Source organism: Myxocyprinus asiaticus, chromosome 47, assembly GCF_019703515.2.
Source record: "Myxocyprinus asiaticus isolate MX2 ecotype Aquarium Trade chromosome 47, UBuf_Myxa_2, whole genome shotgun sequence".
NCBI classification, from domain to species: domain Eukaryota; kingdom Metazoa; phylum Chordata; class Actinopteri; order Cypriniformes; family Catostomidae; genus Myxocyprinus; species Myxocyprinus asiaticus.
Genome location: NC_059390.1, coordinates 30228841 through 30517198, shown reverse-complemented (window position 1 = coordinate 30517198; position 288358 = coordinate 30228841). Strand labels below are relative to the sequence as shown.

The 288358-nt window shown below is 39.1% G+C and overlaps 3 protein-coding genes across 5 annotated transcripts; 2 read left to right on the top strand and 1 right to left on the bottom strand.

Moving 5' to 3' along the window:
- Positions 1-70060: 70060 nt before the first annotated feature.
- Positions 70061-100790, top strand: LOC127437020 (uncharacterized protein KIAA0930 homolog). The gene is made up of 10 exons (XM_051691648.1): positions 70061-70333; positions 83316-83464; positions 83681-83785; positions 84351-84428; positions 85009-85110; positions 86980-87120; positions 87222-87410; positions 89761-89920; positions 97882-98037; positions 99522-100790. Exons 1-10 carry the CDS (start codon positions 70222-70224, stop codon positions 99560-99562), a joined length of 1233 nt encoding a protein of 410 aa, XP_051547608.1. The 5' UTR covers positions 70061-70221; the 3' UTR covers positions 99563-100790.
- A 2678-nt stretch (positions 100791-103468) lies between these two features.
- On the bottom strand, positions 103469-132490 carry LOC127437012 (nuclear pore complex protein Nup50-like). Of its 3 annotated transcripts, none has more exons than XM_051691608.1 (8): positions 132347-132490; positions 130882-130976; positions 122543-122626; positions 122271-122466; positions 115344-115946; positions 109387-109468; positions 109186-109304; positions 103469-105147 (listed from the first exon to the last, which is right to left on the bottom strand). In XM_051691608.1, exons 2-8 carry the CDS (start codon positions 130948-130950, stop codon positions 104948-104950), a joined length of 1353 nt encoding a protein of 450 aa, XP_051547568.1. In that variant the 5' UTR covers positions 130951-130976; positions 132347-132490; the 3' UTR covers positions 103469-104947. The 3 variants fall into 3 exon arrangements, with proteins under 3 accessions (XP_051547568.1, XP_051547569.1, XP_051547570.1); XM_051691609.1 differs by having other exon boundaries at positions 115344-115904; XM_051691610.1 differs by lacking the exons at positions 130882-130976; positions 132347-132490 and adding an exon at positions 122014-122032 and having other exon boundaries at positions 103470-105147.
- A 16104-nt stretch (positions 132491-148594) lies between these two features.
- LOC127437003 (PHD finger protein 21B-like) lies at positions 148595-242954 on the top strand. The gene is made up of 13 exons (XM_051691583.1): positions 148595-149068; positions 179643-179864; positions 196734-196826; positions 197173-197511; positions 204569-204694; positions 213973-214024; positions 215325-215401; positions 216181-216235; positions 216722-216744; positions 221766-221924; positions 222038-222104; positions 228142-228245; positions 241790-242954. Exons 1-13 carry the CDS (start codon positions 149015-149017, stop codon positions 242048-242050), a joined length of 1632 nt encoding a protein of 543 aa, XP_051547543.1. The 5' UTR covers positions 148595-149014; the 3' UTR covers positions 242051-242954.
- The last annotated feature ends 45404 nt before the right edge of the window (positions 242955-288358 follow it).

Genomic DNA, 288358 nt, shown 5'->3' with positions numbered 1-288358 from the left:
ACAATTTAAAGTCTAATATACACATAATTACAACACAATATACAAATAATAACATACACTGTACAGTATACAATACACACAATATAGATACACATTATTCAATAAAAAAGTATATATAGTATATATAGAATGTACAGTAGGTTGTATTGTACTGTATTGACATTCAGGCTGTCGGTTGATAGTAAGTTGTTAAGAGAGAATATAATAATAATAATATAATTTATGACAGTCCGGTGTGAGATATAAGAGTAAGAGTAATAAAGTGCAGTGCTGATGTATTTTGATCGTGGGAGATCAAGAGTTCAAAAGTCTGATTGCTTGGGGGAAGAAGCTATCATGGAGTCGGCTGGTGCGGGTCCTGATGCTGCGATACTGCCTGCCTGATGATAGCAGTGAGAACAGCCCATGGCTCAGGTGGCTGGAGTCTCTGATGATCTTCCGAGCTTTTTTCACACACCGCCTGGTATATATGTCCTGGAGGGAGGGAAGCTCACCTCCGATGATGTGTCTGGCAGTTCGCACCACCCTTTGCAGTGCTTTGCGGTTGTGGGCAGTGCTATTGCCGTACCAGGCGGAGATGCAGCCAGTCAGGATGCTCTCTACAGTGCAGGTGTAGAACCGTGTGAGGATGTGGCGGTTCATTCCAAACTTCCTCAGCCGTCTCAGGAAGAAGAGATGCTGATGAGCCTTCTTCACAATGACTTCAGTGTGGATGGACCATGTGAGTTCCTCAGTGATGTGGACAACCAGGAACTTGAAGCTGCTGACTCTCTCCACTGGTGCTCCATTGATGGTGATGGGACTGTGTTCTCTGTCTTTTCTTCTGAAGTCCACCACAAGCTCCTTTGTCTTACTGACGTTGAGGGAGAGGTTGTGCTCCTGACACCAGTGTGTTAGAGCGTGCACCTTCTCTCTGTAGGCTGTTTCAACATTGTCAGTGATCAGACCTACCACTGTCGTGTCATCAGCAAACTTAATGATGGCATTGGAGCTATGTGTTGCCACACAGTCATGTGTGTACAGGGAATACAGTAGAGGGCTGAGAACACAGCCCTGTGGGGCTCCAGTTTTGAGGGTTAGTGATGAGGAGATGTTGCTGCCTATTCTAACCACCTGGCATCTGCTTGACAGGAAGTCCAGGATCCAGCTGCACAGCGAGCTGTTTAAGCCCAGAGCCTGGAGTTTCTCATCTAGCTTGGAGGGCACTATGGTGTTGAATGCTGAGCTGTAGTCTACAAACAACATTCTCACATAAGTGTTCTTTTTTTCCAGGTGGGAGAGAGCAGTGTGTATTGTAGATGCAATGGCATCATCAGTGGAGTGGTTGTTGCAGTAAGCAAACTGCAATGGGTCTAGAGAGACAGGCAGCACAGAGCAGATGTAATCTCTGATTAGTCTCTCAAAGCATTTTCTGATGATGGGGGTCAGAGCAACAGGACGCCAGTCATTTAAGCAAGTGATTTTTGATTGCTTTGGACCACACCCACAAGAACAAATAAATCAATCTGATTGGCTGATGAATCTGACCATCTAACTTTAGATGCCTATTCACTGCAGTGTTGAGGGATTCTGTGGAAAATCTGAAGGCTTAATGGGGTGGAGCTCAGACTCACGCACTGCTTCAGCTAACGAGCATGTGATTTGTAAAACAGTTGTCACACTTTGCTTGTAAGCATCGAGGAATAAATTCTAAATGATAAATGTTTTTGTTTTTTGCTATTCATTTGTAGATTAATTAGGAGTTGAAAGCAATTGAAAACACATAGGCAAAAAGGTAAATGAGAATGAAAGGATGAAAAAAATATTTATTTATTAGGCATGTTATGCCAACAGAGAAGGCTTTGCTGGCCCTGAGAAATCGCCACTGATATTAATACCCCTTTAATGGTAGATTATGCACCAGGCCATAGCAAAGCTTCTTTGTGGAAACTTAAAAATTCACTCTTAGAATTATCAGAAGTTAAGGGAAAAATTTAAGAGTTAATTGCTCATTATTGGGAATTAGCCATAATTCAAAATTCCTTTTGCACTAATTGGGAGTTACTTAAATTTGAGATTGGAGATTATTTGTCAAGAGATGAAGCAAATTTAGCCAAAAAAAAAAAAAAAAGGAGAGCCTTGCAAGATAGCCAGATTGTGAAATTATCTCAAACCCACAATTTTGATTGCCTGTCTTTGGAGGAAAAATCTAAAGTCACAGCTTTGCAGACTAAATTGGATGAAATGTATTTGTTGAAGGCTAGGGGTGCTTATATAAGATCCAGGAAAAAATGGCTTGAAGAAGGAGCGCTTAATTCTGCATATTTCTTTAATCTTGAAAAGCGGAATTTCGCTCTCTCAACAATTGAGCAAAAATTGTAAAAGATCCGAAGGAAATAGCAAATTTCAGTGCCAGGTTTTATTAAAATCTTTATAGTTCCAACTGGCAGAGACTCGGGAACAACCTCCGTGGTCGTAAACATGGGCAGAGACTTGGAAATGACCTCTGTGGTCGTGAACACTGGCAGAGACTTGAGAACAACCTCTGTGGTCATAAACATGGGCAGAGACTTGGGAACGACCTTGTGGTCCTGAACACTGGCAGAGACTTGGGAACGACCTCCGTGGTCCTGAACACTGGCAGACTCTGGAACAACCACTGTGGTCGTGAACATGGGCAGAGACTTGGGAGCAGAAGCCCTTCTTTTCCTCCTCCGCTTCCGGGCGGCCATGAACACCAACTCTGGGACGGACGAGGCTGGTAACGCTGGCTCTGGGATGGACGCGGCTGGCAACGCTGGCCCTGGGACGGACGAGGCAGGCAACGCTGGCTCTGGGACAGATAAGGCTTCAAGCTCGTTGGCCGCGGCAGGCATGGGCATTGGCTCGTTGGCCGTGGAAGGTGTGGGCTTTGGCTCGTTGGCCATGGTTGGCATGGCCGTTGGCTTGTTGGCCGTGGAAGCTGTGGGCACTGGCTCATTAACTGTGGAAGGCATGGGCACTGATAATTTGTGAGGAAGTTTCTTCATGGCCCTACACACCGACATCAGTGGGGGATCATTCAACTTAGAAGTGAGAGCAGAAAATAACGGGACAAACTCCTTGGTTTCCGAAGAAGGCGATGGTGGTGGTACCGGGTTCCTGCAATAACCCACAGTGTATGGGGAAAATTTATGGAGAGGAGTTACCTTGGAGACAGGGGCCATGGAAGGCATGGAGCAAGGAGCCATGGGAGGCTTGGAGCAAGGAGCTGCAGGAGGCTTGGCTATGACGTGGCATGGAGCAGACTCAGGTGTGGCTGTGACATGGCATGGAGCAGACTCAGGCATGGCTGTGACAAGGCACGAGAGCATGATCTAGATGCAGCTTAAATTTAATAGAAAATAAATAAAATTACAAAAACACGTTAAACACTAGAATAGGAGCAAGACTAGGAACTGGGAAACAAAACAAATGTTACATCCAAGATAGCAACCGGTACATGAACTGGAGAAAACAACAACTGACTAAGACTCAGCAGAAATCAGGGCATTATATACACAAGAGCTAACGAGGGAATGGAACACAGGTGAGAACAATTGGGAACAGCTGACAGAGATGAGGGCAGTGCATGTTGGAATGTGTGGTCCGGGGAAAACAGAAGACAGAGGATAAACACAAGGCAACACAACAGTGGATCATGATACCTCCTACATTGACACAGGGTGTCATCATGTTAATTCCTGTCATATCCTCTCGATTTGTTCCCATAAGAGCTCCTTCCCCTGTGTACTACCGCAACACTTCCCAGAATCCCCCTATTTCCGCCATTGACTCTCACACCTGATCTTCATTCACTAATCAACTCCCCATGTATATAAACCCTGCTCTCACTGCACTTCACTGCAAAGTCTTGCCAATTCATTCTGTTGTCTTGCATTTCTGAGCGTTATCATTATCTACTGCCTGCCTGTTATTGATTACTGTCTGTCCCTTGGATTACTCCTTTGTTTACCGTCTTTGATTTTTTTACTTTGTTTGGACTGCTTACCTGGTTTTGACCTCTGCCAGTTTGACTACGATTGTTCTTAAACTCTGCACATGGATCTTCACTCTGTATCTATCTCTGACTCGATACAATTCCAAAGCCAAAGAAAGATCTCACAACTGGCGATAACTCCTTAATAACAATTATATAATCTTTGCCCTAGTATTTTCGAAAAGACATAAAGTATGTTTGGAAAGCCTTATAAATGAGACTCAATCTGGATTTATGAGGAATCGACACATAACAAATAACATCAGATTAGTTCTAGATTTACTTGAATACAGTGATCTGGTTGAAAATAATAGTTTTATTCCTTTCCTGGATTTTTATAAAGCTTTGATTCGGTGGAACACAATTTCATTTTTAAGTCAGTACAAAAATGTGGTTTTGGTGAATACTTTTTGTAGTGGTTAAAACTCTTTATTACAACTGTAGTAGCTAAATTAAATTAAAATGTGGCACTTCTCCTAGATTTTACTTGTCACATGGAATAAGACAAGGTTGTCCAATATCCCCTTATTTGTTTTTACTTGTGTCTCAGATATTTGCATCATATATTTCCAAGAGTGATCTGCGTGGTATCTCTATTGCTGACAAACAGATACTCATCAGTCAGTTGGCTGATGATACCACTCTTTTTTTTTTAAGCACTAGAGTATATCCTGTAATTTTCCAAAGCATCAGGCCTATACTTGAACCTATCAAAATGTGACTTAATGTCCATTAAAAGTGTAACCTTACAGAAATATGTAATATTCAAATTAAAGATCAGGTATCCTATTTAGGAATTGTTATAATGAGAAATGAATCAGAAAGATGCTCTTTAAATTTCATTCCATTAATTGAGAATACACAAAAAAGGCTATATATGTGGCTCCAGCGAGATCTCTCTTTAAAGGGTATAATTTTACTAGCTAAAGCTGAGGGTCTGTTAAGGCTGACATATGTTGCTCTCTCTCTCTAAATGTTGACAAGTTCACCACTAAGAAAACTGACAAAATGCTCCTCAACTTTGTGTGGAAGAATAAAACTCACTTTGTTAAAAAAAAAGCTGTACTAATGAACACTACTGAGAAAGGATAGTTAAACATTCTTGATTTTACCACTTTAAACAACACCTTCAAAGTAAACTGGATAAAGAACTCTATTAATAATCCCTCCTGTATTTGGAATCTGATCCCTAATATTATTTTTTCCATACTAGGTGGTTTGAGATTCTTATTAATATGTAATTATAACATAATGAAAATTCCAATCAAATTGTCCCTTTTCCATAAGTAAATGTTATTAGCCTGGTCACTCATTTTTAAACATAATTTTACACCTCATTCATATCCCATTTGGAATAAAAAGGACCTATTGTATTAACACAAATCTTTTTTCTTTGACAGTTGGTTTAACATTTTTATAATTTTGTATTTCAATTTTTCAAAGTGGATCAATTTGTACTTATTCTGTGTTTTTATCAAAGCATGGAATTCCTATAACTCCAAAAGAATTTGCCATTGTGGCGGATGCAATACCACAAGGAGTACTTATGCTTTTCAAAGGGTTGTCTATGACTCTCTCTTCCCACTCAGTGGATCTTTGTGAAACATTTGTAGGTAAACAGTGTCTTTTTTCTAAATCTAAAAATAATAAGAAAATCAGGGCTTTGTTTCAGGAGGAACTGGTTTCTATATCCAATGTGATTTCTTAGTGGAATGGTATTGCAAATGATATTCCCTGGAAAAAAGTTTGGACTTTACCTAACAAATATCTTATAACTAACAAAGTGAAAGTAATTACATTTAAACTGATTCATAGATTTTATCCAGATACTTATCTCAAAAGACTTAAGAATGATATTAACACAAATTGTTATTTTTGTTTAGAGAAGCCTGAAACATCTTTGCATTTGTTTTAGAATTGCTTATATACAGTGAAAGTTTGGTGTGACATTCTTGATTTCATTAAGTGTTATGCAAATCCCAATTTTGAGTTTACTTATAGAAATTTCATTTTTGGTTTTCACAATTGTGAAAATAGAAATTATTATAGTATAAACCTTATTTTTCTGTTAGCAAAATACCATATTCACAAATGTAAATTCTCTAAAAGCAACCAGCTTTTTTTTTTATCATCAATGGGAAAAAGAGCACAGTGGACAGCATTTAAGTAACTCTTAAATGACATATAGCCCCATGGTGTGGGGTTTACCATCCTCACGAGAGAGTTTTATTTTTAAGGGTTCTACTTAACTTTAAACACTAAACTTTAGGTTTGGATTTGCTGAGGATGAAGGGACAAGTGTTGCACTCTTTTTTTTCTTTTCTTAAACCGTATAGATCGAAGTATTAGTTTGCCTATGAAAGGTAGGCTTAATACGTTCATACGTTATTGTTCTGTTAATACATTCTTGTTATTGTCTGTTCTTTTCATGTCAGTGAAGCTGACATGTTTTTCACTTAATGTTAGGGGAATTCGAGAGATAACTAAACGCAAAGCTTTATTTTTATTTTGTAAGTCGAAACGTAAAGATGTCTATTTTTTTGCAAGAAATGCACTCAGGCTCTAAAGATGAAACTTTCTGGTCGAATCAATGGGGAGGCAAAGTTCTTTATTGTCATGGTACTAATTATTCTGCGGGGATTATGATTTTATTTAACCACCATGTTAGCATTACTGTACTTGTGTCACATTATTCTAATGAGGGTAGATGGTTAATCACTGTTATCTAGTCGGGGGAATTTTTTTTTTATTTTGTCCAACATCTATGGCTTTAATATATCCAATCTTTTTCACTTTTTTATGGATTTAACTTCCAAAATAAGTTAAATCCATAAAAAAAGGGGGGGGTGGTTGTGGCGGGTACTTTAATGAGGCTCCTGATTTATGTTTGGATCGTTTTCCACATAAAAGTGGCACTAACACTATTAACAAAATAATTAGTGATATTTGTTCTAATCTCTCTTTGGAAGATATTTACAGATTCATTCATATGGACATTTCCTCTTCCTTTACTTGGTTTAAATTTGACATGTCGCAAAAATCCCTTACTGATCTTTGGTTGGTATCTGATAGCCTAGTCCCTTTTGCTAAATCCTGTAATATTTCTCATGCACCGTTAACTGACCATGCTGGTATTGATCTAGACATTTCTGAATTTACTCTTGGTTCCCTAAGGAAGCCAGGGTATTGGAAATTAAATACTTCCCTGTTACAAAACCCTAATTACTGTTTGGGCATAAAAAGCATAATTGAAACTTTTAAAACAAACACTAATATCTCTCAGACTTTAAATTGGGAATTGTTTAAATACGAGTGTCGTAATTTTCTATACAATTCAGCAAAAATCTTTCAAAATCAAAGGAATCACAATACACAACATTATTAAAATAAATTAATCATATTGCATGTCTGACTTCTAGTGCAGTAGACAAAGAAAAATTATATTTGTTAAGAGAAAAAATAAACTCTCTTAACACGGAAAAGGCTAAAGGGGCCTTTATTAGATCCAGGGCAAATGGCTAGAATCCAGGGGGAAAAAACTCTGCATACGTCTTTAAATTAGAAAAAAAAAAAAAGAGGTGAACTGAAAAAAATGTCTTCCCTGTATATTGATAATAATCTCATTTCAGACGAGAGTACAATCTCAAAGTATGTCTCAGATTTCTATCATATACGTCTTCTTTTAACCCTGATTTTAGTGATCTTTTCTTTAACAAGATACAACCCTTTATTCCCTCTATAGGTATAAATAGCAAGAACCTTTGTGAATTTTCACAAGATGTCAATGAAAGAAGTAGGTTACATTATTAAAAAATCCCTATACCCCCCTTTTTATTTTTATTAGTAGCTGAAACTTTAAATCTCTACACTATACATTGCTCTAAAATTAAAGGCATTGAGATAGGAAATCACAATTTAATTATTATTCAACTCGCAGATGATACCTGTTTATTTTTAAAGAACAAAAACCAAGTCCCCATTATTCTGGAGGCAATAAAATTGTTATCTGATGCCTCAGGTATCAGTAAATAAGTCTAAAAGTGAGATTATGGCAGTGCTTCAATTGGACAACTTAAATATATCTGAAATAGAAATCAAACAGGCGGTTAGATACTTAGGAATTTTGATTAGCAAATCTGCCTCTGAAAGAGTCAAACATATGTTTTACAAAAATTACAAAAAACTAGAAATATTTTCAACTGTTGGCTCCAAAGAGACTTAACTATTCAGGGTCATGTATTGGTTTCCAAGGCTGAAGGGATTTCTAGACTGGTATATCCTGCATTGTCCCTCTTTGTAGATTCTAAGATGTGTGTGGCAATTGATACTATTTTATACAGATTTATCTGTTGAAATAAGACAGAGTATGTTAAAAGGAAAACAATTATTAGAAGTTTCTCAGAGGGAGGGTTGAATGCGTTAGACTTTAGTACTACTGACAGTATCTTTAAAATTAATTGGATCAAACATTGTCTCGATGGGAATAATAGTGCATGTTTTTTTATCCCCAACTTTTACTTTAATAGATGTGGTGGACTTAAGTTTCTACATTCTTGTCATTTCAAATGTACCAAACTCCCCTTTAAACTGGCCAACTTCCATAAACAAGCTTTGGATGCGTGGAAATTACTCTACAAACACAGTTTTTCTCCACACTCGTGCATAATTTCGAAAAATCAACTTATATTATTCAAAAACAAGACTATTTTCAAGATAGACTGGTTTAACAAAGGATTAATTTTTGTTGCAGACTTATTAAATCATTCTGGTGAAATGTATAGTTACAATGAATTCATTAATACTTTTGGAATAAATGTACCTCAAAAAGAATACTTAAAATTTGTTTGTTGTATTTCCTCAAAACTATTTCATCTCATAAAAAATGAAAAGATGTATACTTCTATAATTGTTTCACTTCCAGGTCTCACTGTTGGGGTCATTGACATTGGGGTCATTACTTTCACTTTGTTAGTTATAAGATATTTGTTAGGTAAAGTCCAAACTTTCTTCCAGGGAATATCATTTGCAATACCATTCCACTAAGAAATCACATTGGATATAGAAACCAGTTCCTCCTGAAACAAAGCCCTGATTTTCTTATTATTTTTAGATTTAGAAGAAAGACACTGTTTATCTACAAATGTTTCACAAAGATCCACTGAGTGAGAAGAGAGAGTCATAGATAACCCTTTGAAAAGCATAAGTACTGTTTTTATAATGTATTTATTAGAAAGATATTAACCAAAGATAAAAATTTCCCTCCTAGCGCTGTTATGAAGTGGAAATGTGATTATCCGTCTCTTTTCGTTCAGAAATTGTGGTTAGATGTTAATAAATATGTAATTCCTAACTAAATTAAATCAATCCAATTTAAAATAATAAATCGATATTACCCCTGCAATGCCTTTATTAGCAAATTTAAATATTAGCATATTTAATAATGATCTTTCACCATTATGTTGTTTCTGCAAAGAGGATGCAGAAACAATCTTACACTTATTTTTTTATTGTAGGCATACAAAATCATTTTGGTCTCAAATCTCTTTAATTGTTTTTGAGATTTTTCACAAAATTATTCAAATAACTGATTCAATGGTCTTGTTTTTGGAATGTGATAGCAGTTTATTGGAGATTGAAAACACAAAGTTTTTGCTTTGTTTGGAAAATATCACATACACAAAGCAAAGTGTATGTCAAATGTACCAAATATTAGACTTTTCTACAATGACCTTAAGATTTTTTATGAATCTTTACATTTATTAAAGAACAACAGAAAAGCTGATAAGACATCTTTGCAGTTGAAAAAGATTATTGATAGAGATTCATAATTGTATTTTGGTGCTATATGTCAGAAGTTTATTGTATGATGTATATGTACAGTATATTAAGCTGCACATGATTTATGTATATGTATTCCCCTGTTATATGGAAACGAGGATGCACAATTTAGGAAATGAGAAGCACCCTGGCACAGCACATTCTTAAGTTTCCCAGAATCTTTTGCACATTTAAAATGCAGTAAAATTGGTTTCATATTTGCATTTTCGGATTTCTCACCTCGATAGCTTTCTAACTGTGAATGCAAAAAGGCTCGTGTTAGTAAATGAATATTTCCAACAACCATTTTTGGTTCCCAGAACATACATTTTTAAGGTTTGTTTTTGGTTAGCCAGGAATAGACTTTAATATCATGAATAGAGCCCGACCAATATGGGATTTTTACATTTATGCATTTGGCAGACACTTTTATCCAAAGCAACTTACAGTGCCATTATTACAGGGACAATCCCCCTGGAGCAACCTGGAGTTAAGTGCCTTGCTCAAGGACACAATGGTGGTGGCTGTGGGGATTGAACTAACAACCTTTTGCTTACCAGTTCAGTGCTTTAGTCCACTACACCACCACCGAGACCGATACCAAATTTAGATTCACAGATTACTGATATGGTGGCCGATATATTTAATTTTTGAGCTGGAATGAAAACAGACCTTTTTTATGTGGATTTTTCACCGATTTTGCACCGATATGACTATGCAAATGAACTCAGAAGGCTGCTTTCTTAAACAAATATTTTTATCAAAGAATATTTGACATTATTATTATATATTGTCAACAAATTCTAGAAATAAACAGTGAAAATAAAGAATAAATAAAAATAAAATAAAAAATAACATCAGTACTATATGTTTAGTATAAGTCAATTGCTGACCAATTAAATAAAGAATAAATAAAAAAACAATAAATAGCTAAATAAACATCAGTACTGTATGTTTAGTGTCAGTCAAATGCTGACCATTAAAATAAAGAATAAAATAAAATAAATAGCTAAATAAACACCAGTACTGTATGTTTAGTATCAGCCAAATGCTGACCATTAAAATAAAGAATAAATAAAAATAAAATAAATAGCTAAATAAACATCAGTACTGTATGTTTAGTATCAGTCAAATGCTGACCATTAAAATAAAGAATAAATAAAAATTAAACAAATAGCTAAATAAACATCAGTATTACTGTTTAGTATCAGTCAAATGCTGACTATATTAATACTGCCGAGTCACGATAAACAGTGGCAGCCTTGTTACACCATATTCTGCTATACAAGTTCAGGGGAAACTTTCAACAGTGGAAAATCAGACTTTTAAATATTACATTTTATAAATGACATGACTGGAATTGTACGGTTGAATCCTAAACAAAACAGTTTGGTGAATACATGTTTACTCATTAGCTTCCACTCAGCTGACAACAATGAAAGTAGCTACATGGTTAGCTAGTTAGCTATAAGCTCGTGTCACGGAGAGTAAAAGATGGATGTTGTTTATTTTACTTTCCAGCATTGTGTCTCACCAACTAGGTAATAACATAGTGTTAAATCAACACTCAACAGACAAAATCCACCACCGCACCGTTGTCTGCTGAGCTGCAAAAAGATGCTCTGATGTTTACCTTTCAATCTGCTACATTACTGACTACACTGACAAACTATAGGTGGCTAACAGCAAACAGACATGAGTGACATGGTTGTCAGGGACAAGGTTAATGTTATATTAGTTATATTGAAAAGGGGAAATTATGGGGTCATTGTTTATTAAGTTTTCAGTATGTATTTAACAGACTAGTTAACAACTTACCGTGATGACACCGCTGAACTCCGCCCTGTCTGCAGAGCCACCATCAGTTCAGCTCGGTAAACAATGGAGTTGGAGCACACTCTGCTGGACAAACTAAGCTATGACACCAATTCTAAAGCATTGTTTTCTGCATTATATGTTCTGATAAAAAGTTTTCATATCGGCGCATATCGGTAAAATATATGGCGATACCGATATATCGGTGAAAGGCTCATATGACCAATATATCGGTCGGGCACTAATCATGAAGTGTGCGCATGGCCGCGTCTTGTGATGCGCAACAGCAACAAAAAAAATTCCTTTTCAGTACATATAAATCTTCTTAAATATAATTTACATCAGAAGGAAACATGCATTACATAAGACTTATTTTTGTATTTTGTCATAAATCTTGTCAATGGAAGATAAAATAGCGTACACTTTGTAACGAGTGGCTGCTGCTGGCAACGACAATGATGAAGACGATGACGATGAAGTGATGAACCCGAGTGCAGTTTATTTCCAAACGTGAAAACCAGTAACCCTAACTATAAATGTGAACAAAACAAAACATAAACATGAATGACTTAACTAAATTTAACATGACATGACATGACTATAGACTTGACTTAAACATAACATGACTTGATTTGACTTGACTATGGACTACGTTACATTAACAATACCTGACCCAGACAATGGTAAACATGAGGGCTTAAATACAAGGATATGGGTAACAGGTAAACAAGACAACCAATCACAAGACTAAACTATAAACAAGATAACAAGTCTAAATGAACTTTAACCAATGAAAAGACAAGACTAATAACAAAGTAATCAAACAATGAACCAATGAAAACAAGACACATGAACAGGGGAAACACATGACAAGATCACATGAGGGAACAGGAAATCACATGATATGACCAGGAACTAAACTTGAAAATAAAAGACATGAAAACAAGAACAAAACACATAAACATGACATACCCCAGGGGCAGAGGCAGCCTGGACCATGGAGCAAAGGCGGGCCTGGTCTGTGGAGCAGAGTCTTTCTTGTGACATGGCATGGAGCAGTCTGGGGCTTGGCTATGACATGGCATGGAGCAGACTGAAGCTTGGCTTTGACATGGCATGGAGCAGACTGAGGTTTGGCTGTGACATGACATGGAGCAGTCTGGGGCTTGGCTGTGACATGGCCTGCAGCTGACTCTGGCGTGGCTGTGACATAGCCTGGAGCTGACTCTGGCATGGCTGTGACATGGCCTGGAGCTGACTCTGGCGTGGCTGTGACGTGGCCTGGAGCTGACTCTGGGGTGGCTGTGACGTGGCCTGGAGCTGACTCTGGCATGGCGGCCGTGACGTGGAACTCGGGCTTGGCGGCCGTGATGTGGAAATCAGGATTTTGAAAAAGGGATACATTAAAGCGCCAACTATATGATTTATTTTTCTCCGTATGCGGCAACATCTCTAAACTCACCAGGGTGTGATCTGAGACTAAGATGCTTCCAATTGAGCAATCCACAACAGATGAAATGAGGGACTTCGATATAAAAAAAAAATCTATTCTAGATTAAATCTTATGGACTGATGAAAAAAATTTATAGTCCCTATCAGATGGGTTCAAAAGTCTCCAAATATCTGTGAGACCAAGATTTTTACACAACCTGTGAAGCTCGTTGATCATTATGGGGTGGTAGTTCCTCGCCTGCTTTGTGCTGAAGTCCACTATCAGCTCCTTTGTCTTGCTGACATACAAAAGGAAGTTGTTCTCCTCTGTCAAGCAAACTTGACAATGGTGGTGGAGTTGGAAGTGGCCACACAGTCATAAGTGTACAATGAGTACAGCAGGGGGCTTAGAACACAACCCTGGGGGGCTCCAGTTTTGAGGGGGGGGGGGGGGGGATTGTGAGACATGTCTGCCCACCCTTACTGCTTGTGGCCTGCCAGTCAGGAAGTTGGAGATCCACTGACGCAGAGATGGGCTAAATCCTAGGTCCTCCAACTTGGCGGTGAGTTTAGAGGGAATTATAGTATTAAAAGCTGAACTGTAATCAACAAACAGCATTTTAACATAATTTCCCTTCCTCTTGTCCAGATGATCTAGGACTGTGTGGAGGAGATGTGTGATAGCATTGTCCGTTAAGTGATTTGGACCTGCCTGATTAAAAAGGATACATGTCTCAGCAGGCTGTAAGCTACAACTGCAAGCTAAGAGGTGAAGTAGGGGATCTGCATATAAATCAAATATATATAAATTACCAAGATCAAAGCTGTAGTAGGCCCACTGGTATGTCCTGAATGATTTCTAGTGTGTTTGAAAGGAATTTTCATTAACTCAAAAAGTATTGGTAAGGACAAACGTATAGCAAACTTTGTTTAAGCCATTATTATTATTATTATTATTATTATTATTATTTGTATTTTTTATTTTTAGATGACCTATGGCTTGTTTTGGAACCTTTTATAGATCAAGTCAAGCAGAGATGTTCAGCTCTGAAGCTTGGGCAGGTTGACATCAAATATATTATTTAGCCTAACTTGTAGATGATCTCTTAGAGGTGTTGCTGACTCCACCATCCATTGAGATCAAAGCTTTTGTCCGCTTTTAAAAAACATGGACTTAAAGAGAAAATAGCGCTGTAGCTGATTAATATACTTGGCAATAGCCCAGCAAACACACAACATTCCCTTAACGTAAGTGTATGGTTCCCATTTGGTTATTTTTGGGGAACCAATTTCTAAAGTTATAAAAACATTATCTTTAGGTTCTTTATTTCATAACCTTACAGTGCTGTGAAAAAATATTTGCCCCCTTCCTGATTTCTTCTATTTTTGTGTATTTTCATTTTAAATTGTTTTAGATCATAAAATGAGAGGGGGGTGTATGCTACTCCCAAAAACCATACAGAACATGTGGCGCAGCTGTAAATACCTATAAAACTGAGATCTGGGAATCCCAAAATGATGACCCAAATTCTCAAAAGATCTCAACACTCCACTCTCATACAGGTCGCCGAGTGTAACAACCCCCCTCACAATCCACTCTGACCAACAGAAAGGGGACTTATTGATAAATAATTTTGGGTTCAGCCATATGCTTGAGGCAACATTTAAATAAATGTCCAAATTAAATACTCTGGCCACGCTTGTCCAAATCATGTGCAAATGTGAAATAACGGGGTGTGACATAACATCTCCGGATAGTCTGATAGAAAGGCTTTGTAATGGTGAAATAGGGGCAAGGACTTTCTGTTCAATCAAAAACCAGGGAGGGGCTCTTTCAGGTGGAAGTGACCAATGGACCAAATGCCTGAGACTGAATGCATAATAATGAAACAAAATTTTGGGTAGGCCTAACCCACCATTGTCAATTGGCCTATGTAACTTATTGAAATTTAAACTGGGGTGCTTACCATTCCAAATAAAGGACTTCGCTATGCTATCAAATTGCTTGAAATATGAGAGGGGGACATCTACAGGGAGAGACTGAAGCAGGTAGTTGAATTTTGGAATACAATTCATTTTTAATAACATTAACTTTCCCAATCATCAATATATGTAATAAAGCCCACCTGCCCACATCTCTCGAAAACCTTTTTATTAAAGGATCAAAATTAACTCTAACTGAATCAGACAAATTTGCTGGGAATAAAATCCCCAAATACTTAATGCCCTGTTTAGGCCACTGAAAGGCTCCCGGCTGGAAAGCCGTTACTGGACAGTACGCTGTCAGAGCCAAAGCTTCGGATTTAGACCAATTGACTTTGTATCCTGAGAACTTGGAAAAGGAATGAATAATTCTGTGGAGGCAAGGCATAGATCTAGTAGGTTCAGAGTCAAATAATAAAATTTCATCTGCGTAAAGCAGAAGCTTATGCGCCACACCTCCCGCAATCACCCCTGGAAAATCATCCTCCTTTCTTATCGCGGCTGCTAATGGTTCCAGGGCAAGACAGAACAATAATGGGGAAAGAGGGCAACCCTGCCGAGTGCCCCTATTCAGAGTAAAATAATCTGAAATTAATCCATTTGTTTGTACCACTGCTACAGGGTGTTTATAAAGTAACTTAATCCAACCAATAAATGTACTCCCGAACCCATACATTTCCAAATCTTAAAAAGATAATCCCATTCTACCATATCAAATGCCTTTTCGGCGTCAAGTGAGATGACAGCAACCGGAGACTGTTCATTCGCCACTGACCACATGATATTGATGAGACACCTGATGTTATCAGTACAGCTGCGGCCCCGAATAAACCCCACCTGATCTATATGTATAAGAGATGTCATAACTTTACTTAATCGATTAGCCAAAATTTTTGACAATATTTTTACATCTAGTTGGATCAGGGAAATTGAATGGTAACTTTTACACTCGCTTGGATCTTTGTCCTTTTTTAGAATCAGACTGATCCGGGCTTGTGTCATGGTTGGAGGAAGTTTTCCCTTCTTTAATGATTCCGTATAAACTTCTAACAAAAGTGGAGCCAGTTCTGTAGCATAGGATCTAAAAAATTCTGTGGCAAAACCATCTGGCCCCGGTGCTTTGCCTGTAGGTAGGGACTTAATTACCTCGTCAAGCTTCTCCAAGGTTATCTCAGAATCAAGAGAGTTTTTTTGCTCAATCGTCAGTTTAGGAAGATCTAATGGTTCCACAAAGTTTCTAATATCTTCATCAGTAGACGAAGGTGTGGAACTATAAAGATCAATATAGAATTCTTTAAAGGCAATATTAATATCAATGGCTGAGGTAAATATTTCACCACCAGCAGATTTCATTGAGGGAATGGTAAAAAAAGACTCTCTCTGCTTTATATATCTAGCCAAAAGCTTCCCTGCTTTGTCACCCGACTCAAAGTATGACTGTCTTGCCCTGAATAACCAAAACTCCACTTTCCGCAATAAAATAGTATTATATCTATATTTCAATCGGGTCAATTCTCTGAGGCCATCAGCTGACATACGGCGCTTCAGCTCTGCCTCGGCACTTTTAATATTTCCTTCCAACTCCATGAGTTCTCGTGCTCTGGATTTTTTAATGAATAAGGCATATTGTATGATCCGGCCCTTAAGAACCGCTTTAAGTGCCTCCCAAGCCACGCCCACAGAGGATACTGAGGACCAGTTGGTCTCCATATAAACACTGATTTCAGTCTTTAACATTTGTTGGAAATCAGGATTTTGCAGAAGGGATACATTAAGGCACCAACTATATGATTTCTTTTTCTCTATATGTGGCATCACCTCTAAACTCACCAGGGCGTGATCTGAGACTAAAATGTTTCCAATTGTGCAATCAACAACAGATGAAATTAGGGATTTGGATATATATATATATATATATATATATATATATATATATATATAAAAAAAAATCTATTCTAGAATAAATCTTATGGACTGATGAAAAAAATGTATAGTCCCAACCAGATGGGTTCAAAAGTCTCCAAATATCCGAAAGACCAAGATTTTTATACATCCTGTGAAATGTAAATGTTGCTCTAGGGGGTTTACACACTTTTGCTTCACTGTGATCAAGGACTGAATCCATCAAAAGATGAAAGTCTCCTCCCAATATTATATCATGAGGGGTGCCAGCGGCTTGCAACATCCCTTCAAGATCTATAAAAAAGCCCTGATCATCAGCGTTAGGTGCATAAATATTAGCCAAAATCAACTTTTGCAATTACTCTTAATAATTTATCTTTAGTCTGTTTGAGACATTTGAATTGTAGATGTTTATTTACCAATATAATAACTCTCTTGCTCTTACTTGAGCCAGCACTAAAAAAAACATGTCCACCCCATATCTTCCCAAATTTTTGAGAAGTGTTTCTTGAAGAAACACTATATCATATTTCTTACGTTTAAGAAAAGTAATAACCTTCCTTCTTTTTATGGGGTGCCCCAACCCATTCACATTCCATGTGGAGAGAGATAGTACACTCATATTAACAACTGACATATTGATAAGGTAGAAAAAATAAATTGTGTGTCAAAAGCAAAATTATACAGAACACAGAACAAGCTCCAGCCGCTAGGTGGAACCAACACAAAAAGAAACAAAACCAGCATCCCGGTTCCCCGGATGGTCAAGTCAATTCACTCGGAGGCCGTATAAACATATACACCATGACTTACACAATCTGTCAGCTTTATAAAAGACATCCTTTGTGTGAGCATGTAGATATTTTGCAGTCATCCGTAGTGTCCACTCTCAAACTGGCAGGGAACAACAATGCAAAAGTTTCTTTAAGGAAAAGTGTAATTCACAAAACAAGCTCCGGCTGTTAGGCGGAGCCAACGCAAAAAACCCAAAATGTCGCCCAGCTTCCTCAAGAGTAAGTACAGCGAGTCGACCCACTCACGTAAGAAACATCCAACGGTTTACTCAGTCATTGATACTATAAAAGACATTGCCAGATTTGGACATGTAAATACTTTGCGACCGACCTTCGTTTCCATTCTCAGTTTGGCCGGAAACATCAGAGCAAACGAGATCTTTTTCTGATGTAAGAGTTTCTTACATTCCTTGAACCGATCACGTTTCTCTCTTGTCGAGTTCGCAAAGTCCGGGAACAAGAAAATATTATGGTTCTTCCAAGAAAGCTTCCCTTTGCTCCTCGCCTGGCGCAACACAAGATCTTTATCGGATGATCTCAGAAATCTGGCCAAAATCGATCGGGGCCTGTCTCCCTCAGCAGATCTGTGAGCTCGCTCTATTTCCAGCTTGTGGCCTGTTATGTCGAGCAGACTCGGGAAAAGCTCCTCTAGGAATTTCACCATATCTCTGCCCTCCTCATGCTCAGGAATTCCAACAAATCGAACGTTATTCCTGCGGCTTCTATTCTCAAGATCTTCAAGCTTTTCAAGGAGATGTTCCAAATCAACTTTGGTTGCGGGCGGATTAGTGGTTAATTCCCTCTCCGAAGATTCCAGAAAATCGATTCGTCTCTCAACATCCGACACTCTTGTAACTAGTTCAGAGAATTTTATTTCCATCGCCGTAATCGATCGACGTATTGCAGCAAGATCCTCCAAGTCAACAAGAACCTTCGCCAACATCACCGACATGTTGGACAACTGATGCTGGATCTCTTCTCCCGCCACGCCATCCAAATTGAGTCCCCGGTCTGTAGGTCTGTCGGGGCTTTCATCCTGTACACGTAAGTGTCTTTTAATGTCTCCAGAGCCCGAGGATTTTGACTTTTTTTGCCATGTTTTGCATCAAAGAGCAATTGTGTAACTGGGTGTATCAAATTCACCAGATTATAACATGAAAATAATTGAAAATTTAGCAAAGTGCGCAGAACTCGTCGCTCACGCGTCTCTCCTTGCATGGTGTCACGTGACCTCGAAACATGAGATCTTTATCGGATGATCTCAGAAAATTGGCCAGGATTGATCGGGGCCTGTCTCCCTCAGCAGATCTGTGAGCCAGGACTCTGTGAGCTTGCTCGATTTCCAGTTTATGGCCTGTTACTGATATGGACTCAAGATGGCACCGAGTATGGCTGCTGCATTGCGAGCTCCGACACAACATCGTAGTGTTTTGTTTGTTTTGTTCACAATTCTTATGTTTTTTGTCTTGGATGTTGTCTGCCTTATTGTCTACGACAGACAAACACTTTTGGACATTGATTCAGCAATTTCACACCGTAAACTGGACTTCAAATTCCTTAATGCCGACCCGCTGTTTACAAACACGCAAGCGGAGCCCTTTGTCTGGGCAGTCCGGACGCGGAAACGCAAAAGGAAAAGGGGAAACAGAGCCGGCATTCTCATCAGAGTAAGACGCCATGCAAATCGACCCCTGCTACCCACTATTCTACTGGCAAATGTTCAGTCTCTGGATAACAAGCTCTGCGAGCTGAAAGCGCAGATCTCTTTCCAACGAGATACAAGGGACTGCTGCATTATCTGCCTTACGGAAACTTGGATGTCTGTGGAGATTCCAGACTCAGCCATTGAACCCACGGGGTTCTCTGTGCACCGAGCGGACAGAACGAAAGACCTCTCAGGTAAAAGCAGAGGTGGTGGTGTATGTTTTATGATCAACAAATCCTGGTGTGATCAGAGGTACATACATTCTATCAAGTCTTTCTACTCTCCTGATCTGGAATTTCTCATGCTTCTGTGTCGACCATTCTGGCTACCGAGGGAATTCACAGCCATTATCACAGCTGTGTACATTCCCCCACAAGACAACACAGACCGGGCACTCAAGGATCTGTATGGGAGTATAAGTGAGCAGGAAACCGCGCACCCTGAGGCCGCGTTCATTGTGACCAGGGACTTTAATAAAGCCAGTTTAAAATCAGTTGCATCAAAATACCACCAGCACATTAGTTTCAACACACGAGGGAACCGGGGTTTGGACCATTGCTACTCTCCCTTCCGGGATGGCTACAAATCCCTCCCCCGCCCACCATTTGGCAAATCGGATCACTCCTCCATTCTGCTTCTGCCCGCTTACAGGCAGAAACTGACACAGGAAGCACCCACCCTCAGAACGATCCAGTGCTGGTCGGACCAATCAGACTCTATGCTACAAGACTGTTTTGATTAAACAGACTGGGAGATGTTCCGGTCCGCCTCTGATGATGACATCGAGCTTTACGCTGATAGCGTAATGTGTTTCATCAAAAAGTGCGTGGAGGACGTGGTTCCGACCAGAACAATACGGATCTATCCGAACCAGAAACCATGGATAAATAACAATGTTCACGCGGCACTTAATGTGCGGACCTTCGCTTTTAATTCCGGGAACGCAGAGGAGCATAAACAAGCCAGTTGTGCCCTCCAAAAAACTATCAGAACAGCAAAACGCCAGTACAGGAGCAAGACTGAAGGACAGTTTAACACCACCAACTCTAGAAGCATGTGGCAGGGAATTAACATCATCACAGACTTTAAAGGGAATAAAAACTCCGCCATGAACACCGCTGCCTCTCTCCTGGATGAGCTAAATACTTTTTATGCTTGTTTTGAGGGAAATAACACCGCCCTCATGGAGAGAGCTCTCGCAGCCGAAGCTACAGAGGTTAGTTCACTCTCCGTCTCTGTAGTGGATGTAACCCGATCCTTCCGATGGGTGAATATCCGCAAAGCCGCGGGCCCAGACGGCATTCCGGGCTGCGTCATCAGAGCATGCGCGAACCAGCTGGCTGGTGTTTTTACAGACATTTTCAACCTTTCCCTCTCTTTGTCTGTAGTCCCCACATGCTTTAAAACATCCACCATTGTGCCTGTTCCAAAGCAATCAAAAATAACTTGCTTAAATGACTGGCATCCTGTTGCTCTGACCCCCATCATCAGCAAATGCTTTGAGAGACTAATCAGAGATTACATCTGCTCTGTGCTGCCTCTCTCTCTTGACTCATTGCAGTTTGCTTACCGCAACAACCGCTCCACTGATGATGCCATTGCATCTACAATACACACTGCTCTCTCCCATCTGGAAAAAAAGAACACTTATGTGAGAATGCTGTTTGTAGACTACAGCTCAGCATTCAACACCATAGTGCCCTCCAAGCTAGATGAGAATCTCCAGGCTCTGGGCTTAAACAGCTCGCTATGCAGCTGGATCCTGGACTTCCTGTCAAGCAGACGCCAGGTGGTTAGAATAGGCAGCAACATCTCCTCATCACTAACCCTCAACACTGGAGCCCCACAGGGCTGTGTTCTCAGCCCACTACTGTATTCCCTGTACACACATGACTGTGTGGCAACACATAGCTCCAATGCCATCATTAAGTTTGCTGATATCACGACGGTGGTAGGTCTGATCACTGACAATGATGAAGCTGCCTACAGAGAGGAGGTGTACACTCTGACACACTGGTGTCAGGGGCACAACCTCTCCCTCAACGTCAGTAAGACAAAGGAGCTTGTGGTGGACTTCAGAAGAAAGGACAGAGAACACAGTCCCATCACCATCAATGGAGCACCAGTGGAGAGAGTCAGCAGCTTCAAGTTCCTGGGTGTCCACATCACTGAGGAACTCACATGGTCCATCCACACTGAAGTCGTTGTGAAGAAGGCTCATCAGCGCCTCTTCTTCCTGAGATGTCTGAGGAATTTGGAATGAACCGCCACATCCTTACATGGTTCTACACCTGCACTGTAGAGAGCATCCTGACTGGCTGTATCTCTGCCTGGTACGGCAACAGCACCGCCCACAACCGCAAAGCACTGCAAAGGGTGGTGCGAACTGCCAGACACATCATCGGAGGTGAGCTTCCCTCCCTCCAGGAAATATATACAAGGTGGTGTGTAAAAAAAGCTCGGAGGATCATCAGAGACTCCAGCCACCCGAGCCATGGGCTGTTCTCACCGCTACCATCAGGCAGGCGGTATTGCACCATCAGGACCCGCACCAGCCATCTCCATGACAGCTTCTTCCCCCAAGCAATCAGACTTTTGAACTCTTGATCTCCCACGATCAAAATACATCAGCACTGCACTTTATTACCCTTACTCTTATATCTCACACCGGACTGTCATAAATTATATTATTATTATATTATATTCGCTCTTAACAACTGACTATCAACCAACAGCCTGAATGTCAATACAGTACAATACTGTATATTCTATATATACTACTATATATACTTTTTTATATATTTTATTTTATTTTTGTTATTGAATAATGTGTATCTATATAGTGCGTATGTATACTGTACAGTGTATGTTATTATTTGTATATTGTTGTGTGTAATTATGTGTATATCAGACGTTTAAATTGTGCTGTGTTAGTTTGATGTTATTGTAAATTGGTATATGTCTCATCACTGTCACGACTGCTATGTTGATCGGAACTGCACCCAAGAATTTCACACACCATTGCACTTGTGTATATGGCTGTGTGACAATAAAGTGATTTGATTTTGATTTGATGGGTTATGTCAAGCAGACTCGGGAAGAGCTCGTCCAGGAATTTCACCATATCTCTGCCTTGTTCATGCTCAGGAATTCCAACAATTTGTATATTGTTCCATCGGCTCATATTTTCAAGATATTCCAGTTTTTCCAAAATGTGTTCCAAGTCTGTTTTGGATGCAGGCGGATTAGCAGATAATTCCCTTTCCAATGATCCCAGATGATTGATCCGTTTCTCAACAACTGACACTCTTGTAACCAACTCAGAGAATTTTGTTTCCATCACCGTAATCGATCGACGTATTACAGCGAGATCCTCCAAGTCAGCAACAACCTTCGTCAGCATCACCGAAATGTTGGACAGTTGACGCTGGATTTCTTCTCCCGACGTGCCATCCAAATGGAGTCCCTGGCTCGCGGCCTGTTCGGGGGTGTCAGCTTAAGCACGTAAGTGTCTTTTAATGTCTCCAGAGTCTGAGGATTTTTACTTCTTTGCCATGTTTACTTCAAAGAGCAAATATGTAACTGGGTGTATCGAATCTCAACGGATTATAACATAAAACTAGCAAAGTGCGCAGAGCTCGTGATTCACACGTCTGCTTCTCGCATGACGTCACCAACCGAATCCAACTAACTGCCCTCTTAAACTTAATAGCTGTTTGTGCCACATTTAGCATCAACAACTGCAACCAAATGCTTCTGATAACAGGAGATCAGTCTTTCATAACGCTGTGGTGGAATTTTGGCCCACTCTTCTTTGCAGAGCTTTAGTTCAGCCACATTGGAGGGTTTTCAAGCATGAACTGCCCGTTTAACCCTCTGGGGTCTGAGGGTGTTTTGGGCCCTGGAGAAGTTTTGACATGCCTTGACATTTGTGCTTTTTTCAGTTGCTTAAAAACATATTAATGGCTAAAGTCTGATCACACTGTATTCAGCACAAACTGGGCTACAATAATATGTGAACAATATGTATGTACATGTTTGTATTTTTCAGAAAATAATGTTTATACATGGCTTTTGAAAAAACAAAAATTTTAAGTCACTGAAATAAGGCCATATAACACATACTAAACGTTTGTTCACAAGACTTTTGAGAACTGAATCTTGTAGCCTAGAGTTTTTGCTACAAAATGATGTGAAAAACATCCTGATCACTCATTCATACAAAACAATATAGTCATTTAACTTCTGTAAGACACTTTTAGTGTTAGAAAGGCCATATGCGAGGAGGCGTGGATGATCATGAATATTGATGTGATTCACACCTGAGGAGACAAAGACCCCTCCCCTGAGAGAGAATGAATTTGAGGAGACTTAATGATTGAATGTATTGTTTGTAGCTTATTCACAAAATCAAGTTTAAGTTAAAAGAAGTAATCTGACTATACATTTTCTTTACATAAAGACTTAAAAACTTTAGACCTACACTACCGTTTAAAAGTTTTAGATTTTTTAAATGTTTTTAAAAGAAGTCTCTTCTGCTCACCAAGGCTGTATTTATTTGATCCAAAATACAGCAAAAACTTTAAAATAACTGTTTTCTATTTGAATATATTGTAAAATGCTATTTATTCCTGTGATCAAAGCTGAATTTTCAGCATCATTACTGCTGTCTTCAGTGTCATATGATCCTTCAGAAATCATTATAATATGCTGATTTTCTAATATGGGCATATTTACAGCACATTTTAGACATTTACACCCGAACAGATATTTGCAAGCACAAGCTTCATTGATGATAATGAGGCAGCATAAACACTAGTTAATATATAATCTAAACATTCATATTATTTTTATATCATATTACATATCATATTTATATCATACAGCATACAATTTAAATACCTGCTTTAGCCAAAACAACATTTAAATGTAACTAAAACTTGCCTATTAGGACATATTTCAAATTTCAATACTTTAAATACTGGCTGGCAAGTCTGGAAATAGTCCAACTAGTAAAATATGTACATGTCTATATAAAATAGCATGTCAACTAATGTAAGTAAAGACTCATCCGAAATTGTATCCTCGGCTGGATCAAGTCACATTTCAAAATGCAAATGTTCATCAGAGTCCCGCTCCTCTTCTGAGGAAAATGTGAACTCTTCCTCACCTGTGTAGCATGCAGGAAAAGTGAATGAATCTGACGACGAACCTGATGCTTTTTAAGGCACTGCTGGGGGCGTTTACCATTTGCATTGATCGCCTCAGCACATTACCGTATGAATAGCGCGCTCTGCTGGTGGGTGTGATCACATTAGCGATAATTAGCTGAGCCCGAAGAAACTGTACATCACTTTGTTCCATACATATTACATTGTAGGAGAATATTTGTTTTAAATTTGAATTGTTTTATTTAAAAGTAGACATTTTAAGCTTTCTTTAGACATATGTTTCATGTTTGTCTGATAAGTATTCGCAGAGTTTCAGTTAATTTTTGTGACGTGTTTCAGAAAGATGCTCGCGGCGACAGAGACGGCTGAAAGCGCACCCTGTTTATTTTCTTTATTTTACAAAAGCACAAGGTTTTGTTGTTATAGTGAGTGTACACAAATAAAAGTAGACCCTTTACAGTCTCTAATGATGTCTTACACTTATCTGTATGCCCCAAAATAACAGAGTATTTTAAGTTGTTTCCACTGTTATGAGGAAAAAAATCCAGCAGGACGCGCCGACTGGGTTCAAGTCAGGACTTTTACAAGGTTACTCCAAAACATTAATTTAGCTTCTTTTTAGCCATTCAGAGGTGGACATACTCCTATGCTTTGAATTATTGTCTTGTTGCATAATCCAGTTGAGCTTCAACTCACGGATTGATGACCGGACATTCTCCTTTAGGATTTTCTGGTAGAGAGCAGAATTCATGTTTCCCTCAATTATTGCAAGTCGCCCTGGCCCTGAAGCAGCAACGCATCCCCACACCATCACACTACCACCACCATGCTTGACCATAGGTATGATGTTCTTTTTGTGGAATTCTGTGTTTGATTTGTGTCTTCCAAACAGTTCCAATTTCGACTCATCAGTCCAAAGAACATTTTCCCAAAATATTTGATGATCATCAAAGTGTGTTTTGGCAAAATTCAGACAAGCCTTAATGTTCTTTTGGGTTAGCAGTGGTTTTCGGCTCGCCACTCTTCAATGGATGGCATTTTTTACCAGTGTTTTTCTGATAGTGGAGACATGAACAGTGACCTTTATTGATGCAAGAGAGTTGAAGATTTTGATGAGTCGTCGCTGTGCTCTTGGAGGAATTTTGGAAGGTCGGCAACTTCTGGGAAGGTTCACTACTGTGCTAAGTTTTCTCCATTCGGAGATAATGGCACTCACTATGGTTCTTTGGAGTCCCAGAGCATTTGAAATAGCTTTGTAACCCTTCCCAGACTGATGTATTTCAATCACCTTTTTCCTCATAATTTCTGGAATTTCTTTCGACCTTGGCATAGTGTGCTACTGGGTGAGACCTTTTAGCCGACTTCATGCAGCTGAAAAAGTTATATTTAGGTGTTGATTTAATTGAACAAAGTTGGTAATAATCAGGCCTGGGGGTGTCTAATCCAGCTGAACCCGATTATGAATTCAGTTTCATAGATTTGGGGATTTAGTAAGTAAGGGGGCAAATCAATTTTCACACAGACCCAGTTGGTATTGGATAACTTTTTTGCTTAAATAAATAGCATTATAATTTAAAAACTGTATTTTGTGTTTACTCAGATCGCCTTTGTTTTATGTTAGATTTTGTTTGAATTTGAACAATTTAGTATATGAGATGTACACAAAAACAGAAGAAATCAGGATGGGGGTAAATACTTTTTCACAGCACTGTAAACTAACATTCCCAGAATGTTGCAGGGTGGTTTTTGTGGGATAACTTAAAAATAACTTACACAGAACATTCTCTATAGGTTTTATATTTACTATATATTTTAGGTTATATTCTGCGTCTAATACATGCACGTGCCTTAGGAACGCACTCGCTTTAGTCGGGCATCTTCCAAATAGCATTTTTGTGCCCTTGAAGGGCACTGCAGAAGAGGATGCAACTCGAAAGGTCGCTCCAAATTAAAGAAAAAATATTTTCCACGATGGGCCTTTCCACAAGACAGTTAGCGAAGAGTAAATTCACACAGTAATGACATGCTCCCTTCAGAGTGCCCAGATCAAGATCTGCGTGAATCAATTGGGCATAGGGAGGATCACTGCCCTTGCTCTACCCACCTTATTCCTACGCCCAATGATGCTTTGCGCGAAATGTGGGAGGTACTTCCACTAAGAAGTTAATACAGTTGTAGTTGCATCATACATTCATTAATTTTTCCATTGCGGTGTTGATCATTCATTCATATTTCTAGATGTGTGAGCACAGCCTGACAGAGCTTTATCAGGACAACATACGGACAGCCGTTCCATCTATAATAGAGGTTTGTGAGGACGATTTAAAGAAGTGGCCTCAGGATGTATGTAGAGCTACGAACTGCACATTATCCCTGAGCTCTGTAAGGACATTGTAACGTGTTCTAGCTGAAACGACTTGAGCAAAACATAATACAATACTCACCAAGACCTGGTATTTGTTTTGTTCAATGATTCAGTATTAAGATGTATCTCGGGTGATCCGATCACATGTGGTCAGACGAGACACAACTCTGTTGGTCGCACAAATGCATCTCCTTTGAGCACTTGTGACAAATAGGATCACTACATCATAAATTAATAAACCGGAAAAATGTCACAAAAGACAAAGAAGCTTGGAAAAATGGCGCACCAGGTACAGCTGAAATTTCATCTACTGTAAGTGCACATGAAGACACACTGAAGAAGATCCGTAAAGATCTCGTACATGTAAATGTAAGCTCATTTTTTAATTTTTCCCGATTGGACAGTTATTTCCTTTTAAAGCCTTTTTTCACCAGAGTCATGAACAGTTTAAACTCTTGATTTAGCGCAGCGGTTGATTGATAGATAAGGAGTGTCGCTTCGCTGCATCCCGGTCAGTGTTTACAGCATTTCAAATGCGTTTTTGACTACCTGTATGTGTTTTTTGTGATTCGATCACAAAAGGTTTTGCACCCCATTTACACCTGTATATAATGCTGATCACTTGTCATTGGATCATCCGAATCACATCCTAATACCAGCTGAAAATGGGGTCTAAATGACCGCTGCCTATATTAGGGAATGCTACAGAATGACTTACGGTGGAAGATCATCCCACATCCGTTTCCCCAGTTAGACCCTCAGGAATAAGGTGGATGTAAATCTGCATGTTGCTGAATTAAAAAATTAACAGTAATTTCAGTGGAGTAACTCACTGACTGACATTCATTTGTCAATTTCCTCAATAAATAATTACTTCTAGATGAGAAATTAAATAAATATGGTATTGATTTGGAAAATAATTTACTCATATGATCAAACAACATGATTGTTGGAACTTTTTTTGTTGTTTTTGTTGTTTATTGGCAACTAATGATGAGAAGCACAGATGTCTCCGCTAAACTGTAAACTTCAGAGGTAAGAAATTAATCTAATGTTAGCCTATAATATTATTTGAACGTTTATTCAATTTTTAATCTGTCAATACATTTCTGATTTCCAAAACCCTCAAATGTATTGAAATCATTGTTTATTTGGACTAATATACTTTAATACTGTAGCTGCATAATCTGGTGCTGAGGTAGCTGAATAAATGCAGAAATCAAGTTTAACTGTTAGTATGGTGCAATATTAGATAAAAATACCTGTTGTTCTTCAGCAAATCTTATATGTTTCACATAGTCAACATTGCTGGATAAACTAAATAAAATGTTGTGCTGCTGGCGCCTAACTCAAGTCTGTGTTTGTAGCCTGCTAGCTTTTTCTGCATTGCTTATCTATCTGTTTTCATCTTTTAATCTTTAATATCTGCCATTTTTCAGCACGCATAAGGTTTCCCCCACATTATTCTCTTATCGTCATTCAACTGCGTGCATTTTAAAGTGTGCACCCGTTTTCTCCTCTGTGTTACACAGATTATTGCATCGATCTCAAAGCACCACTTATCAAGAACAACCATACCAACAAACAATTGTGTGAGGGATTCATATCAATCTCAAACCCTCGCCGCTCAGGAACAACCAACAACAACAAAGAATTGCGGTAAGTCATGGCATCTGCTCATATAATTGCTTCCTGCATTACATGCCACATGTTTACTATAGCTTGTTCTGTCAGCAGTGAGGGATTCACATGTGATAAATGTAAGGAATTAGTCAGGCTGACGGAGAAGTTTAATGAGTTAGAGACCCGCATATGAACGCTAGTGGAGGTCAGTGAGAAAGAGAAGCCAGCAGATACTGTTTCGGACGCGGGTAGTACAGAGAGCAACACACACACTTTGGTTCCGACTCTAGAGCTCCCGCAGCAGGGCGATTGGGTGATGTCACGGCGGCATACTCGCTCAGCAAAGTGACACCACTCTCCTGTTCCTGTTAGGGTTTCCAATTGATTTTCCCCACTCAGTGATGCACCCACTGAGAATAATGTTGAAAGACCCTTGATCATAGGTCATTCTATTGTAAGGAATGTGGAAATAGAGACTCCAGCCACCATCGTTAAATGCATTTCGGGCACCAGAGCATCTGACATCAGATCAAATTTACAAGTGCTGGTTAGTGCTAAACGTACATTTTCTAAAATTATTATTCATGTCGGCACCAATGATGTCTGGCTTCGCCAGTCGGAGATCACTAGAGATAATATTAAAGAGGTGTGTGAACTTGCAAAAACAATGTCAGACACTGTAATATGCTCTGGCCCCCTCCCTGCTCATCATGGTGACGAGGTTTATAGTAGATTAGTGTCACTGAATGGCTGGATGACTGAGTGGTGTCTGGAGAATAGAATAGGATTTATAGACAACTGGAAGTGTGTTTGGGGTAGACCTGACCTGCAAAAGAGAGACGGACTCCATCCCTCCAGGGAAGGTGCCGCTCTCCTCTCTAGTAATTTGGCTCATAGTCTTAATAATGATAGTATTTGACTAACTGGGGCCCAGGTCAGGAAGCAGACAAACTGGCTAATCCGAACATCTGCTAGCTGCCTTGAGACGTCACCCAGGTCAAATAAACTACAACACATAGAGACTGTATCACCTAGATGTCACATAGAGTCTGTGTCTGTTCCCTGAACTACCAAACACAAACCCCTCACTAAATCATTTAGAAAATTTTTTATTAAGGGCAAACTTGAAAAAAAATAAAAATAAAAATTAAGATAAACATCATATAAAGATAGGGCTACTAAACATTAGATCTCTTTCAACTAAAGCACTAATTATAAATTAAATTATTACAGATCATCATCTGGTTGTGCTCTGTTTGACTGAAACCTGGTTTAAACCGGATGAATATATTCGTTTAAATGAATCTACTCCCCCAGGTTATTGTTATAAAAATTAGCCTCATCTGAAGGTTGAGTAGAAGGTGTTGCTACAAGTTACAGTGACGTTTTTGGTGTTACTCAGAGGACAGTAAATAAGTTTAAGTCTTTTGAAGTAATAATGCTTAATGTTACACCATCAGATATAAATAAAAAATCTCTGTCGTCTTTTGCCCTTGCTACAGTATATAGATCACCCGGGCCTTATTCTGATTTCCTTGGTGAATTTGCAAATTTTCAATCAGATCTAGTAGTTACTGTAGTTGGAGCTTTAATTGTTGGTGACTTCAACATTCACATAGATAATGAAAATGACACATTGGGATTAGGGACAAGGGGTATTCCCTGTAATCTCAGAACCTTTTCTTAATATTATTAACTCCTTGCTATCCTTAGGACATGCCCCAAGAAACTTTAAAATGGCAGTTATCAAACCGTTTATTAAGAAGCCACAACTTGGGGCCTGGGTAGCTCAGTGGCAAAAGATGCTGGCTACCACCCCTGGAGTTCGCTAGCTCGCTAGTTCAAATCCCAGGGCATGCTGAGTGACTCCAGCCAGGTCTCCTAAGCAACCAAATTGGCCCGGTTGCTAGGGAGGGTAGAGTCACAAGGGGTAACCTCCTTGTGGTTGCTATAATGTGGTTCGTTCTCGGTGGGGTGCGTGGTGAGTTGAGCGCGGATGCCACGGTGGATGGCGTGAAGCCTCCACACGCGCTATGTCTCCGTGGCAACGCGCTCAACAAGCCACATGATTAGATGCACAGGTTGATGGTCTCAGACATGGAGGCAACTGGGATTCATCCTCCGCCACCCGGATTGAGGCGAATCACTAGAAATTGCACTGGAAATTGGGCATTCCAAATTGGGTGTAAAAGGGGAAAAAATCAACAAAAACAAAAAAAGAAGCCACAACTTGATCCTGGAGAATTGGCTAGTTATTTATGTCGAAAATACTAGAAAAGGTTGTATCCTCCCAATTTTGTTCATTTTTACAGAGAAATAGTATATACAGTGGATATAAAAAGTCTACACACCCCTGTTAAAACAGCAGGTTTTTGTGATGTAAAAAAATAAACAGATAAATCATATCAGACTTTTTGCACCTTTAATGTAAAAATTACAACATACGCAATGCCACTGAAAACCAAAGTGACACATTTCAGAGAAAAAAAACTTAGAATAACTTTGCATAAGTGTGCACACCCTTTTATAATTGGGTATGTGGCTGTGTTCAGAATCAACCAATCATCAAGCTCATGTGAGATAATACACACCTGTCTTCACCTGAAGTGACTCTGATTAACACCAAATAAATCTAAGCTATTCTTGTAGGATTTTTCTGACATCTTGGTTGCATGCTACTGCAAAAGCCATGGGCCACAAAGAGCTTACAAAGTATCAACGGGATCTCATTGTTGAAATGTATCGTTCAGGTGAGGGCTATATAAATGTTTCCAAGGCATTAGATATATCATGAAACACAGCGAAGACAGTCATCAACAAGTGGAGAAAGTATGGCACAACAGTGACGTTATCAAGAACAGGATGTCCCTCCAAAATTGATGAGAAGACAAAGAGAAAGTCTCTGAGTGATGATGACAAAATGCAGCCGGTGCCAGCCAGACATCACTTCAGTCTATTACGATGGACTTCAGAGAATCAACTAATGCCAAGTCCAATAAGATATGGGATACTTCATATGCCATTGCCAATGTTGGGGAGTAACGAAATACATGTAATGGGAATACGTATTTAAAATACAAAGTAACTGTATTCCACTACAGTTACAATTTAAATCATTGGTAATTAGAATACAGTTACATTCAAAAATTATTTTGATTACTGAAGAGATTACTTTGCATTTTATTGTCATTTTTTTCATTTAATATTTAGTCCTTTCAGATGGAAAACATTTATACATATAAATGATGCAATCCAAAGTGCATTTGAACAGCAGTGAAACACTTTCTTATGATGTGTTACATTCATACGAGCAGTCAGAGATGTAAGTTTGAAGTAAGTTTGGAGCAGAAGAAATAGAAATAAACCTTGTGTAAATTGTCAGCTTTACGCTAAGCTAAAATGCTATTTCTAGCCATTTTACGTGCACAAGTTACCAGGCACCATACGCTTTTCCCCGGAGATATATGGTTTAGTCCAACAAATCACGGAGCCAAACAGCAAAAGTCTGTATTCCACACATTTAATGGCAGATACACAGGCTGCACGCTCTTCTCATTAATGAGAAAATTAACAAACCATTAGTGTCACAAAATATAAAAGTATAATAAAGGTCAGGGAGAGCAGATCGGTCTTCATCCTCCTGCACCTGCACACAGACTGAGTAACTCTCTAATCACACAGCACACGCATATGCAAATGAGATGGTCAGCATCTTAAAGGTACCTTGCAAACTAATAGAATGCATGAAAATACATTGACTTAATCATTACAGAATGATCATATTTTTATTATCAAGAAAATTCATACTGGATCATAATTTCTTTATTTCTAGTAAGACCTATGATATTAGGGCAAAAAATCATATTCTTGATAATAATTTTTGTCTTGTTTTCCTGTAAAAATATCTAAAAATCCTTAAAACAAGATCAGTTTGATTTATCTTGTTTTAGAAACAACACTGTTTAAGATATTTAGGTTTTTCAGAGAATGTATTTTTAACATGTGTATTTTGTCTTACTGTACTGGCAGTGTTTTTATAGTCAAAACAAGTGCAAAAATCTACCAGTGCTCAAGAAGTAATCCAAAGTGTTTAGCATACGTTACTGACCTTGAGTAATCTAATGGAATACATTACAAATGACATTTTACAGCACGTTTTCTGTAATCTCTAGTGGAATACATTTCAAAAGTAACCCTCCCAACCCTGGCCATTGCCTGAACCTTGGATTTAGGATAGACCTCACTGAAATTACCGGCCGGTTGAACTATGAAGCATCTCACTGATCTCGGCCTGCATCACCTTGGTCTAATGATGGACTACACTCTTAAAATGGAACGCACAGATTATCAATAAACTGCCAACAAAAGCCTTCATCAGCCAACTAACAAAGAACAATGCATCTATGTGAACTTCTGCAGTTAATCCAGGATGAACTTCAAAGACATCAGTCATTAATCATACAGTTCTTACAAAATCTTTGTTCAAACACTGACCCTTAACTGGCCCCTTTATTAGTTTAATAATTTTAAACCATGACTTGCACTGCACATAAATAAGTAATATTGGCATTATATTCATGCAGTGAGCCTGATTTCTCCCAATATTTCTCCATTAACCAACATCTTATGGAGTTTTGTGTTCCATGCCACAGTCGCCTTCAGTTTGCTCACTGGGGTTCTAAATACAATTATTATTTAATTACTTATTTTTATACACACTTCATAATCATATTTAATCAAATAACACAATGATGACTCTAAGACTTTATAGATATTACTGTTTCATTTTCTATTAACTGTGTTTATATTTGGTCATATTTATTTTCGTTAAAACTTAAATAACGCTTCACTGATTGAACTGATTGGTTTAACGTTGGTAGTGTTGGTAAACGTTACGCACCCTCTTGCATTCATTCTTACAGTAGAACAGCATAGCATCTTTCACATAAAAATGTCAGTACCTTTTCATTAGTAGCTCAGAACACCTCAAAATATCTTTAAAATTATCAAGCACCCTCTAAAGCAATGGTTCTCAACCAGGGGTCAGGACCCACTAGGGGGCCTCAGCACACTTCCAAGGGGGCCTCAAGTTGACTTAAAATTAATTTAAAATAAAAAATATTAAAATAATTCAACTTAATTAAAATGCTAAAGAAATACTGTAGATGTACACTACCATTAAAAAGTTTGGGGTCACTTGCCTGAAATGTTTCTCATGATCTTAAAAACCTTTTGATCTGAAGGTGTATGCTTAATAGTTTTGTAGACAAAAATATAATTGTGCCAACATATTAATTTTATTTAATTACAAAACTAAAATTTTATTTAAGTGACCCTAAACTTTTGAACGGTAATTTATGCCTACAAATTATAAACAGACTCTTTCTGAAACATCTAGAATAAAAAATAATCCATGATTATTTTAATCAGACACGTTTAGTTTCGGGCGAATGGCCTTCGGGCCATTCAAATATTGTCTTGGACAGGCTATTGTCAAATCTAATGCGGCAACATATAGAGCTCAATAGATTCTACATGGTGGAACAGATTGCTCCAAAACAAGCTGTGAAACTAGGCTACATGAACCCTACTGAATATACTACAACTTAAAAGATTTTAAAGTTTAATCTGAGCTATTAGTGATGTGCATTTGAATCAAGAGATCTTCCATGTCCATGGTGCTGAATGCGAACATTTCTGCCATGTGCTAGTAATTAGTATTCTGCTCAATTGTTTGTACTTTTGGATGAAGTAACACACAAGGTTGAATAGAATTTGAGTGGATTAACGAATTCCTCCCACTCTTGATTGGCCATAATGTGGAAGAGAATGGGAATACCTGGGATATTCTAATGTTGTTGAAATGGGTTTCTCTCTCCACTTTTCTGAGGACACTGTAGAGTTTTTGAATATCAAGATCTCAGAGCACAGAGCTTTGCTTCAAGAAGTGTTTCCAAACATTGTGCTGTATCCAAAACATCATAATATAGAGCATTATCCTCTATTAATCAGAATGTATAGGCTATTGAGGAATTTATGGAAAATCAGATTTGATGGGAAACACAAGTTCTTTAAAAGAAGTGCCCTCACTGTAATTTTTTTTTATTTTTTATTTTTTTTGAGGAACACATTTTCATGCCAGAAATGCTTTCGACTGAGCTTTTTTTAACATTAACATTTAACATTACTTATTTTGTTTTTCAAAAGTATAGACGTAAGACAAAGGATATGCATGTAAAAATGATTTTACTGTGATAAAATAACTTATTAACCTTTTCAGTGTAAAGTTATATCCAATTTTGCAACTTTGTAACTATGATGATTTAATGTTAACAAACCCTAAAATGACTAAAAATTACGATATAAACAACTTTACAGCTCAAATAATACATGAGTTTTAACATAAGAACTAATGCAAATGCTTTTATAAAATCAGAAGTGTCACATTTCTGTGTTTAAACCCTCCAAAAATTGTCCCCATTCACTTCCATTGTAAGTGCCTCACTGTAAATGCAATTTTTTATTTTTTTTTAAGGAGGGATGAGTCAAAATAATTTTCTGTGGTAATCAACATTATGCCACAAATGCTGTCAATTGAGCTTAACTTGTATTGAACCTGGAACATTCCTTTAAGTACTGCCCAGACACTTTCCCTCTGGCTGTACTAAAGCCCGTGTTAGGTACTTTTCCCCCGGACTAGTACTTTTCGTTGCTTTTGCACCTGAATGAGGAACTATAGTTCCTCGAAGCTGTTTTAGGGGACATTTTTAGCTCCAACTCCTGGGTAGGTACTTTTGGGGCATATAAGGAGCGGCAGACTGTGGGATGTGCTGCAGCCTGTGATTGGTCAAAACCAATGACACAAAGCACTGATAAAGAAGAAGACTCCACAGCCGTCATTAGTATACAAACTAGCTGCTAGCCTGCTACTCAGAGGATTGCACTAATTTTATAATTCCCTTAACAGAAATAACATAAAACAAAGTATCCAAAGAGAATCTCCCGTTTCACATGCGTTTATGTGTGTACACCGGTCAAAAGTTTTGAAACACTTACTCGTTCTTTATTATATATTTATTTATTTATTTTCACATTTTAGAATAATAGTAAAGTCATCAAAACTATGGAATAACATAAATGGAACTACGGGAATTATGTTGTGACTCAACAAAATCCAAAATAAATCAAATCTGTGTTATATTTTAGCATCTTCAAAGTAGTCACCTTTCCCTAGAATTTGCAGACATGTTCTCTTGACATTTTCTCAACCAACTTCTTGAGGTATCACTCTGGGATGCTTTTTAAACAGTATTGAAGGATTTCCCATCTATGTTGGGCACTTATTGGCTGCTTTTCTTTATTATTTGGTCCAAGTCATCAATTTCAAAAACTTTGTATTTATTTATTTTTATTTTTATTTTATTAAATTTTAGTTTTATAATTAAATCAATTAATATGGTGGCACAATTATATTTTTGTCTACAAAACTAATTTCAAACATTTAAGCATGCGCCTTAAGATCATGAGAAACATTTCAGTCAAGTGTTTCAAAACTTTTGACCAGTAGTGTATGACCACTGAAAGGCACACTTTGAGTTTTCATCACATCTGTGTACAGTTTTTACTGTGTGACTATACAGAAAATAAAGTGATTTCTGAATTACTACATCAAATTTTTCCTGGTATGACAGATATAAATAATCAGATGTTTATCGAGAGTGGGTAGAGTTTATCGAAATTGAACTTTCTTATACATTAAATCATAATTAAATCTAGTTTACATGACACAAGGGAAGTATTGTGTGCCTGTTACTGGACAGGCAGTTAGTAACGTTAGTTTGACTTTCGACATTCGTAAGATATTCGGTTTCGCTCTCTTCAGTCGACAATCTTACAAAGATGTCATTAGCACACTTGGTTTAAAGGGAGTACAACTATACTATATGGGCATAAAAATTGGATTCAGAACAGTCAACGCTTGGTGTGGCTGCAAAATTATGCCTGAAATGCTCCGATGCGCTTTGACTGCCTAGCAGATGTAAGGGACCGTCTGAAAACTCCACCCACTACGCTAAAACATAGATGTCTACTCATTCGTTCAATTGACGTACAGGTTATACATGGGAAAGAAAAAAAAACAAACAGTAAAATACATTTTCACATTCAGAATGTTCTAATAACTTCCTAGAGGATATATGGATTTACTACAGGTGAGATTATTACAGTATCATCAATTATATAAGTACAGTAATCAATTATTTTAGACAAAAATCACTAAAATTCACCAAAATGATATTTTCTCATTCTAAAGGCTGTAGTAACTTCTCAGAGGATAGATGAACTTACTACAGGTGAGATTATTACAGTATGATCAATTACATATGTACAGTATTCAATTATTTTAGAAATAAAATCACTAAAATTCATCAAAATTATATTTTAACATTCTAAAGGGTGTAGTAACTACCTAAAGGATAGATGAATTTATTACAGGTGAGATTATTACAGTATCATCAATTACATAAGTACAGTAATTAATTATTTTAGAAAAAGATTCAGTAAAATTCACCAAAATGATATTTTCTCATTCTAAAGGCTGTAGTAACTTCTAGAGGATAGATGGACTTACTACAGGTGAGATTATTACAGTATGATCAATTATATAAGTACAGTAATCAATTATTTTAGAAACAAAATCACTAAAATTCACCAAAATGATATTTTAACATTCTAAAGGGTGTAGTAACTTCTAGAGGATAGATAGACTTACTACAGGTGAGATTATTACAGTATGATCAATTATATAAGTACAGTAATAAATTATTTTAGAAACAAAATCACTAAAATTCACCAAAATGATATTTTAACATTCTAAAGGGTGTAGTAACTTCCTAGAGGATAGATGGATTTACTACAAGTGAGATTATTACAGTATCATCAATTAAGTACAGTAATCAATTATTTTAGAAAAACATATTCACTAAAATTCACCAAAATTATATTTTAACATTCTAATGGCTGTAGTAACTTTCTAGAGGATAGGTGGACTTACTACAGTGCGATTATTACAGTATCATCAATTACATAAGTACAGTAATCAATTATTTTAGAAAAATATTCACTAAAATTCACCAAAATTATATTTTCTCATTCTAATGGCTGTAGTAACTTCCCAGAGGATAGACAGACTTACTACAGGTGAGATTATTACAGTATGATCAATTATATAAGTACAGTAATAAATTATTTTACAAAAAATCACTACAATTCACCAAAATTATATTTTAACATTCTGAAGACTGTAGTAACTTCCTAGAGGATAGATGGATTTACTACAGGTGAGATTATTACAGTATCATCAATTACATAAGTACAGTAATTAATTATTTTAGAAAAAGATTCAGTAAAATTCACCAAAATGATATTTTCTCATTCTAAAGGCTGTAGTAACTTCCTAGAGGATAGATGGACTTACTACAGGTGAGATTATTACAGTATGATCAATTATATAAGTACAGTAATCAATTATTTTAGAAAAACATATTCACTAAAATTCACCAAAATTATATTTTAACATTCTAATGGCTGTAGTAACTTTCTAGAGGATAGGTGGACTTACTACAGTGCGATTATTACAGTATCATCAATTACATAAGTACAGTAATCAATTATTTTAGAAAAAGATTCAGTAAAATTCACCAAAATGATATTTTCTCATTCTAAAGGCTGTAGTAACTTCTAGAGGATAGATGGATTTACTACAGGTGAGATTATTACAGTATGATCAATTATATAAGTACAGTAATCAATTATTTTAGAAACAAAATCACTAAAATTCACCAAAATGATATTTTAACATTCTAATAGCTGTAGTAACTTCCCAGAGGATAGACAGACTTACTATAGGTGAGATTATTACAGTATGATCAATTATACAAGTACAGTAATCAATTATTTTACAAAAAATCACTACAATTCACCAAAATTATATTTTAACATTCTGAAGACTGTAGTAACTTCCTAGAGGATAGATGGATTTACTACAGGTGAGATTATTACAGTATCATCAATTACATAAGTACAGTAATCAATTATTTTAGAAAAATATTCACTAAAATTCACCAAAATTATATTTTCTCATTCTAATAGCTGTAGTAACTTCCCAGAGGATAGACAGACTTACTACAGGTGAGATTATTACAGTATGATCAATTATACAAGTAATCAATTATTTTACAAAAAATCACTACAATTCACCAAAATTATATTTTAACATTCTGAAGACTGTAGTAACTTCCTAGAGGATAGATGGATTTACTACAGGTGAGATTATTACAGTATCATCAATTACATAAGTACAGTAATCAATTATTTTAGAATAAGATTCCGTAAAATTCACCAAAATGATATTTTCTCATTCAAAAGGCTGTAGTAACTTCCAAGAGGATAGATGGACTTACTACAGGTGAGATTATTACAGTATGATCAATTATATAAGTACAGTATTCAATTATTTTAGAAACAAATACACTAAAATTCACCAAAATTATATTTTCTAATTTTAAATGTTGTAGTAACCTTTCAGAGGATATACAGATTTACAACAGGTGAGATTATTACAGTATGTTCTATTATATGAATACAGAAATCAATTATTTTAGAAACAATTCTATACATTTCTGTTAATACTGTATCTGCTTCCTGTTATATAGGCTTAACAGGAGAGATGGCATAATAAAGTCTGATTGCTGATGGCAAGAGAGATCTCCACTATCGCTTCCTAGAGCACGGTGCTCATAAAATCGCTGTTGTGGAGAGGATGCTTTAACATCTGACTTCATTAAATGTATATCAAATCTAGTATAGCTGTCCTTTCTGATAACTTCCTTTACATATTTTTAGTCATCTGCTCTGATGTACTGTTGTGTCCTGTGCCTCAATGATAGTTAGACTCAGGTGTTCCTTCAAAGTCCACCACCAGCTTTTTTATGTTTGTGATATTCAGCTGCAGTTGTATTCTACAATACAAGACAAAGTCATCCACCAGCTTTTTATAATCGGAGTCTTCTCCATTTTCAATGCAACATCCAGTTGAAATTTTCACTGCAAACTTAATGCAAGGAAACTGTTTGTATGAGTATTTCTCCAACTGGATGTTTCATCAGATATTTCATTTTATATGAAGTGAGATAAGACCTGATATAAAAGTAATTGTAACGTTGAGACAGGCTGAAGACAGGAACAGATGATGATGAGTGAAACCAAGTGCAGTATTTATTAACAACATGAAATCCAAAACGAAACAAACATAAGCAACTTGACAACGTTACACCAAAACAATACTCGACAAAAGACAATGGCAAATATGAGGGCTTAAATACATGAACATGGGTAACCACATGACAGAGACAACCAATGACGAGACTAAACTAATGAACATGATAACAAGGCAATGAAACAAGAACAATGATAAAACAGAACTGATAACAAGACTCATAAACATAGACCAATGAAGAGACAGGATTAATAAACATGGTGGAACAAGAGGGTAACATGACAGTCACATTACAAGGAACCAATAAGAACAAAACGCATGAAACATGGTGGGAACAGGAAATCACATGACAAGAAAGAGGAAAAAGGAACAAGGAACTACATTTTCAAAATAAAAGACATGAACACAAAACATGAACAAAAACACATTAAAACATGACATATCCCCCCTCCACAAGGGGCGGCTCCCGATGCCCAAACATAAACTAACAGAGTTCAATAAGGAGCTGGGAGGGTGGGGTCCTTGAGGCATGGCCTGGCGAGACAGGGCGTGGAGCAGGAGACCAGGGCAGAGCTGGTGGTGGGACGACCTCCGTGGTCATGGGCACTGGCATTGATGTGGGAACAGCCTTTGTGGCTGTGAGTACAGGAAGGGACAGGGGAACGATCACTGTGGTCGTGCAAACTGGCAGTGACAGAGGAACAACCTCCGTGGCCGTGAACACTGGCAGTGACAGGGGAAGGACCTCCGTGGTCATGAGCACAGGCAGTGATGGGAATGGTCTCCATGGCCATGAACACAAGCAGTGCCTGGGGAGTAGGAGTCCTCCTTCTCCTCTTCCACTTCCGGACGGCCGTGAGCACAGCTTTGGAAGAATCGGAAGGTGGAGCTGTGGGAGGCTCGATGAAGGAAGGCGGAGTTGTGTGAGACTCAGGGGATGGAGACATGTTGGGTTCAGGGGATGGAGATGTGGTAATATGGCAAGGCAGGGCCTCTTGACTAGGAATAGCAGGTGTGGTAACATGGCACGATGTGGCAGATGTGGCAACATGGCATGATGAGGTAGGAATGGCAGGTGTGGCAACATGGAATGACGAGGTAGGAATGGCAGGCGTGGCAACCTGGCATGACAAGGTAGGAATGGCAGGCATGGCAGCATGGCATGACGAGGTAGGAATGGCAGGTGTGGCAACATGGCATGATGTGGCAGACATGGCAACATGGCATGATGAGGCAGACGTGGTGGCTGAGGCTTGCAACGCTGGCTCCTGGAACGTGGCGGCCATGACGGGGGACTCAGGCGTGGTGGCCATGACAACTGTAAGCTGTAGGAGTGCATAATTCTCTTTCATCATCTCATTTTCGAGATCCACCTATGGGAAGGGCATCCATACCTGACCTCTGCAGAAGCATCCAATTGCACCAAGTCTGGCTAGACAGACAGAAGCGCATGACCTATGCCCGGTAAGGACCCGCCCCCTTACCTAAGAGCATATAAGGACCTGCACGCGCTGCTGTTCCTCAGTTGACATTCGCTTCTCGCGACCTCTGTTTCTCTCAGCTCGGTTGGAATTGGACTTTCACAATTTTGTCTACAGGAGGACATATCATTCAGATCAGCCTCCGCCAGACGTGTCTTGCTTCAGCTAGGTTCGCTGTTTCCGTTTACTACAAGCCGCCCACGCTTGCTCAAACTACCAGTCAGGCTGCCCACCTTTCTCTCTCACCACTTCCCTTGCTCCACGGGTGCTCACCACAGATTTTATGGAGTTCTTCTCTAATATGGCGCTTCTCAAACCTATGGCTACTCCTGGGGACAACCTATCGCGTGCCTGCCCAGCCGTGTGTGGTGCCCTCTTTGCCGCCAGAGACCCTCATCCTTTCTGTGTCATTTGCATGGGTCTCAAACACACAGAGGAGGCTCTAGAATTCCCGGAAAACTGTAGCTACTGCCTGGCGCTGCCCAAAAAACTCAGGCGCTGGAGGCTCAAGGTTGCCGCTACTCAGTGCGCCAACCCCGAACTTTCCAACTCTGACGGGGAAACGGTGATGACGACATGCTCCTGGGTGCCTCCCTGGGTGTCTCTCTCTTAGCTGGGCTGATCAAAGCAACCTGGCTTTCCCTGAAGACATCTTCTCAGGGGATCCCTTGTTTGCCAATGAGCCAGCTGGTTCTGGTGATGAGGAGGATGCGGGCCTTCTCGAGGGTTCGGAGGATGAGGAGGCCATCCCATCTTCCATGACTCCCCAGGCTAACACCCCCGTGGCCTTACCCCAGTCCGTCCTCATCGAGGTTTGTGAGAGAGTGGCCACTCACCTCAATATCGAATGGCCAGCCCTACAAAGTGCCACTGACCAAGAGAGGGACGTGTATGATGGGAAACTCCTGGGGCCCCCCCCCCAGCCCGAGAAAACAACTTCTCCCTGTCCTCCCTGCATGTGCTAAGCATATGAGGCATTGGTGGATAGACCCACTGCATGTGCTAAGCATATGAGGCATTGGTGGATAGACCCGCTCAACCTCAAACACGGTCTCGCGGGCCTCGAAGTGAAGGATATGATGGCCCTTGGCATGGGTGAACCGCCATTATCAAGCCCTCTATCGCCAGACACCTTAAACCCTCTCAAGGTGTCTTACTTGCCCCCCCCCCCCAAGCCTGTTCTCCCCAACAAAATGGATCGCTTTTCTGCCTCCATCCACCAGGCCTCTTACAAAGCCCCAGCCTTGGCTGCCAGGCCCTCAACGTCTCCTCCCTCCTCTCTGCATACCAAGCTGAACTCCTGGTGAACATGGGGCAGCAACTAGAGAAAGGGACCCCCTACGCCCTCTCTGTGGAAGGAGATTGTCACAGTTAATGACCTTGTCCTCCGTAACACCCGTCAGGCCGTCCAAGCCTGCGGGCTTTCCATGGTTCTCAGTAGCCGGAGAACATGCGCTCTGGCTTAATCTGCTGGGCCTCCCTGACATTGAAAAGCGGTGCATTGCGGGTGCCCCGGTAGAGCCTTGCCAGGCTCTCTTTGGCCCTGCCATCGCCTTGATGCAAAAATGTTGCGATGACAAGAAAAAGGAGGACAAAGCGCTTAAATTATGCCTTCCTAGGAAAGCAGCACCGCGCCAGCCTTCCCGTGCTGGAGGTATTTACATTGAGAAAAAGTACACAAGCAGTTTCACCACACTGCCCCTATTACATTTCTCTCACCCATTCAATAAAGGCCTTGGCCCCAGTGTTTCCCAACACACACAAAAAAAACACAAAAAAATCAAACGAATCAAATTAATTCATTACAGAGAGAGAATATCTCTCTGCAACCCCACGTCACCCCTAAGTTGTCCACTAGATGTTACCATTGCATCACAAATGATCAAATCGGGCATAAACACAGCTATGAGCACTTCTCCGGTTCATGTGGGGTCACTTGCGTGTCACACAACAGCTTGGCAGTCTGTGTCGGCTCCCGAGTGGGTGATTCGAACCATAATGAATGGGTACAGACTCCAGTTTGCCAGGAAACCCCCACCTTTTGGTGGCATTATCTCCTCTCACACAGAGAGCACTGCTCACATTCTGAAAGAGGAAATCTCCTCCCTCCTCGGGAAGGGGCGATTCATGTAGTACCCCTAGATCAATGCAATCAGGGGTTTTACTCCCGTTATTTCCTAGTTCCAAAGAAAGTTGGCTCTCTCCGTCCTATTCTAGATCTCAGTGTTGAACAAACATTTGAGGAAATACAATTTCAGAATGTTAACACATGGCACACTCGCTCGTTCTATTCATCAGAATGACTGGTTCGCATCAGTCAATCTGAAAGATGCTTTTTTCCACATCAACATTTCCCCCCCCCCCCAGGACATTTATTCGTTTCGCCTATCAGGACATATGTTACGAATTCACAGTCCAGGAAGGCCTCTCGCTGAGTCCGAGGGTTTTCTGTCTATGTGCGGAGGCAGGCTTAGTGCCGCTGAGAATAACAGGTCTAAAGATCCTAATATACATAAACGATTGGTTAATCATAGCCAATTCCAAGAAGAAAGTGGCGCAAGACACTCGGTGTGTGCTCGCGCACATCACATCGCTCAGGTTCAGAGTGAATGTGAACGAGCAATTTTACACCCTCTCAGAATGTTATATTCCTGGGTATGGAGTTGAATTCAATCTCAATGCACGCGCGCCTCTCACAAGAGTGCGTTCTCTCTCTAATGAATTGTCTATCACAATTCAAGGAAGATTACAGTGTCTTATGGCATCAGCTATTCAGGTTTTGCCTTTGGGCCTTCTGCGAATGAGGGCATTCATGAAGTGGGTTTTATCCCTCCACTTCAGCCAGTTACGCGATCCCTGTCGCTCTGTTACAGTGACGCGCTTGTGCACAGCAGCCTTGCGCCACTGGAGGACAGATTTTTACTCGGGGCTGTTACGTTGCGAAAAGTGGTAACAACAGACAGGGTGGGGAGCCACTCAGGAGAGCAGGACAGTGAACTTCGTTCAGCCCACATAAATTATTTGGAGCTCATGACTGTATGGAAAGCTCAGAATCATTTTCTGCCCCGCTTGCAGGGGCATCATGTGCTCGTTCGCTGCGACAATACTACAGCAGTGGCACATATCAATCGCCAGGGTGGAATGCGCTCACCCAAGCTTCATGCTCTAGCTCACAGGCTTTTAGTGTGGAGCAGGCGGCACTTCCTGTCGTTACGCGCAACCCATGTTCCAGGCATTTTGAACAGAGGCGCGGACCTTCTGTCAAGGGGGAACCCGCTCTATGGAGACTGGCACCTCCACCCTCAGATAGTGGGCATGTTGTGGGAGAGACACAGGTGACAGGTGACTGTAGATCTCTTCGCCTCGCGCGAAAACTCCCATTGTCCTATGTTCTTCACGCTAAAGGACAAGGACGCACCCCTCAGCGTGGATGCACTAGCCCACCCGTGGCCCAAAGTGCTGCTCTACGCATTCCCTCCCTGTTAATACCCACCCTGGCCAGGGTGAGAGAGCAGGGCCTGTCCCTCATTTTGATAGCACCCGGGTGGCCCAAAGCACCATGGCTTGCAGAGATAATTCCTCTTCTGCATGCCCAGCAGTGGCCCCTCCCTCTATGCACAAACCTGTCGTCTCAAGCGAACGGGGAGATACATCACCCACACCCGGACAGGGTGAATCTTTGGGTTTGGCCCGTGAGAGGCTTGTTGGGGCTCCCCCCACATGTGGTTGCCACTATACAGAACGCTAGGGCCTCCTCCACAAGGACATTATGTGACTGTAAGTGGCAAGTGTTTGAAGTGTGATGTGATGGGTGTGGTTCCACATCATATCAGTGTTCAGTCTCTGATATTTTGTATTTTTTACAAGACCTTATGGGCAGGTCTTTTTCCACCATTAAGGTCTAAGGTCAAGCTATTTCTGCTTGTCATTTTGGATTTGACGGCTAAACTGCAGGGCAGCACCCCCTCATTTGTAGATTTATGAAGGGTGCCCACCGTTCTCTCCCAGTTACTAGGAGAACTGTTCCTGAGTGGACCTCTCTATGGTGCTGGAGGCTTTATCTCAGCAGCCTTTTGAGCCCCTGGGAAGCATTTCCCTAAAATTGCTGTCTTTCAAGGCAGCTTTGCTCCTGGCCTTAGCATCAGCCAAACATGTCAGTGACTTGCATGCACTCTCTGTTCATTCCTCGTGCACTAAATTCTCTCTTAGTGGAGATAAGGTTTTCCTTAGGCCCAATCCGGCCTTTGTGCCTAAATGCTTCCCAGCGTTCTCATGTGAGGTAATGGAGCTTTCCACTTTTCACCCTCCTCCTTTTTCCTCTGCGGAAGATCAGAGGCTGAATGCTCTGTGTGCTGTCCGTGCCCTGCGGGCGCACTTGGATAGGACCAATGCTTTTCAGAAGAGTGATCAGCTCTTCATCTCTTGGACCCCCCTCACACGGGGAATCCCATTTCTAAGCAACGCCTCTCACATTGGCTTGTGGAAGCTATAATTTTGGCATATGAATCTAGGGGAGTGCAGCCTCCAGAAGGCCTCAGAGCCCACTCCACGAGGGGCATGGCCGCCTCTTGGGCTCTGTTTAGGGGAGTTTCATTGCAGGACATCTGTTCTGCTGCCAGATGAGGCTTCTCCCCATACTTTTGTACGTTACTACCGGCTGGATGTTACCAGGACCCCGGTAGCTCATTCTGTCTTGGGGGTTGGTTCTTCATAGCCCTTCCCCTGTTAGCTCCTTTTCTTTATTTTATATATATATATATATATATATATATATATATATATATATATATATATATAGTAAGAAAAAGGGGTAATGGGCCGGTTGGCCGTGCACATTCATGTCACCAAGCATGCATTTACATTCCTGCCTGGGTGCTATTTTCACTGTATATATGCTGCTGAGCTTATTTTTATGTTTGTGCCACTAACATGTTATTCATGCACTGCCTGTGCACAGTTCTCACTTGTGTGCTTCAGGGTTGGCAGGTGTGTGATTATGGGACGTGTCAAGCACCGGCTCTTTGAGGTGACTGTTCCCTTAACTGGCTTGCAGGGCCTCACTGTGAGTGTATTGGGCAATCGGGGAGCTGTCAATGTCTTCCATAGGTGGATCTTGAACACGAGAAGATGAAAGTGAACAATAGGTTACTAGCATAACCCCAGTTCTCTGAAACATTGAGTGGAGAGATCCACCAAGCTTGCCCCGCTTGCTGCACGAAAAGCGAATATACTTACTGAGGAACAGCAGCGCATGCAGGTCCTTATATGCTCTTAGGTAAAGGGGCGGGTCCTTACCGGGCATAGGTCATGTGCTTCTGTCTGTCTAGCCAGACTTGGTGCAATTGGATGCTTCTGCAGAGATCAGGTACGGATGCCCTTCCCATAGGTGGATCTCTCCACTCGATGTTGCAGAGAACCGGGGTTACGCTAGTAACCTATTGTTCCTCATCAGCCACTCCTACAGTGAAAGATGAACCGCTCATTTGCAGGGCAAAATCGATGTATTGAGCCAGATTGAAAGTTATCCGATTGCCAGGCATCATGGAGTAGACAGGCTCATTTAAGCCTGCCCGAAAAAATTCCTTGAGGGCGATCTCATTAAAATCCACCTTGCTGGCCAGAGCGCAGAAGTCTTCCACATATTCCTCTTTGGAACGGTTTCCCTGACTGAGTATTCTGTAACGTTGAGACAGGCTGAAGACAGGAACAGACGATGACAATGAAGAGTGAACCCAAGTGCAGTATTTATTAACAACGTGAAATCCAAAACAAAACAAATATAAATTACTTGACTTAACGTTACACCAAAACAATACTTGACAAAAGACAATTGCAAATATGAGGGCTTAAATACATGAACATGGGTAACCACATGACAGAGACAACCAATGACGAGACTAAACTAATGAACATGATAAGGCAATGAAACAAGAACCAATGATAAAATGGAACTAATAACAAGACTCATAAACATAGACCAATGAAGAGACAGGACTAATAAACATGGTGGAAAATGTTTAAAACACATTAAAAATGACAATAATATTACGTTGATAATTCCCAGTAACATAAGTAGGACGTCTGTGGTATTTATTATTTCAAAAACTCTTTAATAATGATCCCCAAGTTGTTATATTAATGCTGTCATAAATTGTTTTCTAAACTTAGGTATATTCACTACATTTCCATAAACAAAATATATAACAAATTCATAACAAATTTTCCACCCAAAAAGTTTATTGCTATTATTCTATATTTTTATTCCTTCTGTAAGACTATTTTAAATTAATTTGGGATCTTCTTTAAAGAATGTGACGGGCAAGTCAATTTGCAGTGTTTTTCATTTTATTTCAGTAAATAACTGAATAAGTTGTTGCTAATTAATTGGCTTTGAGTGACACTGGAGGTTTTAAGGGATACAATGGTTTTATTCGATGGTTGTTTCAGTCAGGACCATTTGCATCAAGTGTATCAATTTTACTTTCATTTGAAGTAATAATTTCATTGTATGTTTCTTTTCTAGGCTCTCACTGCCCAGCCATTCTGGGTAGAGCAGGGAGAACAGAACTGAATTTATAGTGAAAGTCCAATCAGAGGGCAAATTCATTAAATCAGGGCAAGAAAAACGTAAAGTAGCATTGGTCGCAACAGACAAGGAGGCAGAAAACCAGATGAAAAAAGCCTTAATTTAGATACAAGGAACATACAAAACTCCCTGAACAAGTAGCAGAAACAGACAGAAAGCAGATGATCTAACACATGATGATCTAGCAAAAAGCTAAATAACAGGCAGAGTATAAATTCAAAGGGGAAAAGAAGACACCAGCACAATAATTATGTGAGCGGAGGTGGAAAAGCACAACTATTTATTTTTTTCTAAAATAATTCATTATTGTACTCATATTGTTATAAAAACTGTAATAATCGCACCTGTATGAAGTCTGTCTATCCTCTAGGAAGTTACTACAAACTTTAGAATGAGAAAATATCATTTTGGTGAATTTAAGTGAATATTTTCCTTAAATAATTGAATACTGTACTTATGTAATTGATCATACTGTAATAATCTCACATGTAGTAAGTTCATATATCCTCTGGGAAGTTACTACAGCCTTTAGAATGAGAATATCATTTTGGTGAATTTTAGTGATTTTTGTCTAAAATAATTGATTACTGTACTTATATAATTGATGATACTGTAATAATCTCACCTGTAGTAAATCCATATATCCTCTAGGAAGTTATTAGAACATTCTGAATGTGAAAATGTATTTTACTGTTTGTTTGTTTTTTCTTTCCCATGTATAACCTGTACGTCAATTGAACGAATGAGTAGACATCTATGTTTTAGCGTAGTGGGTGGAGTTTTCAGACGGTCCCTTACATCTGCTAGGCAGTCAAAGCGCATCGGAGCATTTCAGGCATAATTTTGCAGCCACACCAAGCGTTGACTGTTCTGAATCCAATTTTTATGCCCATATAGTATAGTTGTACTCCCTTTAAACCAAGTGTGCTAATGACATCTTTGTAAGATTGTCGACTGAAGAGAACGCGGGTAAGCGAAACCGAATATCTAACGTCAAACTAACTTTACCGCGGTTGGTTAAATTGCATCAAGACGTCTTTTTTAATGAGTGAGTATTTCAGTACAGTAATGTTGAGTCATAAAAGCCTTTATTGTAAAAGAACATGTTGATAAATAGGTTTGTAGTGCATTTTCAACGTGTTGTCCGCAGAGTTCAGCGTGTGCTGCGCGATTATAGAGTGCTTTTGCCACCTCGTCTTTCCTCTCACTCCAGCTGCAGCACAGCACGCATGCATGCCTCACGCGCCCTGTTTAAACTGTAAACTGAAGACACAAGCTGCATCCGAAAACTGAAAATGCTGCCTTTGGGGGCTGTATTGGGATGGATGAAGGTAGTTTGAAATAAGGTGCTTTTTAAACTGTTCAGAGAGTTCCAGTCATCCAAAAACCATTGTAGTATAAACCATTAAATGATGAGGCAGCTGCCTACGTTTTCCGATTCAGCCAAAGTTCGCTACGATCACAGCTTCTTCCGTCGGTGTTGTTGATTTTGTTGTTGCTACTGAATTGTGCTTGCAAATAACGCCACAAGAAAAATGGTCGATAATAGACGATGTCACTTTGATTTTCCGGAGACTGGCGGCGTATGGGCATCGGAGCTATTTAAGCCCCTTTATATCAAATATTACACTTATTCTGCAGTGAAGCGGCTTCAATTAAACAAACCATAAACCACCAATGGGCTAAGCAGGGAGATTACGTTTGTGACTCGTCACTAAAAAAGTCCAAAATACTTGCGTCTTGAGTTTTATTTAAGATTCCAAAATCCAAAGAGCAAACGTTGAATTCCAAGACATGAGTATGATTATGAGTTTGTATGATGTAAACAATATCAAATGAAAAACGACATTTAGACGGCCAACAAAGTGCTCCAAACTCACCCCCTCCCTCCATGTGGACACACACTAGCACAGGTGTTTTAACCACACTTTTTGTGACACACATTGCCACTTCCAGTCACATGACACTTGACATTTAAAGAGACATGAAACAGTTAGCCTTAACATGGCTCCTACATGTGGTGTCTCATGTTGCATTTAATAAAATGAGATACTTGCTCCAATCTTGCAAATAAAACTCTCCCCGAAGCAGGGAGGTCATTCAGCTGCTCTATCGTGTTAATGCACATTACGTAGTGGATGTAAACCTGAAACAATTTGTAGTTTCTAAAGTAAAATTTTTAGAAATGTGCTTAAATTGTGAAACATTTAGATGGAAACCCAGCTAGACATAATATTCCTCAATAGACCGCAGACAGTATGGTACATTGAGCATTTGTGCTCTTATGAATTGTGTAGTTTACATTCATTGCCAGTTGTTCTGCCTTCTGAACTAAATGACCCCTTCCCTTTGGCAGCTTATAATGTCAGGGGCTGGTTGTATGTCACACTGAAGTGCTAAATTCTTTTCATTTTCATTCATTTTGCTTTTTTTTTTTCAATTGCTATTTGTTTGACTGACTTTTTTGTTTTCTTTTTCTTATAGAATTTCAACCAGCTATGTCGATGATACTTCATGTTGTTATTGTGCATGACAGTGACAAAAGTAATCAATGTTGACGCCTTCAAACATGTACTGCAATAGACGCTGCAACTCTCATAGACATTCAGTGTCCAATATGAAGACCCAGACTTCAATAATGCATTATGCAATGTCAATGATATTAATGATTTGCCAGAGAGGGTAACAGTAAATACAATTCCTCTACACACATCTCTCTCCTCAAATAAAGATGAACTGTACTGCTCTCAGGCAAGAGCACTTGCCTCCTGAACAACAGAGTGAATGGCCAGTGAATTTTGAAATCCCCACCTTTTTTGTTAAAGGATAAGTTCACCCAAAAATGAAAGTTCAGTCGTTGTTTACTCACCCCTGTGTTGTTATAACCCCATATGACTTTCTTTCTTTTTCTTAACACAAAGGGAGGAATTTATGTCTCAAGGCAGCATCTGAAGAGTTTGGACCGGTGTAATATTACTCAAGCTCATTTACCAGGGCGTCTCTAGGCAATGTCAGCTGTAACATAATGAGGGCTGTCAGTGTGAATGTCAGTTTTCTAATGACCCTCCATCTAAACATGGTCATACACCGCAGGAATAAATCTTTTAGAGGATAACACTGAAGAGATTAGACATTACCTGAATGAGTTTGTTGAACATAGACAATCTTATAATGAAAATAAATTATATCCAAGAGCGCATCTGGTACTCAAAATGGCACAGGTGCTCCAGAAAGGGTGAAAAATACTGTAAATCAGTGCTTAATTTAGTTGCACCACCTGTTCTTAAGGCAAGACTTAGGTCTTAGTAGTAGGTCGTAAGCTCTCCGTAAAGTAATGCGTAGTCGCATAATATGACGTTTACCTGTATTTATCCAATAAGCAGCCTTGAAATTTGTACACAGAAGTGTTAAACAGTTGTGAATTTCAGTTTGATCTTGTTCAAACCTTGTTTGCTCACGTAACTATCAGCTGTAACTGTACATTATATCCCCATTGAAATACAATATGTAATAAAACAAGACTTCATTAATGGTATATATAGCCTTTGTAAATAACATTCAGTAACTATCTAAAATGAATAAGGGGCAATAAATAATTACTTGTACAACAGGCTGGAAATATAAGATATTAAAATGAATGTCTGTCGTCATGAACATCATCATGTATGTCGAAAGGACTGAAGCTTATCAACTAAAACGAGCTCATTGATGTGATTAAATGAGTCTGCTTTTTTATTCCATCTGTTACTCCTGGTCAGAGGCTATTATATATATATATATATATATATATATATATATATATATATATATATATATATATATATATATTAGTTTATACGTAGGGTTACGTCCTACCTAAGTTTAATGGTGCAATGCTCAAATATTTAGTAGTGCGTAAATTGTGACTTAGTGCCCATTTACGCCACAACTAGGCTAAGTTGAAACTTATACATAGCTGGTGCAACCAGCCCCAGGTCAGGAAGCAGACAAACTGGTTAATCCAAATGTCTGCCTTGAGACATCGCACGTGTCACACAAACTACAAACACACAGAGACTGTATCACCTAGATATATAGAGACTGTGTCTGTTCCCCAAACTACCAAACACAAACCCCTCACTAAATCATTTAGAAACATTTTTATTAAGGTCAAACTTGAAAAAAAAAAAAAAAAAAAACATATAAAAGGTAGGGCTCTTTTTCTTCCACACTTTTTCCTTCCACTCAACTTTCTGTTAACATGCTTGGATACAGCACTCTGTGAACAGCCAGCTTCTTTGGCAATGAATGTTTGTGGCTTACCCTCCTTGTGAAGGGTGTCAATGATTGTCTTCTGGACAACTGTCAGATCAGCAGTCTTCCCCATGATTGTGTAGCCTAGTGAACCAAACTGAGAGACCATTTTGAAGGCTCAGGAAACCTTTGCAGGTGTTTTGAGTTGATTAGCTGATTGGCATGTCACCATATTCTAATTTTTTGAGATAGTGAATTGGTGGGTTTTTGTTAAATGTGAGCCAAAATCATCACAATTAAAAGAACCAAAGACTTAAACTACTTCAGTCTGTGTGCATTGAATTTATTTAATACACGAGTTTCACAATTTGAGCTGAATTACTGAAATAAATGAACTTTTCCATGACATTCTAATTTATTGAGATGCACCTGTACTCTTGAGGAAGCTCGGCGACATTTTGGTTTCTTTTTGCGTTGGCTCCGCCTAGTGGCTGGAGCTTGTTTTGTGAATAACACTTTCCTTAAAGAAGCTTTTGCATTGACGGAAGATTACTTTTGCATTGAAGTTCTTGGCCAGTTTGAGAGTGGACACTACAGATGACCGCAAAATATCTACATGCTCACACAAAGGATGTCTTTTATATAGTTGACGGATTGAGTAAGTCATGGTATATATAGTTTTATGCGGCCTCCGAGTGAATTAACTTGACTATCCGGAGAAATGGGATGTTGGTTTTGTTTCTTTTTGTGTTGGCTCCGCCTAGCGGCTGGAGCTTGTTCCGTTTACGGGACACTGGAATGATTACGTCGTCCGCTGAACTCATAACAGCTGGCTCACTGAACATTCGTTTGTCTATCCGTGAATCTCAGCTGAAATTTATTTTGTGGAGGATCACACCTTTAAAACAGTTCTGTGAATTAATCTACATGTTCTGTGTTCATTCTTCCTTTTGGCTGGGGGTTATTTTACAAAGTATTTTCTGTTACGTAATTTTGCCTCACAAATTTGTAAGGCAAAATTAACCAATCCGATGGCAGATTTGTCGTGGGGGCTCGTGGGCGTTCATGGACCTTTTGAGTTTAGAGGGATTTTCGCCGGTTGGCACTCTCGTGCGCTGGGTTAATGTGCACGTTTTTCTTTTTTTTTCTTTTTTTTCGGGGGGAATTTCGGGGTTTGATTGTTTCACTAATGGGGAATGTGGTCTGTATAATTTAGTTTTTGACACACAGTTTATTTATTTTTATCATATCAATATGTCAGTTGTTAATATGAGTGTACTATCTCTCTCCACATGGAATGTAAATGGGTTGGGGCACCCCATAAAAAGAAGGAAGGTTATTACTTTTCTTAAACGTAAGAAATATGATATAGTGTTTCTTCAAAACACACCTTTCTCCGCAGGAAGTGGAAACATTTGGGAAGATATGGGGTCTCGGATCACGCCCTGGTTTGTTTAGAGATGTTGCCATATACAGAGAAAAATAAATCATATAGTTGGCGCCTTAATGTATCCCTTTTGCAAAATCCTGAATTCCAACAAATGTTAAAGACTGAAATCAGTGTTTATATGGAGACCAATTGGTCCTCAGTATCCACTGTGGGCGTGGCTTGGGAGGCACTTAAGGTGGTTCTTAGGGGTCGGATCATACAGTATGCCTCATTTACCAAAAAATCCAAAGCACAAGAACTCGTGGAGTTGGAAGGAAATATTAAAAATGCCGAAGCAGAGCTGAAGCGCCGAATGTCATCTGATGGTCTCAGAGAATTGACTCGATTGAAATACAGATATAATACTATTTTGTCGCGGAAAGTGGAGTTTTGGTTATTCAGGGCAAGACAGTCATACTTTGAGTCGGGGGACAAAGCAGGAAAACTTTTGGCTAGATATATAAAGCAGAGAGAGTCTTTTTTCTACCATTCCCTCAGTGAAATCTGCTGGTGGTGAAATATTTACCTCGGCCATTGATATTAATAATGCTTTTAAAGAATTCTATCTTGATCTTTATAGTTCCACGTCTTCGTCTACTGATGAAGATATTAGAAACTTTGTGGAACCATTAGATCTCCCTAAACTGATGACTGAGCAAAAAAATTATCTTGATTTTAAATGAAGGTTGTTATTATTAAGGGAAAACAAAATCCAAACCTACATGGCCCTGTGTGAAAAAGTGTTTGCCCCACCTGTTAAAACATAACTGTGGTTTATCACACCTGAGTTCAATTTCTCTAGCCACACCCAGGCCTGATTACTGCCACACCTGTTCTCAATCAAGAAATCACTTAAATAGGACCTGCCTGACAAAGTGAAGTAGACCAAAAGATTTTCAAAAGCTAGACATCATGCCGAGATCCAAAGAAATTCAGGAACAAATGAGAAAGAAAGTAATTGAGATTTATCAGTCTGGAAAAGGTTATAAAGCCATTTCTAAAGCTTTGGGACTCCAGAGAACCACAGTGAGAGCCATTATCCACAAATGGCAAAAACATGGAACAGTGGTGAACCTTCCCAGGAGTGGCCGGCTGACCAAAATTACCCCAAGAGTGCAGCGACGGCTCATCCAAGAGGTCACAAAAGACCCCAAAACAACATCCAAAGAACTGCAGGCCTCACTTGCCTCAGTTAAGGTCAGTGTTCATGACTCCACTATAAGAAAGAGACTGGGCAAAAATGGCCTGCATGGCAGAGTTCCAAGACGAAAACCACTGCTGAGCAAAAAGAACATTAAGGCTCGTCTCATTTTTGCCAGAAAACATCTTGATGATCCCAAAGACTTTTGGGAAAATACTCTGTGGACTGACGAGACAAAAGTTGAACTTTTTGGAAGGTGTGTGTCCCATTACATCTGGCGTAAAAGTAACACCGCATTTCAGAAAAAGAACATCATACCAACAGTAAAATATAGTGGTGGTAGTGTGATGGTCTGGGGCTGTTTTGCTGCTTCAGGACCTGGAAGACTTGCTGTGATAAATGGAACCATGAATTCTGCTGTCTACCAAAAAATCGTGAAGGAGAATGTCCGGCCATCTGTTTGTGACCTCAAGCTGAAGCGAACTTGAGTTCTACAGCAGGACAATGATCCAAAACACACCAGAAAGTCCACCTCTGAATGGCTGAAGAAAAACAAAATGAAGATTTTGGAGTGGCCTAGTCAAAGTCCTGACCTGAATCCTATTGAGATGCTGTGGCATGACCTTAAAAAGGCAGTTCATGCTCTCAAACCCTCCAATGTGGCTGAATTACAACAATTCTGCAAAGATGAGTGGGCCAAAATTCCTCCACAGCGCTGTAAAAGACTCATTGCAAGTTATAGCAAACGCTTAATTGCAGTTGTTGCTACTAAGGGTGGCCCAACCAGTTATTAGGTTTAGGGGCAATCACTTTTTCACACAGGGCCATGTAGGTTTGGATTTTGTTTTCCCTTAATAATAACAACCTTCATTTAAAACTGCATTTTGTGTTTACTTGTGTTATCTTTGACTAATATTTAAACTTGTTTGATGATCTGAAACATTTAAGTGTGACAAACATGCAAAAAAATAATAAATCAGGAAGGCGGCAAACACTTTTTCACACCACTGTATGTACTATATTAGGGCCTGAGATTAATTTCTGAAGGGAGGATTGCCCCCCTTAGATGCCTCATTTTTTGGGGGATTTTTTTCCACTTTGTAGTCATGACACAAAGATATTCAATATTGTATAATAATAATAATTATTATTATTACACTATTTCACCTAACTGTTTTTATCAGTTATCTCAGATGGTATCTCCTACGGACAGGGTTGGGGAGTAACGGAATACATGTAACGGGATTACGTATTTAAAATACAAAATATAAGTAACTGTATTCCACTACAGTTACAATTTAAATAATTAGTAATTAGAATACAGTTACATTAAAAATTTATTTTGATCACTGAAGAGATTACTTTGCATTTTATTGTCATTTTTTTCATTTAATATTTAGTCCTTTCAGATGGAAAAATGTATACATATTAATGATGTGATCCAAAGTGCATTTGAACAGCGGTGAAACACTTTCTTATGATGTGTTACATTCATACGAGCAGGTAGATAAATAAGTTTGAAGTTTGGAGCAGAAGAAATAGAAACAAACCTTGTGTAAATTGTCAGCTTTACACTAAGCTAAAATGCTATTTCTAACCATTTTACATGCACGTTACCAGGCACGATCATGTTTTTTTATGAAGAAAATTCACATTGGATCATAATTTCTTTTTTTCTAGTAAGACCTTTGATATTAGGGAAAAAATCATATTCTTGATAATAATTTTTGTATTGTTTTCCTGTAAAAAAAATCCAAAAATCCTTAAAACAAGATCAATTAGATTTATCTTGTTTTAGAGGCAACATTGCATAAGATGTTTAGGTTTTTCAGAGAATGTATTTTTAACATGTGTATTTTGTCTTACTGTACTGGCAGAGTTTTTATGGTCAAAACAAGTGAAAAAATCTACCAGTGCTGAAGAAATAATCCAAAGTATTTAGAATACGTTACTGACTTTGAGTAATCTAATGGAATACATTACAAATGACATTTTACAGCATGTATTCTGTAATCTGTAGTGGAATACATTTAAAAAGTAACCCTCCCAACCCTGCCTATGGACCTGTTTTTCTTTTTTGTACCTTTTATTTTGATCAACTCTTATACATTATGAAACTGAGTTGAATTTGTTGTTGTTCTTTGCAAATACTTTATTATACATTTCATTTATTTTCCATGTTATTGTCATGTATTCTCAGTTTTTGTCTAGACTTTTATGTTGAAATTTTTGTTCCTGTTTCCTGTGTTAGTTTTGTAGTCCTTTGTAGTTTTATTTCATGATTGGTTCTCCCTGATTGTTTCCCCAGGTGTTCCTCATTCCCTGATTGTTTCCCCAGGTGTTCCTTGTTTTCCCTTGTGTATTTAAGCCCTTGTTACCCCTTGTTAATTTGTCAGTCTTCACATGTGTTTGTTATGTCCTTTCCTTTCCTTTCCTTTCCTTTCCTTTCCTTTCCTTTCCTTTCCTTTCCTTTCCTTTCCTTTCCTTTCCTTTCCTTTCCTTTCCTTTCCTTTCCTTTCCTTTCCGCGTTACTTGTTTATCTTTGTTTATTAAAGCTGTGTGGCAACGCTGGCTCTGGGACAGACAAGGCTTCCAGCTCGTTGGCTGTGGCAGGCATGGGCGCAGGCTTGGAGCAAATGCTTGTTTCTCGCCTGCCTCATTACAGAAAGACTGACCAAAAATGGATCTAGCAGATGTCAGAATTTTGCTTCTGAAGCAAGGGAACCATCCAGTTGAGGATCATGTCCGTGAGTTTTTAGAGCTAGCAAATTGAATGCACTATCCAGACCACTATCTGGTGGTTTTTTTCCAGACCGGTCTGAATAGTGCACTGAAGGAACTGATGCTTCCGGCTGATCTTCACTTGACGTTCTGCGACTATAAGGAGAAGGCTCTGGAACTTTGCGGATCCTTTTACACAGTGGATTATGGCGGGAACCCCGGGCCAAAACCTGCATCTTCTGCTCCCTTGCTCCAAGCCTGCGCCCACGGCTCCTTGCTCCAAGCCTGCGCCCACGGCTGCCACGGCCAACAAGCCGGAAGCCTCATCTGTCCCAGAGCCAGCGTTGCCAACTTTGACCATCTGGAGGAGAAGAAAGGCTTCGGTTCCCAAGTCTCTTGCCGTGTACACAACCACGGAGGTCGTTCCCAAGTCTCTTCCCATGTTCGCGACCACGGAGGTCATTTCCCAGTCAGTCAGGACTCTTCGTTGAGCCTCTCCTGGCTCTGCCCACAGAGTCTTCCACGGCTCTGCCCACTTCCCCAGAGACTATTCCTCCAGCGGCTCTGCCTGCTCCCCCAGAAACTCCTCCTCCAGTGGTTCCGTCCACCTTACCAGTGACTCTTACAGTGGCTCCACCGCCTGACCCTGTCTCGGCCCTGCGGCCGCCTACCAGGACTCCTGACCCAGTCCCCACCTTGAGGTCATCTCCTTGGTCTCCTGGCTGTCCGTCTGATCTGCTTTGGTCTCCTGGCCATCTGCCTTATCTGCTCTAGTCTCCTTGGTCCTCAATCCCACCGGCTCTGCCTCGGTCTTCCAAGCCCCCAGCTCCACCTCAGCACTCTGAAACTCTGGCTCCAGCTTGGTCCTCCGAGCCTGCAGCATCACCCTGGCTCTCCATCCCTCTGGCTCTGCCTTGGTCTCAAGCCTCCCTGACTTTGACTTGTTCCTCTGCTCCCCTTGTGCCCCCTTGAACTGCCTGTTTGCCCCTTGTGCCCCCCTGAACTACTCGTTTCTCCCTTCCCCCACACCCCATGGACTTTTTTTTTTTTTTTTTTTTTTTTTTTTTTGTGTAGTGTCTGGAATCCGTTCCTTTTTATAGGGGGCTCTGTCATGTATTCCCTGTCTGTCTAGATTTGTTAATTCTTGTTTAGGTTCCTGTGTTTGTTTTGTAGTTTTATTTTATGATTGGTTCTCCCTGATTGTTTCCCCAGGTGTTCCTTGTTTTCCCTTGTGTATTTAAGCCCTTGTTTCCCCTGGTTAGTTTGTCAGTCTTCACATGTGTTTATGCTCTGTACTTGGTTCACTGTGTTTTGTTTTCTTTATATTCTGAGTTTCTTTGTTTATTAAAGCTGCGTTTAGATCTTCATTTCTCGCCTGCCTCGTTACAGTTATTAATGTTGTATTTTAAATGCATTAATTTTATATAATACATAACTTCTTCATAACATAGTATGTTCCTTACCTTGAAGCTGAACGATTTTTTTTTTTTTTTTTTTTTTTTAATTGGTCCAGTTCTTAATGGCAAAACTGGCACAAACAAGTAATCAGTAAAGGAAGACGAATGACTTAAAACTGCTATAGCGAGCAGCCTCCTCCATTGGTCAAAATAAACCGCACACGATTAACCTTGTTCTTCTGTAAAGCTGCTTTGAAACTGTGCCTTGTGAAAGGTGCTATACAAATAAAAATGACTTGACTTGACTTGTTGCCGGTAGGCTTTAATAGAGGCTTTCTTGCAATGTATTTTCACTTTGCGGGCTGTTTTGAACACATTAAGAATGGGGACAGCTGCATTCGGGACAGACCATAAAAAAACGGGACTGTCAGCGGAAAACAGGACGTCTGGTCACCCTACCATGTGCTCCCATGATGTAGTGGTTTAGCTTTTGTCAAAGCTACGCCACTACCTAATAAATAAATATAGCTTAATACTAGCATAGCTACCACCTTACGACTAAGAAATGTAGTTAAGCTAGTAGCTTTGCTATTTGTAGCAATGCTACTGCCCATCACTGCTCAAAGCAAATAATATCTCGGTTTTACATGTTTAAACAAATAACATGAAAATAGCATGTCATGACTCCAGCTCTGCTGGTGAAAATCTCAGTGATCAGAGTTCACAGAGAAAGCAGCAGGCTCAAACCATGATATTAATTTGCCAGAAGAGCAGTGTCGAATCACAACTTATGTCAAGTTGCTTGCAATTTTATGCTTCAACTGCTAAAGGGCCAAAAGTTACATAGTGTAGCTTTAGCTTTACATTGCATATCTAATCAACCCATTTTAATTGTTATTTAAATATTCCTGTGTGTTACAGAACCATGAGTCACTATGTATTTGGAAATGTCTTGTCAAAATGCCCAGATACTGTACATGTCATTTCTTTTTCACAATCTAATCCACACATAAATGCAGAACCGACTGCAATCACAAATTGCTTTTGTACTCAGCTTCAAAAATGTACATGAATGTGCTTTTACGATAACCTTTGTGACACTGATTCACAAAAAAAACTGGTCTGATCTGTTTCCTCAAATGGATGGCATTTGTAATTCCAAAATTGCAGAAGTAAGACCACATTTGTTAAACAAGCCCTGGATAACCTCCATAATTCTAAAAACTCTCCCATCAGAAATGCATGTTTTTCTTCTTTTAACTATGTATGTTGATTAATTATTTTTGTCAGTTAAAATGTGTTTTTGTGTTTCATGACAAAAATTAAAAACTAGTCTACCCAGTACTGATTGCACGTTACCACTCTTTACAGTGATCTGTCCTGCGACAGACGGGTTTGGCAACTATCCTAAGATTCAGAAAAGGCAAACGCTGAATAGAAATTATCAAACTTTCAAAATGTCTAACAAACTTTCAGCACATGTACACACATCTGTCAGCACAATAATGCTATATTGTTTATAGTATGTAATTCATTGCACTCTGTTTCCAATTCAAATCAAATCAAATCCCTTTATTGTCACTCAACCATATACACAAGTGCAACAGTGGGTGAAAGTCTTGGGTGCAGATCTGAGCAGAAGCTGTCATGAAGTCAGCTGGTGCGGGTCTTGATGCTGCGACACCACCTGCCTGATGGAAGCAGTGAGAGATATACATTTTGTAGGGCTTGACTCAAGGAATCAGAGAGGGATAAAATTTGATTCTAGCCCTTACGGAGATATGAGCCAAAACGCAAAAGTGTTTATTATAGCGCCACCTAGGGTCAGATGGGTGTGTGTTTGAGTAGTAAGGGGGATTCGGGATCATCCTGCCAAGTTTGGTGTCTCCATGACTTACAGTCTCTGATGCCCAGACACTTTTAGGGCAAGAAAAAAAAAAAAAGAATATAGCCACAAGCGACAATCATCGGGGGCCAAGCACACATGTACCTTATTCACAGTAGCATCATATTTGGTTTTTGACAGGATGAAAATGAGAGTATGGGGGACAAACTAACATAAATGTGATGTTCTGGAGATGAATGCAGGAATTGTATTTTTTTTTTTTTTTTTTGGTTGCCATGATGTAACTGTTATCAAAAAGAAAGTCTAGTCATTATGTTGTGTTATATGAAACTTGTATATGGGATATTTCTGATATATTTGATTTTTGATCATAATGGCATTTAATTGCATGATGGTCATAATATTATAAGAAAAGAAAATTGGAACGATCCTGTTAGCCTAGCAGGTGTTAGACTGTTATCAGAGACATGTCAGAGCAACCATTTTATAAATGATGCTGCAATGTTCACATTTACGTTACAGGTACTTATAGAAAGAGTACAATGTAGCATATTAGAACACGTGTCTTTGCAAATGTTTGTTAAACAAGTGTTATCATCATGTAATGCAGAACCTTTGCTTCACAGAGTGATATTTTTTAATAAAAGTCAAGATATAGTACCAAGTTTGTGCATCTTTCTGGTTTTAGAATGTTTGTGTGATGACAGGCCTCTGCGTCTTGGCAAAAGTGGAGTGCAATATTTTGTAGAGAGTCTAACATCATGTGGTTTGCCATTGCACTTTTCCTTGTAGGAAGGTGGAATTATTTGTTTATTTTTGTTTATTTTATTATGATATTTATGATATTTTATTCCGCATGAATAAAAATAACAAGCAGCAATAAATAAAAGTTAATTATTACAGGTTGGTTTATAGAAAGCAGATAAAACACTGCATTTTTTTAACAGCGTGGGAATGCACACTCTGTAAAAAGTCTGTAAACACAGTAAAACATTTCTTAAATCAAAACAGGCGAGACAAAAAAATTAGGATATGATCAGACAAGATCTGTTTATTAAACTTTGCAGTGCGAGCGAGTACTGGTGTCAGGTTACATCTGCACCAAGTGCTTCTTTGTCAAACACTAATTAACCTTTTCATATGCAGATCTAAAACAGATAATAAATCTGAGAAGACAAGAAACACCTTTGATGATAAATAAATGGGAAATCCATTGTGTGTAATGTTGCTTTTGTATACCCATTATTTCTCCATAAAACAATTTAACCATGAACAAAACTTAGCCAATGACATATGCAAAAACATAAAACATTTGAACTCTTGCAGTGTGTTCCGCAAACAGTCCTGCATGACAATGCAATATGCAAAATAGTTTTCATGAACGAGCATGATTAGCAGAGTTGCCTCTGAATACTACATCCTGTGTATAACCACCTATACACTCTTCTAAAAGATTGTTTGTCATTCCGTGACCCTGCTCTATTTAAACATGGATCTTTTAGTATGCACATGATATTTAATCTATTGGTGCAATAAATATTAACTTTATTTTATATAAACCAGGGGTATTCAATTAAAGTTCCAAGAGGTCCGGTCTCTATATTTCCTTCCCAGCAAATGTCCAGACAATAACTTACATGGTGTCAGTAGTCAGTATACTGTAGCTATGAAATGACATAAGGAATGCTTAATCAGTTTTATGAAATACAGTGGCATGCAAAAGTTTGGGCACCCCTGATCAAAATTTCTGTTGCTGTGAATAGCTAAGTGAGCAAAAGATGGCCTGATTTCCAAAAGGCTTAAAGTTAAAGATGACACATTTCTACACAATTAACTTTTTCATATTCATCTTTTACAGTTTCAAAATAACAAAAAAGGAAAAGGGCCCGAAGCAAAAGTTTGGGCACCTTGCATGGTCAGTACTTAGTAACACCCCCTGGCAAGTATCACAGCTTGTAAATGCTTTTTGTAGCCAGCTAAGTGTCTTTCAATTTTTGTTTGGGGGATTTTCGCCCATTCTTCCTTGCAAAAGTCTTCTAGTTCTGTGAGATTCTTGGGCCGTCTTGAATGCACTGCTCTTTTGAGGTCTAACCACAGATTTTTAATGATGTTTAGGTCGGGGGACTGTGAGGGCCACGGCAAAACCTTCAGCTTGCGCCTCTTGAGGTAGTCCATTGTGGATTTTGAGGTGTGTTTAGGATCATTATACTGTTTTTTTTTACAGATGGTGTGATGTTTGCTTCCAGAATTTGCTGGTATTTAATTTAATCCATTCTTTCCTCTACCAGCGAAATGTTCCCCTGTGCCACTGGCATCAACACAAGCCCAAAGCATGATCGATCCACCCCCATGCTTAACAGTTGGAGAGGTGTTCTTTTCATGAAATTCTGCACACTTTTTTCTCCAAACATACCTTTGCTCATTGCAGCCCAAAAGTTATATTTTAACTTCATCAGTCCACAGGACTTGTTTCCAAAATGCATCAGGCTTGTTTAGATGTTCATTTGCAAACTTCTGACACTGAAATTTGTGGTGAGGATGCAGGAAAGGATTTCTTCTCATGACTCTTCCATGAAGGTCATATCTGTGCAGGTGTCGCTGCACAGTAGAGCAGTGCACCACTACTCCAGAGTCTTTTAAATCTTCCTTAAGGTCTTCTGCAGTCAAACAGGGGTTTTGATTTGCCTTTCTAGCAATCCTACGAGGAGTTCTCTCTGAAAGTTTTCTTGGTCTTCCAGACCTCAACTTGAATTCCACCGTTCCTGTTAACTGCCATTACATTATGAACTGAGGAAACGGCTACCTGAAAACGCTTTGCTATCTTTTTATAGCCTTCTCCTGCTTTGTGGGCATCAATTATTTTAATTTTCAGAGTGCTTGGCAGCTGCTTAGAGGAGCCCATGGCTGCTGGTTGTTGGGACAAGATTTGAGGAGTCAGAGTATTTATAAAGCTTTGAAATTTGCATCACCTGGCCTTTCCAAACGATGATTGTAAACAAGCCATAGCCCTAACAAGCTAATTAAGGTCTGAGACCTTGGTAAAATTTATCTGAGAGCTCAAATCTCTTGGGGTGTCCAAACTTTTGCATGGTGCTCCTTTCCCTTTTTTCACTCTAAAATTTTACAAAATAAAAATAATACACTAATATTGCTTAAAATGTTGAAAAGAATGTTTCATCTTTAACTTTATGCCTTTTGGAAATCAGTTCATCTTCTACTCACTTAACTATTCACAGCAACAGAAATTTTTGAACAGGGGTGCCCAAACTTTTCATGCCACTGTAGTTATTATAAATGTACAAGTTAGCAGCAATAGTACATTGTAATAGAAAAACAATCATAAAGTCAAAACAGTCTCTTCAAAATTAGGCAAGGATTATGACATTGGGGCCTCAGAGACAAAGCCAAAGTAGTTGGGTTTGGGGAATATTCTACCAAAAGATTAAAATATTTCAATTAGTTCATCAACCGAGTGCACTTTAATATGAATATTAAAAGGTAAAATCAACTGTTTGTTTTGAAGCTGAATGACAGTAGTCCAGTATTTGTGTTTGGATATTTTTAGATACCTAAGGGGCATAGCAGGCCTTGTTATTAAAGAAAGGGTATAAATGAAGCATGTTCTGTAATAGAGAAAAATATTCGAGGATACAGCACTGAAAGATCAGTGCTATCTATGCCCAAGCACTTGCGCTATACACAGCTCCATTGTTTTGTCACGCTGATCACTTGAAGTGCAGAAACGGTGAGATGGGTCAGACGATGTCATGATGTCTCACAGTCCGAATGGAACCCAGCCGAGGTCCGGACCCTGACCGCGGTCCGCTAATTGGTGACTGTTGATATAAACCATAACCCTTTTTTTTTATTATTATTATTTGACATCCATGACTATTTATCAAAACAGACATTTTAAAATATTTTTATTGTGCGACTGCTGAGCACAGAATCAATGTGCTGCTTTTTTCACGCTTTTGTTTTGTTATAATTCATTTAAACATGATCTGACTTTAACTTAAAAAAAATGTCAAGTTATCATTACTTTCCTAAGTTGTCCAACTTGAAATGAACAGATAAGTATGTGCACTTCAGCACTTAGTTAAGAAACATAGAAACATATTTAAGAGCTTAAAAAATATTGTTGCAATTACAATCGATGATCACCTGTCGCTTGTAACTGCTCTCAGTTACAAGCGACTGGGCCGAATTAACACTGTTTTCTCATTTCTTCTCGAGAGAACTGTCTTTGTCCAGTGTCGCTGCATACAGGGAAGCGGTAATCACGCTGACACCCAGATGAGCCATTGCACTTGCACCCTGGATTTGAAAGCATACATTGTGGTTGATGACCAAAGATTTCAGGCCATAATAAATAAAAATAATATGATAAATGTTTCTCAGATGGCTGACGGCATATCCACTGCTCTTACAAAGTTATTCATGTTTAATTGTAGGTAAATTTAATATTTACACGACCTCAGCTGCAAGTATAAATTTAATCATAACTGAGATTTAAATGTTAAATTTGCTGTTAAATCACTAAGCATGATAAAAATTAGCTGAATAAAGATGCACTGAATATTTAACCATTATGTATTCTCTGAAACAATTTAATGACAGCCATACAGTGGTGCATAATGGACTTCAAAAGATTATCTGATTTACAGGGGCTGTAGCAAAATACAGTATGTTAGAATTTCTGTGGAATCAGACATTTACAATTTTTTGTCTTGTTGGCTCTCTCTGGTGGGCAAAGAGCCTGTCTATCTCCATATTTCTAACTGCTTAAAAATGCAGTTGTAAAAATAGCTATTTCATCTGTTATAGCACTCCCAAATTGGTGAAAAATTTGCGTATTACCTCAAAATGTTCTTTTGTGCATGAATATTAAGTTCTGTTAAGTTTAAAATTGTAATAAAAAAATATGGGTCAATTAGTCATAACAGGCCTCACGCAAAAACCTATTGCTAATATCTTCTGAATGATTTGACATATCAAAATTCCTTTGATAAATTTTGTCAGGAATGTCTGTAGATAATGTGTACGAAGTTTCATGTAAACTGGGCAAACAGCCTAGGATGAGTTAGAAAAAGTAGGTTTTTGGGAAACCTATATGGGAATATAAGGGAAATTCACGTAACAAAATGATTTGGAGGCACTAATGGATTCACAGAAGTACAAAAAATGTTTTTTAAAAAATATTTTTTTTTATCATATACGGTTCTGGAGTTAATTCAACTGCTTTGAGCACAGTTGCGTAATTAGGATTTTCTTAAGTTATAGCGCCCCCTAGCTTAAGAAATGGACAAAACTCGGCACGTAAACTTAGAGTTTTCTCTTGTCTATGTGTACAAAGTTTTGTTACGTTTGAAAATTGCGCTCACAAGATACAACCTAATACGTCATTGTAAGCCACACCCCAAAATACATTTGCTTATATCTTCGGAACGATTCTACGTATCAAAATTATTTTGATTACTTTTTGTCAGGAGAGTCTGTAGATTATGTATGCCAAGTTTGTGCGAATTGGGAAAACGGCCTAGGACGTTCTTGCGGGAATGAAAATCCATGTGACCATATTGTGGGGCACTGTGGATTCAAAGAAGCTAATTTGTATTGTAGTTTATACGGTTCTGGAGTTATGAGCAAAAACGCGAATTAGCTAATTATACTGCCACCATGTGGCCGATTGTCACAAAATTTGATATACGGCTTTTAATTGACACCCTGTGTATGTATAGTAATTTCCATAACCCTCGTCCATTCCCAATAAGAGTTATAAGGTGTTGAAATTTTATTGGCCAGTGGCGACCATTTTTGTTAATTTGTCAAATCGATTTTTTTAAGAATATGTTAGCATTTGAACCAAAGAAGATACATGTTTAATTTGAACTTTGTCACTCAAATGGCTTCGGTAATGACAGTTTTTTTATTTGTAGCGCCCCCTAGGGGTGGAATTGTACGAAACTTTACTGACGTCTTGTAAACGTCCTGTTGACTATGTGCACCGAGTTTGGTTAAATTTGGAGTTTGCGATGAGTAGATATTGATAAATTACTCAAATTGTGTTAAACAGAAGGAATTGTATCGTTAATATCTTCAGAACGATTTAACGTATCGAAATTCTTTTGATATTTTTTTGTCAGGAGGGTCTGTAGATAATGTACACCAAATTGCATGCCGATTGGACTAACGGTCAAGGAGGAGTTCGAAAAAGTTGGTTTTTCAAAAAAGTGAGGGGGATTTGGGATCATCCTGCCAAGTTTGGTGTCTCCGTGACTTACGGTCTCTGACGCCCAGACACATTTAGAGCAGAAAACATATCAGTACAATTACAATAGGGTTCCAGCAGCTTCACTGCATGGCCCCCTAATGAAATGATAATAAAACAAACTTGTTATAATTCCACTACAGTTACAAGTATGATTCAGTTAAACACGGTTCAATTTAGAGGTAAATTTCAACAAATTTCTCTGTTGTTGCACTCTGTTTGGTTGACACCCATGTGCAGGCATTTGCTCCATGAAGCCTATTTGAAGAAATGATGACTCGCTTGCTGTTTTGGACAAGTTGTTTTACAAAATGGAAATGGAAACTTGCATGACGTTGAGTTCATAATACTTACAAATAAGAATGAATCAGTAAAATGTAAGTTATGTGCTGGGGTTAAACATCGCTCAAGCACATTAAACAGCAGTAGGACTCTGTTAAAGCACCTGACACCCCACTCAAAATGATGAGCTTATTAAACTTTTTAAACTGTATAGTGCTTGGGTTGGGCTATTATAAGATAATACAAAGCTCTATCATTTTTCAAATGTCTTTTCTTCCCATACAAACGTGTTTTCACTTCTGTAAAGTGACGTTTCTGATGGATGTTTGCCATGCTAGAGCAAAGATATCGAACTAATAATAATTAAATTCATTATTGATTATTTTCATCATTGATTTTTTATCATTTGAATGATATTTAGATTTTAATGATTAGCTGTTGCAGCCCTCTGAAAGCTTAGGCATATAGCCTTTTCAAATGCTTAATTCACAACAATAAGTTTCAATGTATTCATTAAATAAAAAAATGTGAAGCAATTAAAAAAATATGTTGATGGATTTCACTTGTTTGCTCAACAACGAATCACATTTGCCCAAATTCCACTATCATATTAGTCCAATACATTCTTTCTTTGTTGTAACACATGGGCTGGAGGACAATTGCACAATTTAAGAAATGGGAAACACCAGTGGCAAATGTGGCAAACCAGTTTTGATTCATGTTTCAGCTTTGTAGTTTAACTAAACCATAATTGTCACATACTTTAAAAATGCATTTTGAATTATTAGGTTTTATGATGAAACTATCAATAAATTAAGTTTCAACAACATAATGGCAAGTGCTCCGAGGTAATGCAGCTGCCTGAAGACTTTCCATTTTTCAAATACATTTTGCTTCATCTGCTCCGCTCTCGTTTCCTTTCCTTGCATCCTTCACTCGATTCCTAAGAGGGTGGAGCTAGGGCGCAACGGAATGAAACGAGGATGCCCAGATTTAAAAGGGGAAGCACCCCCTGAATCTATAGATGAAATTACTTACGTGGAAACCGCGCTTCCGGGTTCTTTCAAGCAGCAAATTTCAATGAGCCTGTATGATTATGTCGGACATGAAACACATCCTCACATGTTTAACATGCTTCTAAAGCCTAAGAAATTTGATATATAAAAATAAGAACCACCACTTGACATGCAATATGTGTCTTTACTGCTTAAATTATTAACCCACATACAATAAATAATAATCTTCTTAATACTCCATATAAAAACATAACAGCTGTTTTCGATTGAACAATATTATTTACTGCATTCAAAATAAATGCAAAGACATCATTTTCTCAGTGTGACATTATTTGTATTCATTTATCCTTTCACAAACAGTAGTCCATGTGCTGCGGTGGTGGAGACGGGATCTGTTGCTCCTGTTATATGTATATTGTGATCTTGATCAGATAAGATCATTGTTAGATCATATTTGACCTCATATCTGTCACAGCGACAGCACTTTGGAAATTGAAAAAAAGCAGTTTGCAATCAGAGTTGACGTAATTTCTTCGTAAAAATGTTAATATCCACTAACCGCTGCTGCGGGTCAATTGTGTCTAACAGAGCAGACGTGATAACAATGACGGTGACCCGTGAATTATCATCATCATTTATGTAAAATCCTGAGTTTTTCCTGATGCAACGATCTGGTGGAAATGTAAAGAAACCCTAATCTCCAATAATCTGTGGGAAAAGGGGTGTTTCAACCCCACAAACAGCACTTTTTGGGCAGTTTCAGCGCAATTTGTGCGAAGCGCCCATAGACAGAAGGGTAGGGTAGCACCAGCTATGTCCAAGGTCTTACGTAAATTGGGAGGTAAAGTTCACACTAAGGACTAAGTCAGTGCTTAATTTGGATGCACCACCTGTTCTTAAGGCAAGACTTAACTAGTAGGTCGTAAAGTGATGTGTAGTCACATAATATGTTTACCTGTATTGATCCAATAAACAGCATTCAAATTTGTACACAGAACTGTTGATGTTCTGAAAGCCGTGAATTTTGATGTTCAAACCTTGTTTGCTCAAGTAACTGAGTAATAAATTATATCCCCATTAAAATAGGATACGTAATAAAAGTAGATTTGATAAATAGTATATTTGCCCTGTATAAATAACAATATTATAGGAACTGTATCTAAAATAAATAAGGGGTGATAAATAAATACTAATATAACAGGCTGTTATAATAGACATTTATTCATTTCAATATCCTATATATATTTTGAATGTGTTGAAACTTGACACCAGGCGACGCACCCTAAAAACTGCACCATTAGATCGGTTTCATGATAAAAGTAAGTTTTTTCTCTCTCTCCTAAAAGTGTAAATCTCAACATCATACTGTATGTCGAAATGATTGATGCCTGTCACGCAAAACATGAGCTCATTGATGTCATAAAATATCAGTCTGCTTTTTTATTCCAACCGTTATTCCTGGTCAGAGGCTTCCGTAAATATTTAGTTTATACGTAGGGTTACGTTCTACCTAAGTTTAATGGTGCAACACTCAAGTATTTATAAATATTTCGTATTTTTATTTGCGTAAATTGTGACTTAGTGCCCATTTACGCCACAACTAGGCTAAGTTGTAACTTATGTATAACTGGTGCAACCGGCCTCAGTTCTTTTCTGGGCAACAAAAGAACACGGAAGGGGCGGGGCGGAGCGTTTGTTTGTAAACAGTAACTTTGTTACTGTACAGTAACATCTATTGACGCGTCCCCTTTAAAAGGCCTATGGAGTGACGTCACTGGCAGCGCACGGGGTGTTCCCTGCGCGTTGGGCAGCTGACGGAAGTGAAGAGCTCTTGTGTTGTTGTATTGAGCTTGACTGTGTTAAAATGCTTGGATCACATTTGTGAGATAAGTGAAAGTATGACTGCGCTCTGATCGTGTCATGACATCCGCGCGCTTACTATGGCCGCTTTACCGGGTCCCGCCGAACCGGATCAGTCGCTGCAGCACATGCTGAAAGCCATCGTCGACGAGCGGAACCGCCTGAACATCAGACAGGACCTGAGCGGACTGGGTCAGTGCATCTGCCACATTACACTAGAAGCGGAGGGCCGTCAAATTAATACACGAGTAAAGGGCCCTGGGCTTTAATGCCATACACATGTCATCATAATATGAATATATGATTAGGATCAAACGCGAGTAGAGGCCGTGATTAGCTGCTATTGTTTCCACTGAAGCGCCTTTATGACATCATAATGCATGAGGCGCGCCGCCAATCTCTCTTTCGCGGGTGTGACGTCATTGTGTTTTATTCTCACTTCAAAGTTAGAATGTATCATAGTCTGTCTGTCTTGTCCGTCTATCTATCTGTTAATGTTCAATTACAAGTAAAAACCTGTTGAAAATGATATCACACTTTTACAGATCTCATGAATATATCACCAAAGTACAATACAGATAATACTGACTAAATCTATTTCTTTGTAAATAACAATGCATGGCCTCTTACTTTGGTCCACACAATGACTCAAACAGTAAAATAACATATTAAGGAAATTTCCACAGCAGGCATAACAAAATGCCACTTGTATTATCGTGCAAGGTTTGTGGTTTACCGGTTGTATATCTCACCAGCAGAAATCATATTAATATTGCTTTAATTCTTTTGGCTTGAGCGTTTGTCAGGCTATTAATCCAAGGTCTGGCAAGGAATTTAATGAACTTTTTTGCCTTGTTATGTCTTGGAGCTGTGCTGTCAGGATTCTAGACATTAAGAGGCCCTAGGCAAAGTTTATGTTGGAAAAAGAGCACTGAATGAAGTGGATATTTAAAAACAGTCCAATTAAACTCAACCTGCAATTGCATCCAATGATTTGCCAACGATGAAGAGGTTCTTTATTATATACTTAAATACATATTTATGCAGCATTTCTACAACACATGTAAATCTTTTCCAAACTAAAAAGTATTAAAACATCAACAGCGCGTGAAAGCACGTGAAGTACCAAAAAGTAAAGTATTAAGTGTGATAGTACTACCGTCTGATGGACCATGGTGTTGTCACAGCGGGCTACTTTTTTTGAAAGGTAATTTTGAAAAACTTTCACTAGTGCTTGTTATGGAAGTCTTTTAGAGATGCTTTATAGTCCATACATTAATGCTACACTCAAAAACAAAAAAAAAACAAAAAACATTTTGTTCCCAAAGTCACCTGAATTGAACACTTTTGTGACGTTTTTGCAAGAAAGAAAATACCAAGGAGGATGCCCCTGGACTCATTAGAGCTAAGGCTTCCCTGTTTTACTTTATACAGGACCTCTGTTCCTGGAAATGTGGCTGTTATATTGAGTGACAGATAGCAGTGGCATAGAGATTTTGCTTCTAGTCAACGTGTGCAAACAGTTATTAAATTTGCATATCCGTGCCTAGTTTAATTTACACATATTTAGTGATCCTAGCTCAGCTCCACCTGTTAATGATCTGGCACCCCATTAGCACCAGCAGTAAAAATTATCTGGCAGTTTTACTTTGGAGTAACTGATGTTACAGTTAACTGATGTTACAATAAGTGTGTTAGACTTTATGCAGGTCTGCACAGACTGGTCGGTGCCTGACAACAAGTAATGCGTATTGGTTAGAAATGTGTTTAGTCAAAAATGTTTGATTTTTATGATTTTTTTACTCATTTTTTATTGACTACTGTGATATGGCTTGTAAAAAGTGGAAGCTCACTCAAAATACAGAGTGACTATTTGCACCCTGGTTTAAATAGCATCTGCCACACAGTGCAGCTCTTTACATTCTAATAGTCTGGTGAAAGCACAGGAATATATGGCAAACTGAACAATAGATGTCACTGCAGTGGCGTACGGTGTAAAGACGGTGTGTGAATGTGTACTGTTGTCCTAGCGACCCCGGTTCAATTCCATCTTTTATCCCACTCTTTTTTCCCCATCTGATTTCCTGTTTCCACTCTTAATATTTCCTTTAATACTACTTAAAATAATAGATAAAAATGAATATACATGTTGATTTCATCACAGTGATTTGGCCATGGTGAATGTCGAGGAGTGCAGAGAAGGGTTTGATCTGGTGGCAGGGTCTGTCTGATTGCACTCGTTCCTGTGGCTCGGCATCGCTTGTGTGATTGCATCACTGTACTACTATAGTATTATTGTAGTAACCATGTTTTTTTTTTTTTTTTGGCAGTTTTTGGCTTTTTTTTTATGGAATTAACCATGGTGTTACTAAGGGCTGCAACTAACAATTATTTTGATAATTGATTAATCGGATAAATGTCTAAATGTCCTGTATTTTAATAAACAGAAATCATAAAGTGTGTAAGGATTTGGTTTGGTTTACTGTACTGAATGATTCTATACTCTCACAAAACTTTGAACAAAGCCTGAATAGTTATGTTTGATTTTTATTATTATTATTATTACTTTCAGAACATATGCAAAACAGTTCCTTTCCTTTACTTGTAAAACTTAAAAAGTACTGTTTATTAAAGTGTAAAATGATCCATTTTGGGATGGAGTGGGACAAAAAAATCAGTCCAGAGAGGGTATTGGTGACACCAGAATAGAAATATTAATAATTCTGCTCAGCTGAAAAATACATACAATAATTATGTTAGATACATATGCTTGTACATTGTCACTGATTACATACATTTTAAGAATTTCAAATTAATATTGTAAGGTTTAAAACCATATTGTCACTGATAACATGTTTCTAAAGTATTCTTTTCAAAAATAATTTTTAATGGTAGTGCATGCTTATCCAGTAAATTTATATTTGCCATAGTATAAATTTACTGGTGAAATCAGACATTACATTTGGCACTATCAGGACTCTTGTTGTTATACATTATATTCAGTATTATATACAGTTTAACATAGTACAATCATCTGCAAATGCAGTGCAGATTCACGCTTGTGCTGAAAAGTCTCATCCTGGTGCTCATTGTATTACATCCATGATGAGAAATGATCTAAAACTTTTTTTAAAACCAGCATACATGACCATGACATCCATGAAAGCTCCACGATTGACTACATTGAAACTGAAAGTGCGGTATGATGTTGCATGAGTTTAAACAAAATGATGGCACTCCCTTTCTCCATTGTGATTGGTTTGATTGAGGCGGATGCGCGTGCACGTTTGCTCGGTGAAGTTTAACAGAGACTCGCATGTGGTAAAAACAAACAGTTTTTCAAAATACCGGAAACACGCACCTGATTTTGAATTCATAACATGTATACATTATAAAACAGAAAATAGCAGTAAAATGTAAGTGATGCACTGGAGAGATACAACTCTTAAGTGCATCAAACAGCACATGCCCTCTTTCAATGCACCTGATGCAGCAACCGCTCCACATTAAACTGTATGCCTACTATGATCTTTAAAGTGTTTATAAAGTGCTCATGTGCACTGGACATCTTGGGTCGTGTTTTATCCACTTCAATTTGTCTCTGTCATTTTTCAAACTAGTTTCATGAAACTGTAAAGTGACGTTACTGGCGGAGCATATATCCAAGTAATCGATAATGAAATTCGTTGTCAATGATTTTCATTATCGATAATTATCGAATTTATCGATTAGTTGTTGCAGCCCTAGTGTTACTATAATAATATGTTGTTAATACAGGAACCATGGTTAATTTTTAGGTTTCTGTAAATTAACAATGAAATACCATGTTGAAAAAGGTTACTGTAGTAAAACCAAGGTTCTTTTTTCTAAGGTAAGGTTAGGTTTAGGGGTAGGGGTTCATGTAGTGTCTGTGGGACTCTAAATAAACACAATAAACACACTGCAGTGATGCCCACACTGTATGTTAGTATTTAAATATGGGTGCAAATAGTATCTGACACTATTTGCACCAGGGTGCAATTAGTATTTACCATTATTTGCACCAGGGTTGGGGTGTAAATAATATCTGCCACTATTTGCACTGTGCTGTAAATAGCATATACCATATACCTCTTGAGCATGGACGCACGCGCTGTGCAGAGCAAACATTACCTTGACCGTGAAAACACATCCATGACCATGCGCTAAAGTTTGAGCGCTTGAGATTTTGCGAGAGCAAAGAAGACATCATGTTCTTTGTTGCAACACTGATAATTGGTGGATTTTCCAAGCTTTAGAAATGAAACTTTTTGCACATGTCCGAATGGGTTAAAATTTATTTTCGCATGTTATACTTTGTAATCGCAATTTCGAGTAAATCTGTCGCACTGTATAGTGCTGGATAGCAACCAGGTTAACATGTATTTTGGAGGCCCTCTGGCAATGCCTCCACAAATGCCTAGTCTGAATGTACTGTAGCTAGCATCTGCCCTGTATGCCATAAATTTCTTTCTATAAGATATTATATTAGCTGAGGTGGCAAACTCTGAAGGGCCAGGAAAGCCTTCTCTGGTGGCATAACATGTCCAAAAATCAATGTAAAAAACAAAATGTGTCTTTCATTTTCATTTATATGCATTTGCTGATGTATTTTCGATTGCTTTCCACTTCTGATTCTGTTTGCTGAACTCATCAGTAAGGGTGCCGTACATTTTTGGCTGCCGTACATTTTCGGCCAGAAAATGGCATAAAATGTTTTTTCCGGTTTTCGGCCGAAAATGTGAACAGAAAACCATCATTTTAAAATCTGATAACAGAAACACCCACATGGAGGAAAAGCATTGTTTATGTTGAACATTAAAGTCCACATCCACAGAAGTGAAGTGATCTCTTGTTAATTAGCACATTAATAAAGAGCATTTTTCAGTGCTCTGTTATTGTGTGCCATGGGAGTTACTGTCAAGCTCCAATATGACATTAAAAAAGCAACATTAAAGGGGTCATGTGGAATCAAATTTTCCTTGATCTTTTGACAAAGAAGTTCATTGTACAACCCCAGTTCCGCTAATAAAAACAAAAAGGAGTGATTTGTAAATTCGATTCACCTTGTGCTATATTGAAAGCACAACAAAAACACATTATTAGATGTTTTACCCTGTGAATTATTTATTTATTTATTCATTTATTGAAAATATTCACATTTCAAATCAGATGATTGCAACAAAGTTGGGATAGTCAAGTGTTTACCACTATGTAACATCACCATTTCTTCTAACAATACTTGAGCATTTAGGCACTGAAGACACAAGTTTGTTAAGTTTAATAAGTGGAATTTTCCCCCATTCATCCATTATGCAGGTCTTCAGCTGCACAATTGTATGGGGTCTTCATTGCCATATTTTGCTTCATAATGCACCACACATTCTCAATTGGAGACGGTCAGGACTGCAGGCAAGCCAATCTAGCACCCACACTTTTTGCTTAGACATGCACTTGTAATATGGGCAGTATGTGGTTTAAAATTTCAGCCAAGAATTTTTATTTCGATCACTACTTATCAGTGTTCTAACAAATAGTGGTAAACTTTATCCCATCAGAATATGCTTCATATGCTATATTCAGGATTATGACCTTCAGAATTAACAGGCTAGTAGTCTCCCTTAACAGTGCAATTGAATCTAATTGAATCTAATCTGATTCGATTCTGATTCACAAGCTCTTGATTTGATTCGATTCCAATTTGATTTGTTTTGAGTCCAATTAATTCTGGTATATTTCAGTTATAAAGTCATTTTGTCTTATTTGTGAAAGAAATTTGGTAAATCTCAATACCATATTTGATACTATAACAAAATACTGACTAATTTGAGTGAACATTGTAAAAAACAATTATTCAAAACAAGCAAACAGTCAGTAATAAAGTAGGAACAAAGAAACACATTACAATCGATAGAAAAAATATAAACAATAGAATAAAGATGCAAATTAAGAAAACAGTGCTTTAAGTTCTTAACCATAGGTCTATCAAGTATTTAATTAAACATTCAGGAATTGAAAATGTAAAGCTCCCAAAGTTATCCAGCCAAGAGCAGTGAGTGGTTTTCATGTTATTGTTGTTTAATTATTTACACAATGTCTGATATTTTAATACAAATATGTTTCTTTATTTCTTTTTTGGTCACGCTGTTTACATTAATACCTAACCAAGACGGGAATTTTCACAGAATTTTAAAAAGTGTTTTACTGTTTAGGTGAGTGTCCGTATTACCAAGAGCACTTAGAGGGGATAAAAAAGGGATCTTATGATTTTAAGAATCAGTATCCGGATTGTTCAAATGAAGATTGTGATTAATCGGAAAATCCTTTTTTTATACCCAGTCCTGATATCTAATTTCAGATTCATCTGCCAGTTGCATACAGAGGGTTTATTTAAGCTCAGTGTCATGTCATGTTTTTGAAATGTAAAAGGTATTTTTGATGCTATACTTTAGCTGTGCCGTCACATTGACGGCCTAGACTTTTTTTTAATCTTATACTTTCATCCCAAGTATACATTTGTCCCCAATGAGACCAGCTTCCCTTAACTAGTTCCCTTTAAACTGCTTTCATTCTTCAGTTTAAAGGGAACTAGTTTTAATCAAGGATGGTTCAAATATTGTATTGTATTGTAAGAAAGTAGTGTAGGCATCTTCTAAATTTCAGTCGTATCCAATACATTTTGAGTTACTTGTTCTGATTTATTTTGAATCTAGATATTTCAGTTCACCTCATTCAATCCAAATGACAAAGCAGTAAGTAATTTTAGCCATTTTCCAGTGGAGCAACATCTTCACCTCCTATCATATGTGATTTTAAATGGTACAATGTCTTTGTACTCCACAGTCTCTCTTGTCATCTGTTTTTGATGTTTTGACCATTTTAAAGATTTAATTATCTGTTTGACACGCTGTTAACTTTTGACATTTTGCACAGCCCACCACTTCTGCTTCTGTGAACATCTTCCTCTGAAATACTGAATGTTATGTTCAAACTGTAGTGTTAAAGGAGTAGTTCACCCAAAAATGTGCATGTCACTCTAAACCTGTATGACTTTCTGTCTTCTGTGGAGCACAAAAGGTGAATTTGAAGAATATTTTCCATATTTCCTGTGAATAATAATTTAAATTTGGGTCTGTTCCAGAGCTGTCAAGAAGACTTGGAATATAGTTACGGATGCTTACAGTAGACATTAGGATTTATAACTTTAACATTCGAGCGGCATCTTCCTCATTCTAAATGGGGATGTGATAGAGGTGTCATGCTGTATGATCATTCCTCTTTTTACTTCCCTTAGAACAATGGAAGTAAAAGACAATGCTTGAATCCACTAAAGCACTAATATACAGCACTAAAGAAAGAAATCATACACACGCGAAAGAATCATCATTTTCTGTTTTTAGGTTTGAAGTACATTTCAGGGCTCCAGACTGTGACTAAAAATAATTATTGCAACAATCATTTAAAATATAGTCGCCATTGTCGACAGTCGAGTGTGTTCATATGTGGTTTTGTCAGATTTCATCTTGTGAGTTATTGAATACATCTATAGAGTGCGCACCAGTGTGTCTCGTGCTGCTTTTCACCCATTCTGTTTCTTATAGGCCCTCTCCAAACATAGCGCTTATGGTTGTGACCATAAAGCTCTATTTTGGTCTCGTCACTCCAAATTACAGTGTGCCAGAAGCTGTGAGGCGTGTCAAGGTGTTGTCGGGCATATTGTAACCGGGCTTTTTTGTGGCATTGGCGCAGTAAAGGCTTCTTTCTGGCAACTTGACCATACAGCTCATTTTTGTTCAAGTATCGTCGTATTGTGCTCCTTGAAACAACCACACCGTCTTTTTCCAGAGCAGCCTGTATTTCTCCTGAGGTTACCTGTGGGTTTTTCTTTGTATTCTGAACAATTCTTCTGGCAGTTGAGGCTGAAATCTTTCTTGGTCTACCTGACCTTGGCTTGGTATCAAGAGATCCCTGAATTTTCCACTTCTTAATAAGTGATTGAACAGTACTAACTGGCATTTTCAAGGCTTTGGATATCATTTTATATCCTTTTCCATCTTTATAAAGTTCCATTACCTTGTTACCTAGGTCTTTTGACAGTTCTTTTCTGCTCCCCATGGTTCAGTATCTAGCCTGCTCAGTGCATCCACATGAGAGCTAACAAACTCATTGACTATTTGTACACAGACACTAATTGTAATTTAAAAAGCCACAGGTGTGGGAAATTAACCTTTAATTGCCATTTAAACCTGTGTGTGTCACCTTGTGTGTCTGTAACAAGGCCAAACATTCAAGGGTATGTAAACTTTTGATCGGGGCCAATTGGGTGATTTCTGTTATTATGATTTAAAAAGGAGCCAAACAACTATGTGATGATAAATGGCTTCATATGATCCCTATCCTTAAATAAAAGACAGGTTTTTTTTTTTTTTTTTTTTTTTTTTTGCATGATCAGTCATATTTTCAAAATCAATGCCAAAATGTCACAATTTCTGCCAGGGTATGCAAACTTTTGAGCACAACTGTATATATGTGTGTGTGTATGTATGTATGTATGTATGTATATATATATATATATATATATATATATATATATATATATATATATATATATATATATATCAAGCTTTTGATACTTAGGACAATAGACCTTTTTCACAGACTGTGATGACGCATTTCCGCCTTATTTAACAGCGTAAATCTAGCAAACTTTTTTTTATATGATTTTTTTTTTTTTTTTTTTTACATTTTATTGAGTGTAAGTTTATAACATTATGCTTTGTGTTATATTACCTTGGAATTAGTTTTAAAAAATTAATTACCACAGCTGTGAGGGGGTTTCTATTACAGCTGCTGAAAGAGTGACAGTAAATTTGGCATCTTCTCCCATCTGACTGTCTTAATCCATCTCTCTCTTTTTTTTTTTCTTCTGGAAAGTCATTCAAATGTAAATGTGGATTTTTTCTTTTGCTCTTGGAGTGAATGGTTAAGTGAAAATAAGATTTGCTGTGGTCACCCATTCACTCCCATTCACCGCTGTCGACGTTTACCCTGCAAATGTTTACGTGTTCCAAAACCCGGAGTGTGAAGAAGGTCTATTGAGGGACTTGTACACAACTATTACACAAGGTGCACACATTCACTGATGCTCAAGAAGACAATACACTACTATATGCATACTATACTTTATGTAAATATCTAGTGTAGATTCTGAAGAGCAGTACTAAATAAAAATCTTTTATCTCTTATATTTATATAAATTATGAAAGGGGTGTGAACATTTATGAGACAAAAGGGAATGCAAAACTTATTTTTTCAACTATATATATGGTTTATTATACCTTTGATTAATGGGTTGTCAGCTGTAATACTTTTCTTCGGCTTTAACAGCAATCTAATTCGAGCAATTCTGTGATTTGGCGACTAAAAACAGCCATTGGGCTCTTTAATGCTTCAGTTTAGGAGCCAATGGCTCCTAAGTAATTTTTTTAGTCTGGAACCCTGACATTTTATGTGTTTGTTAGTCATGGACTAATGGAAATAAGTACTGTATGTTTGTACAGTATCCTGCTAGATCAGTGTTTTGCTACATATTATGTCTTCTGTATCCCCACTAGAGGTCTGCAACCCGACTGGGGCCTGACTGGACCTGAGAAACTGCTGGGTTTCGGGCACATACTCTCACTCACAGAAACATGAATGGATGAGTTAGGGGCCATTCACACCAAACGAGATTTTGCGTTTTTTTTTTTTTTTTCTGCTCTGTTTTTCCATTGTTTTCCTATGTAAACACGTGCTGGTCGGACATATTTGACCATTGCACCGCATCTCTTGTAGGACCTTCGCATTTATTTAGATACCATGTCAAGTTAAAAAGAACTTCAAGTTACAACAACGCATGTCGAGACATTTGCGTTCTGTTTCATTTGTCGCGCTGCGTGTTAGCGCAGGTGTCACGAAAATTTGCCATTCTGAAGAAGTTCAGGCTGCTAAGAGGACTTCACATGATTGTTACATTGTTTCACATGATTCGAGATTGTTCTGCACCAAACAAAGTTTCGGGGCTTGATAAACAGTAAGGATGTTTCTTCCCTTCTGCTCTGTTGTGCTGAAGGTCTGCTGTGTTTTGTTAAATTTGTGAATGTTTACGAATGGTGCCTACGATGCTTACATAAAATAAAGCCTATTGCAACAATAGTTGCTTCGAGAAGAAGTTATAAAGAGAGTGACTGATTTTGGGTTCAGGTCGGGTTAAGGCTTAAAATCGGAGGGTACTGTTCGGGTCGGGTCACACGGTCTCGGGTACGGGTCTGGTTAGGTTTTCAAATTTAAGGCCTGTGCAAACATCTAATCTCCACAGCCCAGTCAGTAAAGCTTTAACTCATACTGGATATAATTTTACATTTATGAATACTATTAAAGTAATTTGAAAAAAAAAAAAGCATCTCCAGGCAGTAATTTCAAGTCAATTACAGCTCCACCCACTTGAACGGAGAAAGACTGAGATGTAGAAAAGTATTTGTTAGGATTATGCTTCAATGACAAATGGCAAATCAGACAGAAAATCTGGCATTATCATTTTTGCTTCTTCAGCTACATTGTTACAATTTCTCAAAATACGTTTTCTACTAGTGGTCCATATCCTCCTTACACTGTCTCTGAATTTACTAAATGTAAATTCACTACATAGATTGTAAAACACTTGTTACAATTTACTGTTATATATTGTATTGAAGTGTTGTCACAATACCAAAATTTCAGTAGTCAGTACTGATATAATTGAAATTTCATGGTTCTCGATACCAATTTCAAATCATCTGCAAAAATATGCTGATATGGCAGCCTGATCTCGGGCAAAAGAAAGTAAAATGGTGTCGTATTCAGAAGAGGTTTTAAGGAGAATGTTAGATGAATGTTTTTAAAACATACCTCCCTAACCTAAAACTTTTACCTGAACCTAACCAATAGTGTTTTAAATGAGATATTTAAGAAAGATATCCTTACCAAATCAATGCCGAAACTTAACCATTAGTGTTTTAAAATATAAATGAAATATTTAAAAAAGACATCCTTACCAAATCAATGCCTAAATCTAAACATTAGTGTTTCAAAATGCAGAAGCTAAATGAAAAACAACAACATAATTTCGTGCCGCTTCTATGACTCTGTTGTGTCACGTGTCAGTTTGAATTCATGGCTACATTTGATATTGCATTAAGTCCAGTGCCCTATCAGATGAGCTATAGGCCTATGTGTTGGAATAAGTGTATATGTACGTGGGTTTTTAATACAAGCATTAAAATGTATTGTTTTTCAAAAGATGCATTAGAGTAAAAGTGTGCCGATATTATAAAATAGCAGGTTTTTGAGTAATTAAGAGAAAAAAGAAGTATTTATAAAGTCACGATCTGTTGAATTATGCATTGCTTAAGTGTTTTTAAGTAGGGCCCCTCTGAAATCTGTTTTATTTTTTCCCAAATCCTGTTTTCCTTTTTTTTTCAGAATTCTGTTTTATTTGATGATTTCATCATCAAAATGGTGTCTCATCAAATTAATTCTTAAAATTTTAACAAGTGATAATAGAACAATTACTTTTCAACATACCATTGCATTTTTTAACAAACTTTTACTCAGTACAACAGCACTCTTGTTTGTTATATATTGCTTAATTTTTTATTATAAATTATTATTAGCTTTGTTCTTATTTTTAATCATTATTATTATTAATAATATTACGAAAGTAAATATTACATGTTACTATACAGTTGTAATATATTTCTGGTCTCTAGCTTTTGCTCTGCTTTGTCATCTCATACAATGCAAATGATTCTCAATGTCTGTGGAGTTTCCAGTGTCTGAGCGGTCTGCTTCACACATTCATTTAAAGCACACAGCTCATCCACACTAAGATTGCAGCCTTTCACTAGGACATATCACGATTTTAATTTGATTAATTGTGCATTTCAATGTAAAAGAAGTAACAGAGCACACCCTTAAATAAGAGGTGAACATTTTAAAGCTGTCGTGTGTCAGTTAGACCGCACGTTGGGACCATATAAAGTCGGTTCTCAGTACTACCGGTACTGCAGAAATACTAGTATCATGACATCTTTTTTGTTTTAGTATTAACTTGGGACCGAAGCACCGGTACTTTTGACATCTCTAGTATTGAAGGAACAAAATAGAACAGTCAAACAAGAAAAGTCAGAATAATCTAAACGTCAGTTATACTTCCTGGTGTTACATTCGATATCTGCAAAACAAAACCAGATGTGATTAAAGCCACATTTGTGCCACTACGCAGAAAATATCATTTTAGATGTTTTAAATAGCTTTCTTAGGAATAAATATGTTTTTTAGTACTCTGAAAGGGTTATTATACCAAGAAATAACTATTTAAACAATGCATCTCATATCATCTGCTTATCTTCTTGAAAGTACTTTGTGGACACTTACAAACAATATGAAGTATCATTCACAACGCATTTGTGGCATATTCAGGAGTAAAAGAGATCATTCTTTAGGAAATAATGTAGGATGGCATTTTTATCCTTTGGAATTTGATTGAATCTTAAAACGTGGACTGTGATATTATTGGTTACTATTCATTTTTCCCTGCCTGCATAATCTATCAGCAGAAAAGTCGTTTCAGAAGCGGAGAACGTTTTTGCAGTTTGCTGAAAAAATGTAACTTGATTTTTTCTTTAGGTGAACGTGCACTGATGAATCATGCTCAGTAAGACCAGAGACATTTTTTAAGGCTACATAGGACAATTTTTTCATGGTTTCCTAAATACAGAACTTTTTTTTTATATTGATTTTGGGCTAATTTTGTGATGTGTAATCTTAATTTTAAGCTTTGGTTATACTGTATGGTGTAATGGAGTGGTGGTGGTGTAGTGGACTAAAGCACTGAACTGGTAAGCAGAAGGTTGTTGGTTCAATCCCCACAGCCACCACCATTGTGTCCTTGAGCAAGGCACTTAACTCCAGGTTGCTCCAGGGGGATTGTCCCTGTAATCAGGAATATGAAAGTCGCTTTGGATAAAAGCATCTGCCAAATGCATAAATGTAATGTAAATGTAACTGTATGTGCACTCTTCAGGACAATTCAGATGAAACTTCAATTAAGTTCTTGTTTTGCTTTTTTGTTTTTTAGGGTGCTTTAAGGATGACCGGATAGTGTTCTGGACGTGGATGTTCTCCACATACTTTATGGAGAAATGGGCGCCGCGTCAGGATGATATGCTCTTCTATGTGAGACGCAAGCTTTCGTATGTCAGTGCCGACAACACAGAAGGAAAGAAGGTATGATGAATCTGATAAGTGCCATTTACAAAAGTGTTGAGTATGGTGTCAGTGGCTTCAAATATTTCACACAGGTTTTTTCTCTGGTGATGACTGGTGTACACAGTCATCCAGACGGGCAAAGTTGGTCCCACAGGTTTTTAGTGGGGTTCAGGAATGTACTTGAGTTACGGCGTGACAAAAATAGACATGGTGCTTTGATTTTTGTTTCTTTAGGTGGAGGTTGAAGTTTACAGAAGAGACTCGAAAAAGCTGCCTGGACTGGGTGATCCTGATATTGACTGGGAGGAGAGCGTGTATCTCAACCTTATCCTGCAGAAAGTAACTTCAACTTTAATGAGCATGTTCAAGAGATACTATACATGCACAATGCAAACACCGTTAATTCTTCTGAGCTATTTTTATACAATTGATTTTGGTAGAACAATTTTTTTTTTTGTTTTTTGTTTTTTTTCTGCTCTGTTTGCAAAAATAAATAAATAAATACTATTGTTAATGAATATTTTTCCTGTAAAAATATCTCAAAATCCTTCAAACAAGAGAAATGTACTTGAGAAGCAGCACTACATTTAGACTTATTTCAGAGTATGTTAACAATGTATCTTGAAAATAAGTGTATTTTGTCTTTTTTTCTTTTCTACTTGTTTTCATTTGCTTATGCTTAAAACAAGAAAAAATGCACAAATATTCTCTGAAAAAAAACCTTTATATCTTATGCAGTTTTGATTCTGAAGTAAATCATGTTTTAAGGATTTTAGGATATTTTTTTACCAGAAAGCAAATACAAAGACTGCAGTGCAAGACTAATCTTCCCACATCATTGAAGCTGTATCATATTTTTGGACATGTAGTTTGTGTGAAGTGTTGATGAAGTCTTTTCTCACAGCTGGACTATGTGGTCACATGTGCAGTTTGCACACGCTCAGATGCAGGAGACATTCACATCCACAAGAAGAAATCACAGGTAACACAACAGTTCCCATTTATCCCACTGTTGCTCAAGAATGAGAATTGTGCACACTCACTGGAATTCATGTTTAAAGTCAGTTTGAATATTAAATGGATAGTTTACCCCCATTAATTCTTCTGTGGAACACAAAATGAGATGTTTTAGGAACTGACCTCCTCAGTCAACATTTGCTTTCATTGTATGGAAAATAAACAATGAAAGTGAATAGAGACTGAGGTTGCATAGAAAGAGTAACAGAATTATCATTTTTGGGTCAACTATCCCTTTAATATTTTATTTTAATGATATCTTTTTTCAAATTGTTTTAAAGAAGCTACTTTTCTGAGTTTACCACAGTAAAGGGGTGTCGTTAACCCTACCAATTTTCTATAAATAATCATTTTATTAATACTAGAAAGAAAAAATAATTATTTTGTAATATGGTTCATTATCATTATGGTTTTAATGGTTTGTTGCAACTTGGCTAATACAGAAACTGTGTGTATGTCAGCAATGAACGTGTTTCATCCAATCAGATTTTAGAGCTGTATGTAGCTGTGTTTGAGGTAGAGACTCTTCACGCTTTATTTTTCAGCAAGTTTTTGCTTCTCCAAGCAAACACCCCATGGACAGCAAAGGTGAAGAGTCCAAAATGAGCTACCCAAACATATTCTTCATGATCGACAACTTCGAGGAGGTAAACTTAATATCACACTGAGCAATGATTGAGCGATGGAGCAACTGCATGTCATATTGCTTGATTCCTCAATATCTGTGTAATGCAGTATCGTGAGGTTCATCAAAGGAGAGCTGTATGTGTCACACAAGAACATTTTTATCTCCTGCCCAGATTTCTGTTCCCTTGCAATAGGAAATGAAGTACATCTATGTTTGAAGTGAAAGGTCAGCATTGGTTATATATTTCTAAGGTTTGTACAGACAGGTTGGACGGGTTTATGTGCTTTCGCTTTTGTTGTTTCTACACAAGTGCATTTTTCAGAATAATTACAACAGCACAGATTAAAGCCTCATCTTAAAGTGGCCATACAACTAATGTTTTAGTTTTTTTCATGACCATTTTCCAACCTCATTTTGGCCCATATTTTTTATTTTGCTGCTGTATCTTTAAGAGACTGCTATATGTGAATGACCTATAACTGGCCATCAAATCCTACTCCGTACATACAAGACCTCTGTTATGATTTGATTACCTCTGTATATGAGAGTAGTTCACACTATTGTTCATCAGGGATGGTCAAGTGAGCTGAATTCTGAAAAGGTGTTGGTAAAATGTGGATGATCATATGTTAAAGGGAAAGTTCACCCAAAAATGAAAATTCTCTCATCATTTACTCATCCTCATGTCTTCCCAGATGTGTATGACTTACTTTCTTCTGCAGATTACAAATGAAGATTTTTAGAAGAATATCTCAGATCTGTAGGTCCATACAATGCAAGTGAATGGTTGATATGACCTTTGAAGCTCCACAAATCACATAAATGAAACATAAAAGTAATCCATAACACTCCAGTGGTTTAATCCATGTCTTCTGAAGCAACATAATAGATGTGGGTGAGAAACAGATCAATATTTAAGTCCTTTTTTTACTCTAAATCTCCACTTTAACTTTCACTTTCAGATGTGAAAGTGAAACTAAACAGGCACCACATGTGACTTTCAAATGTAAAAGTGAAAGTTAAAGTGGAGATTTAGAGTAAAAAAAGGACTTTTGGAAGTCCTCAATTGCCAAAATTGACGTTTTTGGAAGGAAATTTTGATCCGTTTCTCACCCACACCTATCATATCACTTCTAAAGATATGTATTTAAACACTGTCGTATTACTTTTATGTTTCCATTGTGATTTTTGGAGCTTCAAAGTTCTAGTCACCATTCATTTGCATTGTGTGGACCTACAGAGCTGAGATATACATTTAAAGATCTTCATTTGTGTTCTACAGAAGAAAGAAAGTCATACACATCTGATATGACATGAGGGTGAGTAAATAATGAGAGTATTTTCATTTTTGGGTGAACTATCCCTTTAATGAGCTCATGGTTGTGATGTCATAGTCATGAAAATTTAAGAATGATTTTGCAGTTTAGTTAATTGTAAAATCCTGTTTTTCATGCTATATTAATGTATTATTTTATTGGATAATTGATTAAAGAAATTGTTCACCCAAAATTGAAAATTCTATTATAGTTTACTCACCCTTATATCGTTTCTAACCATTATGACTTTCATTTTCTGACAACATAAGATGTTTTAATGACTAGCACTGACCTCTAGTGAAAATGCATCTGTTTGGCTTTCTTTTCTAATTAAAAACTGTCAATTCATACATTTTAATTGTGAAAAGTTGCATTTAAAATATTTACATGAATTTGACAATATCTTGGTATTTGATACGTCCCTCGTTTGCTTTAATGGCAGCATGCACTCAGACTGGCATGAACAAAACCCGAAGGGCCACGTTATCAAGCATGATTTGAGGATGTTTTAATGGAAGCAAGGAAATCTGACCAAATCCAAAATGAACTGGTTGTGTGTACGTGTTTTGTAGGTGTTCAGTGATATGACCGTTGGAGAAGGTGAGATGGTTTGTGTAGAGCTGGTGGCCAGTGACAAGGCCAACACGTTCCAGGGTGTGATCTTCCAAGGGTCCATCCGCTACGAAGCCCTCAAGAAAGTCTATGACAACCGGGTACGCTTCCATTTAACACTTACATTTAAAACGAAAGTCCTGGGACAGGTCCAAAGCACTCATTTGAGTTTATGTCATGGTGTCTGCTTGTGTCTTTTTAGGTAAGTGTGGCAGCTAAGATGGCGCAGCGCATGTCTTTTGGCTTCTACAAGTACAACAACATGGAGTTTGTGCGGATGAAAGGGCCTCAGGGCAAAGGTCATGCTGAGATGGCTGTGAGTCGAGTGCCCACTGGTGACACCTCGCCCTGCGGCACTGAAGAAGACCAAGATTCCCCCCTCCATGAGAGGGTCAGGAAAACCTATATTCTGTTCCCCATCCTTCTGTTAATTTCTTTATCAGATGTCAAGTTATTGTAAAGTTTCCGCTTTGTTGGATAATTTCCATTATCGCAGATGTTTACAGGTAGGCACTTGCAATGGAAGTACACAAGACCAAGCATTAAACATCAAAATTTATACTACGTAACTACATTTCCATCCAAGGATTTTTTTTTTTTTTTGTGAAAAAGATTAAATGCATCAAAATGTTTCCAGATATAGCTGATGAAAAGCAAATAATCGATAAAATGTAACAAAATTTTAACTTTATGTCGATACTTCAAATGTCGCAAAAACTAGTTTGGAAACACATTTTTGTGATAAAAATGGCATTAATACAAAGAAAAATTTAGTATCACATGACACTGACACTGCAAACACAGCTGCATCATGGGCACTTCCTGGAACATAAATATCTTGTATCATGCACCTCTCTTTGACAAGTACCTGGAGAACAATGGATGGCCACCCTTTGTGATCAACGTAATCATGGTAGCCATCTGTCTAGGAAAGAATGGGGATGTGTGTGCCATCCAGATCACCATACACCTGTGGCACAAGGTGCGCCACTAAATAACGGTATGCAATTTCATTGGTCTCCGCTACATTTGGCAGCCTGTTATAACGCTGCATAAATTTGAATATAAATTTTAATAGCTGAGAACGCAGCATATGAACATCGATGAATGATCATTTTACTTACCCCGAAAGCTTCCCCCACTACCATGTACTTGGTGCAGGTTGCAAGCTTGAACAGGGCAATGGCGATCCACTTTCGGGTCAAAACCGGTGGCAAATGGCCGCAACATCAGGACCAATGAATTGGCAAAGCACCTCAAACATTGGTCATGACATCCTAAAATGTTGCAGTGTCTCTCCACCACAACCTCCCAGAACGCCCTACTGCGAACGCCCTACTACCAGACTCATGAGCTTCATCGGATAAGGGCAGTTGCAGTTCTACCAGATGAGAAACTGCTCCATTTGAAAATTGTATTCTGATATTTTCTACTATTGCAATTGTTTGTGAAATTAAAATGACAGTAAGCTGGCCATTTTCAATTAATTGTCTCAATTCTCTCTCCATTTAACAAAGATTTGTGAATTTTCTTTAGGACATCTGGGATGCGAAAGGTACACAATTTGCAGTAAACACAAAATTCTGTATGGAAACGGCTCAAGGGCAGATTTCTTTTGCGATAAACCAAAACTTAATCAACGTGTTGTTGTTGTTTTTTTAAGGATGACTTCATCACGCACTATTTTATAGTCAGGCCAATTGAATGGAGACGAGCAGGAGAATGCAATTTCACTATGTCGATAACAGAACAATGCAAAAAGTAGATGGAAACTTGGCTACTGTTTCATAAGTGTAGCCCCAAGACTTGTTAACGTGAGACTAGTGTGATAGAATCATAGAATAAAGTTATTTCTAATCTTCCAGCTTTGTTGTCATGTTGATGTAAAGCTAACTTTCACACGATATGCAGATACCAGAATGGGATGTGACGTGACTATCTGCAAAGCACTGTTTACATGGAGTAAACTTATTACAAGAATTGCATCAGTAACAATCAGTTTGTCTGGCTAGAACAGTAGTCCCACTTCAAAAAGGACAATTTATACACTTTACAGTAGTTTTACTGAATAATTCATGCTTTAACAAAAATATGAGCTTCACAGTTCTGCATTTAAACCCTCTGGAATGCTTACCCAAAAGACTTCCATTGTAAATGTAGTAGTGTAACCGTGATTTTTTTCTTTCTTTTTTTTTCCTCTCCTTTTTGCCCCAATTTGGAATGCCCAAATCCCAATGCGATCTAAGTCCTAGTGGTGGCGTAGTGACTCGCCTCAATCCGGGTGGTGGAGGATGAATCTCAGTTACCTCCACATCTGAGGCAGTCAATCCGCACATCTTATCATGTGGCTTGTTGTACATGTTACCTCGGAGACCTAGCGTGTGTGGAGGCTTCACGCTATTCTGCAGCATTCACACACAACTCACCATGCGCCCCACCGAGAGCGAGAACCACATTATAACGACCACGAGGAGGTTACCTCATGTGACTCTACCCTCCCTAGTAACCGGGCCAATTTGGTTGCTTAGGAGACCTGGCTGGAGTCACTCAGCACGCCCTGGATTCGAAACCTTGATTTTTTTCTTTAAAAAAATAAATAAATAAATAAAGGTAAAAAAATAAATTTATGTAGTAATGGACATTACGTCACAAATGCTGTTGAGTGAGTTAAACTTGTATTGAACCCGGAACATTCCCTTGAAGTAAATTTAGATCAAAATAAACTGATGTTTTTCTCACAGGTGACATCATTCAGCACCCCCCCAACCCCAGAGCGAAACAGACCCTCCTTCTTCTCACCATCACTGCGCCGCAAAGTGCCCCGAAACAGAATCGCTGAGATGAAGAAATCACACTCTGCAAATGACAGTGAGGAGTTCTTCAGAGAGGAAGATGATGAAGGTAATGTACATAAACACACAGACACATTACAGGTTTGTGAAAGAATCCCATGTTGCATTAAACTTTTAAAGGTTGTTTATCCTTAAAAGGCATTAGTAATTAAAGGCCGTTCACCCTGACGGAAGTTTGCAGCGACAAAGCAGTCAGAAGTCATTTTGTTTTCATTTTTCATTTTGTTAACTTTATGCAAATGACAAAAGACCTGGCCATTCAGGTAGAGTTGGCTTAATGTTGTTCTGTTTGGGTTCATTGCCATATTAACTAATGGAGCAGGTTTTTGTTCTGAGTAACAAATCAATAACAGACTATAAACCAGTCAGCTGTGGCTCAATTTAAAGGATACATTTTTCAAAGCTGCGTGTTTTTATTGTTTCTGGAAAGTGAGCAGACTGCATGTTCTAACATTTTGAATGTAATATTATTTGTGATTTATTATTTATTAAAACCAGAAGCCTTTGCACATGACATCATATCCTGGTTTGTTGCGATTAATAATTTCGCATTCTCAAAGCCTAGTGTGACCGGGGCCAAAGTCTTTCTAGGAAGTCGGCCATCTTTGGAACACTCTCAGGAGGCTATTTCCAGTCATGGCAGTTCAGCTCCTATCTACTTGAATGGTGGGACACAAAAATCTCCAAACTGGTTTGTCTATATTATGATCAAAGAACATATTTAAAAATAATCTGACAAAACTGGTATCATAAATGGTGCTTCTTTACCTCATATTACGCTAAAAAAGCTTAATTTTCCTGTCTTGTATAGCTAATGCGTATGTGCGTTCTTGAGTTGATTGACAGGTGATGTCTGTATCTAAAAGGTAATTGGCTCTTTTTCCCGTAAGGCAGGACTTACTTTCTACATCCATTGACCGTTGGGCATGAGCTCCTTGGTTGGGCATTCCAATTTCTCCCATTCAGTTTATTAGAAGTGGCCCGTCTCTGCCAGGGCTTAAACACAAATTTTTTGGCAAAACAAACCCAGATGGGACTTTTGACAAAAACATTTATTAAAAAATCCAAGTAGCCTATTTGTTTTGGCTCAAGTAATTAAAGAAAAAAAATCCCATTGCTCAATATATATATATATATATATATATATATATATATATATATATATATATATATATATATATATATAACTAGAGCCTGACCGATATGGGATTTTTGAGACCGATACCGATTTTAGAATGGGGAAAATTCGCCGATTACCGATATGGTGGCCGATATAGTTAATTTTTGAGTTGGAATGAAAACAGACCTTTTCTGTGTGGATATTTCACCAATTTTGCACCGATATGACTATGCAAAGGTACTCAGAAGGCTGCTTTCTTAAATATTTTTATCAAAGAATATTTGACATTATTATTATACATTGTTAACAAATTCTAGAAATGAACACTGAGAAAATAAAGAATAAATAAAAATACAATAAATAGCTTAAACATCAGTACTGTATGTTTAGTATCAGTCAATTGCTGACCATTAAAATAAAGAATAAAAATAAAATAAATAGCTAAATAAACATCAGTACTGTATATTTAGTATCAGTCAAATGCTGACCATTAAAATAAAGAATATATATAAAAATAAAATAAATAGCTAAATAAACATCAGTACTGTTTAGTATTTGTCAAATGCTGACCATTAAAATAAAGAATAAATAAAAATAAAACAAATAGCTAAATAAACATCAGTACTGTTTACTATCAGTCAGTTGTTGACCATTAAAATAAAGAATAAATAAAACTAAAACAAATAGCTAAATAAACATCAGTACTATTTAATATCAGTCAAATGCTGACCATTAAAATAAAGAATAAATTAAAAAAAAAAATTAAATGACTAAATAAACATTAGTATTACTGTTTAGTATCAGTCATATGCTGAATATTTTAATACTGCCAGTCAATTAAGGGCAGGTTGTAACACAAAAAGCATTTACATCTGCCGAGTCGAGATAAACAGCGGCAGCAGTGTTACATCATATTCTGTTATACAAGTTCAGGGGAAACTTTCAACGGTGGAAAACCAGACTTTTAAATTTTACATTTTATAAATGCAACAACTGGAATTGTTCGGTTGAAGGGGGTACCAAACTGTGAATCCTGAACAAAACAGTTTGGTGAATACATGTTTACTCATTAGCTTCCACTCAGCTGACAAACAATGAAAGTAGCTACGTGATTAGCTAGTTAGCTATAAGCTCGTTGTCACAGAGAGTAAAAGACGGACGTTGTTTATTTTACTTTCCAGCATTGTGTCTCACCAACAAGGTAATAACATAGCGTGAAATCAACACTCAACAGACACAATCTACCACCACACCGTTGTCTGCTGAGCTGCAAAAAGATGCTCTGATGTTTACCTTTTAATCTGCTACATTACTTACTGCACTGACAATCTATAGCTGGCAAACATAGCAAACAATAGCAAAGATAAACATGAAAACTTTGCATTCATCTTTCCCTCGATCCTGACTAGTCTCCAAGTTCCTGCTGCTGAAAAACATCCCCACAGCATGATGCTGCCACCACCATGCTTCGCTGTAGGGATGGTATTGGCAAGGTGATGAGCGGTGCCTGGTTTCCTCCAGACATGACGCTTGCCATTCAGGCCAGAGAGTTCAATCTTTGTTTCTCATGGTCTGAGAGTCCTTCAGGTACCTTTTGGCAAACTCCAGGCGGGCTGTCATGTGCCTTTTACTGAGGAGTGGCTTCCGTCTGGCCACTCTACCATACAGGCCTGATTGGTAGAGTGCTGCAGAGATGGTTGTTCTTCTGGAAGGTTCTCCTCTTTCCACAGAGAAATGCTGGAGCTCTGTCAGAGTGACCATCAGGCTCTTGGTCACCTCCCTGACTAAGGCCCTTCTCCCCCGATCGCTCAGTTTGGCCGGGCGGCCAGCTCTAGGAAGAGTCCTGGTGGTTCCAAACTTCTTCCATTTACGGATGATGGAGGCCACTGTGCTCATTGGGACCTTCGATGCTGCAGAAATTTTTCTGTACCCTTCCCCAGATCTGTGCCTCGATACAATCCTGTCTCGGAGGTCTGCAGACAATTCCTTGGACTTCATGGCTTGGTTTGTGCTCTGACATGCACTGTTAACTGTGGGACCTTATATAGACAGGTGTGTGCCTTTCCAAATCATGTCCAATCAACTGAATTTACCACAGGTGGGCTCCAATCAAGTTGTAGAAACATATCAAGGATGATCAGTGGAAACAGGATGCACCTGAGCTCAATTTTGAGTGTGATGGCAAAGGCTCTGAATACTTAAGTACATGTGATTTTTTTTTTTTTCTTTTTTCTTTTTAATAAATTTGCAAAGATTTCAAACAAACTTCTTTCATGTTGTCATTATGGGGTATTGTTTGTAGAATTTTGAGGAAAATAATGAATTTAATAAATTTTGGAATAAGGCTGTAACATAACAAAATGTGGAAAAAGTGAAGCGCTGTGAATACTTTCCGGATGCACTGTGTATATATATATCGGTCGGGCACTATTATAAACTCAGCAAAAAAAGAAATGTCCCTTTTTCAGGATACTGTATTTTAAAGATAATTTTGTAAAAATCCAAATAACTTTACAGATCTTTATTGTAAAGGGTTTAAACAATGTTTTCCATGCTTGTTCAATGAACCATAAACAATTAATGAACATGCACTTGTGGAACGGTCATTAAGACACTAACAGCTTACAGACAGTAGGCAATTAAGATCACCGTTATAAAAACTTAGGACACTAAAGATACCTTTCTACTGACTCTGAAAAACACCAAAAGAAAGATGCCCAGGGTCCCTGCTCATCTGCGTGAACGTGCCTTAGGCATGCTGCGTGGAGGCATGAGGACTGCAGATGTGGCCAGGGCAATAAATTGCAATGTCCATACTGTGAGACGCCTAAGACAGTGCTACAGGGAGACAGGAAGGACAGCTGATCGTCCTCGCAGTGGCAGACCACGTGTAACAACACCTGCACAGGATCGGTACATCCGAATATCACACCTGCGGGACAGGTACAGGATGGCAACAACAACTGCCCGAGTTACACCAGGAACACACAATCCTTCCATCAGTGCTCAGACTGTCCGCAATAGGCTGAGAGAGGCTGGACTGAGAGCTTGTAGGCCTGTTGTAAGGTAGGTCCTTACCAGACATCACCGGCAACAACGTCGCCTATGGGCACAAACCCACCTTCGCTGGACCAGACGGGACTGGCACAAAGTGCTCTTCACTGACGAGTCGTGGTTTTGTCTCACCAGGGGTGATGGTTGAATTTGTGTTTATCGTCGAAGGAATGAGCATTGCACCGAGGCCTGTACTCTGGAGCGGGATCGATTTGGAGGTGGAGGGTCCGTCATGGTCTGGGGTGGTGTGTCACAGCATCATCAGACTGAGCTTGTTGTCATTGTAGGCAATCTCAATGCTGTGCGTTACTGGAAAGACATCCTCCAATCATGTGGTACCCTTCCTGCAGGCTCATCCTGAAATGACCCTCCAGCATGACAATGCCACCAACCATACTGCTCGTTCTGTGCATGATTTCCTGCAAGACAGGAATGTCAGTGTTCTGCCATGGCCAGCAAAGAGCCCGGATCTCAATCCCATTGAGCACATCTGGGACCTGTTGGATCAGAGGGTTAGGGCTAGGGCCATTCCCCCCAGAAATGTCCGGGAACTTGCAGGTGCCTTGGTGGAAGAGTGGGGTAACATCTCACAGCAAGAACTGGCAAATCTGGTGCAGTCCATGAGGAGGAGATGCACTGCAGTACTTAATGCAGCTGATGGCCACACCAGATACTGACTGTTACTTTTGACTCCCCCTTTGTTCAGGGACACATTATTCCATTTCTGTTAGTCACATGTCTGTGAAACTTGTTCAGTGTATGTCTTAGCTGTTGAATCTTTTTATGTTCATACAAATATTAACACATGTTAAGTTTGCTGAAAATAAAAGTAGTTGAAAGTGAGAGGACGTTTCTTTTTTTTGCTGAGTTTATATATATATATATATATATATATATACACACACACATATATATATATATATATATATATATATATATATATATATATATATATATATATATATATATGTGTGTGTGTGTATATATATATATATATATATATATATATATATATATATATATATATATATATATATATATATACACACACACATATAGTTGCAATCAAAATTATTCAAAGTTGCCAGCACCATTCATACATTTTTTAAATATGGTACAACCGCAGCCTTCTTGGGGTGTGGAAGAAAGCAAATCTTCACCAAGGGAAATGTTGACTCCAGTTGACTGAATATTCAAGAAGTAATTAGGAAAGACCTGTGGAGTCCTGGAAGAAGGTTTTATAGACGTATGACACTAAACTGAAAATGAGTTTTAGACCCATGGGTCAGCAGTACGTCTGGAGTAAGATGACAAGGTGATGACAAGAACGACACCATCCCCACAGTCAAGCATGGAGGTGGGTCAGTGTTTTGTGGCTGCAGGAAACGGCTAACCTTACTATGTGACTGACACCATGGATTCTTTCAGGTATCAGGCCATTTTGGTGTGTAAATTGAAGCTCGTTGATCACTGGATTTTCCAGCAAGACAATAACACCAAGGATTCATCCAAGTTGTCCAAAATCTGGTTCAGGGAAAGGTCGTGGAATGTCCTTAAATTTCTTTCAGTCCATCATTAAAATCCCATTGCAAACCTTTGTTGGGATTTCAAGGAAGCAGTGGCAGCACAGAAACCAAAGAATGTCAATGAGCTTGAAGCTTTTGCTCATGAGAAATGTGTAAATATTCTAATAGAGAGTTGTCCGAAGCCTGAGAACACTTACCTGAAACATTTATTTTGTTATTAAGGATAAAGGATGCTCCACAAATGATTGACTTTGGGGGTTGAATATTTTTGACATGACATTTGTGGAGAGAATGTTATTTTTTATTTTAAAATTTGGTTAAACTGAACTCTTTGTTCTCAAAATCACTCAAATGTGTACTTAAAAACTTACTTGGATTTACTGAGGTTTTAGTTGATGTGTTTTAATTCACATCACCAGAATGTATTGCTGGTCAGGGGGGTTGAATAATTTTGATTGCAACTGTATATACCGATCAGCCACAACATTAAAACCACCTGCCTAATATTGTGTAGGTCCCCATCGTAACACCAAAACAGCGCCAACCCGCATCTTGTAATAGCATTGTGAGATGATATTCTTCTCACCACAATTGTACAGAGCGGTTATTTGAGTTACCGTAGACTTTGTTTACCTCTCTCAAAAATCCCAGGAGATCAGCAGTTACAGAAATACTCAAACCAGCCTGTCTGGCACCAACAATCATCCATACGATTATCTAATTAGCCAATCGTGTGGCAGCAGTGCAGTGCATAATATAATGCAGATACGGGTTAGAAGCTTCAGTTAATGTTCATATCAACCATCAGAATGTGGAAAAAATTTTATGTCAGTGATTTGGACCGTGGCATGATTGTTGTTGCCAGATGGGCTGGTTTCTGTAACTGATGATCTCTTGGGATTTTCACACAGATCAGTCTCTAGAATGTACTCAGAATTGTGCCAAAAACAAAAAACATCCAGTGAGTGGCAGTTCTGTGGATGGAAATGCTTTGTTGATGAGAGACGTCAACAGAGAATGGCCAGACTGGTTCGAGCTGACAAAGTCTACAGTAACTCAGATAACCGCTCTGTACAGTTGCGATGAGAAGAATGTCACCTCTGAATGCTGTTCTGAGATGCGGGTTGGGCCGTTTTGGTGGCACGAGGGGGACCTACACAATATTAGGCAGGTGGTTTTAATGTTGTGGCTAATTGGTGTGTGTGTGTGTGTGTGTGTGTGTGTGTGTGTGTGTGTATATATATATATATATATATATATATATATATATATATATATATATATATATATATATATATATATATATATATATATACACATTTATATATATATATACAAAAAAAAAGATTGTGCTTTGGACTACATATTCAATTAATTGACATTTGTATGAGTATGAATTCTTGTTTTGCCTAATTGTAAGGTATATGACAAAGAGGTATGGTTCAAAGTGAGTGGAGTTAGTAGGGTGCTGAACCAGTGACAGTTCTGTAGGTGTAACATGCGCTCTCTTGGGTTTGTTTAACACCAAATACACTGCCAGATTTTGGATAATTTGCAGAGGCTTGATTGCACATACAGGAAGGGCAGCACAGATCATTGTAGTAGTCCAGTCTAGAGATGACAAGAGCCTGGACATGGAGTTTTGCAGCATGATAGGAAGAGTCTGATGTTCCTGATGTTGAAGAGTGCAAATCTACATGACTGGGTGGCATTTGAGATGTGGTACATGAAGTTCAGCTGGTTGTCAAACAGCATTCCCAAGTTCCTTGCTGATCTATATAGCATTTTCATTGATGAGCCTAACTGAACAGTAATGTTGTGATGAATTTCTGAGCTGACTGGGAAGAAAAGGGTCACTGTAGCGCTAGATTGAGTTGATATTCTTTCATCCAGGCCGAGATGCCTTTATGCAAGCTGAGATCCATACATCCACTGTGGGGTCATGTGATGAAAATGATAAGTATAGATAAGTGTCATTTTTGATCAGTGGTAGGAAACCCATGTGCCTGGATTATAGGTGCCAGCGAGTTTGTGTTGAGAAGTGGAAGGGGTCGAAGACTGAACCTTGAGGTACCCCGGTTCTTAACTGATGTGACTTAGACACTAGACACAAAATACCCTGAAGGATATACCTGTAAGGTAGGACTCAAACCAGTGGAGTGCAGCGCCCCTGTGTTGAGACAGGAGGATCTGGTCATTTACAGTGTTGAAGGCTGCTTTTTGCTGAATATGTCACGTGTTTATTTCACCCAATTTTGTTGAAACGAAGTGAAGTTGAAGGTATTGACAACTGAATTCCTCACCCCTCAGACCTGTGCAACACCACAAACCTGCGCTCGCGATCTCTGTCTGGGACGAGTCGATCACTGGTGGGTTCTTGGCTCAAGCTGAACAGAAAAGAGGACTATTTCTTGCTGTATTCTTATCTCACCTATGTGACTCTTCCTTTGCATCGCATCACCACAGGTAAGCACACTTGCCTTCCAAATAAACATTCCATAACAACAGTTACAAGACATGACAGGTAATAATTATAATTATAATGTAATTATTTTTATTTATTTATCACACATTATACATTTGCACATATACAGTGAAATTCTTTTTTTCACATATCCCAGCTAAGCTGGGGTCAGAGTGCAGGGTCAGCCATGATACGGCGCCCCTGGAACAGATAGGGTCAAGGGCCTTGCTCAAGGTTATGTGCATTAAAGGGATAGTTCACCCAAAAATGAAAATTCTCTCATCATTTACTCACCCTCAAGATATCCCAGGTGTGTATGACTTTCTTCACCAGAACACATTTGAAGAAAATTAGAAAATGCAAGTGGATGGTAATTCGACTTTTGAAGCTCCAAAAAGAACAGACAGTCAGCATAAACGTCATCCATACGAGTCCAGCTGTTAAATTAATGTCTTCTAAAGCGACACAATCGCTTTTGGTGCTAAAAAGATCAATATTTAAGTACGACCACTTGCATTTTAATTACCTACTGAGCTGAGATATTTTTCTGTTTTTCTTCAAATGTGTCCTGGTGAAGAAAGAAAGTCATACACACCTGGGATATCATGAGGGCGAGTGAATAAAGAGAGAATTTTCATTTTTGGGTGAACTATCCTTTTAAGGAAAACAGTTGTTTCATAAATTTATTTGGTTTAGGGAGTTGTTACATTGTTCTGTATTGATTGTATCTGTTGTGCATGAGTGGAGCCGAAACATTAATGGTTTAAGCACATACGAGATCAGAACACTCTGACTTATGAAGCCAATTACAAGTTCTGAACTGAAGTGGTGTGTGAAAGATAGCAATTTATAAGTTGCTTCTGTGATACTTTCACCAAAAAAGTTAATGGACTAAGGCAATTTAACAGGTTTCAGTGTTAGGTTAATGTTAAAATATAAAAATTATAACATCTGTTAGTGACTGCACTGGTTAAAAAAATCAAGGTTTTATTGAAAATTTAAAATAACATTTGTAAGGCTGTGAAATTAAAATTCTAGTAATCGTCAAATTTAAAATAAAAGTGCACATTCGAATGCAAAAACTGTGTATTAAAAATGTATTTACTATTTTACTTAAGCTTTGAGGAAATGAACTGGCTAAAAAGCTTTTGATGTTATAGTTGTATGTACTTTAGTTTTAAATGGAATGCATTTTTGTTAAGTAGCCTGTTATTTGCAATAATGTAACTGTTTGGTTTATATTTATTCATTGCATCCTCTTATAGAGTTGTTGACAATGTCAATGTAAAAATCTGATGATCACTGATGTCTTCTTTTTCCCCTAACTGAAATGTCTTATACATTTTAAAATTAAAATATAATTTTAATTTTGGTAGTGAAAAATGTAAATAGTTTCACAGCCCTTTTGACAGCCTCAAAGAAGCAATAGCTAACTGCAGTTACAATCCTACGATGTTTTTTCCTTTTTCTTTTTAATAATTTTTAGATATTCTGGAGGTGAGACAAAAGCCCATTTTGATGACATAGCATTTCCTGTCTTCTTTAAACCACATTACCAAGTGCCTCCTCACATCAGGCCCACAAGGAACTGCCATCTGGTGTCTGGACAGATTACCAAAAAATACACAACAGCAAAAGAGAAGAGGCAAAAGGGGAAACCTAAGGAATAAAATCTCTCAAGAAATGCCTCTTCTAGCTATTTCTGCCTGTGGAATCGACGCGACCAGCAGAAACGACTCGAGACCTGGGACTGAAATGGCACTAGATAACACCAGACATTGACGCAAAAGGGAAATGTTTAATGGGAAATAAGACAAAGAATAACTGAATGTCTTTCTTGTAAATACATTGCTGCTTACTCAGTGAAATGTATGACCACAACCCCATCCCTTCAGCCTATCCTAAAGAGACACTTTGTAATTTTCACGATGTTGCTGATTTTGTGCATAGTATATTTTCCAAAGGACATTTCCTTGCAGCTCTAGGCCTTAATACATCGCTGACCAGCTAACATGTAAATAATGACAGAATTTTGGGTGAACCATTCCTTTCAGAAAATGCTGGATGTCCAGCAAATGTTCTCCTATGCTTACACACTGTCTGTTAATTGATTTGTTTGATGCTCTTTATGATATCCAAATACTAGTGAATATGATGTATCGAAGGAACTTTAAAGCATGGTTCCCATGGCCATTTTTTGGGCTCAGTACGTTTCTGACATCACCAGAGCACAGCGCTTAGAAACATCAACATCCACAATTGACACTTTGTCTATTATGTGGCTCTAGATAGTCCTTCGCTGCAAGTAAAAGGGTCTTCTTAAGTTTGTTTTGTTTTTGAACAGTCTTTTGCACTAAAGGGCTTTTGGAGTTGAACATGTATAGCCAACCCAAATTGTCAGTATTGATTTTTGTGTGTCAGCTGAATGTAATAGTTGATCCAACAGCTTTAATATCCATTTGATTTTAGATAGGCAAACTTGCCAGCAGCATTTTTAAAATGCTGTTTGAACTATAAGTCCATTTTCTTTTATCATGGTGTAGGTGAAGAGTTTCTGTTATAGGCTGTTTTTTAGGACATCTCCAGTTTGTTAAATGCTTTACATGCGCTTTTGTATCAAGTGGTAATTAAGCATCAAGTGGTAATTAAGCAAAGTAAATGTGCATGTTGTCATATTTATGTTGGTAATATATACAGTATATATACACTTTTTCTGTACATCTTTATGAAAATACACATTTGAAAAAAAAAACAAGCTCTCGTGAAATGAACTAAATAACACCCCTTTAGTGTATTGTGAGATTTCATGTAACGTAACGGATATTAAGGTCTATAGAGTGTCTGCATCCATATATGAAACTGAAAATTTCCATATTACCTGCTTAAATAGTGAAAGGTGTAATATTTCATGGCACCTGTGACAGGCTTAAGCTGCGACCGAATATGCATTCTTTTCTACAATATAGTATGTCAAAATACGGTATGCCAATAGAGTAGGGTATACAAATTGTCATTATTATAAAAGCTTAGGCGAGAGATACCCATATGACCTACTAAATCCAGCGAGATTCTGAATTGTGCATCCGCTGGACACGCCATTATTGCACAATGCCATGGGAGCTAAGGAGACATCATTTACAATGCTGATTTTAAAAAACGGTGGAGAACTGTGAGTCGGGCAGGTCATTTCAACTGTGATATTCCAAGAGGGTTGTTCCTTAGTTTAATAAAACCAGAGTAGATTATTTTAACGGTTGTTACGTCATATATTCAGGTCACAGGACAATGCACACATTCCCGAATTAAGTATGTTTGGAATCTATTCATACTACTCGCATGCATCCCTAAAGAATGAACACAAAAGAACATTTTGGTGAAACTGGTCCAACAGAGAAAGATCCGATCAGAGAAACGCGGCCAAAAAAAAAGCCCACTAAACAAGCCTGGAAGCGACCGCCCACTCCTATGACACACTGTCAATGATCGCTCTCCCTTTACATATTTGTGTATATCAGAATATTTCACATATATCAGAATATTTTGCAAGTAAGGTATCCTATATCTTTTCTATACTTATAATCAACAATGTAAATCAGTAGTAATCAAAAAGACAAAAGTACAAAGTTTGTAATGTTGTGATTCATTCAGCTTGTTGGTTTTGTTTGTGGCTTACAATTCTTTTATGAAGGATTTTAAGAAAAGTCTAGAAGAAATGGATGGGAAAGATACAGTACTTCCAGAACCCTGGTGGCTGAAAAAGTGGGTGGGCACTGTTGCGTTATTTCAAAAACAGAATGCAACTATGCATTGCATTCTAAACATTGCTGCAAGGGATGCTATAGCAAGATTAGTGTGAACTGTCCAAATAGGTATAGCTGCAGCCCAGAGATCTTGCCCATTGTACATAGGGGCCACGGTTTGTCCCTGGAAGGCAGCGAATCCCCTAATCCCACACTCACCGTAATCCTAACCATATGGAGCCTGTAAGGTTTAGTAGCCTGCCAGGAACAATGGATGGCACCTTTCTCCCATCGTGGGATTAGCCTAAATGGGGGCAGACTCTCTGGGTGGGGTTACTCTAAAAGGGGGTTGGGACAGCTCTAAAAGGGAGTGTGACTTCCACACATGGTTAGGGTTAGTGTTAGGGGCTGTTTATCATTGCTGGAGGTTTAGAGCTCTGCCTGCAGCTATATCTTTCTTGAGCTGGCCTTTTACGGTAAGTTTTCTCTTTCATTGTCAACTACTGTCATGGTGAAGCAAGTTTTTATTTTTTAGTACATTTTTTACTTTTTATTAAACCGTTTTAGTTAAAGCTACACTATGTAACTTTTGGTCTTCTAACGGTTAAAAAATATGCATCTTGCGAATGAACATTGTTTTGGTTGTGCTTCGGCTCTGCTCCTCTGCGCGGATGAATGTGCTTCGAGGCATCGGTGTACACATGGATACAGGACATCTGAGTGAATGGACAAATAAATAATGAAAAATGTATGTCATCTGAGCAGGTAAGTGCCATATCTTATGCTGTTGTTTTGACTTATTGCAAACATTGATGTTTTGAAATAAATGATGTTACAAAAGTTCGTTAACAGACATAATTGCTAGTCTGATAAGGTCAAACGTTGTAAAGTTTTTAGAACTGCAGGATATTCTGGCCAAATAGATCACGGTAGTAACTAATTTATAGATCGTCATTTTTACCATCCAGTGGTCAACATCATTTCAAGACTCGCATGTCCTTGACAAGCCTCGGACTAAAGGATTTATTTATATAAATTATTGCCGTTATAAAGAAAAATACACACATATGCTAGCAAGTGAAAAGTTCTGCAGATTACAGACGTGTGTGAGATTACACCGTTATACATAAACCATATCAATAAAATATATTCCGTTAAGTAAGAAAAAAGCCATCTCTGGGTCACTTTTAAATCCTTTCAGATCTCAAGAGTTGTTGCCACCTCTGAAAAGCCAAGCCGATGTTTATTCGGGTTTTATTACGGACTCTGTCGCTTTACCTTTTTGCTTGTAGACTCTCTGTTCGGGGTTTCTTTGTTTTTACAACTGGTGATTGTAAAATTGTAACTGGAGGTTTGCCATTTTGAATGATCCATGGTACATTTTTCTCATTCGTTGTGACAAACTTTCAGCTTCAGTTACTCCCACACATGCGCTACAGTAGCTGGAGCTTATTTTCTCTTGTACGGATATGACGTCAACACACACGGGCAAATGACGTATGTATGCAATTTCCCGCAAAATTCGTCCCTACAGCTCTAAAATGTATAATTATTATTTAAGTGTATTTGGGTAAAGACATGGTTTGAAAGATGGATTTTTGTTGCACTCATAACGTGGTTTAAAAAAAATAAAAAATATATAACCTTTTTCAGACCAAATGTTATTTTGTAATAGAAACATTTTCTTTTATTAATGGAAAATTTGATTTCTTACAGTAACTTCGATAACAGGGTTGAATGGTTGAGCTTAGTCTCGCATAAGCCGACTTTTGAATAAAACATGCTGCAAATAAAACAAGTCACTTGTCAGGTTCATTTGATTTATTCACCACTCAAAGAATGTAAGATAGATTTAGTGCTGTTCAACACTTGAAACACACACCTCAATGTGTAAGGCAGTAAAAAGGTCACTTAAAGGAAACTAATTTAGGAGATCATTTTAGAGACAGATTGCCATAAAGCCACCGATCACTCATTTACATACATCAGATCATTCAAGGGCGAGGAGTAATTTACAGGGTTCATATAATTCACGCAAAATCCTCATCTCCAATAAATATTGACAAACACAGCAAGTTCCCCAAACACAGCAACAGGAAAAAGAACTGGGTACATCTGATTTTCTCAGATCAAAAACTGTGGGCAATTAAATTTGATTACAGCAATATAACTATTCTGATGCATATTATTCTCAACTGGAAAAAACAAATACCAGCAAATCAAGATTTAATGATCTACAATGTTTAATACTGACCTCTAAACCCTGGAAAACTGTACAGAACTCAATCCATACTTACAGATCCAATATGTTCAGAAAAATTTCCAAGAATTAAAACTGAATCAAAGCGATCCACATTAAACAGTCTGCGCCGTCTGCACTTTGATTAATCCCTTAAAGGAACACACCACTCAAAAAAGAAGATTCGGTCTTTATTTACTCACCCTTGTGTTGTTCCAAACCTGTATGATTTACTTTTTTCTAAGGAAAATTAATTCACAGTTTATAAGTGACCACAAAAAAAAAAAAAAAAGATCTTAAGTACACCATAAAAGTAGTACATTTGATTTGTGCCATATTCCAAAACTCCTGTAATCATATGATAACTTACCTTTGGGTCTGTTCATGATAATCTTGCGTTTTACCACACTCACATCCAGAATATTAAAAATGGCACACTGCGCTTGGTTACTACGATTTTCAGCTAATAGAGACTTAAAAATGGGGTCTGTTTGTGACAATGCAATTACATGACTTCTGAAGTTTTGGAGCTTGACTGACATCCTCATGCTCAACAGCAGATGAAAGTTCATACTGGTCTGGAACTACATAAGGATGCGTCAATGATGACAGATTTTCATTCTTGGGTGAACCATTACTTTAAATAGCAGCTAAATTAAAAATCAAAAAGGAATGATCATCAATCCAGACTCGAGTGTGTGATAATACACTGATACGCTTCACTTTATATATATAAAATAAAATACAACTTAAACCAGCGTTACAGTAGGACCATGAGTGATTTCACAGTAGATGTGATTAACGCTGACGCAAGAGAGCTGTTTTAGATGCAATAGAGCGAGTAAACTCAAGAGTAAGGTGTGTGTGTGTAACGTAACCAGGTTTTGTGAGTCTCATTCAAACACACGATACATGAGGACGGGCAGAGACAGTTCAGGCTTTCTTCTCCTGCAGGATTTGATGCAGTTCATCTGCGTCTTCTGCCGTTTTGACACGTATGAGCACTGGAACAGGTGTGCTGGGTTTCTTCTCGTCCACTGGAGGATTTGGCACGCATACCACCATCACATTGTTTTTGCCAGTTCGTGAGCAAGGCATGGAGGAAGGCACCATGATGTTCAGCAAGATGTTTCCTGTGAAAAACCAGAGGAACCAGTGAGCACATGTTCATCTCCTAGAACACAGCATCTGGAAAACATCCCTTTCTTTTAGACTGACTAGACTGTTTTCATGCGCAACACGCTCTGTGAAAAGAGCGCATCATCATATGGATGTCAAAATATTATTCCTTGCAGTGTTTGTTTTTAATGCCATGCCATCTTACATGGCTATTGTCATAGTGAAATCCAGGTAACAAAAAAACAGGTAAAAAAAAAAATGAAAACCTATACAAGATGTTAAAGATCCATTTTTAATAATAATAATAATAATAATAATAAAAACAAATAAATAATAAAAAAAAACACTATACAGCTGATTCTGGACTGACATTTTCATAGGTGTCAACCTTGCAGTGTAAATGCAGCCTAACAGACCGGCCGCTGTCGATCACATCATTAATATTAATCACACCACAATATTGACAAGAAAAACACAGAACCTCAAAACAACTGCTCTTACTGCAATTCTTTGCTCTTTAATTACCATGTTTTTTGTTCACTTTATACTTATGACTTTGTAGCTGAATAATTACTGTAAAAAACTTAAAGCAATGTTTATTTAATTAAGGCAACATGCCATTGTTTTTAAGTAATATTCACCTTAATATAATAATAAATAAATAATATAAAAATAAATAACAATACTCATAACTTATTTACCTCTAAATTACTAAACAACACCATTCATATTTATATAAAGACAATTTTATGTTAAATTCACTTTTACACTAACTACATGTCACAATTTTATTCAGGGACATATTGTCATGTCATTACTGACATCTGTTGAAGAAAAATTTTAGACATGAAATTACAACATATAACCAGCAGATGGCTACAGAGGCCAACTCATTTGCCTGTAGCAAATTGTAGCAAACTGATTTTTGTTTTCAGATCGTTAAGACTAGTTATGCATTAGATACAGTATGTTTAGACATTGACAAAAATATATTTTTTAATGTCTTTGATAAAGTTGAGCATTTTTGTTTTGTTTGAGGTGTTTTGAAGTGTCAGTTTTTGCAATGATGCCACTTTAGATTTGTTACCTATTATTTATTTCAAACATCCCAATACAATAACATCTACTTTGTGCATGACAAGTAATTATTCCAACAATTGTTTACAGACAGATTGTTTTACTTTTAATTGACTATATCACAATTCCAGTGGGTCAGAAGTTTACATACACTAAGTTAACTGTGCCTTTAAGCAGCTTGGAAAATTCCAGAAAATGATGTCATGCCTTTAGGCAATTAGCTTCTGATAGGCCAAAACCTCAGAAAAAAAGTTTCTGGACCGCCACAAGTCTGGTTCATCCAGAACCAAACAGGTAGACAAGTATCTATATCCACAGTAAAACGAGTCCTATATCGACATAACCTGAAAGGCTGCTCAGCAAGGAAGAAGCCACTGCTCCAAAACCTCCATAATAAAGCCAGACTACAGTTTGCATGTGCACATGGGGACAAAGATCTTACTTTTTGGAGAAATTTCCTCTAGTCTGCCGAAACAAAAATGGAACTTTTTGGCCATAATGACCATTGTTATGTTTGGAGGAAAAAGGGTGAAGCTTGTAAGCCGAAGAACACCATCCCAACCGTTTAGCATGGGGGTGGCAGCATCATGTTGTTGGGGTGCTTTGCTGCAGGAGGGACTGTGCACTTCACAAAATAGATGGCATCATGAAGGAAAATTATGTGGATATATTGAAGCAACATTTCAAGATATCAGCCATGAAGTTAAAGCTCGGTCGCAAATGGGTCTTCCAAATGGACAATGACCTCCAAAGTTGTGGCAAAATGGCTTAAGGACAACAAATTCAAGGTATTGGAGTGGCCATCACAAAGCCCTGACCTCAATCTGATAGAAAATTTGTGGGCAGAACTGAAAAAGCATGTGTGAGCAAAGAGGCCTACAACCATGACTCAGTTACATCAGTTCTGTCTGAAGGAATGGGCCAAAATTCCAGCAACTTATTGTGAGAAGCTTGTGGAAGGCAACCCAAAACGTTTGACAAGTTAAACAATTTAAAGGCAATTCTACCAAATACTAACAAAGTATATATAAACTTCTTACCCACTGGGAATGTGATGAAAGAAATAAAAGCTGAAAGAAATAATTTGCTCTACTATTATCCTGACATTTCACATTCTTTAAATAAAGTAGTGATCCTAACTGACCTAAGACAGGCAATGTTTTCTACAATTAAAAGTCAGGACTTGTGAAAACATTAGTTGAAATGTATTTGGCTAAGATGTATGTACATTTTTGACTTCAACTGTACCTATATCTTTAGAAATTTGGTCGCATTAAGCCATGTCACTCTAGCTGATTTTTCAGTGATTTACCGGTGTGAGCTTCATTGACAGGCGGAGGTTGATGAACCTGTTGCATTTTCTCCCTTGGTTCGGTTTGTAAAGGCATTTATGAACACGGCAATTGCACTGAGATCCACACCAAAACTATTGGCCCGAGACCACCGGGACAGAGAAGAAATCTGTAGGTTAGCTTGTCACTGTAATTCATCATCAAAGGGCAGATATAGCCTTTTGCCAGCCATATTAGGTCAAACTTCAAACTACTGCAATTGTTTATGCTTACACGGTACTGCAGTTGTTATTTCGGTGACCTCCACATAACAGCGATTAAGAGAGTGTTGGTATGCTTGTCATCACTCTTCCATTTTGTATCATCAAGTGTGTCATACCTCCGACTGAAGAGAACGAGATCTCAGAAAAACAGTCTGGTCAAAATAGAGCTGTTTGGAGTCTGCTAGTGTGGCGCAGGCTTTTAGTGAGTGACTTACTTGCATTGTAGGGGGTTGCGTATAGCGTAAAAGATCGACCATGAGATTTATAGGGATTCAATATCAGGATCGTTTGAAGTAAGATTACAATTGGAAAATCAATATTTTAACCCAGCCCTAAAAAGGAGTTTGTTCTAAAGAATTTTTTTCCCCAGAGATATCAAAATTGGTGATATCTGTATCGACTCCTGCAATTGTGACCAGTTCAGTTTTATTCCGCACATCCACTCAAAAAAATCTACACTGACTAAAGGTCTATATGCTTTACTTTTTAACAGACCCTCATTAGCAGACTGCGCATGCACATAATTTAGGGCGTTTTCACACCTGGCTCGTTTGAAGCATTTGTTTGGGGACCTGGTGCGTTTTCTCCCTTGGTTCAGTTAGTTTAGGCATATATGAACATGGGAAATCACACTTGGATTCAAAACAAAACAATCGTGACCGATTGCAAACAAACTCGAGCAGTTTGCTTGTGGCGAGAATGCCATCTGACCCAACGGACCAATGAACCATACAATATCCCAATAAAACCATGAACATACCTGATGGATCTTTGTAGAAGAAATCTGTACATCAGCACATCACTGTAATTCATCATCAAAATGCAGATATAGCCTTTTGGCGACTTTATGAGACATAATTGCACATTTAAAATGGGAGTTGAATAATTCCTGAGGTAATTTTAGTACGATGGCTTCTCGCTTTCAACAGGCACTTTTCAATGCAGAAATAATACAAGCAACTAATGAAGGATAACCATTAAGGGAATTTTAAAACTCGTATCTATCCAACTGACGGATAATGTTTATTTGCAGCGTAACGTCTGACTGGATTGCACATTCTGTACCATGCGGTGACGTTTTGCATAATCGTGACATTAAACAATACTTGAATATTTGTACCAGTTGAAATTTTTACAGGTATATCAGTTAAACCGAGCTGAACCATATATCAATGTATAAGCTAAATCATGGAACAGCGCACAATCAATCTGACTAATGAGGGAAATGTCAAAATTAAAACTTCACATGAAAATAGCATCAGCTGTTAAAGATCATGCATGTATATCATGCAACACAGCCTGATTGATGTCATCAACATTATCAGACTGACAAAAGATCTTAGATGCAGATCTCAGTCAGGATTTAATTAACATGTCTATAAAACAGTTTCTCGATCAATTAATTTATTAACGGACTCACCCAGGTTGGTGTCAGCTCGCACTAACAGCTGTAGTTTATTCTCAGATACCATCTTCAAATGCAGCGTACCAACTCCTTTCTCCTTAAACTCACTGTCCTTCTTATAAAACAACTTACACCTGCAGAGAAGACCAGTTATGAACATGACATCACGGAGTGATGCGTTTAAAAAACTAGATGATTGATTGATGTGAAGTGTACTTTTTAGAGTAGAAAGCGTCTTTCTCCTTGATTTCTTTAACCACAGGAATGGGCGGCTCATCTGATTCTTTTCCATTCTCATCTAGAGAACAAGATAAATTCACAGGAGAAAGGACTGATAGGGTGAATGTCATGAAGAACATGTACAGGTAATATTTATAAATGCTATTTTTAGGACCACTGAGTTTTTTCGCACAGTGATTTTTAACCACAAAAATATTTTTTGGGAAATTCTCATTCTCAAATGTTAATTTTTAAATTCTCATGCTGTTTTATTCTGCTGATGCAATAACAGGGTTGCTGCAGAGTTGTTGTTTTTTAATCAAATTTAAGACTTTTTCAAGACCTGAACAAATCAAATTAATACCGTATCCCCATATCAAAACAAACAAACAAAAAACAAATCTCAAAATAAATCATGTATCACAGACTCTTACTTAAACAGGCATGGGCACACATTCAACATGGCCTTAACATTGCTTATCACTAAGCTGCGCAAAAAAACTAAACCATTACTGAACATTATTTTACTCCACTTGAAGAGTAAATACTTCCTGCTTCAAATTAAAAGGTGCAACTTAATGTTTTATTTTTATTTTTTTTGGCCAGGATGACATTTGACTGTTGCAGAACATTGATGCTTCATTTGAAAATATCTCAAATGAAGCATTTTGACATTTTAAAATTATATATTATATATTATATATATATATATATATATATATATATATATATATATATATATATATATATATATACATACATACATACATACATACATACAGGTGCATCTCAATAAATTAGAATGTCGTGGAAAAGTTCATTTATTTCAGTAATTCAACTCAAATTGTGAAACTCGTGTATTAAATAAATTCAATGCACACAGACTGAAGTAGTTTAAGTCTTTGGTTCTTTTAATTGTGATGATTTTGGCTCACATTTAACAAAAACCCACCAATTCACTATCTCAAAAAATTAAAATACATCATAAGACCAATAAAAAAAAAAATTTTTAGTGAATTGTTAGCCTTCTGGAAAGTATGTTCATATACTGTATATGTACTCAATACTTGGTAGGGGCTCCTTTTGCTTTAATTACTGCCTCAATTCAGCGTGGCATGGAGGTGATCAGTTTGTGGCACTGCTGAGGTGGTATGGAAGCCCAGGTTTCTTTGACAGTGGCCTTCAGCTCATCTGCATTTTTTGGTCTCTTGTTTTTAATTTTCCTCTTGACAATACCCCATAGATTCTCTATTGGGTTCAGGTCTGGTGAGTTTGCTGGCCAGTCACGCACACCAACACCATGGTCATTTAACCAACTTTTGGTGCTTTTGGCAGTGTGGGCAAGTGCCAAATCCTGCTGGAAAATGAAATCAGCTTCTTTAAAAAGCTGGTCAGCAGAAGGAAGCATGAAGTGCTCCAAAATTTCTTGGTAAACGGGTGCAGTGACTTTAGTTTTCAAAAAACACAATGGACCAACACCAGCAGATGACATTGCACCCTAAATCATCACAGACTGTGGAAACTTAACACTGGACTTCAAGCAACTTGGGCTACGAGCTTCTCCACCCTTCCTCCAGACTCTAGGACCTTGGTTTCCAAATGAAATACAAAACTTGCTCTCATCTGAAAAGAGGACTTTGGACCACTGGGCAACAGTCCAGTTCTTCTTCTCCTTAGCCCAGGTAAGACGCCTCTGACGTTGTCTGTGGTTCAGGAGTGGCTTAACAAGAGGAATACAACAACTGTAGCCAAATTCCTTGACACGTCTGTGTGTGGTGGCTCTTGATGCCTTGACCCCAGCCTCAGTCCATTCCTTGTGAAGTTCACCCAAATTCTTGAATCGATTTTGCTTGACAATCCTCATAAGGCTGCGGTTCTCTCGGTTGGTTGTGCATCTTTTTCTTCCACACTTTTTCCTTCCACTCAACTTTCTGTTAACATGCTTGGATACAGCACTCTGTGAACAGCCAGCTTCTTTGGCAATGAATGTTTGTGGCTTACCCTCCTTGTGAAGGGTGTCAATGATTGTCTTCTGGACAACTGTCAGATCAGCAGTCTTCCCCATGATTGTGTAGCCTAGTGAACCAAACTGAGAGACCATTTTGAAGGCTCAGGAAACCTTTGCAGGTGTTTTGAGTTGATTAGCTGATTGGCATGTCACCATATTCTAATTTTTTGAGATAGTGAATTGGTGGGTTTTTGTTAAATGTGAGCCAAAATCATCACAATTAAAAGAACCAAAGACTTAAACTACTTCAGTCTGTGTGCATTGAATTTATTTAATACACGAGTTTCACAATTTGAGTTGAATTACTGAAATAAATGAACTTTTCCATGACATTCTAATTTATTGAGATGCACCTGTGTATATATATATATATATATATTAGGGCTGGGTGATAGGACAATGTAATTGGACGATATCTTACAAAGGTCCTGATGCCGATTGTGACACTCAATTGACAGACAATGATCCACAAAATCGGGAAATGCCAAAACCATGTATCAGGGAAGTAAGCAACTGGCATGTGACGGTATAAAATGTTCATGTCACGATACTTGCTGAAGCTTTTATCATGGTATACGGTATTATCACAGTATTGAATTACATTATAAAAACAGGTTGAACAATAAACAAACTTTGTTGTTCTCTTAATAAAAAGTTAAATTACATTTTCAATACCAAAATGGCCTATAAGATATAACAAAAAACTACCATAACACTATAGATGCATAGCCAAATATAACATTTAGTTGTCATCTTAATATTTAAATGGTCATTGTGCCATGGGGCCACTGATCGTTACATGTGACGAGGCTGAATCCAGTTTGCAAGCTCCTCGTCCAAGTGTATTTCATGTGCGGGTAATTTTCCTCATCTACCCGCAACAGGCGGGAGACACATAAAACATCTCAGAATGACGCATGACAAGAAATGCTGTTAGACACAAAGACGCACGCTTGAAGAAACACACTATATTATATTTAAGAACAAACAAAATAAAAGCCGTTAATGCTAGTGTCTGATGTTTGTTCAGAAGTGTGCAGCATGAGCCTGTCATGTGGAGCACACACATGTAAAGAGTTATCACTCTTTCTCCATTTCATTTGTCTGAAAACTGTTTGCAAGAATAATGTCGTCTATAAGAATGCTGCAAATGATCTCCGATCATCTCAGGAGGTGCTGTGAGTTTGCGCTTAACATGCATTGTGAACGCAACTCTGCAGGTTCAGTAATATATTTCTTTGTATTAAAGAAACGAAGACGAAAGCCATTAAATCATAAAATAATACAAGAAACGTTCACCTTGAACCTAAAATTTAGTTCTAGTTATTTTCTTTAGGCAGCATTAACTGTATTACCAAAACACAATACAAATGCAAATTCGAAAAGAACACACATTTAGCAGCATTATTTGGGAACATAAGGGAATTTATTAGGCTTTATTATTATTATGATTATTATTATCTTTACATTTAAAATCATCTTTAGGCTATTATTAATTTTCCATCTGTGTTGATGGAGGCTTGTATGATGGCAAATGGAGCCGTTGGGGACGGTAAATGTTTGGATTTGGGAGGTGGTTAAATAAGATTTATTGATCATTTTAATTGCTTTTTGTTTAAAGTGCAATTTTAATTTAGAAATGTCTTTTGTTTATATTTTTCGTTTCAAATTAAATTTAAAAACAAAATCAATAAAGCAAAAATATTCACTGACCCTCAGCAGGGGGTTGACTATGCAATTGTATAAATCGCAATAAGGCGATTATCGATAAAATATTTTTTACGTATCGCCCAGCACTAATTTATATATTTATGGTTTTAATGTTGTGGCTGATCAGTGTGTATGTATGTATATATATATACACACACACACACACACACACACACACACACACACACACACACACACACACACACACACACACACACACACACACACTACCGTTCAAAAGTTTAGGGTCACATTTATTTTTTTCACATTTTAGAATAATAGTAAATTCATCACAACTATGGAATAATAGAAATGGAAATATGGGAATTATGTTGTGACAAAAAAAAAAAAAAAATCCAAATGAAATCAAAACTGTGTCATATTTTAGCATCTTCAAAGTGGTCACACTTTCCCTAGAATTTGCAGACATGTACTCTTGACATTTTCTCAACCAGCTTCTTGAGGTATCACCCTGGGATGCTTTTTAAACAGTATTGAAGGAGTTTCCATCTATATTCTGGGTACTTAGTGGCTGCTTTTCTTAATTACTCGGTCCAAGTCATCCATTTTTTATTTATTTTTTTAAATAACATTTTAATTTTGTAATTAAATATGTTGGCACAATTATATTTTTGTCTACAAAACTAATTTCAAACATTTAAGCATACGCCTTCAGATCAAAAGGTTTTTAAGATCATGAGAAACATTTCAGGCAAATGACCCCAAACTTTTGAACGGTAGTGTATATTATATATATACACATATACACACACACACACACACACCGATCAGCCACAACATTAAAACCACCTGCCTAATATTGTGTAGATCCCCCTCGTGCTGCCAAAACAGCGCCAATAGCATTCAGAGATGATATACTTCACAATTGTACAGAGCGGTTATCGGAGTTACCATAGACTTTATCATCTCGAACCAGTCTGGCCATTCTCTGTTGACCTCTCTCATCAACAAGGCATTTCCATCTGCAGAACTGCCGCTCACTGGATGTGTTTTGTTTTTAGCACCATTTTGAGTAAACTCTAGAGACTGTTGTACGTGAAAATCCCAGGAGATCAGCAGGTACAGAAATACTCAAACCAGCCCTTCTGGCACCAACAATCATGCCACGCTCCAAATCACTGAGATCACATTTTTCCACATTCTGATGGTTGATGTGAATATTAGCTGAAGCTCCTGAGCTGTATCTGCATGATTTTATGCACTGCTGCCACACGATTGGCTGATTAGATAATCGCATGGATGATTGTTGGTGCCAGAAGGGCTGGTTTGAGTATTTCTGTAACTGCTGATCTCCTGGGATGTTCACACACAACAGTCTCTAGAATTTACTCAGAATGGTGCCAAAAACATCCAGTGAGCAGCAGTTCTGTGGACAGAAAAACTGTTGATGAGAGAGTTCAACAGAGAATGGCCAGACTGTTTCAATCTGACAAAGTCTAAGGTAACTCAGATAACCGCTCTGTACAGTACAATTGTGGTGAGTAGAATATAATCTCAGAATGCTATTCGGAGATGCAGGTTGGCGCTGTTTTGGCAGCACAAGGGGAACCTACACAATATTAGGCAGGTGATTTTAATGTTGTGGCTGATCGGTGTATGTATGTGTATATATTATATATATATATATATATATATATATATACACACATACATACACACACACACACACACACACACACACACTATATTTGTAGCAAATAGGGCTTGAGTAAAACACAAAAAAAATCTCTACAAAAAAATATTAATCTTGGGGGTTTACTTCAGTTTTGGTTGTGTTTATTATTATATCAGTTAAATAATTGAACAATTGGCAATTGAACTGCATATTTTGGGTCAAGAGCTTGTGAATCCGAACTGAATGGGGAAATCTGAATTGCTACCCAGTCTTGTAAGCAAATATTAAATATTTGGTTTTACAGGTTAACATCCATTGGTTGAACTAGCAAGAAAAAATATTTAAACCAAAACAATTTAACATTAAAAGTTGTATAAGTACAATTTATCCAACATTAAACATTGTTTATGTTAACATTTGGCAGTGCATTATAAACTTACATAAAGGAACATTCACCAACAATATATTTACACATTAATATTAACCATGATTAATAAATACTGTAAAGAGTATTTTTCATGGTTAGTTCATAACTAATGCATTATGTTTGAAGTTATGTAGTGTTTAAGTGAACACGCTCTGCATGCGCTGCTGCTGTACCTGCAGTCTGACTGTTGCTGCCCGCATTAAGAGAAGATGACACTGCAGGACTGCCGCTACTAACCGTGGCTCCAAACACAGATGCCCCCGAGGAAGAGAAAGACGCAGCTCCACTAGACGCCAGCGTGCCAAGCACAGAGCTGTCCACCTTCTGCCCAAAAGTAAAGGAGACGCCAGCAGGAATAGTGTCTGGCGCATGCGCTGCTGCTGGTTTCTCTGCGTTGGCGCCATCCTTGTCCTTAAATGAGAAGAGCGGTGGAGATGTGCTGCTGCCAGACACGGTCGCAGTAACACCTGCTGCTGCGCTACTCGACACAAGCTGTTTCTGCTCCCCCTCAAATGACACGCTCTCTGTGCTGCCATCTGATGCACCACTGCCATATTTCCTCTCTATGCTGGCCAGGTGCCGCTCGTAGTCGCGGAAGATGGGATTGAGGTCACACAGGGGGCTGTCGTTGACATGCTTGGCGATCCAGTCGCGTACGGAGCAGTTGAGGGCGGTGAGCTGGCGGTTATATTCTTTACTGCTGGGGGCAGAGCCATTAGACGTGACATCAGCATCTGTGGGTTTGGAGGGGGGGGGGCTGTTGAACGTTAAATGACCTAAGGATGGATGAGACATCAATTGACTAACAGATGCAGTTTTCATGAAGCTGCTTCTTCTAAAAGCATAACAGACGCGCACCCTCTTGTCTGCCTGAAGAGTGTTGCATTTGAAGCAGCCACTGGAAGTCTCTAATTCAAATCATCCAACCGGATTTAACGCCACATCATTAACTATGTATGTGAACACAAACGATTCCATGTGATAAATCGGAATTTGGAGTCTTTAGTATCCATTTTAACAGGGATGCGCCAGTACTACTTAGTAGTGCACGTATCAGGCTGATCCCAGAAGAGGAAATACCAGGGCTCGACAATAAGGACTGCCCGATGTCCCGGGGCCAGTGTTTGAGAGGTTCAGGCCAGTTGCAAAAACTGTCACTTGCCCAATCGGGCCAGTGCTGTTTTTATAACGTTAAAGTTAGCAGACAAGGAGCGAGAGAGCACAAAAAATACACTGAGTGAACAAAGTCTTCTAACCGAGCACTCAGAGACGAGAGAGCGTGATTATATTTAGCTTACAATGACGCGCGAGTGCATAATATACTGTAAGCGGTGAGGAACAGTCGTGTGAGCGCACGAGCGTGCAGACACCGAGTGCGCTCCTTGTACAGATTTTGCTGTTTCGGAAGGAAATTGGTACTTTAATTCACCAAAGTGGAATTCGACTGATCACAATGTATAGTCAGGATATTACTGATGTAAAAAACAACACCATCACTATTTGAAAAAAGTCATTTTTGATCAAATCTAGACAGGCCCCATTTCCAGCAGCCATCACTCCAACACCTTATCCTTGAGTAATCATGCTAAATTGCTAATTTGGTACTAGAAAATCACTTGCCATTATATCAAACACTGCTGAAAGCTATTTGGTTCGTTAAATGAAGCTTAAGATTGTCTTTGTGTTTGTTTTTGAGTTGCCACAGTATGCAATAAACTGGCATGTCTTAGGGTCAATATTAGGTCAAAAATGGCAAAAAAGAAACCGCTTTCTCTAGAAACTCAGCAGTCAATCATTGTTTTGAGGAACGAAGGCTATACAATGCTTGAAATTGCCAAAAAAATAAAGATTTCATACAAAGGTGTACACTACAGTCTTCAAAGACAAAGGACAACTGGCTCTAACAAGGACAGAAAGAGATATGGAAGGCCAGATGTACAACTGAAGAAGAGGATAAGTACATCAGAGACTCTAGTTTGAGAAATAGACTAGAGCCCGTCCGATATGGGATTTTTGAGACCGATACCGATTTTAGAGAGGGAAAATTCACAGATTGCCGATATAGTTAATTTTTGAGCTGGAATGAAACCAGACCTTTTCTATGTGGATTGTGCACCGATTTTGCACCGATATGACTATGCAAAGGTACTCAGAAGGCTGCTTTCTCAAATATTTTTATCAAAGAATATTTGACATTATTATTATACATTGTCAATAAATTCTAGAAATGAACACTGAGAAAATAAAGAATAAATAAAAATACAATAAATAGCTTAAACATCAGTACTGTTAGCATAAGTCAACTGCTGACCATTAAAATAAAGAATAAAATAAATAGCTTGATTAACATCAGTACCGTTTAGTATCAGTCAATGGCTGACCATTTAAATAAAGAATAAATTCAAATAAAATAAATAGCTAAATAAACATCAGGGGCTGGTTACACCAGCTATATGAAAGTTAAAACTTAGCCTAGTTGTGGCATAAATGGGCACTAAGTCACAATTTACGCTCTACTAAATATTTGAGCATTGTACCATTACATTTATGTAGGACGTTACCCTACGTATAAACTAAATATTTACGGAAGCCTCCGACCAGGAGTAATGGATTAAATAAAAAAAGCAGACTCATTTAACGACATCAATGAGCTCATGTTTTGGTTGACAGGCATCAATCCTTTCGACATATATGATGATGTTGACATTTACACTCATTTACATTTACGAGAGAGAGAAAAAAAAAAACATACTTTCAAGCAGTTCTTCAGCATGAAACCGATCTAATGGTGCAGTTTTTAGGGTGCGTCGCCTGATGTCAAGTTTCAATACATTCAAAATATATATATAAAGGATATTAAAATTAATAAATGTCTATTTTTCCAGCCTGTTGTATCAGTATTTATCACTCCTTATTTATTTTAGATACAGTTCCTATATATTATTATTTACACAGGGCAAATATACTTTTTATTAAATCTACTTTTATTACGTATCCTATTTTAATGTCTGGAAAACTAGACTTTTAAATATTACATTTTATAAATGCAATGACTGGAATTGTTCAGTTGAAGGGGGTACCAAACTGTGAATCCTGAACAAAACATTTTGGTGAATACATGTTTACACATTAGCTTCCACTCAGCTGACAAGCAATGAAAGTAGCTACGTGATTAGCTAGTTAGCTATAAGCTCGTTGTCACGGAGAGCAAAAGATGGACTTTATTTACTTTCCAGCATTGCGTCTCACCAACTAGGCAACAGCGAAGTGTGAAATCAACACTCATCAGACACAATCCACCACTGCCCCGTTGTCTGATGAGCTGCAAAAAGATGCTCTGATGTTTACCTTTCAATCTTACTGACTGCACTGACAAACTATAGCTGGCTAACAGCAATCAGTTGTGATAAACATGAGTGACATTGTTGTCAGGGACAGGGTTAACATTATATTAGTCATATAAAATGATGGGGTCATTTTTTATTAACTTTCCAGTATGTATTTCACAAACTAGTTAGCAATTTAAGGAGAAGAGATCGCTCAAATCCACACCTTTTAACTCCGCCCTGTCTGCAGAACCACCGTCAGCTCAGAGTCAGCTTTGTAAACAGTGGAGTCAGAGCGCGCTCTGCTGGACAAACTACGCTAAGACACCAATTCTAAAGCATTGTTTTCTGCATTATATGTTCTGAAAAAAAGTTTTCATAACGGCGCATGTCGGTAAAATCTACGCCAATACCGATATATCAGTGAAAGGCTAATATCGGCCAACCGATATTTCGGTCGGGCACTAAAATAGATGCCTCATGTCCTCAGCTGACAGCTTCATTGAATTCTACCCGCTCAACAACAGTTTCATGTACAACAGTAAAGAGAAGACTCAGGGGTGCAGGCCTTGTGGGAAGAATTGCAAAGAAAAAGCCACTTTTGAAACAGAAAATCAAAAAGAAAAGGTTAGAGTGGGCAAAGAAACAGACATTGGACAACAGATAATTGGAAAAGAGTGTTATGGATCTTAACCCCATTGCGCTTTTGTGGGATCAGCTAGACTGTAAGGTGCGTGAGAAGTGCCCGACAAGACAACCACAGTGGCAAGTGCTACAGGAAGCGTGGGGTGAAATGTCACCTGAGTATCTGGACAAACTGACAGCTAGAATGCCAAGGATCTGCAAAGCTGTCATTGGTGCACATGGAGGATTTCTTGATGAGAACATTTTTTTCAAATTGTAATAGGAAATATTCACATTATTAATGTCCTGACTATACAGTGCATCCGGAAAGTATTCACAGCGCTTCACTTTTTCCACATTTTGTTATGTTACAGCCTTATTCCAAAATGGATTAAATTCATTATTTTCCTCAAAATTCTACAAACAATATGACAACGTGAAAGAAGTCTGTTTGAAATCTTTGCAAATTTATTTTAAAAAAAAATGAAGAAAAAAAAAATTCACATGTACATAAGTATTCACAGCCTTTGCTCAATACTTTGTTGAAACACCTTTGGCACCAATTACAGCCTCAAGTCTTTTCGAGTATGATGCTACAATCTTGGCACACCTATTTTTGGGCAGTTTCTCCCATTCTTCTTTGCAGGACCTCTCAAGCTCCATCAGGTTGGATGGGGAGCGTCGATGCACAGCCATTTTCAGATCTCTCCAGAGATGTTCAATCGGGTTCAAGTCTGGGCTCTGGCTGGGCCACTCAAGGACATTCACAGAGTTGTCCCATAGCCACTCCTTTGTTATCTTGGCTGTGTGCTTAGGGTCGTTGTCCTGTTGGAAGATGAACCTTCGCCCCAGTCTGAGGTCCAGAGCGCTCTGGAGCAGGTTTTCATCAAGGATGTCTCTGTACATTACTGCATTCATCTTTCCCTTGATCCTGACTAGTCTCCCAGTTCCTGCAGCTGAAAAACATTCCCACAGCATGATGCTGCCACCACCATGCTTCACTGTAGGGATGGTATTGGCCAGGTGATGAGCGGTGCCTGGTTTCCTCCAGACATGACGCTTGCCATTCAGGCCAAAGAGTTCAATCTTTGTTTCTCATGGTCTGAGAGTCCTTCAGGTGCCTTTTGGCAAACTCCAGGCGGGCTGTCATGTGCCTTTTACTGAGGAGTGACTTCCGTCTGGCCACTCTACCATACAGGCCTGATTGGTGGAGTGCTGCAGAGATGGTTGTTCTTCTGGAAGGTTCTCCTCTCTCCACAGAGAAATGCTGGAGCTCTGTCAGAGTGACCATCAGGTTCTTGGTCACCTCCCTGACTAAGGCCCTTCTCCCCCGATCGCTCAGTTTGGCCGGGCGGCCAGCTCTAGGAAGAGTCCTGGTGGTTCCAAACTTCTTCCATTTACGGATGATGGAGGCCACTGTGTTCATTGGGACCTTCAATGCTGCAGAAATTTTTCTGTACCCTTCCCCAGATCTGTGCCTCGATACAATCCTGTCTTGGAGGTCTACAGACAATTCCTTGGACTTCATGGCTTGCTTTGTGCTCTGACATGCACTGTTAACTGTGGGACCTTATATAGACAGGTGTGTGCCTTTCCAAATCATGTCCAATCAACTGAATTTACCACAGGTGGACTCCAATCAAGTTGTAGAAACATCTCAAGGATGATCAGTTGAAACAGGATGCACCTGAGCTCAATTTTGAGTGTGATGGCAAAGGCTGTTAATACTTATGTACATGTGATTTTTTTCGTTTTTTATTTTTAATAAATTTGCAAAGATTTCAAACAAACTTCTTTCACGCTGACATTATGGGGTATTGTTTGTAGAATTTTGAGGAAAATAATGAATTTAGTCCATTTTGGAATAAGGCTGTAACATAACAAAATGTGGAAAAAGTGAAGCGCTGTGAATACTTTCCGGATGCACTGTACATTGTGATCAGCTGAATGCCACTTTGGTAAATACAAGTACCAATTTCTTTCCATAAGAGCAGAATCTGTTTATTATTCCAAACTTTTGGCCACCAGTGTAAGTTTAAACTCTGTTCGGCGGATGATTGATTGGTGAAAGGTGGTGCTTCGTTGCCATCCAGGACGCATCAAAACACAGTTTTAAACCTCAAACTCGATGTGGTTTTTGACTACCGCTGTATGTGTTTTTGTGATCCAATCACAAAACACTTTGCATCCCATTTACAACTATATTTAGCACTGACCATTTGCGATCGGATCATCCGAAACTCGTCTTATTACTAGCTGTAAACAGGGTCTTAAAATGACTGCAGCCAGAGCTAGGGAATGCTATAGAAAGACTTCCAGCAGAAGTCCCACCCACATTCGTTTCCCCAGTAAGACCCCCCAGGAAAAAGGTGGATGAGGCATTTGATTGGAAAAAGTTTCTCAGCAGCTATGTGACGCATAATTTTGTCTGGTTCTGTTTAGCCAGAAAGATAAAGCAGATTTTAAATGCTTATATCTCCTGAAAACTAATTTTGTCAATGTTTAGACGTACACTGGCATATAGATTCCCTTAAAGCTAATAGATATGGCCTAAAAGCAGCAAAAGTCCTTGTTTTACTGGGTTTTTAAGCACAATTGAGTTTCGGAATGATCCGCTCTCTGCCATCCTGTCTCTTGAGCAAGCATATCGGGGGGGAACCCTGGTACACTTGCTCGCGGGAAACAAGGCTTCAAACGCACAGTGCAGATGCGCATTTCAGACAAGCATATATAGTGATTATAAAGCGTGAGATCATCAACATTCTCTGTGGCTTTGAAAAATTATAAAAACTAAGAAATATAGTGACCCCAACCAGGGCTCAACATTAAGGATGGGTTACAGATATCATGAAGTTACAGATATCATGAAGTTACATTAAAACTGCATACTTACTGCAGCCATTACTGCAAATCTAGTAAAAAAAAACAAAAAAAAACAAATAGTAATTTTTTGTAAAGAAAACATTAAATTTAATGAAATATACCTTTTCGGGCACATAAAAGAATATTTTATTTAAAAAAAAAAAAAGACCTAATGAAATGACATTCAGACACTTTAAAGTGTGGCGTAATTGTCCAATTACTTTTGTGTTTTACTTATTGCATTGCACCTGCACACAGTATTAAAATGAGTGTTTGTAAAAGACTTACCGCTGTTGGTCTTAGCAGATGTAGGAGTGTTAAAACCTCCGAAGGATGGAGCAACGGATGCCATGCTGCCATTGGTCAGGCTGGAGAGAGGTTTGAATCCATCTCTGTTACCAAAACCAGAGAATAATGTTGCCCCTGCTGCAGCTGGGGTCAGCGAGAAACCCTTAAACACTTTAAAAGCCCCTCCACTCTCTCCCTGAGACAAAAGAACACAACTCATGTATAATTCACTGTCAGAACATGCATGCTAGGTGAAACAAGGCGTAAGTTACCTCTGTGCCCCCGTTACGACGCTTCGCCCTCTTGATGGCACGATTTTTCATCACATCTTCACTTGCAACTGAAAACATTCCAGCCTGAGAACAGAAGACAATCTGATAAGCACACATCAAACAATACGCAGAATATCAAATTTTATTCTCAAGGGAAATAACTTAAAGGGGTTATGACATAAGGAATTAAATTGCTTTTTCGACATAAGAGGTAGTGATGGGAAGATCGGGTCATTTTACTGACTTGGATATTTGAGTCTTGTTCAGCAAAATGAACGAATCATTATTCAAGTCATTTCGTTCATTTGAGCAGAATTAAATTAAAATGTAAAATTTTAAATAGCTAAATACCCCCCAACACGTCTACTTAAGCAAACTTTGATTATAGTCCCAATAAGGAAAAAATGATAATGCAGCCAAGGACAAATTACGAAAAACAGCAAGATTAGTTCACCTCTGGAATCTTCTTGTCCGAGTCGTTTGTTCTTTTGTGACGTGACAGCCGTACATGCTCATATATGCTGTCACATGACAAAAGAACGAATGACTCGGACCAGAAGACTCGAGAGGTGAACTAATAATTTCTGTTTCCTGTGTGAGCAATGCATAGCATACACGGCTGTCACATGACAAAAGAACGAACGACTTGGACAAGATGACTCAAGAGGTGAACTAATCATTTGTTTCCTGTGTGAGCAATGCATAGCGTATACGGCTGTCACACGACAAAAGAACGAACGACTCGGACCAAAAGTTGAAAGGTGAACTAATAATTTCTGTTTCCTGTACAGCGCCTATGCGGTTTTTACGTAACAAACGAACAGAGGTTGCACAATGCCCATGTGCGGCCAACACAAAATGAACATATCACTCTCTGAGACTACTCATTCTTCTGAGTCACATAAAAGATTAGTTCAAAATGAACTAATTGTGCATGAATGACCCATGACTAATAAGGTCATTGTACTATAAAAATATGTACGTTTCAAAACGCAAAACTTCCACTGCAAAAAAGAGCATTTGTTGAAATCAAGCAGCCAAACTGTGATGTCACACTGAGGTAGACATTTGCATCTGACCACCTCCACAACAACACATCAATGCCTACTTTACGTTATCACTTCAGTAGCGGTGAGCAATGAGATGGCTGGTCAGTCAAGAGCAGAGAGCCAATCAGAACAGTGGGCGTACACTGTCAAGTCTTAAAGAAGCAGAGTTTTTCTGACAGAGTCAGAATGAGGGTGTAAAATTATCATCTTTTACAAATATATGACTGTTTTTGGTCCAAAAAAAAAACTTTAGTAATATTATAAGTGAACACCAAGGAACATATTAATACAAGGGGTGTAAAGATGCATTGAGGTGCATCGATCTATCAAATAAATTTCCATGTATTGATTACAGAATTTAAGAATTCATTATCATTAATGTGCCTGTCTCGTATTACACAAACCTTCTCGCAACTGACACGGAGCGGAGCATGCGAGATTAAAGGGACAGAAAGCGCCCTTTGAAATAAAGTTTATGCTGCAAAGTTCACCCCGCAAACCTACATAAGATAGATAAATCTTAACGTTACATGATATGCACACTTATTTCACTGGTTTAATGCCTTGTGTGTGTTTGCATCAAGTCATTATGTTGCATCAGACATTACGTTATTTTTAATCTATTATATATGTAACTAGAGCTGAAAAGACAAGTCGATGTTATCAACAATATTTTTCATTATCGAATAGTCATTTGATCTCATTCAACGTAACATGAGATCATATGAAACTATTGATGAAGCGAGAGCAGCACTGCAGCTCGTGCCTGATTGAGGAGAGGAAGAAAACACAGCTCACAGTCCAGAATCACTTCAATCACTCCAAACAGCAGCTTAAGGTGATGTAGATCGAGTAGATCGGTCGAGGCCTTCTAGCTGGCCTTGAGTGACGCAATCACGATTTAAGTGATGTAATTTGAAAGCGAAGAGCGCGAGATCTTGCTGACGAATCGGCTGTCAACACTGCCACTATCGCCTTTGAGAAAGAGATCCTTATGGATTTAAAAACACGAGATGTTCTGCATGACCGTGTGATTGCTTAATTTATTAATTAGGAAAGGAGGACTGATTTTCACTTCAAACAAATTGGTAAGTGCTTATTGCATTGTTATAGCAACATCAGGAGTTTTCTAAGTGTAAATTAGGCTGCTTGAGCATTCAGTATTGGATCAAGTTTGAAAAGAAGTGCTGCGTTCCTTTCAACTCGGAAAGTCGGATTTTACAACTTCCCACTAGGAAAAGTGCAACGGAATACAACAATCTCTTCTGATAATCGTAAACCTGAAGCACAAATGCTAGCGCTGCAGCATTGTTTCAGTTGGGTTGCTAGGAGACATCTCTAATGAGAGTCAAACCCTTGCTAAGCTAACGAATATTGGGGAATGGAATGCATTTATGGTCGGAGATATCAAGTAGGAATATCCCACTCCAACTTGAATGGAACGCAGCATAACCGTGTACCCTGACGAAATGAAATTTATTGCAAGCAATATTTAAATCGCAAATATTATTAGATAGATTTTTCCAGGTATTATAGACCTCCTTTGTAGATTCATGAAAAATTATGATTTTTGAATGTCTGTTCGGGAGACGTTCATTTCACAAAACAGTCATGCTGCAGTTAAAATTAGGCTTGCTTGAGCATTAAGTGTCGTTTCAAGTTCTGGCTTTCATGCGTGGATGTGTTTTTAAAATGTCAGTTGGTATTATTAGTTAGCTGCGACAATGTATGATGCCCAAAGGCATAGGGTGTCTTATTCATTGTGAAACTGTTTTTTCTTAATGGCATGAATCACACTGAAGGCCTAGACATTTAATGCACGGCCCGCCACTGGTCAGAGGGTCTAAAAATGAAACACCCCAGCGTTATCTCTTTAATGCATTGATTCTTTATTAAAGTTAAAATAATAAGGAAGCGGGTCATGTAAACAAGCAGACTGAATCATTTTCTCTTTTTAAATTATTGCAACTCCTGCAGTGACCACTTGACCTAAACACACACACAAACATATCACATGACACATGTCTAGCACTGCTTCAATATTTTAAAATGTGAGAAAAGTATTTAATCATTTCTCTGTGCGGTCACAGCTGCATCGCGTGAAAAACAGTGTGAGTGTTTCAAACTGATCACGGCTGAGATGTACTCTCCCTCGCTGAGACGCTCGTCCCTCACTTGCACTTGCTGCAGCTCTAGACGATTGATGTTCGCAACATACAGAATCATAATAAATGTGTCACGGTGTGTATCTTAATGTGAAAAAATTAAAGGTAAAAAATTTACCTTGATTAGAACGGGATCGTTTTAGTTTTGTCGTGTTGCTCATTTGCAATGACTATACCATCTACGTTCAAAGTGAGCTATGCAATATGCAATGAGTCCAAAATAATTCCAAAGTGCTTTTCGCTCTTGTTCTACAGCTTCTTTTCAAGTGTCAGGTGATGTTTCTTCAGTATTAATTTTCGTGTGCCACGCAAACAGAGCTAGAACATAAAGCAAGCATCTGGGACTCAAGATGGCGCAGAGTATGGCTGCTGCGTTGCGAGCTCCGACACAACATAGTAATGTTTTGTTTGTTTTGTTCACAATTCTTATGTTTTTTGTCTCGGATGTTGTCTGCCTTATTGTCTACGGTTCAGCAATCTCACACCGTAAACCGGACTTCACATTCCTCAATGCCGACCCGCTGTTTACAAACACACCAGCGGAGCCCTTTGTCTGGGCAGCACGGCCGCGGAAACGCAGGAGGAAAAGGGGAAACAGAGCCGGCGTTCTCATCAGAGTAAGACGCCACGCAAATCGACCCCCGCTACCCACTATTCTACTGGCAAATGTTCAGTCTCTGGATAACAAGCTCTGCGAGCTGAAAGCGCGGATCTCTTTCCAACGAGATACAAGGGACTGCTGCATTATCTGCCTTACGGAAACTTGGATGTCTGCGGAGATTCCAGACTCAGCCATTGAACCCGCGGGGTTCTCCGTGCACCGAGCGGACAGAGCGAAAGACCTCTCAGGTAAAAGCAGAGGAGGTGGTGTATGTTTTATGATCAACAAATCCTGGTGTGATCAGAGGAACGTACATTCTATCAAGTCTTTCTGCTCTCCTGATATGCAATTTCTTATGCTTCTGTGTCGACCATTCTGGCTACCGAGGGAATTCACAGCGGTCATTATCACAGCTGTGTACATTCCCCCACAAGCCGACACAGACCAGGCACTCAAGGAACTGTATGGGATTATAAGTGAGCAGGAAACCGCGCACCCTGAGGCCACGTTCAATTGTGACCGGGGACTTTAATAAAGACAGTTTAAAATCAGTCGCACCAAAATATCACCAGCACATTAGTTTCAACACACGAGGGGACCGGGTTTTGGACCATTGCTACTCTCCATTCCGGGATGGCTACAAATCCCTCCCCCGCCCACCATTTGGCAAATCGGACCACTCTTCCATTCTGCTTCTGCCCGCTTACAGGCAGAAATTGAAACAGGAAGCACCCACCCTCAGAACGATCCAGTGCTGGTCGGACCAATCAGATTCTACGCTACAAGACTGTTTTGATCACACGGACTGGGAGATGTTCCGGTCCGCCTCTGATGGCGACATCGAGCTTTACGCTGATAGCGTAATGTGTTTCATTAGAACGTGCATAGAGGACGTCGTTCCGATCAGAACTGTACGAATCTATCCGAATCAGAAGCCATGGATAAATAGCGATGTTCGCGCAGCACTTAATGTGCGGACCTCCGCTTTTAATTCCGGGAACGTGGAGGAGCATAAACAAGCCAGTTATGCCCTCCGAAAAACCACAAAACACCAGTACAGGAGTAAGACTGAAGGACAGTTTAACACCACCAACTCTAGAAGCATGTGGCAGGGAATTAACATCATCACGGACTTTAAAGGGAATAAAAACTCCGCCATGAACACCGCTGCCTCTCTACCGGATGAGCTAAATACTTTTTATGCTCGTTTCAAGGGAAGCAACACCGCCCTTGCGGAGAGAGCTCTCGCGGCTGAAGCTACAGAGGTTAGTTCACTCTCTGTCTCTGTAGCGGATGTAACCCGATCCTTCCGATGGGTGAATATTCGCAAAGCCGCGGGTCCAGACAGCATTCCGGGCCGCGTCAGAGCGTGCGCGAACCAGCTGGCTGGTGTTTTTACAGACATTTTCAACCTTTCCCTCTCTTTGTCTGTAGTGCCCACATGCTTTAAAACATCCACCATTGTGCCTGTTCCAAAACAATCAAAAATAACTTGTTTAAATGACTGGCGTCCTGTTGCTCTGACCCCCATCATCAGCAAATGTTTTGAGAGACTAATCAGAGATTACATCTGCTCTATATTGCCACTCTCTCTTGACCCGCTGCAGTTTGCTTACCGCAACAATCGCTCCACTGATGATGCCATTGCATCTACAATACACACTGCTCTCTCCCACCTGGAAAAAAGGAACACTGATGTGAGAATGCTGTTTGTAGACTACAGCTCAGCATTCAACACCATAGTGCCCTCCAAGCTTGATGAGAAACTCCGGGCTGTGGGCTTAAACAGCTCGTTGTGCAGCTGGATCCTGGACTTCCTGTCAAGCAGACGCCAGGTGGTTAGAATAGGCAGCAACATCTCATCACTGACCCTCAACACTGGAGCCCCGCAGGGCTGTGTTCTCAGCCCACTACTGTATTCCCTGTACACACATGACTGTGTGGCAACACATAGCTCCAATGCCATCATTAAGTTTGCTGATGACACGACGGTGGTAGGTCTGATCACTGACAATGATGAAACAGCCTACAGAGAGGAGATACACACTCTGACACACTGGTGTCAGGAGCACAACCTCTCCCTCAACATCAGTAAGACAAAGGAGCTTGTGGTGGACTTCAGGAGAAAAGACAGAGAACACAGTCCCATCACCATCAATGGAGCACCAGTGGAGAGAGTCAGCAGCTTCAAGTTCCTGGTTGTCCACATCACTGAGGAACTCACATGGTCCATCCACACTGAAGTCGTTGTGAAGAAGGCTCATCAGCGCCTCTTCTTCCTGAGACGACTGAGGAAGTTTGGAATGAACCACCACATCCTCACACGGTTCAACACCTGCACTGTGGAGAGTATCCTGACTGGCTGTATCTCCGCCTGGTACGGCAATAGCACCGCCCACAACCGCAAAGCACTGCAAAGGGTGGTGCGAACTGCCAGACACATCATCGGAGGTGAGCTTCCCTCCCTCCAGGAAATATATACAAGGCGGTGTGTGAAAAAAGCTCGGAGGATCATCAGAGACTCCAGCCACCCGAGCCATGGGCTGTTCTCACTGCTACCATCAGGTAGGTGGTATCGCAGCATCAGGACCCGCACCAGCCGACTCCATGATAGCTTCTTCCCCCAAGCAATCAGACTTTTGAACTCTTGATCTCCCACGATCAAAATACATCAGCACTGCACTTTATTACCCTTACTCTTATATCTCACACCGGACTGTCATAAATTATATTATTATTATATTATGTTCTCTCTTAACAACTGACTATCAACCGACAGCCTGAATGTCAATACAGTACATTCTATATATATATACTTTTATATATTTTTATTTTTTATTTTTATTGAATAATGTGTATCTATATAGTGCGTATTGTATACTGTACAGTGTATGTTATTATTTGTATACTGTTGAGTGTAATTATGTATATAACAGATGTTTAAATTGTGTTGTGTTAATTTGATGTTATTGTAAATTGGTATATGTCTCATCACTGTCACGACTGCTATGTTGATCGGAACTGCACCCAAGAATTTCACACACCATTGCACTTGTGTATATGGCTGTGTGACAATAAAGTGATTTGATTTCAGGCGGTTTAAAACATGCGCATTAGGATCAGGTTTTTACAGACAGGACGGAGGACTAATCTAAGCGGCTCTGATTGGCCATTGTCGTTTCATTGCTCAACGGACATGTTAGTTATTGGTTAGAATACTCAACCACTGACGCAACAGGAGCAGACTTGAATTGAATGCTGTAATCATCCATTTTCACGGTTACATAATCGTGGCAGCCATAATCGTAATCACGATTAGTTTTTCGACTAATTGTGCAGCCCTAGTTCCAGTGCATTGTCTATTCATTATTATAGGCGGTTATAACAATCTGTTACAAAATGTACAAAAGATTACATAATCAAAAAATAATGATCCATATTTTGTTATGTGAAGATTCGCTGCCCAACTCAATGAAAGAATGTGCACAACACGCGTCTGTCTGTTCTTCCTTTAGGTTACTGTAGTAATCTTAGTAAATGCGCACCAGTTTTTTAGTGACTGTCTGAACCATTTATTTTCACATTTTCAAAAAGCGGTTGGCTTAAAAGGAGACGCCCTAATCATAGCGTTTTTAATATGCGTGTTAAGATGAAGTTCAGTTTTGAAGACACTGCACTGTGTTCCATTTAGCTGCGCTCTGTCTAGCTGTTTGAAACACTCGCCTTCTGTATATGCGCTGCTTCAGCGCATTGAGTCCACTGCTACATGCCTGGTGTGTATCTCCCCAAGAGCCGCGATGCTCCGTATGTTTGTTGCCGTGATGATTCATGAAGTGTTCCATTCAACTCGGAGAGTCTGAATTTCCACCTTTCAACTGGGGAAAGTGCAACGGAATGACACTATCTTGGACTTCTAACTTGGAAACTCGTGCGGAAATCTTCAACTCCCATTTCATTGAGATGCAGGTGAGTGTTACGTCACGCAAACATTTCGGCATCCAGGGCAGGTAGGTTTACAGTCAGTGAAAAACATTAACTTTTATTAAATAATATCCATTAACGAGTCAAAGTTCTTATATTAAATGATAATAAAACGTGTTTAGCATAGACAGGTGTTCAAAACAGTTAATTACACTCTCTAAACGATAAAACTGCAGCGCCATATATCAGATTGGTTGCTATGAGATGTCTTTGACAAACAATATACCCTTTGAAATCACGACGTAATCAATCTCAAAATCAAAAATAAGCTTCCACTTTGACACGTTTGTGTTTAGTTGTCAGGTAATTGTCACTGAATTTCAAAGTAAAAAGTCACATCATGCATGATCACCATCAATCATCGTTTTCATGATCAGTCATTGCTGCCACATCCGAGTACCCGTGCCCATCCCTAAATCAAATACAAGAAGTTGATTCATCGCTATCACCATTGATAAAGTAATTGGGAAGTATTGGGTTTCCACTGGGAATGTCATGATGTTTAACAGTAAAGATGTGAAAATTTGTTGGATGAAGACATACCTCTTCTCCTTCATCTTCCTGATCCCAGTTTCTGTCCGTCAGCTCCTTTTCTGCAATACGCTTGGCCATCACAACTTAACTGTCAAATACAAACACTGGGGGGGGGATCCAAAAACAAATATGGATGAATTTGTTTTATTTATTTCATATTGAATTGGAAATTCACTATACAGTCCAGAATGAATGGACAAAGGCCAGTTTGACACACATGCACAGAAACTGAAGAAAACATGTTTGGGGGAAAAAAAACATCAAATTCTGTCAACACATTATTTATTTCGGGCAGAATCAAAGACGAGGGCGGTCGCATTTGTCGGCCGCAACGTCATTGAGGCTGTCTCGTTTCAGAAAAGCGAGGAGGACACTTCGAATGCGACCTTCTTTCACGAGAATTCGGAGGATGCATGAGGTGTATCCTTCGTGGGCACTCACAACCCACAATTCTTTGCTTCAACGGAAATGTCTAAAAAAAATGATTTTTTGAAAATGACAATGTGCCCGTAAATATGATGTTCAAACGCAAGTAATGTTAATTCTCAAGTTGACGTTCCTCAGTAGATGGGTGCAGAGTATATAATATGTATAATTATATTAATAATTAAAATTAAGTATTAGACTAAAAGTACACCTGTAAAATCTATTTTCTTTCTCTTTACATCATTATAACTCTCCTAAAATGTACCTCATACATTCCCTTCTCACTCAAAGCACTCGCGCTTGTTAAAGAGTAGCGTGCTGTCATAGCAACCATGTTACGTTCCGTTTCGTTTCCGTTTGTTCTACAAAAGCCGTCTCGTTTAAACGAGGCTTGTTGAAAGCAGGACGCTCGGTATACTGCAGCCTTGAAAGGACGCGTCCTACCTAGCATGCAGCCTTCCAAACGAGACACAACCTAGATTAGGACTAGATGGATTGAAAATGGCTAGTTTTGCTAGCTAGCTCAACGTGACTTCCTCAAACAGGTCTGAATCAATTTCAAACATGTGTTGGCCTGGCACAACATTTATATCAACAGCTGATATTTAGTCCTCTGATCGTAGGTTGATGTTTAGGTCTAAGGTTAGAGTAGGTCTAGAAGGATTCATTTTAATCTATGGTTAAATTTACGTTTAGGTCTATGGTTCCTGACCCAGGAACATATCCTGCTTACTTCAATCACATGTGAACTACTGGACCATGTCACTCATATATATATATATATATACTCTTTAATGGGGTCTTTGTAAGCGCATGTTAGTTCAGTGACGAGACGAACTGCGCAAACTACCGGCAGATAAAGATTAACAAGCTCAAACATGATTTAATATGGTAATTTCGGAGTGGCTCCATGTGTTTATATCGTGTTATTAAATTAATCTTGTGTTTTAAATGTGCTCATCACAGGCCGGTATTCGAGTTATGGTGAATATGACCTAACACCGGTCAGTATCAAATAAACCGCTGTTTAATAATGTTATAGACTTACCATACAGAGTTTCCCGCCAGCAGTTCGCGCCGAACGCACAATGTTGAATGTCTGAAATAATGTTCGCGGGAATCTCAGCAGCAGCAGGCCGCACACTCACACCGCCATTTTACAAACGGAATATTCGCGCGTCCACATGTAGCTCTGGGCATGCGCAAAAATCAGCAGGGCACTATGGGAAATGAAGTTTTTATTCGCGCATCCTTCTGTAGCTCTGGGCATGCGCAAAAACCAATAGGGCTCTAAGGGAAATGAAGTCTTTTGATGCACAGTGACGCTGACAAGACTAAGAAATATGAAAAAGATATATGGAGTTATTTTGCTTTAGAATGTCTTAGAAATGGCTATTATTTGTTAACCGTTCACAAAAGTGTTATATTTTGTTTATTTGTCATTGCTGTAGTAGCTAGTAAATTACATTTAACATTAACCATACAGAAATCTGATATTTGGCAATGTTTACATGTTTCAATGTTAGGCCATTTCAAGTCCCAGGGGTTGATTTTTCTTAAAACAAATTTTTTTTACTTTTTTTCTTTTTGTTATATAAAAGTCACATTTAAACTTATTTTTCCTGGCCTTCCTCATTTATTGTTGGTACTTCTTAAAAAGCCTTTTATGTGTATATTTTATTGTTTTTGCCCCAGACCCAGATTTTCAATATTAAACTATGAAAATCCATTACAAAATTTATGACTTATTAACCACTGTACCTCAATTACATTTAATCATTTGTATACTGTGTTCATCCGTTCATCCCAGCATGTCTCAAATCCATTGGGAGGTTTCAATAACACAATTTGAATTTTTGGCAAAATTCGTGGGTCATTATGTCACTAGAACTGCTACTCAAAGCAGTCATGTCTCTCCTCACTAAGTTTTTTTTTTGTTTTTTTTTTTTGTTATTAACAGTTTTTATTGATTCCATTCAACAAATTAAATAAACATCACAGAAAATGCGGAATCAAATTAGGTACAATTAAACCCTTCCCCCAAACACCCCCACCTGACACAAACACTCACCCCATTAGTCATAAATATTTGGAAACATTAAAAAAAAAAAAAAACACAAAACACACACACACACACACAAAATAAATAAATAAATAAAAAGCATATTTTTAAAAAACAATCAGATTGCACACACATATTTAAAACTAGAGATCCCTCTCCACTACCCCTCCCCAAAAGCCTTCCAAAAAGGCCAAATATCTGCCCCATTTCCTATCAAATAACCCCAGATTTCCCAGCCTTCTATACATCCCTTCCTCAAAGGCCACCACCCTCCCCATCTCCGAGCACCACTCATGAAATGAGGGCGCTCCAACCGACCTCCAACCCCTTAAAATAACCTGTCTGGCAATCATGACGCTCGTTAGGACCCAGCTCTTTATGTGCCGATTCTCAATGTCGATGACCACCCCATCGCCTAAAATACAGAGTCTGGGGCAAAGTGAAAGCCGAGTGCCCAATACATCACATATAAGACTCTGAAATTTCAACCAGAGCTCCTGGATCTCAACACACCCCCAAAAGACATGAGTTATGTCTCCAACCTCTGATTGACATCGCCAGCAGGTGGGTGTGTCTTTAAGACCAAGCCTATACAATATGGAGGGGGTGTCATAACTTTACTTAATCGATTAGCCAGAATTTTTGACAACATTTTTACATCTAACTGGATCAGGGAAATTGGGCGGTAACTTTTACACTCGCTTGGATCTTTGTCCTTTTAAAGAATCAGACTGATCCGGGCTTGTGTCATGGTCGGCAGAAGCTTTCCATTCTTTAATGATTCCGTATAAACTTCTAACAAAAGTGGAGCCAGTTCTGTAACATAAGATTTGAAAAACTAAGAGGAAAAGCCATCAGGCTTTCGAACGTTATTCCTGCAGCTTCTATTCTCAAGATCTTCAAGCTTTTCAAGGAGATGTTCCAAATCAACTTTGGTCATGGGCAGATTAGCGGTTAATTCCCTCTCCAAAGACTCCAGACAATCGATTCGTCTCTCAACATCAGTCACTCTTGTAACTAACTCAGAGAATTTTATTTCCATTGCCGTAATCGATCGACGTATTACAGCGAGATCCTCCAAGTCAGCAAGAACCTTCGTCAACATCACCGACATGGTGGACAACTGACACTGGATCACCTCTCCCACCGCGCCATCCAAATCGAGTCCCTGGTCTGTAGGCCTGTCAGGGCTTTCATCCTGAACACATAAGTGTCATTTAATGTCTCCAGAGCCCGAGGATTTTGACTTCTTTGCCATGTTTTGCCTCAAAGAGCAAATGTATAACTGGGTGTATCAAATTTCACCAGATTATAACATTAAAATAATAAATAATTTAGCAAAGTGTGCAGAGCTCGTCGCTCACACGTCTGCTTCTTGCATGGCGCCACGTGACCTCCCCTCACTAAGTTCTTAATGAAGTCATGGGAGGCTGATTATAATTTCTTGCTGTATGCATCTCTAATTGCTGATTTGTTCACATGGCAGATTTAAATGTCAATCAGGCAGCACAGATCAGTGAAAGTGTAATTATGCAGATTTAGTTACATGCTGTAATTAGAGGAGTGAATGGACAAATTAAGAGGAAATTTAATTGGTTTCTCTTAATGGAAGCATCTCTCTGGTATTATCTGCGGGACCCATCATTTCAGCACCATAAAGCTGCTGCATGAAGATGTGGTCCAATCAGATTCACCATTTAAATAATAATAGAAAGAGCTCATCCAAAACAAAGATTACATTAAAAATATCAAGAAAACATTCTCTAAAGATGTGAAATCTATAATAAGGTTAAGAAGTCATCTATCGATTGTCATAGATATTAAAATAAACAGGAATATTTTCCAGTGATTTTGCTTGACTCACACGATTCAACTGCTACTGCTGTTTTGGCAAAACACTCTTAAAACATGAGTGTATATTGAATTACAATGCAATGCTTTTAAATCCTAATAGCTAAAAGAGATGCTTAGGTCTAATGCCTCTCTTTTAAATGATAAAAAAGATAATGATGAAAAATGATTAAGTCATAAAATGGCATGTTAGCCCCCCCCCAAAAAGCAAAAAAACAACAACTGGTTGATAATTACTATCTGTGTCCTATTTGTCTGAAAACTGTAATTATTTTGTGTCTAGACCAGTGGTTCTTGACAGGTGGTCATGGCCCAAAAATTACCAGCTTAAAAGTGTTCACAAATCAGACATGGCTACTTCTCTCAGTCCCCTTTCACACTCATTATATGGAAAAGAGAGGCCAGGATATTCTTGAAAAATTCACCTTTTGTGTTTCACAGAAGCAAGAAAGTCAAACGGGTTTGGTGAATAAATGATGAGTTTTCATTCTATGGAACTATTACTTTAAAGGAATATTCCAGATTCAACACAAGTTGAGCTCAGTTAACAGAATTTATGGCATAATGTTGATCACCAAAAAAATAAAAAAAATAAAAAGTGTGTGTGTGTGTGTGTATATATATATATATATATATATATATATATATATATATATATATATATATATATATATATTTCTACACATCCCTCCTTTTCTTAAAAAAAGAAAAGAAAAAATCGAGGTTCTAGTGAGATAGAAAAGAAAAGGTTAGCAAGTGATTTTATCACACTTAAATCATGTTAACACAAATATCCTATTTGTCTTGTGGCTATACTTTTTGAAAAAAAAATTAGTTTTTTTAACGTTCAAAAATTGTCTCTGTGGTAAAATATGCTGGCTACCACCCCTGGAGTTCGCTAGCTGGCTAGTTCGAATCCCAGGGTGTACTGGGTAACTCCAGCCAGGTCTCCTAAGCAACCAAATTGGCCCTGTTGCTAGGGAGGGTAGATCACCAAAAAGTCACATGGGGTAACCTCCTCTTGGTCGCTATAATGTGGTTCGTTCTCGGTGGGGCGCATGGTGAGTTGAGCGTGGTTGCGCGGTGGATGGCGTGAAGCCTCCACACGCGCTATGTCTCCGTGGCAACGCGCACAACAAGCCACATGATAAAATGCGCGTGTTGGTGGTCTCAGACTCAGAGGCAACTGGAGGCGAATCACTACGCAACCATGAGGACTTAAAAGCGCATTGGGAATTGGGTATTCCAAATTGGAAGAAAAAGGAAAAAAAAAAAAAAAAAGAGGGGCGAGTTGAAATTAATTTTTGTGGTAATCAACATTATGCCACAAATGCTGTCGATTGAGCTTAACTTGTATTGAACCCGGAATATTCCTTAAAAGCTGACATGTAAAGATGATGTTTGGCAGATGAAGGTTTCAGTGTGAGATCTGCTCAGGTCTCCTGTGATGCTTACAGTAAGAGCTGAGCTCATGTAACACTCACATCTATTCCAGGAAACTCCATTCCCTGCTGTTGTTAAAGTCAAAGGGCTCTTCAGGACAGGACTTTGCACTCTCAAACATCTTTATGCAAGTGTACTCTAAGATAATAAAATGTATAATAAAAATAATAAAATTGAGAGTTTTTCTCTTTTGGTAAAACAGATAAAAAATATGAAACTTCATTCTCAGGTCATGTGTGTGGTATGACATTGCTCTCTCTATGTCAGTGTTTTCTGTATGTCTTTAGCCTGAACAAGGCCATGGTAATGTTAAAATGTTCTGAATAAATAGAAAGTTAATTATTATAGCCAAATGTTCAGTAATGTGACAGCTGAATATGTACAACAGCTTTGGGTGCTTTTGAAGAGATGACAGTGTGAATGAATATGAGTAATGGGCAGATAAGAGCCATAATTACATCCCTCTGAGTAATTATTTTGTTTAATCATCATTCTGATGTTAGTTATGGTCAAATCGTTAGTCACAAGAATATAGCTACACATTTATTTCCATCACTAGTAAAGGGAAATAAAGGTAACTGTTTACAAAAAAAAAAAAAATGTACTTTTTTTTAAAGGGGTTCATTAATGAAAATTATAATAATTTATTTACAAATGCATTATAAACCATTGATATGCGGTTATTTTCTATTATATATTACTGCTGAACATCGGGTGGATGCAAATAGGAGAATTTCATTGTCCAGTGTAACTTGTTACCCTGCACACGTGACAATAAACAAACTTGTACTTGAACTTATAACAACCTGCACAAAAAGGGCAACTTTCATCCAATACTTACCAAATAATGAACATTTGACCTCACATGGTAAAATTGCTTATAATACTTATTCACTATTAGTAACCTATGAAAATGTACCTCAATGTAAAGTGGACACATGTGAAGCATTTATGAAGGAGTTGCAACAATAGAAACCTTTGTCCATAATGTTCAATATGATTTAAAGGTCATCAGGTTTATTATATGAGACTGTATATGCTGTGAATGAGCATGAAGAGCTGAAAAGTGTTTTTTTAAAATGACTTTAGGTGACTAGGCTTTGGACAGCACCATTCTTTTGACATCAACATGACAAGGAAAGTGACAGCACAAGTGAGTCAAAACATTACAGTCATGAATATAAACACAAAATGACATAATCCCTCCATTTAATCTCACTATAATAGTCAATTCTTTTTTATTAAGATTAACTTTTTTATTGATTCCAAGAAGACAAAGAAAAACAAAACATACATACAATGAATTAACATGTAACTCCTAATACTACCCCTACCACTCCCCAATCAAGAACCCCACCCGACACCAAATGAACATCCCCATGTTCTTACATACGTACACACACACACACAGGAAAAAAAAAAAAAAAAAATATATATATATATATATATATATATATATATATATATATATATATATATATATATATATATATATATATACACATCAAATACTTAATGCCCTGTTTGGGCCACTGGAAGGTGCCCAGTTGAAAAGCCGTTACTGGGCAATACGCTGTCAGAGACAAAGCTTTGGATTTAGACCAATTTACTCTGTATTCTGGGGATTTATAGAAGGAATTAATAATCCTGTGGAGGCAAGGCACAGGTCTAATGGGGTCGGAGAAGAATAACAAAATATCATCTGCGTAAAGCAAAAGCTTATGCACTACACCTCCCGCCACCACCCCTGGAAAATCATCCTCCTATCTTATTGTGGCTATTAATGTCAGGGTTCAGAAAGAAGAGGATTCAATTTGCAGGGTAATACACAATTTATTGGGAAAACGGGAGTTCAAGGGGTAACAAACAGAAGCAAGGGCTAGATGGGAAAAAGTCCACAGTCAATGACGGTAGCATAGACAAAGTCCATGGAACGGTAATGTCCAGCCAAGAGCAGTCTGCACAGGAGGTCTAGGATGATGGCAAATGAGATGGGGAGCAACGGGCAGTGGTGGCAGGTGAGGCGGGGAGAAGGGGAAGGGAGATGGCAGTGGGAAAGCCGGACGTGGCGGAAAGATAAGCACTGTCCAGCAGCCAGGAAGATGGGGAGACTGGAGAGAAAAATTAAAAATAAAAGGAAAAACAAGACAAAACGGATCTGAAGGCAAGCCACAGGAGATAAATAAAATAAAAAATAAAATAAATAAATATAAATGAAAAACCTATTAACTAAGCAACGTAAAAGTGTAGAAACAGGAAAGAGTAAATAAACTGGATAAAACTAAAAAAATCAAAACAAGGCTGGATAACAAGCAGAGCTCAAGACATAGCAAAACAAAAGCAAAAGTAGAAATAACTAGGAATCCAAAGCAAAATCAAAACTGAAGAAATTAAGGCTTGACTAGATAACTAGACTACTAGGAACGGCTAGATGAAAAGCAAGACGTGAATAACAAGACACATAAACACGATCTGGCACGGAACAAAAAACATAAAGGGAAGCTAATGAGGGGTTACACATGAGAGTAATAATGAACTAACCGGGTAACAAGAGGGCGGGGCGACAACTGACATTTGAACGCATGGCAAACACAACAGAACAACACGTGCAGAAGCACATGGCGAACGAACACAAACACCACACGACGAAGCACATGGGCAGACAAACAAGACAGCTACGCATTCCGGACGAACAACGGCACAGACACAGACACAAGTAGGCTGATCAAACCGGCGTCCTGACAGCTAATGGTTCCAGGGCAAGACAGAACAATAATGGGGAAAGAGGGCAGCCCTGCTGGGTGCTCCTATCCAGAGTAAAATAATCTGAAATTAATCCATTTGTTTGTACCGCCGCTACTGGGTGTCTATAAAGTTACTTAATCCATTCAATAAAAATATGCCCGAACCCATATATTTCCAAAATCTTAAAAAGATAATCCTATTCTTCCATATCAAACACCTTTTTGGCGTCAAGTGAGATGGCAGAGATCGGAGTCTGATAATTCCCCACTGACCACATGATATTGATAAAAATGCCTAATGTTATCAGAAGTGCTACAACCCCGAATAAACCCCACCTGATCTATATGTATAAGAGATGTCATAACTTTACTTAATCGGTTTTACACACAATTTTAACATCTAGCTGAATCAGGGAAATTGGACGGTAACTCTTACACTCGCTTGGATCTTTGTCCTTTTTAAGTATCAGATTGATCTGGGCTTGTGTCATGGTTAGCGGAAGATTTCCATTCTTTAATGATTCTGTGTAAACTTCTAACAAAAGTGGAGCCAGCTCTGTAGCATAAGATCTAAAAAATTAATTGGCAAAGCCATCTGGCCCTGGAGCTTTGCCTGTAGGTAAAGCCTTAATTACCTCATCAAGCTCCTCCAAGGTTATCTCAAAATCAAGAGAAATGTTTTGCTCATTCATCAATTTAGGGAGACCTAATGGTTCCACAAAGTTTTTATTTTCTTCATCAGAAGACGAAGACGTGGAACTATAAAAATCAAGATAGAATTCTTTAAAAGCATTATTAATATCAATGGCCGAGGTAAATATTTCACCACTAGCAGTTTTCACTGAAGGAATGGTAGAAAAAGACTCTCTCTGCTTTATATATCTAGCCAAAAGCTTCCCTGCTTTGTCCCCTGACTCAAAGTAAGACTGTCTTACCCTGAATAGCCAAAACTCCACCTTCCGTTACAAAATAGTATTATATCTGTATTTCAATCGGGTCAACTCTCTGAGGCCATCAGACGACAATTGGCACTTCAGCTCTGCCTCAGCATTTTTAATATTCCCTTCTAACTCCACGAGTTCTCGTGCTTTGGATTTTTTGATGAATGAGGCATACTGTATGATCCAGCTCCTAAGAACTGCCTTAAGTGCCTCCCAAGCCACGCCCACAGAGGATACTGAGGACCAGTTGGTCTCCATATAAACACTGATTTCAGCCTTTAACATTTGTTGGATTTCAGGATTTTGCAAAAGGGATACATTGAAGCACCAACTATATGATTTCTTTTTCTCTGTATATGACAACACCTCTAAACTCACCAGGGAGTGATCTGAGACTAAGATGTTTCCAATTGAGCAATCAACAACAGATGAAATGAGGGACTTAGATTTTTTTTTTAAATCTATTCTAGAATAATCATTATGGACTGATGAAAAATTTATAATCCCTACCAGATGGGTAAAACCAACATTTTTACACATCTTGTGAAGCGTCAATGTTGCTCTAGGGGGCTTGCACACTTTTGCTTCACTATGATGAAGGACACAGTCCATCAAAAGATTAAAGTCTCCTCCCAATATTATATGCAAGCGGCTTGCAACATCCCTTCAAGATCTATAAAAAAGCTCTGATCATCAACATTGAGGTGCGTAAATTTTAGCCAAAATCAACCTTTGCCCCTGAATTTCCAATCCACTCATATTAACATTTGACATTTTGACATATTAGAAAAAATAGATTGTGTGTCAAAAATAAATTTATAAAGACCACATTCCACATTGGTGCAACAATCAACCCCCGAACTTTCCCCAGAACAAAAAAGACAGAAAAAAGAAAAACGTGCGCATGAACCCGCACACGAAACCGCCAACCGGTGTCCATCCCTCTAAACTCAAACAGTCCATGTACACCTACGAGTCCCCGTGACAACGTCAGATTGCTCAAGTCTGGTGCTTCTATACAAAAATTTGTAAGACAGAATTACAAAACATAAGAAAATCTATAAAACAAACTAAAGCCCATAAGCAGAATAAACACACACAAAAAAACATGTAGATTCATCCACTTAACTGTCTCGAAGGTGTGTGCCTCCACAAAACAAGCTCCAGCCGCTAATGGAACCAGCATAAAAAAATAAAAAAAACGGGCAATTCAGTTCTTCGGGCAGTCAAACTTGCAAGAAATATTCCACAAAACCAACTCCAGCCAACAGGAGGCAAAAGCACCGAAAACGAGCAGATTCATCCACAAGCTGTTCTGAAGAAATTATATTACACAAAACAAACTCCAGCCACTAGACAGAACCAGCACAAAAGGAAAAGAAAAAGGCGCTCAGCTTCCTTGGGCAGTCAAGTGTATGTACAGTGAGTCAGTTCACTAAGTAGCAACATGAAAATCACCAAATGGCTTATTCACTCCAATGTTTTTATGAAAGACAGTGCTTGCTGTGGGCATGTAAATTCTCTACATCCATCCTTAATATCTATTCTCAGTTTGGCCAGAAACATCAGAGCAGAAGCAACCTTCTGTTGATGTAAGAGATTCTTGCATTCCTTGAATTGATCACATTTCTCTCTTGTCGAATTCGGAAAATCTGGGAACAAGAAAATGCTGTGGTTCTTCCAAGAAAGCTTTCCTTTACTCCTTGGCTCGTGTAACACAAGATCTTTATCTATGATCTCAGAAATTTGGCCAGAATTTATCAGGGCCTGTCTCCCTCCGCGGATCTCCAAGCCGGGACTCTGTGAGCTCGCTTGATTTCCAGCTTATTGCCTGTTATGTCGAGCAGACTCGGGAAGAGCTCGTCTTGTAATTTCACCATATCTCGGCCTTCCTCATGCTCAGGAATTCCAACAATTTGGACGTTGTTTCGTCGATTACGATTCTCCAAATCCCAAACGCGCTACAAATCTACCTTGGTCGCTAGTGGGTTAGCAGATAATTCCCTCTCCGATGACTCCAGATAATCGATCCATTTCTCGACGTCCGACAATCTCGTGACCATCTCAGATAATTTCGTCTCCATGGAAGTGATCGATCGACGTACGACCTTCGTCAGCATTGTCAACACATTCATCAATTCATGCCGGATTTCTTTCAGTTCACTGTCTGAACTGAGTCCGGGGCTTTCGGCCTGTTTCTCAGGGGAATCAGCCCGAGCACATAAGTGTCTTTTAATATCTCCAGAGCCTGAGGATTTTGAATTTTTTGACATATTGTCTTCCAAGAACAGTTAATAATTAGGGTGTATCGAATCTCACCGGTTTATGACACAAATAGTATTAAAACTAGCAAAGTGCGCAGAGCTCGCCATTCACATGTCCGACCCTCACATGGCGTCATGTGTCTCCTCTAATAGTCAATTCTTGATGCATTGTAATAAATCATGAATTAGGGCATTTTATTAAGCATTTATAGCATGTTAGGTTCAGTTATAATGCTTAATATTTGGCAAGAATTGCATGCCCATTGCCTTTTAAATTTCATATTTTTATATGATATGATATGATATTATTTATAATGCATTTATGAATGAATTATTGGTCATTATTGAACCCCTTCATAAATCCTCAACAAAGAGAACATTAATGTAAAGTGTTACCAAAATAAATTTAGTAAGGATATATGAATCTAATTTAGCTTTTGTATCCCTATATTGCAGCAATATGATCACAGCAAATTCAGAACAGATTAGCTGAATTCCGGACAAGTGCCACCATATGGTAAATGTTCTTGTGTGTATATATACACTACTGGTCAAAAGTTTTGAAACACTTATTATTTATTATAATTTTTTTTCTTCACATTTTAGAATAATAGTAAAGTCATCAAAACTATGGAATAACATAAATGGAACTATGGGAATTATGTTGTGACTAAACTAAATCCAAAATAAATCAAAACTGTGTTATATTTCAGCATCTTCAAAGTAGTCACCTTTTGCCTAGAATTTGCAGACATGTACTCTTGACATTTTCTTAAACAGCTTCTTGAGGTATCACCCTGGGATGCATTTTAAACAGTATTAAGCAAGTATCACTTAAGAAAAATAGAAATAAAATTATGCATATTTTAAATAAACATTACTAAAATATCCAGACAGAAGGAAGAGGTTCATTTTTAAAAATACAGGCATACCTACCTGTCAAACCAATACTGTAGTTTGTCAGCACCATCAGATATTTATTCTGAATGTCCTCTTTCCACTTGTATAACCTGCTATGAGGTCAACAAGGTCACATAGGTTCTGGTGAGTTTTAAAGTGTTTTGTAATTTCAGGTGATTGTGCTTATATTTTCTGTGTCTCAATCTTGATATGTCACCAAAATTATAAATAAATTGTTGAAGATTTTAAGAGAATTTTCTTCATTTTAACTTAAGCATTAAACTTATTTCACTTTAAGTAATGAACTTTTAAGAACTTAAATAACTTTAGGTCCTATTAGTGACAAATAACAACAGATAGACTAAGTGGCTATTGCATAAAACATGCATGGTATGCAAAATTTGGTTATTTGTCAACACGTCACCCGTCAAGATTTTCCGTCTGACTGTGGTGACAATTAATTTAAACACTAGATTTCGATGAACACTAGATTTGTCAATGTGTACTGTATACGATGGGAAAACACACATTCTGTGTGAAAGTAGAAAAAGCAGGAGAAGCACCAAAATGTATTTTAAAATCTCTGATCCTGTTTAGCAGACTAATCTCAAATAATAATTTGGTACATAAACTTTATATTTTTCAGTTCTGTTTCATCTCCTATCACTGTGCGTTTTTTGGTTTTCTCCTTAACTTAACACAGGCAAAAATTGGTTTTTGGCTTCCTCCGTGAGGACGTGCGTCCAGCTTGAAGGGGGTTCCAGTCAGTAACTTGTGAGTAAATGCCCCCTCTGCATCACATTAACTTTCACATCACATTCATCCTCTGCTGAAAGCTGATTGCATTTCATCATTGTCTGTCTGCAGGCGCATGCCACAGCCGCAACTCCTGATTGGACGATGCATCAAAGCAGAGCGTCAACATGCTATAATGCACCAATGGCATTGAGACTTGTGTTTGGGGGACAGAAGGGGGCTGCGAGGGCAGGCGGATGGGGGTTGGTGCCGGGTAAGGGTGGAGTAAATTTGCTCAGTGTGAGGAAAGAGTGATTTTTAAAGCAATACACATTAGTATGCAGTCAAATATGGAAAGTTCTGGTTAAGGGACTAATTCTACAATTAATGGGGCAGTTCACCCAAAAAAATTACAATTTCTCAACCTCATGTTTTTCCAAATCCATATGACTTTTTTTCTTCTGTGGAACACAGAAGGAAAGGTTAGGCAGTCACCGTTTAATTTCATTGTATCATTTTAATGCATCTTCTTTTCCATACAGTGAAGTGAATGGTGACTGAGGCGATCATTCTGCTATTTTTGCATTAACAATCCCTTTAACAAATGGTCAGAGAGTTTGGGTTCAGAGTGACCACAGTTTTTTTTTTTTTTTTACAGATGTAAACACAATGAACTTTATTTGCAGCAATACAAGAAGATAGATCCAATGTTAGCAAATGATGAAAGCAGCAAAATGCTGTATTTAGTGTTAAGGAGACACATTTAGTTATATACATGACTTGTTGAAATATACAACAATACAAACCCTTATAATAGTAAAACAGGCAGTAGGATATTTGCATTTTAATAGCTGGAGGGATTTGTGTTCATTTCAGCTATGTGGGGGTGTTAGTGAGGTCTAGGGAAAGGAGGGGCTGTCTAAAGACAAACCTAATCCCCCCTCAAAACCATTCACACAGGTCACACTCCATCATAACACACTCCCATTTATTCAAGCAATTAACTAGTAGACATACAATCCACAATTCACAAAGGCACAACAATGATTTCACTATAGCCACAACAAATTAGATACACAATAGATCACTGTTTTTCTAAATGAATCAATCAATCAATAAATAAATGGAAACACTGCCCTTTCAAGCTTTCATTAAACATTTTCTGGCTTTTTCTGCTCAAACATTAATAAGAAAAAATATATACATACATAATGTACCACTGAATATAAGAAACTTTGCACTATTGCACACATCCATGCAAACTGAGTTTATGGGGCATTCGAAAACATATTGTTGTCTACCATACAAAAAATGGGTTACACTTTAAATGAGGTTGTACAGTATTTGTCAACATTAGTTAACTTCACTAAAAACCCTAATAAGTTGACTTTACTCAAATGATTGTGTAAACTTGTTCCCTCAATTGAATTGAGTAATGGTGTCTCCAAAACATGTGTAATTAAGTTAACTTGCCTTGGTGTTCATATAAAATGAATTTAACAATTTAAGTTCAGAAAACTAGATGCAAGTAGACTTCACACAGATTTGCTATTTAAATATTGTTGTTTCTGTTTAATAATTTTAGTTGAATTGACTCAAATCCAGATCAAACAATATCACAGCTTAAGATCAGCTCCTTGCCTGATCCTAGGAAGAGGTACTGTAAATATTATGATAATGGTAAACGTGTTTGTCTTGCTGTCCAAGGAGAGGGAGGGCTCGAACGAGAGAGAAGGCATGATCTTAGATTCCTTCCCTGTTTATTAACTAAAGGATGATGAGAATAGGTGGAACTGGGGAGGTGGAGGGTTGCCAGAAGCGATGAGCCCTGGGAGAGAGGCAAGCTCTGCTTATAGATGTTTTTGCGTAATTGATTAAAAGGATCAGATTAGTAGGCTCCTCCCGAACCTTTGTTTATAACTCCATAAAGAAGATTATAACCGATTTTTGTTCAATCATTTAAAAAAATTAATTGTCCACTGAAATGCATATACTGTATACCTGTACTTCAGTTGCACATGCACAATGAGTACTGAAATTGAGTTAACAGGGTTTAACTTCACCAAAGGGGACACAGATCACCCTAATTGTGACATCACATCAAACAACTACAGGTGCATCTCAATAAATTAGAATGTCGTGGAAAAGTTCATTTATTTCAGTAATTCAACTCAAATTGTGAAACTCGTGTATTAAATAAATTCAGTGCACACAGACTGAAGTAGTTTAAGTCTTTGGTTCTTTTAATTGTGATGATTTTGGCTCACATTTAACAAAAACCCACCAATTCACTATCTCAACAAATTAGAATACATCATAAGACCAATAAAAAAAAACATTTTTAGTGAATTGTTGGCCTTCTGGAAAGTATGTTCATTTACTGTATATATACTCAATACTTGGTAGGGGCTCCTTTTGCTTTAATTACTGCCTCAATTTGGCATGGCATGGAGGTGATCAGTTTGTGGCACTGCTGAGGTGGTATGGAAGCCCAGGTTTCTTTGACAGTGGCCTTCAGCTCATCTGCATTTTTTGGTCTCTTGTTTCTCATTTTCCTCTTGACAATACCCCATAGATTCTCTATGGGGTTCAGGTCTGGTGAGTTTGCTGGCCAGTCAAGCACACCAACACCATGGTCATTTAACCAACTTTTGGTGCTTTTGGCAGTGTGGGCAGGTGCCAAATCCTGCTGGAAAATGAAATCAGCATCTTTAAAAAGCTGGTCAGCAGAAGGAAGCATGAAGTGCTCCAAAATTTCTTGGTAAACGGGTGCAGTGACTTTGGTTTTCAAAAAACACAATGGACCAACACCAGCAGATGACATTGCACCCCAAATCATCACAGACTGTGGAAACTTAACACTGGACTTCAAGCAACTTGGGCTATGAGCTTCTCCACCCTTCCTCCAGACTCTAGGACCTTGGTTTCCAAATGAAATACAAAACTTGCTCTCATCTGAAAAGAGGACTTTGGAACACTGGGCAACAGTCCAGTTCTTCTTCTCCTTAGCCCAGGTAAGACGCCTCTGACATTGTCTGTGGTTCAGGAGTGGCTTAACAAGAGGAATACGACAACTGTAGCCAAATTCCTTGACATGTCTGTGTGTGGTGGCTCTTGATGCCTTGACCCCAGCCTCAGTCCATTCCTTGTGAAGTTCACCCAAATTCTTGAATCGATTTTGCTTGACAATCATACGGCTGCGGTTCTCTCGGTTGGTTGTGCATCTTTTTCTTCCACACTTTTTCCTTCCACTCAACTTTCTGTTAACATGCTTGGATACAGCACTCTGTGAACAGCCAGCTTCTTTGGCAATGAATGCTTGTGGCTTACCCTCCTTGTGAAGGGTGTCAATGATTGTCTTCTGGACAACTGTCAGATCAGCAGTCTTCTCCATGATTGTGTAGCCTAGTGAACCAAACTGAGAGACCATTTTGAAGGCTCAGGAAACCTTTGCAGGTGTTTTGAGTTGATTAGCTGATTGGCATGTCACCATATTCTAATTTTTTGAGATAGTGAATTGGTGGGTTTTTGTTAAATGTGAGCCAAAATCATCACAATTAAAAGAACCAAAGACTTAAACTACTTCAGTCTGTGTGCATTGAATTTATTAAATACACGAGTTTCACAATTTGAGTTGAATTACTGAAATAAATGAACTTTTCCACGACATTCTAATTTATTGAGATGCACCTGTATTTGCAACAAACAACGTAAATAATACTGCGAAAGAGCTAAAACATCTATGAATTCTTAATAACAACTATTTAAATGCCTCCATATGGTACCTTTGACCAAAGACACATTTAATAATCAAATTGAATAATTCAAGAGCAAGGGAGTATGGGTATTCCCCATAGCCTCAATTTTGTACTCAGTTGTTTGAGTTATTAACACTTAAAATCTTAAGTTTATATATTTTTAAGATAAATAAGTGTAAGGAACATAGATATTTGAGTTATGAGCCTAAAACTTGACATTTAAAGTAAAGTTTAATTAAGACAACTTGATTTTTCCAGTAATGACAACATTAGGGTTTACAGTTAGTTAACATGAACTAACAATGAACAATACTTTTACAGAATTGATTACATTTTTAAAATAAATAAGTTGTGTACATTAAAGTTAGTCAGTGCGTTAACTAACATGAACCAACAAGCAATAACTGTTTATATATATAAATTAATATTAACATGTGAATAAATGCTGTAGACTAGAAATAGTTCATTGTTTGTTTGAGAAACCTAATGCACTTATTAACTAATATTTACAAATACAACCTTATAAGCGGCTACATATGGATGGATGGATGTGGGAGCGCGCATGACAGAGGAGGCGCGTTCAGGTGACACGGGAAGGGAGAGTTCTGTTCTTTCACTGCTCCATCCGGGAACTCTCCGAATTAACGCTGACAACCGCAGCGCAACTTTCCCCCAAGCAAAGTGAAATCAGGCCGCGCACTCGGACAAAATATAGTCCCGCATTTTTCAACTCAAAGTCGCACAAATAAACCTGTTTGTTCCGACCAGCTCGGATACGCCTTCGCGGGATCGTTTTTGGAGCGGATCTATCCGAGTGCTGAATCTTTCGCTCGTCTTTGGAGCACTTTTGTTTACACTGGCGGGTGACGAGTCTCACGGCCGGTGAAGAAGCGACAACTTGCTTGCAGCCTGAGTAGTTCTTGAGACTGTTATTGTTGCTTTTCAAAATATTTGAATCACGCCGCAAATAACGCGGATCGAGTCGAAAGTGGAGGAAAAGTGCTTCTGAAGTGGGAACATGGAGCTGCAAGGCCTTCAAGAGTCACTGAAAGTAGAAGTCCATTGTCATCAGGTAAATAAAAATGGCATTATTATCACAGCTTTCTTGGGGTTTTGACGCGACTCCGTGCTGGGGGGCGAGAAATCCGCCGCTTCAGTTTGGATAGAATTCGGAACCGTTTCGGGTCATGTTACGGCAACATTCTTTCGCCTTTATGACGCCACAATCACTTTGAGCGAAGATTGTCACTATTCTGTTTGATGCACTTTCTCGGGCGCGGGGTGTTTTTCGTGATTTAGACTAATAATGCGGCGGGTTTGTGGAGCGATCGGGACGAGACTTGAATATTTATGAGGCTCAAACTGAGTCGCTGCTCGCCGCTTTGTTCCTCCCTCACATCGTAACTTGAAACACTTCGTTTCGTTCTTTTGCTCCGTCCAGAAACTAGTCGCACAGATGAAACAAGACCCTCAGATAATGCTTTTTATTTGTAGCGTCGAAGAGTGGGGCATTTACTTTGAGCAAAAACTTTATCAGCGTCAATCTACTTCACAGTTCTTACGATTGTTCGTCCTGCATTTGTCCTGCCAAATAACGTGATCAACTCTTGAAAGTATCCATTAGCTATTTTGGTTGTTTTTAGGCTAGAGTCGCACCGATCATAGGCTCTTTGTTCAATTGTAGGACGGCCAGTTTAGGAAACAGCTACATGAAAGGCGAGGTAAAGCAGTAAAAGCCCTAAGTGAAAAACGAGAATTCACGCAATGTCCTCAGTACTTCAATTCAGTGATTGTATCACACGTACATTAATAGACATTGTAAGAGCAAACCCCCCCCCCACACAAACTGTTTCAAAACTGTTGAAAATAAGCTGTGGCCTCTACTGTGAGGCGATAGTGGAAATCAAGTGCTATATTTACACAGAACATTCTCTTGGGACTTTAAATGGTGTAAACCGAATGGCAAACAAAAGCGTCCATTTTGCGTCGGTCGACATGTTTTTGGACAGTTTACGAAGAAACTTTCAGTTACTTTCTTGAACATTTTGCGTTAAAGTACTGCTGTGTGGCTTTTTAGTTCACTGAACCCAGTTGCACGTCTAGGATACTTTATTGACAGTCTCCGTGAGGGGTTTTATTCCTCTAGATGGTCACATGACGACGTGGTAGAATGTGATTCGATCGCCGCAGTTCACTTTCACTTTTTTCTTTTTTTACAATCGGGAATCAAACGCAAGGTCACCTATAATGTTTCGATAAGGACTTGACGCGATTATTTATGTGTTTTATGAGTAGTTCGTATGTTTGTCGTCTGGATAGTCGTGTATTATAGTCACAATCCCTCGATGCCTCAGCGAATTGGTCTGTCAGAATTAATCTTATTGGATATCTCATTGGTTCGGTGGAGTTTTTCTTTTGCTCGTTTCAGAACCTCGGACAGCGCCGGCCTGCATTTAAACGTGTTTCACATGACAAATATAGCGGCGTCCTGCGTTCTACCTATGAGTGTGCGAGTTTATGTTGAATATGCGTGTTTGTTGTGAGGCTTTTTTTTTTTTTTTTTTGGTGTACTGCTTCATTCTGATAGTGGAAGCTTCCATTTTGTGCTGAAGGGGTGTTGGTTTCTTCCTAACATGGAGCAAAAGTCTGCAGAGTTTCTGGCTGGGGGGAGGGCCTCATTCATGGCCAGTCTGAAGAGGGGGAAGGGAGGAGAAAACACTAGTCAGCATCACTCAAGACACAACACACACTCTCCATCAAGCCTCTGTAGGCCTTAGAATACACATTATGAGCTGTTGTCATGATTAATGATTAAAACAGTTACATTTGCTGCTTACATAATAATGGTCACACCTTTAAAGGGGATAACACATTAAATACACAAAGTAATGCATTGAAATGCGTGAGAAAAACACCAAATGACATGTTATAATGCATTATACTGCAATGATTAGGTCAAAAATGTAATGAATAAACACAGTTAAAATTATTATAATTATACACTTAAAATGAATTTGCAATAGAAAAACATGCAGAGAAGTGTGTGTGTGTGTGTGTGTGTGTGTGTGTGTGTGTGTATATATATACATACACACACACACACATACACACCGATCAGCCACAACATTAAAATCACCTGCCTAATATTGTGTAGGTCCCCCTCGTGTCGCCAAAACAGCGCCAACCCGCATCTCAGAATAGCATTCTGAGATTATATTCTTCTCACCACAATTGTACAGAGCAGTTATCTGAGTTACCGTGGACTTTGTCAGCTTGAACCAGTCTGGCCATTCTCCGTTGACCTCTCTCATGCACAAAGCGTTTACATCCACAGAACTGCCGCTCACTGGATGTTTTTGTTTTTAGCACCATTCAGTCAGTCAGTCAGTCATATTTATTGATAAAGCATATTTAAAAACAACAGCTGTTGGCCAAATAACATAATAATTAAAAGTATTCTGAATAAATTCTAGAGACTGTTGTGTGCAAAATTCCCTGGAGATCTGCAGTTACAGAAATACTCAAACTAGCCCATCTGGTTGATCGTTGTATATCTGCAGTTTCGCCAAAAGCGAGTGAAATGGTGTCATAATCAGATGAGATTTTACAGTGAATATTTGAGGTACAGTGAGGTTTTAATGAGTAAAACTTACCTCCCTAATCTAAAACTTTAAATTAAACCTAAACAATAGTGATATAAAATCAAATGAGAGATGAACAAAACAGACATCCTTACCTTAAACCAACACCTAATCCTAACCGATGGTGTCCAAAAACAAAATGAGAAATGAAAAGCATATTTTCTGAAGCAACCACGTCATCTCGTGTTGCTTCTCTCATATCACATGTCAGCTTGCATGCTTAGATGGATCCAGAGTCCAACACTCTATCAGGTGAGCTACCGCACAAACTAATCACACTGGAATAAGTGTGTAAATGTAGGTGGGCCTGTAATATCTTTTTCAAATGATACATTATAGTAAAAGAGTTTCAAGATCATAACATAGCAGTGTGTGAGTAACATTGCAAAAAATAAGTGTTTATAAAGTTATAACCAGCTGTTGTATTCATGATTTGTGTGAAAGTGAATCAAACGCACAGTTGTTGTAGAATCTCTTGTGTTTATTTCACCAGCAAACTGTGACGAAACATAGAATGCAGCATGTAAAACTCAGTTTGCAAAAATGTTGGTAAAGTAACATTCATTCTATGAGACCAGGTTGCAATGTTCAGATATTAACTAGTAACTAGACTAATCTTTGGAATCCATACTGCCCCATCCTCTTTATTTTTTACATGAACCTTTATTTGAAGGTGGGTTGAAATGCAGATGAACAACATTCATCAACCCTCCAGCAAATATTTTCTGAGAACATCGTAATAATGTGAAATCTTTGTAAGTGATCTTGTGTTTGTCGTGGGGCAGATGTCATCCACATATACAGTATATTTGTCTATTCTTGTTAGCTTTAAATACAAGTTGCTTGAGAGGGGTTTTGTATTGTTGTGTTCTTGCTCATGGTTGCATCACTAATCCAGAAACGGACAAAAATTCAGTGCAGGTCTTGAGCTTTAATGTGTTTGCGCTGGGTTTCTATCAAGGGTTGCAAAACCTAAAAATGATTACTTTATGTGTGTGTGTGAGTGCGTTCACATGTGTCTGTAATGCACACTGAAAATGAATTTGAGCACAGTTCTAGATAAGTCTCTCTTTTACAGTGGAATAAGACTTCCCTTCCTGTAAAGGTTTCTCTGTTTTCTTTAGCATTCAGTCAGGCGATAGTTCACCCAAAAATGAGAATTCTGTCAGCATTTACTCACCCTTGTGTCGTTCCAAACCTGTATGAGATTCTGTCTTCCATGGAGCACAAAAGGTGATATTTTGTAGAACATCCTGGCCGCTCTTTTCATATATTGAAAGTGAGTGGGGACTGGGCTCCAGAATTATTTAAAAAAGCAGCATAGATAGAACTATCATAAAAGTAGTTCATATGACTTTTGCGCTATATTAAACATTTTTTAAAGCCATGCAATAGCTTTATTTGCAGGAACAGACAAGGTATGATTCACTGAAATCCCCTATGCCAGGGCTCTGAAACAGACTAGAAAAGTCAACTTTACAAAAATGATGCATTGATGGCACCATTGATTTTTGCATGACATTTTTGTTTTATTCCACAGAAAAAATAACAGTATGCAGCTTTGGAACGACATGAGGGTGAGCAAATAATGACAGAATTTTAATGCAAATCATATTTGGGTGAACTATCCCTTTGAGAAGGCCAAAATAGACCTCAAAAAATATTCCAGAATAATAAAACATTAAGGCAGTAAGCAAACTATAATGATTGATATAGCTCATGCATTTACTAATAAGTGCAGCTGGCCAGATTTCCAGTAAGTGGGGTCAAAGGTGAATGTTTGAGAACATGTTTCACTGTCTGTCTCAAGTTGAATGAACAAAATATTTTTTCACATGAATGATTCAAAGTTGGTGCATTAGAAATGTATATTTTCATAGCTAAACATATTAATTGAAATTGAATTCTTTATGGTGTGTGGAGTTTTGATTTACAGTATATTCGGCTGTAATAGACAGTTAAAAAACGATCTTACAGCTGAATTTGGTGTGAAGTTTTTACGCATTAGATTTTGAAAGGGGAAAATAATCAGTCATGGAGTTGTAGTTAGTTTTTGTGTGGGCTCTCTGCTGTGTCTGGTATTACTCATGGTGTTGGGAAGCCCTGCTGATTGTTTCTGATATTAATTAACAAACATGTACTGCTCCTCCTGAGGGACGCGGGGGAAGATACAGCAGATTCAGGGCGAACATGAGGTTCTTCTCTGATATGTTCGCCTTGCATTGCATTTTACAGCAGCAGTCATTCAAGAAATTGTTCATCTAAAAATGAAAATTTTGTCCTAATATATTCACCCTGTATGCCGTTCTTTTTCATGTGAAACACAAAAGGAGATGTTTTGAAGAATGTCTGAGCTTCTGTTCACACAACACAAGTAGATGGTGATTTTTTTTACTGCCAGGCTCTAAATAGGACAAAACAGCATTATAAAAGTATCATAGAAGTAGTCCATACTACTCATGTACTATGTTTCAAGTCTTCTGAAGTCAGATGATAGCCAAGGTAAGGGATGTTATTGATTAGAGATGAAGAAAATGTGAGAAAATAAATCGACCCTGGGAAAACCATGATTTTAGTTCTTTAAATCTTCTCAGATGGTAAATCTCATTCCGTCAAAGTGGTGGATAGGGATTATTTGCAGCACAACCTCTGAAAGGTGCAGCACTGATTTTAAAACTAAATGATTAACAGCTGAGATGCACAGGGCAGCTAGAGTTCTAATAATAAATACAGCAAATAATAGTGCACATACATTATAACTTTTTAAATCTTGCTTATTATTCAGAGCAGAAAACCACTAGAGGTCTAAATGCTCTCTAAAGTATACACAGTCCATTTTTCTAGTATTAGCAAAATTGATATTCTGCAAAGTTCATCAACAGTTAATTAAACAAACTAGCCATATCCAATGGCAACAACATTTGATAAAATGGACAGCAATAAAGCTTTTTCTGTGATAACTCATTTGTGCCTTATTTAGCAGCATAAATGTAGCACACTTTTTGAACTTTTATGTATTTTTAGATGTAAAATAAATACATTTAATGTAAATTTATAACATTCTGCTTTGTGTAATATTTCCCTTCAACTGATTAAAAAATACTAGCTACCACTACGATGAGGTACTGCCGAGGGAGTTACAGTTATCTTCTCTCTTCTGACTTTTGAAATCCACCGCTCTCTGTTTTTCCTTTTGTAGAAAGTCATGGAAATGTAATCGTGGATTTTTTCTTTAGCTGATGAGCAAGTGGGTAAGCAAAAAGAATATTTGCTGTGGTTTCCCATTCACTGCTATGGAAGTTTCCTTTGCGTTAGTTTACGTCCACGTTCCAAAACCAGGAAGGGTGAAAAAGGTCTATAGTGACAGTCATTCAAGTTCACATATGAGAGTCTTACCTACAGAACAGTGCATAATAGAGATAAGTCACATTGTCAACAGATAAACTAGTCGACCAACAAACGACTATTTGATTAGTGAGCTAATGACTTGGTTATCTGGATTTCTAATAGATATTTTTTAGTTTTGACATTTTTAGCAGCAGTGCTTTAATTAGCGAGCTGACAGTGTGCTATACTTTAGCTCTTAGACACTTTGTCAAGTTAAAAATATTTTAACTTTTAAAAACGAGACACCTGTGTTCTGTTCCAGTCCATCTCAAATAAATGCCCCCTAAGAAATGCATCCGATTGGGTTCAGGTGAGCCCGAAATCAGCCTAATTACACAGGACTTCCTTAAGACAGATTATTCAACTTGTCAACTTTAAAAATATACAGTTTTGCACATTCCTACACAGAAAAAAAAAAAAAAAAATCAGTATTTTATCAGTATTGTTGTCTTGTTTTCCAGTAAAAATAAAAAGATAAATAGATAAATTTTTGTGCCAGTGTAAAGCGCAAGTGAGCGTGGGTGGTAGTGCTGAAGTGTATGTGCACAAACTGTGGGTGTTTTGTATGTTAATGAAGTGGCGCAGTGCCTGAGTAACAGGTCATTGAGAACCATGTCTATTCTTGACACAAAGTCTAATTTCAATTCCTGCATTTGCAGTTCGGAGATTATACCAGCAGGTTGTAAAAAAGTTCATATCCAAACTCTGAAAATACAGTGGGACCTCAAATGATGTCCTGACAATCACTGTTAATACTAGCCATTAATATTTGTGTGTCAGTATGTCAATATGATTAATTATAGTACTTACATTCTCTATAATTTAATTGTGCCTACATCCAATTAGTCCTGACGAGCACCACATTGTCCATATGTACAGAAGGAGCATGTCACTGTTATAGAAATATTCCTGACATTCAACAAGGACACAGATAATGCGCAAAAGAATGTAAATCCATATTTCTATTTTTCTAATTCATTTCATACACACCATTTAAACTACCAACTTCTTATGCGTTCTTTGTTTATATCGCTGGTGTTTGATAGGGAATGGACTATATAATAAGATGCTGACGGTGCAATAACCAGAGAAGAACCTCAGAATAAAAATGCACTTGATCCAGCCCATTAGCGCTTTGCACTTGCAATTTCGCCATCCCACTTTTTAAAAAATATATTTATAAATTATAATGTTATTTATTGAAGCAAAAAAGTTCTCCAATAACAACTGGGCCAGTGTGAAAAAGTATTTGCCCCTTAGTTACTAAATCCCCAATCTATTAAACTGCATTCACAATGCGGTTCAGTTGGACTACACACACACACACAGGCCTGATTACTGCCAACCCTGTTCAATCAAATCAACATCTAAATACAACTTTTTCAGCAGCATGAAGTTGGCTAAAAGGTCTCACCCAGTAGCACACTATGTCAAGGTCGAAAGAAATTCCAGAAATGATGAGGAAAAAGGTGATTGAAATACATCAGTCTGGAAAGGTTACAAAGCTATTTCAAATGCTCTGGGACTCCAAAGAACCACAGTGAGTACCATTATCTCCAAATGAAGAAAACTTGGCACAGTAGTGAACCTTCCCAGAAGTGGCCGACCTTCCAAAAGTCCTTCACAGCAACGACTCATCCAGGAAGTCACAAAAAAGCCACAGACAACATCCAAAGAACTGCAGGCCTCTCTCGCATCAATAAAGCTCACTGTTCATGACTCCACCAAAAATGCCATCCATGGAAGAGTGGCGAGGTGAAAACCACTGCCAACTCAGAAGAACATTAAGGCTAGTCTGAATTTTGCCAAAACACACCTTGATGGTCCTCAAACCTTTTGGGAGAATGTTCTGTGGACTGATGAGTCGAAAGTGGAACTGTTTGGAAGACAGGGGTCCCATTACATCTGTCGTAAATAAAACGCAGAATTCCACAAAAAGAACATCATACCTACAGTCAAGCATGGTGGTGGTAGTGTGATGGTGTGGGAATGCTTTGCTGCTTCAGGGCCAGGCCGACTTGCAATAATTGAGGGAAACATGAATTCTGCTCTCTAACAGAAAATCCTAAAGGAGAACGTCTGGTCATCAGTCCGTGAGTTGAAGCTCAAGCGCAACTGGATTATGCAGCAAGACAGTGATCCAAGAATAGGAGTAAATTCACCTCTGAATGGCTCAAAAGAAGCAAAATTAAAGTTTTGGAGTGGCCTAGTCAAAGTCCTGACATGAACCTGATTGAGATGCTGTTTCAGGACCTTAAACAGGCAGTTCATGCTTGAAAACCCTCAAATGTGAATGAACTAAAGCAGTTCTGCAAAGAAGAGTGGGCCAAAATTCCACCACAGCATTGTGAAAGGCTGATCTCTATTTATCATTTGGTTGCAGTTGTTGCTTCTAAAGGTGGCACAACCAGCTATTAAGTTTAAGGGGGCAGATCGTTTTTCACATGGGTGATATAAGTGTTGGATAACTTTTTTGCTTCAATAAAAATATATATATATTTGAGGGGCCTGGGTAGCTCAGCGAGTAAAGATGCTGACTACCACACCTGGAGTTGCGAGTTTGAATCCAGGGCGTGAGTGACTCCAGCCAGGTCTCCTAAGCAACCAAATTGGCCCGGTTGCTAGGGAGGGTATAGTCACATGGGGTAACCTCCTCGTGGTCACTATAATGTAGTTCGCTCTTGGTGGGGTGCGTGGTGAGTTGTGCATGGATGCTGCGGAGAATAGCATTATAGCCTCCACACGTGCTATGTTTCCATTGTAACGCATTGTTTCATACAAAGGTGTACACTACAGTCTTCAAAGGCAAAGGGCAACTGGCTCTAACAAGGACAGAAAGAGATGTGAAAGGCCAGATGTCACTGGAGTATCTGGACAAACTGACAGCTAGGGGTGGTATTTTACTACTGAGCTACCCAGGCCCCCAGGTCTCATTGTCTTAAATGTCTAAAAGGGATCCAAAAAGGGCATAAAGGAAGCATGAAGGTAATCAATATGATTTGAGTGGTTTAATCCATGTCTTCTAAAGAAACACGATTGGTTTTGGGTGACCAACAGACCTTTTCACTATAAATCCAGTAAGAAAGTCATAAGAGTTTGAGACAGCATAAAGTTGAGTAAACGATGAGAGAATTATCATTTTTGGGTGAACTATTCCAAAAAAGAGGCTGTCAGTCAAATTTTTGTTAATAATATTGAAAAAGGAGTCCCTGCAAACTCTGAGGGCATGTGAATTTGTATATAGATAAATTACAATATTTTTGATATTCTTATCTAAAATATATTTTATCTAAAATAGTTTTTATATTATATTTTAAAATAAAATATAATGAAAAATCATGTAAATGTATTATGTGGATCCTAATTTGTTGAAAAATAGCAATGAATTAATTTTCAGAGGTACATTTAAAAAAAAAATAATTATGGTTACTAAGATTTTTATATTTTTATTGGAAAACAAGACAAACATTCTGGTGACCTCCTTTTTTCAAGTGTAGTACAGAAGACTCTTGAATGAAACACTAAGCTTCATTTTATTGAATATAAAAATATATATTTTCGGTCCGTAATGTTTTTTAGCAACACATTCAGTCATGCCACACTGGCTGCAGTAATTCACTCATGCCTTTATTCCACTCTGTGATTATGTGAAACATCAACAGCCATTCATTCACAATTAAATTTGACTTTCATTTGTGTCAGTGAATCAGGCATTTCTTTTAAAATGCTTTGAAGCATTCATACATTCCAGATGAGCACAGTCATTCATAATTGCTTGATGTGGGGTGGGTTATATTCATTGCACCGAACGAAGAGACACACTGAAAACCGCCCTTCACACTGTGCAATGTTGCTATTCTCACAATATTGTATTGATAATTTAGAACATTGTTTCAATATTTATTACATATATTTGTGTGTGCATTTGTATAATTTTCTACAGTTCAATTAATTGAGAAGCAGGTCATCTAAAGAAGCACAGTCTTTTCTCAGTGCGGTTAATTAATCACAATTCAGTATGACGTTGTGATGAGTGTCCACAATTATTTGCACCTGATCAGATCGAATGCATGCGTGCAGTTACGTATTTATTAAGGTTATCTTTTAGTATAGTTATTTTAGTTGGTTCATACTTATGTGTGTGTCAAATACAGTCTGTCTCTGAATCTCCATCAACTTTTCATACCAATGATGAATTGATAGGGATTACAAACCAAAGGCTACAGATTTGTGATTGCATGTGTTTTTCGATGTGCAGGCTGAAATAAATGCATCAGATTTGGCCTGCCAGAGACCGTCTCAGACATGTACACTATGGATAGTAGTTGGTTTCTATGGGTGCTGCGCAGTGATATACACAGTAGTTAGGTGAACAGGAGTTTTATGTCATAACTGTTAATATCTCATGTATTTTAGCTGGACGGGAATGGTGTATTGACCAATCAGCATTTAAGACTGCAACTATCTGTTTTATGCCATATGCATTTAAGAAACTAGGCCTCTAATAGGAGGTCATAAATGAAAGAGATTAAGTCATGTTAAATGACCAATAGGATTATATGATAATTAGACATGCCGACACTTTCAGCAATATCTTTACCTATCTTAGCCCTACTCTCTCAGATACTGCACTTCTGTGTCTCTGAGGACCATCGATGCATTTCCTGCATAGCTGAACTGAAACATACTCATTGTGTGGAACTGAAAGATGTTTAAAGAGTTTGATCTACTCTGGTATGTGTTATATGAATGTTTGAGTCAGCGGTTCTCAGGCCTGTGATTGGTCAAAGCTTTTCTTTGATCAATTATTCATTGTTACGCGTATTACTGTCATGGGGATGGGGAGAAGGGGTCTTGACTGATAACTGAAAGGTTGTAGTTTCAACCCCAATAAGGTTTGATTCATGAAATAATACTATTGTGCCCTTGATTAACACTCTGAACCTCAGATTCAAAGTCTTTTTTATTTGTCATTGGTAAAGTGAACATAGAAATTCTTGTGCTTGATGCATTCATTGCATGCATGCATGTACAGCACTCCGGAAGTGTAATCAAGCTCCTCTCATAAACGTGCCAAGGAGACTGTGAATTTATAGAAAAAGGAGATAAATTATGATCCGTTTCTCACCCAAAACCGATCATATCGCTACAGAAGACATGGATCAAACCACTCCAGTCATATGGTGCCTTAATGTGCTTTTTGGAGCTTGGAAGATTTGGACCCTATTGACTTGCATTGTTTGGATATATTCATACCATATCTCCGTCTAAATATCTTTGTTTGTGTTCCACAGAAGAAAAAAAGTCATGTGAGTTTGAGACGGCATAAAGGTGAGTTGGTGTGAGAATGATCATTTTTGGGTGAATTATTATTTTAAATGCAGTAAAGTCCTTTAATATTGCACGAGGTGTGGTTATGTGTTTACGCTGGGGCAATGCTGTGTCTAGTGTGGAAACTGGGCAACTTTTTAATAGCTCATTTTTGCATTCCAAAATAGTTGCATTTCATATTATGTTGCAGTCCCTCACAATAAGTTTTACATTCCCTAGCAAATTCCCTCACAATGTTTTGCATTCCCTCACAATACATTTTGCGTTCCCTCATAATCATCCATCCCACACAAATATTAGGTGTATTAAAACCATAGTACCCACAAAATAAAAATGGATTTTTCCACAGTAACTATAGTTTAGCTATGGTATTTGCAGCAAAGCCATTATGACAAACTTTACCATGGTTTAATGTTGTAACCACATTTTAACCATGATATTCAAAATGAAAACTATGGTAATAATAAAAAAGATTTATTATAGTAAAACCATGGTTAATTTGTGTATGGATGCCCTAATGAAAATGAACCATGGCTGCACTGTAGTAAACCATGCAGTAACCATATTACCATTTTTAGTGGTAATTTTAAAAAACACAATACATGTACCACAACTTAACTATGGTGTTACTTATAATGGAACTAACCATGTTTTTAAGCAGAATGATTATGATTTTTATTACCATAGCTTTGGTTTCCTTTATTATTACTACAGTTTTACCACAAATATCATGGTTAAAATATGGTTAAAACTATGATACATTTTGTAAATATTTTTTCACTACAAACATCATTGAACTACAGTTACTGTAGTAAAACCAGAGGACATTTTGTAAGGGATTGATATAGGCTCACTTTTTTGAGGGAAGTGCAAAACTATTTCAGAAAATCAATAAGGGGCACTGTAGTAATAAGAGTTGGAGTTTTTTTTTTCTTTGACACTTTAACATTCAGAGCTTAAAACTTCCTCCCCAGTCCAAAAAGAGCATTTATTGAAACTAAACTGCAGAAATGAAAAAATCTTCATGGTTATGACATCACAATCATGAACTCATGGGCATACACACTCAAAAAATGAATTCATTACCTTTACTTAATTTAATTTAAGATTTTTTTTTAAAGCAATTTAATTAAGTTACTTCTAATGAATTCAGTTTCATTAAACCAACATAATTTATTTGGATTAGGTCAAATCAATTTACTATATTTGGTTTAACTCAACTTTAATTTACTAAGGTTTATATAATTAATTGTCTTATGTTGGTTCAAATTAATATATTTTTTAAATTGTTAGTATATGCCAGGTGAGCAAGTGTAAGGACAGTGAAACTGTTACAACTGTCAGTTTGATAGCAACAGCTTATAAAGCTTAGCAGCATTCAAATCAAACATCACTTGAATGTGCAAGTCCATCCTCAACCAAACCACAAGCACCAGTCTTCACCATAATGGTAACCCCCCAAACTCCAGCCAAACAAACACTACTTTATTTTTATTTTTTATTTTATCCCCTTTTCTCCCAATTTGGAATGCCCAATTCCCACTACATTGTAGGTCCTCGTGGTGGCACGGTTACTCACCTCAATCCGGGTGGCGGAGGACATGTCTCAGTTGCCTCCGCTTTTGAGACCATTAATCCGCACATCTTATCACGTGGCTCGCTGTGCACAACACCGCGGAGACTCACAGCACTGGAGGCTCATGCTACTCTCCACGATCCACGCACAAATTGAGAGCGAGAACCACTAATCGCGACCACAAGGAGGTTACCCCATGTGACTCTACCCTCCCTAGCAGCCGGGCCAATTTGGTTGCTTAGGAGACCTGGCTGGAGTCACTCAGCACACCTTGGATTTTAACTCGTGACTCCAGGGGTGGTAGTCAGCGTCAATACTCGCTGAGCTACCCAGGCTCCAAACAAACACTACTTTAAAAAAATTATAAAACAGAACAGTAAACATGAACAAAACTCATCCTGTTTTTATCATGCTCAGAAATGCATAAAAAAAAACACTTAGTTTCAACATTTGTCCACACCATCCATTCCCCTGCAAAGCATGCTGGGAAATCGAAATCCCCTGGCCAGTTTCATCAATGCTACAAAAAATATTAATGTAGACCTTACTCAGATGTATTAAGTAAACTTAATTTTTACAAATTTAATTGAATTTAACGTAATTAATTTTAGTTCAGACAAAATTTTCTAGAATTGTGTTGCTTTAGTTAATTTTAATTAAGTGAAAAACCTGCAAAAATCCTTTTTTGTGTGCAGTATGACAGCCCGCAATTACATATCAATGTATATTGATTTGTCAGATGTGCAGTAGGAATGATATTCTAGCAGAATTCACACATAATGAGACACTGCTTAGATAACCAAACCCACAGTAATCTTTCATCTGTGTGAGTATTTCCCGTAAATGATCCATCTTCTCCATTATATGAGCAGAAAAAGAACTGCACTCTGATCAGCTGCTGAAGCTAGTTTTCTCTAAAGCTCATGGAAATTGTCCTGCTTTACTAAATGTTTTCCTCTGTACTGACAGAACACACAACAGCAAGTGTTCAGGAAAGACACAAATTTTGCTATATTTTAAGTGGAAGCAGCACAGGTTCTGTAGTATTATGGGATGGAAGCGCAACCTTTCTGATGGCAATGTCATTTTTACTGTGGTTCCAGACGGGTTGGTTTGAGTATTTCTGTAACAGCTGATCTCCTGGGATTTTCACGCACAACAGTCTCTAGAATTTACTCCGAATTACTCTATAAATACTTATTTCCTGTCATAATGCATGTATTTGTTCTTTGGAAAGAACAACACAATAGAACAAAACAATACAGTGGCTACATTCACACAGGCAGTGTTTAGGATTGACAACCGTATTTACTTACAGGTGTGAGTCTTGAAATGTCCCGTTCATACAACAGCGTACAGTAGCATTTCGAATACTGTCTATATGAACGAACAACCGAAGTCACAACCATGTTCTAACAGCTGTAACCAAAATGACAATGACTTAAAGATGGCGATGTCTACAACATGCATGTTTTGTCACAATTGCCGCTGCGTTATTAAATATGAGTCCAATCGAGGTGCGAGTTCATCCATCAGATTATTATTAATCGACAGTGGCTTTGAATGCTTTTTAAACCATGTGCAGATCGCAGCTTTTGTTTCACGCGGCTCGCGTTTTCCAAACTCCACAGTATAAAGACAGAAATTCACTAAAATAGCTTCAATCCGAGTAACATTAAAAATTTCCCAAAGTCTAATGAGTGATTGAAAGAACTAGTATTCATTGCAATGCGCATTAAACCCTCATTTAATACTAATCAGTTCGCAGGCTGTCTTTTCACTTTAGATGTGGAATGCACATGATTCGTGTTAGGGCATCCAGCGCTGCATTGAATTCCATAAGAAAAGCGCATCTTGTTCTGCTTTTAGCAGTGGCACTTCCAGTATAAAGATAATTCATCCGAACTGTGTGGTGATCATTAGCTGACTCTTCAAAAGTTCAGCGGCAACGGCTACAAAGTTTAAATTAATTTCGAGTGTTGCGTCAACATGGAGAAAATCTAGCTGCACAGCGGGCTTGTAAGAACTGACATGCTTATGTGGTAAAATGCTGACTTACAAAAGACATGTCAAGGGCTTCAGTGAAGTCCTGTGAAATCCCTTCAATAGTTTTATAAGAGGTTCTTTCTCCAGCACTTGATCACTGGCACAGACTCGCTGTTTTGTGTTTGAGTGTAATGTCCCCACTAAATACATTGCAAAGGTCCCACCCTCTTACAGTGTTTACAACTCACACGGAGCTGAATAAAATGTTAGAATCTAATGTCAAATTGGTACATGCCTCAATTGCGATTAAGAAAAATTAACACGTAAAACATTTTAAATTAATCGCTTGCGTTAACACTGACAGCACTAGACAAAATCAAATTAAAATATTTTCTAGTAGATTTAAAGCCAGAGAAGTATGATTTATCTGAGTGACATAACGTGACATTCTGTAAAACCTAGGGTAGAATAAATGACATTTACATTTACAGTATATTTCTACATTTGGCAGATGCTTTTATCCAAAGCGACTTACAGTGCACTTATTACAGGGACATTCCCCCTGCAGCAACCTGGAGTTAAGTGCCTTGCTCAAGGACACAATGGTGGTGGCTGTGGGGATCGAACTGGCAACCTTATGTTTACCATTTCTGTAGTCCAGTGTTTCCCAACATTTTTTCTGCAACGCACACATTTACAAATAAAAAATTCCACGGCACGAATTGTTTTTTTCAGGGGATATTTTTTTTTAAAAGAATAAGCTAAAAGCACCAGTTTCAGCTATTTTTAGTGATTCAAGTATAGAAAATGGACAAATTAGCTGCAAAAATAAAGGGTTTGGTGTGGCTTGCTTCTGTCACAAATGTGTTCAATTTTATTTACTGAGTGACCCCTTCTGGAAATGTCACTAGGTGGGACATATTAGTGCCTTATGTGCTATGAGTGAGTCATTGAATAATTTTGAGTTGTTCACAACCGAAATCTACCAAGAGACTTTATAGTGTTTAAGCATTAAAAGAACAAAGCAGATCTATAGTCTTCCTTCAGTTTGAGCACGATTTTTCATCCAAAAAGACAACAATAATAGTCTAATAATAGTGAGTTTCAATAACGTCCTTCTCTTGCATGACTACAAATCTACTGACTTCAGTATGAGAAATATAAATACAAAGCAGATCTATGGTATCATTTTCCTACAGTATTTAAACTGCTGAGCATGACTTTTATCAGAAAAGGGGACAATAATAGCCTAATAATAATAATTTTGAGTTTCAATAATGCTCTTTCTTCATTGTAAAGCACATTTTACATGAGTTGAGTCGAGGCGTCAACGCTCCGTTCAGCGCCAGCATCAAGCGCTGCTTTGCCCTCCACAAGACAAACATTGCAGAAAGCTTCACAAAGGTGCGATTTTAAGAGTTTGCCATGCAAGAAAGCAGGAGATGTGCACAATAAACATTAAAAACATGTATTTGGAAGAGAGAAAAAAACTGGCAGTTGCTTTGATAGCAGAAAGTTATAAAAGGACTTGTTTATGTTTAGGTCTAAGCATTTTCTTGGTGAATTTAAATCAGTACAATAACTGGGGTCTCTGATACTCGTAAACAATAAGATAATATTTAATTAAAATACATTCAATATCTCTTCACAAATTTGTACAGTTTTTAAGTATTTCTGGCTGCTTTGTACTTGCAAAGACATTTGTGAAGCAAAGACGTGTGTAAAAAACACTTTGTGGCGTCACTTCATAGACTTCAGTGTATTCTGCAGCACTGACGCGAGTCATGTGAAAGCCCCTTAACGTGTCTAAATATCACTTTTGCACATTAATCATAGCTCTTCACAATCACAAAAGTGATTGATTATGGTTTCAAAACTGCAAATTTTGCAGAAAGGTGAGGAGTTTGCATCCCTGGAATTATTTTTAATTTATGCATTTCTTTATTTTGTGGAATTTGATACTTTTCCACAGCACACCTGACATTCTTTCATGGCACACTAGTGATTGCTTTAGTCCACTATGCCACCACCACTCAGGAAAACTGAAATTAAAGGAATAGTTCATCCAAAGATGTAAATTCTCTAATTTTTCACTTATCCTGATGCCACCCCATGGATGATGTGTATGTCTGTCTTCAGCAGAACACAAATTAAGATTTTTAGAAAAATGTTGAAGCTCTATAGGTCTTTATAATGTAAGTTAACGGGTGCCATCAGGCTGCTGGCTGTTTAATGGTCCAAAAGTCATATTTAGGCAGCGTAAAAGTAATCCATATGACTCCAGTTGATCAATTAATGTCTTCTAAAGAAAACTGATAGGTTGGTGTAAGAAACAAGGATAAGCTGATTTGTGAAATGAAAATACTTGCTTGATTTTGGGTTTATAGTATTTACAGATAAGAATATATTAATAAAATGTAAGTGCAATGGGGAAAACACCTCTCAAGCGCATTTTAAAGAAATCACGCAAGATCTTTCTGATGTGAAGATGACGGTTAGGCCAACACATTTTGACTCTGCATTTCGCAACCGTGATGATATGCTTATCACCATATGTTCATTTTGGTTGAACTTTCCCTTTAATGTCCCTTTAAGATTTCATTGATTGATTTATTTCAAATGTAGGAAGCAAATGCTGAGTGCATGGCACATTTTGATCTGGAAAATCATGCAGAAAATGATTCAAAAGTGCACATAATGCCTTGAGTTTGATATACAGCGCAGAAGAATTAAACTGAAGTCAGGCCGATGTGCTCAACAACACACAATCAAATAAACAAGATTCACACATGAGTGTTCAGCGCAGATTGATTTCTTGAGCTGTCAGTGAGCTAGCGTATACCATTTCATTTGTGTACATGTCATGAAATCATGATTTATTCTGAGATGTTGAATTCTGAAGACTGAATGCTCGCTGCTACAAAAACACATGCAGCTGTCTTGATCTGCAGGTGTATTAAAAGAAAACTTTGGGCTTTGTAAGAACTATTAGATATGTTACATGAACTATTATGTAACAAAATTACACAAAATAGTTTAAATGTCTGTATGCTTAAATTGAGTATTTGCAGGCAGTGACAATAATTACATACTGTAAATGAAATATTATTAGGTACTTAGTTTGCCATATTTTGTAATGGTAATTATTTGTAATGATGAGCTGAAGCAGAGATCATTTAGCAGAGACAGGCCACTTCTATTAAAATGAATGGGAGAAATTGGAACGCTCAACCAAGGAGCTCTGAGCACCCAACAGTCAACGGATGTAGAAAGGAAGTCCCACCTTACAGATAAAAGTGTCAGTCACCTTTTAGATACAGACAAACTTGTCAATCAACTCGAGAACATGCATGCGCATTAGCTATACAGTTTAGTTTTTTAGCGTAATCTGAGGTAAAGCACAATTTATGATACCAGTATTGTCAGATTTGACTGCTGATTTGAAATATGTTTCTGATCATAATCTTGACCAACTCTTTTTGATATTTCGGTGTCCCCCCATTCAAGTAGATAGGAGCTGCACTGTCATGACTGGAAATAGCCTTCCGACAGTGTTCCAAACATGGCCGACAGTGGACTGACTTGCAAGAAAGACTTTGGCTGAAGTGATTTTCTGCATTTAGTTTCTTCTGCTGTTAGTCAGGTTATATTCAGTCTGCATTTAGTTAACAAATCAAGTAAGTAGGGTTTAAATACAACAGCTGAAGACAACTAATGTGTGATCTGAGATGGTAGATGGTGCCAGAAACTGTGTTGCATGTTTTATTTAATTTATTTATATTCTGAGGGCACGTGCCAAATTTCAGCCAATTTCAAAGCTTTAGAAAATCTTGTTTGAGCAACTGTGATCAAAGCACCTAAAAACACACAAAATGTTTTGGCTTATATTTTCAGAATGATAAAATGGATCAAATGTCTTATAACTTTTAGTCAGGAGCATCTCTAGATAATCAGGCTTGGGAGGGTTACTTGTACATATGTATTAATTAATGTGATTTTTAACGTATTCCGTTACATTACTTTGAATTGGGCGAACATTTGGTTGTGCAATACCCTTGAAAAGAGTAACCAATGTTTATGACACATGAAAGGGAGGGGGGCATTGGTTGTGCAATACCCTTGAAAAGGATAACCAAAGCTTATGACACATGAAGGTAAAGGGGGCATTGGTTGTGCAATACCCTTGAAAAGGATAACCAAATCTTGACACATGAAGTTAAGGGGGGCATTGGTTGTGCAATACCCTTGAAAAGAGTAACCAGTACTTGCAATGCTTTTGAGCCCTGATTGAGTGAGCAATTGGCTGTGCAATATTCTTGAAAAAATAACCAAAGCTTGAAACGTATTTAGGGGAAAGGGAGCACTGTTGTGCAATACCCTTGAAAAGGATAACAGTGCTTGGGGAAATATGAGGGAGGGGAGCATTGTTGTGCAATACCCTTGGAAAGGATAACAATGCTTGGGGAAGTATGAGGGAGGGGAGCATTGTTTGTGCAATACCATTGAAAAGGATAACAATGCATGGAGGAGTAAGAGGAAGGGGTTGCATAGTTTTTTTTGTGATTCTACCACCACCAGATTTGATGATACCTTTGATGCGTTACTTAATATGAGCTGCTCGTGAAGCAGCTGCTTTAGCAGCTTCTATCCTGAAGGAATGGCCGGAATATGCTCAAGGGGAGAGACCGCAGTGTATTAACGTGTCGGAAAGATGAGATGCGAACCAGTGACGAGTCATGGGGTCCCTCTAAGAATTAGAGGCGTAGGGGCAAAAGGAATTATTGGGAATTTTAGATATTGATATGGAGCGACCTTGATCTAAAATCAGTGTTTAAATGTTTAATAAATAAAAATAGTTTTTATTTTTTTTTTTTTTGTGGAAAAAAATAAATATTAGAAAAGGTTAATTGTCAAGAAGGCAGGAAAACTAGAAAATATGATGTGAATTCCCCACACCTCAAAAAGCTGTAAAATGCCATGAGAAAAACTGCTTCTGTCATAGAATTTAGAAAAACAACCTATATAGAGGTTATGCTATATGGAGGTATAGAATGTCTAAAGTGATAGGAAGCCGATTATTGGGAATGGTAGGGGAAATTTTTTCTGATACCTCTTAAAATTAGCTGGATGGAAAGAAAAAAGACTGTGGAATTCGGGTGAAATATGGGGACTACTTCTGCACTCAGTTGTGAGCCGGACAAAGAATAAATGTTTCCACATGATGCCAAAATGGGCCAGTCAGCGGGGTGAGTCGGTATAATTTTGGAAGCATCTTGATGTTTGCTGTGGTGAGGAGGGCGCCATGCCCAGCCTTGGATGGGGTTAAAGTATGTGAAGTGAAAGATGTGATGTTTGAAGTCGAAGCTCTGATAAAGCCCGTAAATAAAGTCCATGACATGTAAAGCTTCAGTCGACTGAATATTTGTTATCTGCTTTGCAAGAAACACTAATCCAGCATGGTTTATCAAGAGTGAACAAATCTTACTTACCTGCTGCTAAATGTAAGCTGCCCTGACCGCAAAAATATTAACAGTGAAAGGAGCAAAATGCTTTGTAACTTAAAAAATAAATAAAATAATTTGTTTTGGCCAACATAGTTGTAGAAATAACGTAGAAGCATTATGAGGAAGTTTATGTCTTACCAGCAGATATGGAAAATTAACTGTAGCGGAATTGAGCTTTTGAAATTTTGAACCTGTGAAAAAACTTGTTGGGCACAGGTTTATCCAATGAGTAAACGAAACCTTATTTACCTGCTACTAAATGTAACTCCCCCAACCATGAGCACATCAAAAGTGAACTGAGCAAAGACTAAAATGCATTGATACTTAAAATAAAATGTAATGTAGTTAGGCTAACATAGTTGTTAAATTCCTAATGAAATTTGGAACAATGATAAAGCCCCAATGCTTAGAAAGTCCACATTGATTGAAACATGGCCCGAACAGTGATAAAAGAATAAATGATTTACGGAGAGCCATATAATACAATTTTCTGCACTGTAATTATGCCTGAATGAGTAATGAAATATAAACATGTCTGTCGAATAGGGATGGGCAATACCACTTGTTTTCTTTTCGATCCGATACCAAGTACTTTTAGGCCAATATCGCCAATATCGATACCAATGTCGATACCTCTATTAAATTGAATTTTTTATGAATTCTTTGCATAAAATGAGTAACTTTATTATTACTTAATTTTTTTATTTTTTTTTTATTTTTTTATTCTGTATATATTTATGGGCCTAAACAGAAAATGATTAGGCTGCTTTGTTTACCCTTTAAAAATTAGTTAGTATAAGCCACATATAAAACCTCAAAATTAACCATAGATATTATTATATCGTCACTATTACTAAAACCAAGTTACCATAGGATACTACAGTAATGCTGTAGTAAAACTATGGTTAATTGTATCAAAACCTGTATCAAAAAAAAAAAAGAAGAAGAAAAAACATGGTTACTACAGTCGTGGTTACTATGGCAATGCAATATTACTACAGTAAATCCATGGTAAGTTTTCATTAGGGTATCATTTATTAATGAGGATTAAAGATCGTTATCAATGTTTTAACAACTCTGAATTTAAATAACCTGTAAAATGTTTGTCATTACTTAGTGTGAATAACTCCAGATGCTGTTTTTCTGTCATTACCTCAGGAAAGCACTACTCCCCCTTTGAACGAGCGCTGACTGAAAGGGTGAGCGCTGTCTGACTGCTAGTGCATTTCTGCATGTCAAGATGAGCGGAAGAAAAAACAGTTCCGGTGCCGTGCAACTATTCGCTAATATAATGTTTTGTTTTTTTTCCCCCACTTCGAAGCTTATGAGATGCATTAATATTAATGTAATCTAAATAAAAAAAAAACAACAAATTCAGAATCTATATTTTTGTGTGAGGATCGATATTCTTGATACCACATCAGTATCGGAAGTACTGATACTATAGTATCGATCCATCCATCCCTAATGTGAAATAAGAATCACACCCCTGTTTGACTGATCATATAAGGCAGCCAAATGCATTGCGCTGGTAATGAAATGAGCTGTTGAAAAACGGAAATGTAATGAGCGGAGCCTGCCATTAGGTGTCAGAGGCGCACAACAACAAGTGGTGCTTCCTTATTTGAGAACGTGGAAGTAGACATATGAAGTAAGAAATACTTTGTGATTTACATGCGATAGGAGCGACCAACAAAATGCATCATATTAACTGAATGAAGTAATAGACCCCGTACGATATGTACTTGTGCATCTCGACATGCATGAATAATAGATCTTATAGGGGTGCACTCAGGCATGCAACATGGTGACTGAATCATGCATTGTGAACCTATCTCAGTTTCCCGCCATGGCACGGTCATCACGCTGAAATGCGTGATCGCCAACCATGAACTATGAGAGCCGAATGCTCTATAAAAATGAAATATTGCCGCTTGAATGTGATATTGATGCAGATGAGGTTGTGATGAACAGAAAACATTGGCAGCAGAAAGCCTAAGACCTTTAAACCATCCTCTAAATACTCATAGATTAATATGATAGAGAACTTGGCATATTTCTGATGGGGATCAGCTGCTGCCTTGATGTGATGCTTTTGATGGCCTTCCAGCATTGGGTCGTGCATTCCGGTTGCAGTAGATGCGGTGGCTCGACTGAGGAAGGTCTCCTACATGACTGAGATCTCGATGAAGATTCGGATTTGCTGATCGTTTATGCCCCGTATGTTTGATGAAAGTTGAGATGGAGCAGCGGCATCGTCCGGCAGGGAAGGTGGCTTCCCAAGATGTTATGTGAGCTGGTTCATCTGTGGTCTGGAGAGATCGGGGTTGACAGAGATGCCTCGTTAACATATCTATTATTATTCCCAGAGGGCCGCGATCCCACTGAGACTCCGGAATTGCCGATACATGCTGCTGCGAGGAGCTGCTGATCCTGGATCAAAGGTAAGGAGCAGTGATTAAATCCATATTAGCTCGTCGGGGAGCGAAGCTGGCTCGACATCGGACATAGTAAGTTGTAGAAAGAATTGCCACATTGACACCTGAAGGCAGCAGAGTGGTTGGCTGCTGGCAGACCTTTAAAGCAAGAGGTGAACAGTGATTGGTTAAAGTAAATTATGAATGGACTGATGGCGTGTACCGCGCGAGTCTCCCTGACAGAACTACTGCTTCCGCTTCCATTTCTTTGGTTTTTTAAAAGAGAAGAGAAAATGCTTCCCATGTCTTTTGTTGTTGGCACGAACAGCTGTGTGTCCCTAACTCATGTGTCAGTATTTTGGCAAATTCATGTTATTTGGTATCAGCTCGCCAAAACCATTGAGCATGAAACCACTGACATTCAAAAGACTCTAGATGTTTTCATACATTTCAGTGCAACATGATCACACAGGAAATTGCCAAGTTTTTTCTGAATGTTCCAGTACCCTGACATCTGCCCCATTATGCCGACTCACTGACAAGCAGCATCTCCCATCAGATATTTTTCATCAGGTCAGTTGTGTCTACTTTTTAAGTGACGTGACTGATGCTGTGTGAGAGACCCTGGTTTTCATTTCGCGTTGAAATCAGGAAGTAATCACACTTTAACTCCACTGACAGTTGGGTTAAGAGTTGGGGTTTGGGGGTAAAGTTATTAAAATATGCATTCCTTTTCACTGTATTACATCATTTACAGCTGAAAAATAACTTAACGCACAACTTACTTTTGGCGCCCCCCTGTGTACATTTCTTCTGGAAACTGGAGCTCACTCGTGCCCACATTTAAAAAGACTCACTGCTTTAGCCACTGGGGGCAGTGTTTTGAATTTTGGTAATCACAAACCGAGTTTAGCTCAAGAAAAGTCAACCTACTGTTTCCGAATTCACTGTGAGATCAGGTTGTTCAGTGTTTAATTTTTAGGAAAAGTTTTACTTTCTTTATCACTTTCTATCTTGCATGAGATTGGTTCGTTTGGATGGTGCATGTAAAGGAGTTGATCTAGAAAAATGAGTCACCAATTGAAAATATTTTGTTAAATGCTGTTAAAAAGTTGCCCCTTTAGTAGCATCAATGAAGTTAGCTACTTTTTCTTGGAGTGTTGGTAACTTCTTTTTCAAAAGTGTAATTTGACAAATTACAAATTAAAGTAGCTTCACCAACACTGGATTCTGTCAATGCAGCGTCATGAGTATTTGCCAAAGAGGGTTTGAATCCCATTTAGATGATTCAACCATTGCAGATATTTGATTTCAAGCAGGATGCTGTTCATTTTGATGAAATCAGAAATCATCATGTTCTCTGTGAGAAAAAAGTTAAAGTGACTTGTAAAGTGTAAAGACTGCTGACATCTGACATTGTTCCTTGAGCAGAACACAATGAATGAGAAAGTGCAATGTTGATGTGGCTGATGTGTTTAGCCTGGGGCGAGAGCGCTTCATTACAGAGCTCTAGACGTCTTAAATTTTTGTTTGAGTGAAAGACCCTTTACATACCACCCCAATTGGCAACCGCTTACAGCATCAAAGAATCACCATCTTCAAACCTGCACTGTGTTTCATCCAGGCCGGATGTCAAGTTTTATAGTGAATAAGGATTTACCTTTTGGTTTGTTTATTTTAATTCATTTCATTTGCTGCCACTGAGGTTGAGGTTCAGGCAGGTTTTGAATAGGATTAGGGTTAGGGTTTAGGGTAAGGGGTAAGGTTACAACACATATGTACGTAATAAGAAAATTTATCAAATACTTAAGTACATAGTAGTTAAAGCTACACTATGCAACTTTTGTCCCTGTAGCGATTGAAGCATAAAACTGCAAGTTAAATGCAGAGGAACATGATACGTGTCATGTGATTGAAATGTACTTTATTGAACATAAAAATAATATGCAGAAATATGCAATAGAACAATTACAGTAATAAATGTTTAAATTAGTTTGGAAGTAAAGTTATAATAGAGAGATGGTTACACACTAAACAAATTAATATACATTACTGTGCTGTGAAATCGGGACATTATAAACAACCTGAGATGAGCATACATATATGGGGATCCACTATGTTCCTTTAGTGGCTTTTAGATCTGTTTAAACAGGCTATCTGCTAAAAGGAAAAAATGGTAAGTGTCCACACACTGACTTATTGCTCCAAAAATAATTTATTAGCTTACATTTGCTTGCAACGTTTTGACCACTGGGTCTTCATCAGGCATATATATATATATATATATTTATTTAATCTGCTAAAAGGACAGTGGAAAGTTACAACAACGTGTGCATTTCTGAGAAAACAGTGGCACACACATATATTTTTTATTTTATTTCCTGTATTGTATTGAGACATACAGATATTTTATATGTAAAAACCAAAACCAATAGAAGTATGACTGTATGCAAGTATAATGTGCAACAAAGGTTTTGAAATAAAAATATAATATGTAATAATATAAATTTAAAATGTCTTTTCACCAGGTGAAAACAACAACAACTGTTTGCCCACAATTTGGAAGCAGTATATATAAATATAAATGGTAATTCATTCCAAAAAACCACAAGCAAACAGTTGACTGGAACAGATACTTATATTGCAAGTTGCTGTTAAGAGAGTCTGCCAAAAGCTCAAATGTAAATGTGCTGGAAAACATGCACCTGACGTGCCAACAATCCACATGAAACTATATGCTTATTATCTTTTATGCATAAGCATTTAATATAAAGTGCTCCAGTGCTTTGGACAGCTTGGGTCATGCTATTTTTACTGCTGTAAGTTGCCATTTTTTTATTTTTTATTATGCAAATATATATTTTTTCACTACTGTAAAGTGGCATCACTGACGGAGGCTCTCTGTGCCACTGTGCACAATAACAAAATATGTTGTTGATTAATTTCATTATCGATTTTATTGATTAGTTGTTGCCGTGCTACATCAAAACTATTCACACCAAAAGTGACGACAAAATAGCTTTTACTATACTTTTGTGAATGTCGTGCTACATTTATTGCCCTATTATGGAATTGTCCATCTTATTTTTTAACCCACATTACAGTAAAAAAAAAAAAAAAAAAAAAGGTGAGAGAATGAAAAAAAAATGTAAGAGAGATTTAGACACAGCAGAAAGTGAGAGAGAGCACCCTGTTGTGATTCTACTACATTAGCGTCCTTGTTCCACATGCTGATTTGAGTGGATTTTGACACAAAGCAGGAATGTAGTTTCCGTGGAGATCAGCAGCACCCCTCCACCCTCTGAACTCACTGTTCCCTCATTTTAAACCTCCAAACCTCCGCCCCCTACCCCCATATGAAAGCACCCATCTGCGTGTGTGTGAGTGTGTGTGTGTGTGTGTGTGTGTCACTGGTCATTTTGATGGTTTAAGCTTGACCTGCGTTTCCTTCACTGCAGCACTGACTGCAACCTACATATGTTTGTGGCTTTACATTTGTAATAGGGATGGCTCAGTATTGTCAACTAGTCAATTAGTGAGGTTGACTAGTGAATATATATAGCTTTAACAGGGTATTGCGCCATGGGCATTGCATGTTAAGTTAAAAATAGTTCAGCTTTTGAAAATGCATCTTAAGACCCCTGAGGTCTATTCTATTCAGTTTTTTTAACTCAAGAACACGTTCTGTGTGAATGACTCTTTTAGGCCAGAAACCTTATAATTGAACATGAAATTTCAAATTAAATTCCCACATCTTACATTTAAAGGAATAGTTCACCCAAAAATGAAAATTTGCTGATAATTTACTCACTCTCAGGCCATCCAAGATGTATATGACCTTCCTTCTTCATCAGAACAGGATTTAAAATTTTTAGGAAAGTATCCCAGGACTCCTAAGCAACCAAATTGGCCCGGTTGCTAGGGAGGGTAAAGTCACATGGGGTAACCTCCTCGTGGTCGCTATAATGTTTAAACTTTGCCGGTTACGTGCGGCTTTAAAAGGAAATAACCGAACGAGCATGTGTGAGAACTTCACAGATTTTCTTCAGTGTGTCTGATATCAACTTGCACGGACACTTATGAGAAGCACAAACATCTGCAGCTCATGTTAATATAGGTAATCCACTAAAATAACAGACAATTCTGCTCAAAATGGTGCTTTTGTGATTAGATTAAATTTCAGCTGCATCTGGGAGAAACAACGCAGTGTTTTTTCCACGCTTTCTTTGTCTTTTCTGGCTTTGTTGAGCTTAAATGTCATCCAGGAACACACTGACATAGTGATTGATCTATGTTGTCATGAAACAGAGTCCCTCCCCTCCAAATCTGATCACAAGTGGTCACAGAAGACGCATTTAAGCGAGCAGATGTGTGTCTCACCTGACCACATGTGATCGGATCACCTGAGATGCATCTTAATACCAGGTGGAAACAGGGTCTTAGTTTCAGATTCAATTAACTATAATAACCTTGCAACCTATAACCAGTGTTGTGTTAATTTGATTACAAAGTAATTAGTTACTGTTATCTACTTTTGTTACAAAAAGTAGTGTAATGCATTACATTTTAAATCCTTGTAATCAGATTACAGGTACTTTTAATTAAGTTAATGGGTTACATAAAGTCGTGTTCCCTGACAAGTCAATGTAAGGGAGAAACATGTGGAAATGTAGGCATTATTTTGAATTAGTTGAGCTAAAAAAAAATTTTGGATGAAAAAAGTGTTTTAGAGAAAAACTTAAAGGAAATTAGTAATGTGATTACTTTTTCAAATGAAGTAATCAACAAAGTCAGAAATTAATTACAATTTCAGATAAGTAATTGGTAATTTGTGTGAATTACTTTTTTTGAGTAACTTACCCAACACTGCCTATAACTAACAACGTTTGCGTTGCTCGAAGGGTCAAATAGTGTACATACAGTGGATATAAAAAGTCTACACACCCCTGTTAAAACAGCAGGTTTTTGCGATGTAAAAAATGAAACAAAGATAAATCATATCAGACTTTTTGCACCTTTAATGTAAAAATTACAACCTATGCAATGCCACTGAAAACCAAAGTGACACATTTCAGAGAAGAAAAATTAAAATAAAAAACTTAGAATAACTTAACTGCGTAAGAGTGCATAACCTTTTATAATTAGGTATGTGGCTGTGTTCAGAATCAACCAATCATCAAGCTCATGTGAAATAGTACACACCTGTCTTCAACTGAAGTGACTCTGATTAACTCCAAATACATTTTTCTGACATCTTCTTGGTTGCATGCTACTACAAGAGCCATGGGCCACAAACAGCTTACAAAGCATCAATGGGATCTCATTGTTGAAAGGTATCGCTCAGGTGAGGGCTACAATTTTTTTCCCAAGGCATTAGATATACCATGGACACAGTGAATACAGTCATCAACAAGTGGAGAAAGTATGGCACAACAGTGACATTATCAAGAACAGGACGTCCCTTCAAATTGATGAGAAGACAAACAGAAAACTGGTCAGGGAGGCTGTCAAGAGGCCTACAGCAACATTAAAGAAGCTGCAGCTCTTTCTGGCAAGTACTGGTTGCTCCCTACATGTAACAACTATCTCCCGTATTCTTCATCTGTCTGGGCTGTGGGGCAGGGTGGCATGACGCAAGCCTTTTCTGACGAAAAAAAAAAAACATCCAAGCCCATAAAACCCTATATTCAGTCTCCCAAAACCATGTGGAAAAATGTGTTATGGTCTGATGAGACCAAGATTGAACTTTTTGCCCAAAATTGTAAAAGGTATGTTTGGCGCAAAAACAACACAGCACATCAGCAAAGGAACACCATATGAATAGCTCCAAGTACCAGTCAATTTTGGCACAGAACCTTCTGGCATCTGCTTGAAAGCTGAAAATGAAGAGATCTTTCACCTTTCATCATGACAATGATCCAAAGCACACATCCAAATCGACAACAGAATGGCTTCAGCAAAAAAAGATTCATGTTTTGGAATGGCCCAGCCAGAGCCCAGACCTGAATTCTATAGAAAATCTGTGGGAGGACCTGAAAAGGGCCATACACAGGAGATGCCCTCGCAATTCGACAGATCTGGAACATTTTTGCAAAGAAGAGTGGGAAAAATATTCCCAAGTCAAGATGTGCCAAGCTAATAGACTCTTATCCAAACAGACTGAGTGCTGTAATAAAATCAAAGGGTGCTTCAAATAAGTATTAGTTCAGGGATGTGCACACTTATGCAACTAGGTTATTCTAAGTTCTTTTTTTTTTTTTTTCTCTCTGAAATGTCACTTTGGTTTTCAGTGGCATTGCATAGGTTGTAATTTTTACATTAAAGGTGCAAAAATTCTGATATGATTTATCTATGTTTAATTTTTTACATCACAAAAACCTGCTGTTTTAACAGGGGTGTGTAGACTTTTTATATCCACTGTATCAAGGCCTTAAAAAACACATCTAAACCAATGTTATTATACAGGACTTTTAAAGAGGAATGGTTTACCCAAAAATGAAAATCCTTTACTTGAAATGTGCATTTTTGGTGAACTAGTCCTTTAAGATTGTCTAGTTGTTCAGACAACCTACCAACTAGTCAATTAAATCTCTCATTTTGCACATCTCTAGTCTGTAGTCAGAACAACACAAAGACATGGCAGCACAGATCACACAGCAGAAGCAGAAATTGGAAATGTGATTTGACTACAAAGAGATGATTCCTCAGAGTCATCATAAATGAGTATTGGACTGAAAGAGCATTATGAACTTCACACATCTGCACAGCAGGGTTTATTGACTGTTAACACTCAGATATGAAGGACATATTGAAAATGCTTCTTTACAGAGAGACAGTCTTTGAATATGAAAGACCTGTCTCTCTCTCTGTCCCTCCCCCGAGTCCTCATAGTCCTCAGAAAACCATAAAAGCTGTTGTGAAATGAGAGTGGGCCAGTGGAATGGACTATGAAATATTCAGAGCGGTTACAGTGTGAATTGTGCTGGTCTGAGCGGGGAAGGGCTTTTGCTTCTGAATACTGTGTGTGGATCCATAAAAACACATTCAGACTTCATATTGTACTATACTTGAGTCTTGACTTCTACTAGACGCTTTGCTTAAATGAAAATTCTCAGTTACTCCCCCTCATGTCCTTATAAACCCATATGGCTTTCTTTTTTCCATCAATCATAAAAACTGGATTTTTGAAAAAGATCCAGACTACTGAAGGTAAAAGAGGACTGGGGCTGTCAAACTCCAAAATTACAAAACAAAAGCACCAGAAAGCATCACGAAATTATCCATATGACAAGGGTCAGAAAGTCATACAGGTTTGAAACATTGTGAGGGTGAGTAAATGGGTGAACTATTCCTTCAAGACATGAAAATGAATACTATTCTGCTTTTAAAGATAGTTTGATCATGTTCTGTATTATTTCCCATGGTCAAGGAGAGGAAATGAGGGGGAAACTTTGAACAGCAAATAAACATAAACTGGTATAAAAATCCATGCTGAAATTTCAGCATGATGCAAGAATATGAATGAGTATCAAATCAGTTTCACTTTATATACTGTATATTTGATCTCTTTCTCATGTAGGAGTCACTCTGTGCATGTGTAAAGTGGGCAAATACTTTGATGAATGGCAATAATTAGTGACATGAAACGTGTTGTTTGAAAGGAAACACTCTATAAACACTACTGTTAAGACACAAGTGAACAGATGAAGAATCGAAACAAGGTTTTATTGCGATCAAAGCCCTTTAGGTTATCAGCAGTTTCGGGGTTAATAACGTGCTGGTTGGTGTGTGTTTTGTGTGACAGAAGCTCACCGTTAGAAGTTGTCCTGTGGGGACGGCCGCCAAACCCCTCGCCCTCATCAAGCAGCCCAGCCAGAGCATCGCCATCTCTGTGGTGCCGGCAAAGACTCCTGTTTCCATGGTGACGGCACACATTAACGGACAAAAGGCGTTGAGTTCTGAGACGCTTCAGATGTCCCCGATCAACCTCCAAACACCCGCCGGACAGAGCATCAGCCGCTCACAGGTACAACAACGTCACAAGCACAATACTACACAAAGAGCTGCTAATGGGCGCACAAGAGTCCTTAGAGACTCTATATAATGTTTAAGCACTATATACTGTAAATCTTTAATATTTGTAGTAACTCTTGTACACAAAATACAACAGCCTGATGAGTTACTATAATGGCTATAACAGTGTGAAAACAGAGGTGATGAATATTATTTATTATGACACTATAAGAAACATGCACATTTAAATTGCTGTTGTGTTTGACCCCATGTGCAAACCAATAAGAGAATGTCCATTACAACCTCCACAACATACTGAAACAAAATTTGATATGAGCATGAGGCCTCCCTCAACCGCATAAAATATTATTATAATAATCGCACACCATCGAGGTGTGACAGTTGACATGTTTAGCGGCACAGTTAATGTTTGTCTGCTCTGTCTGGAAGCACTGACTTCTGATGCAAAATATTAACTGTAGTCAGAGTAGACGACATACTGAATTTGACACAAAAGAAAGCTGCCTTAATGCAAGGGAATACAATGTTCAAAATGTCATACTGTTATGTTCCTGTGTGATTGTTCAGCCAATAAAACCTTGAAAATTTATCAACAAACAGGTATGACAGTATTAAAACTTAGTGTAATTTTGTTGCTCACACATGAAACTGGTTAAATTGCAGTCAAATTGCCTTATTGCCCTTCTGGTAAATGTACCACATCTGCTATTCACACTTGCTATGGCTTTCCGTTTTATTAGTTTTGCTAACATTCACACATCAACACCAAAATGCAATTAAACTCTTAAGATGTAATTTGCCGGAAAGGCTTTTGGTCCTTTGTACACCTTGTTCCCGAAGAAGACTGGTTATTTTATCATTAATAACGGAACCATTTAATGTTCCTGTAAGCTGTTGACAAATTTCCTCATCCACTCAGGTGAAGAGAAGTACTTCAGTTTTTACTATCTGTCCAATTTGACAAAATTTTCAGACTCCCGAGTCATTGGCGATAAATGGTGTGGAGTAATTGTATCATCTCTTTCAGAACCTTGTGACTGTCTAAAAGCAGCTGCTTTTGTCAGCGTGTCCTTACCTTATACACTCAAATGGTTAATCCTATGGCTTTGTTAATACATACCATCAAAAAGGAACTTTTCATTCTGGGAAATTACCAGAGCTGATTTATCGGTATTTGCTGACGGATCCTGTACACACGACCTCTAAAAGGAAAAAATGGTGTAAATTTTTTGGAACATACTGTATGTGTGAAAGCAACTAATAAAGCTTTGAAAATATGTCTTTCCATAAATTTCTTTCAACAAATACAGTATTTTTAATGTTTCATTGACCTAATGATTGTACAACTCTCAACACAAATACGACAGAATGACAACAAATTGTACTATTTTCAATATTTTTGTGGCTGACCAATAGTACAACACTCAACACACAGGTACAACAATATTAAAACATATTGTAAAATTTTTAGTTTCGTTGGCTGAATAATTGAACAACACTTGACACACAGTTACAAAAGTATGACAATATATTGAACGGTTTTCAATGTTTCGTTGGCTGAATGATTGTACAACACTCAACACACAAGTATGACATAATTACAACATATTGTACAATTTTCAGTGTTTCGTTGGTTTAAAGATTGCACAACACTTGACTCACAGGTATGACAGAATAACAACATATTGTACAATTTTCAACGTTTCGTTGGCTGAACATTTTCACTATTTTTTTATTTCATTGGCTGAACTATTGTACAACACTCGACACACAGGTTTGACAGAATTACAACATAGTATACTATTTTCAGTGTTTCGTTGGCTGAAAGATTGTATAACACTCGACTCACAGGTATGACAGAATTATAACATATTGAACAATTTTCAGTGCTTTGTTGGATGAATTATTGTACTATTTTTTGTGTTTCGTTGGCTAAACAATTTTACAACACTCAACACACAGGTATGACAGAATTACAACATATTGTACAATTTTCAGAGTTTCGATGGCTGAATGGTTCTGCTATTTTTAGTATTTCATTGGCTGAACGATTGTACAACACTCGGCACACAGGTATGACAGAATTACAACATATACTATTTTCAGTGTTTCATTGGATGAACATTTGTACTGTTTTTAGTGTTTCATTGGCTGAATGATTGTACTGTTTTTAGTGTTTCATTGGCTGAACGATTGTACTGTTTTTAGTGTTTCATTGGCAGAATGATTGTACAACACTCACACAGGTATTACAGAATTACAACATATTGAACAATTTTCAGTGTTTTGTTGGCTGAATTATTGTACTATTTTTAGTGTTTTGTTGGCTGAATGGTTGTAATCTTTTGAGTGTTTCGTTGGCTGAACAATTGTACTGTTTTAGTGTTTCATTGGCTGAACGATTATACAACACTCGACACACAAGTATGACAGAATTACAACCTACTGTACAATTTTCAGTGTTTCGATGGCTGAATGATTCTACTATTTTTACTGTTTCATTGGTTGAACGATTGTACCATTTTTTGTGTTTCGTTTGCAGTACTACTCTACAACACTCGAAACAGGTATGACAGATTTGCAACATATTGTGCTATTTGCAGTGTTTCATTGGATGAACGATTGTACTGTTTGTAGTGTTTCATTGGCTGAACGATTGTACTGTTTTTAGTGTTTCATTGGCTGAACGATTGTACTGTTTTTAGTGTTTCATTGGCTGAACGATTGTACAACACTCGACTCACAGGTATGACAGAATGACAACATATTGTAAAATTTTCAGTGTTTCACTGGCTGAACGATTGTAATATTTTTAGTATTTCATTGGTTGAACTATTGTACAACACTGTAACATGTTCTGTTAAGAATTTGGACTCTTATTTTGAAATGTACTTTAGGTATTTTGTCCTAGTTCTGTTTTTGGTTCCTTCCCTGATTGTATCCCAGCTGTGTCTTGTCACCTTGTCAGTCCTTGTGTATTTAAACCCTTTTGTTTGCTGTGTCCCTTATCGAGTTTTGTGTTTGTTACATCACTTTCTGGTCTGACTGTATACTTAGTCAAGTCTAGATTTAGTCATAGTCGTGTCTTTTGTTCTAGTTTTTTTTGGTAACACTTTATTTTAATTTGTCCTTGTTACACATATGACATGTATTTCATATAGAAATAACAGTCAATTATGCATAATTACAAGCAACTAACCCTAAACCAAACCCTTACCCTAACTCTAAACCTATAGTAAGTACATGTTGTTAATTAGTAATAATCAGCAATAACTTGTGTAATTACACTGTAAGAACACATTAAAATAAAATGTGACCGTTTTGTTTTCACTTTGGATGTCTAAATAAACTGCACTTGGGTTCTTCATGCATCTTTGTCATCATTCTCATCCTGCTCTGCTCTGCCTACATGTTACAGAAAACTTGATCGACTTCGATGAAGAAGTTTTATTTATATAGCGCCTTTCCCAAAGCTCAAGGGTGCTTTACATTAAGTACATTTCAGAAATACATTTCATAACATGATAAATGATACAAGATACACTATATATATATATATATATAAAATAAAAACAAACATTGTGAGACAGGTTAGTTTTACCCTACTGATGATGTGTTGTTGCAATAGTAATCCTGCTCAATACGAGAGAAACCACAGGTTCAGACATTTGGTGCATGTGCTTGGCTGAGAAATCACTGGTGCAAAGCTACCATCTTTGGGATTATGACTGAACGTCTCTAAATCAGAATCCCCCTAAACGTAACGATACCGCAGTGCTGCGGGACTCCGATTGGCCCGGGATAGACGGCCCGTGAGGGCTTGGTGAGGAGAGCCATTCGAGATGGGGCCGGGGTGCGGCCGGATGAGTGCCGCCCCTCTCCCATCACGCACTGCACATTTGTGGAGAACCTGGTGCTAAATGACTTGTAGACAACCTGATTTGGGGACTGATTTTTCTGATTTGATGAACCCAGCAGTTGTGCTTATACATCTCCACCAGAGAAACCATCCCCTGTAGGAGTACGTAATGGACTTCTGTGGGCTTTGTCATTTGGTGGACTTTGCTGAGATTTCACTAAAGGACTTTTTTCATAGAGGTTTGGATGAACCATTATTTCATTGTTGCCAGGAGGAGCTATAGATATGAATCTGACAGAATATTTTGACTGTGCACTTCGACTGAGTGGTTTGGCCTTCACTGTGGGAGTGGCTGATGAAGAACTCAGCACTCCTACAGTGACCGCCCACACCCGAGCCCTCTGAGTCCCCAGCCACCTCTGGTCTCCTGGTCTTCCCTGGTCTCCGGGCCCTCCGCTGGCTCTGCCCTGGTCACCTGGTCTGTCCTGGTCTCTGGGCCCTCCACCGACTCCGCCCTGGTCTCCTGGTCTGCCCTGGTGTACAGGCCCTCCGCCAGCTCCGTCCTGGTCTCCTGGTCCACCCTGGTCTCCGGGCCCTTCGTCAGCTCCGCCCTGGTCTCCTGGTCTACCCTGGTCTCCTGGCCATTTGCCAGCTCCACCCTGGTCCCTGCTCACTCCTGATTCCACAGAACATTTTAGTTTCATAAAAAGATTCAACAACTAAGACTTTCACAGACATGTGACCAACAGAAATGGAATAATGTGTCCCTGAACAAAAGTCAAAATCAAAAGTAACAGTCAGTATCTGGTGTGGCCACCAGCTGCATTAAGTACTCCAGAGCATCTCCTCCTCATGGACTGCACCAGATTTGTCAGTTCTTGCTGTGAGATGTTACCCCACTGTTCCACCAAGGCACTTGCAAGTTCCTGGACATTTCTGGGGGGAATGACCCTAGCCCTCACCCTCCGATCCAACAGATCCCAGACGTGCTCAATGGGATTGAGATCCGGGCTCTTTGCTGGCCATGGCAGAACACTGACATTCTTGTCTTGCAGGAAATCATGCACAGAACGAGCAGTATGGCTGGTGGCATTGTCATGGAGGGTCATGTCTGGATGAGCCTGCAGGAAGGTTACCACATGAGGGAGGAGGATGTCTTCCCTGTAATGACAGCGTTGAGATTGCCTGCAGTGACAACAAGCTCAGTTCGATGATGCTGTGACACACTGCCCCAGACCATGATGGACCCTCCACTCCAAATCGATCCCGCTCCAGAGTACAGGCCTCAGTGTAATGCTCATTCCTTTGATGATAAGCGCGAGTCCGACCATCACCCCTGGTGAGACAGAACCACGACTCTTCAGTGAAGAGCACTTTAGCCAGTCCTGTCTGTTCCAGTGAAGGTTGGTTTGTGCCCATAGGCGACGTTGTTGCCAGTGATGTCTGGTAAGGACCTACCTTACAACAGGCCTACAAGCCCTCAGTCCAGCCTCTCTCAGCCTATTGCGGACAGTCTGAGCACTGATGGAGGGACTGTGCATTCCTGGTGTAACTCGGGCAGTTGTTGTTGCCATCCTGTACCTGTCCTGCAGGTGTGATATTCGGATGTACCGATCCTGTGCAGGTGTTGTTACATGTGGTCTGCCACTGCGAGGACAATCAGCTGTCCTTCCTGTCTCTGTCTTAGGCAACTCACAGTACGGACATTGCAATTTATTGCCCTGGCCACATCTGCAGTCCTCATGCCTCCATGCAGCATGCCTAAGACATGTTCACGCTGATGAACAGGGACCCTGGGCATCTTTCTTTCACCGTTTTTCAGAGTCAGTAGAAAGGTCTCTTTAGTGTCTTAAGTTTTTATAACTGTGACCTTAATTGCCTACCATCTGTAAGCTGTTAGTGTCTTAATGACCGTTCCACAGGTGCATGTTCATTAATTGTTTATGGTTTATTGAACAAGCATGGAAAACATTGTTTAAACCCTTTACAATAAAGATCTGTAAAGTTACTTGGATTTTTACAAAATTATCTTTAAAATACAGTGTCCTGAAAAAGGGATGTTTCTTTTTTGCTGAGTTTACTATTTTCAGTGTTTCGTTGGCTGAACGGTTGTACAATTTTCAGTGTTTTGTTGGCATAACGATTGTAGTTTATTTAGTGTTTCACTGGCTGAATGATTTTACTGTTTTTAGTGTTTCATTGGATGAACTATTGTAAAACACTCAAGTCTGACTGAATTACAACTTATTGTACAATTTTCAGTGTTTCGTTGGATGAATGATTCTACTAATTTTAGTGTTTCTTTGGCTGAATGATTGTACAACACCTGACACAAGTATGACAGAATTACAGCATATTGTACAATTTTCAGTGTTTTGGTGGCTGAATGATTGTACTATTTTTTGTGTTTCGTTGGCTGAACGATGGTATTATATTCAGTGTTTCATTGGCTGAATGATTGTACAACACTCAACACACAAGTTTGACAAATCTACAACATATACTATTTTTAGTGTTTCATTGGCTGAACAATAGGACTATTTTTAGTGTTTTATTGGCTGATTGTACAACACCTGGGGCAGGCCTTCATAAATAATAGCAAAGTTTTTTCCAATATAAAAAGACTCTTTATTTGCATGAGTAGTTCACTGCTTCCTTCACTACCACCCACCCCCCCCCTACCACCCACACACACACACTTTCCCTTCCCCCTCCGTCAGGCCGGAACGCCGGGATTGTGTTACTGCCTTTTATGGCTGTATTGTTTGAGAGAGTGAAGCTGTTCTCGGCTCTCCCAGCTGCCCACTGATTCAAGCCTTAAAAACAGACATCACACTGGAGGAGGAGAAACAATCATGGCTGTTTTGTTTTGTTGATAAATACGGAGGAAGGGGGACTATTCTCAGACCACCTTGCCAGTCATTTGGAGCTGGAAAATAGTGGATTGCGGCCCGCTGTGGACACACATACTAACAGCATTATCAAAAACATGCTAACAACACAAGCTGCATGTTCATCCAGAGCAACACTGAAACAATCAGCATCTAAATACATGGCAAAAAATAGTAGTTTAGAAAGTTTTGTATAATACAGTTTTATTACAGGAATTTGCCAAAAAGTACATCAATGTTTGCATGATTGGACATATCTGTACAACACTAGTGGACAACAAAAGTCTGGACTGATATATAGTTTGTCAAAATTAAATAAGACTTTGATGGATAAAGGATGCAGTAAATGTAACCAAATCACTTTTAAAAAATATTTTTGATATAGCGATTTTATCTTAAATTAAAATAAGAATTTGACTGCATAGCTGGGTCTAAGGGAGGGAGGGAGGGACTGGCCCTGACTGACAGCAAACGATCAAGGGGTACTCCGCCTCCAGACTGACAGCAAAACAATCAATGTTGCACCCCCCTGAAGTGCCCTACCAAGGAGCGCATCCTAGTACTTGATGGTAAAAGCAGTGAATGTAAACAAACAACCTTTTTAAAAAAATTATCACTATAACAATTTGATTACAGAACAGAATTTACATGATCGTAGCTTAAGTGACTTTAAAATGATATAGTTTGTCAAAATGAAATGAGAATATGATGGTAAAAGCATACAATACATGTAAACAAATTACAGTGTTTTAATCATGAAACATTTTTTAAATATCAAAGCTAGTGAATTACATATAGTTTTGTTGAGAGAAAATAAGACTTTGTTAGTAAATTGTGCAATAAATGCAAAAAACAAATGCCCGGATTGTCCCAGCACCCAAACAAATTAATAGGTAAAAGAGTTAAATTAATGATTTCTAATTATTCTTTTGTTTGACAATTTATGAATAATATGTGTATTTGATTAAATAATGCAACAAATAATACATGTGTTATCATATTGACTTAGCAGTGCCATTAGATCTTTGAGAAAGGCCTTACTTTGACTATAGTGTTCTGTCTGCTTCTTTACAACCTCTTCTTGACCGTTTGTCTATGTCTTTACTTTCGGTAATCAACAGTCAGTAGTCTCTCGACAGTTTGCTGGTCATGTCAGGGAAGCAGACAAGAGCAGAAAATTTCTTCATTAAATTGCTTCCAGGAATCTGAGGAATAGATTTAATTAGCTTTGTCTGTAACCAACAGTTTTGTAACTTTTGTAACAAACCGAAATCATCATGTGCATATACTGTATATGAGGCACTTGTTAAGTCAGTGGTAAATGTAAACAAAGTAAAATGTTAAGTCAGAGGGCATTCACACTTACAGTTATTTACAATGACAAAATGACCAAAAGTAATTTATGTTCAATAAGAGTTGCCAACATCAGGCAACAAGAGCGACAGTGACAGTGTCCAGCAATGCAACAAAGTTAGGACATTCAATAGGAACACCTACTAGAACAAACAATAGAGCTACTTGGCGACCTGTTTGTGAATGGGGCATCAGTGCTTAGATTGTTCAAACAACTGAAAGCCTGTGTGCAATTGACTCTGATACAGAATAAAAGAAAACAACACTAAGTCTTTCTTATGAAAGTACGTCAAACTGAATTTTGAAGTAGATGGGCTCTGTGCCCATGTTTATGCCCGCTGATAAGTCAGAATTGGGATGCTGTGTTACAAACACAGACACGGTCGCACACATCAGTCCAAATGGCATTACTCATGACTCCCACATGCCAGTGACACGGTAAGTGACAAGTGTTAATTGAATTGCACAAAGTCTACAAGTGTGGAGAGTTGAGGATGAAGGAAGATTGTTCTGATGTCATGTTGTGGCTGCTTCATTTCATTTCCAAAAGCTCATTACCCTGTTAATTATTTTAATGTCTAATAGCACATTCATCTGCTGTGATGTGAGCTTTAATACTGTAATACTAACTGATGCTGCTTGTTGGCACTTTTCAAGTACACGGTACACTTTGGTGTCCCAATACTTTTTTTTAAGCATTAGAGGCACTAATCCCATGTTTTTTTTGGTGTGAGAACTATTAGATATGATTGATGAAGTGTTAGCTAACTGTTGCCTGTCCCACCTCAGATGTCTTGACCTTCTTGATTTGATCCAATAATTAAAATTGTGCAACAGTGTCATCATTTTGACATTAATTACTAACTAGTTTTAAATACCAAAACATAACCAAATCAGGTGGTTTTATTTAGAAATGTTCAGTATTTTGGGAACAATTGCAAAATTCAGATAAAATGAATAAAAAATAAAATAGCTCAAATAAAATTGAGTTTGACAGTAAACATTTCCTGAAGGTTAAGTGCCCCTTTTTACTCATTGAATGATAAATTGAGATAAATTTCACTAAAGAATTCACCCTCCATCTATGAACATTCACATATGTTGGTGTTATTACCTCTTGCTAAAGATGGTGGATATATGAACAGTATTTTAACTGCTCACAGCACCACCATACGGTGTTAGCTGATACTGCTCCACTGGTGAGAAGGGAGACTAAACATAATGTTAATGTCAATATTATCATCAGCTTCTCTAGCTTATTTGCAACACTGCTATAAAGGGCATTTCTTCATTTATTCTAAAGTGTGCATATTTAGAGAGTTCTATTCAATTAAATTTTATTTTATTTCAGTAGTAATTTTTATTTGTATTGTGCTGTTTACAATACACATTGTTTCAAAGCAGCTTTACAGAAGGTCATGCATCATGCATCTTAATGACCTCAGTGAACAGCTCTATAGATATCAAGCCCTCGGTGAGCAAGCCAAAGCTAACTGAGGCAAGGAAAAAAACTGCTTAAGATGTTAGTTAGTGGAGAGAAAAAAAAAATCTGGGGGAGCCCATCTTCCTCTGGCTTTACGATAAATGTACAAATGTCAATAATATTTATCTATATAGTATTTGTAATACAAGTCATGTATTCGTTGAATAGATTAAGTGATATTATTTTTCAATATAGTAAGGAAATGTTTAAAACTGCAATGATGATTCATTTCTTGTGAAGTCAATCTGAAGTGATAGAGGCAGTGATCATCGATGCACCCCTGTATCACTATAGATGGGTTCCACTCTAGCCCGACGCTCGCAGCCGCCCGGTAAAGCATGTCCCTCATTTCCGCATCAGCCTGTGACTGGGCAATCGTCCCCGAAGTGGGGAGGCTCCGATGCTGCGCTCAAGAGCTCATCAGCTTCGCGGGCTCTGAACAAGAGGTCGAACTCGCTGTGAGATGAGCCGGCGGACTCATCCGAAAGCCCGATCAGGGCAGATGAGCGTGCTGGGGAATGGGAGGTCCGTGGGGGGATACCCGTCGGAGGTAGTCCCATTGGGGTCCCCAAATCGCCCCCAGTGCTAGCCGTGCTGGCCTCATACCCGTAGGTAGAAGAACCGAGGCGGGGAGCCGCTGGGGTGGCTTGCTTTCTTATGAAAGTAAGCCGCGACCGCAATGTTGCCATGGTCATGTTCTCGCAGTGAGTACATGAACCATCCACAAATGCTGTCTCCGCGTGGGTCACGCCCAGACACGAAATACAGCGATCGTGACCGTCTGAAGTTGAGAGTTAACAACCGCAACCAGGAATAACACACAAACGGAAAGGCATCTTTAAAAAGATGCGTCTTTAAAAAGACGTTCCGTGTGTGCCGCTCTTTTAGAGAAATATACTCTTTTAGGAAAATATACTCTCTTTTTTCTGCTGAAGCACCCAGGGGCGTTCTCTGCAGTGCACCAGTGCAGAGGAGGGAGAAGCCACTGAAATGCGCCATCAGATCCACCGGAGGTGAATGAACAGTCAGCTCAGTAAACATCGACCGTTCGGCTCCGAAGAGAAAATCTGAATGAGTGGTTGCACGCCAGCTCCTTTTATTCCCGTATGTCCACTCGCCAATTTTCATTGGCCTTTTATCAAAGACCAGAGGTGTCTCGGGCTCCCAAGAGTGACCCCTAGTGTCACTACATTGACACAACGTCGAGTGAGTGACAGATAGGGAACATATACGATGGGCACTGGTCATACACAGGAGGTCAAAACACATAACAACTGACCAAGAACAAGCAAACAACAGGGCATTATATACACAATGGATAATGACTTAATGGAAGACAGGTGAAAACAATCAAGGACAGCTGGCAGTGATGAGGGAATTATGGGAAATGTAGTCCGGGAGGAACAGATGACAGGGGGAAACACAAGGCAAACAGCAGTGAATCATGACAGAACCCCCCCCCCCCAATGGGCAGCTCTTGAAGCCCAAGGAAAGCTTGGCATGGCCAAGATGGAGCCAGAGACCAAGGATACCAGAGCAGAACAGGTGGATGGCCGAGAGACTAGGGAGACCAGAGCAGATCAGGTGGATGGTCAGGAGACTCAGAAGACCAAAGCAGATGAGGCAGACGGCCAGGAGACCAGAGCAGATCAGGAGGATGGTCAGGAGACCCAGAAGACCAAAGCAGATGAGGTGGATGGCCAGGAGACCAAGGAGACCAGAGCAGATCAGGTGAAAGGTCAGGAGACCCAGCAGAGACTGGAGCCATGGAAGACTCTGAGGGTGGAGCCATGATAGGCGGAGCTGTAGGAGGCTGGAGGGGCAAAGCCGTGGCAGGCGGAGCCGTGGGAGGCTCGAGGAGCGAAGCCGTGGAAGGCGGATCCATAGGAGGTTCGAGGGGCGAAGCCATGGAAGGCAGAGCTGTGGCAGATGGAGCCGCGGGAGGCTCAAGGGGCGAAGCCGTGGAAGGCGGAGCCGTAGGAGGCTCGAGGGATGAAGCCATGGAAGGCGGAGCCGTAGGGGTTTCGAGGGATGAAGCCGTGAAAGACGGAGCTTTAGGAGGCTCGAGGGATGAAGCCATGGCAGACAGAGCTGTGGTAGGCTCGAGGGGCAAGGCCATGGAAGGCAAAGCCGTAGGAGGCTTGAGGGATGGAGCCGTGGAAGGCGGAGCCTTAGGAGGCTCAAGGGATGCAGCCATGGAAGGCAGAGCCATGGGAGGCTTGAAGAGCGAAGCCGTAGAAGGCAGAGCCGTGGCAATTGACATTACATTGATATCGCCTAAAGAAGGGTATTTTGATTAAAAACACTGCACTCTGACCCCAGCTTAACTGGGATATGTGAAAAAAAGAATTTCACTGTATATGTGCAAATGTATAATGTGTGATAAATAAATACAATTATAATTATAATAAATTATTACATTGATATCGCCTAAAGAAGGGTATTTTGATTAAAAACAGTGCAGAGTCTCATGCAGGAGACACAATTCATCATTCATCACGAGACACAAGCGCACGGACAGACACATGCATGCGAGTGTTTGAAAACAGCCGGCTGTAATCAAACAGCGCACGGGTAGTGAAATGAGTCAGATCTGGGTAATGCCGGTATTTTTATAGCATCGGTGGCTATTAAAAAATTGAATTGAGCAGAGATTCTGTTACACTCCCAGCTAATCGTGGCTGCACCCTGCAGTTAGTAAAGCACTATGCTGGACAAATGTCTTCGGCTATTGCGTTTTAGTTTATTCAGCATCTCGTGCAGGAGTGCTGTGTTTTGTAGATGCCATATAAAGTTTATCAACATTTAAAAATGTGTCTTGAATGAATTTAAAATTTGACCACCTTACAAATTCATGCCACTGGAACGTTAATATACATTGCAGAATCGCTGTCATTAAGAAATGAGATTGTGTGGGTGTCTGAATCGAGATCGTGATCTTTTAATGATTAATCGTGCAGCTCAAATTTTTATGTACAGCTGTCCATAATTATCAGTATTCTTGAAAATAATATAAAAATATATTCCTAATTGCAGAACTACGTTTTTACAGAAGATCATGTGTCAGTGCCACTAAAGTACCAAATAATTGGTCCAACTTAAAAGGTGGTGTTGGAAACAAGTACTTCAAACTTTTTGAAGTTAAATCAACTTAATAACTGAAAAAACTTCATCAAAGCGAACACTAATCACCCTGATGCTAGAGGTCTGCAACCCGGGTTTCGGGCCAGGTTCAGGTCAGATTTTCAAGTAGGACTTCGGGTTCGGGTCGGGTTCGGCTTTGTAATGAGTGAAAAAATATACAGGCTTATCGAATTTGTTTTGCGCATGTGCTCTCACTCACACAGACATACGCGAACGGACGAGTTAGAGGCCGTTCACACCGAATGTGTTTTTGTGCGCGTCTGTTCTGTTTTCTCATTGTTTAAACACATGCTGGATGAATGTCTTTGACATTTGCACTGCGTCTCACTTTTTCTTCAGCGTCTCGCGCAGGACCGGCACATTTTAAACACCATGTCAAGTTAAAAAGAACTTCAAATTTTCAAAAACGAATGTTGAGACACCTGCACTGTTTCATTCTTTGCGCTGAGTCTAGTTTGTTTTTAGTGCAGTTGTCACAAAGATTCAACAATCTGAACAAGTTAAGGCTGCATAGAGGGGACTGTATGCATTGTTTCATATTATTCCAGACTGTTCTGCACCAAGTGAAGTTTCATTAAATAAACAGTGAGGCAATGCTTTTTCCCTTTCTGCTCTAGTGTACAGAGGGGCTGCTGTGCCTTGTTAAAACTGTGTATGTTTACAGTTTCAGTACTGTTACAAATGTTGCCTATATGCTTCCATAAAATACAGCCTATTGCAACAGTGCTTGCTAGGAGAAGAAATTAAATATTAAGCGATTTCAGGTTTGGGTCAGGTTCGGGCCTAAAATCTGACGGTATCATTCGGGCCGGGCCACACAGTCTCGGGTACGGGTCGGGTTCGGATTTCATTTTAAGGCCCGTGCAGACCTGATGCTGACTTCAAGCAAAACACAACTTTGACATTAAGACATTTTGCGGGATGCTTGACAAGGCCCACCTTGACAAGGAAGTTGGAACTTGGCATGTGTCAAATTATTCAGAAGATAAAGTTTGATAAGTGAATTCGACCCTGTGCAAAAAAAAATTAATTGGCTTGTATCTTCTAAACGATTTGGTGAATCAAAATTATTTTGACAACTTTTTGTTACGAGGGTTTCTAAATGATACATGCAAAGTGTCGTACACATCAGACGAACGATCTAGGAAAGGTAAAAAAAAAAATAAATAAATAAAATTATATATATATTATATATAATTTATTTATTTTTTTCTTTAAACTCAAAATGGTGGACAGAGATTACTTTGACCCTGACTTATATGTTCTTTCAAATTTGTAAATTTTGGTCATTATCTCCACTTTTCCAATCTGCTTGGACCCCGATAATTGCCAGTTGTGGCTACATTTTAAATTAAATTCCATTTAACACTTGTTTTTCATGGGTGTTAATAGCACAACGTTAATTGCAAGCAAATTGTGTTAAGGTTTGTGAATAACAGTGCAATGTATAATAAGCCAGCTATTCCAGTGCATATAGTGCCTGCTTAACTGGATTGCAACTATTTAGTGAATTCTCCCCTACAACTTCTGTAGATTGTGAAGGATTCTATGCGTTCACCCTACATTTCTATGTGTCTTTAGTGCTCTTACAGCGGATGCAAGGGCTGATGGTAATTCACTGCAGTTTTATTCTGAATAAATCGACTCAAGGTTATAGCTCTCTCACTCACAGAAAAAGTGCTGCTGTGAAGCAATTACTAAAATCTCAGCCCTGACAGAGCAACACATTTCATCTGTGCTGTTGTCATGGGAACAGGCCAGCAGCTGCCCCGCCTCCTCACATCAGCAATTTCACAATGGAGATGAGTGAGTGGAGAATGAAGAAAGTAAATGAAGGTGAATGGAGAATGGAGGTTTTTGGTCCAATAATTAATACTGGGGATGTTCACGGATAGTCGACATTCAGTTAATCATTTGACACAACTGTATTCGAATACCAAAATCACTATTCGGTTAATCTACACCACGAGCAATAGCGGTCTTCACCCCGATCCGAGCCCAATTGTACTGGACAAACGGTTGGGTTTTGGGCGGTTCAGGCCAGTTTTTCAAGTATAGGGCAAGTTAGGGGCTGTTCACATGTGTTTTTTGCATGCATCTGCGCTGTTATTCTATGTAAACGCGCTGGATGGACTGCTGTGCCACATCTCTCTTTTTTTTTTAAGGACCGCCACATTTTTTAGACACTGTGTCAAGTTAAAAAGAACTTACATTTTTATAGACCCATCCCGAGACACCTGCATTCTTTTTGACATTTTGAAGACGTTTAGGTTGCATAGAGGACTTTATGTGATTGTTCCATTGTAACTCAATTCCAGATTGTTTTTTTACAGAGAAATGTTTCAGTGCTTTATAAACTGTAAGCCAATGTTTTCCCCTTTTGCTCTGGTGTGCAGAGTTACATACAATGATTTTTAAATTTTTAAATGTTTTAGCATTGAATGTGTCAAATTAAAGCATCCCAAAGAGGCTAATAAACCGCAGCAGTGTAACTGCACACACTAATTGCGTATTTTCTGTTGGTTAAGAATACTGTGTTGCAGGCAGTGACAGTTTGATTATTTTTGTTTGACTTAAATGTGAGTAATTTTATCATTTGAAGAGCTATTGTTCTATTTATTCCCTGCTATTTTTAATTGTGTCTGACACATATCCATTGCAATAAACATTCTTTATTCCTTTTTTATCTCTCGACAAATAACCAAATAACTGCTCATGAACCCTCTCAACTATCCGAATATTACAAACGGTTACTATGCTTACCCGTAAGTATTAATACACTCTACTAATTTGGAGAATTGGGAGGGTTAATAAGGTCTGGAGGAAATAAAAAGCTTCATATTTTCAGCATAACAGTGAAAATGAATTCCATGCTTCAAGAAAGCATGTGTAAGAAGATAAGTGTAATGATAATGCAGTGTCATGCCACTAGACGGCAGCACAAGCCTTTTCTCATAAAGCATTCTGCAGTTGCACAATAAAGTTACTTTAGTTCAGTTGCTGAGTAGTGCAGGTGTGTTCTTTACACAGAGGATCTAATACGGAGTCTTGTGGCACTCCAAACTTAACTTGTGTGATGCTTTTATAGAGATTGATAGATGTGGTCACTGAAAGTTTTTGTAAACTAGCACATTTATAACAGAATACACAAATATAAAGGCTATTGCGTTACTGTTGTATTGAGCATAATATATTCGTGCTTAATTCATAGTCAGTTAAGAGCTAAAATATTTACAGATAATTAGACTTACTGTCACTGACACTAATTACATAATAATTAACCAAATATTAAACCATTTTGAAAGATGTATAAACATGTAATTATTTAAACATGTATCAAATACATTAAAGATTCATTTTTAATTAAACATGAATGTTTATTATGAAAGATCCTTAAATAATAGCATACAATGAATATATTGAAGTATTACCTACTTATATTAGTTACTCTGCTGTAAATTTTTCAAGCTTAGACACTTTATGATATTGCATTACACTTAGCGTGTTTTTAAGGAAACGGCGTATTCAAAATGCAAGTTACGCATTCTGACTAGTGCATTACTTAGTTCTTTATCTCACACTCATCACTTTATTAGGTACTCTGTACACCTATTTATTCATGTAATTATCTAATCAGCCAATTGTGTGGCAGCAGTGCAGTGCATAAAATCATGCAGATACTGGTCAGGAGCTTAAGTTAATGTTCACATCCACCATCAGAATGGGGAAAAAAATTTGATCTCATGATTTGGACCGTGGCATGATTGTTGGTGGACCATATTGTTCCTAATAAAGTGCTCGGTGATTGTTAGTGTCTGTTAGTATGATTGTTTTTTCTTGTTATTTTCCTCAAAAATATTTTTTAATTAAAATCCGTTGATTATGTTGCATCTTTTTCATCACGTCTTCGTTATCATTGACAAAATAAACACAATTTTTTTGTCAATAAACATTTTTACCAGTAATTGTACATTTCATTGGCAAAATATTGCTCTTTGTGAGTGCAGTGGCTATAAAATGTTCATGAGCAACACAAAAGGTGTTGTCCCATGGCCGAGAAGAAAGTCATCTTATGATCTGTTTTGTTTGAGCAGATGATTGTTAATTAAGTTTAATCTCTCTCTTCAATAGATGTTGGGAGCACTCACAGCAATTCCTATCAAGGTGCCTCACGTCAGCTCACTACAGCGGCTCGCCGGACACTCACCCAGTGTGCTACCTCAGGTAGTGCACTAAACTAAATAAATGCTTTTTTCAGTGTTTTACATTTAGATACATTTAGATACATGTCTCAAAGTGCCATATTATTTACATTTATTTCCATAGTGCAAAGGGAAGACAAATTTATGTTAATATGTTATATGATACAGTTGCATGTACTTTATTCCATATTTCTGTCCATATGACCAGAGGCAGGCAGTACAGAAAAATGAATTGCCATATACAATTTGTTTTCATTGACAAATTAAACAATTCCTTCTAAGAAATGAAAATACTTCAAGCTGAAGTCAAAACCTTTCCATTGCTAATATCTCCTTAAGGACTAAACCAATGGTTTATGTGTTTTCAGGTCAGGCCAAAGACCCTCATTCCAGACAGCCTTCCTCTCAGCCCATGCAGCGAGTTGCAGCAGTCGGGTCAGACACGGAGTATGTCGCAGGGCAGAGCTGTGGTCAGTCCCAAGAGCCAGGGTGCATCTCTGCCCACTGCCAACAGCACCGTCAGCCACAACAGACTGTCCAACGGGCAGGAGGACAGTTCCTCAATGCCCCTGCCCATGCCAGGTGCTTCCAGCACCTCCGCCAGTGCTGGTGTGACGTTCGCCATCATCTCAGCGGCCTCACCTGTTGCTCACGGGGTGTCAGGAGCAATTAAAGTTAAACCGCTGATCTTCAGTCCAGACAGCAAGGTCAGAAGATCTCACAGCACCTACTCAACTTTCCCAATAAACACTCAAAACATGCTGCTCAAATGGATAATGAATCAGTGTCGAACTTCTATGAAGTCATGAGTGTGACGCTGGCCTTCTTTATACCTGTTTTTAAGGACTGCATGAATCAGTGTTGGGTGTAATCTTAAAAAGTAATTAGTTACTGGAATCTATTGACTTTTTGGTCAAAAAGTAATGTAACATTACATTCTCAATTCGTGTAATCAGATGACAGTTTCTGACTTTCAGTTAATATTTTTAAGTGCATTACTTGGGTTACACATGTTTCCAAAATAAAATGATTTATGTAGAATGCATTTCAAACATAAATATAGACATCATTTTCAATTTGTTGAGCAAAAAGAAAAAAGAAAAAATCTTTGGGTGAAAATTGTTTTAGAAAGTAAATTAAAAGTAGATTATTAAGTAATTTGATTACTATTTAGTGAAGGAATCAGTAAAGTTATCTGATAATAATTTTAGTATAGTGATTAGTAATTTGAAGTGGATTATTTTTTTGAGTAACCTACCCAAAACTGATGATGATGCAGCGCACTGATGAATATTCTTACATATGTGTATGTAACAGTTACACTTAAATAACAGTACATTTTTGTACATTTGAATAGACATTGAAATGTACAATCTCCACCTATTCACAGCATCTAAAATATTAAGTATCTTAACATGAAAAAGTCGTGACAACTATAGGAAATGAACTTTTTTTATTTGTCAAATACAATCTATAAATCAGCCACAGTACAGAACAAATATACACAGAAATGAAGGGGTGAGACTATACAACATGCTGAATGCAAAACACACACACACACAAATAAATGGGTAAAACTAACACTAAACTTTGACAAATAATAGTTTGATAATGTCTAACTATATCCAAATGCGTAACTTACAATTACAACACAGTATGTGGCTGCATAGTTCCCTATCTGTCACTCACTCGACGTTGTCGATGTAGTGACACCATGGGTCACTCTTGGGAGCCCGAAAAACCTCTGATCTTTTGAAAAAAGGCCAATGAGAATTGGCGAGTGGAATTTGCATGCCACTCCCCCGGACATACGGGTATAAAAGGAGCTGGCATGCAACCACTCATTCAGATTTTCTCTTCGGAGCCGAGCGGTTGCATTCAGTGAACTGAATACAATTCCTCTAGAAATAAACTCACCTCGATAAAGACTGCTGGATTTGATGGCGCATTTCAGTGGCTTCTCCCCCTCTGTGCCTGTGCAGTGCAGAGAACGCCCCTGGGCGCTTCGGCAGAGCAAAAAAAGAGTATATTCTGAAAAGAGTATATTTTCTATTCATAAAAGAGCGGCACACACGGAACGTCTTTTTAAAGATGCCTTCCCATTTGTGTGTTATTCCTGGTTGCGGTTGCTATCTCTCTGCTTCTGATGGCCATGATCGCTGTCTTACGTGTCTGGGCACTGCCCACGTGGAGACATCATTCATGGATGGATCATGTCCTCATTGCGAGAACATGACCATGGCAACGTTACGGTCACGGCTTGCATTCGTAAGAAAGCAAGCCACCCCAGCGGCTCCCCGCCTCGGTCCTTCTACCTACGGGTATGAGGCCGTGCCAGTTAGCACTGGGGGCGATTTGGGGACCTCAATGGGACAACCTCCGCCGGGTATCCCCCCACGGACCTCCCATTCCCCAGCAAACTCGCTTGCTCAGATCGCGTGCTCGGATGAGTTCGCCGGCTCATCTCAGGGCGGGTTCGACATCTCGTCTGGCGCCCTGGAAGATGATAAGTTATCGAGCACAGCATCAGAGAGTGGGCTCGTCCGGTCTGACGCTGAGGCTTCAGCTGGGCTTCCTCCTTCAGGAACGGTTGCCCAGTCTCAGGCCAACGCAGAAATGATGGACATGCTTTCCCGGCCGGTCACGAGCGTCGGGTTAGAGTGGAAACCTCCACTCTCCCCTGAACCCTCGCGGCTCGACGATTGGTTCCTGGGCTCACAGCCGCGCCTCCGCCCCTGTTCTTTTGAAGTGCATGAGGAGCTGACAAGGTCGTGGGAGGCACCTTTTACTGCCCGGTCCCGATCTTTCAGCTCCCCCGCTCTCTCTACCCTCGATGGTGGAGTGGCCAGGGGGTATTCGGTGATCCCCAGGTGGAAAAGACGCTCGCGGTGCACTTGTGTCTGCAGAGCGCCGCCACCTGGCGCGGGCGCCCGAAGCTCCCGTCCAAGGCCTGTAGGTTTATGTCGTCTCCGATGGGTAAGGCCTACGGTAACACTGGACAAGCCCTGCACGCCATGATTCTCCTGCAAGTACACCAAACCAAGGTGCTAAAAGAACTGCACAAGGGTAGTTCTGACCTGGGATTGATGCAGGAACTGCCCTCAGCGAACGACCTCGCTCTCCGGGCAACGAAGGTCACAGCGCGGTCTCTCGGGCAGACGATGTCCACTGTCGTGGTCCAGGAGCGCCACCTCTGACTCAACTTGGTAGAGATGCGAAAGGCCGACAAGGCACGGTTCCTTGACGCCCCCATCTCCCAGGTTGGCCTGTTTGGCGACACTGTCGAGGACTTTGCCCAGCAGTTCTCAACGGTGAAGAAGCAGACGGAGGCTATAAAGCACATCCTGCCCCGGCGCGGCTCAAGATCCCGCACCCCATCTGCTCATTGCCAAGGGCGTCTCCCTGCAGCAACATCTCCGGCTCCGCCGCAGCCCGCCCCCGTGGCCCGGCCCCGGCGTGCAGCCCATCGCAGGAAGCAGACGCCCCCCATCTCATGGCTGGCCACCATGAACCCGAGGAAGGCTTCGCAGCGCCCCTGAGATGGGCGACCCAGGGGCAAGGAGACCCATCTCTCTGGAGCTGGTGCACAGACTACTCCATCCCCCGGTGGAGGGCCGGGAGGAGAATCTTTTGTTTCTTTTTTCGCAGCATCCCCCTGAGGCTGCGGTACCCAAAGGTTCAGCAAAAGAGCGGTTTCCTTGTTTCCTGGGTTACATGTCCGGTATGCACAGCTGTCGTCACGGCCGCCGTCCACTGTTCCTTTTTGGCAGGGTTGGCGCTCCAGCTGCGGACCCCCCGCCCCTGGGCACCCAGCTGAGCACAAATACCCCCACATGGGATTAGTGCCGATGGACCTCGGGGACGAAACTCCTCCTCCCCCCTCCTTGGCCAATCTCATGGTGGGCGGCAGGAGCCAGGTAAGTGCTTCAATGTCCCTCGACTCAGCATGGCCACAGGGCTCGAGTCCCCTCGACGTGTCACCTCGAGCTCCGCCCCACCACGAGGCCCCACCCGCCGGTACGTCCGACACGATTATCCCCTTGGTACCCCTTGCCCAGTGTTTGGACGCATGGCTCGTGCTTTCCAACCCGTCACAATGGCTGACCCGGACCGTCTGACTCGGTTACGTGATTCAGTTCGCCAGCACCTGCCCAGGTTCAGCGGCGTCCGCTTCACCTCGGTGAAGGGTGAGAATGCCGCTACCTTGCGTGCGGAGATCGCGACCCTCCTGAGCAAGGGCGCGATAGAGCCTGTCCCTCCAGCGAGATGAGGAAATGGTTCTACAGCCCTTACTTCATCGTACCAAAGAAAGGTGGTGGGTTGCGACCAATCTTGGACCTGCGAGTACTGAACCGGGCCTTGCACAGACTCCCATTCAAGATGCTGATGCAAAAACGCATTCTAGCGAGCGTCCGACATCTAGATTGGTTCACGGCGGTAGACCTGAAGGATGTGTACTACCACGTCTCGGTCCTACCTCGACACCGACCCTTCCTGCGGTTTGCCTTTGAGGGACAGGCGTACCAGTACAAGGTCCTCCCCTTCGGCCTGTCCTTGTCCCCTCACATCTTCACGAAGGTCGCGGAGGCAGCCCTTGCCCCGCTAAGGGAAGTGGGCATCCACATTCTCAACTATCTCGACGACTGCTTGATCTTAGCTCACTCTCGGGAGTAGCTATGCGCACACAGGGACCTCGTGCTTCGACACCTCAGCCGACTGGGGCTTCGGATCAACTGGGAAAAGAGCAAAAGTTCTTCCCGGTTCAGAGCATCTCTTTTCTCAGCCTGGAGTTGGACTCGGTCTCGATGACAGTGCGTCTCATGAACGAACGCACTCAGTCAGTGCTGATCTGTCTGAAGGTGTTCAGACGGAGGACAGCGGTTCCACTGAAACTTTTTCAGAGGCTCCTGGGGCATATGGCATCCTCAGCGATGGCCACACCGCTTGGGTTGATGCATATGAAACCGCTTCAGCACAGGCTTCAGACTCGAGTCCCGAGATGGGCATGGCGCCGCGGGACACATCGCGTGGCCATCATACTGATTTGTCACCGCCTCTTCAGCCCTTGGACCGACCTGGCATTTCTATGGGCAGGGGTTCACCTAGAGCAGGTCTCCAGACGCATCGTGGTTACAACAGATGCCTCCAAGACGGGCTGGGGCGCCGTATGCAATGGGCACATAACCGCCAGTTCTTGGACTGGCCCACGGCTGCGTTGGCACACCAACTGCCTAGAGTTGTTGGCAGTACTGCTCGCCTTGCGGAGGTTTCGGCCATTGATCCAGGGCAAGCACATGTTGGTCCGGACAGACAACACAGCGACGGTAGCTTACATCAACCACCAAGGCGGTCTACACTCCCATCGCATGTCACAACTCGCCCGCTGTCTCCTCTTCTGGAGTCAGCAGCGCCTCAAGTCGCTACGAGCCACTCACATCCCGGGCAACCTCATCACCACAGCGGACACACTGTCACGTCAGGTTACCCTCAGGGGAGAGTGGAGACTCCACCCTCAGGTGGTCCAGCTGATTTGGAGTCGATTCGGTCAAGCACAGGTAGACCTGTTTGCTTCCCGGGAATCCTCCCACTGCCTGTTTTGGTACGCCCTGACCGAGGCACCTCTCGGTATAGACGCGTTGGCACACAGCTGGCCCCCTGGACTACGAAAGTATGCATTTCCCCCAGTGAGCCTACTCGCACAGACCCTGTGCAAGATCAGGGAGGACGGGGGCAGGTCATCCTAGTAGCACCCTACTGGACCACCCAGACATGGTTCTCAGATCTCACGCTCCTCGCAACAGCCCCCCCAGCGAGTTCCCCTGAGGAAGGACCTTCTTTCTCAGGGACGGGGCACCATCTGGCACCCGCGACCAGACCTCTGGAATCTCCACGTCTGGCCCTTGGACGGGACACAGAGGACTTAAGTGGCCTACCGCCCGTGGCGGTAGACACGATCACTCAGGCTAGGGCTCCCTCTACGAGGCACCGTATGCCTCCTGGGCCCTGGCCAGTGGCGCCTCTTTGGCAGACATCTGCAGAGTCAGTTTCGTCCCGTGTAGTGGCAGGCACAAGCAGGTAAGTTACGGGACAGCTGGCCAGGTGTACTGCTTACGCATAGCACCTTTCCCCTCCCTTGAGGGGAAGACGTGCGCTCTTGACTCCCGGTAATGTTCACAGACTGTGATCCCTGGATGACTGCCTCCTTATCCCTGTGGCAGTCGAGTTTGTGGAGAAACTCGCTACCGGCTCAGTAAGTGCGCTGGTAAGGCCCTGAGGTACTGAGGTAGGTGCTCCGCATGCGGTGGTTCCCCATAGGTAACCCCATGTGTTATATCTTCCGTTAAAATCGCTTCCCTCTTGGTAAACTATGTCTTCCTTGAGCAGAGGGCCCTCTGCTCTGGTTGCCATGCTTGTAGAAACTCCTTCCCCCTTGGGTAGGACCTACCATGTGACTCTCCACATGATATACTTCCGACAAGTCTCGGTAAGACCATGTGATGTATTTCCACTTCAAGTACCCCACCTTGTGTGACCCAACCCCCCCCCCCCCCCGATGTGGACACTCGCAGATCCCAGTCCGTTAACAAAATTCCACGCTGTTTGGGGAGAAAAAAGAGGGAAAAGAGGCCTCGGCTGGGCTAGCCAGTCCCAATTTGTTGAGCAGTCGACTTATTCCTGAAGGACCATTCGACGCTCATAGCAGCGTTGGGGGAGGTTACATGACAGCCTGATGCACTGGCTATGAGGCACACAAAAGTCTGCCCATCTCGCACTGCTAGTCCATGTAACACAGTTCAGCTAGTTGTTGCGTTTTGTATAGGGACCCCTAGTGTCACTACATCGACACAATGTCGAGTGAGTGACAGATAGGGAAAGTCATGGTTAATTTCGTAACCTCCGTTCCCTGATGGAGGTAACGAGACTTTGTGTCCCTCTTGCCACAACGCTGAACTACCCGCTGAAATGGCCGGGACCTTCAGGCTCCTCAGCACAAAACCTGAATGAGTGGTTGCATCCCAGCTCCTTTTATACCAGTATGTCCGGGGGAGTGGCATGCAAATTCCACTCGCCAATTCTCATTGGCCTTTTTTCAAAAGATCAGAGGTGTTTCGGGCTCCCAAGAGTGACCCCTATTGTCACTATATCAACACAACATCTCATTCCCTCCATCAGGGAACGGAGGTTATGAAAGTAACCATGACGAACACAGCCACCATCTACTGGCTATTATTGTTAAAACAAGATTTTCAAGTCATGTTATTTTTCTTTTTTCACCAGATGGCAGCAATCTGCCCTCAGTACATGAGAAATTATCATATTTTCTTCATGTTTCAACTAGGTTTTTACTGTAGTGAAGTTAATAAATTTGATAATACTTTTGCTTATTTGCATATGCAAATGAATGGTCAAATTGAAAAATGTATTGTACTAATTGTAAATAATATTTAAAAAAAAAGGTGTTCACAGGAGACACATTTAAGCGACCAGGTGTAAACAGCGATCTGTCTCGCCTAAACACGTGATCGGATCACCCGAGACGCATCTTAAAACCAGATGGAAATGGGGTCTTAGGGGATTCAGTCATTTTGAAAGATGTTCAATAAAATGTATGTTATTCTCTAGAAGCTTTGTAAGGATTGGATTTTGTCTGTCTTTATTGGGGGTAGTTTTACTCTTAGATAACTAGAAACATTTAATACTGTCAAGATGAGGTTTCCTATATTGTCATCTGATTATTTAAAGCTGTTTAACATGTTATTCCAGGTCATTATCATTCAGCCACAGATTCCCAGTAACTCCAAAAGTTCACCAGCCTCACAGACTGACAGTCCTGTAAAGGAGCCAAGACCTGATCCCTCGACTCTAGCCAAAAAGGAGGAGGATCCAGAGGTACACTAAAATCTAGGCTTGACTGTCACTCTAAAGTCCGGTCCTCATTTAGTTAAAAAAAAAAAAAAAAAATTCTGCTTAATACATTTTATAATACTTTTGCTTATTTGCATATGCAAATGAATGGTCAAATTGAAAAACATATTGTACTAATTGTAAATAATATAAGAAATAAAAATAAAAATCATAAAAGAAGTGGAATTTAATTGTTTTTACTTCAGAGAAGAAAAAAAAAAATAATTTCTCTCTAAAAAAACAAAAAAAAAACAATGTTGTAATGTTTCCGGGCAAAAATGACCACAAACAGTAAAGTAAGCGTCCCTACCTGAACAGAATAGGAGGGTTAAAGGAATTATATTGTTCCTGGTTCAATACACATTAAGCTCTGTCAAATACATTTGTGGCATAATGTTGGTCACAAAAATAATTTTGACCTGTTCCTCAGTGTCTTTTCCCCACATTTACAGTACCGCACCTACAATGGAAGTCTATGGGGCCAGCGTTCCAGAGGATTTAAAAGCAAAAATGTGAAGCTCATATATTTGTTAAAGCACTTTTTCAGCAAAAACCTGTTTATTATTTGAGCTGTAAAGTTGTCTAAATCATCCTTGGGTTGGACTACTTTTATAGGTGGATGAATTTCTGATTATGTAATTGCTGTGGGTGGAGTTTGCTCCATAAAAACTGTTTATTTTTAGTTTTCTTGTGTGTATATCACATGAACCTTTCTAGGTTTAATGGATTAACAAGGTTATGACAGGAGTTGGAGGTACAGAATTTATACAATATATGGGATACAGCTTGTATAGACAAGGTATTATTAGACAAATGTTAGAAAGTGATTCTGTCACACCATTCTCATGTTAACATGGATGCAATGTTTAAGTCTTGTGGAAATACTTTAAAAAAAAGTTGGGATTTTAATTTTTGTTGCCTGGCCCGCTGTGTACTGTACATTCATTGTAAGTGCATTACTGTAACTGCAATTTTTTTTCGAAGTTATTTTCTGTTGCAATAAACAATATCCCACAAATGCTGTCGATAGAGCTTAACTTGAACCCAAACATTCCCGTTGTTGTTTTTTTTTTTTTTTTTTTAAATGCAGACAAATATAGGGCTTCATACTCACAGGTTCATAAAGAACAGCCAGCTTGGATGAACAATTGAGTGAAGGAACAAATCCAATGGTGTTGTTGGATTTACCAAATACTGGCATAATTTTCAAGTAACTTTCTGAGTAATTATGATCAAAGCTTAATTTTCATTCATTTGCATTTTAAGTCATTTTTATTTGGACAGCAATTTCACAATACATGTTTCAAAGCAGATTTATAGAAAATCATACCTAAATGTCTTTAAGTTTGTATTACTAAGACCCCGTCTACATCTGGTAATAAGATTTGTGATCAGCGCTAAATACAAGTGTAGACAGGGTTTGAAACATTTTGTGTTCGTATCACAAAAAACACATATGGACGGAGTCAAAAATGTATTTGTTACCACATCGCATTTGAGGTTTGAAACGTGAATCCATCCTGGACAGCAGCGAAGCATCACATCTCACCTATCAATCAAACACTGCACTAAAACAACAGTTTTAAACTTTGCCTGTTTTGAGTGGTTTTAAAAGAAAATACATTTTGATAATTTGAAAAAGCAAATGTAATGCAAGCATGAGAACTTGTCAGATCTTCACCAGTGAGTCTGATGTCAACATGCAGTGACACAGATGAGAAGCACACACATTTGAAGCTCAGTTAATACAGGTACTCCTCTAAAATACCTAATTCTGCTCCAGTTGTCGCGTTTGTGCTTAGATGACATTTCAACTGCATCTGGGCGAAGCGGTGTGCTCTTTTTTCAAGCTTTGTCTTTTCTGACTTTGTTGCGCTTTAATGTCACGCAGTAACACACTGACATAGTGATTGATGTATGTCATCATGAAATCAGAGACCCTCCCCTCGAAATCCAAACACAGGTGTTCACAGGAGTCACATTTAAGCGACCAGGTGTAAACAGCAATCTGTCTCGCCTAAACACGTGATCAGATCACCCGAGACGCATCTTAAAACCAGATGGAAACGGGGTCTTAGGGGATTCAATCAATTTGAAAGATGTTCAATAAAATGTATGTTATTCTCTATAAGCTTTGTAAGGATTGGATTTTGTCTGTCTTTATTGGGGGTAGTTTTACTCTTAGATAACTATGAGGTTTCCTATATTGTCATCTGATTATTTAAAGCTGTTTAACATGTTATTCCAGGTCATTATCATTCAGCCACAGATTCCCAGTAACTCCAAAAGTTCACCAGCCTCACAGACTGACAGTCGTGTAAAGGAGCCAAGTCCTGATCCCTCGACTCTAGCCAAAAGGAGGAGGATCCAGAGGTACACTAAAGTCTAGGCTTGACTGTCACTCTAAAGTCTGGTCCTCATTCAGTTTAAAAAAATAAATAAATAATTATCCTTGCCCGGTCAGGCCAGTAATTTTTTGTTTTGTTTTTGTAATTAACATTTTTTATTAATTCTTACAATAATAAAGAAAAGCAAACGCAATCAACATTTAAACCCCACAACCTCCCCTCCCCCTCCCAATCCCCAACCCCGCCCCCCAACAAACATCCCCCATGTCACACATGAGTAAATATACAGAAAAAAAGCAAACAAACACACATTAAAAAAAATGTATATATATATATATATATATACTGTATATATATAAATAATAATCATACTCAATTAAAACTATATTATTCTCTCCACGCCCCACCCTGAGAGCCCTCCAAAAACTCTAAATAACTGACCCATTTCCCAACAAACAAATCTAAGTTACCCCATCTTCCAAATGATACTTCTTCAAAAGCCGCCACCCTTTGTGCACCACTCCCGAAATGGGGGCGCATCAGCTGAACTACGACCCCTCAAAATAATCTGCCTGGCGATCATCAAAACGAAACCCGAGTGCCCACCACGTCACACACAAAACTCGGAAACTTCAACCAGAGTTCCTGGATCTCAATACACCACCAAAAAACATGGGCCGTGACTCCATCCTCCGAATGGCATCGCTAGCAGGTAGGTGTGTCTTTAAGACCAAGCCTATACAATCTAGAGGGGGTCCAATAAAATCTATGTAAAATCTTGAATTGCATAAGGCGCACCCTTGCATCTCTAGATGCGGACTTGATGTTTGCCAGAGTAAAATAATCTGAAATTAATCCATTTGTTTGTACCGCCGCTACGGTTGTCTATAAAGTAACTTAATTCATCCAATAAAAGTATTCCCGAACCCGTATACACTACCGGTCAAAGGTTTTGAAACACTTGACTGAAATGTTTCTCATAATCTTAAAAATCTTTTGATCTGAAGGCGTATGCTTAAATGTTTGAAATTAGTTTTGTAGACAAAAATATAATTGTGCTACCATATTAATTTTATTTCATTATAAACTAAAGTGTAATTAAAAAAAAAAGTTTTTGAAATTGATGTTTTGGACCAAATAATAAAGAAAATGTTGAGAAAATGTTGGTCAAGAGTACATGTCTGCAAATTCTAGGCAAAGGGTGACTACTTTAAAAAAATTATAATTAGTAAGTGTTTCAAAACTTTTGACTGGTAGTGTATTTCCAAAATCTTAAAAGATAATCCCATTCTACCATATCAATTGCCTTTTCAGCGTCAAGTGAGATGGCCGCGACCGGAGTCTGATTATTCGCCACTGACCACATAATATTGATGAGATGCCTAATGTTGTCAGAAGAGCTGCGGCCCCGAATAAACCCCACCTGATCTATATGTATAAGAGATGTCATAACTTTATTAATCGGTAGCCAAAATTTGTGACAGTATTTTAATATCTAGCTGGATCAGGGAAATTGGACGATAACTCTTACACTCGCTTGGATCTTTGTCTTTAAGAATCAGACTAATCCGGGCTTGTGTCATGGTTGGCGGAAGCTTTCCATTATTTAATGATTCTGTATAAACTTCTAACAAAAGTGGAGCCAGTTTTGTAGCATAAGATCTAAAAAAACTCAGCAGCAAAGCCATCTGGCCCGGAGCCTTGCCTGTAGGCAAGGCCTTAATTACCTCGCCAAGCTCCTCCATGTTTATCTCAGAATCAAGAGAAGTTTTTTGCTCAATCGTCAGTTTAGGGAGTTCTAATGGTTCCACAAAATTTCTAATATCCTCATCAGTAGACGAAGACATGGAACTATAGATATCAAGATAGAATTCTTTAAAAGCATTATTAATATCAATGGCCGAGGTAAAAATTTCACCACCAGCAGATTTCACTGAGGGAATGGTGGAAAAAGACTCTCTCTGCTTTATATATCTAGCCAAAAGCTTCCATGCCTTGTCCCCTGACTCAAAGTAAGACTGTCTTGCCCTGAATAACCAAAACTCCACCTTCCGCGACAAAATAGTATTATATTTGTATTTTAATTGGGTCAATTCTCTGAGGCCATCAGACGACATTCTGCGCTTCAGCCTACCTCGGCACTTTTAATATTCCCTTCCAACTCCATGAGTTCTCGTGCTTTGGATTTTTTGATGAATGAGGCATACTGTGTGATCCGACCGCTAAGAACCGCCTGAAGTGCCTCGCAAGCCATGCCCACAGAGGATAATGAGAACCAGTTGGTCTCCATATAAACATTGATTTCAGCCTTTAACATTTGTTAGAAATCAGGATTTTGCAAAAGGGATACATTAAAGCACCAGCTATATGATTTCTTTTTCTCCATATGTGGCAACACCTCTAAACTCAAGATGTTTCCAATTGAACAATCAACAACAGATGAAATGAGGGACTTAGATATAAAAAAAAATCTATTCTGGATAGGGCTGCACAATTAATCGAAAAACTAAATCGCGATTACGATTACGGCTGCCACAATTATGTAATCGTGAAAAATGATGAAGCGTTCAAAGTCTGCTCCTGTTGAGTCAATGATTTCTATCTACAATGTGTTTTTGCAGTGGTTGAGTATTCTAACCAATCACTAACATGTCCGTTGAGCAATGAAACGACAATGGCCAATCAGAGCCGCTTAAATTAGTCCTCTGTCCTATCAGAAATGACAACTGATCCTAATACGCAAGTTTTAAACCAACTGAATGTCCAGATGCTTGCTTTATGTTCCACCTCTGCTCACGGCACACGAAAATTAATACTGAAGAGACATCACCTGACACTTGAAAAGAAGCTGTAGAACAAGAGCGAAATGCACTTTGGAATTATTTTGGATTCATTGCATATCCCTTGCTTTGAACGTAGATGTTAAATACATTGCACATGAGCAACATAACAAAACTAAAATTCTCCCATTCTAATCAAGGCATAGATGTGGTGTAAATAATTGATTTATTATGCTGATTAGACAGCTTTGTTTTTAATGAAACATTCGCAGCTTTGTGGAGCATCATTGAGCTCGTGTCAAAATTCAGGTCTCAAACAGTGTGACAGCAGTCATTGTAATAGGAGAGTTTGTCGGGTTGCTCGATTTGTTTGTACAATTTATTAAAAACTGTAATAACAGTTTTGTTTTGTCATGTTAATAAGTAGGCCAATGTGAATTTGATTTGTACAAAATAGCAATAAATTAATTCAGCTTAAATGTTCTAAGTTTGTTTGGAGGTGTAGCCAACATAAAGTACATGAATAGCATATTTCAGGAATCACCGTCATTGTTATCGCGTCTGCTCTAATAAGACCCATTTGCCACACAGCTGGTATTAGTAAATTTAACATTTTCCCGAATCGCAAATGACTGTTTTTAATTTCCAAAGTGCAACCACTGAGGCCAAAAATTATCTAACGATGATCTTACATGAACAAGATCACCATTGTAGATCTAATGGGATGAATGGTCCCCTGTCTCGCCACCGAAGGGCTTACTGAATGCAGTAAGTAACTTGGTCAATTTAAATCGGCTGTTAATAAGTTTGAATATTGAATATGTCATATTATTTACTGTGCGTGGACTAATAATTTAAGCAGAAATTTAGCAATAATTCAATTTATTCTATACCATAGATATCCATTTAAAATAATTTTTATTTGGCCTAACATTAACAAACATTATTACAATGTTTAATGCTTAAAAGATGCTTAAAAGAAACTGGAAAGATTTCCACCATTGAAATCTGCTACTCTGAAGAACCACACAGTTGCTTACTTTGTGACGTCACCGTAATTTAATATTTTAATCAACATTAATAATTGCGATTACAATAGCAAGGGCAATAATCTTATGAACTGATGAAAAAAATGTATAGTCCCTCCCAGATGGGTTTAAAAGTCTCACAATATCTGTAAGACCAAGATTTTACACATCCTGTGAAGCATCAATGTTGCTCTAGGGGCTTACACACTTTTGCTTCACTATGATCAAGGATTGAGTCCATCAATAGATTGAAGTCTTCTCCCAATATTATAACATGAGGGGTGCCAATGGCTTGCAACATCCCTTCAAGATCTATAAAAAAGCCCTGATCATCAGCGTTAGGTGCGTAAATATTAGCCAAAATCAACCTTTACCCCTGAATTTCTGCTAAAACAATAATGACCTAATTTATCTTAACTCTGTTTGAGACATTTGAATTGTAGATGTTTACTTATCAACGTAATGACTCCCCTGCTCTTACTTGAGCCAGCACTATAGAAAACATGCCCACCCCATATCTTCCCAAATTTTTCAGCTTCCTGCAGAGAAAAATGCATTTCTTGAAGAAACACTATATCAAATTTCTTTCATTTAAGAAAAGAAATAAACTTCCTTCTTTTTTTGGGATGCCCCAACCCATTCACATTCCATGTGGAGAGAGACAATCCACTCATATTAACATTTGACATTTTGATATATTAGAAAAAATTGATTGTGTGTCAAAAATAAAATGATAAAGACCACATTCCAACATTAGTGCAACAGTCAAACCCCGAACTTTCCCCTGAACCAAACAAACAGAAAAAAGAAAAACCAGTGTCCATACCTCTAAACTCAAACAGTCCATGTATGCCTACGAGAGCCTCCCGACAACTTTGCCGTCGGATTGCTCGAGTCCAGTGCTTCTGTACAAATTTTGTGAGACAGAATTACATAACAGAAAATAATCTATAAAACAAAATCCAGCCAATAGGCAGAATAATCACAAAGAACGTGTAGATTCATTCACAAAACTGTCTCGAAGGTGTGTTCCTCCACAAAAAAAAAAAAAAAACTCCAGCTGCTAGTGGAACCAGCACACACACACACACAAAAATTGAACAAAAAAAAAAAAAAGCCGTTCAGTTTCCTTGGACAGTCAAACGAATGTTCAGTGAGCCGGCTGTTCATGAGTGCAGCAGATGACCTAATCCTTCCAATGTCCTGCAAAAAATACTCCACAAAACAAACTCCAGCCAATAGGAGGCATAAACACAAGGAACATGCAGATTCATCCATATCTGTCCCAAAGGAGTGTTATTCCACAAAACAAACTCCAGCCACTAGGTGGAGCCAGCACAAAAAGAAACAAAAAAGCTAACTAGCTTCCTCGGATGGTCAAGTGAATGTTCAGTGAGTCAAGCTCACTTGGGAGCAACGTGAGAAACACACCATGACTTCCTCAGACCACTGATTTTATGAAAGACATTGCTTGTTGTGGGCATGTAAATATTTTGCAGCCATCCTTAGTATCTATTCTCAATTTGGCTAGAAACATCATTTCAAAAGCGATCTTCCGTTGATGTAAGAGTTTCTTGCATTCCTTGAATTGATCACATTTCTCTCGTCGAATTCGCAAAGTCTGGGAACAGAAAAAAGTTGTGGTTCTTCCAAGAAAGCCTTCCTTTACTCCTTGACTCACTTAACACAAGATCTTTATTGGATGATCTCAGAAGTTTGGCCAGCATTGATCGGGGCCTGTCTCCCTCAGCCAATCTCCGAGCTGGGTCTCTGTGAGCTTGCTTGTTTTCCAGCTTATGGCTTGTTATGTCTAGCAGACTCAGGAATAGCTCTTCTAGGAATTTCACCATATCTCGGCCTTCCTCATGCTCAGGAATTCCAACAATTCGGACGTTGTTTCACCGATTACGATTCTCAAGGTCTTCCAACTTTTCCCAAACGCGTTCCAAATCTGCTTTGGAGGCTAGCAGATTAGCAGCTAATTCCCTCTACGATGACTCCAGATAATCGATCCGTTTCTCGACGTACCCAATTCTGGTAACCAACTCAGTGAATTTCGTATCCATCGCAGTAATCGATTGCTGTATTACAGCAAGATCCTACTGTGGCAGCGGGGGCGTGGTCAAGCGTCCGTCCGGAGAGAGAGGAAGCGGTAAAGGCACTTGCACCTGAGCTAGATTATGTTTATCACCTGTTTCTAATTCCAGTGAGCATGGGGAGAGTGGCATATAAGCAGCCACGCCACCAGCAGAAGGGAGAGAGAGACTGGCACAAGGAAGGCCACGGTGCTCCTGAAGCTGTTACATTTATTCTGTTATGTTTCTGAAGCTAATGAATTAAAGTTACTATGTGCCTGTGAAGCTGATGTGTTTAAGTTACTACGTGCCTGTGAAGTTGATGGGTTTAATTTAATACGTGCCTGTGAAGCTGATGAGTTTGTGAAGTTGTAAAGCACTGAAGTGGCTGATTAAAAGTCTTACCTGAGCCTGGAAAAACTGCTTCCCAGTGTTCTCCTTTCACTCTAACCCCCGTACACCTCCAAATCCGCCACGACCTTCGCCAGCATTACAGACATGCTGGACAGCTGACATTGAATTTCTCCTACCGTACCGTCTAAATTGAGTCCCTGGTCTTCGGCCCTGTCTGGTGTGTCAGCTTGAGCACGTAAGTGTCTTTTAATATCTCCAGAGCCCAAGGATTTTTAATTCTTTGACATGTTGACTTCATAGAACAGTTATGTAGCAGGGTGTATCAAATCTTACCGGTTTATGACATAAAAATAATTAAAAACTAGCAAAGTGCGCAGAGCTCGCCGTTCACACATCCAACCCCCCACATGGCGCCACGTGACTCTCAGGCCAGTACTTTTATGTACTGGTCAGGCCAGGATTTTACTTGCCCTGCCAACATTTTCTCTGGCCTCACCTCAACAAAATGTTTGGTTTTATACATTTGCCAATGTATTTTTGCCTTGGTGACAAGTTTAATGAATCCACAACAACATGCAATACATGACTGAAAACCAAAAATAGATTTTTAAAAAAAGTTAATGACACGCATGTCAACTGTTCAGACTCTGTCTAATTGATTTTTTCTCCATCTTTCAGAAAATTGACTTCATGGTTGCTCTTGGTCTGGTAACTACAGAACATCTGGAGGGTGAGTTGAGCTCTTTGAACCTGGCTTTCAGTTTCATTTTGTATGATTTATTGAATGAACAACGGGGTTGTGCACCATTCAGAGTTGAATTGAGAATTCCTTTTAAATCCCAAATCAATTCCTTAATTTGAATTGAGGATAGCAAACGGCATGCTGAATTAGAATTTGAATTAGAATGTGAGGAAATATAATTAAAAATGAAATGTTGCTGCTTTAAGTGTAGTTTTTAAAAGCACATTTCATTTTTTAGTACAAATTACCCCTAAATATTTTATCATACACACAGCATATGGGCTATTTCCAGATATATTAGTTATTAATAATCAATGTATAAACTCTCACCTATATTTCATTATAAAGTTAATTTTATATATAATTAACTTTCATTTTATGGACCATTTTGGAAGAATACTTCATTTCCCAGAATGCTCAAGATTACCCCAAATTTTAAAAGGTGCACTCATTAATTTTTTTCCCCAGTTAAAAAGTTTCACTCGTACAAAAATGAATTGTAATGTTTAAACATATGTGAAAAATCATGGCCATTTACATGAAATTAAGACTCCAGTTATATCAGTAACCTTATAAAAGCTGTTTTATTCTACATGGAGAGGGCTGACCAGTTGAATACTACTCGCTTAATCTCAATAACCACCCTGTTATTGAACACTTTCACTCATGGATTAAATTAATCACGGCTGACTGTGAATAGTGATTTTTTTACAATGGCATCAGTAACTGAAAACTATTGATTTTTAATGATGCTACATCCACACCACGAGGTGTCAGTGCGAGTCCAAGAAGACATATTCAAAAAAAAAATAATAAATAAATAAATAAAACAATCACTGAGTGCACCTTTAATGTCAGTATTTATTTTTATATAGTTATCTGAAAACATTGTGGTGGACATTTTTTGTGCTGTTTTGATAGCTGTGTTAATTGTTTGGACAGTATTGAACTTGGTTTAGCAAAATATGTCTAATCAGTTGAGAAAACATATGTATAGAAAAATGTATTCTACATATCAGGGAATAATTGACATATTAGTCAAAATTAATCATGTAAAATGTATGTAAATCTGTGTTGAGCAAGTGAAATTCCTGTGGTGTGACTTTCTTTTTTTTTTTTTTTAAATCAGTTAATTTCTCTCATTCATGATAAGGGTTGCTAATTCTTATGTTCTGAATTTTGCCCAACCCTGATGAATACATAAACAAAAACCTCTAGTGTGATTCAGGTTTAAAAGATCCATAACATAAATATATTTTCAGCATTTGTTTGTCTTTCTTTATGTCAGAGATCCAGAGTAAAAGACATGAGAGGAAAAGACGCAGTACAGCAAATCCAGCATACAGCGGACTGTTTGAACCAGAGGTCTGTCTGACCATCATTACCACTTTCACACATGAAACCTATTAAATTGCAGTAAAATTGTAGTAAAAATCTACTTCATTTGCTATTCACACATGCAGTGGTCTTTATCTGTATTGCTACCATTCACACACAAGCACCAAAATGCAGTTAAAACTGTGTGATGTAATTTGCCGTAAATGGCAGAATTTGACAAGTGGTGCTGGGGAGGAGGAGGGTTTCAGAGAGAAAACTCTCATAGAGCATTGCGTGAAACTGGCTTATCTGCAAAAAGAGAGTATGCAAGTTGATTGGCTAACACATTACATGACCTTTTAGCTTGCACCATGCAGAGTTTCATGACTAAACTTAAAATCATTAGGCTTCTACTAGTTTGATAATATGATAATTGTGATTTTTTAACTCCGGCATCACAGGCTGAAAACAAAACAGCGTGGAGTAATTGCATCAGCTTCTTCAGAACTTTGAGATTTGCTCAATCTCTTTGATAGCAGATGTCTTAAATCGACAAATCTGCTAACCTTATACAGGCTTAAAACTTTAATATGCCTTTGTTAACACACATCATAAACATGGAACTTTTTTGCCAATGTTACATCTGCTGGAACTGATATGCCAGCATGTCGACCGTGGGTCCTGGTCACACATGATCTCTAAACAGAATGATGCTATTAAATTTACTACAGCATTTTTAAGGCTGTATTTTGCCTGCAAGGCTTATTCCTTTTTTTGATATCATGTATATCTGTTCACTTGTAAACTTCTTGTTTCTTGTTTTTCAGCGTAAACGACTTGCAGCAAATTACCTAAATGGTGCTATTTTTCTGTCAGCAAGAGGTAAAATATATTTCTGCTTTTGTCAAGATGTTGCAGCGGCACATCAGAAAATAATGCATGTGACCAAACACACAAAAATGTTAGATCAAACAGAATGAATATACAGTGGCCCCAAACATTATTAGGACACTTTAGTCCCACTTAAAAATGACTAAATGTCATTGCATTAGATACAAAATATCAAAGCAAGTGTCATTTATTTTAAAGTGTGATTGAAGTGAAAATTGAGTTGAATCTTGAAATTGAGTTGAATAATTTTTCAGTGTACATATTTGCAGTAAGTCATAATTTTGTTTTCACACTGTGTTACTCATATGTTTGTAGTTCTTGACTAATCAGTGATGTCTTTGATATGTAATGTTGAATAATTAAGCCAAATGCTTACCGCTTTAACCAGCTGAACACACACCAGTACTACTGTTTAACTCTAATAAATCTAATCATTGTGATAGCTACTAACCTGCTATCTGCTTTCACTCATGCTAGACTCTGACGAGCTGTGCTGGAAGGTACGTCTATACACTAACATCACTTTGTGTGTGTGTATGAACCCATATGGCAAACATATTCATTTTGTGTTTTATTGGGGGGGGATTATATATACTGTATATTAGGGCTGTGAATTGATTGCATTTTTAAAAATTATTAATGGCACAGTTCCCTATCTGTCACTCACTCGACGTTGTGTCGATGTAGTGACGCTAGGGGTCACTCTTGGGAGCCCGAAACACCTCTGATCTTTGAAAAAAGGCCAATGGGAATTGGTGAGTGGTATTTGCATACCACTCCCCCGAACATATGGGTATAAAAGGAGCTGGTATGCAACCACTCATTCAGATTTTCTCTTCGGAGCCGAACGGTCGATGCTCACTGAGCTGAATTCCCACGGCTTTTCATTCTCCTCTGCTGGATCTGACGGCGCATTTCAGCGGCTTCTCCCCCTCTGCACTGGTGCACTGCAGAGAACGCCCCTGGGCGCTTCGGCAGAAATAAAAGAGTATATTCTAAAAAGAGTATATTTCTCTAAAAGAGCAGCACACACAGAACGTTTTTTTAAAGATGCCCTTCCGTTTGTGTGTTATTCCTGGTTGCGGTCGTTATCTGTCGCCTTCTGATGGCCACGATCACTGTCTTTCGTGTCTGGGCGCTGCCCACGCGGAGACATCGTTCGTGGATGGGTCATGTCCTCATTGCGAGAACATGACCATGGCAACGTTGCGGTCACGGCTTGCCTTTGTAAGAAAGCAAGCCACCCCAGCGGCTCCCCGCCTCGGTCCTTCTACCTACGGGTATGAGGCCAGCACGGCTAGCTCTGGGGGTGATTTGGGGACCTCAATGGGACCACCTGCGCCGAGTATTCCCCCACAGACCTCCCATTCCCCAGCACACTCGTTTGCCCCGATCGGGCTTCCAGATGAGTCTGCCGGCTTGTCTCAGGGCGAGTTCGACCTCTTGTTCGGAGCCCGCAAAGGTGATGAGCTCTCGAGCGCAGCGGGCTCGTCCAGTCGGACGCGGAAGCCTCAGCTGGGCTTCCCCCCTTGGGTACGGTCACCCAGTCACAGGCTGACGCGGAGATGACAGACATGCTTTCCCGGGCAACCCTCGCGGCTCGATGATTGGTTCCTGGGCCCCGGCGCCACTCACAGCCACGCCCCGCCCTGCATGCCATGGCTCTCCTGCTCTCCTCAAGAACTGCATGAGGGTAGTTCCGCCCCGGGATTGATGCAGGAACTGCGCTCGGTGACCGACCTCGTCCTCCAGGCGACAAAGGTCATGGCGCGTTCTCTCAGGCGGGCGATGTCCACCTTGGTGGTCCAGGAGCGCCACCTTTGGCTCAACCTGGTCGAGATGAGAGAGGCCGACAAGGCAAGGTTCCTTGACGCCCCCATTTCCCAGGTTGGCCTGTTCGGCAATACTGTCGAGGACTTTGCCCAGCAGTTCAAGGCGGTGAAGCAGCAGACGGAAGCTATCCAGCACATCCTGCCCCGGCGCGAGATCCTGCACCCTGTCTGCTCGTCGCCAAGGGCGTCCTCCTGCGGTGACTGCACCGGCTCCGCCGCAGCCCGCCCCCGGTGTGGAGCCCACTGCAGGAAGCAAATCTTTTGTTACTTTTTCATTTAATTTCACCGCATGCCCAAGTGGCTACGGTAGCCAAAAGTTTACATTTATATTTATGCATTTGGCAGACGCTTTTATCCAAAGCGACTTACAGTGCCCTTATTACATGGACAATCCCCCTGGAGCAACCTGGAGTTAAGTGCCTTGCTCAAGGACACAATGGTGGTAGCTGTGGGAATTGAACCAACAACCTTTTGCTTACCAGTTCAGTGCTTTAGTCCACTACACCACCACCACTCCACAAAAGTTCAGCAAAAGAGCGGTTTCCTTGTACCCTGGGTCACATACATGGTGCACATGGCCGTCATCATGACCACCGTCCACCATTCCATTTCGGCAGGTTTTGCGCTCCAGTGGCGGCCCCACCAAGCCCTGCACGCCCAGCTGTGGCACAGATCCACCCCCGATGTGATGGTCTCCACGGGTCACAAGGATGAACCTCTTCCTCCCCCATCCCAGGCTGTTCCGGGGGTGGTCACAAGGAGCCAGGTAAGTGCTTCGATGTCCCTGAGCACGGCCACGGTACGACGTGGCACCTCAGGCTCCACCCCGCCGTGAGGCCCCACCCGCTGGTACGTCCAACGAGATTGTCCCCTTGGTCCCCGGAGATTGGACGCATGGCTCATGCTTTCCAACCCGTCACGATGGCTGATCCGGACCGTCCGACTCGGCTACGCGATTCAATTTGCCAGATGTCCGCCCAGGTTCAACGGCGTCCACTTCACCTCGGTGAAGGGGGAGAATGCCGCTAACTTGCGCGTGGAAATCACTTCCCACCTATGGAAGGGTGTGATAGAGCCTGTCCCTCTGGCTGAGATGAAGAAGGGGTTTTACAACCCCTACTTCATTGTACCAAAGAAAGGCGGTGGGTTGCGGCCAATCTTGGACCTGCGAGTACTGAACCGGGCTTTACACAGACTCCCGTTCAAGATGCTGTCACAAAAACGCATTCTATTGAGTGTCCGGCTTCAAGATTGCTTTGCGGTGGTAGACCTGAAGGACGCGTACTTCCACATCTCGATTCTACCTCGACACAGACCCTTCCTGTGGTTTGCGTTCGAGGGCCAGGCGTATCAGTACAAGGTCCTCCCTTTCAGCCTGTCCTTGTCCCCTCGTGTCTTCACGAAGGTCGCAGAGGCAGCCATTGCCCCTTTAAGGGAAGTGGGTATTCGCATCCTCAACTATCTCGATGACTGGCTAATCCTAGCTCACTCTCGGGATGTGTTGTGTGCGCACAGGGACCTGGTGCTCACACACCTCAGCCGACTAGGGCTTCGGGTCAACTGGGAAAAGAGCAAGCTCCTCCCGGTTCAGAGCATCTGTTTTCTCAGCTTGGAGTTGGACTCAGTCTCGATGACAGCGCACTCGTTCAGTCGGTGCTGACCTGTTTGAAGGCGTACAGACAGAAGACAGCGGTTCCACTGAAACTGTTTCAGAGGCTCCTGGGGCATATGGCATCCTCAGTGGTGGTCACACCGCTCGGGTTGATGCATATGAGACCGCTTCAGCACTGGATACAAGTATATGTATGCATGCCATAAAATCAGTGGACATGCTGTTATTAAAAGTTGGGCAAAATCTTGTGGTGTTTTACAGTGGATTTTTATTAATAATAGGATCAAATGGGCAGATTCAATTCATATCAAACTTTATTAGCAAGAGAGACTTAAGTGTACAATGCCAATGCATTATTAGACACTATACATACAGAAACATATAGCTTAGCTTTGCTCACCATGCGCCAGTGGACACATACTGTCAGTGAGCTATTACGTGCGATGTGAAGAGATACGGCAGCTTGCCAGTTCACGAAGAAGCATGAACTGGTCCACACATTCAGTTTCTGTGCTAGAATGTGCAGTTGGGTCGAGCGTGCACCTCCAACAGGAAGTGGGGGAAAGCTTTAGTAAAGTTCTAGTAAGTGGAAAAAAATTGATTCTGAATTAATTGTATTAACTGTTTTAACATGTTAAACGGTTGACTTTTAATCTTGGAAATTAACGCATCAAATTTCCTAGCCCTATATATACTGATATATATATATACACACACACACAGTAAACAGTATTTTAATATAAATGTGTTTTGAATATGTTTTGGCTGTTTTTGTATATTTTAAAATAAAAAAAACAAAATATTGTCCAAAATTGTTTTAAAAAATACATTTCAGTGAAGACAGAAGATAGTTGCTTTTTCGCACAATTTTGACTGTTCTTTTTTTTCAGTTTAGTGTAAAAAAAGGTTTTCACGTTAGGTACACTCAGATAAAATATTTGGACAAATGAGTTTTAGTCTACATACATTTGCATGCATTTTTAAAGTGCATTTAGATAGTAAAATGTATTTTCTTCCCCCCGATAAATATATTGTGAAATGTGTAGGTTTAAACAAAGTAGGTTTTCAATTTCAAAAATATACACTACTCATTTCTTTTTGTTAGAACAGTTTAAAATAGTTGTGCTACAAACAGAATGTTTGAAGAATACAGCATTTATTTAAAATGAATAGTCATTTTTAACATGATTAATGTCTTTACTGTAATACTTGATCAATTTAAAACATCATCAGTGAATAAAATAATTCTCTTTCACATTACAATTAGGCTCCATTTGTTAACATTAGTTAATGCGCTAGGTATCATGAACAAACTTTTAACAATATATATTTTTTACAGCATTTATTAATCTAAGTTAATTAGATTTAAAATACAATTATTCATTGTTAGTTAATTTTAGTTCATAGTGCATTAACTAATGTTAACAAACACAACTTGTATTAGTATATGTTTTAATAATATGTTTTAATTTACATTTACTAAGATTAAAAAATGCTGTTAAATTATTGTTCGTTGTTAGGTCATGTTAACTAATGTTGTTAACTATTGTTAACAAATGGAACCTTATTGTAAAATTTTTCCAATTTAATAGTGTTTCCAAACTTTCTAAGGGTAGTGTATATCTCTCAACTGTGCTAATTAAAACATTTTTTTTTTTACAATATTTTTCAAACATATTTCCACTAGAATGTAATTTTCGCCTAAAGGAAGGGTGTGTGACCTTTAATGATTAATTTAATATTTTTTAATTCATGTATGATTGATTGTAACCCCAAAGTTGTGAAATGATGTCATCTTATGAGCAAATGATCTCATATACACTTCCACAATAAAAGGCCACAGCTTTATAGCATCAGATGTTGATGTGTTGATGTGGCGATAAATAAAGATTCTGTTCTCACTGTGCATCATTGTAATGCACCATGTAACAGATTACTTTTCTGTATGAATACATTTTTTGTACGAACCCATTTGTTTAATATATTTGTCATATTTATATTTAAATATAAATTGACACTGTCTTAAAGCTGTTACATGGTGTGTTTATCTGAATGTGTGTGTGTGCGTGTGATGCAGGAGGAGTTGCAACATGATGATCACTGTGCAGTGTGTAAGCAGGAAGGTGATCTTCAGCCCTGTCACACCTGCACTCGTGCATACCACCCCGACTGCCTGAACTCACCTCTCAAAACTGCCACCAGGGGCATGTGGATGTGCCCCAAGTGCCACAAGAAAGTATGCCAATGCACACACTTCAAGAAAACACAACACATACGTGATCGTGAACCTGTAATGATGGGAATCTGCTCATCTGCTCTGTTTTTTTTTTGTTTTTGTTTTTTTTTTAGATTTTGAACAAAGAGAACTTGTCTTGGCCACAGAATTTCATCCAGTCGTACGTCACACATAAAACAGGTGAGCTGTCAACACGCAATGATGTGATCATGTAAAAATGTAATTGGGATAGTTGTGCTGGACTTCAACTGCGGCACACCTAATGAAGACCGGCCGTGATTTGCCTTTTGCAGTCAGAGTTGTAGTTGAAAAGACAGACATTTTGTGCTTTATGCAGTGCAGCATTTGTCAGGCTGACAGACATTTTAATTTTTCATGTAATAACCAGAAACACTTCAATGTTCAGTGACAAAATTCATAACCGTCATACATTGCGTCAAACCAGGCTCGGTCTTGGCAGCACTGCATGAAATTGAATAAACCTACAACTGTGTTCCAAACAGTATAGATGCCTTCGCAGGGCACTTCAAAATGAAAGAAAAGAATGATTGTTATCATTATCATTAAAATCTACTTCAAAAGAAAGTGAGTTCTGAATAACCATTAATTTTGAGCCATTATTTTGAGGCCTTGCAAGCCTCCGATACTCTCACAGTGGAAGGTGAAGACTTTGAGGGGAATAGGGCTTTGAGATGATCACTTATGAATGGAACGCATCCCTATTTTCGAACACACCTGCAGTGATCGATGTTGGGTGTGAAAAACAGTTATGAATCTGATTCAAATCAAATCAAATCACTTTTATTGTCACACAACCATATGCACAAGTGCGACAGTGGGTGAAAGTCTTGGGTGCAGTTCCGAGCAACATAGCAGTCATGACAGTGATGAGACATATACCAATTTACAATAAACATCAGATTTACACAACACAATTTACATATCTAATATACACATAATTACACAACACAATATACAAATAGTAATATACAATGTACAGTATACAAAACACACAATATAGAATACACATACACATAATATAGAATACACATACAATAAAAATAGTATATAAGGTATATATAAAATATACAGTAGGTTGTATTGTACTGTATTGACATTCAGGCTGTCAGTTGATAGTCAGTTGCCAGTGTGTTGTTAAGAGAGAATATAATTTATGACAGTCCGGTGTGAGATAATAAGATGAATAAAGTGCAGTGCTGATGTATTTTGATCGTGAGAGATCAAGAGTTCAAAAGTCTGATTGCTTGGGGGAAGAAGCTGTCATGAAATTGGCTGGTTCGGGTCCTGATGCTGCGATAATGCCTGCCTGATGGTAGCAGTGAGAGCAGCCCATGGCTTGGGTGGCTGGAGTCTCTGATGATCCTCCGAGCTTTTTTCACACACTGCCTGGTATATATGTCCTGGAGGGAGGGAAGCTCACCTCCGATGACGTGTCTGGCATTTCGCACCATCCTTTGTAGGGCGTTGCGGTTGTGGGCGGTGCTATTGCTGTACCAGGCAGTGATGCAGCCAGTCAGGATGCTCTCTACAGTGCTGGTGTAGAACCGTGTGAGGATGTGGTGGTTCATTCCAAACTTCATCAGCTGTCTCAGGAAGAAGAGGCGCTGATGAGCCTTCTTCACAATGGCCTCAGTGTGGACAATGTGAGTTCCTCTGTGATGTGGACACCGAGGAACTTGAAGCTGCTGACTCTCTCTACCGGTGCTCCATTGATGGTGATGGTGCTGTGTTCTCTGTCTTTTCTCCTGAAGTCCACCACAATCTCCTTGGTCTTGCTGACGTTGAGGGAGAGGTTGTGCTCCTGACACCAGCGTGTCAGAGTGTGCACCTCCTCTCTGTAGGGTGTTTCATCATTGTCAGTGATCAGACCTACCACCGTTGTATCATCAGCAAACTTAACGATGGCTTTGGAGCTGTGTGTTGCCACACAGTCATGTGTGTACAGGGAATACAAGAGTGGGCTGAGAACACAGCCCTGCGAGGCTCCAGTGTTGAGGGTCAGTGATGAGGAGATGTTGCTGCCCATTCTAACCACCTGGCGTCTGCTTGACGGGAAGTCTAGCATCCAGCTGCACAGCGAGCTGTTTAAGACCAGAGCCCGGAGTTTCACATAAAGCTTGGAGGGCACTATGGTGTTGAATGCTGAGCTGTAGTCTACAAACAGCATTCACACATAAGTGTTCCTTTTTTCCAGGTGGGAGAGAGCAGTGTGTAGTGTAGATGCAATGGCATAATCAATGGAGCGGTTGTTGCGGTAAGCAATCTGCAATGGGTCCAATGAGGCAGGCAGCACAGAGCAGATGTAATCTCTGATTAGCCTCTCAAAGCATATGCTGATGATGGGGGTCAGAGCAACAGGACGCCAGTCATTTAAGCAAGTGATTTTGGATTGCCTGTACAATGGTGGAGATTTTGAAGCATGTGGGGACTACAGACAAGGAGAGGGAAAAAAATAAAATGCTGTGCATTGTCTGTGATTGTGTTTTGTGTCCTAATTTTATTTATTACGTTATTTGTTTAAACTCTGTACAGCACTTTGGCCAACAGCTGTTGTTTTTAAATGTGCTTTATAAATAAATATGACTGACTGAAAATATGACTGAAAATGTCCATAAAAACACCAGCCAGTTGGTTCATGCACACTCTGATGACGCGGCCCGGAATGCCGTCTGGACCCACGGCTTTATGGATATTCACCCGTCGGAAGGATCAGGTTACATCAGCTTCAGAGACGGAGAGTGAACTAACCTCTGTAGCTTTGGCCGCAAGAGCTCCCTCTGTGAGGGTGGTGTTATTTCCCTTGAAACGAGCATAAAAAGTAATTAGCTCATCCGGGAGAGAGGCAGCGGTGTTCACGGCGGAGTTTTTATTCCCTTTGTATTCCGTGATGATATTAATTCCCTGCCACATGCTTCTGGAGTCGGTGGTGTTGAACTGTCCTTCAATCTTGTCCCTGTATTGGCGTTTTGCTGCTCTGATAGTTTTGCGGAGGGCATAACTGGCTTGTTTATGCTTCTCCGCATTCCCAGAATTAAAAGCGGAGGTCCGCGCATTAAGTGCCGTACGAACATCGCTATTAATCCATGGTTTCTGGTTGGGGTAGATTTGTATTGTTTTGGTCAGAACAACGTCCTCTATGCACTTTCTGATGAAACACGTTACGCTATCAGTGTAAACCTCAATGTCGTCATCAGATCATCTCCCAGACCACGTGATCAAAACAGTCTTGTAGCGTAGAATCTGATTTGTCCGACCAGCACTGGATCATTCTGAGGGTGGGTGCTTCCTGTTTCAGTTTCTGCCTGTAAGCGGGCAGAAGAAGAACGGAAGAGTGGTCTGATTTGCCAAATGGTGGGCGGGGGAGGGATTTGTAGCCATCCTGGAAGGGAGTGTAGCAATGGTCCAAAACCCGGTCCCCTTGTGTGTTGAAACTGATATGTTGGTGGTATTTTTTTGCGATTGATTTGGATGTTGGCTTTGTTAAAGTCCCCGGTCACAATGAATGCAGCCTCAGGGTGCACGGTTTCCTGCTCACTTATACTCCCATACAGTTCCTTGAGTGCCCGGTCTGTGTCGGCTTGTGGGGGGATGTACACAGCAGTGACAATGACCACTGTGAATTCCCTCGGTAGCCAGAATGGTCACACAGAAGCATGAGAAATTCCAGATCAGCAGAGCAGAAAGACTTGATAGAATGCACGTTCCTCTGATCACAGATAATGCAGCAGTCCCTCGTCTCTCATTGGAAAGAGATCCGTGCTCTCAGCTCACAGAGCTTGTTGTCCAGAGACTGAACATTTGCCAGTTGAATACAGGGTGGCGGGGGTCAATATGCGTGACATCTTACTTTGATGAGAACGGCGGTTCTATTTCCCTTTTTCCTTCTGAGTTTCCGTGGCCGGGCAGCCCAGACAAAGGCTCCGCTGGCGTGTTTGTAAACAGTGGGCTGGCATTGAGGAATTGGAAGTCCGGTTTTCGGTGTGCAATTGCAGAACCAATGTCCAAAAATGTTTGTCTATCGTATACAAGGCAGACAACATCCAAGACAAAAAAACATAAGAACTGTAAACAAAACAAACAAAAAACTGCAATGTTGTGTTGGAGCTCGCAACGCAGCAGCCATACTCGGCGCCAACTTGAGTCAAATTTGTTTTCGTGCTGTACATCTTGTGGCAGAACAGAGACTTTGAGAAAGGAGAATACGTTCAGAAGAACACCTATTGATGACGCATTAATGTGGTATTAAATTACTTCTCTTGAAAAAAAAATGTTTATTTGGTTTTTAAGAACTCATTACTGAAAACACTGATAATCGAAGTAATTTTTAGTGTAAAAAGTAGTGTGGTGCATTGCATTTCAATTTCTTGTAGTCAGATTACAGTTACTGACTTTCTATTTAGTTAATTATTTTTAATTACTTTGCTGGGTAACATTTCTAAAGTAATATTATATGTGTAGATTTAATTTTAAACATGAATTATGTCAAAATGTACATCTGTTTGCATTTCTGTGACAGCTGGAGGGGTGTGCCTCTTAGCGTGTCAATGAACAAGGAAGAAAATAGACATTATTTTGCATTTTTTGAGCAGAAAGAAAGTAACATAAAAATGATTAGTTATGTTATTACTTTTCGATGAAGTAATCAGTAAAGTCAGTAATCTGAATTAAATTTTAGAGTGGTAATGAGTGGAGATGCACAGACACTTCTCGGTTGTACTCGTATCAGGACTAAGATTGCATTGCCCAGAACAATATTCATAAAATAACACCATCTGAGCATGATAACATACTGTATCATACGTGTTAGCTGGGTTACTTCAAAAGGTAAGCTACACCCTGGTAAAATGTTCCTGAATTGTCATTTTAATTACTGAAAACACAAATTTTGGCTATATCAAGATATCAAATGTACATACACAAATAGAATGGCAAACACAAAACTACTCCTATCGGTACTCTGTATTGGCCGATACCTAAAACTAGGTGCTTGGTTTAAAAAATTGGTATCAGTGGATCTCTAGTAATTAGTAATTTGTAGTGAATTGCTTGTTTTGAATAACTTTCCACTGTCAGTGATTGTGCGATGATAGGCGTTTGAGCGAGTTCGAGTGACCAATCAGCGTCTGGCCTAATGTAGAGCATGCACATTTGAAATGCTGGTCAGTTCCAGCTGGCATTATCATGCATACAGCTAGTTCTCAGTGGCACTTTCATTTGCCAGATGCACCAATGACAAATATGACTTGCGCTTCATTTTGATCCTAACACCTTCAATTGCGCTAACTTTCATTAATCTGTGTTTTTTTTTCATTAATCCATGTTCATTGTGTCATATTTATGTAAATAAAAAAGGACTAAAATGCTGACTCCAATATATTGCCATTAAAATAATATACTTATTATAATATACTTAGACTTATCTTAGACTTTCTTGTAAACAGGCAGTGTATTGAAAGAACGTAACCTTTAGAAATGGATTGTTATTACGTCACATTCAATTGAATGTATATGTCTATGTCTAATATAAAATATCACAAATAAATAAATACATGGACATAAAATATTGCTTTGCGTTGAAATTATGTAATTATGTGAGAAGAAAGAAATCGCTGAACAGTTGATATCTTCAGTTGAGTTCTGTTGGTTTATTTTGTGAAAATAACCGTCTGACTGCTCATTATCCAGCTTATTACAAGAGTACTTGCCAAATAAATAAATAAATGCATATGAAAAATGTATTTGAGTTGAAATTATTTTATTCGCTTACTTGCAGAGATCGCACAGTGATCCGAGAATCAGGAACGATGGATCACAATGCCGGTCTGATATGTGGATGTGCAGGTGTTACTGAGAATTATCAGGCCACTAGATGGCGCCAATGACCATTAAAATCAAGTATTCTAGAGAGCCATGTAATAATGGAAATTAAGAAACAGAAATACTAAATTTGCTTCTGTAAATATACGTTCTGTTCAATTTAATGCAGTCATGTATCTAGTGTTGTTCCCGCAGACATTAGCAGAAGCAGAAAGTGTCCAAATTGACTGCTATCTTTTCAGCTCCCAACTGCAACTTGCAAATCTTGCAGATTGGCAAGGTGAAGCACTGTTCATGTCGAACAAACTTAACGTGATCATACAATGATGTGATGTGATCATATGATCATGTGTTGATGTGTGTGTTTGTGTTTGTGCAGTGCGAGAGGAAGAACGCCGGAAGCTCATGAGGAGGAACACTGAACTGAAGAAAGAGTGTGAACATCTGAGTGAACAGGACCAGAAACTCTGCAAATTTCTCTCTGTAAGAAACTGCTTTAAAGTCTTGACTAGGTGCAATGAGTCAAGTCAATCACAGCCAATCAGAACATATTTCATGTTAAAAGTTTATTATTGTTTTATTATTTTTCCTTGAGGATTTGCAAAAAAAAAAAAAAAACTGTCATGATGTAGTATGACATGACCTTTGTCCATACAGTCTCTGGCCTTCTGACTGAAATGCTCGGTTTCTGTTCTACTTCTTTAAAACTTCAATGTAAATGCCCACTGTTCTGATTGGCTAACATCTTTGCAGAGCATGCGTCCTCTATAAAGCTTGTGGAACTGAATGAATATATAAATGAAATAATGAAAACATGCAAGCGATTTACAAAATCCCCTTCAAACACTCAGTCCAGGCAATCATTAATAGCTTTATGTCCTAATTTACATGAAGCACACAATTGGTAATATGCTCGGCATCTTTAACCAAATCAGTTGGCACTGTGTAGGGTTTAAATCAAACTTCACTTACTCAAACATACATGAAACACTTGCATACATAGTTGTGAAGTAGTCACACATAAATGCATATTGCTGAATGCTCAAACAACTTCATAAGACATGCTTCAGCAATGTTACATTTAGACGGATACACCAATATGACACAATGCATGAATCTTTTATGTACAGTTGAAGTCAGAAGTTTACAAACACCTTAGCCAAATACATTTAAACTCAGTTTTTCACAATTCCTGACATTTAATCTTAGAAAACATTCCCTGTCTTCCCGGTCAGTTAGGATCACTACTTTATTTTAAGAATGTGACGTCAGAATAATAGTAGAGAGAATGATTTATTTCAGCTTTTATTTCTTTCTACTACAATTGTGCGGAGGTGGACAAAGTACACAACTCCATTACTTGAGTGAAAGTACAGATACTACTGGTCAAATATTACTCCATTACAAGTGAAAGTTGTAAAGACAGATTTTTACTTAATTAAAAGTACAGAAGTACTTTGTTTTAAAAGTACTTAAGTATCACAAGTAAATTTCCTTTTTTATGTCAACGCATTGTTTTATTATTGTTGCATTGTTGTATGTAATACTTACAATACCTTATGCCTCTGAAGCAACCTACTGAAAACACTGACTAGCTTGTAGTATCTGTGGAATAAAGAGCTTTTAGAATGTTACAAAACCTATAGAAATGAAACAACTGAATTGACCAAAAAAAAAAAACAAAAAAAACCAGCCATAATCATCTTCATTTTTTTTATTTAACTCTCCTACCCACCCCCATAAAAGCAGCATGGTAGTGTTTTCACACAGATGTGTGCACACTGCCAGAGCTATGTGTATACAGGTGCATCTCAATAAATTAGAATGTCGTGGAAAACTTCATTTATTTCAGTAATTCAACTCAAATTGTAAAACTCGTGTATTAAATAAATTCAATGCACACAGACTGAAGCAGTTTAAGTCTTTGGTTCTTTTAATTGTGATGATTTTGGCTCACATTTAACAAAAACCCACCAATTCACTATCTCAACAAATTAGAATATGGTGACATGCCAATCAGCTAATCAACTCAAAACACCTGCAAAGGTTTCCTGAGCCTTCAAAATGGTCTCTCAGTTTGGTTCACTAGGCTACACAATCATGGGGAAGACTGCTGATCTGACAGTTGTCCAGAAGACAATCATTGACACCCTTCACAAGGAGGGTAAGCCACAAACATTCATTGCCAAAGAAGCTGGCTGTTCACAGAGTGCTGTATCCAAGCATGTTAACAGAAAGTTGAGTGGAAGGAAAAAGTGTGGAAGAAAAAGATGAACAACCAACCGAGAGAACCGCAGCCTTATGATTGTCAAGCAAAATCGATTCAAGAATTTGGGTGAACTTCACAAGGAATGGACTGAGGCTGGGGTCAAGGCATCAAGAGCCACCACACACAGACATGTCAAGGAATTTGGCTACAGTTGTCGTATTCCTCTTGTTAAGCCACTCCTGAACCACAGACAACGTCAGAGGCGTCTTACCTGGGCTAAGGAGAAGAAGAACTGGACTGTTGCCCAGTGGTCCTAAGTCCTCTTTTCAGATGAGAGCAAGTTTTGTATTTCATTTGGAAACCAAGGTCCTAGAGTCTGGAGGAAGGGTGGAGAAGCTCATAGCCCAAGTTGCTTGAAGTCCAGTGTTAAGTTTCCACAGTCTGTGATGATTTGGGGTGCAATGTCATCTGCTGGTGTTGGTCCATTGTGTTCTTTGAAAACCAAAGTCACTGCACCCGTTTACCAAGAAATTTTGGAGCACTTCATGCTTCCTTCTGCTGACCAGCTTTTTAAAGATGCTGATTTCATTTTCCAGCAGGATTTGGCACCTGCCCACACTGCCAAAAGCACCAAAAGTTGGTTAAATGACCATGGTGTTGGTGTGCTTGACTGGCCAGCAAACTCACCAGACCTGAACCCCATAGAGAATCTATGGGGTATTGTCAAGAGGAAAATGAGAAACAAGAGACCAAAAAATGCAGATGAGCTGAAGGCCACTATCAAAGAAACCTGGGCTACCATACCACCTCGGCAGTGCCACAAACTGATCACCTCCATGCCACGCCAAATTGAGGCAGTAATTAAAGCAAAAGGAGCCCCTACCAAGTATTGAGTACATATACAGTAAATGAACATACTTTCCAGAAGGCCAACAATTCACTAAAAATGTTTTTTTTATTGGTCTTATGTATTCTAATTTTTTAAGATAGTGAATTGGTGGGTTTTTGTTAAATGTGAGCCAAAATCATCACAATTAAAAGAACCAAAGACTTAAACTACTTCAGTCTGTGTGCATTGAATTTATTTAATACACAAGTTTCACAATTTGAGTTGAATTACTGAAATAAATGAACTTTTCCACGACATTCTAATTTGAGATGCACCTGTACATTCATCCACATTTGAATCAAGCGGACAGTGAAATTGCTGTAAATACAGACTGATCAGAAAAAAAATAATAATCCAACCTGCTTTAAAACCCAGCTACACAACCATAGCTGTATAACTGCCCAACAGCAACACTGCTTTAAAAAAAAAAAAAAAAAAAAAGCAAAACAGCAAGACTTATTTGACATCAAAACAAGAACTTCAAACAATTTGTTGTGACAACAACGATACTGTCTCTCACAGGTCAATAGGTGAGAGAAATCTTATGGTCGAATCAGTCAAACTTATAAAAGTCCTTATTCATCTTAAGTAGAAGCTGGTTCTCAAAGTTATGTGAATTAATTGCTCCCCTTCTTGGACTGAAGATCAATCCAGCTGCACTAAAAAGACTTTCACAGGCCACCGAGGCAGGCAGGGCTGTGTTCAGCTTGAGCGACAGGTTGGATAAGACTGGATAAGATGTCAACATAGTCATACCTTCAGCTGTACATGTTAGGTATGCATCCAGTTGTCTAGATGTCTCCTGTGTGCATATGCTTGATATTAGAGAAGAAATCCTCTTCATCAGAAGTGCTTGAGGAGTTGTCAGCAGGCTAAAGACTCTCATCATGATCAGGAAGATGTTCCTTGATGTAAGTGAGGCCTAAATCAGAAACAATTATAAGTTAGTCATTTTTTCATCATCTTTTCATCATTACTAAGTTGTATGCAAGTTAAAAAAGAAAAAAAAAAAAAAAGGAAATGAGGAAATAATGGGCCATTTAGAACATTTCTCTTATACCAAGTTTGAGGATGGATTCATCACTGGTCCAGGATATTTTGAACTTTGGATGAATAATGGCTGCAGCAATTAGCTCAGGATCAGACATCATGTTCCCAAACAGTTTTTTCAAACCATCCAGGAGGGCATCAACTAGTGGCTTGCAGAATCTCAGCGATGCTTTTGTTTTCTCAAGCTTGGTGATGAGGGTAGTAATAGTAGGGAGAAGCCATCCCATCTGAATGTTGTAATCTCCTTGTAATATGTTTGTCGCCTTCACAGATGGGCTCATGGTGGTGGTATATTCACCCAAAAAGGCCATTTCAGCTGGACTGTATCTAACGCAAGCAAAAGAAAACCAATCATAAACTTTTCCCCCCAAATTTAAACAGAACCACTATGCATTCAAGCATATTTATTCTCACAAAGTGGTCATTAAGGATTACACAAGAATTGGCTTTTTCTTTTTTTTTCTTTTTTTGCTTTCTGATGCAGAAAGTTTGTAGGTAATGAAACAAAAAAGAGAACACAATTCCAGACAAATGCTACTTACATAGGAACTTTGAATGCAGCACAGACAGCTCTCACCGCCCCCTCTCCTTGATCTTTAAGGATTCTCACGATACGCTCCACAGCCAAATAAAAGGAGTTCCATCTTGTTGCATTAGGCTGTACCAGCTGAAGCTTACAGTGCTCTTCAACAACCTCTGCAGCAGTAGTGGATCTTGCAGTCTTATTCCAGAGAGCCTGACACTTAAAGAAGGCTGACCTTGACAGCTTCTTGAAGGCCTCTGCCCTATTTGAATTATTGACATCCACCGTAGAAACCAAATTAAGCAAATGGCAAGGGCACCAATGATGCTTTGGCAATTGGTACTGAAGGACATCATCTTCAGCCATAATGGCTTCAACATCAATGAATTCCACTTCCAACTCATCATCAGGACCATCATCATCTTCTTGAGTCATTCCTTCCCCAGTTACCTTTTCAGCAGTAACATTGTTGTTTTCATCTGGTCCAAACACATGAAATGCTTTAATGAAATTGGAACCATTGTCTGTTGTGGTTCTGACTATTTTCTCACTAATTTCATACTCTGCGTGTATGTCATGCATTGCACATGCCAAGACATCAAACGTATGTGAGCCCTTTAACTGCTTGAATGCAAGAGCAACAGAATGCCTCTCAAAACGGCAAGGATCCAGCCAATGCAGTGTAATGCCAATAAAACACTTTCTTCTTGCAGTCCAACAATCAGTTGTTGTGGCAATGTATGCAGCCTTCTTCATTGGTTCCTTCACCTGCTCCATCTTTGTTATTGTAGCTGAATCAATCTTGCACTGCACAGTAGTTCGAGACATGACCACGCACTTTGGCTGTAAGTCCAGGACTAGTCTTTGGAATGATGGCTGTTCAACAAGGGAGAAGGGCTGGAGACCCTGAACTATGAAGCGGAGTATAGCATTGTCGACAGATATTTGAGACACCTGCTTTGTTTCTTCAAGCTTCATCTGTGTGGAATTTGAGGAAGATGTCCCAGCCTCATATTTTCTCTTGCAGGCAGCTGTAGTCAGTTCACTATATTTCTTCAATTGACATCCATGCTTCCACTATAAAAGACAGTGTACAATTTCAGTTAAAATGGCCCCAAATCAACTCAGACTGGCATTAAAAAGCACATTCAAATATACTGACATTACAGGTCATCAATAATCAATAAGACTTATGGTAAATAACGTAACTAGAGCTGCACGATTCTGGATAAACTGAGAATCACAATGTTTTTGTTTCAAATAAAGATCATGATTCTCCCATGATTCTGAACGCCAACTAAAGAAAATAACGCCATTTACTAGAGGTTCTGACAAAATATTAATTGCTGCAGTCTATTTAAATATGTTTAATTGATTTGAATGAATTATTTTTTAAAAATCTGTTTGAATGATTCAATGACACTCAAATACTTCACTTGTTTCATTACTGGATGAATCAGAATTTTTGAACGAATCTCTTGAATGAATGATTCAATGACAAATACATTTTTTTAACAGTCACTTGTCGCCACCTGGTGGCGAAACAATGTAATCGGTACAATCATTATTTCAAGCATCAAGTTACTTTCAAAAGGTGTTTGCCCTATTTTGATCGTAGACATCAGTATTTATATGCGAACTGAAAACTTTTATCCCAGTACTTCTGTGATAATTTGAATATTTGTAATGCAGAAAGAAATAATGACACTGTGTGGTAGAAAAGACTGTTTATGAAGCTGTTTCATACCCATACATGATAACTGCGCTCTCTGGCTCAGCGGCAGGACAAACGCAGATTTGAATGTTCTGGTATGATTTTTGTCAAAGGTTTAATAGACAGGTGAATCGTTATCATTTACGAAAGAGATAGTGTGGATGTTTGAATCGAGATCGCTGTCTTTTTATGTTTTAATCGTGCAGCTTTACACATAACTATAGTTATTATGCAAGGTAACAAAAAAAGAAAAAAAAAAAACTATAAAAGTTACAAGATATTAACTTATTTAACTCTTAAGCTCATTTACATTTGAATTTACGCGTTTGCATACTAACTAACGTCATTGTCGAACCTAACCTATGCGTTAGCGGTGTATCGACAAGGCTATGGCAACTTGGCGGGCAAATCCATTAAAAAATCATTTGACCGACCATACTTCATACTGAAACTTTAGCTTTAAAGCACATATTTCAAGCTTTCACAAGAAATTAAAAGTTTACATACCTCAATATGCTTCCGCAGGTTGGACGACGAGTTTTTGAAGGCTGTTATATGGTTCGTTTTAGGCAAACAATGCAAACATTTAAAACGAAACGAATCTTTAACATTTTCAGAAAACTGGAACATATTTTCTAAGTATGGCCGAGGAACCGCCGTCTTCCATTTTGCCAACTGATCAGTGTTCAAAAAACGCTGGGAAATCATTGAACTTAACGACACATGACCCTACAAGAGTGATTATTGATCGTTTTAGAGAAGAAAAAAATAAAATCCACTGATTTTCAAAGTTGCTACATAGTAACGACTTTCTACTCGAGCACCTTGATAGAAATGTAGTGGAGTGAAAAGTACGATATTTGTCTTTCAGATGTAGTGAAATTAAAGTCACAAGTTTCCAGAAAAAATAATACTCAAGTAAATTACAGATACTCAAAAAGTGTACTTAAGTACAGTACTCAAGTAAATGTATTTCGTTACCGTCCACCTCTGCAATTGTGCTACTGAAATAAAACAATAGAAAACTGAACAAAGTCGTCCAACTGTTGCTCCGCAATACTTTTATTAGTAGGCATTCCAGATTTGATAATAAAATAATGCTGAGACAGTGAAATAGTCCAGATTTACACAAGCTTTGAATGTGATGGGTTATTATATCTGTATCTAGCTTTAATGGACCGTCGGCTCCAAAACCGTCCATGTAAGGAAATACGGGATGTTCGCCAAGTGGGGAGTTACCTAGATCGTTTCGCCGGTGGACCTGGGGAAGGGATCACCTTCGACTGTTTCGTTGCTTAAATATGGAGCAATGGGCATCCTGCCACATTCATTTACGAGAATACGAGATGTCCTGGCTAATATGAAACTTATTACGTTCAGTATACAACTCCATTGTCTTTCGTTGCACTCCGTGCTACGTGTTCTTTTTATCTTTACCATCTTTCAGTATAAGTTTCTTTACAAAGCCTGATCTTGGTTCTCAAAAGAATCCATGGAGAAATGTGCCAAACAAAGGTATAAAACATCATGGTTACTTGTGTAACCTCCGCTCCCTGATGGAGGGAACGAGACGTTGTGTCGATGTAGTGACACTAGGGGTCACTTTTGGGAGCCCGAGACACCTCTGGTCTTTGATAAAAGGCCAATGAAAATTGGTGAGTGGTATTTGCATGCCACTCCCCCGGACATACGGGTATAAAAGGAGCTGGTATGCAACCACTCATTCAGGTTTTATGCTGAGGAGCCGATATAAGGTCCGGCCATTTCAGCGGGTAGTTCAGCGTTGTGGCAGGAGGGACACAACGTCTCGTTCCCTCCATCAGGGAACGGAGGTTACACAAGTAACCATGACATTCTCTATCTGTCACTCATTCGATGTTGTGTCGATATAGTGATTCTAGGGGTCCCTATACGAAACGCCACAATTGGCTGAACTGTGTTATGTGAACTGGCGGTGTGTGGTGGGCAGACTACTGTGTGCCTCATAGCCAGCACACCAGGTCGACACGTAACCTCCCCCAACATAATTACGAGTGTCGAACGGCCCTTTTTGGGGACAAGTTGACTACCCAAAAGATGGAGACAGGCTTAACCCAGTCGTGGCCTCTTTTCCCCTTCTTTTTTTCCACTTAAAAAGAAGGGGGATTATCCGACTGGGCTGCCAGGTCTAGTCGGGGGGTGTCCCTCCCTAGGGGAAGACACAGCGGAGACCACACCTCACCCAAAGAGAGGGGGGGATATTTAAGTGGAAAAATACGTCACATGGTCTTTCCAACCATGTGGAGAGTCTTCAAGGTAGATCCTGTCCAATGGGGGAGGAGTTACTACAAACATGGAGACTGGGGCAGAGGGGCTCTGCCCAAGGAAGACGCAGTTTGCCAACAGGGAAACGAATTAGTGGAAGATATATAATCGCATGGGGTTAGCCTTACAGGGAACCGCCACATGTGAAGCACCTACCCCAGAACAGGGCTCTTAGTTAGCGCGTGTACTGAGCCGGCAGTGAATCTCTCCGAAAACTCGACTGCCACAGGACAGCGTCCTTTCCAACCTCTCCTGTAGGAAGGAAAGCACTGATCCGACTGCGCATCTCTGGGGGTCAGGGACAGCCTCCCTTCCAACCTCTCCTGTAGGAAGGAAAGCACTGATCCGACTGCGCATCTCTGGGGGTCTTTCCAATGGGAAGAACACCACTTAGCGAACAGACGCCACTTAAAGTCATACAGGCGCCTCGTAGAGGGGGCCCTAGCCTGAGTGATCATGTCTACCACCGTCCAGGGGCCAGACATGGAGATTCCAGAGGTCTGGGTGCAGGTGCCAGATGGTGCCCCGTCCCTGAGAAAGAAGATCCTTCCTCAGGGGAATTCGCCAGGGGGGCTGTCGCAAGGAGCGTGAGGCCCGAGAACTACGCCTGGGCGGGCCAGTAGGGTGCTACCAGGACGACCTGCTCCTCATCCTCCCTGACCTTGCACAGGGTCTGTGCAAGTAGGCTCACTGGAGGAAAACGCATATTTGCACGTCAGGGGGCCAGCTGTGTACCAGCGCATTTATGCCGATGGGGTCTCGGTCAGGGCATACCAGAGCGGGCAGTGGGGAGGATTCTTGGGAGGCGAACAGGTGCACCTGTGCCTGTTGAATCGACTCCAAGTCAGCTGGACCACCTGAGGGTGGAGTCTCCACTCTCCCCTGAGGTTAACCCGTCTTGACAGCGCGTCCGTTGTAATGTTGAGGTTGCCCGGGATGTGAGTGGCTTGCAGCGACTTAAAGTGCTGCTGACTCCAGAGAAGGAGACAGCGGGCGAGTTGTGACATACAACGAGAGCGCAGACCACCTTGATGGTTGACATATGCTACCGTCGTCGTGCTGTCTGTCTTAACTAACACGTGCTTGCCCTGGATCAACGGCCAAAACCTCCGCAGGGTGAGCAGAATTGCCAACAACTCGAGGCAGTTGATGTGCCAATGCAGTCGCGGACCCATCTGTTTTCTGTTTGAACACCTTCAAACAGGCCAGCACCAACTGGGCGCACTCGTTCGTAAGGCGCGCTGTCAAGGAGACTGAGTCCAACTCCAAACCGAGAAAGAGATGCTCTGAACCGGGAGGAGCTTGCTCTTTTCCCAGCTGACCCAAAGCCCTAGTTGGCTGAGGTGTGAGAGCACCAGGTCCCTGTGTGCGCACAACATGTCTCGAGAGTGAGCTAGGATTAGCCAGTCATCGAGATAGTTGAGAATGTGAATGCCCACCTCCCTTAATGGGGCAAGGACAGCCTCTGCGACCTTCATAAAGATGCGAGGAGACAGGGACAGGCCGAAAGGGAGGACTTTGTACTGATACTCCTGACTCTCGGACGCAAACCGCAGGAAGGGTCTGTGTCGAGGAAGGATCGAGATGTGGAAGTACACATCCTTCAGGTCTACCGCCGCGAACCAATCTTGATGCCGGACACTCGCCAGAATGCATTTTGGCGTCAGCATCTTGAACGGGAGTCTGTGTAAAGCCTAGTTCAGTACTCACAGGTCCGAGATTGGCCTCAATCCACCGCCTTTTTTCAGTACGATAAAGTAGGGGCTGAAAAACCCCTTCATCTTGGCTGGAGGGACAGGTTCTATCGCGCCCTTCCGTAGGAGGGTAGCGATCTCCGTGCAAGGTAGCAGCGTTTTCGTCCTTCACCAAGGTGAAGTGGACACTGCTGAATCTGGGCGGATGCCCGGCGAAGTGAATCGCGTAGCCGAGTCGGATGGTCTGGACCAGCCCTCGCAATGGATTGGAAAGCGCAAGCCATGCATCCAAGTTCCATGCAAGGGGGACCAAAGGGACAACGTTATCAGACGTACCGGCAGGTGGGGCCTCGCGGCAGGGCAGAGCTCGAGGTGCCACACCACGTCGTGGCCGTGCTGAGTCTAAGGACATTGAAGCACTTACCTGGCTCCTTGTGACCACCCCCGGAACAGCCTGGGACGGGGGAGGAAGAGGCCTGTCCTCGTGACCCATGGAGACTGTCACATCGGGGGCAGATTTGTGCCACAGCTGGGCGCTCAGGGGCGGGAGACCGCTGCTGGAGCGCCAAATCTGCCAAATAGAGTGGTGGACGGTCGTCATGATAATGGCTGTGCACACCAGATACGTGACCCAGGGAACAAGGAAATCGCTCTTGCTGAGCTCTTGTGTACTGCAGCCACTTGGGCATGCAGCGCAATTAAATGCAAAAGGTAACAAAAAGATGGAGAGATCTGCTTACCAGCTCCAGAGCAGCAGGTTTCATTGTCCCTGGGTTGCCCATCTCAAGGGCGCTTTGAAGCCTTTCACGGGTTCTGGGCGGCCGCAGGATAGGTGGCGTCTGCTTCTTGTGGTGGTCTCCATGCCGGGGCCGGGCCAAAGGGGCGGGCTGCAGCGGAGCTGGTGCAGTCACTGCAGGGGGACGCCCTTGGAGATGAGTAGATGGGGTGCAGAATCTTGAGCCGCACCTGAGCAGGATATGCCGGCTAGCATCCATCTACTGCTCCACCACAGAGAACTGCTGGGCAAAGTCCTCGACGGTGTCGAATAGGCCCACCTGGGAAATGGGGGCAGCAATTAACCGTGTCTTGTTGGCCTCGCCCATCTCGACCAGGTTGAGCCAAATGTGGCGCTCCTGGACCACTAGTGTGGCTATCGTCTACCCGAGAGACCGCGCTGTGACCTCCGTCGCTCGGAGAGCGAGGTCGGTCGCCGAGTGCACTTCCTTCATCAATCCCGGGGCGGAACTACCCTCGTGCAGCTCCTTTAGCACCTTGGTGGACTTGCAGGAGAGCCATGGTGTGCAGGGTGGAGGCGGCTTGTCCAGCGGCACCGTAGGCCTTGGCCATCAGTAACGACGTAAACCTACAGTCCTTGGACGGGGGCTTTGGGCACCCGCGCCAGGTGGCGGCGCTCTGCGGGCATAGGTGCACCGCGAGCGCCTTTATCAACTGGGGGATTGCCGAATAGCCCTTGGCTGCCCCACCATCGAGGGTAGTGAGGGCGGGGAAGCTTAAAAGATTGGGACCGGGCAGTAAAAATTGCCTCCCGCGACCTTGTCAGCTCTTCATGCACTTCCGGGAAGAAAGGAACGGGGGCGGGGCGTGGCTTTGAGGAAAGCATGTCGTCATCTCCACATCAGCCTGTGACTGGGCAATCGTCCCCAAAGGGAGGAGCCCAGCTGAGGCTTCCGACTGGACGAGCCCGCTCTCCAATGCTGCGCTCGAGAGCTCCTCACTTTCGCGGGCTCCGAATGAGAGGTCGAACTCGCCGTGAGACGAGCCGGCGGACTCATCCGGAAGCCCGATCAGGGCAGACGAGCATGCTGGGGAATGGGAGGTCCGCGGGGGGATACCCGGTGGAGGCGGTCCCATTGGGGTCCCCAAATCACCCCCAGTGCTAGCTGCGCTGGCCTCATACCCGTGGGTAAAAGGACCGAGGCGGGGAGTTCTGGGGTGGCTTGCTTTCTTATGAAGGCGAGCCGTGACCACAACGTTGCCATGGATATGTCCTCGCAATGAGAACATGAACATCCACGAACGCTGTCTCCGCATGAGCAGTGCCCAGACATGAAAGACAGTGATCGTGACCATCAGAAGGCGAGAGATAACGAGCGCAACCGGAATAACACACAATCGGAAAAGCATCTTTAGAAAGACACGTCTTTAAAAAGACGTTCCGTGTGTGCCGCTCTTTTAGAGAAATATACTCTTTTAGAGAAATATACTCTTTTATTTCTGCCAAAGCGCCCAGGGGCATTCTCTTCAGTGCACCAGTGCAGAGGGGGGAGAAGCTGTTGAAATGCGCTGTCAGATCCAGCAGAGGTGAATGAACAGTCGTGGGAATTCAGCTCAGTGAGCATGACCGTTCGGCTCCGAAGAGAAAAATCTGAATGAGTGGTTGCATACCAGCTCCTTTTATACCCGTATGTCCGGGGGAGTGGCATGCAAATACCACTCACCAATTTTCATTGGCCTTTTATCAAAGACCAGAGGTGTCTCGGGCTCCCAAGAGTGACCCCTAGTGTCACTACATCGACACAACGTCGAGTGAGTGACAGATAGGGAACCACATTTACTTTTCCAGGAACTTAGTGTAAATAAATGTAAGCCACTTATTCCTAACATTGGGATCCTTTGGAAGGCTATGCAGAGATACGTTTTTTTCCTCAACCAGGAACACAACAACATCTGGGGACTTTACTTGGCAGCATTTCCCAAAAGCATCGTAAGCCTAACTAGACTGTATAAACCATTGGTGGCAATGAACTCTACAGTCAACTTAAGCTTGCAGTGCTTTTGGGAAAAGCAGCCCTGTATTTAGACAATAAGAAAGGTGACTTTAAAAGTGAAAGTATTGTTTGTTGTATTTCCAGATCATTGAATATAACCCTATTATTGGCCTATATCCCTGTACCCTATTTTTAGTTGTTGATCAATGTAATCATGCTTCAAATGGACGCTTTGAGCATTTCACTTGGGTTGAGTCGCATCTCAATGGTTTTCTGTGTCTCTAGTCGTGTTTAGGATGCTGTGTTAAGTTGAATGTAGTTTGAAACTTTGAAATACCTATCTGGAGATCCCTGCATTCTGTTGTGCTCATTGAGTGCAAGAGCTCGTCATCTGTAAAAAGGCTGAGCTGCCTGCTCGTTGGTTTGACAAGGCGTGTTGCCTGGACAGCTGTAGTGCTGACTGGCCCCTGATCAAGGTGGTACATCAAGCTTCAGTTGCTCCAATGGTAGGAGCATACATTTTTATGGAATTTACATACAGGTCGGGGGCATGATTAATTAAGTTAACACGTTAAATGGACAGCCCTAGAAACAATGCATTCCTATTGAGCCTTTCAGACTGAGATTGACAAAAAAGTTTGTTTTTTTTACAGTGAGTGTGTAAATTTTTTTTTTTTGAAATGCCCGGCCAATTTTCTCTCGCATTGAGCAAATCAACAACAAACATTTCATCGCTGCAGCAGCTATCAGAGAAATGTGTTTTCTTTGATTTTCTTTTTTGAAACAGATTGCTAGAGAAGCCGCTTGCTTATCTTTCATACTCTTAAAAAAGGTTGCAAAACAACCATGGAATTAGTAGTTCTTCTTCTCATCCATAATGGCGGACTTTAAATCTTGTGTTTTTGCATTCAACAGAAGTGTATGGAGCATAAGGAGCATCTGTTGGGTCAACAGCGAAACACTCAAGCATCTCTGGAGCGTCTCAAGACTCTGATCCGACTCATCCAGCGAGATCACATGATCCAAGTGACCATGACGGCTACCACCACCAGAGCATCACTGCTTTCACTGCCCTGGATCAAAGCCACTGGCAGCAGCACCAGCACCACAGCGTCTCCCGCAGGACCTTCCGCAGTACTGCATAAAAACATACTGCAGCCACACGACAACAACTGACGACTGTCCCGACAGCTCGCTAACAGCTCGCTGAACACATTCATACAGAGACACAGATGGTGATATCGAACCAACGTTGGGTTTTTTGCTTACTGTAATGTCTTACAGATAAAAAAAGGGAAAAAAATGAAATTACAAGCATCACTTGATTCATAAGTATTTTTTAAAGGCAACACACACACAGTGCTCACAAGATTTTTTTTACTTACTGATTTTTTTTATTTATTATTTTTCTTGGCCTTAATGTATTTACGATTAGGTTACGATGCCGTTGCAAATATATGAAATAAGCATTCTATATAGCTAGAGACATTTGGTTTTACGCTTTGCATTTTTTACTGGGGTTTTGATGTCTGTGGGGATGGGATAATCGTTCGCAAATAGTGATTGAGAATTTTAGTGTAGTTGTAGTTGAAGTGACTTATGAAACGGAGACCACTGTACATTGATATATCCAAATAGATTGTTTCAATTTTTGCCATATTAATTCAGGTGAAAGTGAAACAAGGAATTGTTTTTATTGTGTGTGTATTAATGAGCATACAAACAACAACAACAACAACATTCTCAGTATTAATAGAGAGGAAAGAACTAATTATTTAAGATAACGACAGAATTTAGCCTTTGTAGTGAAGAATTTAGTATTTTCATGCCGAAGCCTGTTAATAAGTTCAAACAAGTATTGGACAGAGGGATCACTGTATTCATATTATCTTTTTAAAATTTAATCTGGGTTGTCCCAACAACAAAAAAGAAAATACCAGTTAAGTTTGAGTGCCTGATCCCATCATTCATAAATATGCCAAAAACCCTAAACATTTTTGTACCGTTAATGTTATAATCTTTTAATCTCATATTGCTCTAATGTTTGTGCTTTAACTTTTCACTAAAGTGTTATACGTTTTTAATTTCTTATGTCATGTCACTTCAAGGATAACACACTTTGCAATATTATCTTATTTATTTCTCTTTTTTTAATCTCTAGAAGTCAACACTGCCTATGAATAAAAGTGAAGAATTCATATAAAAAACACTGGTCACACTTTTGCTAGGTGTCTATAACTACTATGATTAACAGTGAAATAAATACAATGCAATGTATTTCTGCATGTTGTTCTGCAAAATTCTTGCAAGATGCACATTTGCTGCTACTGAGGTTGAGGTACCGGTAGGCTTTGGGGAGTAGGGTGGGGTTAAGGTAAGGGTAAGGGGTGGTTTAGGGTTAAGTTTAGGGGTAAGGTTAACAGTCTATAATTAAATGCAGGTACTTTAAATGTAAGTAAAATGCAACAACACATATGTACATAATAAGTACATTGCAGCAAATGCTTTAAGGGATAGTTCACCCAAAAATGAAATTTATCTCATAATTTACTCACCCTCATGTCATCCCAGGTGTGTATGACTTTTTCTTCTGCAGAACACAAATTAAGATTTTTAGAAGAATATCTCTGCTCTGTTGGACCTTAGAATGCAAGGGAATGGTGATCAGCACTTTGAATCTTCAAAAATTACATGAAGGCTGAATAAAAGTAATCCATTGGAAAGTGCTATGATATGAGTGGGTGAGAAACAGATCAAGTTATCAGTATAAAAAAGTTTTTTTTTTCTTTAAATCTCCACCTTTGACCAGCCCTGAGCAGTAGGTGATGATATGCACGAAGAATGCGAATTGTCAAAAAACAGAAGAAGAATGTAAAAGTGAAAGTGGAGATTTATTGTAAAAAAGAACTTAAATATTGATCTGTTTCTCACCCACACCTATTATATTGCTTCTGAAGACATGAATTTAACCATTGGAGTCTTATGGATTACTTTTACGCTGACTTGTTTTGCAGATTCAAAGTTCTGGTCACCATTCACTTGTATTGTATGGACCTGCAGAGCTGAGATATTCTTCTAAAAATCATAATTTGTGTTCTTCAGAAGACAGAAAGTCATACACATCTGGGATGACATGAGGGTGAGTAAATGATGAGAGAATTTTCATTTTTGGGTGAACTATCTCTTTAAGTACATAGTAGTTAAAGACACCTAATATAAGGTGGGACCAAAACACTTATGGAGAAAAACAAAAAATAATTATGTTACTTTTTTGAGAGGGACAATTTAGCATAATTTGAATGGTTTGATTTCCTGAAGTATTTTGCCTGGTTAAATCATACGCATGCGTACAGTTGAAGTCAGAAGTTTACATACACCTTAGCCAAATACATTTAAACTCTGTTTTTCACAATTCCTGACATTTAATCATAGAAAACATTGCCTGTCTTAGGTCAATTAGGATCACTACTTTATTTTAAGAATGTGAAATGTCAGAATAATAACTGAATGATTTATTTCAGCTTTTATTTCTTTCATCACATTCTTAGTGGGTCAGAATTTTACATACACTTTGTTAGTATTTGTTAACATTGCCTTTATATTGTTTAACTTGGGTCAAACGTTTTGGGTAGCCTTCCACAAGCTTCTCACAATAAGTTGCTGGAATTTTGGCGCATTCCTCCAGACAGAACTGATGTAACTGAGTCATGGTTGTAGGCCTCTTTGCTCGCACACGCTTTTTCAGTTCTGCCCACAAAATTTCTATCAGATTGAGGTCAGGACTTTGTGATGGCCACTCCAAAACCTTGACTTTGTTGTCCTTAAGCCATTTTGCCACAACTTTGGAGGTATGCTTGGGGTCATTGTCTATTTGGAAGACCCAATTGTGACCGAGCTTTAACTTCCTGGCTGATGTCTTGAGATGTCTTCAATATATCCACATAATTTTCCTTCCTCATGATGCCATCTATTTTGTGAAGTGCACCAGTCCCTCCTGCAGCAAAGCACCTCCACAACAAGATGCTCACGGTCACGGTTGGGATGGTGTTCTTCGGCTTGCAAGCCTCACCCTTTTTCCTCCAAACATAATGATGGTCATTATGGACAAACAGTTCAATTTTTGTTTCATTAGACCACAGGACATTTCTTCAAATAGTAAGATCTTTGTCCCCATGTGCACTTGCAAACTGTAGTCTGGCTTTTTTATGGCGGTTTTGGAGCAGTGGCTTCTTCCTTGCTGAGCAGCCTTTCAGGTTATGTAGATATAGGACTCGTTTTACTGTGGATATAGATACTTGTCTACTTGTTTCCTCCAGCATCTTCACAAGGTCCTTTGTTCTGGGATTGATTTGCACTTTTCGCCCCAAATTACGTTCATCGCTAAGAGACAGAAAGCGTCTCCTTCCTGAGCAGTATGATGGCTGCATGGTGTTTATTTCTTGCGTACTATTGTTTGCACAAATGAATGTGGTACCTTCAGGCATTTGAAAATTGCTCCCAAGGATGAACCAGACTTGTGGTGGTCCACAATTGTTTTCTGAGGTCTTGGCTGATTTCTTTTGATTTTCCCCTGATGTCAAGCAAAGACGCACTGAATTTGAAGATACCTTAACAAACATCCACAGGTACACCTCCAATTCAGTACACCTCCTATCAGAAGCTAATTGTCTAAAGGCTTGACATCATTTTCTGGAATTTTCCAAGCTGCTTAAAGGCACAGTTAACTTAGTGTATGTAAACTTCTGACCCACTTCTGACCCACTAGAATTGTGATATAGTCAATTAAAAGTGAAACAATCTGTCTGTAAACAATTGTTGGAAAAATTACTCATGTCATGTACAAAGTAGATGTCCTAAACTATTTGCCACAACTATAGTTTGCTAATATAAAATCTGTGGAGTGGTTAAAAAATGAGTTTTAATGACTTAAACCTAAGTGTATGTAAACTTCTGACTTCAACTGTATATGAAACACTTGCAAACACAGATGTGAAGTACTCAATGCATGCTCAAACATATACATATGAAATGCTTACAACAATGTGAAATGCACATGATACACATACTGTATATAACACTTAAATACAAACCCTTTGCATAAAACACTCAACTATACATAACTTGATTTATACAGTACATAAAAGATTCATGCATTGTGTCATATTGGTGTATTTAACATTTAATATTGCTGAAGCATTTCTTATGAAGTTGTTTGAGCATTCAGCAGTATGCATATATGTGTGACTACACATCTTTTTTTCTTTTTTTTTTACATTTATTAAGTAACAAATGACATTATTTTCTATTTATACCATTAAGGGCTAACTATATTTAACAACAGCTGTAATAAAACATTATTTATTCTTCCAGTTTAAAAAGAACATCTAATGAATTCACTCAAATCTGGTGGAGCATTTGGAAGCATCCTTACATTGTTTTATTCGTAACACTTTCGATTCAGGCCTGTATTTATACTGCACTAGTATGTAGATTACATTATCATATACGTAATAATATAGTATTATATATTATGACATTATCTTTTTGTATTATTATGCCCTATACCACTGTTATAATAAACCAGACATACATCAGTTGTATGATCTCATAGATTATTGTAACTACAGTTATAATGCATAAGGGATATTCCAAAAGGTGTTCGTTTAATGCTCGATTTTAATGCAGGACTTTGCGACAAAGAACCACCTGATGCAAAGTGCATTAAAATCCTTTAAAGCACTGCTAGCCATGGATAATCCCACTTATATCATAGTCACTTGCCAGCATTTAAAAGCTGTCATTTAAATTTGAAGCAGAAATTTCAATTGAAAGAATACAAATAACGGTTAACTTTATTTACAGGTCTTAAGACCTAAAGTTGTGCCTGTTTTAAATCAGACTTGGAGATAAAGTGTGAAAAAATTACGTTTATTTTAATGTTATATTAAAATAAATGTCATATTTAGTTTAATGAGATAAAAAAGCCGCATGAATATTTAAAAAAAAAAAAAATTTTGGTGACCACAAAAGGTAAAAACTCTGAATGCACAATCCAGAAATAATAGACACATAATGTAGAGGGCACAGCACTCCTCAGAATATGTATATTTAATTCCTATTCTTTGTCATTTTCACATTGAGGAAAATGGGCAGAAGTGACATCTCTGTTATGGACGTGACAGTTAGTAGCACTTACTGTTCATGATGAGGAAAAAACATCCAAAACACTGAAGCCTGAAGAATTTGACTAAATCACAAAATGTTGCATTTTAAAAAGTCTGCACTGACCGCTTCAGTGAGTGATGCATGATCGAGCAGGGCCCTCTAGCGGGTGTGTGCAGCACATGCTGAGCAGCGCAGCAATTTAAAGTCTTGCCGGACAATGAAAAATGCCTTTGATAGGTACCGGTTTCCTTTTCTCTCCCTCTGATCAAAACAGCTCAATATCAAACCATCCTTTCCATAGAAGCCCTATGGTTGTAAAAATGCAGGTTTTCTCCAGGTCAGACTCATGGGGCTGAAAACCACTACTGTCTTTTCCATTTTTTCCTGTAGTGCTTCACAATTGATTTAAAGATGGCACTGCATGACTTGATGACGTTGTGTATTGTGAAGTGACGGTTAATCCCAGTTCTCTATATTTGCGTCCTGAGGTCATTTGAACAGAGGCATAAAGCTCTTGCAATGTCTCATTCAGAGGACAGCAGAGTAGGTGCTTTAATATAAAACGGTAATTAAAACTGACTGGAACTACCTGTGCATTAAAAAGTTTTAACAAATGCATTCCAACCAATCAGAATTGAGTATTCGAACAGACCATGGAATAAATTATAAAACTTATATGTGGTCACACCTTTAAGATAACATGTAATTTAGTGCTGAGCATGTGTTTTAACTATGAATAGTATTATAAATATGGTTACAATTATTCATGACAAGACAAAGTAAATTACTAGGTGTACTATTATAGGATATTATGAATAGAACTCAGAAACCTTTATAATGCATCATACATGGACTTCATAAAAAGTTGTGTTTATGTTTTTGTTTTTTAGCCAACAGAATGTCTCATTCAGGTCCTGTATTATCAAATTTAGAATGTAAATTGAATGCATATCATTTTTCTGTTTTGAAAGTCACTCCTGCTAAATACTAAACAAACTGGGATTTGTTACAGCAAAAAGTAATATTTTAGGTATAGGTATATTTGTCTTATTTTCCAGTGGTCCAAAATATCTAAACATCATGAGAACAAGATAAATTTACCTGAGAAGCAGAATTGCAAAGGATAATAAGAATTGTTTTCAGACTATATATATAAGTTTATTTTTCTTAGCCTATTGGCAAATGTTTATTTTTTATTTTTTTGTTTGTGTTTTGTTAGGCATATATCTAACAACATTTAGTGAGGTTTATTGTTGAAATATTTTTTTTATTTTTTATTTGCCAATAAAAATAATGTAATATACTGTATATTCTCAGACAACTATTTTTATTATCAGTTTTCCTTCTCAAGTAAATATATCTTGTTTTACGGATAGTTTTTAAAACAAGAAACGACAAAACTTATTTTTTGCAGTGATCAAAGACAATTTGACAGTGGCATGTGTCGTAAATATCAGTACCTTCTCATTGAAAATAGATTTATTTTTTAAATTGAACTAATAGAGTCTGTTGTCCATATAATTTCCAACCACATTGCAGCACGTCCCAGTTTTGTGTTCACCCCGTCGCCCATATTCCAAAAATATTCTCCGGAAGAAACTGTGCAGTGCTTACATATACAGATCTATTTTACTACACACAACACTACAATGAACAAAAATAAATAAATTATATTCTTTTATCGATGAACAAATGAGGGAGAAGACCGATAAATAAAAAAATATATATATTGTTTGCCAATTATGCATTTTGACTTGGCTTGCAGTATGCGACTTGTTTGTTTGGTTTTTTTTGCAATGAAGGAAGAAGCAAACGAAAGTGGATAAGACAACACAGGTGTTTTAGATAGATGTCTTTTGACTGCTGTTTTTTTTTTTTTTTTTCATACTGAAGGGGATAATACACACAGAAGTGTTTGTCTTAAATATGCCAATGTAGTTTTTACATAATCTTTATGAACTATTAAAGTTGATTAATGGAAGTTCATCACTTGTTTCACTTTTTCACTTTTCTGTGCTTATCTGGTAAAAAAGTATATGAACACTAATACTATTGCTCACAGTGTGTCCAGCACCATTTGTGCTCACACATATATATATATATATATATATATATATATATATATATATATATATATATATATATTATTTTTTTTTGAATTTTTTTTTTTTTGTTGTTGAATTTTTTAACTGTCCCACTCATAAAAACAAGGGGCAGTGGTGGCTCAGCAGTTAAGGCTCTGGGTTACTGCCCAGAAGGTCAGGGGTTCAAGCCCCAGCACTGCCAAGATGCCACTGTTGAGCCCTTAAGCAAGGCCCTTGACCCTATCTGCTCCAGGGGTGCCATATCATGTCTGACCCCAGCCTTGCTGGGATGTGAAAACAAATAAATTTCACTGTATATTTGCAAAAATGTATGTATAATGTGTGACCAAAATAAGGGCTTTTTTTTTTTTTTTTAAAAGAGTAGCTTATAACATTTCCTAGGTAGATTAATACCATCAGCAATAATATAGAAAAAGGGGGAACATAATTATCCAACACAGACACATAAGTAGGCTTTTGAACATTTAGTGATGGAATTTACAGGCAGACACACTCAACATTCTAAAAGTGCACAAATTGAAAGATGAAAGCAAGTACCAGCATTTGAGTTTCAGGTAAGTTCAGATACAATTCCTCATAAAAGAGGATACATCCAGGAGAAGTCCAGTTTATTTGATGAAATCCTTAATTGCAATGTATGTGATGAGAACCACTGATGATGTCAGAAGCAGGTTTAGGGTGGTTTTGTAATCTATGAACAGTATATCCAAAATATCCCAAGACAGCTTCCACAGTCCAGTGTTAATTCCCCAAAGCAAAAAAGTCCTTATTTACAGAGGTGGACAAAGTACACAACTCCATTACTTGAGTGAAAGTACAGATACTACTGGTCAAATATTACTCCATTACAAGTGAAAGTTGTAAAGACAGATTTTTACTTAATTAAAAGTACAGAAGTACTTTGTTTTAAAAGTACTTAAGTATCACAAGTAAATTTCCTTTTTTATGTCAACGCATTGTTTTATTATTGTTGCATTGTTGTATGTAATACTTACAATACCTTATGCCTCTGAAGCAACCTACTGAAAACACTGACTAGCTTGTAGTATCTGTGGAATAAAGAGCTTTTAGAATGTTACAAAACCTATAGAAATGAAACAACTGAATTGACCAAAAAAAACACAAAAAAAAACAGCCATAATCATCTTCATTTTTTTTATTTAACTCTCCTACCCACCCCCATAAAAGCAGCATGGTAGTGTTTTCACACAGATGTGTGCACACTGCCAGAGCTATGTGTATACAGGTGCATCTCAATAAATTAGAATGTCGTGGAAAACTTCATTTATTTCAGTAATTCAACTCAAATTGTAAAACTCGTGTATTAAATAAATTCAATGCACACAGACTGAAGTAGTTTAAGTCTTTGGTTCTTTTAATTGTGATGATTTTGGCTCACATTTAACAAAAACCCACCAATTCACTATCTCAAAAAATTGGAATATGGTGACATGCCAATCAGCTAATCAACTCAAAACACCTGCAAAGGTTTCCTGAGCCTTCAAAATGGTCTCTCAGTTTGGTTCACTAGGCTACACAATCATGGGGAAGACTGCTGATCTGACAGTTGTCCAGAAGACAATCATTGACACCCTTCACAAGGAGGGTAAGCCACAAACATTCATTGCCAAAGAAGCTGGCTGTTCACAGAGTGCTGTATCCAAGCATGTTAACAGAAAGTTGAGTGGAAGGAAAAAGTGTGGAAGAAAAAGATGAACAACCAACCGAGAGAACCGCAGCCTTATGAGGATTGTCAAGCAAAATCGATTCAAGAATTTGGGTGAACTTCACAAGGAATGGACTGAGGCTGGGGTCAAGGCATCAAGAGCCACCACACACAGACATGTCAAGGAATTTGGCTACAGTTGTCGTATTCCTCTTGTTAAGCCACTCCTGAACCACAGACAACGTCAGAGGCGTCTTACCTGGGCTAAGGAGAAGAAGAACTGGACTGTTGCCCAGTGGTCCTAAGTCCTCTTTCTGGATAAACTGAGAATCACAATGTTTTTGTTTCAAATAAAGATCATGATTCTCCCATGATTCTGAACGTCAACTAAAGAAAATAACGCCATTTACTAGAGGTTCTGACAAAATATTAATTGCTGCAGTCTATTTAAATATGTTTGAATGATTCAATGACACTCAAATACTTCACTTGTTTCATTACTGGATGAATCAGCATTTTTGAACGAATCTCTTGAATGAATGGTTCAATGACAAATACATTTTTTTAACAGTCACTTGTCGCCACCTGGTGGCGAAACAATGTAATCGGTACAATCATTATTTCAAGCATCAAGTTACTTTCAAAAGGTGTTTGCCCTATTTTGATCGTAGACATCAGTGTTTATATGCGAACTGTAAACTTTTATCTCAGTACTTCTGTGATAATTTGAATATTTGTAACACAGAAAGAAATATTGACACTGTGTGGTAGAAAAGACTGTTTATGAAGCTTTTTCATACCTATATAACTGCTCTCTCTGGCTCAGCGGCAGCACCGACGTCAGCATATAAAGACAGACCTATGGATGGATCTATTTCATCAAACACATCATTTATCATTATAGAGAAAAGTATAGGACTAATAACACTCCCTTGAGGTGTGCCATTCTCCACAGTATATTTATTTGATAGCGTCCCACCTACTCTTACCTGGACTGATCTTCCATTAAAGAAATTCATTATCCATTCCTTCATCCTACCTGACACACCTAATTTACTTAGCCTGATCCCTACACCTTCCTTCCAAACCATATCGTAGGCCTTCTCAATTTCAAGAAATATAGCTACCACTGATTCTTTCCTTACTGCTGATTCAAGATTCAGTATTGGGTGCATGGTCCCTCTGCCTTCCCTAAATCCACTCTGATATTGTGAAACCAGCCCTCTACATTCTAAATAATCTGTCAGCCTCTCTGTAATCATTATTTCCATGACTTACACATGTGAGATGTAATGGCTATGGGCCTGTAATTATGCAGATTGCTTGGATCCTTCCCTGGTTTTCTAATGGGGATTACCACTGCTTCTTTCCAGCTTTTTGGTAATTTTCCTATTTCCCATATTCTATTATACAAGTCTAGAATGCATTCCAAGGATTCTTCCTCTAGCTGTTTCAACATTACAAAATTAACCTCATTCTTTCCTGGCACAGTTGGTCTAGTATGACTTAAAGCTCTTTTTAGTTCTCCTAATGTGAATAGGGAATTTAACGCATCATCTACATCCTCTCTTTGCACAGTCAAGTCTTTGTATATTTCTTTTGTGCTCTCTCTACCTCTTAATCCTTCTTCTGATAGCTTCTCTGAGCTGTGTATTTTAACAAACGTTTTTGCTAGTATCTCTGCCTTTATTAGTGATTGCTATTTGCTCTCCAGTCTTCATCACTGGATAGTCCCATACTCTATATATTCCATTCATTTTCCTTATCATGTTCCACACATCACCTACTGAAGTTTCTCTCTCTATTGTACTGCAGAAATTATGCCAATATTCTCAACTTTTTAACCATCTTCCTAACTATTGCTTGTGTCCTTCTATAGCTTATTAATATTTGGAATGTATGTTTCCTTTTTAACTGTTTAAATGCTCTATCACGATCCTTCATTGCACTGTTACATTCTTCATTCCACCATGGAACAGCCTTTTTCCTTGTCTTTCCCTTACTTTTTGGAATTGTATCACTTGCAGTTTCTCTTATTACTTCTTGTATTTTCTCATTTAGGAGATCTATTTAATTATTTACTATTATCTGTCTCAGCTTTTCCCTGCACGGTTCCTTAAATTCTTTCCACTCTGCTTTCTCAAATAACCACTTACTCACTGGAGCGCTTGATTCCACCTCATTCTTCATTAATATTTTGCATAATATTGTATTAATGTCACTCCCTATAGTTGATTCCTCATACACTTCCCAGTCACATTTATTTGCAATTTCCACTGAGGCCAGTGCAAGGTCTATTGCGTTCTCTTTGCCTGTTGCAGTGTTTATTAGAGTCCCATTTCCATTATTCAGACATACCAGTCCTTTCCCTCTAGCATATTCTCTATTATTTGCCCATTTGAATCTGTTCTTCCTCCTCCCCAAAGTGTACTGTTAGCATTGAAGTCCCCACACCATATAACAGTATTACTATCCTGCCCTTCTATTTGTTCAAGTTTCTCAATATCTTTTCTCTGACATGGATTATAAAAATTAACTATCACTAATATCCCTTATTTACACTACACTTCCTCAACAATGTATTCTAATTCATCTCCCATACACAATACTCTATACTGCATACACTGCCTAATAAATGTTGCACACCCACCTCCTCCACCTTCCCTATCTCTCCTAATGTATTTATAATCATGTACTACATGATCAAAATTTGGTTTCAATTTTTGTTTCTTGAACACATATAATGTCCGGGGTACTTGGCATCTTTCCAATAAGCTGCTTAAACTCCTGTCCATTAGCAAACAGGCTCCGAGCATTCCATTGTAAGATTAAAACCATCCAAAGTATCAGTAGCAAGATCTTCCCTCAACTTTTTCCATGCCAGTCCTTTTATTTCCAGATGGTGTTCTGCTGCTATTATAATTAGCTTTATTTTCTCTGTTTTTGACTTCACCACTGCTGTACCAATTATTACTCCTGCAATAAAAGTCACAAGTTTTCTTTTATCAATCACCATCATGACTTCATTTCCAATCCTCCTGCTGTTTCCTCCTGTTCCATATTTTATTTCTGGCCCACTTTTACTTGTGTTTTTATCTGACTGCTTCTGCATACGAAACCCTCTGCTCCACTAATTTTTTGAATCTCTACTGCTTACTTCATTATTTCACAGCCTCTGAATGCCACGCTGTGCTATAACTTATGTATCCTATTGACACCCTCTCTGGGAGGTCCTCTTCAAACTCTAACATTACTTAATACACACTTAATCACTGTCGCTCCCCTCAATCCACTTTTTATTTAATCCATTTTTAACTCCAGAGAACCCCAGTAATCACCCCTCTACTTCTTTGGATTCCTATTACAATGTGCTGGCAACCCGCAACTTTAAACTTCTTTATTTCTTTTATTTTCAGGGCTTTCTCCATTTGAATTTAAAGTGAACATCAAACTTCCAAATTCCCATCCCTCAACACTCTTGCAGACTTTATCTCACCTAGTTGATTTTTTAGGATTGATGTGAGTTTGATTGGGTTTATTGCCTTAATTCCACCCAACTCACTTTAAATCTTTCTCCAGCATATCTCCTTTGCTCTTCATTCTTGTTAAATCCCTGTGGATTGCCCTTCACTTTGCATTTTTTTAAACTCCTTCACTGTCACTTTTCGTATCTGTGTGCTGGCTTTCTCTGCTTCTCCTTTCTCCTCTCCTCAAAAATAATAATCCATATTATCCTCTCCCTCCACCTCCTCAAATCCCTCCATTTTCTCCTGTATTGTACCCAATTATCCTCAGATAATCTCTCTATTTTCTTGATGTACTAATGTAATTAAATAACCTAAAAAACTCAGACTCACGCCTCCACATCCGCTAGTTCGTTTTTGGCTAACCTCTTTACTCTTCTTCTACTTCCCTATATATATAGCACTTTGAAGAACCACTACATGATCGCCATCTAGTGGTAGGGATGAACATTGCACTCCACACAACAGTGGAGTGATTTGTGTTTGTTACAAGCTTGACTATAATTTAACTACTGTAGCTTGTAGCTTGGGAAGATACAGTTTCAAAGTAGCTTCCCCGACACTGCTGGTTAGATTCCACATGTTCCCATCTGTTTGGAGGTGAATCCAGTGCAATTGTCCTGGCTGCTGTTTTCAAGACTTTTGCTTCAGATCTAGGGATACTCCACATGGTGTCCATTGAGCAGCTGATTGATGGAAGTTGATCAATCATTTCACTTTTGTGCTTATTGAAAACTTATAATGATAATAAGCAAAGAAAAATCCTGTGAAAAAAAGAGATGATATTAAATGGGTGTGATGGATGATGCTGATTTTTCATTTCAGGGTGAATGCTGCTCTTCCCATATGATGCCAACTTTGAACTGAGCAAGGTAAACAGTGTTACTTTGTTACATCAGATTAGTGACTGTTACTGTTACTAAATGATGACTGTAATCCAATTAAAAAGTGTAATGTGAATGAACACACTTGATAGCAGCTGATGTTAGTTGAAGAGATGGGTCTTAACTGGTTTTGCTTCAGGTCAGTTGCACAACCTGCTTCATTTACACCAGATAATTAACCACACATTTGCTGTTATCAAAATAATGCTTTGATGCTTTTGTTATACTGACAAGTTTCAACAGAGAGGTTGACAACAAACTGTCTTCAGATTTAAATCAAAATGTTCAGAATAGCATACTAACATACTACTCTTACTGTTTACCCTCTATGTATAGTATGTAGAATGTGCAAGTTTTCTTTATTCAAGAAATAAATAGATGACCTAATATTTTTGCCAAAATGTGCAGTAAATAACAAAGCGCACTGCACAGAATAATCACTGTGTACCACAAAGCAGTTTCCAGTGTGATATATGAACTGAAATTTATTACAACCATGATTTGTAACATCTCTGTTTTGATTCCCTATTGTATAGAAAGTTAACCCTGCAAAAAGTTAACCATCTATTGCACTGTGTTGCCTCTGGATACAAACTTTTTTTTTTTACTTTGCCAGCACATGATGCATGTAACATGGCCATAAAATGTTTGATAATAAAGGGATGACTACATAAAAAACTAGTCAAATTCTTGGTCAAAATATGTCCTAGTGGTCATTCAAATATCTTTTTCTGGCTTTGTGTACTGTGTGGTGGCTGCATGTTTTTGCTCAATAGAACTGCCCTTCTGCCCCATTTTTCACCCATTAACAAATATCATTCAAATTTATTAGGATGACTTGGGAAATCCAACCTTCTGATATACTATTTAAATGTATTATTATTATTAGGTTGGCTTGGGGAAAGTATAGTATATTTTTTTTATATCAAGTATAGAAATAAAGGTACTAATATAGAAAAGTCTGGGCATTGTATAGGCCAGAAACATGTACATGAGACTGTGTGACTACGTGGCAATGCTATGGGAAACACACATATGCTGTCTTAACTGAGGTAACATGTACACTCAGCAATGTTATATTTAGAATAGTACACTGTGGAGAAAAACACTCCTCAGACACTGGAAGACACAGCCAATAGTAAAGCTATTTTATTATGTTTAGACTGTTACAAACTCTTTACTTAAAATGTATACTCACATAATAAATTAATTTAAAAGTTATTTAAAAAAAATAAGCTAAGTGTTAAGATTCCACCATTAAAAAAGAAGTCAGATGGTCTGTTAAATAATGGTGGCAAACAGAAACAGATGGTGAAGTGAGCCCATTGGTTAAGATAACAGAAAAGGTGCGTTTATTGGCTCAAAAGAGATAACAGAAATTTCTAAAAATGAAAGTCTGGTACTGGATAGTCAGATGAACAGCTGACATCTCAGGCTTTGTTGTTTTGCTCAATAAAGTCTAAATTTTGACACCTGGAACTCCTGACTTCAAGAGTTTTCTTGCATAGAGGGAAACAGACTTCAACACTCCACGACATATTCATTGGTGACCATGAAGGGACTGGAGTGGGGCCAAGAGAGAAGGAGGGCAGCTGCAGGGTTGCTGGCACGAGCTACACAAAATCACTGGTGCCAAAAACTGAGGTAAGCATTTTGCTTAAAAATTGTGTTTTTGTGTAGCCTGCTGTAGGCTTGACCTGGTTAGTGGTAACTCTAAAGGCCTCACCAGTCCCAAACCTAATTAAATTATCAATTGGATAAAGTAGAAAACTGGGTTCCAGATATCAAAAACTGTGCATGCAAATGTAAATAAGTATTGTAAATAAGTTGAAGCGTGCAAAATCCTGCGGATACCGCTTTTAGTGGTGACCCCAGTGAGGAGAGGGATCCTGTTCTGAACGGAGGCCCTTGAGCTGGCTGAGAACAACGAGCCCACAATTTTGATGGTTGGCAGTGTTTCTTAAAATAGCACCACTAAGTGGGCTGAATTGGCAGGTTTAAAATCCTACGGATACCGCTCTCCTAGGCAGGAGGGGGCTGAATTGGTAGGTCTCAAAGGAAGTGAGTACACTCAAGAGAAGTGTTGAAATCCTACGGATACTGCTTTTTGTAAGTGACACCAGAGATTAGGAGCCTGTTTTGAATGGTGGCCTTTGAACTGGCTGAGAAACAGTGAGCCCACAATTTGATGGTTGGCATTGTTTCTCAAAATAGCACTGCATTAAGGGCTGAATTGGTAGGTTTTGCCCAAGAGGGGCATTGAGATAGTTAAAGTGTTGGTATAAAGCCCAGGCTGTTAATATTTGTTGAAAAGTCTGTATATATACATGTGTTGACTGGGTTGAGTTGTTTATAAAATTGACTGCATTAGTTTTTTGTATATCAGCTGAGTTGGCTGTGATATGTTCATATTAACTGTATTGTGCTTACGATGACTACACTGTGCTATGCTGTTTGTGAGAGAAACTAAACTGTGATTGTGTGGCTGGGTGTGCTGATGAAAGTGTTTTCTTGCATTCATTTATGAACACTGTGGTGTGGAGAAACTAGTGTATTAAATCCTGTATTTAAAAATTGTGAAATGAATGATGAGGAAAGTGTGAAAAAAGTTGAAAAGATCATCCCAAGAACTAAAAACGTTCCAAGATATTGGCTTTGTCGATTATTTGGACTCCATTCAAATTGTAGTCGCTGTGATCCAGATAAAAAGACACAGTCATTAATAAAGAAGCAAAATTAAAAAATAAGAAAAGAACACCTGTTTTTCTCTCATGGTGGGAGTAAAGGCACGCAAGAGTGACTGAGTGTGTGAAAAGAGAGAGGAGGGGCTGAGCAGTGTGTGTGTGTGTGTAAAGAGAATTGTGGTAAACAGATAAGCACAGAGTGAAATTTTTTCTCTGCATTGCTTCAAACTGTGCCAATGTGTTGCCAAACAGTAGCAGAGTTTGAGAGAGTATGCTTAGCTGGAATAGCTGAAGTAGAAGAGGAGAGAGAATCAGACAGGATATTAATAGAAACAAGAGGGATTAGTAATCATTTTTGGAAAGAGTCTGAATATGTAGATTATGAAGGACAAAAAAAAGGGAATTGACAGAACAAAAGAAGAAAGAGTTTCTGAAAAAATTGACTACAATCACAAATTTAAGGGAAACAGAACAGGAATGGCCATATGTGGATTGGCAAACAGAAGTAAATAAACATTTGACCGTTGAGCCATTGATAAAACAATTGGAGGGACTTTATATGCTGAGTCCTACTCAATTGGGGCAATTAGCAGTGTCAGCAAAAATACCCATTAACTCAGTGTACATCCCATATCTCAGATGTTTTGTTCCCTATCTCAGAAGGAATCCAGGGAGCCTTCAATCAGAGGGGCTAGGAGGAGCAACAGTTTTAAAGAATGTTTACCTTTCTGTCAGCTCAGACATACAACCAGTGCAGTGGAAAATATATTATTCTGTAAAGAGCAAGGTGAAGGAATAGTGCCAGTCTACACAACAAATGGGACTATAGGAAGGTTGAAGGTGACAATTAAAATAAGACACCCAGAACAGATACGACAGGTGTGGGTGGAAATATACGGAGGCAAGGGAAAATAAAAAAGAAGTAACATATTTAGCAATCAACCGTTGTAAATAATGAGTGAATTGTGTAAAAATAACAGAGGGAAAAAAGGGAAAAGAGGGTGGGGTATTTTGAATGCAGCAGAAAGGGAGACCCTCGTTAACTTTCTTGAACCCTTTCATCTAGAATATTGTGTTAGAAGTGAATTAAATATTTCTGTGGTTCTATGGGGAGGGTGTCAAGTAGAATTAACCCCATCTCTCACTTTTATTCATTGGGCAGGAGGAATAGCTGCCACAGGCTGCTGGTTTGCTGAAGACGAGCTTTGGAGTTTTGACATAATTAGCCTAAGAGGAGACATTATCTGGATGCAGGACAATTCACATTGGTTAGGAGCTAAAGAATTACCTGTAAAACCATTGACTAGAAAACAAATAAATGCTGTTTTGAAATATCTGAGAAAAACTAACAAAATACCTTAAGAACTATGACAAGTCCTCAACCCAGCAAAAGCCCAGGGGAAGTCAGGGGTCAGATACTTTTAGTGATCCTCATCGGTCCAGCCTGGTGAAGGCTAGTTAAGAACAGACACAAGCTGGGGTTAGAGAGGTACAATAAAGACATAAAACTACTTTAATAATAAGTAACAATGGCATCAACACCTGTAGAATGGATGTGTACAGAATTTCCAATATGCAGAGATACCATAAGGGTATTTTCTAAAAATGGGAGAAAATAATAAAAGGTCTAAACACAAAATGGCCAGCAGAAGGAACATTTGATGTAGCTATGTGTAGAGAAATGGAGACATTAATAAAAAACCATAAGGACAAAGGCAAGAAGAGGGAAGAAAAAAGGGAGAAAGAAAAAGGGATTCTGCAATTGTTCAAAAACTATGGGATAAGACTACTAAAAAGTGAAAAACAGCAAAAATCAGATGATAACACTGAAGAAAAAACAGAGAGGCCACCTCCACCACCTTTTGACCAATCTGGAAAACAAATGCCTGTTATAAAAGGAATAGTAGAAGTAAAAGGGAATGTAGAAATAAAGGATGAAAATGAAGAAAGGGATGGTGAAGGGGCAGGTAATAGAGAAGAGCTAGGAAATATAACATCAGAAGGTGTGGAAATTATGAATGCCTATCAGAATGTGACAACAGCACTAGATAGGATGAATGAGACACAAGAAGTTGTTCAGTATATGTCACAAATACAAGAAGAAAGGTCAGGGGCAAAAACTACTCCCAAGAGAGAGCTAACAAAAATATTAAAAGACATTGGAGCAGGAGATAATAGAGACTGGGAAACAAATACCTAGAGCAAAACAAGCAAGAAGAAGAGACCGGACGATATTGGAATCTGAAGAAAAACGCAGACTCATAGCTCCAAGAGCACACTCAAACAGCCCTAAAAGAGAATATAAATATGTTTCAGACAGCCTGCTCCTTGAGGATTTGTCAAAAGAGAAGCAATGCTGGAAGAGGTGTACAGAAGGCAGATTAAGAAGAACAACAAGCATGCATATACCAAGTGAGTATCCAAGCAATGTGCATCTAACCAATGAATTCTTATGCATCGTGGGTCTATTTAATGAACATCCAAGCAACATGGAAATACCTGAAGGAGATTTAAGCTACATGCATCAACCCAGAGAATATCCAAGTGACATGCATTCACAGAGTGAGGAATTGGAACAATATCCCATAACTGATGAAGAGATGACCATTAAATACCTAAGAAAACAGTGTCCAATTTTAAACAAAAGGCACACAAGGGCAGTATGTGCCATGGGCCAATCAGGATCTTGATGGACTGATAGCCCGCCTTCCAGACATCCATGAGGGGGCTGGGAGATGGATCAGAATGGTCAAAGAGGAAACATTGGTAAAACTACTAGCAATTGGAGATGTCAAAGCACTACTAGCTAAATGTCTGGGAGGATCCAAGATGAATGAGATCCTTAGAAAAGTATATCTAAGAGGAGCAATTGACAACCCAAGAATGGATGGGGACCCATTTGATAGATATCGTGGAGACATATGAGAAGCATTGTGAAATGAATACCCAACACGCATGGACCTGAAATCCCTGAGAGGAGAACCAATAGATGAAGCAGAAAATCCTACTACTTACATTCAAAGACAACTGATAAGATGGAAACAAGAGCTGGAGAGAAACCCAGAAGTAGACCCATTTACATTTATTAATTTGGCAGACGCTTTTATCCAAAGCGATTTACAAAAGAGGAAAACATAAGTGAATCATCTTAGGAGACAGTGGTATGAAAAGTGCTGTATTACAAAGTGTTACTAGCATCATAATAGTATTCAAAACAGAATAAAGTGCAACAGAATTATTATTTAAAAAAAAAAAAAAAATTTTTATTGACTGGTTAAGTGCTCATGGAAAAGATGTGTTTTTAGTCGGTTTTTGAAGACAGAGAGTGAGTCAGCTTCATGGATGGAGTTGGGAAGGTTGTTCCACCAACGTGGTACGATGAAGCTGAAAGTCCGGGAAAGTGTTTTGGTGCCTCTTTGTGTTGGTATAACAAGGCGACGTTCCTTAGCCGACCGCAGGCTTCTAGTGGGCGCGTAGCTCTGCATAAATGATTTTAGGTATGCTGGAGCAGACCCAGTGACTGTTCTGTATGCCAGCATCAGAGACTTGAATTTGATACGTGCATCAACCGGCAGCCAGTGGAGAGAGACAAGGAGTGGTGTAACATGTGCTCTCTTTGGTTCATTAAAGACCAGACGTGCTGCTGCATTCTGGATCATATGCACATGCATGGAGGCCTGCAATGAGAGTGTTACAGTAGTCCAGTCTAGTTATGACAAGTGACTGGACAAGCGGTTGTGTGGCATGTTCAGAGAGGAAGGGTTTTTTCTTCCTGATATTGTAGAGTGTAAATCTACATGATCTTGTGGTCTTTGAGATGTGGTCTGTGAAATTTAGTCTGTTGTCGATGGTTACCCCTAGATTTCTGACCGATTTGGAAGGCGTTACTGTAGTTGCACCCAGCTGCACGGTGATGTTGTGTTCAACAGCAGGGTTGGCTGGAAAGACAAGGAGTTCAGTCTTGGCTGGGTTGAGTTGCAGGTGGTGCTCCTTCATCCAGGCCGAGTTGTCCACCAGGCAGGCAGAAATTCGAGCAGTCACTGTGGTGTCGTTGGGCTGGAAAGACAAGTAGAGTTGCGTGTCATCAGCGTAGCAGTGGTAAGAGAAACCATTTGCCTGAATGATGGGTCCCAGTGATGTTGTGTATATAGAGAAGAGAAGTGGCCCAAGCACTGATCCCTGAGGTACCCCAGTAAGTAGCTGATGTGGCTTGGATACCTCACCTCTCCAGGCTACCTTGAAGGACCTACCTGAGAGATAGGAATTAAACCAGTCCCAGTGATGACTACTTTATTCAGAACAGCTATAGTGGATGCCATGCCACCCCCAGTGAAGGAAAAATTAGAAGATGTAGTTGGACTGAACTCCAAGTCACACAGGGAGTTCTGTGAACAAGTGACTCATGCTGTGGATGGAAGATTGAGTTGAGACTGAAAAACCATGAAAGAGAACTACAGAGAAAGCTTACACAACTACAACTCGAAGAACTAACTGGAAAAAAGGAGATTCAAGCTGCAGTGAAAGAAAAAGAGGAAGAACAATCAGCAGTGATGGCTCCTGTGGCTCTTGCTGCCCAGACTGTACCAATACCACCTGTACCTGTTGTCCAGAATGCAATGTCAACACCTGGAAATGTATCACAGCCACCAGCACCAATCATAATATACCTAAAACCAGAACAACCAAACAACAGAAACTGGAACAGGCCATATGTAAAATGAACTTGCAGATATGGTGCTCTCCTGAGGGAATATACATAGATAGCAGGGGAATCAAACAAATGACTGTCATAAAACCCCAAGAACCACAAGCGCCACAGTCAAACATATATTGGTTAAGAGATTTAGGGAACGATGTAATAGAAACAGTAAACAAATGGGGAAAATACATCAAAGTACAGCTTTGTGAATCAAGCTTGCCAAAAACTGAATTCAATTGTACCATAATATATGATCAGGGTAGGGATCCAGAGCTTGAAAAAAAATGGTTGAATGACACAGGACAAGAAGTTTCATTGAATTCACAATACATAATTGTAGGACCAGAGGGAGCTGCGCTACAAACTGAGAAATGTAGCTTCATTGAAAAATGGTTCCAAGTGTCAGATTCAACTCCACATGTTACCTATATGCAAGTAAGGTTTTTTTTCCTGCTATGACAAGACAATGGCATGAAATTGGTCAGATTGTATCAGAATGCCATAGAGAAATGGGGCGGGCTCATTACACTTGGGCTTCCAATCAGTTTTTAAGTATCATATTGGAAATGGCGTAGTCAATCCCTAGCAACCATTCACAGCACCTTAGCAACCAGCCCCATTGACTTCCATTCAAAAAGGCTGAGAGTGATATCTTTGGATCAGAATATCCTAGAGACATGAGAGTTGGCTTGTTTTAATTGGGTGAGCAATCAGACTTCAGGTATCATCATGGAAACTACTTAGCCATGCACTAGCAACCATTTAGAGCATCCTAGCAACCAAAACCCATTGACTTCCATTCAAAAACACTTAGATGGGTATCTCAGGATCAGAATGTCGTAGAGACTTAATTGTTGGCTTGTATGACTCAGAACAGCAAGCAGCCATCAACTATCACCCTGGAAACTGCCTAGCAACCAGATGGGCTTACCCTAGCAACCAACTAACAAATCACAAATCTTTGCACCAGAACATCGTAGAGACTTCCAGGTTGACATAATACACTCAGGATAGCAAGGAGCCTTGTTAAGTATCACCCTGGTAACTGCCTAGCGACCAGATGGGGTTACCCTAGCAACCAAGTAACAAATCACATATCTCCGCACCAGAACATCATAGAGACTTCTGGGTTGAATTGTTTCACTCAGGACAGCAAGTAGCCTTGGTAAGTATCACCCTGGTAACTGCCTAGCAACCAGCTGGGGTTAACCTAGCAACCAACAAACAAATCACTTATCTCTGCACCAGAACATTGTAGAGACTTCCAGGTTGACTTAATACACTCAGGATAGCAAGGAGCCTTTTGAGTATTACCCTGGTAACCACCTAGCAACCAGATGGGGTTATCCTAGCAACAAAGTAACAAATCACATATCTCTGCACCAGAACATCGTAGAGACTTCCGGGATGACTTATTTCACACAGGATAGCAATGAGCATTGTTAAGTATCACCCTGGTAACTGCCTAGACATCAGATGGGGTTACCCTAGCAACCATGGAACAACACCAATATCTCTGCACCAGAACATACTACTGTTATGGGGGTGGCCTCTTTCAACTTGGGGCAATTGGTGGGACATTGTGGTGAGAAATTGCATATTCCATATTCCATGATAGGAAATTTTGCCACGGCAAGCACCACTCACATTTTCTTCAGGAAATTTACCTATCTAGTTAGGTTGGCTTGAGAAAGCCAAAATACTAAAATTCTGTTTAAACTTATTATTATTATTATGTTGGCTTGACAAAGCCTACATACTGATCTACTATTTAAGCTTATTATTAGGTTGGCTTGAGAAAGCAAAATACTAAAATTCTGTTTAAACTTATTATTATTATTATGTTGACTTGACAAAGCCAACATACTGATATTCTATTTAAACTTATTATTATTATGTTGGCTTGAGAAAGCCAACATACTGATATTCTATTTAAACTTATTATTATTCTTCCAAGACTAAAAAATGTCTGACTCTAACTCTTCCTAGAGCTTTTAAGCTACATACACCAAACTCGGCACAGACCTTCAGACTGGTCTGACTCGGCTTGCTATATCTTTTCTAACTGATCGGACTTCCGGTATTCCCGTATCGGACTTCCGAACAGGACAGATATTAAATTGACTCCCATTCAAGGTGTGAAAACTTTTCCCTGTAATAACTCCTTTATAGTATTCAATCTACTTCCTATCACTCCATCACTTTCTTTTTCTATCTTTACAACACTCTTTTTATTCTTTCTTTCACTCTATCACTTTAACACCCTAGCAACTGCATACAACCTAGCAACCATTTAGTGCACAATAGCAGTATCTCTGCACCAGAACATCATAGGGATTTCGGGTTTCTTTCATTTGACTCAAGGTAGCAAGGAGCCTTTTGTGTATCACTTTGGTAACTGCCTAGCAACCATATGGCATTACCCTAGCAACCAAGTAACAAATCACATATCTCTGCACCAGAACATCATAGAGACTTAAGGTTTCATTAATTTCACTTAAGGTAGCAAGGAGCCTTTTGAGTATCACCTTCATAAATGCCTAGCAACCAGATGGGGTTACCCTAGCAACCAAGTAACACAACATATATCTCTGCACTATAACATTGTAGAGACTTCTGTTTCCTTTCATTTGACAAAGGGTAGCAAGTAGCTTATTCAGTATCACCTTGGTACCTAGCAACCAGATGGGGTTACCCTAGCAACCAAGTAACAAATCACATATCTCTGCACCAGAACATCGTAGAGACTTCCAGTTTCATTCATTTGACTCAGGGTAGCAAGGATCCTTTTGAGTATCACCCTGGTAACTATCTATTAACCAAATGAGCTCACCCTAGCAACCAAGTATAAAACCATAAAAAATAAAAATCATTCATCTGTCTGTCTGTCTGTCAATAAACTTTCATACTAGGCTTTTTCAAGCCAACCTAAAGTTTGTCCACAATCTTTTCAATCTAGTTAATGAGTTCACTTGTTTATGAGTAAACATAAAATGTAATTAAAATGCAAAATATCCATATTTACTGTATTTCCAAGTTAATAACTGGATGGTACTCATACACAACATAACAAAATTAAGTGACAAGTGTAGTAGCATCCTAATGTTTGAAATGTTTATCAGTGCATAATGGCTACTTTTTCACTTACTGTTTAAAAACTGGTATACAATGTATACTGTGCAGTATTCAGAAAGTAGAAAGTTAGTATTGCATTATGAACAAAGCCACGGTGAAGCCCTGTGTATCACACTCCACTGGTGTTCATTCTTGTTCCTTCAATGTTTAGTTGTAATTTTCAGTTATAATCAAAGGAACCTGATCCAATGAATCAAGTTATTCAAGAACATCAATTGAACATTCTAGTCAGGTGTGTTGGAGCAGGTTTTGAGCTCAACTCCAGGTTGTGCATCCAGAATACACAAAATCATAATCAATATGAACCTTCACCGTAATTTCAATATGTAGAGTTCACTGAATTTCTATTTCTATCTTTGGTGACATTTTGCATCACTGACACCCAGCATGCAACAAACACAATAAGCGAGCAAAACACAAATCAAAGCCTTTGTGAATGACACAGGCCTAATGCTTGACATCCCAAAATCGACAATGGCCTCCCAGCAACACATGCCTCCTGAGCTTCTGAGTGGCTGATTCCACAGCCGGTGTCTAGTTAGTCATGATGACCGGCACAACATCAGCCCTTCACAGTCAGTGAGAAGTCAGGACGAACTCACCGGATGGTCACTGGACTTCCTGTTCCTGTTGCTGACGGCATGCTACATGAGTGTTTGTAGCCTGCTAGCCTGTTTAGCATTGCTTATTCTTATTCTCATATGTTCGTCATTTTATCCTTTGACATTTTACCGTGTTTTTCATATTTTTCTGATTTTCTGCTGTTTCATCTGTGTGTGTTGGCGCCTAGCTCGAGTCTGTGTTTGTAGACTGCTAGCTTTTTTAGCATCGCTTATCTATCTGTTTGAGCTCTTTAGCATTTTCTGCGTGCAACCATTTTCTATTTTTATCGAGATTAAACTGCGTGCACTTTACAGCGTGCACCCGTTTTACTCCAAAGCACCACTTATCAAGAACAACCATAACAACAAACAATTGCGTGAGGGATTCACATCGATCTCAAACCTTCACCGCTCAGCAACAACAAACAACAACAACAACAATCAATTGCATTAAGTCATGGCATCTGCTCATGTTATTTCTTCCTGCATTGCATGTCACATCTTTACAATAGCTTCTTCGGTCAGCAGTGAGGTATTCACATGTGATAAATGTAAGGAATTAGTCAGGCTGACAGAGAAGGTTAATGAGTTAGAGACACGCATCCGAACACTAGTGGAGGTCAGTGAGAAAGAGAAGCCAGTAGATACTGTTTCGGATGCGGGCAGTACAGAGAGCAACACACACAATTTGGTTCCGGCTGTAGAGCCCCCACAGCAGGGTGTTTGGGTGAAGTCTCGGCGGCATACTCGCTCAGCAAAGCGACAAAACTCTCCCATTCCTGTTAGGGTTTCCAATTGATTCTCTCCACTCAGTGATGCACCCACTGAGAATCATGTTGAAAGAGCCCTTGTTATTGGTGATTCTATTTTAAGGAATGTGGAAATAGAGACTCCAGCCACTATTGTTAAATGCATTTCGGATGCCAGAGCGTCTGACATCAGATCAAATTTACAAGTGCTGGCTAATGCTAAATGCAGATTTTCTAAAATTGTTATTCATGTCGGCACTAATGATGTCTGGCTTCGCCAGTCGGAAATCACTACAGATAATGTTAAAGAGGTGTGTGAATTTGCAAAAACGATGTCAGACACTGTAATATGCTCTGGCCCCCTCCCTGCTCGTCTTGGTGACGAGGTTTATAGTAAATTAGTGTCACTGAATGGCTGGATATCTGATTGGTGTCGGGAGAATAGAACAGGATTTATAGACAATTGGAAGAGTTTTTGGGTAGACCTGAACTGCTAAAGAGAGACGGACTACATCCCCCCAGGTCAGGAAGCAGACAAACTGGTTAATCCGAACGTCTTCTAGCTGCCTTGAGACGTCACACAGGTCATATAAACTACAACACATAGGGACTGTATCACCTAGATATCACATAGAGACTGTGTCTTTTTCCCAAACTACCAAACACAAAACTCTCACTAAATCATTTAGAAAAAAATCACACTTGAAAAAAATAAAATAAAATAAACATCATATGAAGGTAGGGCTACTAAACATTAGATCTCTTTTTACCAAAGCACTAATTGTAATTGAAATTATTACAGATCATAGTTTGGATGTGCTCTGTTTTAATGAAACCTGGCTTAAACCGGATGAATATATTAGTTTAAATGAATCTACTCCCCCAGGTTATTGTTATAAACATGAGCCTCATCTGAAGGGTCAAGGAGGAGGTGTTGCTACAATTTACAGTGACGTTTTTGGTGTTACTCAGAGGACAGGATATAAATTTAAGTCTTTTGGACTAATAATGCTTAATGTGACACCGGCAAATATAAATAAAAAACTCATCATCTTTTAAAACTCGTCATCTTTTACCCTTGCTACAGTATATAGATCACCCGGGCCTTATTCTGATTTCCTTGGTTGATTTGCACATATTTTTTTATCAGATCTTGTAGTTATTGTAGATAGAGCTTTAATTATTGGTGACTTACATTTACATAGATAATGAAAATGACACATTGGGATTAGCATTTATCAATATTCTCAACTCTCTTGGAGTCAGAAAAAATGTAACAGGACCATATCATCACCATAATCATATGCTAGATTTAATTCTGTCATATGGAGTTGATGTTGATCCTATAAAAATTCTGCCGCAGAGCGATGACATCTCGGATCATTACCTCGTCTCTTGAATGCTGCGATCAGCTAAAGTTACACAATCTACACCACGCTATCGTTCAGGTAAACTATTCTTTCGACCACTAAAGATAGCTTCACTAATAATCTTCCAGATCTATCTCATACACTCAGTAAACCCCAAAGCCTAGAGGAACTTGATGAAATAACAGAAAATATAAATACAGTCATCTCTAGCACTCTTGATAGTGTCACCCCCTTCACCATGGTACATTGATCACACTCATGCTCTCAATGGAGCAGCTCGGAAAATGGAGCGCAAGTGGAAGAATACAAAATTAGAGCTATTTCACAGTGCATGGAAGGATAGTGTCTGTAGCTACAAACAGGCACTAAAAGCTGCCAGGTCAGCATATTTTAGCAAACTCATAGAAAATAACCACAACAATCCTAGGTGTTTATTCAGTACTGTGGCTAAATTGGTGAGGAATAAAGCCTCAACAGAACCAGATATTCCGTTGCAGCACAAGAATAATGGCTTCGTGAATTTCTTTACTGATAAAATTGAAATAATCAGAAATAAAAATGGAATTATGCAATCATCTGTCACAGTACCTCAGAAAACAGTGTCTCATAATTTTCCTCACATGCAACTTCAATCCTTTGCTGTCATGGGTCATGAAGAGCTAACAAAACTTATCGAAACATCAAAAGCCACAACATGTATGTTAGATCCAATACCAACCAAGCTCTTAAAAGAGGTATTCCCCTTAATCTCAGAACCTCTTCTTAATATTATTAACTCCTCGCTATCCTTAGGACATGCCCCAAGAAACTTTAAAATGGCAGTTGTCAAAACGCTTATTAAGAAGCCACAACTTGATCATGAAGAACTGGCTTATTATAGACTGATTTCAAATCTCCCGTTTATGTCGAAAATACTAGAAAAGGTAGTATCCTCCCAAATATGTTCATTTCTACAGAGAAATAGTATATATGAACAATTTCAGTCAGGATTTAAGCCTCATCACTGTACAGAGACTGCACTTATCAGAGTTACAAATGACTTGCTCTTATCATCTGCATTTCACTTCTAGTGCTTTTAGGTGTTGTGCTGCATGACAGATCATGACATTCTCTTGAATAGGCTAGAGAATTATGTTAGCATTTGTGGAGTTGTATTAGCATGGTTTAGGTCCTATTTAGCAGACCGCTATCACTTTGTCTATGTACATGAGGAATTGTCAAACCAAACAACAAAAATAAAGTATGAAGTTCCTTAGGGATCAGTTTTAGGGCCTCTGCTTTTCTCCTTGTATATGCTTCCCCTGGGAGATATAATCAGGAATCATGGAATAAGTTTCCACTGTTATGCTGATGATACCCAACTTTATATTTCTTCAAAACCTGATGAGATTTCACAATTCTCCAAATTAGCAGAGTGTATCAATGAAATAAAAGATTGGATGGCCAGAAATTTCCTTCTACTCAATTCCGTCAAAACAGAGGTACTAATTATTGGACCAAAAACCTCTAAAAACAAGCCGCTAAAATATCATTTGACTCTCGATGGATGTACTGTTACATCGTCTTCAACAGTGAAGAACTTAGGTGTTATATTTGATACCAATCTGTCCTTTGAAAATCAAATTACCAATGTTTGTAGAACAGCATTTTTCTACCTAATAAATATTGCTAAATTATGACACATCCCCTCTTGTTGCTGATGCCGAAAAACTAATTCATGCGTTCATGACCTCAAGACTAGATTACTGTAATGCATTACTGGGAGGATGTCCAGCAAGCTCAATAAATAAACTTCAATTGGTTCAAAATGCAGCAGCCAGAGTTCTGACTAGAACCAAGAAATATGATCATATTAGCCTCATTTTATCGTCATTACATTGGCTACCTGTTAAATTTCGTATTAATTTTACAATTCTGTTAACTACGTACAAAGCTTTGAATGGTCTAGCTCCGCAGTACTTAAGTGACCTTCTACCATGCTATATTCCATCACGTTCATTATGATCACAAAATTCTGGTCTGTTAATTGTTCCTAGAATATCAAAATCCACAAAAGGTGGTAGATCCTTTTCATATTTGGCTCCTAAACTATGGAAGAGTCTCCCTAACACTGTTAGAGATGCAGACACACTCACTCAGTTTGTCTAGACTAAAGACTCATCTATTTAGCCAGGCATACACCTAATTTATCCTTCAACTCACAATTAGGCTTCTTTAATTAGGTCTGCCGGAACAAGAAACCAGAAACATTGATCGTGATCTATAACTCTATAAATCTATAAATTGAATGGCATCTATGCTTATATTATTCTATTTGTTTCCCTGTCTCAACCTCGGGAGTCCTATCCTGAGGTCACCAGAGCTGGATCCAGCTCCATTCCTGCTTCGTGTTGGACTCCACTGCTACGTGTCGCTGAGTGATGATGACTAATAGCAGCCGGTGCCAGCCAAACATCACTTCAGTCTATTACAATGGACTTCAGGGTATGAACTGATGCCAACTCCAACCATAAGACATGGGATACTTCATATGCCATTGCCTGAACCTTGGACTTAGGATAGACCTCACAGAAATTACCGGCCAGGTTGAATGCGATGCACCTAACTGATCTCTGCCTATATCACCTCGGTCTAATGATGGACTACACTCTTGAAATGGAATACATAGACTATCAATTAACTGCCAACAAAACCCTTCATCAGCCGACTAACAAGGACAATTGCATCTATGTGAACTTCTGCAGTTAATCTAGGATGTGCTTCAAAGACATTAGTCATTAATCTTACTGTTCATACAAAATCTTTGTTTAAATACTTACCTTTAACACTTACTCAGTTTAATCATTTTAAACCATGACTTGCACTATACATAAGTAATATTGGCATTATATTGATGATGTTAGCCAGAGGGGAACTGGCCCCCACAGTGAGCCTGGTTTCTCCCAAGGTTATTTTTCTCCAATAACCAACATCTTATGGAGTTTTGTGTTCCTTGCTACAGTCGCCTTCGGCTTGCTCACTGGGGTTATGAATAAAATTTTTATTGAATTAATTATTTTTAAACACAATTCAAAATCGTATTTTATCAAACTACACAATGATGACTGTAAGACATTATAGATATTACAGTTTAATTTTCTGTTAATGCATGATCTTCTCTAAAGCTGCTTTGAAATGATGTGTGTTGTGAAAAGCACTATACAAATAAAAATGACTTGACTCACCAGTGCCAGGTTTGGCTGCTCTGATGTTGATCAGCTATTTAACTGCTCCAAAAGCTGTAATCCAGGAGTGAGGAACTGCTCCATGATTCCTGGTACAACAGCTGCTAATAATGATGCTCTAATAAGGCCTCAGAGTTTCAACCATATCAATTATTATATAAGCTGCTACATTCTCAGCTGTGTTCAAAGAACAAAGGGACAAATGTTTCTGATAGATTTATTGCTGTGCTCATTTTCACTGTCAGGGTTTAATACTGTAGATTTGAGCTCAGCAAATGAAGAGGGCTTTTCAGAAATATCGCCAGTGGCAAAGGGCACAAAATTAATAATTTATGCAATCATGAATCATTTTAAAAGCTATTAGGGTCAACAGCCAAAAAGAAAATGTCACTTTCTTTCTAGCATGGAACACAAAAAAAAAAGTTCATGCTGCTCTTGTAAGTGGGATAAAAAATGGAGAAGAGCATTTCAGACATTTTGATATATATATACACACACACACACACACTACCGGTCAAAAGTTTTGAAACACTCATTCTTTTTATAATTTTTTTCTTCACATTTTAGAATAATAGTAAAGTCATCAAAACTATGGAATAACATAAATGGAACTATGGGAATTATGTTGTGACTAAACAAAAAAACTCTGTTATATTTTAGCATCTTCAAAGTAGTCACCCTTTGCCTAGAATTTGCAGAAATGTACTCTTGACATTTCTCAACCAGCTTCTTGAGGTATCACTCTGGGATGCTTTTTAAACAGTATTGAAGGAGTTCCCATCATCAATAAGTGTTGGGCACTTATTGGCTGCTTTTCTTTATTATTTGGTCCAAGTCATCAATTTTAAAAATGTATATATATATATATATACATTTTTAGATATATAATGAAATAAATTAATATGGTGGCACAATTATATTTTTGTCTACAAAACAAATTTCAAACACTTAAGCGTACGCCTTCAGATCAAAATATTTTTAAGATCATGAGAAACATTTCAGTCAAGTGTTTCAAAACTTTTGACCGGTAGTGTATATATATATATATATATATATATATATATATACAGTACTGTGCAAAAGTCTTAGGCACATAAGATGTTTTTGATTTTGAAGACGTCCTCACTATGCAACATTTTTCCCAAGTGCCTAAAACTTTTGCACAGTACTGTATATATATATATATACACACAGGTGCATCTCAATAAATTAGAATGTCGTGGAAAAGTTAATTTATTTCAGTAATTCAACTCAAATTGTGAAACTCGTGTATTAAATAAATTCAATGCACACAGACTGAAGTAGTTTAAGTCTTTGATTCTTTTAATTGTGATGATTTTGGCTCACATTTAACAAAAACCCACCAATTCACTATCTCAAAAAATTAGAATACATCATAAGACCAATAAAAAAAACATTTTTAGTGAATTTTTGGCCTTATGGAAAGTATGTTCATTTACTGTATATGTACTCAATACTTGGTAGGGGCTCCTTTTGCTTTAATTACTGCCTCAATTTGGCATGGCATGGAGGTGATCAGTTTGTGGCACTGCTGAGGTGGTATGGAAGCCCAGGTTTCTTTGACAGTGGCCTTCAGCTCATCTGCATTTTTTGGTCTCTTGTTTCTCATTTTCCTCTTGACAATATCCCATAGATTCTCTATGGGGTTCAGGTCTGGTGAGTTTACTGGCCAGTCAAGCACACCAACACCATGGTCATTTAACCAACTTTTGGTGCTTTTGGCAGTGTGGGCAGGTGCCAAATCCTGCTGGAAAATGAAATCAGCATCTTTAAAAAGCTGGTCAGCAGAAGGAAGCATGAAGTGCTCCAAAATTTCTTGGTAAACGGGTGCAGTGACTTTGGTTTTCAAACAACACAATGGACCTACACCAGCAGATGACATTGCAACCCAAATCATCACAGACTGTGGAAACTTAACACTGGACTTCAAGCAACTTGGGCTATGAGCTTCTCCACCCTTCCTCCAGACTCTAGGACCTTGGTTTCCAAATGAAATACAAAACTTGCTCTCATCTGAAAAGAGGACTTAGGACCACTGGGCAACAGTCCAGTTCTTCTTCTCCTTAGCCCAAGTAAGACGCCTTTGACGTTGTCTGTGGTTCAGGAGTGGCTTAACAAGAGGAATACGACAACTGTAGCCAAATTCCTTGACATGTCTGTGTGTGGTGGCTCTTGATGCCTTGACCCCAGCCTCAGACCATTCCTTGTGAAGTTCACCCAAATTCTTGAATCGATTTTGCTTGACAATCATAAGGCTGCGGTTCTCTCGGTTGGTTGTGCATCTTTTTCTTCCACACTTTTTCCTTCCACTCAACTTTCTGTTAACATGCTTGGATACAGCACTCTGTGAACAGCCAGCTTCTTTGGCAATGAATGTTTGTGGCTTACCCTCCTTGTGAAGGGTGTCAATGATTGTCTTCTGGACAACTGTCAGATCAGCAGTCTTCCCCATGATTGTGTAGCCTAGTGAACCAAACTGAGAGACCATTTTGAAGGCTCAGGAAACCTTTGCAGGTGTTTTGAGTTGATTAGCTGATTGGCATGTCACCATATTCTAATTTGTTGAGATAGTGAATTGGTGGGTTTTTGTTAAATGTGAGCTAAAATCATCACAATTAAAAGAACCAAAGACTTAAACTACTTCAGTCTGTGTGCAATGAATTTATTTAATACACGAGTTTCACAATTTGAGTTGAATTACTGAAATAAATGAACTTTTCCACGACATTCTAATTTATTGAGATGCACCTGTATATATAACCACTTTAAAATTTACATTAGGTATATGTGCTAGTGTTTTATGTAAAATCACAGTTATCCCATAGAGGGCGCCATATGGTAATTGGACAAATTGACTTTTCATAGGGTATAAAAGAAGAAAGCTCTCAATTGATATGCATGGGATGACTAAACGCTGCGTTGAATTTGTTGCAAGTTTTTTGTTTAAAAATCTTATTAAGGTGATTGATTTATACAACATTGTTGTTGGAGCAAGAATTAATCTTTCTGTTTAGGAAATTCCAAATTGATCTTGTGGAAACTGATTTACATGAGCTCTGCTGAGTTTCTGTGTTAATGGAGGAAAAGTTCTATTAAATTCAATTGAACTGATGAATGTTTAAGATAAGGTATATATGTTGAAGTAAATTAAAATTCAAAACAGTCAGAGTTAAAGATGATATTTATTGGAAGTATCTTTGTATTTCATTGCCACGTGTTACAAATGGAAATGGGAAAACCGATAGATTTAACTCTTGTTCATTTTAATTCATAATGTATCTGCTTATGTATAAAGTGGTTCATATGTGATAATAGTATTTTCAAATGCCAAAGATTAATCTGTATGTTGAATTCAGATTTGAATCGTATCTTTGATTTGTATATTTGTGAGTACTAGTGTTAAATGGCTAAGCTAAAATCAAATCAAATCAAATCACTTTATTGTCACACAGCCATATACACAAGTGCAATGGTGTGTGAAATTCTTGGGTGCAGTTCCGATCAACATAGCAGTCGTGACAGTGATGAGACATATACCAATTTACAATTACATCAAATTAACACAGCACAATTTAAACATCTGTTATACACATAATTACACACAACACAATATACAAATAATAACATACACTGTACAGTATACAATATGCACTATATAGATACACATTATTCAATAAAAATAAAAAATAAAAATATATAAAAAAGTATATATATATATAGAATGTATAGTATTGTACTGTATTGACATTCAGGCTGTCGGTTGATAGTCAGTTGTTAAGAGAGAACATAATATAATAATAATAATATAATTTATGACAGTCCGGTGTGAGATATAAGAGTAAGAGTAATAAAGTGCAGTGCTGATGTATTTTGATCATGGGAGATCAAGAGTTCAGAAGTCTGATTGCTTGGGGGAAGAAGCTATCATGGAGTCGGCTGGTGCGGGTCCTGTTGCTGCAATACCGCCTACCTGATGGTAGCAGTGAGAGCAGCCCATGGCTCGGGTGGCTGGAGTCTCTGATGATCCTCCGAGCTTTTTTCACACACCGCCTTGTATATATTTCCTGGAGGGAGGGAAGCTCACCTCCAATGATGTGTCTGGCAGTTCGCACCACCCTTTGCAGTGCTTTGCGGTTGTGGGCGGTGCTATTGCCGTACCAGGCGGAGATGCAGCCAGTCAGGATGCTCTCTACAGTGCAGGTGTAGAACCGTGTGAGGATGCGGTGGTTCATTCCAAACTTCCTCAGCCGTCTCAGGAAGAAGAGGCGCTGATGAGCCTTCTTCACAACGACTTCAGTGTGGATGGACCATGTGAGTTCCTCAGTGATGTGGACACCCAGGAACTTGAAGCTGCTGACTCTCTCCACTGGTGCTCCATTGATGGTGATGGGACTGTGTTCTCTGTCTTTTCTTCTGAAGTCCACCACAAGCTCCTTTGTCTTACTGACGTTGAGGGAGAGGTTGTGCTTCTGACACCAGTGTGTCAGAGTGTGCACCTCCTCTCTGTAGGCTGTTTCATCATTGTCAGTGATCAGACCTACCACCGTCATGTCATCAGCAAACTTAATGATGGCATTGGAGCTGTGTGTTGCCACACAGTCATGTGTGTGTCATGTGTGTACAAGGAATACAGTAGTGGGCTGAGAACACAGCCCTGTGGGGCTCCAGTGTTGAGGGTCAGTGATGAGGAGATGTTGCTGCCTATTCTAACCACCTGGCGTCTGCTTGACAGGAAGTCCAGGATCCAGCTGCACAGCGAGCTGTTTAAGCCCAGAGCCCGGAGTTTCTCATCTAGTTTGGAGGGCACTATGGTGTTGAATGCTGAGCTGTAGTCTACAAACAGCATTCTCACATAAGTGTTCCTTTTTTCCAGGTGGGAGAGAGCAGTGTGTATTGTAGATGCAATGGCATCATCAGTGGAGCGGTTGTTGCGGTAAGCAAACTGCAGCGGGTCAAGAGAGAGTGGCAATACAGAGCAGATGTAATCTCTGATTAGTCTCTCAAAACATTTGCTGATGATGGGGGTCAGAGCAACAGGACGCCAGTCATTTAAACAAGTTATTTTTGATTGTTTTGGTACAGGCACAATGGTGGATATTTTAATGTGTACAAATCTGTGAGCAATGGAATAGATATGTGTTTTTGCAATGTGTAATCGATTATCTGAATACTTGTATGGAGTTTATTGTATAACAGACCAATGTGAATCTGAGAGATGTTAATTGAGGATTTTGTTTTATGTAGATTGGCTTTTTGATTACCTGATTTCACCGTGTGAGATGATCTACTATATATACTCATGATGAATGGCGAGTCAGCCCCAGTGATTGATAAAGAGAAGATCTGTTTCTTAAGTTTAACCCTGGAGAATACAGCTAAGCTGCCATTTCCATACACGCACTACACGTGTAGTAGACAAAAGTCTTAGTATTATACATTCACTTGACACTCATTATATACAGAAGAACCAGGAGGATTGTTGGACATTTTATCTTTTCTTTTAGTTTTCTTTATATTAACCCTGAATTGAGTATTGAGATTTATTTCAGTTAAAGTATTGAATTGTCTATTTCATTTATACACTGTAAAATGTAATGAGTTGAGTTTACTTAGAAAACCTGTGGAAACTGATTGCCTCAAAATTAACAAGCAAATTTGTCAATCATTTTTGAGTTGATAAAGCTTACTATAATTTAGAAGAGGTAACTTGTGTATTTGTATAGGTTACCAGAAAATTGAGTATTGCTAACTCAACTTGCCAAGTTAAATTAGCTCAGCAAACTTAGAGATTTGAGTTAAGCTTACTAACACCAAAGTACATTAAACTCAATTAAACCAGTTATCTCAACAAGATTGTTCACATTACTAGAAAAACTTTTGGAAACTGATTGCCTTAAATTTCTCAAGCAAGGTTTACTCAAAACTGTGAGTTGTTAATACAAAGACAGACATCAGATTGTTGGGACAACACTAGGCCATTTATTAGTTCCATAAGACAAATTTACTTGAAGTTATTACTTTTTTCAAATATGCCGTCACATCAACAACATTAAAATTGTAAGAAAATAATAATAATAAGGAAATAATATATATAAGTTCAATGCCCCTTTTCTGACATTTTGTAAATCTTCCTTGGCTGGCCATAAGTGGCAAATGCACAGCCTTTTTTGTATTTTAACCTTTTTTTCCCCACAAAGAACTGATGAAATGCAGAAATGGATAAAACTGAAGACTCTGTAAACAAGTTTCTTAGTAGTAAACACGTTTCCTAGTTCTCTTAAAATGTGTAAACTCTAGTCTAAAATCAACCACTTAACATTAAGCAAACAGTCAGTTTTCCAACAGGAAACAAAATACATCATTCAGTGGTGATATGCCATTTTCAAAATCAATAATGGTCAATTATGAACAATTACACTGAAATATGCTCCATCATACCACAATAATGCTACTGCATCAGACTATTTTTTTAGGGATTGTATTTTAGGTTTGAGAGACTTGTGCCCAAGTGACAAAATCACTCTTTGAACAAAATCAGAAGTGTTCTTCAGTACTGGAGGATACTCTAAATTCAGGGCATAAATGAGCCCAAAGAGCAGACACATGGCTTGGGGAAGATTGTCCAGGTTATCCACTACAATTGTACATTCCAAAGTGATTGCAGTGGATTTGGCGTCAAGGTGCAGTGAGTATGGTACAGTTTGAGAGTCCTCAGGAATAACTGTCAGTATGCCAATATGCCTGATTTCTCCATCATCTTCACTTTCCTAAAAACAGGAGTGGCATATTAGTGGCACATGCCCCCGGCATGACGTACATCCCCCCTTCCTCTCCGGGGGACGTGCCTTGCGCCCCGACTGCCGGCGGGTCATCCCCGCCTTCCTCGACCTGGGAGGAGGCAGGAGGGAAAAAACAACAACAAAACAAAATAGGCGAGGGAAAGGCCAACACGGAGCGACAGAGAGAGGAGAGAGAGAAAAAGAAACTCACCGGTTCTCTGATGTGCCATCGCGTGGTCCTCGATCACTCCTCCACCCTCTCAGGCGGACAGCAGCCGCTCCTCCCCGGGTGGACCGGAGTCAGACCTCTGACCCCCAGCGGCCAGAACGCCCCTCCGCGTTCCCGGCGTCCATGGGGACACTCCTCCACCCCTGGCAGCGGCCCTACCACTCCAGGTGGTTGGGGAGTCGCTTCCCTCCTCCCCCCGCGGACGGCGGTCTTCTCTCGACCCCTCTGTGTTCCCGGGGGATGGCAGGGCACTCCTCCGCCCCCGGCAGCGGCTCCCTTGCTCCAGGCAGTCGGAGAGTCCCGTCCCCACTCGCCTCGCGGACGGCGGCCGTTCCCCGCGTCCGGGTGGTCGGGCTACTCCGTCCCCCGTCGGATGGCAGCGGCGCTCTCCTGGGTGGACGGCAGTGTCGAGGAATCTTCCACGGGAATCCCTCCTCCTTCCCGGGTATCGGCAATAAGCAATAAGCCCCATGAAGCCGTGATTTACAATGAATTTAGAACAGCTAAGGGAGTTTTACTCCACTCCGCGTCGTGCCTAACAACGCCCCTTAGCTGTTCTAAATTCACTGTAAACCACAGCTTCACGGGGCTTATTGCTTTTTCAACCACCAATCATGCACGTATTTTTTTTCTCTCTTTCCAATGTCTTTATTTCTTTCTAACCTCCTTTATGCCCATCTGTCTTTTTCTTTCACTTTCTTACCTTTCTGTTCTGCCTGTCCTTTCTGACTCTTCTTTCCTCCTTTTTTGGTCTTTCCCTTGTTCTTCCTTCATCTTTAATTTTCTAACCTTCTTTCTATCTTTATTAACTCCCTTCTGTTGTCTTTCCATTGTTTGTTTGTTCTTACTCCTCCATGTCTTATATAATTTCTTTTCTAACTCTGATCTTTTCTATTCTTACATGTCCTTTCTCTTTTCTCTCTCAATTCTTTTCTCTCTTCTACTTTCCTCTATTCCTTTTTTTTCTTACATTGTTTCAGTGTCCTGTCTGTTTTTCCTTCCTTCATAACTTCACTAGCCGGATCTCAAGATTGGTTTAAGAACTGTTTGCATTACATTGAATAACCAGAACATCACAGGGAATACTACTTACAGAACATGTCTTGTAAAAATCTGTGGGATCCAAGAAGAAGTGGAAGGCCATGGAGATCAGCTGTTCTTCCACTGATATTGGATTTCTGTAAAATCATGAATATATATATTAATAGCACTCATAGCAAACACAACAGAGAGCAAACAACAGCAAAAGCAATGGTTCTTTTACCAAAATAAAATCACAAATGCACAAAAATAAAAATAAATTGGTGCGTGTCTGAGAAGCTTACGTCATTTTCAATCTGTTGCAATATCCTCTTAAGTTTACAGCCAATGTCTCCCCCTTTGGCCTTAAATATCAATGAAGCGTGGAGTGAATCTTTCCAGTTCTTGAAAGAATTCGGTTCACAGGTTTTTGCCAGATATACGGCCAAACTCTGCCAGAATCTAAAAAAAGGACAGAGTGAAATTAAGCAATCACTTTGGCAATGAAATGTACAAGTAAGAATTTAACTTCAATCCTAGAAATTGGATTATGAAGTCAAGTTTTGTACGCTTTTCACTACTACAAAAGTGATACATTCAAACAATGCATAGCAACTGTTTATAGTGAAATAACGTGATACAAGACGACATAAATTTTTACTTACCTGACTCCCTGTGAAGAGTGCTGGCCACCTTTACAATGTATCCTTCACTGCAGGCTCTGTCTCTATCAGTTCCTTTCTACGCAATGCAAATGTAGAGTTCATGCTTGGGGCTACCAGCGCAGCATTAGGATGATGTTTTTCATGTCTTCCATCTCTTTCCTTTTGGACTCCATGCTGGTTTCATCTTCACCATCAGAAAAGTTAGGTAAGAAATTATACCTCTTGGGTCTTTTGATGTTTGACCAAGACTGACATCCAAATATCCAGCTCGGCGCAGTTTTGAGCAGTAATTACCAGTTTTCCACCTGAGGCTATCATACCACCCATTCCACCCCTTAGAGGAGCCAGGCTGGGTAAGACCAGGGTGTTTTTTTTTTGTTTTGTTTTTTATCAGAGCAGCAGCAACATCCTCAAAATGTTCCTTATCTGGGTAAGCTTCAAAACTGTACATTGAGAGTTTTTCAAGAATCTCATGCTTAAGTTCTGCAGACACTTATAGGTACGTCTGATCTCACATGTGCAGTAGATTTGCCTGACGTAATCTGTATACAACGTCAACAGGAAAAGTCGGATCTCAAAAGGGTCTGGCCATGCAGTCCGCTGAGTATGATTGAATTATCTTCAGAAGACACAGAGAGGATCTCTGTCTCAGCTGTGCTAGGTGTTAGTGTTGTCACATGTGAAATTATCTTCAGTGTGGGCTTATCTGGCAAGTGTTCAATGTCAGTAAGGTTCACTAGGGAATTGTTGAAGTCAGGATCCTCAAACTGACGTGAGAACTTGTACTGAAGCCCCAGCTTCTCTTCAAGTTGTTCCAACAGTGAGTCAACTGTCCGTGGTTTCCCAGGAAGTGTTTTTTTTTTCTTTCTTTTTTTCCTGATATCGTTTTCATTAACAATCACTCTGAGTATGGTCCTTGTCTCCATATTTTGTCTCTGTAAAGGTTAAAGAATAGAGTTAACTTTCTGAATTCAAAGTGACAGTTTTCCCAAAAGCCAAAATTGTCTTATTTACTCACTTTCAAAACTGTTCTTTGGAACACTAAAGGAGATTTTTTTGGAAAAACATTCCACTCATCCGTAACCATATGACGTTCAAAAGAACACATCATAAAATGCGACTCTTGCCATGTAATCCAAGTGTTTTAAAACTATATGAATGGTTTTGAGAAACAAACTGCAATATAATTTGGCTACTTATTGGGCAACATTACTTTTATATATAAATCTTGAACTCAATCTGTGTGCATTCTTGAAAGTGCATGGGAGCGGACGAGAATGACCAGAACATCTAAAATTCTCCTTTTTGTTTTCTAAATACGAACAAGAGTAAATAATGAAAAATTTTCAGAACTAAAATTTTAAGTGTCATCTATTCAGCATAAGATATTATGTTTCAGTGTAACATAGGTTTTGCCCCTAAGTGTATAGGCTGGCAAAGGAAAAGGGTCATTCAGATCTGAAAGCTTGGTAACTGACAATGACAGCACATGACTGCACAGTTCAAAAGAACATAGGTGCTCAATGTACCAACATGTCAGATCTTTACACACAAACATAACATCACTGTTAATGAGAAGAATTTTGAAAATCTGTCTAAAATCAGGTAGGCCTGAACAAGTAACAACAGATACAACCATATCTGGATTATATTTGATTCCGTCAATGCTCACAGATGATGCTGAGAGGACAATGTTCTGAACTGCGAATCTCTGTTTCAGGAAGACCTGAATATTCTCAGGGAAAGTTGAAATCAAAGTACCCATCACCTTGTCCGTCTGGATGGATGGCTTGAAAAAGGAGGACGAGTCAACATAGTAAGCCATCAGTCTTTGATGTCAAACAGCCAGAGTTTGTGGAATATTTTTGGTGTCACGAATGACCTGTTTGAAGAATTTGTGCTTGCCTTCAAAGCGCATTGTCCACACATCTCTTAGTAGTCCATACATTCTTATTAGCTGTGGATAGTGCTCAATGTAGTGGTGCTTAGGGCGCAATGTAAAATGAGGAAACACTGTTAAAAGTAAATCTCTGTGTTCTGAGATTTTAGTATCAAGAAAATCAAGAGAAAACCTGAACCTGAGTGAACCTGAAAGCAAATGCCATTTCTAAAATATCTTTCAAAAGCAACAAAATGTTTCATGTTTGATCATTTTCAGGGATGTCAAAACCAATCATGAGTGGCAGAAGTCTAATTAGTGCCCAGTTTTCATGGGCATTACCACAATTGGTACCTTGAAAGGCAAAGGTGGCTGGGATGATCTGAGGCTGATCAGTTTTGTCTGAGAATTTGTAAGGAAACTGCTTGATAGCTTGGTTCAGGGATTCAAGAGAGATTAACTTCCTGGAGACCAAATCATTAATGCACAAGCACATTTCAATGGGGATGACACCCTCCATAAGGTCATGCATTATGTCAGGTGGAAAACCGCCCACTGTGTGAATGTTCCAACCTTTCACTTAAAACACAGCCACATTTAACACCATACTTCTTTACCAAACTCTCATTATTTAACACTTGAGCCACTTGCCTGTAATGCTCCTGCTTGGTTCTCAGTTCAAAAGCTCCAGACTGGACCTCCTCCTCCTGGATTTCACTCCTCTTGGCCAGACAGAACTGACATGGGTTCTCAACAGTGAAACTTTCCTGTAATCCAGCAAAAGAATGAGCACCTAGATTATCTGATGACACCAAAAGTACAGTTCCTTTCACACAATCTCCAAACTGTTCAGTGTATACACCATGCTTTTCAAGAGTTACCAGGTCTTGAACAAGTGGGCGTAGGACTTTGGCGTAACCATGTTCTTTGACTGCACTAGCTCTGCATAAAATTGCCAGCTAAATAGGCTGAATTGACGAATGATCTTTTGAGGGAAGATTGGCTAGAACCCAATAGAAACTGAACATTTTGTGTTTTTTCCGTGAAGTGCCAAGGGGATTGGCAATCTCAAATTCTTCAACATAAAGACCAAGTACAATCCTGAAGGTCTCAGTCTTGAAGTCATTTTCTTGATAGTGGCTGCCATCTCTGTAAGTGATAAGACCAGGGGCTCTGACAGAAGTAAAATCTGATTTAGGATTACTTCCTGTGCAGCTGAATTAGAAATATGTAAAATAGCCTGCATTTTGAGAAAACGTGAGGCTAAATTATGCTCTAGCTGATGCTGCAAAAAATCAAGGTTTTAATTCTCTTCATCATTTTCCTCCAAGTGTACATCTATAGGATCATGGCACAAAGACTCGTCTTGTAGCACATTTTTATCTACGCTAAGAGTTAAAACATGCAGGACAATGTCAGTCTTTAACTGCCTTTGATTAAGTGTTCTATGCTCTCTATATTTATGGGCATTAAATGTTGAGTAGACATTGCTCTCAAAATTGCAATCTTTGTATGGGCACTGCACCATTTCATAATTTTTGAAGTGCTGCCACAAATGAGACAAGAAAATGGATTCTGTGCAGGGCTCCTCTAAATTGCAATGTAAGCAGTGAAATATCAATGGGGTGTCATCACATGTCTGGCTACCATGTACTTGATGTGAATGATTTTTTGTTAAGTGCACCTTAAGTGAATTAAATGATTTAAATGAACATAGACAATCTGTGTGGAGACATGGAATTGGAGTACTTCTCGTGTAGCTTCCATGTTTTAATCGGTAGTGTTTCAAAAGTTTAGCCCTCTTTTCACAAGAAAACAAGCAGAACTTATACTTCCACTCCATGGGTGTAGGTCCTCAATAAGCATACACCAACTGAAAAGTATATATTATTTACTTGTTAATCAAGATATAATTGTGCATACATGTGAAAAATGAACAGCACGATGAACACGTGCAAACTGCATGTTAGAATGTTCTCGGAGTGCACGCAGCACATTACATATAATTAACAATAAACCGTACAAAACTATAACTGAACAAAAATAGATTCAAAATTTATATAAAAAACATTTTCAGTAAAAATTTATGTTTGGAACGTATCTAGTGAACCAATGCTCTCAACTGACGGTTAGCCAGTAATACTCTTGAATAAAACTCATTAAATTTGCATTTCCCTTTCTCCCTACAATGAGCAAAAGAAATTATTTCGATTTGGGTTTATACAAAGATATAATGCACTGTGAGTAGTGTATAATTAGGTCACCAACATACCTAATGGCGTTGCTACATGTCGCAGTCACACACGATGTGAGAAGTTAATCGTCTCCCCGTGCCCGCGGTGTTCTGAATGATACTGCACATGCACAGAAAATGCGTTGAAGAAAGCATAAGAGGAATAGTAGAAAACATATTTATATTTTCGTCCTGGAATTACATTTCCAAAACCCAATAAATATGAATATGAAGCTCTATGATTATAAATATGATGGACTGTGAAGTGCTGGATTGTAGTAGCAGCAGCTCAAGGACGTGCCAAAACGCTGAAATCTAAATGGGAGGGTTTTAAAAATTTGAATCATTAACACCCCTTTTGTGTACTTCTGTTATGTTCTTTGTGCCAAGTTTTTGCTCCGGATATTTGTTACAGTGTGAACCAGCTTTTAGTCCAACTCAATTGATGCTCTTCAGTATGGTTTAGTTTAACTATTGCATTCAGCCGATTGTTGACATAACACAGTTTAATTCAGTAAAATCAACAAATTTGCCAGAATTAGTTAAGTTTACAAGCCTTTAATTAGATTCAGTGATTACTTTTTACAGTGTATATGTTCTTTGTCCGCACACACTTTTTCAGTTCTTCCCACAAATTTTCTATCGGATTGAGGTCAGGGCTTTGTGATGGCCACTCCAATACATTGACTTTGTTGTCCTTAAGCCATTTTGCCACAACTTTGGAGGTATGCTTGGGATCATTGTCCATTTGGAAGACCCATTTGTGACCGAGCTTTAACTTCCTGGCCGATGTCTTGAGATGTTGCTTCAATGTATCCACATAATTTTCCTTCCTCATGATGCCATTTATTTTGTGAAGTGCACCAGTCACTCCTGCAGCAAAGCACCCCCACAACATGATGCTGCCACCCCCATGCTTCATGGTTGGATGGTGTTCTTCGGCTTGCAAGCCTCACCCTTTTTCCTCCAAACATAACAATGGTCATTATGGCCAAACAGTTACATTTTTGTTTCTTTAGACCAGAGGACATTTCTCTAAAAAGTAAGATCTTTGTCCCCATGTGCACTTGCGAATGTGTATGTATGTATGTATATGTGTGTGTGTGTGTGTGTGTGTGTGTGTGTGTGTGAATATACATATATACACACACACATACACACAGTATATATGAATATACACCAATCAGCCGCAATATTAAAACCATCTGCCTAATATTGTGTAGGTCCCCCTTGTGCTGCCAAAACAGGGCCAATAGCATTCTGAGATGCTATTTTTCTCATCACAGTTGTACAGAGCGGTTATGAGTTACCGTAGGCTTTGTCTGTTCGAACCAGTCTGGCAATTCTCTGTTGACCTCTCATCAACAAGGCATTTCCGTCCACAGAACTGCCACTCACTGGATGTTTTTTGTTTTTGGCATCATTTGGAGTAAATTCTAGAGACTGTTTGTGAAAATCCCAGGAGATCAGCAGTTAGAGAAATACTCAAACCAGCCTATCTGGGATGCAGGTTGGCACTGTTTTGGCAGCACAAGGGGGACACAATATTAGGCAGGTGGTTTTAATGTTGCGGCTGATCGGTGTATATTCATATATACTGTGTGTGTGTGTGTGTGTGTATATATATATATATATATATATATATATATATATATATATATATATATATATATATATATATATCTCAGTATATGCAAAATATACATTTTTATTTTTAAAAAATCATTGTTTTCATTAGATTCACCCCAAAAAGCATTCAATTAAATCTGGTTTGTAGCTGTGAATGGTAAAGTTCAGGGTTGGTTCTCCTTTAGTAACTCATGTCAACAGAAAAAAGGTATTATTAGTTGCTGGATCAAATGAATAATTGGGTTATAATAAAAACAGACAGTGGGCTTGGCAATTCATGTATATTTAGTGTACCGTGGGAATTCAGGCTGCTTTGAGCAGTCACGTACATCCTGGTGAAATAGTTGCAAAACTGTTTAAAAATACCAGCAGGAATATTTTCCATCTATAGAGCAAAGCAAATGAAATATGTGTATAATCCCAAGAATAATGTGTACTTGCTTGTTTTGATTATTGGGGAAACTTCAGTTGTAAATTAAGTTTCCCAGTGTTGCATGAAGATCAGGGGTGTAGGTTACCCCTCCCCCCACCCGGATCTTCATGCAACACAAACTATAAGACAACTGATTTACTTTCATTTGGCAGACACTTTCCCAAGTGTATTTGTTTCTGAGGAATCAACCCCATGACCTTGGCATTGCTGACACCATGCTCTACCAGGTGAGCTACTCATGTCTTTATATACAGGGGTTAAATTAGAATTTTGGAGGTGGGGGAACCTGGGTGAGGAGCATACAAGAAAAGGAATGGAATGACAAATAAGCTGCCTTATTTTAATTAAAGGTGCCGGCTCAATTTATGCCCTGCTCACACACCAGAGTTGGAGTCTTGATCTTGTAGTCTTGGTCTGGATTTTGTTACTCAGTGTCTTGCTCTGGGTTTCAACACTTAAAGTCTTGGTCAGGATCTGGGTCTTGGCTTATGGTCTAAGGGTGTGTTCACACTTGTAGTTCGGTTCTCTTGGTCCTCTTGGTCCGGACCAAAAAAAAAAACAATGATCCATTTAGTCCTGGTTCGCTTAGCGTTCACACTGGCATTGTTAACACCGAACCTAAAGATACGAAACAAAAGGAATCAGGAAAAAGTCACAAACTGACTGGACAGCTTTTGATGTATATTTTGCGATGGAACTTGCCCAACATCCAAAGCAATGCTGGCTGCTGGGCTAAATGAACTCCTTGGATATATATATATATATATATACATATACTACCAGTCAAAAGTTTTGAAACACTTATTCTTTATTATAATTTTTTTCTTCACATTTTAAAATAATAGTAAAGTCATCAAAACTATGGAATAACAAGGGGGTCACGTGACGCCATGCAAGGAGCGGACATGTGAGCAACGAGCTCTGCGCACTTTGCTGAATTTTCGATTATTCTCATGTTATAATCTGGTGAAATTTGATACACCCAGTTACACATTTGCCCTTTGTTGCAAAACATGGCAAAGAAGTCAAAATCCTCAGGCTCTGGAGACATTAAAAGACACTTACGTGTTCAGGATGAAAGCCCCGACAGGCCTACAGACCGGGGACTCGATTTGGATGGCGTGGCGGGAAAAGGAATCCAGCGTCAATTGTCCAACATGTTGGTGATGTCGACGAAGATTTTTGCTGACTTGGAGGATCTCGCTGTAATACGTTGATCGATTACGGCGATGGAAACAAAATTCTCTGAGTTAGCTACAAGAGTGACTGATGTTGAAAAACGAATTGATTTTCTGGAATCTTCTGAGAGAGAATTAACCGCTAATCCGCCCGTGACCAAAGTTGATTTGGAACATCTCCTTGAAAAGCTTGAAGATCTTGAGAATAGAAACCACAGGAATAACGTTCGAATTGTTGGAATTCCTGAGCATGAGGAGGGCAGAGATATGGCGAAATTCCTAGATGAGTTTTTCCCGAGTCTGCTCGACATAACAGGCCACAAGCTGGAAATTGAGCGAGCTCACAGAGTCCCAGCTCACAGATCTGGTGAGGGAGACAGGCCCCGATCGATTCTGGCCAGATTTCTGAGATCATCCGATAAAGATCTTGTGTTGCACCAGGCGAGGAGCAAAGGGAAGCTTTCTTGGAAGAACCATAATATTTTCTTGTTCTCGGACTTTGCGAGTTCGACAAGAGAGAAACGCGATCGGTTCAAGGAATGCAAGAAACTCTTACATCAGAAAAAGGTCTTGTTTGCTCTAATGTTTCCTGCCAAACTGAGATTAGAAAT

Excerpts from the sequence above, each read along its gene's own strand:
- LOC127437003 (XM_051691583.1), top strand. The coding sequence starts at position 149,015 with ATGGAGCTGCAAGGCCTTCAAGAGTCACTGAAAGTAGAAGTCCATTGT. Across the intron at positions 197,512-204,568 it reads TCTTCAGTCCAGACAGCAAG|GTCATTATCATTCAGCCACA; the intron begins GTCAGAAGATCT and ends ATGTTATTCCAG. Across the intron at positions 228,246-241,789 it reads AACTCTGCAAATTTCTCTCT|AAGTGTATGGAGCATAAGGA; the intron begins GTAAGAAACTGC and ends TGCATTCAACAG.
- LOC127437012 (XM_051691608.1), bottom strand. The coding sequence starts at position 130,950 with ATGGCCAAGCGTATTGCAGAAAAGGAGCTGACGGACAGAAACTGGGAT. Across the intron at positions 109,305-109,386 it reads GACGCTTTCTACTCTAAAAA|GTGTAAGTTGTTTTATAAGA; the intron begins GTACACTTCACA and ends TCTTCTCTGCAG. Across the intron at positions 105,148-109,185 it reads GCGAGCTGACACCAACCTGG|GAAACATCTTGCTGAACATC; the intron begins GTGAGTCCGTTA and ends GGTTTTTCACAG.
- LOC127437020 (XM_051691648.1), top strand. The coding sequence starts at position 70,222 with ATGGCCGCTTTACCGGGTCCCGCCGAACCGGATCAGTCGCTGCAGCAC. Across the intron at positions 84,429-85,008 it reads TCCACAAGAAGAAATCACAG|CAAGTTTTTGCTTCTCCAAG; the intron begins GTAACACAACAG and ends TTTATTTTTCAG. Across the intron at positions 87,121-87,221 it reads AGAAAGTCTATGACAACCGG|GTAAGTGTGGCAGCTAAGAT; the intron begins GTACGCTTCCAT and ends GTGTCTTTTTAG.